The sequence below is a fragment of the Andrographis paniculata genome, unplaced genomic scaffold, assembly GCF_009805555.1.
Source record: "Andrographis paniculata isolate CXL003 unplaced genomic scaffold, ASM980555v1 Contig34END, whole genome shotgun sequence".
NCBI classification, from domain to species: domain Eukaryota; kingdom Viridiplantae; phylum Streptophyta; class Magnoliopsida; order Lamiales; family Acanthaceae; genus Andrographis; species Andrographis paniculata.
The window spans coordinates 2,771,948-3,060,305 of record NW_026137567.1 but is presented as its reverse complement, the minus strand read 5'-3'; the positions used below and the strand labels follow the sequence as shown (position 1 = coordinate 3,060,305).

The window sequence follows — 288,358 nt, the reverse complement described above, 5'->3', positions numbered from 1 at the left end:
CACAACCAATAGCAATATGACTTGCTATCCATTTTTTTCCATTTACAGACCATGCAAAATTTGAACAAGATTTCAGCAATCGAAGATTAAACTACAAATAACAAGAAGAGTAAAGAAGACATATTCATCAGTAGGATCAAAGGGATCAGCCCAACTTTGGGAAAGTGACATACAAACAGCAGCAATAAGACATAGAAACATCGACAGTAGTATAAGTATTTGCATCATATTCATTTTAACTACTTCTCCAAGCCAACAAAACAACAGGAACACTCGAAAAATTTACTAAAATAGCAAAGTAGCAAAACGAGTAGAAACAAGAGGTAAGTAATAGCATAGTCGAAAAATCATAGCTCCTATCTTTATTCACTTATGATCATTGTTTTTTTTTTTTTTTCCATGTTTTGAATCTCGCTTCTCAACATCAAAATCAACTTGTTAAAGGGAAGAAATTAATATATTATCGTGTCAAGTAAAATTGCTATCGTGCAATTCCTACTACAATATTGAAATAATGGAAAACTAATACAAGGTCTAATGTTACCATAAATTGCTAAAGTCAATGGTCTGGTGATGAATTCAATGTGATGTGATTAGACTGCATACCAATGCTATAAAGCCTAGTCTAATACCTCCCAGTAGACAACTACGACTTTAATTTATTCTTGAATCAATTATTTAAAAAAGAATACATAAGGTATTGGAAATAAAAAGATACGACAAATAAAATTCATATTGATAAAAAATGATTTTACCTTACTCAAAGCACAAAAAAGTATTTAGTGCCAAGTGAGGCCAACCCAAATCAATCTTCATCCCAAATTAAGAAGTTTATCACGAATGTGATGCTTATGTGTGCAGTTAGTCAGCTTATCTTTAATATAGATAGTATTGTTATGTTTTTTCTATCTATGTTCCCATTTACACATATAGTTCCGGAGAAAAGATCCTACAGAAATAGGCTACATCAACACGATTGATTCTATCATTAGAAATGTAGATGTTAAGCATGTCTAATCAATCAGGTTACCAAAAAAAGAAAGAAAAAAAGAAATCCCGATTTTAGCCAAGCAGCTAGTAGTGATGGTTTCGAAATTTTGTTGATTAACCAACCTTTGAATTAAATCGATCTCAATGTTAATGACTTGGGATATTTTCGTGCAATCCAAAGTATTCAGATAGTGTCAAGATTACTACACCGTAGATGATCATGAACACAAGTTCCCCGACCTTTTCGGTTGTAAGCACTTACAAGTAAATCAACAAGTAATGCAAATTTATTGAAAACATGAGCATATATTTTAACATATATAACAGCATAAAGAGAGCCGTATACTTATCCAAGGTTATTACCACATGGGTAGCCATAGAAATATAGAATCATAAATTTCAAAGCAGTCTTGAAGATCCATTCAAGGAGAAAAATCCAAACCCTGTTTCATCCTACAAAAGCAGATGAACAGGACATCAAATCTTAGCTCAAGTTAAAGGCCAGCAGATGCCATACCAGAGCCACCACCAAGTTCTCCACTCCAGGCCACATATATGAGAAATCGAGAAAAGCAAATGGCATAGAATATACAAGCAAAACTGCAAGCCAAAGAGAGGACAAATCTCCTAGTTCGCTTCCAGCCAAGATCTGCTATGAGTGATGGATAAACTTGCAGGGAATGGAATCGCATGGAGCAATCGATTGGTCCTGCATAGTGATGACCAACTAGCAGTTACATCCTGTAAACTTGTAAGATACTGAAAACAACACTAGGGATTATGTGTGCAACATGATTGTCATTAATCTGCGAATGTGATGCATCTACTTTTTCACAGGATAATGAACTCATAAACTAGTGTAATGTATTAACAGTGATAGAAATCAGAACACTCTCGACAGGCAGAAGTCTGTTGTCTATATTATAACATTTGACACTTCTATTAGATCCATTAGCTAAACAAGAATGGTAAGCTGTATATCAAGTTGAGCTACCAGAAACATTATATTTAATATGGTGTAGACAAACTAATAGTCGTGTTCCATGTAGAATTATACTGCATAGGAATTATATATAATGCATAGCTTTAATATCCACTAGGAATTATATATAATGCATAGCTTTAATATCCACTCTCGTAGTCATATTTTTATGCACAGCCTGGTACTTTTTTCAATATGAGATCCCAAGTAACTATCAGCCATTCTGCAACGGGAGGTTACATCCACATTAACTGATGATGCAATCCCATTATCAGAAAATATCAAATAGCAAGAAAGAGTTCACGTTTAGACTGATAGACACCACTACACTAGGAAAAAATTGCCACAACCATATGCCCAACTAGATGCTTTGATGAGCATAGCATTTCGATCTAATCAGAGAGATGTGAACCACGTTGGACTTCCAAATATGGTTCATCTTGCGAGTCATATCCACCAAAGTTTAATGAGATTGCCTGGTAAACCAAAGTGGTTTTTGCACTTCTACTGTGTCAATTGAACAGTTACATCAGTTGGAGCAAAACCTCATCATCAGTTCACCAATGTCAGAGCTAAACATTGCCCTTGGTGAATGAGTCTTGTCCATCCATTGTAAATTTTCACCCTTAATATATGTTGAACAACACATAGAATATAATTTCTCCGCTTGTTAGTCCTCATCTTGCTTTCACTTAAGTATTTGTCAAACTATTCAAGTTAAACGTTCACAAGAATTCCTCAATTCATGATGAAAGGCTTTACAATAGTTGCCAATAAGCTTGTGCTGCTCAATGGCGCAAAACATCATGAAACAATGGTGTGTATCATTTAACAATGTGCATTGTAGAACTAAATACAAAATACACTATAATGCAATTGTAATTTTCACCAAAACGCAAAAAATAAGTGAAAATAAACAAAACAATGATGTTTAATCTTCATAAACAAAGAAAAAGTAGGTTTAACAAAGAACATTAATAAAAATCTTTGAACTTACATCAAATGTGTAATAATCTATTACTTTGAACTCTGAGGAAAGTAAAATAAGAAAAGGGAATATTGAAAGCTTATGTGAATATTTTGAGTACGCAAGTGGAAAATAAGGGAAATAAGCAAAAAGGTTGATAAGGATAAGAGAAAGTAACAAACAACGTTAACAGATAAGAAAGAAATGACACAAAAGGTAATGCAGTAGCATTCCTCTCATTTCTTACGTTTCTTGAAATACAGAAGAGATAATCAAGAATCACAGACCCACAAAACTCAGCACAGCCCAGAGCTGACTCATAAGAATAGGACTAAGCTAAGTCCTTAAGGTGCCTCGCCCCATAAGCATAAACAATGAAATTTAACACATAAAAATAGAAAACAGTTCAATGATGACCCTAACGGATGAGCCATCCCTCAAAATATATTCTCTTAGGTTCATACAACACTAACTTAGAAAAGGAAACATTTATTTCCCCGATCAGAGGGATATAAGGCTAACACTAATACTCACTACTTGATGCTATATCATGACAACACTAGGAAAGTATCAAATGAAGAGTAGTGAGATAAGGATAAATGATATAACAGTACTCTATGCTATATCATGACACCACTCAGAAAGATTTTGCTGAGTGCTCAATATATGTGGTCTTCTTGACTCTGAAAAACAAAACGAAAGCATCATCCAGAAACACCATGCAGCGATCATTTATATAACATACAATACAAATATGAATGCATGTGTCTCCACTCTCAAGTCTGCAATGTTAGACAACATAGATGTAACAATGTACTGAGACTTATTTAATCTCATTGCTAAAAAACATCAATTTCAACACCAAAATTATATCCTAAACAACACATTCAACCACCATTTTCCACACCAAAAATTTAAAATCCAAAAATACAAATAAAAGCACCCTCAATTTTCTATTACATACACACATCAGATCATTTTTCACACATAATATAGCTAACTAAATCAATGTCAATGCAGGTTGCATAAAACGAGAGCAAAAAGAAGAGAAACAGTCGGAGATTGATCATCATCAATCACAAAGCCATAAAATCATTTGGGCCAAAACACACAAGTCCGCAACACATACCAAAAACAAGAATAGCAAATCCAAGATAACAATCCAGCAGTAGATCTGAAAAGAGTTCTACCTCATATCCTAGTACACGAAGTATCAAAGTCATCAGGGGCAACCCTTGCAATCCATGTAGTGAGTGTCTTCTTTATATCCGCATGATTCACATAGGCCAACTCATACATACTGCACAGATTCACGACGATAGTCTCGTTCAATGCCATGGTCGGAATCCTCTCCAAAGCACTCTCCAACACCTTAATAGAATCAGACAAATCCCTTAAGTACATCAAACAAAGAGCCTTGTTATTAATGGCCACCACATCCGACCCATCCCTCTCTATACATTCCTCATACTCCCTCACAGCTGACACATAGTCTTTCTCAACCAGATACATCAATGCCTTATTTCTACTCATTAAATTCTTCATCGCCACATCTCCCGCTGCAAGTTTTTCCACCTCTGCAAAAGCTTGCTTTGCCCCATTCAGATCGCCGTATTGCATTTGCACGTATCCCAGTTTCGAAACCAGCAAAGGATCCTCGTTTTTGGTTATTTCAGCCTTCAACAACGACAAGCACACCCTAAACTCCTTTTGGCTCAAATGATAACTTAAAATCGTATTTACCACAAACGCCTCACGCTTCTTCCAGAGAGTGAGCGAAATATCGGTAGAATCTCGATTTGGAGTCAGTTTCTTATCCCGGATAAAATGGAGGAGAGCATAGAGGCGATCGAGGGATAATTGGCGGTCACCGAGGGTGAACGGTAAATAAGCGTGCAACCATCGGAGGGCAAAAGGGATCATAGATCCTGGTTTTTGATTGGGGTAATGATCCGAATACGATTCGAATAAATATTGGCTAGATTCGAGATCGTCGTCCAGAGATTGGAGCTCTTGCTGCGCCTCGGAGTAGCGGCGGAGCTTGACGAGGGCGAGGAGGTTAAAAGTGAGATAAATGAGATGCTCGTGAGGTTTAGAGAGAAGGGAGAGTGAGCGGGAACGCGCCACCTTGTCGACAATGGTCCGCCAGGCGCCGCGGCAGGCGAGGTCTTGAAGAGTTGAAATCTCGTGGCAATAGGAGTTGGGAGAGGTGTAGGGACTGGACAAGGGGTCATCATTGACGGCGGTGGTGGTCGAGAATGAGTTGGCTGGCGGAGGCGGAGATGGAGATGGAGATGGAGGTATAGGATCAACGTCAAGGTCAGGTTCAGGGATTTCCATGGCCGAAGAAAGGGAAATCGCCGATTGCCGTCGATGAGCTTCTTCTCTCCTCTAATATAGAAATTCTTTTCTGAATAGTTGGGGTTGGGCTGGCTGGCAGCCCAAATATAGTTTGGATTGGATGCTCATGGTTGACTCGGAGGACCATTTATTCATTCAATTGTGTTGCCACAACTCACTCCAATTTAGCAAATTTTTAAACTGCTGACAAAATTATACTAAAAAATATACTTCTTTTTACACATATTAATAAATAATTCTCCCTTCGTATAGAACTACAGTCTGAGTTGAATTTGACATGAAATTTAAAAAATATTTATATTATATTGGTAGTGAGTAAAAAATACGGATAAAAAACGTTTTGCCTTTGTAAGTGTATTAGTATAAAAAGTAGTGGCAATTGTGTAATAATAGTGAAAAAGTAAATGTAGTTTTACGGTGATATAGTTATTTATGGAAATGAGACTATTGTTTTGAGACAGATAAAAATGGTAAACAGGACTATTGTATTAGGACGGAGGGAGTAATATTTTTTATTAGTTACTGAAAGCGTGTAAAAAGTTTCTATATTTTTTGTCTTTGACTTTATACATAAAGTAATAGTATATGTAATAGTATATTTGTAATTTAAATAAAAGTTAAAAAGGAATAGGAAATAAATACTTTGAAATGAGATAGACGAAAATGATAAAAAAATAAATATTTTAAATTTGAACGGAGAGAGTATATATTATTCTTTATTTTATCTTGCTACAAAATATATCTTCTAAAGTCCTCATTTTTGTCTTCCGAACCCTGTCATGTTAACACGATGGTTGGTCTACACACTTACGGATGAAAGAAATAATAATTTTTACAAACATACGAGATAAACAAAAGACAAAAGGTATATGAAATATTTTATACAATTTTTTTCTTTTAAATGTTCACCTATGAATAGGGTGTCCCTCCATCTTGTATAATAAAGATCCAACCTCGTCAAATAAAAAATAAAAATAAAAATAAAGTACTGTATTTATTTAGTGTTTTTAATTTAGGTATTTCTTTAATGTTAAATATAAAAAATTATGTCGATAATATAAAAATTATTTTTTTTAATTGCGAAACTTGTGTCATATTGTTTGGGAACGAAAAAAAAAAACCTCCAAATTCGTCAAGGAAGTCATTGAAGTCAAACTGATAATCAAATTCATCTTCATAGAAATCAAATTTCCCCGAAATGTATGAAAGAAGACATCGATGCTAAATTCAAGACTAAATCCATTTTTGAAAAAATCAAATCACTCCAAATCATTTAAAAAAAAAAAAAAATGAACCAAAGATCAAATTCCTCTACTATAATTTTTAAAGAAGTCATCCAAATCAAATCAAAAATCAAATTAATTCGGAAAAAAGAAACAAATGATCATATTAGAGAAATGACTCAGTTCAATTCAATCTAATTTTTGTATCTACTATTATAATTTTATTATAGTTATGATATAATTTTTTTTCGTATATATAATTAATAAATTGCCGTTCATTGATTTGATTTTACCTTTAGAAATGCATGAGATTGGCAATAAATAAATAGACAAAAATTTGTTGTAAGTGATTTAAAATGTAAAAAGACAGAGACTTCCTCATCTATAATGTGGTACACTATTGTTAATTTTTTTTGTTGTGTTCGGAAGTTGGATATTTTATTTTGGGACGGTTTAAAAAAAATCATATGAAAATAGATATAAGAATTTTCTAAAATACTTCAGAAAATTTTTAAAATAAGGGTTGACCATTGCTTTCTTTTAAGCCAAATTCAATAATTTATATTCACTTTTATTTTTTTTAGGTGAAATAATTTTATTTTGTTTTCTATATAGAATACGATTTAGATTACCTTTTATTATATTTAGCGTATTTTTATCTTTACATTCAAGCTTTACGATTTATTATTCATTTATAGATTTACGGATAATCAACACATGCAGTATTAACATTATTATTTTATTCTTATTTCAATTATATTGCCTCGACTCATTAGTAGTACAATACCGCTTTAATATTTGGAAAATTTTTACCTCTTTTTCCAAAACTTTTATATAAATTTGTTGTCCTTTAGTCGTCGAGCCATTTAACTTGGCGATATAAAAGTTATTATAGATCCATAACAAGATTTTTTTTATGCGTTTTTCTTTTTCACACAAATAATAGCATTAATAAATTATCTATGTATAATTGAGCATTACACAATTGATCTTGCCGAATATATATATTGTTAGTGAATTTGTTTGTTTGTATTTGAGTTTGAATTTATTTAAATAAATTTTTGATATAATATTTTTTAAAACAAAAAATATTATATTTTTATTATAAACTATACGGATTGAATAATTTTTTTTTTAAAATGCAAACCAAACAGACTTATTATTTTATAACAATCAAAATATAATTCAAAGATAAATGTAAACTTCTTTGGTGGCCTAAGATCAATAAATTTTCTACACGGCGATGTTGGTCTTCTTTGATGTGTGTGTTTGTTTTTGTTATGAAATTTATTCTCGAATTATTTGTCTTGTAATACAAAATATATATATATATATATTTCTAATAGTTTGTTTATTATTTATAATTATTATTATAATTATTATATTGGATAAATTTGTTAATGCTTATTATGTTGTGAAAGAAAATTTCTAGTATTATATTTTTTGAAAAACTTGAGAAATTAAATAGTAGAATATAAATAATAATAATAATGATAAATAAACACGTTCCTATTTTTTTCTATAATGCATCATATTTAAGTAATTTTTTTTCCAAATATTGTATGCAATTTCCTTTAATTAAAATATAGAATCATCAATTTATTTTATATTTAAAATATTCAAAAATACATTCTTTTATTTAAAATGCGTCCGAAACATATATTTGATTCGATTTTTGTGTTTGTTTTGCGAAAAATTCAAACTTGTTTTTCAAAAAAAAATAATATATCATACACATTCATTATTTTTATATTATATATACAATTTGTTATATCTCACATAAAAAATATCACTTCAAAATATTTTACAAAACAAACACAACGTTCAATTGAATTCAATATTAAAAAAATATTCCTAAAAAATTTCAACCTTCCCGCATATATTGAGAATAAGTAACGAAAGTGAACACAATCGAAAAATAGATTTTTCCTACACTTTTGGTTTATTGTATTGGTCATTTCATTAATTACAAGATCTGGTTTTGTTCCTATATTTTGTCATTTAATTATTTTCAATTCTAAGGGCAATAAAATCTCAATGTTTGGTTTTTAAGAACTGGTTAATTATTGCTCATAGATTATTTCAAAATCATGTTTGGCATGATAAAATGACTTGTTATAATTTTTTGTGAGATGGTTCATAAATCTTGAATCATTACAACTATTTTTTGTATTTTACAAATTATTCCAAACACAGTCAAATTCATAGATTTGTCAATAATTGTTTTCTCTTAAACGCTTGTTTAATTTTTGGATTCTCATTAAGTCGGTAATCAATGTAGGATCTTATATTTTTTTTTTTTCGAACGAATATCTACGCGATCACAAGTTGAGTTCATGTCAATTAATATGACAAGGTTTTCAAGATTATAAATAGGCTATTTACCAACCATCAAATCATTCAAACACTCATACAATATCTACATAGTACAATGGGTAGGAAAATCGATATAAAAAAGATAGAAGATGTTACGAAATGTCAAGTGACATTTTCGAAGCGACGGAGTAGTCTTATCAAAAAGGCTAATGAAATCGCAATTTGTTGTGATGTGGATGTAGCATTTGTTGCATTCTCACCTTCTGGTCGAATTAGCAAATTTTGCAATCAAAGAAGGTAATACGATACTTTTAAAAATAAATAAACAAAATCATTAAATTTGGATATACGTTGTCAATCTTATTTTAAATTACATAATAACAGATTTATTGAATTTTCGAATCTTGTTACCTTTGTAGGATTGAAGATGTGCTTCATCGATACATCAATCTACCTCTAGAGAGTAGATTAGGGTAAATTCATTCATCTCTTGTCATTAAAATCATTCATCCACAAGATCAATCTTATAGTATTAATTTGATTTATTTTTGCGGATTTTGATCTTGATTTATATTTATTACGGCGGATATGATGCAGTCACATAGAGAATCTTCAGGTATGTTAATCATTGTGTATTGTTTCATGTGACTTAGGCTAGATTGCAATAATTTTTGCATCTAAGTATGTGTGTGTGAGTGCATATACTAACATAAGAAAACTATTTTGCTTTGTTTTTTTTCGCTTATATTTGTGCATGAAGAGCAAGACGGAGAAGTTGCGGGCTCTTGATCACATGATTAGCGATACAAGCAAATTACAATATCTAAGCAAGCAGTATTTCGCTCTCTCTCTCTATATATATATATATATATATATATTGTCTCGCATATCTCTTTTTATTTCGATTTTAAGTTTATTTATATTTAATACATTAGTATCATATTATTGATATATAAATTCGATATGCAAAAATTGGTATGATACATTTGTTATTGATTTCCTCTTTAAAAATTAGCGAAATAAACATTAATTTGAAAAGTAATAAAGCCTGAGACACGTATATTATATAGAAAGATTAGTTTTGACTCTTTTAAGATAATATAGAAAATAAAAATAAAATTTTTTGTAATATTAAACGTGAGGGACTTTTTAATCAATATATGTTAATAATAATAATAATAACATATATATATATATGATGTTTACTTCATGTATAAATAATGATCTTTTTTTTTTTTCACTAAATCTAATATACCAAAGATTCATGTAAATCACTTTGATAAACTAAAGTTTGAATGTAACTTGATAGTATAACAAGTAAATAAATAAAATCCCATTTCAACTCTAATATAATGTAATGTACTTTGAATTGTGATTTTTTATATATTTTTTTTCAGTGAATGATAGTTTCATGTAAATAACTTGATAAACATAAATTTGAATGTAACTTGATGATATAGCTAAAAAATAATCCAATATAACTTTAACATAATGAATCATTGAATTGTACTTTTAATATCATATATACATTCAATACTTTATGTAATTATATAGTTATAGAAAAATCATACACACACCATACATTTATTTCTTTATGCAAATAAATGATGTTCTTTACTAGAAAATAGGTACGATGATTGTGTCACTGTAATAGTATAATTATAATTTTACTTAATTATTAAATTTTCAAGGATTTATTTAATTTACTATATTATTAAACTAAGGGGTTTTTTGTTTCTCAAGCAAAAATTATTGAAGAACATGGGAAATTTATGGCTTGGTCTTACACATACTTCATTTTGTTTAATTTATAAGTCCACATTTTTTTATTGTTATCATTACCATACTTCACTTTGTTTATTTTGAAAATGCAGACATTATAAAAAATCACATTATGTTGAAAATGAACATATATATATAAATATATTTACAGTCATTAATAAGACTAAATTAAATAAAACACTACATAAACATAGAACAAATTAAAATGATGATAAAACATAGAACAAAATTTATATACTCCTGAATTGTTTGCTTAATTTTCCAAATTTAGTATGTAATGATGATTTTGTTATTTCATTTTATTAACATCTTGTTGTTTGTTCATTCAAAGATTATTTATATTTAACATAACTAATTGGCTGTGTTACATGTTGATTCCCCTTTGTATATCCTTCTTCAACACTTCACCATTATAAGAATTGAGGTATGAGTCTCTCTCTCTCTCTCTCCCTCTCTCTCTCTCTCTCATATAATTTCATAATTTTATTTTTTATTGTTGCCACACACAAGAATCTGGAGCTCCAAATCAGAAAAAGTAGCCTACAATTACAAATTTTAGAAGCTGATTTAAGGTAATATTTTCACTACTTAAATTAATGTTATGTTTATGCTAAAATTTTTGTGGAGTTTCACTAATTAATATATGTTATGTTTATGATAATATTTTCACTACTTAATTAATGTTATGTTTAAGGTATTGTTTGTCGTTTATCTGTCGTAAGCCTAAACTTTTCGACGTGTAGGGACTATGAACCAGATCCGGATCAAGAGCCTTCATTACATCAACTTTCTTGGTGCCAAAGAAACATCAACAATTCCTTACAAAAGGTTCTTGCTCGAAAGGTTAGTCCCCAACTTCGGTTTTACCAGTTTCTTTATGAATAGTTTTGTATATGTTGGCGAGTGAATTTATCATTTTTTTTAATTTTTTTTAATCCTATATCGTTTTGTCTCATACTTTTTATCCCTTATAATTATTCGTGTGAGTTTCAATTGCTCGTGTTTTAAATTGTGCTTGCTTGTTGTCAAGTGTCATTTGAACTTCATAGCACTTATGTGAGCAATTAGGACTATGATCGCAAATAATTAGAACTTACATTATCGAGTCGCAGTGGGGCAAAAAGAAAAATAAAAATGATGAAAGTTATCATTAGAGATGTCATTGGAACAAATATTTTGATTTCTTCATTGCTAATCCTATGACATTTTTCAGGGTATGCTTTTTGTTACTTCGGCAACATCTGGTGTGCAACCTAATACTCAAGTAAGGAAATCACATCAATGTAATAGATATATACTTGTGTATGCATGCACAAATATTTTTCGAATATTAATATTGTTAGCATAATATTCAAACAAATATAATAATTACTCCTTTTAGGCGCAAATATTTTTTGAATATTAGTGTAATAATTACTCCTTTTAGGTACAAATATTTTTTGAATTATTAATATAAAAATTACTTCTTTTAAACGCAAATATTTTTCAAATATTAATGTAATAATTACTTTTTTTAGGTATAAATATGTTTTGAATATTAATATAATAATGACTCCACTACAAGAAAATATCATTTTTGTAACGAGATTTTTTTGTCTTTAAATCTACTTTTTCCGTTACTAATGATATTAGAGACGGAATTAATTATGGAATTACGTTAGCTACGTGATCTTTAAGGACGGAATTCCGTTACAAATATACTATTTTTTTGTAGTGCTCCTCTTAGGCGCAAATATTTTTCGAATATTAATGTAATAATTACTTCTTTTAGGCACAATTATTTTTCGAATATTAATGTAATAACTACTCCTTTTAAGCACAAATATTTTTTGAATATTAATGTAATAACTACTTTTTTCAGCCGGAAGGGATAGAAGCAGAGAATGGAGATCGTATTCCAATCCCATCCAACTTCAACGACAAAGAAGTTTCTGATGCTCCAACGGGGCAGATTTTGATGCATCTCGACCCTTGGATAAGCCCGTATAGGTAAAATACTTTTATCAATTCAAGTAAATTAATATATGCTAGTGTCATTTTTTTTTTCTTGTTTCATTTAGATGAACAAGTAATGTGATAGTGAAAAAAAAAAAAAAAAAATGTTTATGATTCTTTGTGTATGTATTGACATTGTGAAATCAAATTCAAAATTTTATGTCGATTTAATTTGAATGATCCCTTCACAGCGCAAGAGTTCGGGAAAGCTTATTCCAAAACCTACTGGATCAAACAACATTGGTGCCGAATACAAATACAGAGACAGCTGGTGGATCGAGTCATCCAACACTGAATGCTTGCATCATTTCGACGACATATACACCTGTTATTGTAGACTCAGGAAATATTGTAACATCAAATGCTCAACAGGTAAATATAAATTTGTATGCTGCAAAATGAAATTATTATCGATAATTAACTATTCCCACTTATAACTATTCAATTTTATTTTTTCAGCAACCAATGACAATGGATCAAACCATAAATAATTTCCTTGAGCAAGACGAGGCCATGAATACTTTGATCGAGCAAGACAAGGCCATCAATTGGGATAATCTTTCTGTGGTATGTATTAAATTTTTTTTTATAGAATTACTAGTACAAAGTTTTACATAAGTATAATTTTGAAGAAAAATTTCACAAATATTGTATAGGTTCCCTTTCCGAATGCAAACAACAACTTTTTTCCGAGCTCAAGTGTCATTCAATCTCCAAGGTAAAGTATTAATTAAGGATTGTGTGCTATTTAACTTAATTTATAAGTATCATTTTTTGTTCTTTATATTGCTTATTAAAAATCATAAAATGAAATGTGATTTTGAATTTTTCTTTGATAGATATACATCAACCACCATTGTGACTACTAATGCCAATGGAGTCGATGAGCCTCAGGGCGATCAAACGACTAATTTGCAGCATGAAAACATGAACTTAGTCCAAACTAACATTGATCATGATAAGAACTCAAGTGACATAAATGTTGACAATGAGGATGACGCAAACCTCGATTGCGAAAAAATGGATGTGATCGATGATCAGCCGGAACCACCAATTCAAGTTCATCAAGAAAATGAAGTCCCTCCTCCTACACTATTTGACAATACTCAGCAAGAGGTTAACTACACTAATTATTTATCATTTACAGCTTTTCATGTTTGTTTATCACTATTCGTTCGATTTCTTGTCTTTTCCTTTGTGCGCCGAGAAAAAAATCTTACGAAAACTATGGAGCACTCCCTCCTATCTTTTAAAAATCCCCAAAAGAAAACTCTTCATGTGGAAATAATATACTAAAAATATTTGTATTATCATTTTCGAATTTATTTTTCCACTCTTCATCAAAATTTATCTTCCTTTTAGAAAAAAAAAAAAAAAAAGGTTCATATCGAACACTCTTTTTAAATTTAAATAATAATAAATATATTTTCTCTCTAGTATCACATCCGACACTTATTTACATCAAATTAAATACCTCCATTTTATTCAACTTTTTTTTTTTTTTTTTTATCATTTTGAAACAATTCAAAATACCAAAAGTAAAACTTAAAAACCTCCCCTCACGTTACATTCAAATAAATATGAACACTTTTCTTCTCTTTGTTTTCAATTCTAACATATTTATATATAAGTTTTATTTTTCTTTTCCTAATATTTGTCTCGTTGTCTATGATTTATACAGGAAAGTTTTGAGGATAGTACATTGTGGACTACGAGAATTCAGAAGACCAACTTGTGGGAGTGGGACGATCTGCTTCTGGACGAGAATTTCAACTTTACTCATGACTGATGTGATCAACCAAGTAATCCAAATAAGGCATAAGGATTATATAATTTATTATTAAATTTCAGTTTAAAGACTTTAATAAGACATAAATAAATAACTATTATATGCCAGATGTTTTGTGAACAAGCTGCAATTTCAGGGATTGCAATCTTTACTTTTATTTTGTGGAGAAGGAAGAACTCATTCGACTCTTGTTTTTTATGACATTATATAATACCTGGATTTCTATATATAGTCTATACTTTGCATGCATATCTATTTTTTGTGATAGGTAAGATTTTTGGGTTTATTATTATTATTATTATTACATGGGAACCGCAACCGTTATTGTCGAACCTAATAGCTTGCAAAAAAGTTATGGTCAAACCTTTTCGGTTGAATTCTTTCGTTATTACTGTATATATAAATCTACTATAGTTGGTTTTAGATGTTGAATCTATAAATCCAAAAGTTTTTGAGCTGAATATTAAAGTTTTACTACTCATAAAGCTTTTTTAAAATTTCTTGTGTATTTTTTTTTTACTTTTTTGGGATAAAATGATTTGTTTATAACTGTAGAATCACTGAAAAGTATTTGAATATATTGTTTTATTTTCCTATGTTGTATAATAGATACCAAAACAAAACAGTTCTGAAAAATCATATTTTAGAGGTTGTGGAAAACAAAATTATTTTGGTGATCTTTTTTATACAAGATTTTATCATTCTAATACTTTTCGGTTATTTTTTGTGATAACTATTTTCCGTTTTGAGTATAGAAAAGTTGTACTCTTAAATTTTTGTCTGAATACTGTTCATGGTTAACCAAAAATTTTTAACTCTTAAACTTATGTGTTTGTTGGATTTGTATGTTACACATCTCCTGTAGTAACCTTTTAGTTTAATTGTGTGCTTGTCTTTATATTTATAAAATTGTCCGACAAGATCCTTTTGACTTTGAGTTCCCTCGACCCTGCATCATGAGTGTAGCAAAAATTTTATGGCGTCGTCAAACTTTTGTAGATCAAGTTGTGAGATATTTCTCACGCATAAAATTAGTTGTTTTTTAAAATAATTTTTTTTAATTATTCCAATTTTTTAAAAATGTATATATTGTAAACATCATAAAGTCCAATTCCCAATAATTCCATTGAAAATAACAAAAAAAAATTTCAAAAAGGAAGAAATATTCTTGAATATTTACATATTAATGTTTTTTAGGGTTTTTTTTTAAGTGAACTCACCCAGGATGAGAATAAATTTTCTTATCTATTATTGATAAATTTTCAAAAAAAAGAAGGATATTTATAATGAAGCAATATTGGATTCTTTTTTTTGAGATTTGTAAAGGCTGAAAATAATTAATAGAAAATCAAACTAATAAGAAAAAAAAATGTCGAGAACTCATAATACTTTTGAATTTTGTAATTCAATATTTTATAATATATGTGAAGATGGCATTAAGAGGCATAGAATCATTCTTTATACACCTCAACAAAATAGAGTGATAGAAAAAACTTTCTTGGAGAGTGCTATAAGTCTATTAGCTTCGTTCAATTTATCGATATAATTTATGGGAAGGCTATTGTAACAACAATCTAGTTAATTATAAGTTTTCCTCTATTTCATTAAATGGTGCATATCTTGAATCTGTATGGTCTCGTAAGAATGTCGATTTATTAAATTTGAGAATATTTTATTGTTCTACCTTTATATGTGTTCAAAATGTTATATTGGAACATTGAGCTGAAAAAGTAAGTTTCTAGATTACCACAATATCGTAAGACGTATAGGCTTTGGTTGAGTTCTAAATTTGGTTTTAAAACTATTATTAGTATAGATGTAACATTTAATGAAAAATAAGATATTATGCTTAAAAGTTATTGATCCATGTAATAATAATAAATAAGATGGAGTGAAACTATTTTTAAATTGTCAGTTAGAATATAATCTATTTTTAAATGACTCATTTGAATTTAAATAATTATCAGTTGATACTAGATAGAGAACTAGAAGAAATATTAAACAACTTTTTAGATTTTTGTTTAGTAAAATTGTTTGAAGGGATATTTTTTATGTGAAGTATAGAAAATTATGTAAATAATATAAAAAATAATTAGTGTGTGTAATATATTTATCTTTTTTATGTGAAGTATAAAAAATTATGTAAATAATATAAAAATAATTAGTGTGTGTAATATATTTATTTTTTATAAAAATAAATTTGATCGTGTTTATCTTTTATAAAAATCACCTTATGATTTAAAATAATTTCTTAGACAATGAAATATTAAATTTGATAATGTGTAAATCAAATGATTTCACTAAAATAAATTTGATCATTGTTTTTATTTTAAAATAGTATTTAAGCATCTTATGTTCTTACTAATCTATAACTATAATATGCTTTTAATGGGTTCAAACTCAAAAGCTATTGATCATGTTAAAAATAACTTAACTAAAAGATTTTATATGAAATGTCTTGGGAATACAAATGTGATTCTTGACATTAATTTTGATTATAAGAAAATTAGTGTTTTGTTTTTTTTACAAGATTGTATATATAAAAAAAAGTCTAAAGAAATATTTTTTTATACATCATGCTAAGTCCATAACTGTTCCTCTAGCCACTAATTTTATTTTTATTTAAAGAACAATATCCAAATCTAATAAAGATATTGAATATATGAGACATATGTTGTACCCCAGTGCACAAGATTGAATAATGTACAACATTATTGAACATTATTGATCTAAGCAGTTGTTAAGTAAATGTATCTAACTCTAAAATTGAACATTTCTACATTTAAGATTGTTGTTTAAGGGTATTGTCAGTGTTATTTTTGTTGGGACTAGGTCAATTCAACACTAGTATGATATTGTCCGCTTTGGATTGAGTCCGCACGAATTTGTTTTTGAATTTCCTCCAAAAAGCCTCTCGCGGTTTCTCTCCCTCTCTGTCTCTAACTCTCGATCTCACACCTCTTAATTCACCCCTAAACCCACTTTTTTATATTTATCAAAACTAAAACATACACAACCGATTATGCCTTATTGTTGTTCGCGGTGTAACTTGTCTGCGATGCGGGTTTAGGCTTAATTTCGGCAATGTTTCCTTAGATTGGGTTTCGGTTTAGCGTGTTTGTTGCGTTTCCGTGGCGTGTCATTTGTGGTTGGGTTTTGGATGTGTGTTTGATGTCGGTTGGTTTGATATTAGGGTAAACTGAGTCCGAACTGTTACTTCCGTAATAAATAGAAGTTTTCTTTAAGTTTTGTTCGATGTTGATTTGATTTCGAGAAAATATAGCTTATTGGATCTTGGATTAGTAATAACAGTTTTAGTGTTTAGTAAACATGCTAATAAAATTAAACTAAATAGATATGTAAGATTCAAATTGTGCAAATGATGCATTTGGAAAATTGACAATTTTGTATTCAACTTGTATGGTTCTTTCATAAGTTGAAAGTCTCAATTTTAAAAAGTGTTGCATTTTCTACTATTTCAATATAATTACGTAGTCATAATTGAAATGTTAAAAGAAACATTATATGGTTATAAGATCTTTTAATTGAAATCAGGTATTCGCATAAAGAAGTTAAATATTTTTTCGGAAAGCTAGTTGAGTATTTACCTATGTAAAAATCTATTTTTCATGATAGAACTAAAAAAAATTCAAATGTAAACATGCTGGCATGAGTACTAAAGTTGCGGCAAGAGTTGCTTGTAGCTATCAAGGCAGCGCTCAGCTGCGTCAGTGCCGCCGCTGACGCCACTGCGTCAGCCATCGAGGCAATTCCCGGTGCCCTCAGCGTTGCCACCCATGGGCCAGCCTCCACTCGCACCGGATTCTCAACCGTTAGGGGGGTTGACCCCCGTCAGGCAGCTTCGCCACCCCGCTCCTCTCAGAAGTCAAACTACCACGGGACGTTGAACTTCACCATGTTCGAGCATAACTCAACGCGCATCGCAATGGAAGGCACAGCGCTGCACTAATCTCGATGGCAACACTTTCACCATCCAATAGCCACTTGGTTTGAGTTTTCCCGAGGGATGAAGTTGTTATGGCGTTAGGTAAAGTCAAAGTCTATATTAGAAGAGAGAAAGAGAGAGAAGTATTCATACTCATCTATGATAATTATTAGTATTTTATTTACTATTTAATTTTTTATTACGAGTCTTAGGTATAGCGCATCTAGATCATATTATAGTAGGCGGTCATTATTTTATCTAGGTCATATTATAGTAGGCAGTCATTATTTTAATTTTGATTACAGAGCGAAATGATTTTTTTTTCATAAAATATCAAATCAAATATTAACTTTTTACTTTTTTTTCAAACTTGCAAATTTTCAAAAATCTCCAAAAACTTAGCACTTCTTGCAAAATTCCAAAAGTCTTGTAATTCTTTTTTAGGGCCAGTTTTATAAAAACATATTTGACTTAGGCCATTTTTATCAGAAGCCCAATATTTCACCTATAATAATCTGCACACAATGTTTCAAGTATATAAAGAGTACTTTGTCCGTCCTAATTCAAATACTTTTTTTATCTACTTCAAAAGCATTTTTTTTCTATTTTAGAAAAAATAATCATAATATCAAAATACGTTTAATTTTTACTTAAATTACAATATACAACTATACATACAATTACTTTATACATCAAGTCGAAGGACAAATATCAAAAATTCTTGCACACTTCAGTACTAATAAAATAATCTTATTTTTTAATCTACTACAAAATTCAAAAAAAAAAAAAAAAAACCCTTGATTTGGGACGAATGGAGTATGCATTAATTAAACATATTGTGCTGGGTAATTACATAAAGATACAGTCCACACAAATCATCATTGGTCAAGAATTCCCAACTCTTTTGTATAATGATCAACTTATCATAGCTTGCTTCTCTCATCCACTTAGGGTTTGATCTAATAATTCTACTTAATCAGGCAAAATCATCTCAAACTCCTCTCAAGGGCTCAAATCAAGTGAGATTACAAATCAGCATTGGATAATTAACGCAGTTCACCACCCAGATGAATGCCCCTACCACATACAAAAAATCATAAAAAACTTGGTAGGAAAATATGCCATGAATGTATACTATAGTAAAGGACAAATAACAAATGAGCAAATGTAGAATGATTCCATCAAGCCAAGAACACGCATAATTCTTCCATAAGCGCTACAAAATATATAATTCATAGACAGATAAATTGACATACCTATCAGTGTGCTCAAGATAATGATGCTCTACGTATTGAGGAAACTAAAAACATTTATTCACTTTCTTCGTCGCTTTCCTCCAAGTATAAATGATTCATGTTTCTCTGGAGTGGAGGGAGTCCATCATCAGAACTGGAGGATCCATCATTTGTGTCTTCGGGTTCAGAATGTTTGTCTGAAATGCAAAAGGAGCTAGTTGCCAATTGTTCTCAATTTGTAAGGTTGTCGATACAATGCTTGAATTGTGTTCTAGTAAATAAATGAAGTACCAAGAGCAATCTCGACAGTGCTAGATAAGATTACCTTTTCCTTTAGTAGGGACATCGGAGATTTGTGAAGTTTGCTGCGAGAGCCACTCGTTTTGGACTGTGATCATTTCATTGGCTTTTTTACATTCAGAGTATGCCTTGAGAAGTTCTCTGTATCCATTCATTTGTTAGCATCTAAATTTGCAAGTTCAGAAGATTGTTCACAGCAGTGCTTAATCAAGTAGTATTTTGGTTTTACCTGTTAAGAGACAAGAAAGCATGGCCCCATTTGAATTTGCTAAGCAACAGATTTCCTGTTTCTTTCTCTCCGCTGTTAAATGTAAAGAATGGTGTAAATGTAATCACATGAACTGCTGAGATGAGCTATTAAACTTAATAATTTCAGCATAAATTAATCAACAGAAGGTGACTGTTTGAACATGGTGTATGGCTAATTCTAGCTTGCAGACTACGCAATAATTTTAAACTTTTTCAAAGATAACAAGTCACATAATTTGATACAATAATTAAGATCAAATATAGATTATAATACGAAAGAGAGAATTAAAGCTGCAAAGATACCAAAGATTTGGAATATGCATATATGTATATATTTTTTTAAAAATTGGGTTTGAAGACGACTTAACATTGCATTTATGTTCTAAAATTGAAGCAAAGGTGAAATTATATAAGCTTTAAATTCAATACCATATGATCAATGCTGCAGCCAGTGCCTCCACACAAGATAGCTCACAGGGTCGACCGTAATTTACTGGATTTGCTGCTACCAACCAAGGCACTGTAATTCCACTTGAATCAATGAGTCTACTAAAATTATTGTTCAAAAACAGGAAAGACAATGCAAGAAAATTATGTGTATTCAATATTCTTAGAATATGAACACAGCAAAAAGTAATGAATATGTGATTGGAAAATAGATAGGTCCATCTAATTCTTGATACAAATCAAAGCAACAAACAATGTACATAAACTCAACAAGTTATAAAGACTGCAGCATGTTGCTAAAAGCCTAGAACTAAGAGTAATGTCATAATCATACAAAGACGAGGAGCCGTGCAGCGTAACTTCGTAAAAGGAACATCATCTAAACGTGCCCAAGAACAATCAACGACAGCTAACCCACTCCTCCTGATTAATTCACTATCCTCCTGAGAGACACATTGAGTGCCAGTGGGACTGCAAAATGGAAACAGTGCAACAAATAAACTCATTATATACTGACTGATTTTAATTGCATCTGTTAAAATTTGATTGCTATCATGTCTTTTAACACCAAGCATACGACCAATATGTTTGAATAGGGTTAAGTAATAAAAAGCAACATATATATTTAATACAAAAAGGTAAATATTTGACTGTGATTCAATGGTAGTTAAAGTGGAAGCATCAATTTCCATCATGTGCTGCTCAATTTTCATGCTTTCAGTTTCATATCTTTTCAGCATTGACAAGATAAACAAAAAATGTCTAGAGAACCATTAAACCAACGTTAAAGACAACAGTATTAGATGCAATGTCATTCTCACAGAGATTAAATTCAAAGATGTTTAAGAACTGAACATCTGTGAGGACAATTTTAGAACAAAATATAGATGAAAGCGCAATATTACAAAAAAAAAAAAAATTGTAGCAAAAGGCTCAGTTTGGTGACCTCAAAACAACTCCCCGAAATCCGCTACCAATCCGTAATTCCTACAAAAACATAAGAAACTGATTCAACTCCAATACAACTTTGCAGATGAAGCTAAGCAAAGAATGATTCAGTTTATACACTAAAGATCATGTTAGATTAGTGAATACTTACCTTTAATAACCCAAATCTTGCAAGCTTACGCCCTGTGCATCTCTTTGCATCACATTGGCTAAAATCCTGCTTCCACAAAACAATACATTCAGACAACCAAAAACAGCAAGCAACATAATAAATAAAAAAGGCATAATCACATGTCACTTGTTCAATGTATTAAACATCCGGATAGATAAATTTGAGACCCAGTGATAGCACAAACATCGAATTTTGTCTCAAGAGGCGCCATTATTGCAGTGCCATATCGAGGAGAAAAACGTTTTGCAGTCTCATGAGAAGGGTGCCAACACACCAAATGACTCCTTATCAATACCACCATGGCAATAAAGCAGCTATACACAATCTATTGGGAGAAAGAAAATTCATTGCATACGGTAAATAGGTAATCGCATACCCACATGGCGAGCTGAATAGAAGAACCCCTTTGTTCCTCCTCCTCCTCCTCCGCGGAAGCTGCGATAAAGCATTAACAGGTGTTGCCAAAATCGCTTTTTTCCCCTCAAAACAAACTACTTCGAACTATACCTAAACTACTACTCCATGTCATTTAATCGAACACCTCGAGTGCATGTCGGAAAGGGTCTGAACAAATACATGAAGCATTAATTAATTACCTTGATCAGCCAGCAATAAACCATCAGCTTCATCCCTGATCAATGTTGAACCAGTCACTTAAACCTCAAGGAATGGTAAAAAAAAAAAAAAAAAAAAAGAAGAAGAAGAAGAAAGAAACGGTGGCGAAACGGTGAAGTAGGATTGATTCGGGCATCGGAACGTGCCTGCCGAGTTGATCAGATTGGTCGGGCAAGTTGCGACGGTGATTATCCTTCTTGAATCGCCTCTGCTTCTGCCTGTTGTTTCCCATGGCGGTGAAGGCGAGATACCCTTCTCTCCGACGCTCGTACGTCCAGAACTCAGAACTCTCCTGTAACAATAAGTCCAATTGAACAAAAAAAGTTCCAGTTTGTTGGGCTACCTAAGATTATTTTCTAAAACATATATATATATATATATAAACAATAAAACTAAATGCATTTTAATCATATTTACAATTTATAATTTATTTATTTTAATCGTGATTCATAATTATTTTTATTATAAAATAATTATTTTTATCAATATAATTTTTAATTATTTAATAATTATATTTTATTTAAATTTTTTAGATATACTAATATAGATATTTTAAGCAAAAATAAATTATTTTTTATATTACAATAAATTAATTTTACACTTCCGCCTTTAAATGAATGTCATTTTATATCTTATAAAAAAATATTTTTTAATTTAAAATTTTAATATTCAAAATTTCAAAATCGAACTTCAAAATTTTCAATCATAGCAGTGTGTTCAAATAATGTTTTATTACAATAATAATAATAATAATATAATAATAATAATAATAATGTTCTTATTATTATGATATACAATATATATTTAGAACAATAAAAGTCAAATAAAATATATAAAAAAAATTATTTTATAATACTTTGAATCTTTTTATAATTCATCTAAAATTATAAATATTAAATAAACATAAAATATGTTTTTTTTCTTTTTTTTTAAGCATGGGAATTTTCGTCTAGTAAATAAACATAAAATATATTATTTTTTTATTTTAGGTATGAAAATCTGCCGTCATTATTAGTTGAATAATAAAATAATTTTTTTTAAAAAAATAATAAAATGATGTGCCGTAAGGATGGTATGATACTGTAGAGTGAACTCATGACCGTCTCTGATAATTTACTTAGAGTGCATTCGACGAATAGCAGCTGTAAGTCTTCGTAATTAAAAAAAAAAATGATAAAATGATTGACTTGTATTAAGGAAAAATATATTTTTATATAATGTAATTTTTTAATAATCTGTCAAGAATTATATGAAAAAAATATAATTGGACAAATAAATTTACAATCGAATAACACATTCTCTATTTTTTTATTTTCTTCTAATTTGTCAAAGGTTATTATAAAGATAAATCTTTCATATATTTTTTAAATTAATTATAAATAGATAAATATTTAATTATATATATATGAACTATGCTATATACATGTTTATTTAACTTTTTCATATTTTATATCTTTTACATCATTTATATTTTATACTTATTGATCAGGCACAAATTTTTTAAAAATGGATAAAAATAATTTTTTATAATAAAAATAAAAAAAAATAATATTTTATCACTAAATAAGCAAAAATATCTTTTTATAACAATAAAAAAAAAAGAAAGAAAAACTATGCATAAATTTAAATGACAAATTGAATATTGTATATATTTATATATGTCTTAAAAAATAATTTGTATAATTGTTCACATATTATTATTTTATAAAAATAAATAAATATTGATATTGTTAAAATTAGAATTATAAGGAAAAAATTATTTTTTTAACTAAAATTTTAACTTTAAAAAAAAATCACTAAAACAATTTAAAAGATTGTATCATCAATAATCTCAAGGGATAGTTTGTCTAATAACTATTCAATTATTACCCGTATGTGGTTCCGTACAGTACAATCAACAATTTGTTAAAGTCGTTGGACCTGATTTGTAGGGTATTAGGTTCGATCGGAAGTTTAACCAATGCACACTTTCGAATAGCGATTGCGGGTTCCCACGTCATAAAAAAATAAAAAATATAAAAATATAAAAAAAAAAAAAAAAAGAATTTATTAGTGGAAATTGCAATAGCAGAATGTTCTTGATCCATTTCGTCATCACCAAATAATCTTTATATATGGTTGTGTTTGTTTGGAGGTTTGGATTTTGAGTTGAGATTTGAATAGTAAAAATTTTGAATTAGAATAGTTGTACGATATAATATAAATAGGTATTGATGTGATCTTTTTGAATATAAATTTGATTTTTAGAATAATATAAAAAATAAAATAATAGGGGTTTGATTTTATATTTTTTGGAGAAATTTTTTTTGAATAAACAGTGAATTTTTTACAAAATCTCTCAAACAAATACACCCTATTTCCAGCAGAAAATGAAGGTAAATACAAAAATAACCGATGTATTCGATCAATAGGAGAAATAAATTCTACAAAATAACGAAGGGTGTTATGTTTGGGAGCTTTAATTTTAAATAGTAAAATTTTAATTTGAATAAGTAATATTTTGAATGTAAAATTATTTTTAATGTAATATAAAAAAATAAAAAATATATATTTGATTTAATATTTTTTATGGAAAAAATTATGAATAGTAGAAAACAAATCAATCCACCAAAACAAACACACCCTACAAACATGAACAATATTAGGTACAATCATTTCACCAATCTTATTGTCAACTTAACTTTGTTACTCTTGTTTTTCTCTCGCTTTTTTATTTTATTTTATTTTTGTTCCGGGATAGTGGAGCCTAGAGGAAAAATGAATTTTGGAGCTTCATTCATTTTTCGGTCGTTCCTCCCAACAACACCATGAACAATATACGAGTTCTTTAGCCTTTTTGCTCTAATGTCATTATCATATTCTTATGTAGATGTCGTATATTGTTTCAACGATAAGTACATGTCATAGTATGTAGTCAATTCACTATAAGAAAAAATAAAAATAAATTAAAACGCATCATAAGAAAATAAATTAAAAGTCACTTGATTTGTCATTTGTACATTAGAGACTTTCAAGGTCGTTTTTTCGGGAAGGTCAAAGGCATCAATTCTCTACTCTTCTAACTTAACCTCTCACGGATATATTCTTACTCCCTCGTTTCTTCTTCGTCTTCATCCTCAGTAGCATCCTTTTCAATTGAATTCAATGAATTGCTTTCTTTCTTAAGCTTCTTTCTCAGCCTTGGGATAATGTCATCTTTGTTTTTTTTTTTCCTCAATTCCACCCCGAGGGATGCGATCTCATCCATTGCATTCTACAGTAAATCAAATATACTTTATTTAACAAACTTTCATTAATAGATGATTATACTTCCTCACGTGACATATTGTCTTAACGAATTTTTCTTCAGTTCGACTTATGTAAAATTCCTCCATAACACTCGTCTTTAGTGATAGTAACCGCGATGTTGCCGAGATTAGTCCTCTGCTACCAAGCCATCTAAAGCAACGAGGCACAATAGGTAGACCATTTGCTTTGTCTAGGGTTGCACTTGTTAATCCAAACTTGAAATGTAAAAAATTAGGAATTTCAATAATCATACACAATCTTAAAATTTTTTCACCTTAATGCACAAATTAAATACCTACTAACAAACTTACGGTACATTCACTTAAATAGGTCTTTCAATCTTTAAAATCTCACATATATTTCAATAAGTAATGATGACATGCAATCTCTCAATCATCAAGTTATCAACATATTCTAACAAAAAAAATTGAAATGTAGGGTATGTTTCTTCAAGCTCGGTTTGGGCAAAATCACTGTGCAATTACTGTGCACAGTGATTTGGCCACCAAACCGGGGCACCTGCAAACTGCTGCAGTTATAACAAAAAAGACCTGCAGTGCAGCAGAAAAGCTGCACTTTATTTATTTATTTTTTAATTTAAAATATAAATATAATTCAAATATTTTATTTATTTAATATATATAATTATTATAAGTTAAAAATATATATACAATCTACATGTCATTTTGCAGAGAATAAAATTTTTTATAATACAAATAAATAAAAATTTAAATATATATGTCGGGTATAATATAAATTCATAATCAAATTATACAATATAAATTTTATCAATTAAATTTAATACACATTTATATTATTTTATTCATTATTCACAGTATCAATATAAATCAAAACTCTCCAAACCCCAACCAAACCCAAACACAGAAGAAACAACAAAATTCAAACTCATCCCTAAATTTAAATAAAAACCAAACCAAAACCCAAATTTCCTGAAACCTCCCTAAAGAAACACACCCGTAATAATTTGTAATTATAAAGAAAATATTGGCAAAAACAAACAAAGTATACAGTCTACCAAAGTTATCAATGGTCACAGTATCATTTTTTGTTGTTATAGTCTCTTTTTAAACTTTGCAAGAACATTGATTTTGCTGACGGACCTCTTCTTGCCTCCAAACAATTTTGAAAAGCTATCGTACATAGTACAATAACATTATTAGATGTCTTTGCGTGTAATCGAAGTACTATAGAGAATTTTTCGAGAAACAAAAACTTTATTCAATCCCTTCTCCTACGATCGAAATTCAGTGTTGAACATATTGATAACCGTTCACAAGTAATGCCAAGGTAACTTCACTTCCGGACAATCAAATAAATGCCCAAATAATGTGCGTTGTACAACTTTTAGTTGTTTTTCGTTCATTCCAATTTTCATAAAACAAAAAAAGAAAATTTATAAGAATATACTAATTATAGTTAAAACAAAGAAAATTTTCATAAATCAACAAAATAGATATATTGTCTTAATCAATTTGCCACACATGATTTATCTAATGTAATTTATCTTATCAAACTTAATTTGTTGGATATTTAATTCGATCAAGAACGCACTTGACGAGTAGCGTATGCAATTCTATCTTATAAAAGAAAAAAAAATAAAATAAAACAAACAAATAAAAACAAAATAGATACATCAACTAGCAGCAGCACACGTAAATATTAGCTAAAGCAACAAACTGCTACGAAATCGCTGACAGAAAATGTGGAAAGCGGGTTTCCGTTTTTAAGCTAGAAACGCGTTTTGGTTTTCATTTTAATTTTCCAGACAGTTTCCACCATCATCGTCCCTCTTGTTCGTAGAAACTGCAAGTTCTCACATAGGCTCTGCTGAATTTCGAAAGCCCCCACCAACGATGTTACGGAGGTAATTGCAGATTTGACGCGATTGGAGGCATATATACGTTTACAGTCTATTGGAAAACTTTACAGTTCTGTGCATCTTGTTGCATTAGGGTTTATTTCTATTAATTCTAGTTTTTTTTTTTTTTTTTTTTTTTTTTTTTTTTTTTTTTCGGGCAACAAAATCTGCAGGTCCGTTCTACAGCTCGCATCTCGTGGTTCATCCTATAGGATTCCGTTGCGTACAGCAACTCAGGCATGTTCATATGGAGTATTACGTATATATTAATATGTGTGCGCGCGGTGTTTTAGGAATGCATTGATTTTTCTGGTAATAATGTGCAGTGATTTGAAGATTTTGTATATGGTTTTACCTTCGTTATTGTTGGTGATGCGTTATGCTACATGTTTGGCAATTTGCAGAATATTGTATTTTTCTGATTGTCACTAGAATTTCAGAACCAAATATGTATGTTGTGTTCATTGACGAAATTGGAAAGGGCTGCCCAGCTTATTTTTTTATTTTTTAATCTTTGAAATCATATACAGTTCTGAAATGAGTTCTTGTTTTTAGTTAATCTCATGTGTACATTTTGTTGGATGAATGATTTGCATGTTCATCTGAGGGAAATTTTGATTGGATATGCAGATACCTTCATACCTTTCTTCCAGAAGGGCTTTCTCTGTTTCCCAGAAGACTGGGCCACACAAACCTGGTCTGGGAAACAATACCCCCGAACAACAGAGTTCATTCCCAAAAATTCTAACTGGAGGTCTTGCATTGGGTTCTGTATTCTTTGCCGCTTACTATTACGGGCTTCTTGACAGATACCTTGGCAACTTGCAACCAAGCATCAGTGAAACCAAACATCAGATTGAGGATAACAGAACACAGAAGTTGTCAGAACAGCAAAATCTAGACCATCAAACCAGTGAAACAATATCTGGCACAAAGGAGTCTGATATATCAATTATTGATGAAAATCTATCCAAAAAGGATGACACAAATTCAGGGTTGAGCATTCCTGAAAATTCAATCCAAGCAGATGTAGGCAAAAATTCTCAATCAAAGCATACAGAGGATTTGAAACCCGAAAATATTGAACAAAGAGATATCCCTCAAATCAACCCCTCATCAGAAAATGTTTTTTCTGTTGAAAGGAGAGAGATGCCTTGTGACTCTCAAAGTAATCAACCATCAGATGATATAAATAGAGACAAATCAGCTGAGGAAAATCTTGACATCAAGAATCCAGGTTTAAAGCCTGGCCTCAACCTGGCACAGGGAGAGCAAGCTGCTAAAGATGCACCAGAGGTAAAGAATGGTTTACCATTTATATAGCAGGTTATATATCCTAGCTCTATTTTTGTCTGTTGTTGATAAGCAACTATTTACATTTCATTTGATGTAAGGTTTTCTTGGTTGTTCAGGGAGATGGATCCCAAAAATCTAAATCCTTACTTGATGATTACCTTTTGAGAGAGAGTTTTGATGAATCTAGCACAACTGACTCCAAACTCAAGGTTCGGATATGGCGTTTTAGAATAAATTCAGTTGTTTTATTAGGAGATATTGTATTCTTTCCTGCCGAGAGAACTAGCTCCTTCATGTCTCATTCTATTTTCTGAAATTGAAGGATATAGGGTCCATGATAGAGTATCCTTATGATGGTTTCATAACCAAAGATGGGAAATTGGTTCTTGACTTCTTGCAAGCCATACATGCTGCTGAGGAAAGGCAAGCACAGTTGGATGCCCGATCATTCAGTGAAGAGAAGAGGACAATTAAGGTCATAATAACCTACTACTATTTTAACCTTTAATTTTTCTGTTGATAATAAAACAATCCAAACATCAGTAGCTCATTTAGTTGAATTTTATTTTGTATTGATTTGTTTCTGCAATCATACTCATTAATGAAACAACATTTTCTGCCATACATACAGCTGTATGCCATGTTTATTAGTTTTTGCTAACATAGTTAATAACTATTCAGGAGAAATATGAAAAGGAACTTAAGGATGCTAGGGTCAGGGAACTGATGTATGCTGAGAGAGAAGCCATTCTTGAAAAGGTGAAAAGAAACTTCTTGCCTTTTCATGTGATTCTTTTAGATTTTGCTCCATATTCCTGAAATTCATCTTCTCTCACTTTTTTCCCATCATGACTTGACTAGAAAGTGATTAATGCAACAGTGCAGGTTCCTCATCCTACATATGTATCTGTTTGTTCACTTTTATCTCCGTGGTTATGATGGAATGCATTTCTAAACTAAATAGACTTTCATATTATTATTTCTTTTGTTTTATATAAAATTGAATTACATGGAGTTATTTAAGATTTTAAGTAAGATGGAAAATTGTTTTCATGTTTATTACCTGCTCCCATAATATGCAATTTCACATCAATTTTTGATGTGTGAATTGCTATTATAGGACATGGATTGTTTTCAGAGCACCCTATGTTGTATCAGGTTAATAGTATCTTAACTTTGAGTTTGTAAATCAGGAACTGAGTAAAGAAAGAGTTAAAGCTGCTGTTGCTCTCAAATCTCTTCAAGAAAAATTAGAAGAGAAACTCAAAACAGAACTTGAACAGAAGGTACACTGGATGGGAAGTTAATCTTTTTCTTAAATTAGTCAAATAATGGTTTAGATTTACTAGCGAAAATTATTTAAGTTTCTTTATGCAGGAAAGGGAAGCAGAGCAGAAACAGACAGAACTTCAGGAGATAGCTAAAGCTGAATTATCTGCTGCTATTGCTCGTGAGAAGGCTTCCCAGATTGAGAGGATGGCTGAAGCAGATCTTCACGTATGACACCTTCCATTTTGACTAACTTGTAAAAGTGATCTATTTATATTATATATGAAATTGTCCTTTTTCGGTTGAAGTAAGAATCCTGCACCTGCAAGATTAAATAACAGAATTAGTCAAGATTAAATTAAAGTGACGAAGATAGGGTCCTACAATTATTTATTGCTTATAAAATAATATAATTCAGATGCTGTCTTAATTAACGTAAACTATTTGAGTTCCAATGCTACAATCTACTTTTGTGATTTTGTTGCCTGCTATTTAGCTATGAAATTAAAATTGTACTTCATTTTCGTCTCTCTCTTTTTTTCCCTCAGATAAATGCCTTGTGCATGGCATTTTTTGCCCGCTCGGAAGAAGCCCGCCAGAATAATTCTGTTCACAAGCTTGCCCTGGTAACCTCTTAACTTCAACTATTAATGAAATTACAACTCGTAGATGTGGATCTGAATGGTAGTTGTTTTTCTGTTTTTTTTGCCTCGCGTCTATGTTGATAAGTTTTGGTATATTTGTTTTACTTGCACTTTTTTCTCTTCAATATTTGAGATCATGTATAGCTTAAATTTACCTTGCTATTCGCTATCTAGATTTAGTGCTAAGTCCAATCAAACCTTTTTGTTTTTCTTTGATAACATCACTCTCATACGTCTCTCATAAATTGATATTACTTGAGATTCTCTAATCTTGATGCAATCTTCATTCTGCATTTAGTCACTATGTTTAAGGTGGGTCGTATTATCTTTCAAGAAAAAAGCTTAATAAGTCAATACCAAGGTTTTTCGTTTTCTTTTCTTTCTTTCTTTGTTTGGTAATCATGTGTTCGCTTCATTCCTAACACTAAACCTAGTGGAGGATTGTTTATTTAATAATTACAGATATAAGCTACCCCTTAGAAACTTGTAATCTAGAATAAAGATAAACTTGCTGAAAGATTATGTTGTGGTGGATTCATGAAGATTACAAGCTTTCTTAGTGGAACTGTTTTATGGAGTTGGCTATCAATTGTGCTAGGCAACGAAATCAAATTTCTTAATCTGCTGAGATGTAATATCTTCTTCCTGCTCCTTGAGCTTATCAAGTGATCCTGCTAAACCAATTCTGTTTTTGCAGGGAGCACTTTCATTGGAAGATGCATTATCTAAAGGCATGCCTATTCAAAAGGAAATTGAGGCCCTCCACACTCATATTGAAGGCATTGACAATGATTCACTGATAGCTCTGGTTCTCTCATCGCTTCCCGAAGACACCCAAAAATATGGAACAGATACTATGTCCAATCTGAACCACAAGGCAAGTGATGTTTATTTCTGTGTTGGTTCATGATCCTTCAAATGAATTTTTCAATCCCATTTTACCTTTATTCATTTTTCTTGTAAAGTTTACTCGATTAGCTTTGTGAATTTATATTTTCTGCATACATTTTTTCTTTCTATCTATTTACTTGTCGAGAGATCACCCACAATAAGTTAACTTTCCAAGTGGGGGATAGATAGAATGCAAAAATGAGTGGATCAAGCTGTGAACTGTTATACTAACTTGGCTATTAACATATGAAGTTGCTGCTTAAACTTTTTATTAGTATTTATCTGAAGCTGCTTATAGCTGGAAATAGATCTTTTGAATGAGTTGGAGATGTCTAGAGTGAATGCTAAAATGAAGATTGCAAGTTATCTTGTACACTCTGTTTAATAACCTTGAGAAACAGCATTGACTCAGTCAAAGCATAAAATGTTTAGACCCCTAATCTCTTCATAAGATGGAATATTACAATATCTGAAATTGTCAAGAACTAAAACAAACCAGCAGGTGTGAAGAACTTGTGCTATTTAAAGGTCTGTCTATTTGCTTGTTTGAGTGCACTAGTTTTGAAATTTAACCTTTCAAAAATATATAAATAAATAAAAGAACTGAAATTATCCTTCATTCCAACAGTTCGATGCATTGAAGGGGACTCTGAGGCACTTCAGTCTTATCCCACCCGGTGGGGGCGGGATATTGACACATTCTTTGGCCCACGTTGCCTCCTGGTTGAAGGTATGTCTTCTCTCCTCACCCCTCTAGATCAGAAAGTGAAGCATATATTTGCAATTTCAGAACTTTCTGTTACATTGTTTTTATTCATTCATTATTTCTAAGTCCAGGTACAGAAGGTAGACGAGTCTGGTGATGGTATTGAATCTTTGATACATCGAGTTGAGAATCTGCTAGCTCAGGGGAAACTATGTGAAGCTGCAGATATGCTTGAAAATGGAGTTAAAGGCAGCAAGGCAGCAGAAGTTGTTGATGACTGGGTTAGGCAAGCTAGAAACCGGGCCATTACAGAACAAGCTCTGACTGTTCTGCATTCCTATGCAACCTCTATAAGCCTCACATAAATCTAGCCCGGATGTCCCTATCGGGCTGAGTTTTGTCACAGCATTACTACTATGGAACTTCCTGCGCCCCTCTATCACACAGTTTTTTGGATTTCTCCGACTCTAGGTACCCTTCTCAACTCAACAGCTTATTTTCCTTGTTCCAATTCTGTTGTATTGTGCCGTGAATAAAAGTAAATATTGTTATGAGAGACTACCCCTATTTCTATGTCTGTCCGGCCATCTTATACCGGCAGGTGGTTTCGCTGCAATTGAGCTTGGTCTGAGGAATAGGTAAATTAGGTGTATTTGACAAGCAAATAAGGAAAGATGAAGATTGACTCCATGTTTTTGACGATGGTTACATTGTTCGACAGATCTCGAGGTATGTCAGGATTTATCATGTAAGTTTTATTTTTGAGAGTGACAGACAGTTGATGCATCAAAGAATTGGTTTGCATTTTCACAGCTGGTTTTCTGCTGTTCAGTCCCAATCATTCATTCCCTTCATATTCTCAACTCAATTTTTATACTATATTATGATTTTTAAAGTCATCGTTTTATTTAATGTTATTTGGTAGAATGTCTTAATTGTTAAATGTTTACTGGTAAGATTTTTGTTTTGGGTTTTGATTTTATTAAAAAAAAATTGATTTTAAATAGATGTTTTGAATGTAAAAATGAGTTTTTTTTAATTTTTTTTATGGCGTGGTAACATGCCGTCTCCATCTGAAAATGCTTAAATATATTTTGGAGAAAGAAAGTTGAGAATAGTAAAATCGGGTTAAAAAATTTACACACGTCTTTTTTTGGTTTTTGTGCTTTGAGAGAAATAAGGAAGCTTTTGACATAAATGCATTTTTACCAAAAACAAAAATAAAAATTATCTTAAAATTTTTAATTGGATTAATAGTTATCGAATAAGTGAATAATAAAAAATACACTAAAATACAAAAAAACACACTAGGGAAAAACATACCCATATGTATAAATGAATTTAATTGGATTATTCAACGTTAACACATGCTTGATATTATTTACTAGTATTTAATCATGTTATTCAACTGTATGTCGTGTTTTTTGTTTTTGTTTTTTTTAATGAATAAATGTTTTTTATACTTACATATGAAAAATTACGATAATAATATAAAAAATAATATTTTATGGTAAATTGCTAACATTGATTTAGAATGGATAAAATATATATTATATATATTATGTTAATGTCGTATTTTTTTAATACTGATATTTATGAGAATATTTTTACCAAAAAATTCCATGTGAACAAACCACAATAATTTAGACTTTATTTCTTTGTGGTCTGGATCTTATTATTTTTTATATATTTTTTTCTTTAAAATTATCATATTAATACTCTTTTATTTTTCGAACAATTGACTTCTTTTATACACAATATTTAAGGTAAAGATATTTAATTAATTAATACTTAATAGTAAGTTAGGAGATTATTTTATTATTTTTTATATAATTAATAATATTAATAATTTTAAAATAAATTTAATATATATGATTAAAAAAATTAGAATATGTATTTAATTATTTTAGAAATTATATCGCAATAAAATATATATGCAATACAAATACTGTTATGTATAAATAATTTTTTTCTATAATACAAGTAAATAAACAAAATACGTTTATTTATTTATAATTAATAGTATAAACTAATTTTATAAAAGACTTATTAGAGTTTAAATATAGATACAAATATTTATTTTTTTAAGATATAAAAATAAAAGAATTTTGGGTGGATCTTTTATAATCTATAATGATATATGTTATATAATTAATTATGTTGATTTATATTTGTTAATGAGAATAATTACTGTGCCGATTTGGACGATTTTTCACATGCATTATGTATACAAATAACACATATTAGTATTACACACAACATATGTATAATAAAGATATGTACTTCTTTTAATATATTATAAAAAAATATTAGAATATTATTATGCATCAAATTTTTATTTTTATCCCATCAAATATATTTTTAATTAAAATTTTACACCCCTATTTAAATTCAAAATTCAAACCTCAGCGTTAAATAAAGGGTAAACTGTTTTTTTTTTTTTCCAGTAACTGGACTCTTATCATTTTAATCCCGTAAATGAAGCCTGTCGCAAACTAGTCCCATAAGTGAAAAATTTTCGTTGTTTTAGTCCTCCGGCGCCGGAGACGCCCACGTGGCTCGCCGGAGGTGACGTGTCCGCCAGGTGTCCCGCCAGGTCAGCAACATCTGGCGGACACATGGATTTATTTATTTATTTTTAATCATTTTTTTTTAATTTTTTTAAAATCCTGATTAAAAAAAAATTAAAAAAAATTAAAAAATGAAAAAAAAAAAAAATCCACCTCCGGCGAGCCACGTGGGCATCTCTGGCGCCGGAGGACTAAAACAGCGAAAATTTTTCACTTATGGGATTAGTTTGCGACAGGCTCTATTTACGGACTAAAATGATAAGGGATCCGAGATTGAAAAAACAGTTTACCCTTAAATAAATGGACCATTAGTAACTTTTAATGTATAATAATTAGTAAATAAAGGCCTCTAAACTATTCGAAGTTAAAAACATATTATTATTGCATATGCTCTATGTTAACAACATAGATAATTCCGAAAATTAGAAATCTCTATTATTACATCATATTTTTTTAAAAGGAAAAAGGAGATGACTTCGAAAACAGAGTAGAAGGCTTCAATCAAACAATAAAATAAAAAATTATTGTTATTATTTGATAGAATTTTTAAAAATAAAAAATTAATATTAATATAATTTATTAAAAGAAAAATTATATTATTATAATTTTTGCAATTAAATACTAATATATAGGCTTTATTCCGTTATACTAATATTTTCTATTTTTTATTATATAAATACAAAATTTCAATAAAAGTATATAAATATTTTTTTATATAAAAAATTATATTAAATATGTATTTTCTCTAATATATATATATATATAATTAAATGATTAAAAATAATAGTAGTAATAAACACCCATTCAAGCGCGCACACATTTGTTCGATTCTTCTAATACTATTTTTTAATTGTTATTTTTTAAGAATAATAATAATAATACAATATTTAAAATATTTAATCTAAAATAATAACTAAATTTTATATTTTTAACATAATTTTTCATCCGATATTGAAATAAATCATTTCATTCCAAAAAAAAAAAACTCATTATTATTATCATTATTATTATTATTAATGTGAGGCTGCATATATAATTATATATATATATATATATTATATATTTGTGGTGATTTGACTTGGTACCTGCATATGGAGATATATATACAGACTGAGAGATGCTAGTTGTGACAATATTCTTGAGTAATTAATTAATTAATATAAATTAGGAGGCTTATTAGATGTACGTAGTTATGGTAAGAACACAAGAAGACATCCCTACAGCTTAATTTGCATTCAGCATTCAGATGACAGTATGCTATACTGTCTATATTCTCTACTAATTTGTTTTATTATTTATAAATATATTTCTTTATTTATTTGCCAGCCAAGATAGAGATTCAAAGGGAAACAAACTAAATAAATAAATAAATAAAAACTCATATGGCTTCAGCCTTCACCATTCAGCTTCGGCTTCAACTTCTTAATTATATATTATTAAATTCCACCCTAATTCTTTCTTTATAAAACTGAACAACCTCAATCCATTCCCATATATATATATATATATATATATATATATAAAAGATAGGATGGCTTACTTTCGTAAAATATAAATAAATAAATAATACTTTTGCTACATGTAGATGAAACGATAATTTATATATATATATAAGAAAAAACATACATAAAATATAAATAAATAAATAAATAATATGTTTGCTACAAATTTAAGTTTTTAGGTGAAATAGTGGTTTAATATCAACTAACATAATATTAGAGCCGATAAATTTTATGTTTGAGTTCCACCGTCCTCATTTATTGTCATCTACGTGCAAGAAAATGCAATAAATTAAAAAAAAAAAAAAAAAAAACACACACTATAAAAAAGATAAACTAAATTTTGAATGCTTTCATAATTATTTCTTGATCTTGTAATTTCGGTTCTTATAATATATTGGTTGGTCTTGATATGACTTGTTTAAGTAAATTTTGAGTTTGAGACATAATATATACAAAATCTAGCAGGTCTGTCTTCAACAATTTTTGATAGAGTTTATGACATGTTTGACTAAAGTCGAGATAGCTACTTAATTTTTTTTTTCTAGCCCCAGATTGTAAATCCCACTGAAAATATTGTTGGATCAGTAAATTTTACAATAGTTGCATCATTTCCGCCTTCTTTGAAAGATTGTTCCATCAACCCTTCCATCACCTATATCAAAAGAATAATAAGTTAAAAATATTTAAAAGTTGCATGCACAACATACTCACTTAGTATATCTAACTTGTAAGTATTTTCGTTTATTCGCTCAATCACTTGAAAAATTCCATCTTCTTATGGGGACAACTTGGACTTTCTTTTGCCGTAAAATCTCTTATTACAAAAATACAACCATACCCAATTTCTAAGTTGAAAACTCACTCTCTTGTAATGAAGGTTGACTTGATTTGTGAGTTGTGAACTACGTTGCTCTAATTGATTTTGTTATCTTTGTAGAATTGTTGAATCTTATATATTTATTTTCTAAAACCCATGTTAAATTTCTCATTGCTAAAAAATGACTCTAAATCAACTTAAGTAGGTGGATTAAGATCATAAAAAAACTTCAAAATGAGACATATTAGTAGTAGAATGTATAATCCATATGATAAACAAATTCTACATGAGACAAACAATTTTCGTTAATAGATAAGTTCATTTTTTATAATGCATCTAAATACAATGTCAAGTATGTGACTGGTCATTTCAGTTTGTCCATCAGTTTGTAAGTGGTATAATGTCAAGAATAAAAAGTACGTAACTTTCTTCAAAAGATTTTTCAAAAAGTAATTCAAAAACTTTGTATCCTTATCATTAACAATAGAACAAGACATCCAATGCAAATATATAATTTTTTAAAAAAATAGATTAGCAATGTGTATGACATTATTAGTTTTGATAGGTAATAAATTAGTCACATTTGAAAATCAATCTACTACCACCATCCTTACTCTCTTTGTTTAAGATAATCTTAAAATAAAATTCATATTATATATATTAAAGAATTTGAGTAGAGAGATGACCACATAGTTGTCAATCACGGATAGCGGTGCGTAATAGTCAATCTCTAAAATGCTATAGTGAAATAGCGCTATTTAAATATTTAAGGATATATATATATAAATTACTCCCTCCGTCCTAGGAAATATGGGTCTATTACTGTAGATACGAGAATTTAGGTAAAGTATAATTAGTAAGTAATTAAGAAGTGTATTAGTAAAAATAATTATTGTATAATAAAAATAATTATAGATTAAGATTAAGATAAGTAAATAGTTTAATTAAAATTAAAAATATTAAAAAATATAAAATTTAAAATGTGATTAAAGTGTAGAATCATATTTTCAAAAAAAATGAAAAGACATGTTATGTGAGACAGACGAAAATAGAAAATAAGGACAAATTATGTGGGACGAATGAAGTATTATTTATACAAAATTACAACAAAAATATAGAAGAAATCTATAAATTAATCTCATAATGATCATTCAAATCAATTAAATGTCAACAAAAAATATATGATCATAATATGTAGATACTTATATAAGAAAAACAATTAGATCACTATTGTTTGATAGATAGATGTCTAAGCTAATCAGATTCAAAATTTGATAAAATGGTTTTTCTTCAGTTTCACCATTATCACTTCGACTCTTGTCTAAATATTCTTCATCTTGTTTCTCCTCTTCTCCATTCTTATCCATTATTCTATTATAGAATTCTTTCTCGTTGATATTTGCATTATAGTGTAGAAACAGACTCGTTAGCTCCAGTAGTATCAACAACAACTCCCCAAATCAAATTATCATTGTAAAAAAAACAAACTCATTTTCGACAGGTTGTCTATTTATATCAATTTTTCAATTAACCACTAATTGGAATCATCAGTATCATTCAAAACAATATGATCAATCACATCATTTTTACTATAACTATCTAACAAATTTTGGTTATACTTGATATAAACCAAATCGTGCAATTTATGACTCTCTAATTTGTTTTTTTTTTTTTTTTTCTTGGAATGAATCTTAAAATTAATTAAGATTGAAGATAAATGTTAATATCTTTTCATCTAGATTATAATAAAAATATATATATATATATATATTATAAGTTAAAGTTAAATTTCAATTACTTACGTGTTAAAATATATTCCAATTTATCTCACAACCCAATGAGCTACAAGTCAAGCTCAATACTTCTATGACTAACTTTTACAAATTTGAAATATGACTTCCATAATTCCTCCACCACTCATTTGTCATTCAATTAAATAATAAGATGAATAAAGAAACTATATATAAACTTTATAGGAAAAAAATAGACTTATGATTTAAATTGTAGACTAATCAAGAGCCAATATATGTGATAACTCTATTTTGTTATTGTAGTTTGTATATCAATTCACAGGGAATTTTATTCGAAAATCAGTGAGTAGAGTTTTTATAGAAGAGCGATCAGATATAACAATTGTGTGGTTGTAGACCCTGGATAATTATCACAATTATTTATACTCTTTTTACTGGTGAGTTTCCAGGTCGAACACAAGGATTTAAAGTCATAAATTTCAATGGTAAAAATCTTGGAGAAGCGACGAAGAAAAGAAAAGGAGGGTCCGCTTGGAGCGGGCGCAAATCTTTTACTACTGAAAGCGGTAAATAAAGCAGTAAGGATGAGGTGAACGGAGACGAGCGAAGCGGAAGTGAGAGGCAGAGTTCCAGTGGCAACCAGATGATCGGGGCATGGATGAATCGCGGTTACCAGAGGATTGGGACGTGAATGAGCGGCATATTATATGTATATGTATATGAGCGAATTAGAGTGAATGAGAGGTGCTGTGTCTGAACTGTGCGTTACTAAATGAGTAGATTTCCCTGGATGTAGCGAGCGAATGACGTAAGTGTGTTATCGGAAGCATATATGTATATTATGAAAATGATGATAGAAAGATGTTGTAATTATATAAAATGGATTATAAAGAACTCATCACACTGGTATTTTTGGCCTAGGGGGGATTTACAACAAGATTTCAATGACACCCAGAATTAAGACATTATAAGAAAGAAACCCTACTGTCACTAGGAATTTCTGCGACCTAATAGACCCCCGTCTATGTCCCGTTAATTTTCCCAATTTCTGCCTCATTAGTGGCTTTACCCCCTGATGTTGCTACTATTTTATCAGAATCAAATTTAGCACAGTAGTTAAGTAGGTCGACAAGGCTCCCGCGTACTTAACTACATTGAACTACCTTGAGACCGCTTTTGGCGCATCACAAGGCTTAATTAATCAATTCTTCTCTCGCTCTATACCAGTGATATGAAATTCTCTAAAATTGATTTATATAAGTATGGAAAATTGTGAAAGAATTTAATGTGAAGAAGTGAATGATATTTCTTTATATACTACGAAAGCGCGAAAAGAATTAGACTACAAAGCTGTAAATGAAAGCAGTAATCTAATCTAAGAAAGCATTAAAGACGTGGCCAAGGGAGAGGGAAGATGCCCACTCCCTTGGCCTTTCCTGTGGAGAACTCCTTTACAGGGTTGGAGCTCTCGAAAACAGGAAGACGACGAACGCTGTATGTATGCTGAAATTGTCCAAGAATTCGATCTATTTTACATAAAGATATCCGGCCCTATTTATATCAGGTGTGAAAAGGCGGTTGCAAGTAGCAGTTAGGCAGTTCCAACCGCTGGGCAGTTAGGCGGTTGCTGGTGGTTATTCTGTTGAAGTAGTTGCTGGCCATAACTCCCAGGGTGCCCGCTTCGCTTGCATTTGAAGGGTAAGGGCACAGATCTTCCTCGCTTGCCGGAGAGCAGGAGGGCATCAGCGTAGCTCGGCTCGCTTGTGCTAGCTGGAATTGGAATGACTGTACCGCTGCAGTTGAAGTACTTTGTTGAAATCTGGTTAGAGTCTGCAGTGGTGGGTATCTGGATTGTCGCTTGTAAGCGGGAGAGGCTATCGCTTGCGGCTATGAAGGTGGCCGCTTGCCTCTCATGCCTTAGTGTTTTCGAAGTGTGTCTTGGGCGCTTGCGAGCGAAGGCGGCTGTCGCTTGTGGCGTCTGCCTTAGCTTTTCTGGTTCCAGATTACCGCTTAAGAGGGTAAAAATCGTTAATAGTCTCAACAACGAATTCTGGATCATGCCTAGTGATATAAATCAATATTGTATGCCGATTACGAATTATTTTGATGGTTCTTATGCAGAAATTCAAGTAATACACATTTTTGTCAACCTAAGAATATGCTCATATTTGGAGTCATCAATATGCCTTTGCCTTATAGCTGCATTTAAAGCAAAAACTTCAACACCACTTTTATAAACTACCAGTTGTTTTGTAATCTTATCGACCTCTTCTTCAGAAGTATTCAATCGCTCGATACACTTGTATAATTCGTGTGTAACTTCAAGGTCAAACTCAATGCTTGGATTGGAATAACAAAAATATGGATTTAAGAAATATCCTGTTGCATGTAGAGGTTGATGAAACTCACATTCACACATTCTATCAATGATCTCGAAGACATACTTATACTTTTCTTTCTTTTCCTTTTTTTTTAATTACATCTTTCAATAGTTTCTTTAGCTCTATCAATCGCTTTATATATATATATATATATATATCTCATAGCAGGCTTTTTTTTTTTTAATTGTCCACCAATTTTAACATATGTAGAAGACGATTCAATACCTTAAGAGCATACAAAACATCATTCCAAAATATAAGTAATAATACAATATCATTTGCCTTTTTGCCCTTAGTTTCTTTCGTTGTCTTCAATTGCAACCAATCATTAGAAGTGAACATCTTTCTAAGATTATTTTTTATTTTTTATTTTTTATGCTACCTTTGTAAAGCTATAAATTTATAGCAAATCAGATGACTCCATACCTAACGAGTTCCATCTTATTTGTGAACTTTCTCATCAAATTCAAAGCAATAGAGTGATTATATATGAATTTCATAAGAGAAAAACCTCTTTATATAGTCCTTTTAACTCATAGAATCTTCTCAATGTCCTCTAACATTAAATCTAAACAATTAGCTGCATATGGTGTCCAATAAATATGATTCTCTTTCCTTGCAAATATTTATTTATTATGAGTCAATAACTTATCTAAGAATTAAGAATATAAGATTAAAATTAAATAATCAATAAAATATACAAAATACTTAAGAACTTAAAGTTTAAGAATCATACCGGTCAATACATACTTACTTCCATTGTCCGTTACTACTTGGACAATATTTTTCTCTCATATTTCATCTACAAAAGAATCTAATAACTGTATAATTTTTCTCTTGTCTTCATAAATGAAGAAGCATCCACACTTTTTATAACATTATTCCGTCGTAGAAAATTTACTAACAAATTTATCAATGTTCTATTCTTCTATCTGTCCATCCATCATACATAATAGAACACCCAAGTTTAATCTCTTTGCTTTAAGAGATTTCATCAATTCCTTTGTTATTTCTAGTTCTTTTTTCAACAAAGGAGTTCTCAATTCATGATAACTCAAAGGCTTTAGATGTTGACCATAATTTCCTTTTGTATCAACCTTCAGCTTGATACATTTTGATTTTGAAACATTAAATATGATGAAATTTTTGTAGAAGAATAAAGCAATGTATTGATTTGTCACTGCCCTTGTTTCTTTGTCACAAACATCCTTTATACTTGTCTGTCGTTGAGATTTTCCCATCACTTATGTTTCTGATTTTTTCATAAATAATAAATCCAATGGACCTTTCACATTTGGCCTTTTCTGTTCACCACTAAGTTAAGTTGTCAATATTTTCCCGTCTTTCCAAACTGAACAAGGTGTATTTCTTGAACAACTTCTAAGTCATTCTCATCTTCCCGCAACTCATCAAGAATATCCTGATCAACAACTGCCTTTTTTTTGTTGGTATGCTTTAATGAGTTTTTTCTTAATCTCCAATGGAATTTTTTCACATGCCAAAACATCTCTCTTTATTCCCATTTGATGTCTCTTTGCTCTTGTAATTCTTCCGGTTGTAGTTTTTGAGCAAAAATTACATGTAACATTTCTTTTATTATTGATATCATTCAAACTATTCCATTGCCGAATGATATCTAAGTTTTCTCCCGTCGGTTTTACCATGCTGCAATCACTTATTGACATAACGGAGAAGTCAGAATATGGAACAATTTGAAGAAAGAAATCCGGACAAGATAGAAGGGGGAGAAGATCATTTGTCTAGGAAAGAAAAAAAATACAGGTAGAAGATGGAAGGGGAGAAGATCACTTGTCTAGGAGTGAGAGAAGAAAGAAATACGTGCATAAGATGGAAGAAATGAAAGGAAAAGAATATCACTTGTCTGTGACGGAGAGAAGAAAGACATACAAGCAGAAAATAGAAGAGGGAGAAGATGGAAGAATTTGATGATTACTTGTCTATAAAATAAAAAAAATATGAAAAAATGAATTCAAAATGAGAGAGTCATTCAAATAGGGGATTTATGGCATAATATCAAAAGACTTAAAATCTAATGGTATAATAAATATAATAAAATTTTATACATTTTTATAATAATATTATATAATGTTATTAAGCCGCACCGCACCGCATAGTATGGTTATTATTTGAATGTTTTTATTATTTGGATGTTTTTATAATATAATATAATTTTATTATTTGGTTGTTTTTCCAAAAAAATATACATTTTTTTTTTCTTCAGAAAGCATCCATCAAACATTATTTTAATATCAAATCCAAACTAAAATTTTAGTAAAAATATTTATATAATATATTGTAAGTCGAAAAAATATTTATTATATGCATAGATAGTAAATTAAATTAAAAAATAAAAACATTGTATCGAGACTAATCAAAATAAAAATTTGTAACTTTTCAATAAAAAGAGAAATATTTATTCTTTCACAAAACAAATAAATCCATTGTTACCATCTATATTACTCCTCCGTAATATGAGTGTATTAATTAAGAAATATATTAATAAAAATAATTATAAATTAAGAATAAGATAACTAAATGGTTTAATTAAAATTAAAATTAATTTGAATTTTAAATTTTAAAATATAATTAAAGTGTATAATTAATTTTTTTTTTAAAAAATAAATTATATGGGATAGACGAAAATAAAAAATAGGAACAAATTATGCGAAATTGAAGGAGAAAAAAAATAAACTCGTACTACTTTTTAAAATGGAAAAAGTAATGCCAAGCCGCGAGCCGCCGGATCCATGAAGCTAGCTAAGCCGAGCCAAGCCAACCGTATGGGGAAATCTGTCGGTGGCCCATCCTACGGGACAGCCATTCATTCATTCATCTTACTCTCAGTCTCCCACATCATCATGATTATTATTATTATTATTATTATTATTATTACCACACTATAAAATAAAATACAGCAGAGCTTACTCATATACAGACATACAGACACACTCTCTCTCTAAGAAAGAGGTGCTCCGCCTCCCTCCCTCCCTCCCTTGTCAGCTACGCAACGATCTCACATTTGCATTCATCACAGGGATAGATAGAGAGAGGGTTGCAAATTGCAATGCTTCTGTAGGAGTGTGTGTTTGTGTGTGAGAGAGAGAAAGAGCAACCGCTTCATTCCATTTTTTGCTTCTCCTTCCTTCTATATTGCCGATATTCATGCCAAGGAAGAACAAATCTTGATGCCCTCTATCTGAATCTAATCAAGGTTTCCCCAATTATGCCAGATCTTGCTCTTTATTACCCACCTCTTACTCATATGCTAATTTTGCTTTTTCCTTTTAATTAATCTGGATCCTGTTGTTGAGAGCCTGCCTATATTTGGAAAATTGGGTGTCGGTGGACTGAAGCTGAGACTGGGCTGCATTCGTGTTTTAGCTTGAGATTCTTCATTTTTTTTTTTCCGTCCGGTGACGCTTGATCTACCGATGATCGGTTTGTTTTTAGCGGGATTGCAGATGGGGATTTATTTTTCTTGTTGATTTTTTTTTTTTTTTTTTTTTGCGTGCGTTCTATTGGTTTGGGTGCAATTACTGATCTTCATTTGAATTCAGCTTCGTTTTTCTCAGTCAATCGCTCGCAATTCGGTGGCGGTTTGTACTAGGCAATTCTTTTGTGTTTGTTTCGATCGACATTTTCTTAATATTTCATTTGCTCCGAATAGATTAATGGAATCGAGATTTTTGTTTATTCATATTTGGAGGTGATTTGAACAGACTTGACTTTGTCACTTACAACAGGAGGCTGCCTGTGTCAAGGGACGGCCGGATCTGAGTAGGAGACCTCGAAGAAATGGCGGCCACACTGGCTTGGAGGGCGGCTGCTTCCAATGGCAGCACCGTTCATCCCAATGATTTGGTAAATTTTTAAATCTGTTGGTTTAGGATTTGAAATTGCTATGTGAATCTCCTGTTGTATGGGTAGAACTTAGTTTCCTTGTTCCTTGTTATTATTCAGTGTCTAGATCTTGTATCTCAATTTTAATTTTTGGACGGTTATCTTCTGAAACTTGATACACAGACTGGTATATCTCATAATTTCAAATTTCCTGTCTTGTGTTACATTGTTATTAGCTGTCATCCTAAAAGATCCAAAGATCAAAATTTTCTGTGCTGTGTTACACCTGGATTTGATTGCTATGTCATATTCTGATCAATGCCCTGCTTTTAGTTGTGGATAGTTTCTATCAGGATACAGCTTATGCTGTTGTTTATTACTGTAGGAGAGAAATGGTGATGCTAAACCTCATGATTCAGAGCCTCCGACTCCTCACGCTCTTGTGAAATTGAGTTCAAGGTTAGTTGAATAATACCATTGTTATGTCTTGTGTTTTCTCTCTGCAAAAGCTATCCATAGGCTGTCCTTGCATTTTATCCTTTACACTTTACTAATCTGCATCTGATTGATCTTTATTTATTTTATTTTTTTGTAATTATTATTAAGCTTTTGTAAATTAAAAACAGTATATGTGTGTTTACTTGTAAGGTTTGTATTTCCATTTTACTATTTCAACTTTTTATCCTCCCAAAAACATTAAATCAAACACCTATTTTTATTTATTATAATTACACTAAAATTAAATTTTACATTCATAATATTACATCAAACTACTATTTCAATTCAAAATTTTACTATTCAAAACCAAAACCAAAAACCAAAATCTTATAAGTAAACACACCCTATATTGTGAGAAGTTGAGGGGTGGATTACTTGAATCTCAAGTTTATTTTTCCTTATGCTGAACACGACATTTCTGGGCAACAACTGTTAATATTTTTCATAGACATTTTGTTTCCTGTTAGGTTGATTTACTATGGATGCGCCTATCGATATAATTGATATTTTTTGGTGCTAAAATCTGTTGAAAGGATGTGTTTATTTGTGGGATTTTGGTTTTGTGTTTTGGATTCGAATAGTAAAATTTTGAATTGAAATAGTTGTTTGATGAGATATAAATATGTATTGATACAATCTTTTGAATGTAAAATCAAATTTTAGTGTTATACTATAATAAATGAAAAATAAATGATTGATTTGATATTTTTATTGAGAAAAAATTGGAATAGTAAAACAAAAAGTTTTCACATGTAAACACACCCAAATAATGCTCTTCACTTTATCAGATCTATTTCAATAGGCAGGATGTTTATTGCCTCTTTGCTGCAGAGATAGGAGCAGCATGGAAGACCCTGATGGGACATTAGCAAGTGTTGCACAATGCATCGAACAGTTGCGTCAGAGTTCTTCCTCATCCCAAGAAAAAGAGAATGGCTTGAAGCAATTACTTGATCTAATCAATACACGGGATAATGCTTTCGGGGCAGTTGGATCTCATTCTCAAGCAGTTCCAGTTCTTGTCTCTCTTCTTCGGTCTGGATCACTTGGTATCAAAATACAGGCTGCCACTGTTTTAGGTTCTCTGTGCAAAGAGAATGAATTACGGGTCAAGGTGCTACTTGGCGGTTGCATTCCTCCATTGCTTGGTCTTCTCAAATCAAACTCTGTGGAAGGCCAGATTGCCGCAGCAAAGACGATATACGCTGTCTCTCAAGGTGGTGCCAAGGACCATGTTGGCTCAAAAATATTTTCAACAGAAGGGGTTGTGCCTGTGCTATGGGAACAACTAGAAAAAGGTCTTAAAGCTGGAAATGTGGTTGATGACTTGCTAACTGGAGCCTTGCGGAGTCTCTCAAGCTGCACAGAGGGATTTTGGCCAGCAACAGTTCAAGCCGGTGGAGTTGATATACTTGTCAAATTGCTTACCACTGGACAATCAAGTACCCAAGCAAATGTATGCTTTCTCTTAGCATGCATGATGATGGAGGATGCCTCTGTTTGTTCAAGAATCTTAGCTGCAGAAGCCACTAAACTTCTTCTCAAGCTGATCGGATCTGGAAATGATGCCCCTGTAAGAGCTGAAGCAGCAGCTGCATTGAAATCTCTTTCAGCACAGTGCAAAGAAGCTAGGCGCGAGATTGCTAATGCCAATGGTATTCCTGTATTGATAAATGCTACAATAGCTCCTTCGAAAGAGTTCATGCAGGGTGAGTTTGCTCAAGCTTTGCAAGAGAACGCAATGTGTGCCCTCGCAAACATATCTGGTGGTCTGTCGTTTGTCATCTCAAGCCTTGGTCAAAGCCTTGAATCATGTAGCTCTCCTGCACAAGTAGCTGACACTCTTGGAGCTTTGGCTTCTGCACTGATGATATATGACAATAAAGCTGAATCCGCAAGACCATCAAATCCCATGGAGGTGGAGAAAACATTGGTACAGCAGTTCAAGCCTCAGTCACCCTTTCTGGTACAGGAACGTACAATAGAAGCGTTGGCCAGTTTGTACGGAAATGGTGTATTAGCATGCAAACTTGCTAATTCTGATGCAAAAAGACTGCTTGTTGGTTTGATAACAATGGCCACCAATGAAGTGCAGGAGGAGCTGATTAGATCCCTTCTCACTCTCTGCAACAATGAAGGCCCTTTATGGCAAGCACTTCAAGGCCGTGAAGGGATTCAGCTTTTGATATCTCTTCTTGGTCTTTCATCAGAGCAGCAGCAAGAATGTGCTGTTGCATTACTTTGCCTTTTGTCCCATGAAAATGATGAAAGTAAATGGGCTATTACTGCTGCTGGTGGTATCCCACCACTTGTTCAAATTCTAGAGACTGGGTCTGCCAAGGCTAAAGAAGATTCTGCCACAATCCTTGGTAACCTCTGTAATCATAGCGAGGACATACGAGCCTGTGTGGAAAGTGCTGATGCCGTCCCTGCTTTACTGTGGCTGCTGAAGAATGGAAGTCCCAATGGGAAGGAGATTGCTGCAAAAACCTTAAATCACTTGATTCATAAGTCAGATACTGCAACAATCAGCCAACTTACTGCATTGCTTGTCAGTGATTTGCCTGAATCTAAACTTTATGTCTTAGATGCGCTAAAAAGCTTGCTTTGTGTGGCTCCTTTGAATGATATGGTACGCGAAGGTAGTGCAGCAAATGATGCAATTGAGACGATGATAAAAATATTAAGTGCTTCAAATGAAGAGACTCAAGAGAAGTCTGCACTAGCTCTTGCTGGGATTTTTAATCTCAGAAAGGACTTGCGTGAGACAAGCATTGCTGTCAAGACACTTTGGTCGGTGATCAAACTTTTAAATGTTGAAGCTGAAAACATCTTGGTGGAAGCTTGTCGTTGCCTTGCTGCTATCTTTCTATCCGTTAAAGACAACCGGGATGTGGCTGCTGTTGCTAGAGATGCTTTGCCTTTGTTAGTGGTGCTTGCAAACTCTTCATCCCTGCCAGTCGCAGAGCAATCAGTTTGTGCTATGGCCAATCTCCTATTAGACGGTGAAGCTGCAGAAAAAGCTATCTCAGAAGAAATTATATTACCTGCCACTAGAGTTTTGCGTGAAGGCTCTAATATTGGACAGATACATGCATCAGCGGCAATTGCTCGACTCCTCCATTCTCGTCAGATAGATTCTGCTTTAACTGAATGTGTAAATCGTACTGGAACAGTACTTGCTATGGTTTCTTTTCTGGAAACTGCTGATACTGAATCTATTGCTACGTCGGAGGCTTTAGATGCACTTGCTTTTCTTTCAAGGTCAGCTGGAGATATTGGGTCCATTAAACCTGCTTGGGCAGTTCTTGCTGAATTCCCAAGCAGCATTGCCCCAATTGTTTCATGTATTGCTGGCGCCACACCTCTGTTGCAGGATAAAGCTATAGAAATCTTATCTCGTCTGTGCCGGACACAGCCTGTAATTCTTGGGAACTCAATTGCCTGTTCCACTGGATGCATTTCATTCATTGCAAGAAGGGTAATCAGTTCCTCTAACGCAAAAGTTAGAGTTGGAGGGGTTGCACTTCTTGTCTGTACTTCCAAAGTCAACCATCAGAGAGTAGTAGAAGATTTAAATGAGTCTAACTTGTGCGCTTCGCTCATTCATTCTCTTGTGGGAATGTTGTCTTCTGCAGAGCCTTCTCAAGTTGGAGATCAAGACAACAAGGATATAATAAGTATTTCCAGGATAATTGAAGATGAAGCTAGCAACCATGACTCAGAGAGATGCACATCACAAGTTAGTGGTACCAATATAGCCATATGGCTTCTTTCTGCTCTTGCTAGTGGTGATAACAAAAGCAAACTTGAGATCATGGAGGCTGGTGCAATTGAAGCTCTCACGGACAAAATTTCTCAATTCTTGTCCCAATATTCAGTGGTATGTAGTTAACTTCTGTATTTTCGTCAAGCTTAATACTCATCTCCTCGCTTAACTGCACTGATTAAGAAATTGTTCTATTCATACATATTTCTATGCACATTATTCACATTCACTGGTCTACATTGTGGTTACTAGACTGCAGACATATTCATTATCAGAACTTCTAAAAATTGATCTTGCAGGTTGATTATAAAGATGATGGTAGCACATGGCTTTGTGCCTTATTGTTGGCTATATTATTTCAAGATAGAGATATCATTCGTGCACATGCAACTATGAAAGCAATTCCAGTGCTGACAAGTTTGTTAAGATCAGAAGAGGGGACAAACAGATATTTTGCTGCACAAGCTGTGGCCAGCCTTGTCTGCAATGGGAGCAGGGGAACTCTTCTGTCTGTTGCAAACTCAGGGGCAGCATCAGGGCTCATTTCCTTGCTTGGTTCTGCTGATGATGACATACGTGACCTTCTGGAATTGGCTGAGGAGTTTGGTTTGGTTAGCTATCCTGATCAAGTTGCCCTTGAAAGATTATTTAGGGTTGATGACATCAGGTTTGGTGCAACTTCTAGAAAAGCTATACCAGCCCTTGTTGATTTGCTCAAACCTATTCCAGATCGTCCTGGGGCACCTTTTCTTTCTCTGGGTCTTCTTATCCAGCTTGCTACAGATTGTCCTACTAACCAAGTCGTTATGGTTGAGTCAGGAGCCTTGGAAGGGTTGACAAAATATCTATCTCTTGGTCCTCAAGATGCATATGAGGAAGCAGCAACTGATTTGCTTGGGATTTTGTTCAGCACACCTGAGATACGGAGACACGACTCTGCATTTGGTGCAGTTAGTCAACTTGTGGCAGTTTTGCGCTTAGGTGGAAGAGCAGCAAGATATAGTGCTGCAAAGGCCTTGGAGAATTTATTTTCTGCTGATCATGTCAGGAATGCTGAATCTGCCAGGCAAGCTGTTCAACCTTTGGTGGAAATTCTAAATACAGGCATGGAGAAGGAGCAGCATGCTGCTATTGCAGCTTTAGTTAGATTGCTGAATGAGAACCCATCAAAGGCACTTGCAGTTGCTGATGTTGAGATGAATGCTGTTGAGGTGTTGTGTAAAATTCTTTCATCGAATTACTCAATGGAGCTTAAGGGGGATGCTTCTGAGTTGTGCTCCGTACTGTTTGGAAACACAAGAATAAGATCAACTCTAGCGGCTGCCCGCTGTGTTGAGCCTTTAGTTTCTCTGCTTGTAACTGAGTATAGTCCAGCTCATTACTCTGTTGTCCGTGCATTGGATAAACTCCTGGATGATGAACAACTAGCTGAGCTTGTTGCTGCACATGGTGCTGTTATCCCTCTTGTAGGCCTTCTATATGGTCGAAATCATTTGCTCCATGAGGCTATATCTAGAGCTCTTGTTAAGTTAGGTAAAGATCGACCTGCATGCAAGATGGAAATGGTCAAAGCAGGTGTTATAGAGTGTGTACTTGAAATACTTCAAGAAGCACCTGACTTTTTGTGTGCAGCATTTGCTGAATTGCTCCGGATACTGACAAATAATGCTACCATTGCTAAAGGTCCATCTGCTGCAAAAGTGGTCGAGCCTCTTTTCCAGTTGCTGGCGAGACCAGAGTTTGGGCCTGATGGTCAACATAGCACATTGCAGGTTCTTGTGAATATATTGGAGCATCCGCAATGTCGTGCTGATTATACTCTTACATCTCAACAAGCTATAGAACCCCTCCTACCTTTGCTCGACTCCCCTGCTTCGGCAGTGCAACAGTTGGCTGCTGAGCTTCTGTCCCACCTGCTGTTGGAGGAGCATCTTCAGAGAGACCCATTGACTCAGCAGGTGATTGGTCCACTGGTACGCATTCTTGGTTCCGGCATTCCTATTCTGCAGCAGAGGGCTGTGAGAGCTCTTGTCAGTGTGGCGGTAATCTGGCCAAATGAAATTGCGAAAGAGGGGGGTGTAGGTGAGCTGTCCAAAGTCATACTTCAAGCTGATCCTCTACTTCCTCATGCCTTATGGGAGTCTGCTGCATCTGTGTTGTCTGGCATTCTGCAGTTCAGTTCTGAGTTTTATTTAGAAGTGCCTGTAGCAGTGTTGGTCAGGTTGCTTCGTTCAGGGTCAGAAAGCACGGTTGTCGGTGCACTTAATGCTCTTCTAGTGTTGGAGAGTGATGACTCAACCAGTGCTCAAGCAATGGCTGAAAGTGGGGCAATTGAGGCTCTTCTGGACCTTCTTAGAAGCCATCAGTGCGAGGAAACGGCTGCCAGGCTTCTTGAGGTGTTGCTAAACAATGTGAAAATTCGAGAATCCAAAGCTACAAAATCTGCGATTTTGCCATTGTCTCAATACCTCTTAGATCCTCAAACACAAGGTCAGCAGGCGAGGTTGTTGGCAACCCTTGCACTTGGTGATCTATTTCAGAATGAGACACTTGCTCGAACAGCTGATGCTGTTTTGGCTTGCCGGGCATTAGTGAATCTCCTTGAGGATCAACCTACTGAAGAAATGAAAGTAGTAGCTATATGCGCTTTGCAGAACCTTGTGATGTACAGCAGATCAAATAAAAGAGCAGTTGCTGAAGCTGGTGGCGTTCAGGTTGTACTTGATCTGATCAGTTCTAGCGATCCTGAAACATCAATGCAGGCTGCAATGTTTATCAAACTTCTTTTCTCCAACAATACCATTCAAGAATACGCCTCTAGTGAAACAGTGAGAGCTATAACAGGTAAGATCTCATTTGTTTATATGATGCTCGCTTATGTTGGATATGTTTAGGTTAATATTCAACAAACTTGCAAAGTTTCTATGCTATTATAGTGTCAAATGGGCAAACTAGATTTACATTCGAAAGTTGCTTTTCCATGAAAAATGTCATCTCCCCAATGAAAGATCCAGAGCTTGTCTTCATCTTTCTTAGCTGGAGGGGAAAAGTAACTTTTTGTAGTTATACGTACCACTATTTTTGCACCCAGTACATTTCATTTGCAGTTTTTCTGGTTCTCACATATTTTCTGATTAATCTTTTGTCTGTTGTAGCTGCAATTGAGAAAGACTTGTGGGCTACCGGCACAGTGAATGAGGAGTATTTAAAGGCTCTCAATTCATTATTTGGCAACTTTCCTCGTCTGAGAGCCACCGAACCTGCAACCCTGAGCATTCCTCATCTTGTTACCTCTCTTAAGACTGGATCGGAGGCCACCCAAGAAGCTGCATTGGATGCACTATTTCTTCTTAGGCAAGCTTGGTCAGCCTGTCCAGCCGAAGTTTCTCGTGCGCAATCTATTGCTGCAGCGGATGCAATACCCCTTTTACAGTACTTGATCCAGTCAGGGCCACCGCGTTTTCAGGAGAAAGCGGAATTTCTGCTTCAGTGTTTGCCAGGGACACTGGTGGTGATAATCAAGCGAGGAAACAACATGAGACAATCTGTCGGAAATCCCAGTGTGTACTGCAAATTAACCCTTGGAAACACTCCTCCTCGGCAAACCAAGGTATGAATTTTCACTCAATTCCGCTGCATAATTTCCATGTTAATCAGCAGAAATCAAAATAATCCCATTTCTGTGTTAGGTTGTATCTACTGGTCCGAATCCTGATTGGGACGAGAGCTTTGCATGGTCCTTCGAAAGTCCTCCCAAAGGACAGAAGCTTCACATTTCCTGCAAGAACAAGAGCAAAATGGGAAAGGTGAATTAATTAGCTTTTTTACAGTATTTGCTTTTAACTCGACATCACCTAACAATGTTTTCTTTCTTACTTGCTGCCAGAGCTCATTTGGAAAGGTGACCATCCAAATCGACCGTGTAGTAATGTTAGGAGCAGTTGCAGGCGAGTACACACTGCTGCCCGAAAGCAAAAGTGGGCCGTCAAGGAATCTGGAAATCGAATTCCAATGGTCTAACAAATAAGGTCTGTGTTTGCCAATCTCAACTTGGAAAGTGAGTCATCATACTTGTTTAATGATCTGCAGATTTTTGATTGAGTTCTTTAAAAGCAGCCATATTTATGAATCGAGCTTTACCTGCAACAGTGTATATAGAGTTATACTATAATATATACTTGGGCAAATTGTTTGTAGTTAAGTACATGGGCACGTGTCGATGATTGTATTCATTTGTAATTTTGTTGTTTATTTGGGTGATTGATTTGCTTAGATTTGGTTTTTAGTACATTTGCAACCACATTTGTATTCCCATTTGAGATGGAATTGAATTCATTGTGATTCTGAGATCTATATATGTGTATGTATTTCTTTCTGCCTTCTTTTCATCTTAACCTTTTCTGGCCATTATTTTTTGCCCTCCTCGAGCCATGCTAATTTGTGTTTTTTGAATGTCCAGGACCTTTGTTTTATTTTATTTTATTTATTTATTTGTAATTTAAGAATATTTTGATATTTATGTATGAATTGTTTTTAGGGCAAGTGAACACAAACCTAATATTTGAAACTTGTAGCAACCATGATCTTGATCCAAATGTTGAGCATAGATTAGGATGGTTTTTTGTATTTTTGAAAAAAAGGAAATCTTTGTTAGAAGATTCTCAAACTTTTTATAAAGAAAGGCACTTCAAAGTTCTGGTAAAACATATATTTTGAAATTTTTACCATGATTTTTTTTTTCTAAAACAAATTTATTAAGAGCATCTCTAAGTTACTGTATAGATTAAGTAAAAAAAAGGGGGTTGGTGCTGCAACTTAACCTCAAATTGCCCCCTAGTTTTGGTTGGGGCTGGGGCTCCAATCCAAATTCAAATCTTTCTATTTTTGCAGCAACAGTATTTTATGGACTAAACTTCATAATTTGAGTGGGTTGTTTTGTTTGTTTTTGTTGTTTTTTTTAATGTATTATGTAATTTTATTTTTTTGAAAAATGATATATAATTTTATATTTTAAAAAGTAATACTCTCTCCCGTCCAGCTAAAAAGTATACATATTTATATTATCATTACACTACTTTTAAATAATTAAAATACTATTATTTTCTTAAATACATGTATAGACTGAGGGAGTATATAATTTTATTTTTTTTTTTAAAAAAATAATATTGTGTTATTTTTGTTTAATTGTTAATATAAAAAATTAATATGTACTTTTATTTTTTTTAAAAGAAATAATACTATCATCCTCTTATAAGTAGATTATTTAACATTATCAGTATAATTTAATCCACAAATGTGATTGTATTTATATTATAAAAGATTAATAGATGTATATTTTTTTAATCATATTTGCCTTATAGTATTTAATTATATATTTAAAATTATTTTATTTGTAATAGTTATCAATCATAAATACTAATTTAATATATGTAATTCTTAAATAAAATATAAATTATATATTTTCTGGTGATATTGTAAAAATAAATTAAAATTAAAGTCTAATTTTAAATATTGAAAAATTCTATATAAAATAACTTCCTCTTTCCAAAAAAAAATAATAGTAGTATTTTAGTGATTTCTGAAAATGTCTAAAAAAAATTTGACATTAAAAAAATTAGAGATTATTTTAAATATATAATTATTTTTTATTATAAAAAAATATTTTTAGTGACCAGACACAAATGATAAAACTAGTACTTAAAAAATTGAGACAATATAAAATAATAATATATATGAAATATATTTTTTTAGAGTAAGGATTAAAACTTATTATTAAAATAAAATTATTTTTATTGTAGCAGGTTCAAAAGTAGTGTGCGAAAGGAATGAGTTTAAGATTGTCTAAACATAAACTTTTATTATTTTTAGTAATTTTATTTTTTACTCCAAAACTAATCTTCTTTAAATATTCCATCTTATATACTTCTTTTTCTCCGGTCTATCAAATTTATTCTCACTTTCATTTTTAGTCCGTCTACTAAATTTATCTAATTACTAATTTTGACAAAGTTAACAAATCAATATTTAATTATTTTCTTCTCCATTCAATACAAATACCACTAATTTTATTATATTCTCTCTTCATTTACTTTACTTTTAACTAAAATTTCAAAAATTCTCTTAACTATCTATCATTTTTTTAATAAAATATTATTTTTTTTTGTGTAAAAAAGAGGGCGCTATTAAAGACTGAAAACTCCATTTATGGAGCTGGAAGAGTCGGAGATGGCCTAAATGGAGCTAAATATATAAATAATTTGAAACTAGAGAATAAAACAAAACGGGGGTATGGTTAGAGAAGCGAAGTAAAGGTAGAAATAGACAAGACACAATAATGGACCCACCCACCCGTAAAGGAAAGGCAATTAGGCAAACATGCGTAACGAATCAGCAAATGCGATGTGATGCAGCAGTCTTCAGTAAGTTACACAAACTCTCCGTCTTCTTACGTTCACGATCACGATCAACGGTGATGCGATGTCATGCCCACCACAATCGCTCTTCATCTCTACTCTCCACTCTCTATTCTTCCTCCCTTACCAAGCTTTCTCTTTAGCTCCATTCCGTTAATCCCATCGCCGCCGTTTAACCGCTTCGTCTTTATCCATGGAGATACCATTAATTTTTCTGGGTTCTCTGATTACGTTGTGCATCAACGGTGGATTAGCGGGGCCAGCTGGTTTGTATTCTGCTAGATTAGTGCATAGGTTCTCGGATGAAGCGAGGAGTGAGGTTTTGGAGAACGGGGATGGAGGAGTTCCGGAGTGGCGAAGCGTCGAGTATTACCGGCGGCTTTTGAGCAGCGATGTCAAGCGGCAGAGAGTGAAGATGACTCCTCCTCAGTACCAATTTATGTACCCTTACGAAGGAAGCGCCACCTTGCCCCTTGGAAATGACTTCGGATGGTTGTATTCTCGAGGTCTTCTCACTCTTGTTTGCGTTTGGATTGGAACGTCGTCGTTTTTTAACTCCTCAGCAGTAAATGAGTTCATGGATTGATGCTCCATAGCCTGTGATTTATTTAATTCATTCTCGTAGATGCATTTGAGTTAAGAATCGTATGTAGAGATTTTTGATGATACAACTACTTTTTGATGTCTGATACAATATGGAAGCAGACAAGAGTTAAGACCTATGTAGATTAGGAATTGTTTTTTGTCGGGCCATGATTGGCTATTTTTGAATCATCCTAGCATGACATTGTAAGAAGCCTTATCAGTATCTTGCCTGTATGCTCTAAGAGACATGTCGGGGGAGAGAACATATGAGTGGAAATATGATCTACATTCATGTCATAGTTGTTACTTTTTCTCTTTTGCTTTCAATTATAAAGATCCAGGTGACCAAAGAAATGCAATTTCAAATTAATAGACATGGTGAGAAAACACATGATTCTTGTTTATTTTATGTGCATTTGCTCTAAGTCGGTGTTCTTCTATACACTACACGGATTGCTTAGTTGTATTTCCACCTTTGCTGCCTATAGTTGGTCGTGAAAGGTGTGCATTTGTTGTTTTGACATTGGTATGATAACTTTTGCTTGCTTGTTTATGAGTAGTGTGAATCGGATCGAATCTTATCCTGCCTATATAATTTTGTATCTTTTTTTTTCTCTATCTCAAGGGACACTATTAATAAAGGCTACTGATGTTAGTACTTTATTTCAAATTATTTCAAACAGGCTTCATTATGTGTGGATTGATCTAGGCATGCCAAAAGTTTCTTTTCTTGTGGCATTGGACTCTGGGAGTGATCTATTCTGGGTTCCCTGTGATTGTGTACAATGTGCACCTTTATCCTCAAATTATTACGGCAGTCTGGTATGCAGGCTCTTCAGTGATTCATGTTTGTATTCAATTTTGCATTCATGTGTCATGCTGCCCTTTGCATTTAAAACAAAATACAAAGTTTGGCATCTGCTGCCTGATAGATTCTCAGAGGAGGGATTTAGTTACACCTTAACATCTGTGTGCATGAAATATTTGCAGAACTCTGTTACTAAGATAATATCCATGGCATAAATTGATGTCCTTTATGAGGTTGGAAGTTGTACAATCTGCCAAATGGGCTTGACGTTTGTGCTATTTTGGCTCTTTTTTTGAACTTCCTATTGTTAATCTTATTGCACTAGACTCTCACTCAATACTGACACGTCTGATTTTGCATTGGGATAAAAGAGAATATGATAAGAAGTTTCTTCCGTTAATCTCCTTGCAACAAAATGTTGTTTTTAAGTCCACTGCTGGAGAAAGATTAGTTTGTTGGGGTTATCCTACCCTGTACTTTTGAGTTACATGTGTCTACCAAATAGAGCTACTTAATATGTTATTACTTCTCAGAATTTGAATCATATATTTCGCAATTCACGTTAATGCAAATCCTGTTATGATGTCACTAAATATATACATTTCCAAGTTTACCAGAGATGATGGAATTTGAATACATTTATTTCCTTAACTTTCTGCTAGAAATGAACTACTTCTTTCTCTGGTGGAGTGCTTGCAAGTTTGTATTTATGAAACCATAATTTCCATGTTAGAGTTTAATATCATTTGTCCGCAATTTACCCTTTTGTTTTTATTCTAGGAGGTTTATATTTAATGCTCTACTATTTCAATTGATAAATATCCTAATCTGGGTTGGGTAATCTCCAATCATTTGAAAACTCATGTAGGATGAGTAAACTCATGGGAAATTGAGGGTTTGTAATAACGAAAATATGGTTGATTTGTTGTGTAATACACACTCCTAGGAGAACAAGCATAATCTGCATGAAATATCTATTCAGTTATAAATAAATGGTAACATGTTTATCACTTATCTCAAGTGATTCATTCACAGGGGCTCCCTCATTTTTGGAGCATCTATTATGCAGGATAAAAATCTTAATGAGTACAATCCTTCTGGCTCTAGCACTAGCAAATCCCTCTCGTGTAATCATCAATTATGTGAATTGGGCTCTCAGTGTCCAAGTCCCGAGTTGCAATGTCCATATGTTGTCAACTACTATACGGACAATACTTCAACTTCTGGATTTCTGTTTGAAGACATTCTTCATCTAGTATCAGATCATTCGGCCATATCCAATGACTCTGTGAAGGCTCCTGTCATTATTGGGTGCGTTTCATTTTGCTCATACTTCATTATGCCCCGAAAATAAGTTGACCTTAAACAGGTATTGTTCAACACTTCTCAGGACTTTGGACTAATTTGTATTATATTTTAGATGTGGTAGCAAACAAACTGGTAGTTACCTCAATGGAGTTGCACCTGATGGTCTTTTGGGTTTAGGGCTTGGAGAAATTTCTGCCCCAAGTTTACTAGCGAAGGCTGGATATATTCGAAACTCATTTTCTCTATGCTTCAAGGAAGATGATTCTGGGAGGCTTTTCTTAGGAGATCAAGGATTGGTTGACCAACAAACTACTCCATTTTTGTCTTTGGACAGAAAAAAGTAAACATTAATTTTTTAGGATGGTTGCTAATTTAGTAATGTTTTCCTGTGCATGAGAATACAATATCCTGATGCAGTTTAACTTATATTGTTGGAGTGGATGCATGCTGCATTGAAAGATCATGCCTTGATCAAACAAACTTCATGATGCTTGCTGACAGTGGGACATCTTTTACATTTCTTCCAGACAAAATCTATGAAAGAGTGGCCAGCGAGGTATATTCCTCTTTTCAGTTTGATTCTACTTTCTATTGCTGCGAAATAAAGCGAGTTGTTTCACACTTTGCTCATAGTTTGATAGACAAATCAATGCTTCAAAAACTATCTTTAAAGATAATCCATGGGAATATTGCTATAACTCCAGGTATGTGTTTTGTATTGAGTCCTGGTTACCAGTCAACCACTCGTTTTTTTGCCTTTACTACAGGCCTACAGCTGAACATGTTATCTATTGCAGTTATCAAGAGTTGCCTGAGATTCCTTCATTAACTCTGCAGTTTAAACCATCCAGCAGTTTTGTGGTCAGCAATCCTGTTTTTAAGATCTATGGCACTGAGGTGGTTGAATGTTTCAAACTTTGTTTTCATATCTTGTGTCTGGATTCATTATTTTGCTCTTTGGACATTTGTTCAGAATAGTTATTTTGTCTTGAACAACCAGACATTCATCTATAAACAATCATCCCTGCTGAATTCTGTTAGATAATGACAATCAAATACAATGTAATTAGAATGATACAGAATATCAAAGTTATGATAAGCTTTTCACATTTTCTTTTACCGAAGACTGATTGTGACATTTCCTTCTTTAATTATGTGTTTGAATGTGATTGCAAGCTTTTAGAGTAGTTGGGTTTGAAATCAATTGTAATACAAACAACAGAATGAAAGGTAAAGTTTGAGAAAATGATTCTCTCCAACTTAAAGAATAGCGTCGCGAAAACCAGGGTTTTTAAATCACTTTGCCAGTTGCCACATTACTAGGCTATATTTGGGCTCAAAAGCTTAGGAAGATGTACTTTTGGTTGGTCTAGTAAAATTAGGTTTGCCCATGAGAATGATTGTTTAGATATTTACTATTTGGAGGTAACTTTTGCTGTAGAATTGTTTTCCTAGTTGAGGTGAAGATGGCAGTGAGTTGAATCATGCTAGTTGGTAAATCAATAACATCTAAATATGTGCAAGGATGTTATTATCATGTAATATCTTATCAAGGTACACTAATTATGTATGCAGTAATGCTATCAGAGAAAGCTTACAATAAAAATGTGATGCATCTTCTGTGTTTCAGTTCAAAGCAATTTGCAGCTACCCAATGTTTTGGATGTGCAGTTTTCATGTATTCTGCTATCTTCTACACGTGAATGATGAAATACCTCCAAAATAAATTAATGGTGTCTGTGCTACAGGGTGCTGTTGGGTTTTGTTTGGCAATACAACGGACGGATGAAGAGCTTGGGATTATCGGTCGTACGTCCATGTTAATGTTATAAATTGACTTTTTAATTTTTGCAAAGTAGTTTTTATGGCTCTAATGTGAAATATTTTAAGCATTGAAGGTAGTTCCCGGATTACTGATCTCTCTATGAAATTTCCCTTTGCAGAGAACTTCATGACTGGATACAAGATTGTATTTGATAGGGAAAATTTTAAGCTGGGCTGGTCACGTTCAAGTTGTAAGTGACTGACAGATACCTTTCTAATCACTCAGCTAACTGACTTCTTAATGCAACGCTATGTAGTTTGAATATTTTATTTTACTCCTTATATTGTATAACAAGAAAGTTTTCTGCTAATATTGTTGTAAAACTATTCCCACATGCATATCTGTAATGTTTTATGGTTTCTCACAACTGTTTGTTTATTTTTATATTTAGAATGGAATATTTTATAATATCTTTATGCTATCTTTTAGGAAATACTATAATATTGTTCATACCTATAGACTTCAGAGTCATGGTAGGTTTAAAATATGATGCTATTTAAAGTTTATAGAATTGAATTATGCCCTATAAAGATGATACTTTGATTGATTCAAGGAATCGGTATGGTATTTTAATTTTTTTATCACCCATAATCTATAAGTGCAATTATTAGGATTTTAGCTTGTACTAAATTATTCGAACTATTCTGTGTTACATCAGATTTCTTTCTGATTGTAGTACTGTAATTGGAAATTAGTTAGGAAACTTTCTTAACCACAATCATCATTTGAAAAGTGAGGAAGAGATAATATTTCACTGCTTATGCATGCCGCTAAAATATGCAACTGTCTTCATTGAAAGAAATTGTTTTTTTTTGTCATCTATATACTCCCCCTGTTGACGAGAGCCTATTAAGTGTTCCAAATCAGTTCTCGGTATCAATTAGTTTTCATTAGCTGCTTTTTTAGTTTCCCCAAGATAGCTTGGCTCCCTTGTTGGCTTCCAAATTTCACCCCAAGATGATTTATAATTTCCATAGCCTCCTTTTCTTTAGGATTTATAGAAACTAGTATAATCCATAGTAGATTCATTTACATGTAAACACAACATTTTTGTCAGCTCTTTCATTTCTGTATTGATTTTTGTAATATATATTCTTCCAGTTATTTCCTTATTTCTTGCGGCGATGATGTGTTCTAATGAATTGCCCTTTTGCTTTTATCATATATTTTAAAGAGCGACGGGTTAGAGAATAAAGGTTAACACATAAATAACTATATTTGCCATGCTGAATCCGTCTGCTTCACCTATTGCCTTCTATTTGCATTTCCATGTTCAAGTAAATTCTATCTATCTCAAAGGTATGTAGTTGATTAGAGTACTGCCATTGTATTAGGTGAGGTTCTCAGCGATGGAGACATGGTGCCGGGCAATTCATCAGGGAACAGAAACTCATCCAATTCGTCACCGCAGCAGAGTCCAGATGTGGTTAGTGGACACACTCCTTCCAAATCTTCAGCTATGTGCTACTTCTTGTGTTTGGCAAATCTCATTGTCCTAATTTTTCATGGTGCATATGTCATGAATTTGTGAACAATTTTGGGAGTTTCAATAGTTTACATACATGTACATTCTGTCTGATTCATAGGCCATAGTAGTAGTGGTGGTGGTGGTAGTTTATTTCCTTTTTTTGCACCACTCATTTCACCATCTTCTTCTAAAGTTTTGGGTGGTGATGCACAGAAATATCTGTACTGCATTTCTTTGCCCTTATTTGTATTTATGAAGTCATAATACTATTTTTTTTGAGATATGTTAGATTTAGATTTAGTTTAATATTTGTTTAGATTAATTTTAATTGGTTTATTTTAAATTTGATAGGTTTAAATTTTTATTTGATCTTATTCTTAGATTGTTTAGTTACAGTCTATTGAACATATATATATATATATAGTGGTCTATTTTGATGATTAATAATAATGCAATTTTTCAGTTTTCTAGAATAATATGCATACATATATGCTTATATGAGAGCCCCATTATTGCAATAGTTGCTACTTAATTGTAGTGGGTTTGTTCATTAAGTGGTCTAAGTGTAACAGTTTTTTACAAATATTTTTTTAAAAATATTAATACATGTAACATATATTTTATTCATTAAAAAAAAAGTCAATTATTGATCATAACATATTATTTTCTATATTATCAATATAATTCTCTAATACTTCAAATAAAAAACATCCATTAATAAATATAAAGTGAACAAATCCATTTATTTTCTATGAATTCTCATGAGTTTCTCAATGTGCTATTTTATTTTAACAAAGCCAATGTGGGACTTTGTTTAATATTTTGAAAGAAATGGCTAAACAATACAAAAAAAAAAAAAGAAAAAAAAAAAGCAAGTCTTATTGTGGACAAAATGATCACATAGATTAAGCAAGTGATAGAAAATAAAATAATAATAATAATAATATTAACACATGTAATGGAACATGTAAATCGAGGCAGAGTTTAATTAACATCCAAATTAGAAAATAAAGTAAATCACATCTAGTGGGCACTTTCAACTAGTGACGGATGCGATTTTCACGAAAAAAAAGTAAGTTACACTAGACAATAAAAAAGTTTGGAACTTGCGTCGGTCACGATTTTAACTCCTGCTTGCTCACGGTTTATTCTCAATATGTTGATATTGTAATGAAACTGTAGTACCTGCATATCAAACTTGATAAATTAAAGTTTGCATCAAATTATAAATATTTGTGCAATAATATCTATCAATGGATGATCCATAAAAAAAATACTCAAAATGTATTATTTTCCTTTTTAAGAGTAAATTTTGTATAAATACTTAATCTTTGTGATGGAGAATAGAGTGGTTTTGATGGAGTCGATTCCTTGCTATCTATAGTACTCCTACTGGATAATTTTAAGATTGAAGAATATTTTAACAAACAATTAACATATTAAACAAAACAATATACAAATTAATTATGTGACCAATAATGCATTCAATAAAGTAATTCCAAGAAAAGAAAGAAGAGACAGATATAATTAATTGCACATAAACTATTATACAATAAACAATTTATTTAAACTATTGAACACATATGATATGGAAAACAAAAGTGTTCTTCTGCATTTCCTATGTCTTTCTTATCCCTCTACACGACACCCACATGCATATCATTTATTTAAGATTTGTATCTTCATTTTTTATTTTTTGTCTTGATGTTTAGGCTGTGTTTTTTTTTTGTTGATTTTACGACAGATTTTTACTTTTTAGATTTTATTTTTTTTAAAAGAAATATCACATCAAACAGTTACTTTTTTATATAAATATATATATATTATACTATAAATTTATTTTATATTTAAAATATCAAACCAAACAACTATTTAAATTTAACTTTTTACTATTCAAAATTCCGAATCAAAAACTAAATTTGTTTGGGGTTTTGGATTTTGAGATGAGATTTAAATAGTAAAAATTTTGAATTTGAATAGTTGTATGATGTGATATAAATATGTGTTGATGTGATGTTTTGAATGTAAAATTGATTTTTAATATAATATAAAAAATAAAAAATATGGGTTTGATTTGATGTTTTTGGGGAAAAAAATGAGATAGAATAGTGAAAATCCAATTCAATCCCCCAAACAAACACACCCTTAATGATTCATTGGCTAACATTAAAACTTATACAAATTGGTCCATAAATTGAACCGAATCTTACCATTATTCTAGTATGAAAGTTGTAGATTCAATTACTCCCTCCGTCTAAAAACTAACGTCCTAGTTTTCTATTTGGAATGTCCAACAACAATTATTGTCCTCTTTCTATTTTTATATACAAAATTTACTCTTTTGCCCTTACTTTATTTACTCTTTCATTTTCTATACACAAAATTAAGTGCAAATTTGTCATTTTATAACAAAAACTCTAATTGCCTAAAAATACGTGTAGGACATTAGAAAATGGACGAAGGAAGTATATGTTAAGCTCTTGAAACTATTTTCAAAATGAATTGCTTATTTGAAATTTAATTTCTTTTAATTCTTCATTGTTGTCACTTTAATATTATTGCATTCACTTATTCCAGTCTATTATCGAAGGTTAAAGATACAAATTACTAAAAATAAATTAAAATAAAATAAAAATAGGGATCAAAACATAATTTAAAAGATATTCCTCCATTTGGAACGCACAATACCCCTCCAAAATTGGACATTCATAATAGACAAAAAAAAAAAAAAGTCCTTTTCTTTAGTTGTGTTTTGATGATTTTGTATTTTTTGGAATAGAATTTTTTTGTTGTTGTAATAATTGTTTAATAGTATAAAATAAATACGTGATGATGCATAGAATAATTATTTTTTATACATAATATATTAAATAAAAAATATATAATTTGATGTTTTAAAGCAAAGTTAAGGTTCTACACTAATGTAATTTTTTATACTATTCACCTATAATAATTATATATATATATATCTTAAATAACAGATCAAATATACCTATTTTCTGACAAAATATGTTTTATTATTTTTAATTTTTCTTTTTTCAAAATTTTAAAATTCAAACGGAACCTAAATAATTATAAATAAATAGTAAAAGCATCTTGATAAAATGATCAGAATGACAACCAAACAAACACATTGGACGTATTTCTTTTGATTTAGCTTTCAAATTTATTGGACTTTCTTGAAATATATATATATATATACACTAAATATTACAAAAACAAAAATAATTTTCCCACTCGAAACCCTAATATCATATCTAATAGTAATTATTTTAACTAAAATTAACAAACTTCAAAATACCAAAGAAAAAAAAACTTGTTTCTATTTTATATATATAAAAAAAAATATGGATAATATTTCTACAAACAAAATAAAATAGTAAAAGAATAAATTTAAAAGTGCTAGGATCATTTCTAATTCATAATTTTATTTTTCAGGAATTACGATATATAATAATAATATTTTATTAGTCAGTAAAAAATAAATAAAAATATATGTAATTTTAAAAAAAATAAAAATATTTTGATATTAAATATATAATTATTTTTATTAAAATAAAAAATTGACATTTTTGAGTGGATAAACAAAAATAATAAAATATCTGCTTTAAATCAATACAACAAAAGTTTAACTTTTTAAATTTAGAAATAAAAATCAATATTTTATTATTTTTTACGTCTATAGCTTATAATAATATTTTTTTATAATATTTTAAATATTATACCAGTAAATTATATTTTCTTTTTTTCAAAACAACAGAAATATTTGGAATGAGCACGAAAATTAAAGAATAATAATATTATACTAATAGTGAGCTTAAAAATGTTTCTAAAAAACTAAAATATCCGTGCTATATATAATTATTGTAAAAAAATGAAAATAATTTTGTAAAAAGAAGAGGAGTTATCAAAAATAGAAATTGGATTATTGTTTATGACAAAATGAAATTATTATTGTAGGACAAAGATAGTATTTATTATTTTTATTGCTTGATTATAAAAAATAACATATATTTAAATTAAAAAAATTAAAATTTTAATATTATAATAAATATTTTTATGAAATATAAAAATATGTAATATTACTTGATTAAACATCCTGAGTACAACATAACTAATCGGTAAAGTAAAGATTAACTATAAATTTCAATGAACATTAAATAAATAAATAATTTACCATAAATATCGATTACAAAATTATAATATAAATATATATAAATAAATAAGTTCAATTTTATAAATAATAATAAAAAAAATTAATAAAAAAAACAAAAGTTAGTAATTTATACTTCTTCCAGCCCACTTAAATTGTCCACTTTAGCTAAGTATTATATAATTAGTAAGTAATTAAAAAATATATTAATAAAATTAATAATAATTTAATAAAAATAATTATAAATGAAAATTAAAATAACTAAATAGTTTAATTAAAATAAAAGAATTATAAATTATGAATTTTAAAATGTGATTAAAATGTATAATTATATTTTCAAAAAAAAATAAATTACATGGGACAACAAATAGAAAGAATTAAACAAATTAAGTGACACGATGGGGTAACAAATTAAAATTAAAATAAAAGGAAAAACACACCTTCCCATATGTGAGATACACACGGTTTGTTGTTTTTAATCTTTCAAATCAAAATCAATACTATTCAGTTAATACAATTTTCAATAAAAATACACAGTTTTTTTTTTTTTCACAAAAATATCAGGTCAACATACTATTTAAACAAAAATTAAAATCTAACAATCAATTTCAAACTACACCAGTACAAACCCATTGTAGGGTCCATTGGAGAGGGATTTGGTAGCTAACCTGCAAATTTGGAGAAATTTCTTTCCGGTATAGAGCCCATCGGATACTCTGTACCAAAAAATAAACTTTATCCCTCTATTCCCATATACATAATTATATATACATGTGTATATATACTATGTGTGTGGGGATAAGAGACTGAGAGTGTTAACGGGACGGAGAATCCGGGGCCGGATGTATAGCCACATATTATATCATCCATTCCTCAGCTCATATTGCCATCTCACACAAAACACAACGCAACGCAACACAACAGACACCTAAGAGTAACTAAAAAGGTAAACTTTGACAGATACCATACCTGAGAATGCGATCTAACACTTGAATCTCTTCCTTATGAGAAAATCCCGAACCAAAATTGGCACATAGTACATGATCGCCATTACCATAGATTGATGACCTATCGTCAGCCAAGCAGGCGGATTCTTCTTCAGCACTGCATCAACTGTTTGCTTTGCAAACTCCGTCGCCGGAGTCGACTTAGGGCCCTGAGAATAGACAGCCCTTGCCTGTATCGCCGCCGTAAACTCCTTGTACAGTTTCCACTCCGGCATTCGGTTGTATGATGACAACGATGAGTTCCCTATATTCGACGACACAGCTCCTGGTACTAAGTTGATCACATTGATTCCGAATGGCCTAAGTTCCAATCTAAACCAACAACAACAACAAGAACAATGATCACAATGCAGTTGCAAAAACAAGCTCATCTCATCAGATTAACTATAGACTGACAGAGGAATGACTAATGAATGGTGAATGCTACCTTAGAACATCAGTTATGGCGTGGAGAGCAGATTTGGATGCAGTGTAAGCACCTCCCCATGGAATTGGGGCCAAACCTGTGACGCTGCCTACGTTCACAATTTTGCCCTTCTTCCTCGAAGCCATGTGCGGAACTACCGCCTGAATCAACCTCATCGAACCTAAACCAGTACCGACAAATCATACATACATATCATGTTTTGAAATTAACCAAATGGAGAAATCACTCGCAATCGAACAGGAACCGTTGAATCTGAATCCGAGAAGAAATAGAAAGCGAATCTGAATCCGTAGGGAACTGAAACCTAAGCAACCGACTCCAACCAAAACTTTTCCAACAATTAATTTCAAACAACAATAAATCTCAGATCCGATCACAGACCTACAATTCGAAATACCTTCCTTAATCGAGAATGATTAATTGATTGATTACCTACCAAAAACATTAGTGTCGAAGGTCTGTTGTACAGCGGAGAGTGGAACCTCAGCGAGGGGACCGATGCAGGGGACGCCAGCGTTGTTGACAACGATATCTATGCGGCCGAATTTCTCCATAACCGCGGAGAGAGCGTGGCGCACGCTGTCGTCGGAGGTGACGTCGAGCTGTTGGAGGAAGAAGCTGGAATCGTCGGCGAGGTCGGGCATGGAGGAGAGGGAGCGGGCGGTGGCGACGACGAGGCAGCCCCTGGAGGCAAACTCCCTGGCGAGCGCGTGGCCGATACCGCCGCTAGAACAGCCTGTTATGAGCACCACCTGCTTTCCATTAGAGTCAGACTCCATTTCTCTCCCCCTCACTGTTGCAGCTGTTAGTTATTATGCTTATGTACGCCTCCCTCCCTATTCCTTCCTATTACCTTAAACTATTATTACTTATACTAAATATAAGAAAAACAGCATGAAGATACCATAACATCCTTAGTATCACAGCAGCCGTTGGATTGGATGAGGAAAAAATGACGGCCAGGATTAATTATTTGACGGGAATCCCAACGTCCTTAATAGAACGGGCATCGTCACCTCATTTATTGCAATCGTATTGGTGTTAGGCTTTTTTTTTTTTTTTTCTTCATTAAAATCGTTACTTAGAGTTCGGTCTGAGGATGGTCCGGTCTTCATATTGAAAATTTCGAATTATAATGTATTTTGTATTGGATATTTTTTATTTAAAAAAAAAAATATTTGTGTTATAGTAAAAAGTCGTCACGATGACTTAATCGAAAAAGTTTGTTGAAATGGATCTATTCAAAGGGTTTTAGATCAGGTCGGTTGGAGTAACATGCCAAGAAGCTATTGGGCCACATATTACTTGCTTCGGATTGCTTTACATTGAGTTTTTCTTTTTCTCTTTTGATCTTCTCCACGAGTATGTGACATTCCTCCTAATAAACAGTTCTTCACGTCACATTCTTAATCGAGTTCACACCTGAACCTGCTATTATGGGCTGCTGTAAAGTTAGACCGGCCCGAGAAGGTGAAAAAATCTGCTTAATTTGGGTTTTTGGTTGCAAGATCTCGTTGGGCCAACTAGTGATCTATGTTTTTGCTTTTTGATGTATTACAAATGTCCTCGTAAAATTATTTGGACAAAAGTAACTTTGTAATCCTAATAATTTTGTTAAATGCTTGATGTTTCGCCTATCCCCCTAATCTTGATTGGTCCTTACCCCATTGAGGACCACTTACCGAGGCTTACGTCTATGGGCCATTCCGGGATGACGACCTTTCAGATCATATCGTCTCCTTGGAATATTTGGGGCCGTACATACTTTCAGAAGGCTAATTTGGTCTTCTTGTTCATTATAATTTTGGACTTTAGCGCCTTGGAGGTTGTTTATAAAACTTATATGACGCCTTCGTAGGTGGATGATGATCCACCAGGTTCCTTGAAGCTCTGACATCTTGTGGTGGTCCCACGCAAAATAATATTTGAGCTCCCGAATCAAGGCGATTATTTTCTCCCTCTTTCCCGCACTCAACAGGGTGCTGATCCGCGCCATCCGAAGGGTAGCCTCTTCCAAAAATTGAACTCGTCCAACGGGTCTTGCGCTTTAAACAGTAGGATAGCTCGTCATATCAACGAGCAAATCTTGCTCTAAAGAAGGCGAATGGGGAGTACCCCACTTGCCCATCGGGAAGGTGAACAACATGAACTCCAACCTGTGTGAATGTGCAGCCGGACTTGTCTGCTCTTGTTTCCGGATCCTGGAGGATCATGTCATCATTCATGATGAACTGACAAGCTGTTGGGCCGTATATCAGCCTCAAATTCTCGAGACAAAAATCCGATCATATTAACTTTGAAGTCGCCCTCGTAATGTATGGCTCGTTCAAGGTCCCGATCAGTCGCTATTAAGTCCAAACTTGCTTCCGATACTTCATCACAATCAAGCGCTTCGATCATCGGCTTATCCTCCGGATCCAGGGCGGTTTCGGACATTGCAGGATGATCGATAGTTTTGGAAGATTTTAAAATATCTTTAAAATGCAAAAAATGATATATATATATATAGAATGAAAATAGTGTCGTGCATGTTCGTGTATTAACTCCAAAACCTTCGTAAAAAATAAAAATTTATTTAACCGATGAGTGTCCAGGTCGAACTCAGGGAACATGCGAATATCGTATATTTAATTAGAAAAAGTGCAATGAGTTTGCAATCAAAGGGACAAAAAAGATATATTGCAGAATTTTAATATAACTAAAAAAAGCGATAAAATATATGTATATCAGAGAGGATGAAACGAGATATTTGTGTCTGACTTGTGTGTTCCTTAATAGCTAGATTTTCATTGATAAAATGAGTGAGATGACGATGATGTGATAGCGAATAATATGTATAATTGTCTAAAAATATAATTCAAAAAACATATCAATTAAATTAATTTATACACCAAAATAATTATAAAATAAACCAAAAAAAAAAGTAATAAATTAACTATATACATACAATATGCAATAATACTAATATTGAAATAAATTACATAAATAAAATCAAAACTCGACATAAATAAATATATGTCATAAAATATGTCAAAATCAAGAGTTATCAAACTCCTCACACTTAACCTATATTCGTTCTCGAATAAATTCAATTATTGAAATTCATTCAAGTACTTTCTTAACAATGACTCAATATTGTAGGCAATATCAACGATTGTGCGCAAGCAAATCTTAGCTAAAATTCAGATCTTTAAGTCATTTATGCATTATTGCTAATTTACAAAGATTCCAAATCATGTCCTTCAAAATATTTTCAAACTCAAATATTTAGAGTAGCTTCTAGAGATGATGGAACGACTCAAAATTTTAAATATACTGTCATAATAAATTAAGAAGCAAGGCGGTGTAGTAGACTTTACTACGGAATAAATTAGCGTTGACATTTTTTTTTTTTCAAGTCAAGTTGCATATAATGATAATTGACATCCTCCCCACACTATTGGTTCGTCAATCCCATTTTTAAGGAAACATAATTCATCATCTCTGCTAAAAATAACAGCTAAATAGATGAAAGTTCTAAAAATTAGACTAAGTATGAAACAAATGAAACGAATGACATATCAACCAACTCTATCATAATTGCGATTTATACTTATACTAAAAAAATTTCAATTATTGAATAGATTCAAATTCAAATTCCAATTACGCACGGTAGAAATCGATTGACTCGAGAAAATAACATATTCCATGACTAATTTTATTTTAAATAAAAATAAATAATTAAATAATGAATTAAATATTATAAATAAAATAAAAAAATAATTTAATCCTATATAAATTAATTATAGCACACATTATTTATATTGACTAAGTGATACAAAAAAGAAAGTTACTTTAGGCCTATATAAAGATATTACTAAGAAAAAATAAACTAACATAACTAATTAACTAAATAAATAATTAGTTAAGAAAGCAGGCAGGCAAGTTGCATTATCCAAATGAATAACAAAAATTAAACACAGAACTCTACACTAAGAAAGAAAGATTTAGTAGCAAACATACATGATTAGAACAAAAATAAATAATTTAATAAATAATTAACCGGTAATATAATTAATCAATAAAATTAAGCTAACTTCTTTCTACACTAATAAGCTGATCCAACCTATTAGCATCTATGGCAGCTACGATAAAAAAGCAGTCTAATAAAAAGAACTAAATTACATAAACTTTTCTACGGCAACAATCAATGCTAAGAAGATCCAATTAAATTAGATGATAATCTAAACTAAAGCTATGTACCTAAAAAAAAATAATATTCTCAAATACACGTTATTTCAGAAGGGGTGTAATTGGTAGATAATTAAGAATGTATAGTAAAAATAATTATCCTATAATATAAATAATTATAAATTAAGATAAAGATAACTAATTAGTTTAATTAAAATTAAAATTTAAAAATTTAAAATGAGATTAAAGTGTGTAATCATTTCCAAAAAAGGAAAGTGGCATGGTACGCGGGACGGACAGAAACGGCAACGTGGACATGGTATCTGGGACGGAGGGAGTAATAACTACATATACAAACCTAACACAACGCAAACCAAAATAAAGTTAATCAACAAATAGATCAGGATGATGTGATGTTTTGAACGTAAAATTAATTTTTTTAGTATAATATAAAAAATGAAAAATATGTGTTTGATTTGATGTTTTTGGAGAAATTTTTTGAATAAATAATAGAATTTTGCCAAAAAATCCTTCAAACGAACACATCCTCACTGATTAAACTAACTAAAATAACACCGAACCAACCTACGCTATTAGTTACAAAATTACAACCATACTAATTTAAGTAAATTGACAACAAACTAAACTAAGAGCAATCTACTCTATCTATTATGCAAAAGTTTAAACTGAAGCTATGCTAATCATTAGACTAACTAAGAGAGAACAATTTTAAGACTGAGGAGTGCAGCAAGCTAACTGCTCTACACAGATTCTGCTAATTGTCTGAGAAGCGATTATTCTATGAATTAATAAATAAGCCGGCATAAATAATTGCGAAGAAAATAAAGAAATACCCCCTAATTTTTATGGTTTTTCGTCGGGGATCGTTGTCGCGGAAATTTTTACCATTTCAGATACGTCGCGGTGTATCGGTTCGGTATATTGGTCAAATATCGGCTTATATGATTTTTTTTATATAGAAATTTGTATTTATTAAAAAAAATAATAATTAGAAATTAAATTACAGCAAATCATAAATATAATTAATTTTAAAATATATAATATTAAATAAAATATATTATACTAATTTATAGCAAATTAATTTAATATAAATAATATTTTAACGCAATTAACATATATATATACATATACGAATGTAAATGTTAAATTTCATAATTTGTATGATTATTGTAATTATACTAAAAATTTAAGAAAACAAATTAATTTTATATTATATTTACAAAAATTTAAATTAATTGAGGTAATAATATAATTAATTTGGCTCATTACTCAGATGACCATAATCCAATTCTTCCCAACATACTTCTTTCCTATCCTTTTTCTCAACACCTACGCTATTCTTCAATACTCTTTTTTTTCCAAATCTCAACCCTTATCAATTAACGCATGCGAACAAAAATATAGAAGAGAGGAATAGAGAAGAGGTTGACAAACACTTGTAAGAATGGAAAAATTGTTGTGATTTTCATGCATATGTATTGTGTTGGATAAGATTTGTGAATTGGAAAAATTTTGTGGAAAAATCCGAATTTTCTTTGTACCGCGGATCAGCCAGCTTGTCCGATCCGAAGAACCATGGTTGCAACCGTATTTTTTTTTGTGGTGCCGATTAATCTTCCCTTCTCACACTTGCAGCATTGTTCATCCATAGACAACCTTGATTATACTCGAGAGGGGTTGCAATCAAACCAAATAACAATTCAAAAATAGCACAATTCATCATAGATGTATTGTAACAATAAAAATATAATGCGATAGAACTCTCTTTTCGATATCTTCGAGGCTCGGAAATTCTCAAGGCATCCTCTTTCTCATATTCGGATGCATGATGAGAATATTTTTAAAACAACTTTTGTTACTACTTTTGGGATATATGAGTTCCTTCTGATGCCTTTTGGCCTTACAAATGCCCCGGCCACATTCCAGTCAGTGATGAATAAGATTTTTAAGATTTATTTGAAAGAATTTATATTGATTTTCTTTGATGACATTCTCATCTACAGCTTAAGTATAACAGATCATTTTCAACACTTGAGGACTGTGTTCAACATTCTATCTCAACATGCTCTAGTCGCCAAAAAGTCAATATGCAACTTCTGTAAAACATAAGTAGAGTACTTAGGGCATATAATTGGGGATGGGAAAGTACAGATGGATAGGGCCAAGATACAGATAGTGTTGGATTGATGTTAAGGTATTAAGAGAATCCTTGGGTCTTACTGGATATTACAGAAAATTCATACAACACTATGGGATGATTGCTAAAGCTTTAACTGATCTTACTAAAAAAAAAAAAAGAAGTTTGCATAGACCACATAATCTGAGACAACATTCCAGTCACTCAAAGAAGTAATGAGTACAACACATGTATTGGCACTACATGATTTATTATTAGTACAGATCAAATGAGTTTGAAATATCTCTTGGAGCAGAAGTTTTCGACACCACTACAATATAAATATTTAACCAAACTTTTGGGATTTGATTATCGTATTAAACACAAGAAATGGATTGAAAACAAGGTGGTTGACACATTATCTAGAGTCCACACTACAAATGAAGGTGTTGTAGAAGGGGAGTACCTATCAATCATTGTGTTAAACCTATACGGACAATTGAGGTCATGAGTAGTTACAACAATGACCACTCCCTTCAAAACATTATAGCTGAACTGATTACATTGCCTTATAACATGTCTTTATACAGCTATACATAAGGAAATTGGTGGTGGGCTGCTCTGGAGAACTGAGGAATCAAATCATCTATCAGATGCACATGCATTATTTCAGAGATTATCTAACATTTTTTTGTGGCTAGGGATTAGGCAGCAAGTTAAGTCTTTTGTTATTGCTTGCCACAAGTTAGCAAGTATGAAAATGTCCAAAATTCTAGATTGCTACAACCACTACAAATTTTAGAATAGGCCTAGACTCACATTTCTATGGATTTTATTAAGCAATACAAATTTTAGAATAGGCCTGGACTCACATTTCTATGGATTTTATTAAGCAATTCCGTAAGTCATCTGATACTATCTGGGTACTTGTGGACAAATTGACCAAGTATGCTCACTTTATTGCTATTGTATATCCATTTACTGCTTCGAGTCTTGCTCTATTGTTCCTACAACCTATTTACAAGCTTCATGGCCTACCTCACATTGTTATCTCTTATACAGACAATGTGTTTACTAGTCATTTTTTGCAGCAATTATTTGTTGTCTTAGCATCGAACAAGGGATGAGCATTGTTTACCACCTACAAATTGATGGCAAAAACAGCCAGTGAACCCTATGGCTGAATTGTGGCATAACACCTTATTTCATACTTCTTTGGGTACCACTCTTTTTCAGGCATTGTATAGTTTTCAACTTACGCAATGGTTCTCTAGTCCTATACCATATAAAAAGTAAGCCCTTTTGGCAGCTCAAATCAGAATGAAATATTATGCTAATTATCACATAAACGAAAGGAAATTTGAAAAAGGCAATTGGGTTTACCTTAAACTAAAACCTTATAGGCAGCTTTCAATCCACTCCAAAGAAGTATGGAAGCTCAGTCCCAAGTATGCTGGCCCGTTCAAAATCCTTGCTCGAATTGGTCTTATCGCCTATAAGAAGAAGACGACAATAGTGGGTTTTAATAGTAGTTGATATGTTTTTGGAGCTTTGGATTTGTTTAGAATTAATAAAAAATTCAATATAACTTCAAGTCTTTGATTTTGATTTGACATAAATAAGTATTAATATAATATTTTAAACGAAATAATAGTAACTTGTCTGTTGCTGATAGAACACAATGCTACGGGCTTAATTGGTTGTATTTTGCGGGATGTTGTGTTCGATTAAAATTTAATTTATTGATGTAATTAGCCTCGCTTCTAGTATCAAACTAACTTTTAGGTTGCTTGATCCAAACATTGTAATTGATTGAAAAACTATGTCGAAGTAATAGCGAATCAAACTTATTTAGAATTGAAATGGTTTTGACATGATATGAGAACGGTATTAAAGTTCACGTTAGACCATACAAGAAATTTTAGTTTAAATTTTATTGCATTCTAAGATTGATGACTCAAGAGTGACCTTTTATATATATATATATATATATATAGATTATTGTTATTGTATGTCTTTGGTGTGTGAATTAAATTGTTTTATACAAAGATAGATAGATGCCTCCATATCGCAATATCATATTTCCATAAATAAATAATAATTCAAAGTTAATGTACCCTAATTGAAGACTTATTACCAACGTCTCTATAAGACTTGAAGAGCCACTAATATGGAAATGGAAAGGTTAGTAAAAATAAATTTTAAAAAATAAAAAGAAAAAATCGAGGTTGCCTAACTTTAATTCTTTTATTTAGCCTTATGACAATCTTAGAATAAACGTGCGGAAGGAACTACATTTATATAACAAAATATATATATATATATATACATATATTAAAAAAATACATTTTATATATAACAGAAAGTTAGATGGGTGGTTACGTGCACAGAATGTGCTCATTCACTTCAAACAAATAATAATAATAATAATAATAATAATAATAATAATAATAAAAAAGGATATACTTTCATTTTGTAATGTTCTATTTGATATTTCAACGTATTTTTAGGCAATTAGAATTTTTGTTATAAAATAATAAATTTATCATTTATCTTGTATATAAAAAATGAAAGAGTAAATAAAGTATGAGTAAAAGAGTAAATTTTGTGTATAAAAATAGAAAGAGAATAATAATTGTTGGACATTTCAAATAGAAAAGTAGGACGTTAAGTCCACAGATGGAGTATATTTATTTACATACGGTATGTTTCTTTTGCCCAAAATCCTAAATTTTTACTATTTAGACTTTGTGTTTTCCGAAATAAATATATTTTAAAACATCCCATCAAAATATTATTTTAATATCAAATTCAAACAAATTTTTTTAAAACTTAACCAAAAGAAATACACTCTAAATAAAAAATAAAAATAAATTATTAAGCTCGGAAGGAATATATTTTTTATAAACAAAAAAAAAAAGAAAATGAGTGGTAATTTGAACTAAACAATGAGAAAAAAAAAAATAATACTACATCATCCCTCCTAAAACAAGAGTAACTTTTAAAGACAAAAATACTCCTATTAAATTGTGATATAAAAGTAATATAAAAGTAACGATATTTGTGTAATATATTGAAACATAATAATATTAATTATATTAAACAGATAATATCATTACCAAATAAAAAAATAGTATATTATTTTAGAATGAATAAAAATAAAAAATAGTATATTTTGTTATGAGACTGATAGTGTAATAAAATTTATCCGAAAGTGTATATAGAAGATTCTAGATTATTTATTTATATATAAGTAGTGGTGAATATATTAATTACTAATATTCATCCCAAGCAAAGCAATACAACAGAACGAAAAGGAGGCTTTTTGTTGTGGGGTTGATATCTGCTGGAAATGGAAATAGAAATGGATATGGATATGGAGTTGGAGTTGGAGTTGGAGTTGGAATTGGAATTGAAATTTGGAATAAGGGACAAAGAGAGTGAGCTGGTGCGCATATTACAAGCAGCCCATAGGCGCTGCGCCACACCACGGCGATTGCTTCTGCTTCTCCCTTCCATGGTGGAATTTCTACAATGCACTGTAGCTTAGGATATATCTCTTTACAAACCCCACCCCACGCACTTCAATTCAATTCTCTATCAATAATTTATTATTATTATTATATCCTTTACTCTACAGTTGAGTTGCTGCGATGATGATGTTCAGTGTTCAGTATTCACTGTTCGCCTTTTCCTTAACTCCGCATTTATATACAAATCGCTTCAAAGAGATGATGCTGCTGCTGCATAAACATTCACCACTCATATTCGATACTTCTCCTTTAAGGCAACAACCAAGTTTGGGTTTGTAGTATTGTATTGACGCTGCAAGTTAATTTGCTTTGGATTATCGTGTTTATTTTGGATCCAGGCTTATCGATTGAGCTGAAACCATGCCTATTGAGGCCGCCTGTTTATAGTTCTACACTACAGGTTTTCATTTCAGTGGTTTTGAAGCTTTTGCTCTCCTCTGTTTTCAATATCCAAAGTTTTGCAGTGGTAATTTTGTCCTTTTCGGTGATGCTATCTATGGTGACACTGATTTGAAAGGTTTGGTGTTCTCTGTTTATGGTTTAAGCGAAGTTAATACAGGAGATGCTCTGTCTCTCAGAACTGTAAAATTTGAATTCTTATTTTTATTGCACTTGCGGACAGCTTCTTCTTGAACTTAAACAACGCCAAAGCAGCATGAATTCAGCTTCCCCACAGTTTGTTCCATCGAGACGGATGGGCATCTGTGATCAATTACATCAAACGAGCGTGTGGGGAAGTTTCAAAGACAACAATGTATTTTTCACACCTCCATTGATGATGCCTGAGGTCGAGGACACTAAGCTAGACAATCAGGTACAACTCATTAATATTTTCGAATGCAATCTTTCCTTGGGTATGTCTATATGCTTACCTTTCAAATTGACTTGCCTTACTGGTCTATGGTGTACCTAGTCTGAGGATACCTCGCATGGAACATTTGGGCTTTCCAATAAGTATGAACAAGAAGAAAGCAAACCAGAAGATAAGGTTCAGGAACTAGATGTTCACTTTGAGATTATTCTTATTTTCCATACCTTGATTTATAACTGAGGTTGAAGTATGATATACATAGGTGCAGAGACGATTAGCACAGAACCGGGAGGCTGCGCGTAAGAGCCGTCTTCGGAAAAAGGTTTGGCAGTTTCTGTTGCTCTCTGATCACAGGACAATTACAATTTCGAAATATCATCGTCTAGTTTTTACACTATGGACTTTTTGTCGTAGGCGTATGTCCAACAGTTAGAAAATAGTAAGTTGAGACTCATTCAGCTAGAACAAGAACTTGACAGAGCCAGAAAACAGGTAGAAGATATTACATGTAGTCTTCGATTATGTCTATCTTTATTTTCTTACAATTAAAAGAATCTATAAAGGAATTATATGTTTGCAGGGAATGCATGTAGGTGGCCGCATCGATGCTAGTCAGTTAAGCTACTCTGGCTCTACAAATCGAGGTATTGTTGTCTTATACTCCATCCATCAGTGTCCATATCTCCTCATCGATATTTGCAGTGATTGTTTATAGCAAAAAATCTTATTACTAATTGTGTTTAGTTATAAAAATATTGATCAGTGTAGTGTTCTTGATTCCCATTTTTATTTACTGTGAAATATAAATTTGCCAATAACCCCTGTTTGTTTGTTAAAACATTAATGGATCATATAAATAACTTGTTTCAAAATTGTGCTGTTGAACTGCATAAAATGCTTGTTAATAAATAAATAGAACTGTTTAACTATATAACATTAACATGGTGCTTAATCAAACGATAAATATTAAAATCTTATAATCTAATGATAATTGAATAATGTAGTTTTAATTAATTATTTTGTTAATCTAATGGTGATTATATCATGTAGTTTTAGAATTGATGTTGAATCATATGAAAGATCTGATGTACCAGAGAAGAAACGAATCTGTTCAAACTTTGTTGAACCTTGTTAAATGACTATCTACTAAACCAAATACGAATACTTTTGAACTAAGTACAATGTCCAATGAACTGAAAAAACCCACTAGTCTATACATACATTCTTCGGGCATTAATATATCCGTTGATCTTTCCAATAAAAAAAAAAAAAAAAAAAAAAAAAAAACTCACTAGTCTAGATTGTTCCTAAAAGTGAAACTTTAAATGATCAAGAAGACTAAATAGCTGGATTTGGCCAAGAGTTGGGTGAAGTATATTTATATAACAATTTGATCTACCAAGACTTAATTACTTTCCATGTTTAACCTTTTTTCACAATTCATATGTCTCTAATAAGTATCATCGATCGAAATGTTTAGGTATTACAGCATTCGAAATGGAGTATGGACACTGGGTGGAACGGCAAAATAAGCAGATCTGTGATTTGAGGAATGCTTTGTATGCTGAAATGGGAGACGCCGAGCTGCGCTTATTTGTTGATATCGGAATGAAGCATTACTATAACCTGTTCGATATGAAAGCTACAGCTGCAAAGTCCGACGTATTCTACGTCATGTCTGGCATGTGGAAATCATCCCCCGAACGTTTCTTCTTATGGATAGGTGGTTTCCGGCCTTCAGAGCTTCTCAAGGTGACGCACATATTTAATTTCATATATCAAAACATCCTTCCAGGCATCGTAAACATCCGCACTTTCACCAGGTTCTCTTACCACATTTGGAGCCATTGTTAGAACACCAGCGCCGGGAAGTTTCAACCCTCAGGCAATCATGTCAGCAGGCCGAAGATGCACTGTCACAAGGCGTCGAGAAACTTCAGCACATTCTAGCTGAGGCCTTAGCCGACGGGCAATTAGGCGAAGGGAATTACCTCCCTCAGATCAGAGCTGCCATGGACAAGATGGATGCTCTGGCTCGATTCATGTGCCAGGTTGTAATAAATATCTGCCAACCATTCTCTATCGATGTCTTTATATCCCATTTTCATTACATTTGCCTTTTTTTGTTGCGGCGATCAGGCAGATCACATTCGGAAAGAAACTTTGCAGCAGGTTGCGCGGATACTGACCACACGGCAAGCTGCTCGAGCCCTCATTGCTCTCGGGGAGTATTGGCAACGCCTTAGGACGTTAAGTTGTTGTTGGTCCTCCCGGTCGGTCGAACAATGCCTCAGGTGAATGACTATCTACAGGTTAGCGCAAACCCTTTTTGAGTCTTCTCTGGTTTCTTCATATCTTTTGAAACTGATCCTTATTGTGAATCAAAAGTTTATATATATATATATATATATATATATATGATCGTTCAAAAAGCATGCATTCTGTGATTGTTTGTTGATTTTGCTTCAGCTTGATGATGCATATTAGTTTGATAGATATATGCGATCATATATACAGTGGCGGATCCAGCTACTTGTTTTATTAAATTATCATTGTAATATAAAAAATAAATTACAATTGGCCTATAACTTAGACAATTATGTACAAATTGTAGTGCTTTTCAATTATGATTTCATAGATTTTTGTTTGATTTTTAAAATTTGAGTGTATATTAAAAGTTTTTGGTATTCATAAATCTATGAATTTTATTATATTTGTATTGAAAATTATAAATAAATAAATGATATAATGTGAAATCTCTCGTTGTATTTCTACGAATTCTTGAAAATATATTATTATTATTATTAGAAATGGTAAATATTATGATAATATCTATTAATTTGATCAAAATCTTTTAATAAAATAATAATAATTTAAAAAACTAAAATATACTACAAAAACTAATAATAATTTCAAATTTTAAAATATAATAGCAAAATGTTAAAAAAAATTTACAAATATATGTCTTTAATTGAAATTATAAATTAATTTTTATTTTCTCTTCCATTAAAAAAATCAAATAAATTTAATTAAAAAATATACGGAGAAAATTTAAACACAAGTCACTTGACAATAAAATATTATTACTCTTCATATTCATTTACCCATTGTCATTTCACGTCAAACTTGTTAAATTAATAATAAATATATATACATATATAAAATTAAAAATAGTAATATATACAATAGTATAATGCCACAATTTTTATACATCATTAATAAAATTTTTTTTTTTTTTAACCATTATATTTTTGGTATTTTTATTTAATTATTTAAATGTTTTTTTTTTCTGTATTTCATATCAATTTATACAAATTATATAGATCAATAAAAAAATATTTAAAATCTTATGAAATTCATATAAATTTATAAACAATTTAATAAAATTTATAAAAATCTTTTTAAATCAATATATATTATGTTTATATTTTAAAAAACCATATGAAAAATTCCAAATGAATACACCGCGTTAGTTTTGAATATAATAGAAAAATTAATATATTATATAATTAATTAATTTTTTAATAAAAAAAAATCTAAAGGAGACTATCTTTAAAATAATTATAAAAAGACATTTTTAGTTAAAAGTTTTTATGTGGATATTAGAATTGAAACATAAAATAATCAAAATAATTAATATATATATATATATATTTATATAAACATATTCAAGTGGGTCCTATGATCATAGTAGTTATAAGATAAATCCGCCTCTAATTTGTTTGATTATGATTTCAAACGTTAAATCATTATTATTTTATTTATCATGCACAAGTTTTTGATAAAAATATATAAATTTTTATAAAATATCATATCAAAATATTATCTAAAAAAATTAAAATAAACACTTTAGTTAGAATCTTTTTAGGGTGTGTTCGTTTGTAGGATTTAGACAAAATTCTACTATTCATTTAAAAATTTTCTCCAAAAAATATTAAATTAAACATCTATTTTTTATTTTTTATATTATATTAAAAATCAATTTTACATTCAAAACATCACATCAACATCTATTTATATTACATTGTACAACTATTCAAATTCAAAATTTTTACTATTCAAATCTCAACTCAAAATCCAAACTCCCAAACAAACACACCCTAAAATTGTTGTAGTGATATTTTCTTATTGTTGTTAGTGTGTATGCGAATGGTTCGCCGTCGTCTCGGTCGAGTCCTGTCTGACTTAGTCGAGTCATAATCGGAAAACTTAGAGTTGCAGAAAAACTCACAATCGTTGGGAGAAATGAGCGTCGGAAATTACGTTTTGTAGGAGGAAACTCTTTTAGGCACTATAAATTAAGGTTTGAAAGAGAAAAAAAAAAAAATTGTAACCCTTGATAAACTGGACAGAGGTGTTGGCAGGGACGTCAAGGGGCGGGTTCGGGACGGGTTTTGCAGGCACCGAGACCCACCCCGTTAGAAAATATTAGGCTTCGAGACCCGCCCCGCTCCGAATCCTCCGGGTTCAGGGCCAACCCGGCAAACTTATTTTTTTAAAAAAATATATAATAATAAATATTATTTTAACAATCGAATACTAAAATAAATAGCATTAAAAGCAAAAAAAAAATCTAAAAACAATTGAATATTGATCATAAAAATAAGATAAATAAATAATATATTTTTATTATATAAATATACATATATTAGCTATAATAATTTTAAAAATTTATTTGGAACAGGCGACTAATTGAATTTTATATTTAAAATTATTTAACTAAATAAATAATATATTTTTATTATATAAATATACATATATATTAGTTATAATAATTTTAAAAAATATCTGGGTTCGAGTCTGGGTTGGGGCGAGTTTTTAGTAAAACCCGTAATCTGCCCTGAATCCGACCGGATTTAAAATTTTAAATCCACAATCCGCCCCAAAACATATTATTTAGACCCGAAGCCGCCCCATTAAAAACGGATCCGGGCGACGGGTCCAGGTTATTTGGCATCCCTAGGTGTTGGCCATGGGAAATTGAATTTTGTAGATAGAATCGCACTTATTTTGTTAGAAGAAGATGAATACACTGTAAATGGACGTTTTCAAGTACAGTCAAAACAAGCTTAATTACTGTAATTACAAATTTATTAGTACATAAATAAATATTTAATTTGGATTTTTTGTTTAATTTATAAATATAATAAATATTTTATTTAATTATAAACTTAAAAAAATTGAAACCATTAATATTTAAATTTTATACTAATTATAAAATTATTAACATATTTATAATTTATATTAATAATAAACTAATAGTCGATATTTTCCGATCCGGCAAACCATGAAAATATCTCGATAGACTTGATGAACATGTAATTTGATAGAATTTGTAATGAAGGGTTAGCTCTGTTAATATTTCAAATTTAAATTATTATTATTAAACCATCATGTTAATGTAAGAGGTTTTGATCATGTATAAAGTGATTGTATGTATAATGATATGTTTGTAATTTAAATAAAAATTAAAGATATTTTAATATTAGTGTATAATTATTTTTAAATAAAACAGATGAAATGAGAAAAATGGTAAATTGATATATATAATAGATTATATAAATAATCCTAACAATAATAGAATAAATATTTTCCATTGTAAAAGCTTGGACTCCTCTTTTGGTAAAATATAATTAGTAAATAATTAAAAAATATATAAAATTTAAAATTTAGAAGATGATTAAAGTGTATAATTATGTGGGACGGAAGGAGTATTAAATATAGTTATATTAAGCAGGTAAAATAAATCATAACCCAAAATAGAGAGGTATTATTAGGGCATGGCATTTTTTTTGGCGTTGCTTCCTTATTTATTATTATTATATTTTTAAATTTTTAAATTTATTTTTTTATTTTTCTAAATTTTTAAAAATTTATTTTAAATTATAAAAATAAAAAGTTGGTTTAAAATAATACTCTCTCTGTCCACAGAATAATGTTCTATTTTTTTATTTGGAATGTCCAATAATTATTGTCCTTTTTTTTATTTTTATACACAAAATTTACTTTTTTATCCTTACTTTATTTACTCTTTCATTTTCTATACACAAGATTAAGGGTAAATTTGTCATTTTATAACAAAAACTTTAATTGCCTAAAATTGCGTGTAAATATCAAATAGAACATTAGAAAATGTACGGAGGGAGTAGAAAAAATTAAACATTTGAAGAATAATAGTGAAAAATAGAATTATACTTGGAATAAAATTATTATAACAACTGCATATTTAAAGTTAAAATTTGCATAAATAAAATTGATGAATTGAAAATGGTCTCAGAAAGAAGTATATTTATGGTCCACCTGTTCCACCATTAATAAATTAATTATTGATATATGAGAATGGGATCAAAAACCGGCCGGAAATCCGGCCTTTCTGGGGTCACTAACACCAATAAGTTGGCCTGCATTAGGACCAGTGAGCTGCTGAACTACGAATTGGCAAATTGTTCCACCGCCGTAGCCTTGAACAATATGTCCTTTCCTTTTCAGGGACTCTCTTATTTCCGCACCTACCTCAAACACATCGCCGCTCGGCACTGTCCAATTCTCATACTGCACCACGTTCGGAACAAGCTGCAAATAATATCCGCATATATATATATATATATATTAATTATTATAAAATAAAATAAAAAAAATAGCAATTGACTATAAAGAAAATATCAAATATTATTATATATATATACAAAAACATATTTCATTATAATATATATATATATAATAATAATGTAGTAAATAATAAATTAAATTAAATTAAATGACCTGGTGATAGAGTCTTGGAGCTAGGACAGATGAGAGTGGATCTTTTCCTCTCACTAAATGACCAAGTAAAACTTGTGTTGTGCCGGCAATTATCAGTGCTCCTCCACTTGCACCTACAACGCCTTTCAATTTTCCGTCCTAATTAATTAATAACGTAACAAAAAAAAAAAAAAAAAAAGTAGCGTCCAAATGTTAGTTAGTCGATAGAATATTTTGAATAAAAATAAAAAATAAAAAATACAGTAATCAAACAAACAAAAGAGAGTGCTCAACCACTTGAACTACAGTTGCTTATATACCTTAAAGATGATGGTCGGAGTCATGGATGACAATGGCCTTTTCCCGGCGGCGATAAAGTTCGGAGGCGCGGGCGGCGGTTCGCTCGTTGAAATGTTAGTCGTCGGAATAGAGAAATCATCCATTTCGTTGTTTACAATAATTCCGGTGGACGGCGAGAGGAACTTGGAGCCGAAGTACGCATTGATGGTGCTAGTCATCGACACCGCGTTGCGATCCTTGTCTACGATGGAGAGATGGCTTGTCCCGTGATCGTATAATTGGTTCCACCTATAATAATACACGGAGAATAATTATAGTACTGAGAGCACATGAAGTATAAAGTGTGAGTATAATATCGAATTAGCACTGTAACCGACGCCTCTTTGGTACTTACCTATATCCTATTGTATATAATTAATTGTAACTTACCTCCCACCGTAATGACTTGAATTGAATGTCGTTTTGTCGTTAATCAACATCTTCATTCGTTTAGCGAAGCTTTTCGACAACATATCTTTTAGGACATCTTCGATGTCCACAAAGTCGGGGTCGCCAAGATTCATTCGTAGAGCGAACGCCGTCTTCAAACTCTCGATTTTGCGGTGAGCCATGAGGGGATCGGAAATGCTAGACAAGTCTCGATATTGCTCCAACATGTTTAGCATCTATTCAACGCGAAAGACACTTGTTATTTGTCTCGTCGAAAAACTTAAGGTAATTAACTAAAATCAAAACGCGGACGTAGTAATGTAATGCTTACGAGTGCTAAGGCCGCGCCTCCGGAAGATGGCGGAGGCATGCCGAATATTTTGACCCCCATAACATCCACAACTATGGCTTCTCTAACTTTTACGGTATAGCTCGCCAAATCCTCGCGCGTTAGTATTCCTCCGGCCTCGGCTATATCCTTTATCAAGCCTAAGCCTATCGATCCGTTATAAAAGGCTTTCGCTCCGCTATTTGATATGATCTTCAATGTTTCCGAGAGTTTTATGTTTCGGCAAAGAGTTCCCGGCTTCAATAGACTCCCATTCGATGTGAAAACATGGCGGAGGCCCTTGTCCGCGAGAATACCCGATTCGGATGCAGTCATTTGCATGTGGAGGTATCGCGAAACCGGAAATCCGTCCTGAGCAATTTTAACGGACGGTCGAACAAGCCTCGCCCACGGCATCCTCCCGTATTTCTTCCATGCAAGTTCGAGGCCTATGACTTCGCCGGGAACAGCAGCCGAGAGCGCGCCGCTCGCTTTTAGTGTACGATTTCCGGCATACATATTCTACAACGGTAGATAATCAAAATGCGGGTGATCAATCATTTGACGCTACTTTTATTAGTGCGACTAAAAGAATATGAAAAATCAAAGCGAACTCTTATTGTTGGAAGACTATATAATATGTAATTAATAATATATTTTTTTATAAATTTAAACCTTTAGAAGATACAGTTATCTAGTTTCTTTTATTTTTATAAATTTAAATTTTTAGAAGAGATGATCATTTAACAGTGACTCAATTTCTCTCATTTTTATAAATTTAAAATTTTTAGAAAAAATTGTCATTTAACGGTTACCTAGTTTCATTTAAACTTTTAGAAGAGATATTCATTTAACAGTTACCTTTGAAGCCCGAAGGGGAGCAGTTTCTCTCATGTCGTAGGCTTCGGTGGTGTTGCGGTGGGACGAATGTACGAGCATAAAAGCGCCGCCACCAATGCCGCTAGATGCCGGATTGACGACACCGAGGCAGAAGGCAGTAGCCACCGCGGCATCCACGGCATGGCCGCCTTCCTTGAGGACATCCCGGCCTATTGTCGAGCATAGGCCGTGATCAGCCGCCACGACGCCGTGACGTGCAACTATCGACGCCGGCATCCGATCTCCGGCGGCGGCGGCGGTGGCCGAGCTCCGATCGAAACATGGCGACAGAATTACAAAAAGCCACAGAAAAATCGATGATGATTGCATCAGCATGAGGAGATCTGCAGAAGATCAAAATTTCAATGAACTCTGTAAAAATCATCTCTGGAATTATCGATAATTAAACTTCACTGCTCCTTAGCTGCAACTTATATTTCTCAATAAAATAAAATAAAAAACTTACGTTCCTTAATTTATAAATAAATATTACTGCAGATTGGAGCTGTATAGAAGAAGGCTTATGAGGTTTTGGAAGCCATTTTAGGCGTGCTTTTCCTTACCGTCGTGTCACTGTCATTTTAGGTTGAAATTTTGTGGCCTATATACATATCATCTATGTATGTATAAAATCAATCACTTCAAATCGCTTTCCCACGTACACATAATAATACATATATGTGGGGCAATGTATGATTAATGCAATTCTACATTTAATTTTATCAGCAATGTTCTTTATTATTATTATAAATATGTCAAAAATAGAAATAAATAAAACATTTTTTAGATAGATTCTTGACCACTGAATGTGTCATCTAGACATATATTTTGTAGATGAATGAATTTTATAGTTGAAATTTCTACTTTTAAACAATTTCTATAAAAATAAACAAACCACAGCCAGAAAAAAAAATAATAATAATAAATAATTGAATTATTAGTCAAAAGAATATCCAATAGTAAGATTAAGCATTTGAAATGCAAGAAATTAAAGCACAGAAAAATCTGATTATTCAACCCAATAGGAGGTTGAGATGTCCTATTTCAAATATTTATAAAAAAAGATTCCAATATAGAAATACAATACAAATTTTCAACTTTTTTAATAAAAATAATAATAATATTTATTAGTTAATTAAACATATACATATAATTAAATAAATAAATCTCAAAATCAAGATTAATAATATATACCCAAAAAATGAAGCAGGCTGTGTATCAACAAATATGATTAAATTCTTAAACTACATACATATAATTAAATTCAATTTAAAATGCATGATATTATATATATATATATATATATATAACAAAATACCTTGGACCAACTTGGGATTTCCAATCTTCCAAATTTCTCAATAATTTTATCTAATAAAGAAAACTCTTGTTACAACATGTCTGCATTTTATAGCAAATAATATATGCATTTTATTTAAAAAATATTAATTGACTTGTTATCTTGGACTCTCTAAAATAATTAATATGCATTTAATTTACAAGGCATTAGTTGAATGGATCATATCTCATTAGAATGAATACATACATGACTAGGATATGCCAATTTGTGTTTGAGATGAAGTCCAATTAATTGAAGAAAATAAATTTATTATATAGCAATTGTGGATATGCACATCTCACCTACTCAACAAATCTCCACATAATAATTTTAGTAACAAAACGTTCCTTTTTGCATCGTTGTACTTAATATTAAAAATATCATTATATTTGTATAATTTTATTTATTTATTTTTTTTTTGTACAAATCTCATTCTATTAGTATTATAAGACACTAATAGAAGTATTTTTGCAAATTTTACCGTGTTTTGATATATTCATTAATATTCAAAGATCAATATGCAAAAAAGTAAATAAGACCCTTAAAGCCGGACGAAAGTAGTATTATTTTATTTTACCGAATACCATATCAAATATTTGATTCATTCTAAAATACAAACCAAAATACATCCTTTTCCTTTTTAATTGCATCAATTCTTAAATGGCATATAATTAATTATTAAGCCTTAATAAAAAGTTCAACATAGTCGTATGGTGACTTAGCATAGCAATATAATAAAGAATGATTTTTGTAATGTATATAAAATTTTACCATTATCCCATTAACAGTATCACTCCAAGTTATGTAGGGAAGCTAGGATGTTTGGATGAGGATTGAAGCTAGATGAAATCAATGTCTTAATGTATTTTAACAAATATTAAGTTAATTATATATTTTAACTAATCTATTTTTTATTTTTAATTATTATTATATAATATGTTGTCCCAAATAAATTTCATCGACAATGATGGGCCAATTCTGAAAATTTTTTATCAATCGGATAGAAAAGACCTAGGCCGATGTAACATAATCTTGTTAGCATCGGGTCCAATCATTTAAATTAGATTAATCAATTGTGAATTATGATTAATGGCGGGCCCAAAAAAATGCAAGACCAATAGAAAAATCAGTTCGACCGATGGCTTATGAGGTTTGGCTATCGAAATAGATGAATGATAGGGGTTGGTGGAGCTTTGGAGTTAATTTACATAAACAAGATATTAAAATGTCGGGTAAACTGTTTTTTAGTCCAGTATCTGACCTTATTTATCATTTTAGAACTTTAAGTGGATCATGTCTAAAAATAGTCTTGTAAAGTACAAATTTTTCGCTAAAATGGTTCTCCGATGCCGGGCTCGCCATGTTGGCATGTCGTTGCTGACGTGGCTGACATGTCATTGCCACGTAGATGCCACGCTAGTGACACATGGAATTTTTTTATTTTTTATTTTACAAAATGTCTTGGTAAACTATTTTTTTTAGGTATATGACCTCTTTTTTTATTTTTAGTTCTGCATCTACGTGGCGATAACATGTTAGCCACGTCAGCAAAGCTGCCAGCGTGGCAAATCCGGCACCGGAAGATCATTTTAGCGAAAATTTTTTATTTATGGGACTACTTTCAAACATGGTTTATTTAAAGTACTAAAATGATAAAAGAAGTAAGATACGAGACTAAAAAAAAAATAATTTACCCTAAAATGTGCAACAAAGGAATGTGCTAGTTTGATGAAGGTTACATAAACCCTTGAAGTTGCTAAGGAGATGTTACAAATAATTATAAAGAAGGAATATGCAAGCGATTGTAAGGAAGAAATACAAATGAACCGTGGGAGTAACATTGCAAAGAGTTTAATGCATGAAAGCAAAATTAAATGTGCATTTTAACAATATAAAAAACGAGTTGTTTAGAGCATCCGTTATAGTCGTTACATTCAAGTTATTATTTTCTTTATTTCTCTCGTCCACGTTATATTCATTTCAATATTCAAATTACTTTTTTTTTATCACCCGTTGTAGTTAATTACCTTCAACTCATTACATTTACTATTTTATAATACCTACAATAATTTATTTATTTGTATTTATTTATACATAGTCCTATATTTTTATATAATATTATATTTTAATTTTTAAATATTAATCTATGTGAATTTAATAATTTGAAACATATAATTTACTATTTTAAAATTTAAATAGGAAAAATTAGAGACAAAAAAAAAAATTAAAAATATAACAGATAAAACGTTTTTAAATATATTTTATAAACAAATTTTATTAAATTTGAAATTTGAAATTTGAAATTTTAAGATTAAAAAAAAAAAGGATAATACTTTATTAATTTTTATTATTTTTATTGAAGGTAACCGATTCTTCAGAAAGGTAATAAATTTAGAATAATTGTATTTCTTCTTAAAGTTAATTAGTATTGTTATAGTAAAAATCAGAAAGACGATTACAAAAGTAAAGAAAACTGTAACAGATACACTTAGGGAAGAAGACAGGCGCACGTCTCATCAAACAAATTTATCATTTCATTTCATTTGACATTTACTTCTGTCATTTTTTCTTCTTTTTGTTTTTTTAGAATAATGTATTTGATCTTAATCAATTGCAATTTGTTTGTGCTGTTTGCTTTTCGATCAATATATAATACATTTTTTCAAATTGATCGCATATCACCGAAATTTACGTCGAGTCATTCGGAAACACACCGATTCTCTCGGAAAGAAGTTTTAGATAGAAAATTAGTTTTCAGACCAACAATAACATAATGCAAATTTAATATAATTATATAAAATATTATTGTATAAGAAAAAATATTTTATAAAGTTAAAAATATAAAATACAAAAATAATATTATATCACTAAATATTAATATTTATTTATTTTATTATTTATTATTATTTTTACTTAATACATTTTTAAATTGTTTACCAATTACATAATACCTAAAATTTCGTGTCTAATCTAAATGAGACAAAATAGCTTGAACGAATAGAGTATTATTAATAATATATTTAATTCTATCCCAAAATTATAAATTAAGGTTTAGCAATATATTTTATATTATTCTTATCACTTTATATTATTGATTTTTAAAAAATAGATAAATTACAATTCAAAAAACAAAAATATTGTTATTATATTCATATAAAATGCTTTTGAATATCTAAATAGAAGGATAATCTAGATATTTTTATTGAGTGAATAGATTGCATTAATAATTTTATAAATTAGTATAATTGTGTCGTACCTTTAATTATATAGGACCTTAATATATTAAGGCAAACAAAATTAAGTCAAATAGAATAATACTCTCTCCGTCTAAAACTAAACTTCTTATTTATATCAAAATATAATACAGAAAATGATAAAAATACTTTTATTAGTGTCTTATAATACTAATATAATAACATTTGTACAAAAAATTATACAAATATAATGATATTTTTAATGTTAAAAATAATTACGCCAAACATAAATGAAAAATTTAGTCTTAGACGAAGGTAGTATTATTTATTCTAATACTCCCTCCGTCCCAGAAGAGACGTTTTGTTGGGAGTTGGCACATGAATTAAAAAATAATAATATTTAATTGAAAATGGTATAAAGTAGAATGCAAAATACTAGAATGCCCTCGATTTTTTAAGGATTTTAAAAAGTAGGTTAGAGTAATAATTAGAGGTAGTTTGAAAAAATACGAATAATTTTGTTATAAAGCGAGGACCACAATTACTAAATAAAGAAATAAGACAATTGTTTTAGGACGAACGAAAATAAAAAAAACAAAACAACTTTTTTGAGACGGATCAAGTATTATGTAGTAAAAAGCACCATTTTAACACATTATATTATTATAATGAAAGTTGTACTAATGATTTAAGTCACTTGAGTAATTTACATTATATTATTATTTTTGTTGTATTTGTAGATGTTATTTATATTCCCAGTCCCAACTCAAATTATCATGTTTATCATTTTCGTCCGTCTCACTCAAGTATCATTTTTATTTTAGTAAAAGTAATCATACTCCAATATCAAAATATCTTTAACTTTTACCTAAATACAAACATAGCATTACACGTACAATTACTTTTTACAAAAAAAAAAAAATCAAAATATCAAAACCTCTTACGCATTTCTACTAATTAATAAAATATTAGTATTATTTCTTAATCTATTACAAAACTCCGAAGAGCCGGACCGGGATGGAGGAAGTATTATTTTGTAGTAAAAAATCTTTGGGTAAAAAATTAACAGTATAATGCCACAAATCACTTATTCCTTTGGTATATAGAAATTTCTAGTCAATTATTATTTTGGTTAAATCGCACAAAACTTACACGTGGTTTCATGAAATTGCGTCAAATCTCCTATACTTCTGAAACTGCGTCAAACTCTCTCGTGGTTTCATAAACTCTGCGTCTAACTCCCTCGGCGGTCCTTATTTAACGGTATTTAATATAAATACGCCCAAACTGCGAATAAATTTTAAACTCTCAATTTCTAAACCCCTCAAATTACAATTATATTCATTTTTCTGCCTCAAAAAATAGTAAATATACTAAAAAAAATAGTTATTTTTCTCAGGTTTTAAGAGTTTATTTAGACTAAATAGAAGAAAAATAAATATATTTGTAATTTTAGGGGTTTAGAAATTGAGACAGTTTGGACGCATTAAGGTCAAATACAATTAAATAAGGACCGTCAAGGAATTAGACGCAGAGTTTATGAAACCACGAAGAAATTTGACGCAATTTTAGAAATTTGGGAATTTAGCGCAATTTCGTGAAATCACATGTGTATTTTGTGCAATTTAGCATGCTATTTTTGTTATTGTTGTAGATAATTAAAAATCGATCAAAGAGTATAAATGTTGGTTTCCTTTTTGCATTGGAAATCATTATCAATTTATAAAATTGTTCAAATTTCAAATACCCGACCGAAAATAAATAAATAAACTGGCTAAACATTATTAATTGTAATATATATATATATATATATAAATTTTCAATACAACTACTTCAATCTTTTTTATATAAAGACCAGATTGTTATTGTTAGTCAAATTGATCATATCGACATTCAAAATTTATAGAAAATTACATGTAATTTTACTCTACGAAAGTAGTATGTATGTACTATAACATAGTTGAATCAACTTTTAAGTAAACTAACAAGATATATATATATATATATATATATGTATATATTCAGTTCTCATTGTACCTGCATTCATACATAATATGTGTGATGTAGATGTGAACTCAATAGTAGATAATATAAAACCTAAAATACAAACTCATTATTGTTACACAACCAATACCAATGTTTAAACATTTACAACATCATATACGCCATACATATATGCATATGGATTATTCTAATACACTCACATCTCTTTGTAAATGTACATATTGAAAAATAAAACAAAAATCATTAATATGTGATTATTTTCATATTTAGAAGACATGCTTATACATTCCTAATGAAATACATTATTTTTTTCACAAAATATCAAATCAAAACTACGAATGAAAGAAATTCAAACTCTTTACAAAACCAAACAAACCCCACATTATCCAATAAAAATTATATCTATTCCCACGTCAAAAATATAGATATATATTCCAAACTGGCTAACCCAACCAGGGGCCAATTCATTGAAACATACCTCCACTCAACAAACAAAGGCCTCTCAAATTCATGGCAGATTGGCAGGCAGGCACCATTTGGCACTGTAACTGTCTATGAATCTAAACAATTAATTTATTAACAATGGCACAACAATAAACTTAACTAACCTATCTAGATATACATACATGACATGAATATTCCACAAGAAGAAGATAGACAAAGAAGAGGTAAAGGAATCATAGCAAGAATTCTTTGATTTCAATGCTGGAAAACAAATCAGAATCCATAGCAGGATAGAATCAGCAGCAGATGTTTATGCCTAACTAACTACTACGACTACTACTAGTCATCTCATCAATTGATCGATCATCAGCATCCCTTTACACAAAAAAACTCAAAGGGGAACAAACAAACACAGAAGACAAACAAAGCAGCAGCTACCTACGAACGATTAGAAGAATATGATGCAATAGAACCAATCAATACGGAAGAAAGAACCCCAAAAAAAAAAAAAAAAAAGATACGGTTGCACAGAAAGAATTACTTCCAAGACACAAACAAACATGTACAGATAAGAGGTTTCACACAGATATGGCACATAGATCATCCAGGACTTGCCTCATATTCGGCCTTTCGTTGGCCGGGAGAATGCACCTTAATGATACAGCCAGCACATCATCCATTGCTTTGGTGTGCTCTTCTCCGCCAGCAATATCTCTGTCAATGCAATCCATTCCACGCCCTTCTTGGTCGCAGAGGCGTACCCAATCTGTAAGATCGACCGCACCAGATTGGCCGGATATAATGTCACCAGCACTTCTTCGGGTCAACAGTTCCATAAGGATCACACCAAATGCGTACACATCCGCCTTGAATGAGGGCAATGGTTTGGCTGCAGTAGCAAGTTCAGGGGCACGGTAGCCGAGAGCCCCCAGGTTCAGTATCTGTTCTGCAATGCCTGAAGGCGTCATCAGGCGGTGGAGACCATAGTCAGTAAGCTGGACTCTATATTCATCACCCTCCAAGATTACATTTGTTGGCTTCAGGTTTCCATGAGGAAGGCCTCTCTCATGGAGGAACACGAGACAACGAGCAACATCGACAGCAACTTTCAACCTTTGGTTGAATGATAACAGGGAATATCTCCGAGGAGTCGTCTCTGCGCAAATATATAATTGTAAACATTCCATAAATGAAACTTCAAAAAATTGATTTCTACAGCAGCATTTGTTTGTCAAGTCAAACTCATTATTTTCCATCTCGTGGCTGCCGAGGATTAAAATGCAGAATTTATCAACACTATTTAACTAGAATCTTTGCTTTGGGGCGGGCTATCACAGTTCTGGTTGATCAAGACGTGTCAACAGAGGTTTAGTCTAGCTCGGAGAGGAAGGCCATGCCCAAAACTTTAATATATCACAATAGGTGAGAATCAAACTAATCTTTCCTTAGCATTACCCATACCAACTAACTACCCCAAAACTAGGAATCAGTAATTACAAAAATCGAAACAGAATTCTAGAATAATTTATTCACATCGAAACTTCGACAAAAGATATGCTAAAATACTTCCATGGGCTAATGCATCCAAATAGACGGAAAAACTACTCTTACAGCTACATCTTTTTCAGAAAAGAAGACAATAAATTAATAATCATCATAAAGAAAATGTATCGTTTAAGTACAGTCAAGTGTCCTTACCGTAAAGATGCAAAGCCAGGCTATCACCCAATACATAATCCGCTAGAATGAGCCTTTCCTGCTCTCTTGGTCCCCAATAATAGGCACGAATCAAAACTATATTTGGATGTCTAAAAGATGCAAGCTTTTTTATCTCCTTCGAAAAATCTTTCTTGTTTTTGACCAAGCCAACTCTCATCCATTTAACAGTAAGCATATGCCCATTGTCAAGGGTGGCCTTGTACAACGTGCCATGGCTACTTCTGCCAAGTACTTCTGCTGGAGCTCGAGATAACTCCTCAGCAGTAAATGCAAGCGATGCATCCAAGAAAAAGAGTTCCCCTGCCAGCCGATCTGGTGAATACACATCGAGTCTGACAGGAGTTTCAATTGTGTCAATAAAATGAGGTGAGGATGCTATTGGAGACCCTGGGGATGATCTCCTTCCAGATGTTGTCGGATGATTGTCCTGGTGACTAGGATTTAAGGACGAGACACCAGATTCAACTCCCTCAGTGGATATATGCTGTACAGTTTCTGTACCAGACTCGATTTGCCCTGACAATGATCTTGAGTTTGGAGTCAGTAAATGATCATTAGAAAAGCTTAGTGAAGTTGGAGGTGGCTCTGCACCGCTATGAAAATAACGACCAAACCTTCCTGCTTTGATATCATTACCAGCAGTTTGACCACAGAATCCCCTGCTTACATGGAAATCTTGCGGCCGTGCACGGTGATAAGCAAATAGAACGAAAACAATAATAACAGCAGCAACAACTGATGCAACAATAATAGCTATTTTGACGCTAGACTGGTAATGACCTTTTTCGCCAGCATTGATGCCACTCCCATGATTACCATATGGCGACAGACGGAATTGAAGTCCATCGTTACCAGGTCTATAAGAAAATTGAGGAATATTATTTTCAGGAACTTTTCCAGATAAATCATTGTAAGCGACATCCAACACCTTCAGATTTGACGGCAGTCTATCAGGAATATGACCATTGAACTTGTTGTGTGACAAATCAAGGACCTCCAGAGCAGTAAGTTTGCCTAATTCATTTGGTAGCGGCCCTGACAAATTATTTCTTGAAACATTCAAAACCTTGAGCCTACCCCAGTTACCTATATCAGAAGGTAACTCACCTGTCAAGACATTATTTGAAAGGTCTAAAGTTTCCATTGGTGGAACAGTAGGAAGAACCAACAACTCGCTAGTATGGGCGCGTTCAAGAGGAATTGCTCCAGTCAACTTATTCCTCGACAAGTTCAAATTTGTTATGGCCACTGAAGTAAAGAAGCTAAATGGGATTGCACCATCGAGTCTGTTGCCACTCAGATCAACTGTAGAAAGCTTTGGGTAAGACCCCAGAGTCGGGGGTAATGCACCCTCCAAGGAATTATTTCTAATGCTGAGAAATGTCAATCTTTGAAACTGCGTCATATTTGGAATCATTCCTTTCAGGTCATTGGAACCCAAATCAATAATTTCTAAATTCCTATTCCATTTCACCAGGACAGACAGGTCATCTTGTAGGTGATTTCTGCTAAGATCAACAACAAGACAATTTCCCAATGACGATGGCAATAAGCCCGATATGGAATTTGATGACATGTTGAGGCTGACCAAAGTAGTTGAGTTGATTTCTGGAATGGGGCCTGAAAATGGACATGAAGAATGTTGTGTCATATGGATATTTTTCGACATAGTTCAAAATGAATCTTTACAGGCCAAGAGCCCGAATGACTGGGAAAAATCTACAATCTCCATATGGAAGCAGTCACTGCATAATCAAGCTATATGCATCTCGAATTGAATTCATAGCAGCATGCACATAGAAATCCACAAATAGAAAAATAATTAGGTGATGTAACAGCAATGCTATATATCAATTATGTCAAGGATAGGAGTTGCTAATTCTGACAGCAGCATTATCCTGACAGTAGAATTAAACAGTAGTTTAATGTGAATGGAGCACACAACACATAATGCAGACATTAAAGATCTAGCATAGAGCTGACTACAAGATTCTAGAGGTTCTTTTTCCAGAATTTCTCTAGACCTTTAGCAGTATTAGCTTGGAAAAAACAGAAAGCAAATAAATTGATCCAATTAATTAAGAAGATTGACCATTTGAACTAAACAAACTATACTACTAGATCAGTTTAAGTAGCTCTAACCACCTTTACAACCATTGAAAAGAAGAAATATATATATGTGAATAGTAAAACTAAAAGGAACTTGGTTACTGCCTGATGGAGTGCATCCCCAACCCCCACATACCCATGCACCAAGCCACCAACAATGGCAATAGAGTATATGCTGCCAAGGGAAATGCCATCCAAGTGAATATTTCATACATGATGCTCAACTATATTCCGAAAAAATCAAACCATGCACAATTTCACGCAGATAGTCAGACTAAACAATTTGACATGTGTCGCAGGCAATAGAGCATTGCCTACTGCCTTTTTCGTGGTTCTTATGTCCTAAGGTAGAATAAAACCTATCGTGGCACACAATAATTGGTTGAGAGGGGCTTTATTTCTTCAGATACTTTCCACGATACATTCAGCCAATGCCAGAGAGGTTTTAAGTCGTAAGGACTAAAAAATATAAGAAAATTGGTGACTTGTAGACAACTAATTAACAAAATGTGCTTCCGCAATCAACCCCCCACATCATTAATAACACGTCTCCGCAAAATTGGCGAAGAAATCTAATTGGTCCATTAAGCCTTTTCCATATAGGACACCACATATAATCCGTAATTGCAGACATCCTATGTCGATCGAAGACAGCATAAGATCTTACAGTGGATAGTATTACTAAAAGTCACAAAATTATCGAATCTACAGAAATAATCAACACCTTACCTGAAAATCCATTGACACTGAGATCCAAATCCACCAGTGGAACAGACCCCTGCAAGAGGCCCGCTGGTATAGACCCAAACAGTTGATTACTTCCAAGCCTCAGAACCTGCAGATTTGGCAACTGCCCAAAATCTGGCAGCTGACCACCAACGCCGGTACCACCCAAATCCAAAACATTCAAGTTCCTAAACATCTTGAGAACGTCACTCCCCCAAAACTGACCCTCTAAACGATTTCCCCTCAAATTTACATACTTCACAGTATTAGCCAAACTAGAGAGGTTTTCAGCGTAGAATTCTATCGAGCCTGAAAACTCATTCAGGCTTAAATCCAAGTATTCCACATTCCGCAGCTCAGGAATCAACTGCTGTACATCCCCATGCAGTTTATTCGAATGCAAATCCAACACTTTTAGCTGCTGTAAGTTGCGAATTCCCGAAGGAAACCCTCCAGTGAAGTCATTATTCGAGAAATTCACATAGCGCAAATTCCAAAGATTATGAAATTTCGCAGGAATAGGACCGTAGAATTTATTGTCAGATAGATCAATTACTTGGAGAGAGGACATTTCACCGAGCGTAGGCACAAGGCGGCCCGTCATCGAATTCCCGGCCAGGGTTAGGTTCTGCAACGACTTGAGCTGAAGGAGAGTACTGAATTTCAGGTCCCCAACGAGGCCGAGCCCGTCAAGCGCAATGGCGACCACGGCGGACAACGAGGAGTCGCAAACAATCCCCCGGAAGTCAGCGGGGCAGGCGGAGGCGTTCCTGGGTGGAACCCAAGTGGAGAAGATTTGGTTGGTGGGATCAGATTTGATTCCCTTTCGGAACTCCAGAAGTGACCGAACCTCCACATCGGAGGCGGAGCCACGGTGATGGACCAACACTAGGAGACAGGCGGCGTAAAAGGCGAAGGCAACGAGCGTCATTTCCGGCGGCTATGGGCGAGGCATCTGGCGGAGGAGGAGCTGGAAACACCCGTTGTGGAAATTAGGGTTTATTATAATAGGGGAAAATAGGGAAGATGAGTTGTTGGTCTTTGGACTGGACTCACTGCATATCTGTATCTGTATGTATAGATATATATATGTATGTATGTATAGATGGTGTGTGGCTGTGTGCTGGACTGAGTTTTCTTCTCAGTGTTGGTGTGTGAGAGAGAGAGAGAGAGAGAGGAAGAGAGAGAAGAAGAAGACTGTGTGAGGAGGGTGGAGAGAGAGTAGGGTTTTTTTTATATGGGAAATGAGCTGTAAGTGAAAATGAGGGCAAAAGGTCGAGGAAATGGAACAAGTTTTGTTCCTCTGCTGGGCCCCACTCATTCTTTTTTATTTTTCTTTGCCTACTACGCTTTTCATGATCCAAAATTGTTTGTTTGGATCTCGTCTACTTGTGTTTTACAAATTTTAGTTAGATATAATATACTAAAGTAAATAAAATTATAAATAATGAGAATTTATTAAAAAATAATAAGTTTTATATGGTTATTTGAAAATCAAAATTAATTAAAAATATAATTAGAAATGTCGTGACTTGAATAAATCAATTTAGAATTTGTTTGGATTGATTTAAAAAATAAAACCAAACCATAAATGTAGGGTGTGTTTCGTTCTGTGAAATGGATAGATAATTGTATAAAGAATATAAAAATAATAAATATATATAAATATTTTTGAAAAAATATATTGTAAAAAAAACAAACAAACCTGTAGAATTGATTGAATTTGAAAGTGTTCGAGAAATAGCTTTGAAAATTTTTAATTTATTAAAGAATTTTTTTATTATTATTATTATTATTATTTTTTACTCTCTCATTTATATATATATATATATATTAATATATATTCTATTTGTCCACTTATAAAAATAAATATTTTTTACGGAGTTCAATAAATATTGTATTTTCAACAATAATTGATAATTTTGATAATATTGATGTAAATAAGTATAAATATAAATGTAAATATATTTGTAATAATATTTCATATGATGCATACATATTAAAAAAGAAATAGATCTTTTGGATTTGAACAACTAAAAATAGCAAAATGTATATAAGGTGATAGAATGAAATATTTGATTACATTATTTATTATTTATTTTAATATATTTTTTATTAGTAAGTTATGAATTTTTTTTATAAAGTTAAAGGAATTGAAATTATTATTTTTTATACAAAAATTATTTTAGTTGTAAAACAAATAAAAATTATTAATTTATTTTATAGTATATATACTTCTTTTATCACAAAATTTTTATATTTCTTCAGTTCCATAACAATTGACATTTTCTCATTTTTATCTATCTCATAAATATATTTCTATGTTGGATAAATTACTAAATTAAAACATATTTAACAAATACAAATCAATTTAGTTAATTATATAACATATAACATCGTAAATCATATAAAATTCACTCAAAATTCATTTATTTATATCACTTTTTAAGAAAAATAAAAGTAAATTATATAACTCTCTCTTCTATTTGAGTAAAAATGGACAAAAAATTCTATTTCATTTATTGCGTATAACTCTCTTGTGTTAATGTAAAATTTGCACGAAACACCTTCATTATCTAAAGTGATGTTTGATTCTTTATAAAGAATCTAATTTACTCAAGTTTTATACAAATAAAAAAACATAAATATCTTAAATATTTTTTTTAAGTAAAATAAATAAATAAATAATTGATTAATCATTTTTATAATTTTTGTAAAAAACAGATAACAATTTGTCTTAGAAAAACTATAAAGTTGATTGATCAATTATTACAATGATGTGTTATATAATTTATCCAAAAATAAATATTTTTATCTAAATTTAAAACTCCATCTCTTTTATAAAATTAGTTTATTTTAATTATAAATAAATAAAAATATTTTTTAATTTACTTTGTATTATAGAAAATCTTATTCTCTATCCGATAAGATCCATATTGCATATATTTTTTATTGCCATATCACTTTTAAGATATTTAAATACATTTCTAATGTTTTTAATCATATATATTAAATTTATTTCAAAACTATTAATACTATTAATTACATAAAAAAATAATAAAATAATATCATAATTCATTATTATTAACCGATTAAACATTATTTTCTTAAATAGCTTATCACTAATGAAATTAGTCAATTATCTTGAAAGGGAAGAAGTATTAAAGATGAATAAGATAGAATAAATTTACTTGAAAGAATAAAAATAAAAAAAGTAATTAATTAAAAATTAGCATAATAAAAATGCATACACAAATGATTCTTTTATATTTACATTATTTTTAATTAAAAAAAATTATAATTTTCAATAAAAATATTTATTTCTTAATAAAATATCTAAAAATAATAAAAGTAAATATTTTTATAATTCTTATATCTTAAAAAAATATAAATAAATAAAAAATATACACTATCGAATTTGTATGTCATACTTATTTATAGGTCTCTATCTTTATAATGAATAAAAATGCTATTTTGAGTCGTCCACAAAATTTTCTCATATGGTATCAAAGTCTACTTTTTTCCGGAAGTAAACACAACCTACTAACTCATGTTTATCTAGGTACATCAACTTGAAATGTACTCGAAAGTTTCTTAATTTTGAGATTTTAGCTGTAGTTTTTAGTCTTTATTTTAATTCTATTTTGAGTATTGATTTTGATTTTGTCCAAGTTTGAAATCATGTATGTGAATTTATCTATTACAATTTTTCAGATTCATATTTCCAACTACGTTGAGAGTTCCGTTGTTTCCGACTCCACTAAAAATCTCGTTGTTTCCGACTTTAGTGAGTGTCCCATCATTTCCGACTAAGTTGAGAGTCTCGTTGTTTCTGACTCTAATTCAGTTGAGAACCCTACTTATTCTGACACGGTGGACGATTGTGGCCACATCATCTTCGATCTCTCTTTGCAAACCAAGTTATTTCGTCGAAATCACTTGAGTTTGAATGAGCATATTGATATACTTTAGTTATTTAGTTTTAGATTGAATTTAGTTGTTTTAGATTTGATTTTATCTATTTGATTAGATTGTTATAATTGGAGTCTACCGAATCTATATGTCATGCCTATTTATAGGTCTCTATCTTCATTATAAATATCAATGTTATTTTTGAGTCGTCTGCAAAATTTGTTATCACTGGCTCAAACAACAGAGAAGCAATGTCTCCTCCAATAGTTTCCAAGTTCAAATCTCTGAACAACTTTTGCATCTCCTCCAAAAACCTCCAAACTACAACGGCAGCAAGCTTTCAACGGAGTCGGCAGCAACTTCCAAAACAAAAACAGCTCCTTCGGTCAACTTCGAACAGTTAACATGGACCAAGGTTGCCTTTTTTTTCTTTTTATTATTATTATTATTATTTTTATAACGTAGAAACCCACAACCGCTAGCAGAAAGTGTGCACTGGGTAAAAACCTCCGGTTAAACTTAATACCCTGCAAACTAGGTCCAACAAGGTGAGTCACACTAGGCGAACCATGTATGACAGGTGGACTTGGAGGTGTCAGGTTTGGATAGGACAACTTTCAGCTGTGTGAAATAACCTATTGTAACCACTTATCAAGGGGAGTTCGAATGAAACTTTAAGACAAGATACCCATAGAGAACAACCGATAAAAAAAAAAAAAAAAAAAACTTTGATTTCTCACTGAAAACACCCGAACAGAACTAGAATCGTTTATGGGAATCACTTTATTTCTCCTCTCAACTAACACCACATGGTTGGATCCTAATAATCAACATAACCATCTAACAATCTCTAATTTTTTATTATCGAAGGACGAGACGAATTAGGAAACGAAGGGTCAGAAATCCCAAGAATCTGAACTTATTTTTAGTTGTCATTTAACCAACTCCCACTTATATACATACTACACTTATCTACACCAATGAATTTCATCCTTGTCTTTTGTCAAACAAATCGATGGCTCCTTGCATGATAGCGGCGGTTCCAGACGACTACTCCGAAACAGCTCCGTCAAACATCAAACTCCAACGGACAACATCTATCTCCTCAAGAAAAGATTGGAGGTAACTAGATCTCCTCTGGAACAACATCAAACTCCTTCAAAACAACGTTTTCTTCGTCCGGTAAGGGATGACCTGATGGTGCGGAGGTTGCACTTGTGACCGTGATGTAATACCCCAATTTTGGAGTGTATAAAATAATATTATTATAGCAAATAAATATTTTTATAATATTTTAGAATCAAAAAATTAATACTCTGGAATAAATTTTATTCTTATTTTATATATTGATTATGATTGAAAAGACTGTTAAACGAATAAATATCGATAAACATAAATATAATATAATATATAATATATAATATATAATAATAATATAATAATAATAATAAAGGTAACGATGATGAAGATAATATTTATAATATATATAATAATAATAATAATATAATTATATATATATACACAAACTCAAGCCTTACCTGCGAAGGACGACCAAACCAGAAGAACACGAAGGAGAAAGAATAGAAAGAAGAAAAGAAAGAAAGAAAAAGATTTAGTCGTTCGATTTCGATTCCAACTTTGGTATTGTATTATTTGTTATACGTAGAATTTAATTATGGATTTTAATATGCATTTCGATATTGGGAATATTAAATTAGAAATTCTTAAAAAATTCATAACTGACTATTTGTTTATTTGATCGACGAATTTCTTTAGCTAATAGCCTATTCGTAGTCCTAGTATTATATTATGAGAATTTCGTATCGATCCAAGCTGAATTGAAAACGGCAGTGTATTGCACCTGCCTGTTTATTCATATCTTTAAGTATTTTTATTTAATAATCGAGCGATATAAATAGTATGAGGTATAAGAGTTTTATAGCTATAATATCGTATTCTACTAAATATAAAAGTTTGAAACCCAACGAGTTAATTATAGAAATTAGCTTTTGAATAAGCAGGTAGCTCCTATGAATAAGCATATAGCTCAGCTGAATTGAATAAATAATGGAACAGGTGTACGTTGGAAGAGATTTGGGTGAAATTGCGAAAGTTAGGGAGTGTCGACAAGAGGTAAGTAGTAGGGAATTAAATCTAATTTTAAGAAATTAGGTATACATGTTGCATGCGATTTTGATTAATATGTTAATGTGATATTATGTGAATCATTTTGTTGCATGTATATATTTATATATATGTGTGTGCGTATGCATATGGGAGACTTCACGGTTTATGATATTTGATATACGTATTTGATCGCATTGGTGAATTTATGAAAAGGAGGACAGGTGAGCTGTCTCACATGCCCTTTTCGGTAAATTCACTTATTTGGCATGTTGCACACATATTGCACAGTTTATCGGATATGATTTATGGATCTATCGTCTAGTCGCCGTGTGCGGTAGTGCTAGGCGAGGGCATTATCTGGGGTTAGGATATTCGACTCCGATGTACCGTAACACTTTGGCGATAGTGGGCGATAGTAGTCGGACAACTGGGTGACTTAGTCGCACGGTCATTCAGGGATTAGACCCATGATAGTTGAGACGTATTTTGGTCTAATCATTCGTGTTCGGTGTTGTTCCACTCATTGGAGTAGCTACTAGTGAGGTCTACCGGTAGTTTAGGATCATATGCCAAACTCCAGACGTGATCCCGTTAGGGCGCGCGAGGAGGAGTAGAGTTTCCGGGTTTCCCTTGGGTGATTCCAGGTTGCACGGATTCTACTACATTACACGGGATAGGGCTAGTCAGCGGGGGTCCTATCTTCGCTATCACGGACTATGGGGCGTCTTGTGGTTAATAGCGACAACGTTCGGCTATCCATGTATTGATTGGGGGAGTGGTATGGTGGGTATATGGAAGTGACCGGATGACCGTTATATTATTATGGGTTTATCAGGTCCTTCCTTGAGCCGAGGATTTTCCCGCTATTTATTGATGATGGTCTAGTGAGCTTGTTATTACGGGGCCGAGGGTATTCCGGCTGCTCACTTAAACAGATGTAGTGAGCCTATGATTATGGAGCCGAGGTTATTCCAACTGCTCACTTTGGCGGATATATATATGTGGATGTGCATTGTTGTCGAGTTTGATATCTGCATTGCATCATTTCAGTATTGGCATGACATGACACGTATTTTATGATTAACGGGAATTAGACTTTATTTTAAAAAAGGTATGAAATGACATATTTCACGTTAGTTCTTAAAATGGATTTAATTCTAGACTACTTTTAAGAAAATATTTGTTTCAGGTATGCATGGCACATCCGAGACAGGGGACGTCTCGAAATATAGAAAGATGGGCTGAGTGAGTGAACTTACGTCTATTGTATTATATATAAATTTTTAACCGGAAAAACCTCTTGTTATGGGGTGTGTTTTGTAAATATTTATAAATCAGATTCTGTTATATAATAATGCGCTTTTATGGTAATTTTAGCCTTAACACTGTATTGTGGGGCCCGAAGTAGGAGGTGACGACCTCATGATACAGTGTGGCGGTAGCATTTCCAGTATGAGCCAACTGGGGGTGTTACACGTGAGGTCATGAATTCAAACTCCCAACGCCTCAGGTCACCTGCCACACATGGTTCGCCTAGTATGACTTGTCTGTCGGGTCTAGTTTGCAGGGTATTAGGTTCGGCCGAGAGTTTACCCAGTGCGTACTTTCGGATAGCGGCTGCGGATTCCTACGTCATAAAAAAAAAATGGAACAACAACAACAATGTTTTCTTCTCCGAATTGTTTGAATAGTGGAGAAGCAACATCTCCTCCGATAGCATCTAACCTTATTTCATCAGTGTTGACGAATTCGATCTGCAAATTGACGGGGTTTTGTGTTCTTCAAGCCTACGGCACAACTCCTCTTGAGAACATCGGTAGGGTTTATGCCCTTACTATCACGTTGAGATATGGAAAGTAATGGATGTTGCGTGTAGACCTGGGATCACAATCCCAATTTATATCTCTTATTATTAATTGGTCTCATCACTCAATTAATAAATTACCGGGTTTCTGCACATAGGAGACCCGTACTTACTAAATACACTTAAGCCCAATAAATTTAATAGATCACTTAATATAGTCAAATAATTACATTTAGGTATTTAACGCACAATTGAATTTTTAATCCAACAAAAAATGCTTCGATTTCTCATTAGAATAACTCACAAAGAATAGTCTATCACCTGAAACACCCAAACCTCACCGAAATTGTTCTATTGAAATTGCCCTCTGCCTTACTGATGTGACCATCATGAGAGCTACTAAATCATCAATTATCCTAGCTGAAATGAATGCCCAGAGCCGAGTACAAAAGATTCAAATGGCTATGTTTTTCTCGGACAATCGTACCATGGATTCCATAATCGAAGAGACTGTCAAATATAGACCAGCTATGGAGTATTATAAGTTTGATTCTCCAATCACTTAATCATCCCGTGATCATCATTAGAAGATTCGAGACTACCAACCAAAACTGCCAACAAAGAATATCAATAATTATGGAAGGAGTCCAAGTTTCCATATTACCTATTACCTTTTATTTTTCTATTTATTTTTAGGAAATAGAATTATACACTTTAATCATATTTTAAATTTCATAATTTATATTTTTTAATATTAATTATACTATTTAGTTATCTTAATCTTAATTATACTTTTTAGTTATCTTGATCTTAATCTATAATTAGTTTTATTATACAATAATTATTTTTACTAATATACTTCTTAATTACTTATTAATTACTACATTCGTCCGACTCTAAGGGTCTCATTTATTTTTTGCGTATTGATATTTGAATATTAATTATTATATCAAAATGTAGTACAAATTAAGAAAAAAATTATAAAAATACTTCCATCCGTGTCTTATAATACTAATAAAAAAGCATTTGTATAAAAAAATATACAAATATAAGAATATTTTTAATACTAAATACAATAATACAAAAGGTAAATGTGACCCTTAGAGGCGGATGGAGATAGTATATTTTACTTAAATTATCGTATTTATAGTAAACTGGATGTATAAGGTTGGACAGAGGGAGTATAATTTATTACAACATATGTTGTCTTATTAGATATTGTATGTTGTATTATAACATAGTATAGATTGTATTATAAATATGTTATTTACTTGTATTATATACGTTGATCCAGTCAATTCAACACTATACTTATTTGACCGGATTAGCATGGGATTCATGCGGAACTTGAACGGTTTATTCAAAATGATCAAGCGAAAAGTAAATCCATTTTATTTTTACTTGCAACTAAACAAAATTTGCATGGTTAATTTGAAAAGAAAAACGGACAAACTAGCAATATTTTCATATAAATCCGAAGTCATTTTGGGCCTTAAAACCCCTAAATGTTAAAGAAATATAAACCATTTAGATGAGGAATTGAACAAAATTCGTGGGATTCATCCGAAATGAGCATTAGAACCAACTAGCAATTTTTTTTGTTATCCGAGGTTGTTTAAGGGTTTAAAAAGGCTAAAACACTAAAAATACATTAATTATTTTTAGACTCGGAATTGGATAATTATCACTTAATTTTTAATTGTAACACTGACAAAATATACTCACAAATATCACTTTTTTTTTTATCATCTGATTGCTCATCAGTTTACTGCGGTTAAAATTAAGCATGCTTGTCGCATAGTACATGCATCACGTGTGACACATGCCATTGCGGTGGCGTGAGTGTGATTGTGCTATTGATGACAAATATTGTAAAAAATGTAACACATGAGATATATTTTGTCATTGTGACAATTAAAATACAAAAGTGATAATTGACTATAAATATAAAATATTTATTGCAATTTTCTCAAAAAATATTTAACTATATTTATAAAGTACATATTTAATGGACCAAAAAAAATTGAACAGCGGAGTATTAGATTATAAAGTATGTTTTAAAAACTATCTCTCTGTTCATTCACAAATTATACATATTTTTATTTTCGATTGTTCAATTACAAAATAATAATTTCTTTTTTGAGTAGCTATGAACTTCATTTTTTTTTCTACAAATACTCTTATTTTACCATTAGATCGTTACTTTTATACCAAAAGCAAGAAGAAAATTATCTTTACTTATAATTAAAATAACATTATTTCTTAAACTTCACGTCAAAAGTAAATGTATAATTTTACGACGGGGAGTATAATCTACAGTTCTAGAACAATTCATTATAAAATTATAAAATTGGTGTTGATGTGATAGTTTAGACGTAAAATTAATTTAAATAAAAATAAATATTTTCTTTAATACTTTCAAAAAAAATTAATAAATAATAAAAATTAGAGAAAAACTCAAAAGGAATACACCTTAAAGTACTTATTTATAAAATATATTCTAAAAATTCTAAAATATATTTTAAAATACTATATATTCAGACATAAAATATTCTAAAACTTATTAAATTATAAAATATGTTTTAAAAATATATGCATAGTTTATGAGATATATATGATTGTGTTCCATTTTTTTATTATTATACATATCTAAATATATATATATATATATGATTTGATTACTTGCATGGTAATTTGATTTTATCCCTGGTTATTTGTTAATGCAAGTGGCTACCTATCCCTGTGTAAAGTTGTACAAGTTTGTTAATGGTATGCAAGATGAACGTTGTCGATGGTTGTCTTCCTTGGCCGGATCTTTAAGGATGGCATAATAAATATCATACAATAGGGTTAATAATTTTTATATAATACAATATATATATATATAATGCTAAAAAAAAGATTTTAAAAGATATTTTCACAAATAGAAAAAAAATAATTTTGGCGTAAGCAACATATTTTTTTTTTGTTTTTTTTGCCAAATAAGAATGAAAGAGAAAAATATAATAATAAGATATTTAAGAATGAATGACTCATTACCAATTTTCAATTCTAAAAAAATTGGTGAAGAAAGATGACCAAAACGATGTGTAAGAACAATCTTCGATTTTTAGTTCTAAAAAAAATGACAGATTCCAAGATTCCCATATGATCGATTTGAAATACTGATTGAGAATGATTAAAAAGGAAGATGTCCGAAATGGTGTTTAAAAAAGATGTCATATTTCTCCATTGTCCTCTTCATAGTAATTGTCTTAACATATCCATTCTCACTTCCATTTGGACTATTATGCTTCGCCTTTTTGTACTTCTTCAACAATTCCTCCACTTATCGGTGCACATCGAAACCTTTTCCATCATTTTCAATGAGAAATTGTCCCCACAAACTCAACTTCAAAGTTTTGAACAGCAGGTCAATTTCTTTCCGGAATAATATTAAGGACCTAATCCTTTTGTCTCCACGTCTCCGCCTTCTGCTTTGAACCAAAAGATGGCAGATTAGAAGAAACGAAGGCCGCCGCCACCGCGGGTAGGATCATCTCCGTTGTGCGCCCTGCCCCTACCCGGTGGTGTGACCGGAGGGGAGCTAGACGATCACGTTGTTAGGAGGCGGAGCTTCCCGCTTGCTGTTGTAATAATCAACGGTTTATACTCGGTCATTTCTTTTTATTTATTTCATTTTATTGGTAGAAATGAATTTCATTCAAAATTGATAAAATGAGTAATATATTATTGTCGAATAGCTTACTGAAAATTATCCCTTAAATGTATGTCGTCCTAAGAAAACATAATTATGGTTGTGTTTAAATATGTTAAGAGTAATATTTTAAATGAAAAAACAAATATATATTTATATATAAATTAATGAATAGTACAAAGTAAACTTAAAATTGTAAACTAACACTTATTTTAGTTTTAACTTTGAAGATAGCTAAATTTTATTTTATGTAATCACTGTTTTATAGATATTCGTATTAATGCTGCCATTTCGGACGACCTTATTGTGATGAATAGTTGTTAGTTTTTGTAGGTAGGAAATATAATATCCTTCTTCCGTCGAGCTAGAAAGTATACATATTTCTATTTTGAAACGTCCAATTACAAAGTAAACTATTCATTAAATACCTAACTTTTTTTTTCCACAAATACCCTTGCTTTACATAAGATCATTACTTTTACACCAAAAAGAAAGAGCAAAAATGTCATTTTATTACTTTTAACTATCCACTATAATTAAAATACCATTATTTTTTAAACACCGCGCTAAAAATAAATATTTACTTTGTGTCGAGGGAGTATAATATAAATAATATTTTTGAAACAAACTTGAATAAAAAACATAGAAGAATAATTGAAAAGAATGTTAATAATAACTGAAATATGACATGTTCCAAGATGACCAGGTGAGTGCGAGAAGAATATACAGGTTGTTAAATTCAACCAAAAATACAATTTTAGTTTGAATTTTTTAAATAGTAAAAATTTAAATTTAAATAATTGTTTAACGTATTTATAAACATGTGTTATGTAATATTTTGAATTGTAAATCAATTTTTAATATAATATAATACTATTACATAATATAAAAAATAAAAAATCATAAGAAAAAATCATTTTTAGTCTCATTCAATGTCATAATTATCAATTTTGGTCATATTCAAAAATTATTATCAACTTTGGTCCCACTCAAATAAAAATTTATCAATTTTAATCTCAAGATAGTTGACTGGGACCGAACACGGCCGTGTTGGCTTGAACACGGCCGTGTTAGATGACTCAGAAGGTGATTGGGCGTCTCAGGCAGCCAACACGGATGTGTTGGGCTCCGGATGTGTTGGGCTCAAAGATTACCCTGCACTTTTGAACACGGCCGTGTTCCTGCCGTGTTCTGAACACAACCGTGTTTCTGCACTTCTACGCCATGTTCACGACCATGTTTTCAGTATAATTTTAACAAAGAAGTAAAAATAATAATAAACATGACCTACAATATCATATACTGAAAACATAGTCTTGAACATAGCCTAAAATATAGCTGTTTTGAAAACATGGTCGTAAACATAGGCAGAAATATGGTTATATTCAGAATACGGGCAGGAACACCGGAACACGGCCGTATTCAGAAGTGCAAGGTAATCAACACGCCCGTGTTGGCTGCCTAGGACGCCCAATCACCTTCTGAGTCATCCAACACGGCCGTGTTCAAGTCCAGTTAACCATCTTGAAACTAAAACTGATAAATTTTCATTTAAGTGAGACAAAAAATGATAAAATTCTTTGAATTGGACCAAAATTGATAAATTTTTTTAAATGGAACCAAAATTGATAATTATGATATTGAATGAGACCAAAAATGATTTTTGCTCAAAAATCATTGTTTAATTTGATATTCTTTTTTTAAAAAAAAAAAAACCCTAAATAGTTAAAATCTTATAAAATTTTGGCAAAAGAACACACCTATTTATACTAGCAGCAATAGCACTAATAAATAAAACAAATCATCTTAGTTTTTTCTTGTTTTGAAAGATAAATGGAATAGAAGATTTTTTATATATTAATTATTCACATTTGAGTTACGCAATCAAAGCAGCTATTCACATCAAATCCGATCTCATAGTCTCATATTATTTGCCAACAATGCAATAAATATTATGGATTTGTTATTTTACCATTTTAAATCAAAATCAACACTTCTATCTTCCAATGCTGCTAAATTAGAATAAATACTCGCCAAAAAAAAAAAAAAAAGAAATCCTAAAACGGGATAGGGTGGTGTTAAACTTACATGAGAGTGCGTAACACTGCAAGACCTACAGCACAGACGGAAACCACAGTACCTACACAGTATTTGATGACATCGTATTTTGCTGCTTCTATTTGCGCATGAAGTGCGTGAATTTTAGCATGAATTTCCTGAAATAAATGATGGGTAATACATTCGATAAGATAACATAAACACCAATATTTGTCGAATACACAATCACTTCTAACACATGTGAAAAATATCCAGAGTTAGACATCAGTCCATAAAATTTACAAAGAAAATACAATTAAGACGAGTACTATGAAACATTTGATGTAATCTCACATGACATTTCCATCGACAACCTAATAAATCAAGCGAGTGAAATTACTATATATATTTAAATCACAAAACTCATACTCAATTTTCAATTTACCAGCATTAAAACAGAAATATAAATACTAGAAGGCATGCTTTTGCCGCTTTGCCCAAAAAGAGTAAATTATATAATATCCCTTGTGTTTTAGTAAAAATGCACAAAACACATCGTATTTTATTTACTTGAAATCCAAAATACCCATTTGTCCAAAGCTGATGTTTTCTATAGAAAAAAAAAAAAGATAAATATCTCAAACAATGCTTTTTTGAATAAAATAAAAAATAATAATAATTTAGCAACCATCCATTTAATAGTTTCTTTAAGGCAAACTATTACCTAAATTTTAAAAAAAAAACTATAAAATGAAGAAGGATTGATAGATTATTTTCTATTTTTTATTCAAATAAGGCTATTTAAGATATTTTATTGCTTTTATTTATATAAAACTTGTATAATTAGATGTGTGTTTACGAAGAGGGTGTCTTTGTGCATTTATACTAAAGTACAAGAGTGTAATGCAATTTACTCCAGAAAAAACATCAAAATGTTCAAGGATATGCACACATACTTGATTTTGGTTGTTAAGCTCATCACGCATTCTCCTGCGTAAGTAAGTAAACCAAAAAAATAAAATAAAACAAAATAAAACTCAGCTCTCCTCAATTGTAGTAAAAAAAACACAGAGTAATAGGATTACGCACCCCTTTTCAAGATTAAGATCTAAGCGTTGTCCGGCTGTAACTTTGTCAATTTCGTATCTGAAAAAAGACCCTCCTTTTGTGAATCAAAACAAGTGATCTCAAGTAAATGTGTTGAGATGGATAGTATTATTATCAATTCGCTGACCTTAACTCACTTCGCATCTTCTCTATATCATTCCTGAGCTTTTCTCCCTCATGTTGCAACAAAGCAAAATGGTGATCCTATAATTAATAACAATTGAACAGGCATTATGATCAGCTTTAGTAAGAATCATTGCATATATATTTATTGCTCACAATTGCTTTCAACATGTAAAAAAGTTAACAAACAAAATTTCAGAGTTCTGCAACCATTTCATCCCCTTCTAATATCGAACAAATATACCAATAGCAAGAGACAAATCAAACAAACAAAAAGGACAAAATGTGCCCACAATTCAAGTTCCTATAATTGATCCATGTTTATCATTCATCTTACTCAATTAAACAATACAATAGAAGTTTGGTAAAATCTTCAATAGTAAATTATTAAGTAGTTGATAAATGAAGACACCATCATTTCACAACTGTTTTTAATACATGCATAAGAGTGAGAAATTTTTCATGACTTGCAATCAGCATCTATTCCCTTGCCTTGTAATGGGAGTGCTTGCTCCTAATTTGTTTTTCCCTTTCTTCCCTTTCAACTCACCAATACGACATTTTCCAAATTCTCTAATAACCATAAACACTTTTTCTCAATAAATATCCTACTTAGTATCAGTTGAACTTCTAAATAGAAAATTTGTGCCATGTCTATGAATTGGTACCTTGAAAATGTAATCTCTTTGACATATAATTTCATGAGGTTGTACCATAAGGCTGATTCTTTATACTATCAGGATTATAACACTAACCCTAGAAAATTATTATAATCGACCTAGGTCTAATATGTAAGAATCTAACAGAAATTAATAGAATTAAATCTTATACTATTTTCCTTAAAAAGCATATCGTTTTTTGGAGGATTTATCTCCATTTTCCTGATTGTTAAAAATATAAATAATTTGATCAATATCGAAAAAGACAAGGGTACCAAAGTGATAGTCCTAATACAATGACTAGATTAAATCACCTGACACAACTGGTATCGAATTAACCAATACAAATGAAGCATAAAGTCACACAAACTAATTTTTGACTTGATGTTCAACTCATAATGGTGTTCAGCCAACTCCATTATGTTATAATCAACCAAGAAGAGCCGCCCAGTACTACTCTTTTTGAGAAGGATTATAGCCAAGTCAAGATGAAATCACCCCTAAAAGATCAGGAAGATAATGAAATTGAGGTTCGGTTCTTAATCTTTCAAGTTCAAACTACTTGGACAAAAATGCTGGTCTTGCTCACAATATTGTGTTGGCTGACAACACAAGGAGGGAATCAACGTTGATCTCCCAAAACTCTCACAGATTCATTTTGTAATGCCTCTAAGTTGGTTTTCTCAACAATTGAAGCTAAGTCTCCAATCTTACAGAAAGTTCTTCAAACAAAAACTGAAGCCTGTCTGCCATCTCTGCAATTGAACATGCTTATGTTTCTGATGGGAAAAACCCTTCAAAACAAAGACACAGAGCTGCTCCATCTTCCTTCTCAGATTCAGTGTTTATGGGAATTGACAGGCACGGCACAACCTTAGAAAATTCGGATCATGGCAACTCTTAGGTGCAGTTTCTTCCTCAAGGCTTCAATAACTTATCCACAGAAAAATTGTTTGGAAAATGTGGTAGCAGCCCCTCACCTCACAACAATTCAGTTGCAACAGATGAAACTAAAGAAAGAGACAACTCAGATTCCGAATATCTTCCTTCCTCCGGACAAAATTATGAACAAAGAAGATTCAGTTCCCTCTATATTCCTGTTTGGGTTCCAAACTCCTCTTCCGGAAGGGCTGCACAGAAGAGTCCACAAAGCTACCCACGACAGACTGATCTTAATATTCCAGTGAATCTGAAAGTCTCCAAATCACCAGACACTGAATTGAATTCCAACCAAAACATTCGATTTGGAAATGGTATTCTGAGTACTGCGAGAAAGGACAATTCTGCGTCCTTTTCTCAATCACAGGAATTCTTTTCAAAAGATAATGACATACAGAGTGAGCAATCTAATCTATTCTCTAATTGCAAAGATGATTCAGAAGAACGGTACGTAAAGGGTCATTCTAGGCGAGGAATAGACACAGATTTCCACTAACCAGGCCTTTGACTCGAAGCTCTTCCCAATTTAAAAACCCCAGGCTGGAAAGGGTTTTAAGCAGTGTTCAGATACTTCCTCCATATTTTTATGTCAAATCTTAATATTTTGTTCTGGAATTTTAGGGGCATTGGAAATGGGAAATCTTAAAAGCATGCACAGGATTAGCAAAAAAAGAAAAATAAAAATAAAAATCAGATTTTAATCCTCCCAGAGAAAGAAAAAATAAAGTTCAAGTTTTGATATTTAGGTGCATAGCCTAATGGATAAGCCTCTATACCCGAATATTAAAAACAATTATGATCAGATTACTCGCACAATCTGCGATCAAGGAAATGATTCCAAAACATCAAACACCTTGCTATCCATCCATCACAATGTTTTCTGAAAATTGCAGTATTACTTAAAGGCTAAAGCTAAACCACATGTAGGCCTCTATTCATTATAAGAACATCTCTAAAATAGTGACCTCGAAAGGAACTTTCCAGTATAGTTAGCTCTCCTCGAACTCCAAGCAAAACATTGGCCCTATTTACTTATGTTTTTAAGTTCATTTCGTACTATTCATCAATTCCCCCCTTTTATGTAAAATATATTATAAAAATCTATTCTATATTCAACACATCGCATTCAGCACTTAATTTCTCATTCAAAATTTTACTAGTTCCAAAACAACTCAAAACATCGAAACACAGCGTATATCTAAACACAGCCAATCATTATACTTACATAGGTACACATAAATTTAGCCTATGAGTAAAATCCATTCACTCCAAATATAGTTTAAACAGTTATTTTACCAAGAACCTACTTTAATGAAAAAAAAACAATTTTTCTACATAGTCAATGAAATACTCTTATAACTTCACAAGCAACAAAGAGCAAACATTAATATTACCAGTAGCATCAAACCAAACAAATAAGAAACTATTGAGTTCATAAATGAAGTCTATTAACAACATACCTGGGAACTTTTGAGCTCAGTTCTGAATTTGACTAGTGACATCTCATTCTACCAAATAAATAAAGAGTATCAGGATAAACCAATACAAAGAACACAATTACAAATCCTAATAAGTAATTCATCTCAACACATTATTCATAAAGAACTTATCCAAAAAAAAAAATTTGCTTACTTTTTGCATTTCACCTTTGGAAACAAAGTTATAAGAAGCATTTTCCCAACTGTTGTTAAGGACTTCTGTTATAGTTGCGGTGATCGCCTCAGCTTCTTTTGTGGGAATACCCTTTGATTCTAACCTCCTCACCTAATCAACCAATATCAATAAAAATCAACCAATATCAATAAAAATGATGAAGCAAAATTGCATCCAACATTCAAATTACAACACGAATTTAAGATTAAACGAAATATCAGTAATTACAAGGGCTAAAGTATCGACAAAGAAGACCCGTTTGCCGTTGGACTCCGATAGCTCGGAAAGTTGCCTGGATTCCAATCTAAAAGGAGGACACAATCCAGACGCCACCCTTCGACACGCCGCGGCCATGGGAGACTTTGACAAATGAATAACGAACGAATCGATTAGAAAATTTTGGGGAAAAAAACAATTTGACGAATTGGAATTTGGATTGTGCAAATGAATAATGTTAACCCAAATAATCGAATGAATCGAGTAGGAAATAATAAGAGGGCAAAGAAAGATTTGGGGGAAAGAACAACGACACCCAATTTGACGAATTGGAATTCGGATTGCGTGAATAATGGGTTTACCTGAATGACTGTAAACCAAGGACCTCAAATACTTACCTAAATAATACAAACCTAAAATTTTACTTGAAGTCCTACTTACCGCAAACGTATTTTATTTTAAATTTTTTAATTTTAATTAGATTAATTAATTATTTTAATATTAATTTATAATTATTTTTTTATTATATAATAATTATTTTTATTAATATATTCTTACTTATTTATTATTATAATTTTTTTAAATTCATGATTTATACTAAGACCATAATTTATAAGTAGGAAGTATTTATTTATTTTTTCCCTACAATTATCTAAACTTACATATAGGGTGTGTTTGTTTGGGGGTTTGGATTTTGAGTTGGGATTTGAATAGTAAAAATTTTGAATTTGAATAGTTGTATGATGTGATATAAATAGGTGTTGATATGAAATTTTGAATGTAAAATTGATTTTTAGTATAATATAAAAAATTGAAAAATAAACGTTTGATTTGATGTTTTTGGGAAAAAAAATTGGATGAATAATGTAATCCAATCCCCCAAACAAACACACCAATAATATATTTATATTCATTATTTTATTATTTTATTTTATTTTATTTTAATTTAATAATTATTATTTATTTTTATTTCATCATATTATTATTATCTATTTAATAATTTTTTTATAATAATTTTATTTTATTGTTCATTTTATTTTAATACTTAGCTCCGTCCCGTTGGAAGAATGGTGTTTGCTTTTTACACATAGATTTTTTAATATTAGTATTACATTGTATTGTGGTAAAAAAGACAAAAATACTCCTATTAATATGATGTAATATAAAAGTAATGACATTTGTGTAATATATTGTAAGTTGAAAGAATATTTATTATGTTAAGTAGGTAGTACAATTACTAAATTAGAAAATGGTAACCTTTATTTTGGGACGAACGAAAATAGAAAATGGTAACCTTTCAATGGGATGGAGGGAATATTAAAATATCATAATATTAATATTTTTTTGTTTGGTATTCAAACAATCCTATATAATTTTACCTAAGGTAGAAGTAATAATATTAATAATGTATATTTACCATATGTTTGATTATCAATAGTTTGTTTGCCCAATACAATTTTTGGGTCACACGATTTCATATAAATACTACAAAAAATATACAATATACATATATTCCTAGTTTTTCAAATTTCCTCATTATTGCTCCTTTATTTTATTTTAAATATTTCTCAATTTTTAAAATGAGATTAGTTATAATTTTATTTTTGAAACAAACAAATATATTTATATATATTTTATAATTATACTACTATATATTTTTAAATAATACTCCTTCCGTCTCACATATCATGTCCACGTTTGTTCATCCTTTGGAAAATCTCATTTTAAACTTTTTAATTTATTTTTTTTTAAATTTTAATAAACTAATTAGTTATCTTAATTTTAGTTTATAATTATTTATATTATAGGATAATTATTTTCACTAATACATTCTTAATTATCTACTAATTATATCATTCCTAAAATACCGTATCTACAATGTAGCAGACACGGTATATGGAACGAAAGGAGTAATTATGTATAAAAATATATTTAATTAAAAATCGAAGTATATTTTTCTTTTATTTCGACCAGATATGTCACTTTATTTTTAACACGATTATTAAAAAATATTTATTAAAAACATTTATTTTAAATTTAATTGATGAGATAATTATTGTAATATAATGAAATAATATGAAGTATAATGGACACTTGGTGGATACATTATTTAAAGTAATAATATTTAATTAATTAATAATAGTTAGTTAATATATTATTATATTATTTTTTATATAATTAATAATATTGATACTTTTAAATAAATTTAGTATTCTTTCCGTCCGTCTCTAATAGTCGCATTTATCTTTTGCATTATTATATTTAACATTAAAAAATATTCTTATATTTGTATAATTTTTTATACAAATTTCATTTCATAAGACACTACTTAAAGTATTTTTGTAGTTTTTTATTAATTTGTACCATGTTTTGATATAATAATTAATATTCAAATATCAACACGCAAAAAATAAATGAGATATTTAGAGCCGGACGGATGTAGTATATGTTATTAAAAAAAAATTAGAATATGTATTCAAATATTTTTAAAATTATATCGTAATAAAAAATATATACAATATAAATATCATTCTTGTAGAAAATATAATTTTTATAATACAAGTAGATAAAAAAATTTGTTTATTTATTTATAAAAGAGATATAATTTTAAATATATATAAAAATATTTATTTTTTAAAAAAATTGATAGAAATAAAGGGAATTTTGAATTGGTCATATGATATATGATGTTGTGTATTATATAGTTAATAAACTTGATTTATATTTATTAATTATATTTTGATTGATTAAATTTTACTAAAAATAAAAATATGTCAATTAAGATGGGATATGAAATATTAATTAATTTAACGAAATCATTATTGTAAGCAAATTGTTAGTGTAATTATTCTTCACAATTTAAAACTTTAAAAAATAAACAAATTATTTGCAACAAATAATTTGTATAATTATTTAAAAATAAAAATTAAAAACTTAGGGTAGAAAATATATTATGTTTTTAAATATATTAGTTTTAGAAATATTAGTATTATACTGGGATATAGTAGAAATAAAGTAGAAATGACTAAAATAACCTTATTAGTATATGTGATATAAAGGTAATGACATTTGTGTAATATATTGTAAGTTGTAAGGGTATTTATAATGTTAGGTAGACAGGACAGTACAGTTACTAAAAAAGATACTTTGTTATGGGACGGATTAAAATGAAAAAATAGATACTTTATTATGGGACGGAGGGAGTATATAGGACTAAAATGAAAAAATGGATACTTTATTATGGGACATAAGAAGTATATAGAATCCAGTCAATTTTAGGCGCACCCTCAAAGTTTATTAATACGCAATAAGTATACTTTTAAATATTAAAATTCAAATTGTTTTAAATCTTTTAAAAATTCCAAAACCAAGTTCAGCTCAAGTCATGTTTTTCTCTCTAATATCATTGCACATATCTTTATAATAAAGTATTTAAAAATTGTATGTCATATGATGCATAACCAAAACCAAAGTAATTGATGCGCTACAGAGAATGAAATTGGACAGAAATAAAAATAGATAATGAAGAGAATGAGAATTGATTTTTTTTTGTTTGTAAAACAAAGAATTCAGTTGAGAATTGTAAAAAAAATAAATACTATGCATAAAAAGAATATGACTATGTTGCTAGTTGAAAAATGAACTGATTAATAAAAATGATAAATTGGATAAAAAATATTATTGTACTATTATTTAGTTATATTTTTAGCTTGATATTTTATTTTAATAATAGCTTGATATGAAACATATCTCATTCTACTGTATTAAAACAAATGTATAGACGATGAGTAACCCATGATGCTCCACGGACACCTCGGGCGAATTGGACTTATCAACTTGAGCAGTACTTCACACATATCGTATAATTATATTGGCTAGCACATGGATTTTGTAGACGCAATTTCATTTCGGAAGTTTGGGATCGATACTCACGCAATTCCGTGAAAAAATCGGTTGTGCATTCAAGTTGGACCAACTATAGGAAAAGTTTTGGTACCTTCTATTGCATGACCACCTCAGTTATAAAAATTTATACTCATTGACCGGACATGAGTTTTGAGAAGAATTTGTAAAAATATAATTTTTTTATATAGTAACAAAAAGAAAATAATATTTTTTTAATAAAAAATAAATAAAAATATTTTGTATGATATAAAAAAGAAAAAGTAAACATGAATTTCAATGACATAGGAAGTACCATGTATATATATATATATATTATATCTTATCTCATCTTATTTTATATAATTATCATAATTATATGTAATTATTTTCAAGGTGTAACAACATGATACTGAATTTTTTAAGAATAATTCTATGTAATTTTTTTCAAGGTATAACAACATGATACTGAATTTTTTAAAATTCGACACCCTAGCTGAACCCCTTATATATATAAATATATATATTTTTCAGAGAATATAGTTTCATCCTCTCAATTCTCTTTCTATATTTATATAAATATATACTTCCTTTCGTTCATCTCTAAGGTCACATTTACCCATCTTTTGCGTTATTGAACTTAACATTAAAAATATCTTTATATTTGTATATATACTTTTTTAGCAAATTTTTCTTAATTTGTACTGTATTTTAATATAATAACTAATATTCGAAGATCAATAGACAAAAAGTAAATTAAATCTTTAGAGCCGGACGTAAGTAGTATAACATTTTAGTTTGTATTTTTTTTTTTTTTATGACGTAGAAACCTGCAGTCGCTACCCGAAAGTGCGAACTGGATAAGCCCCCCGCCAAACCTAATATCCTGCAAACCAGTTGTTTTCTTTTTTTTTATTACTTTACGGGAGTTGAGTCGATGGAGAATCTATTTGTGACGGGAGAGCAGGTTCATTCAATTTGGAGGATATTTTCTCACTTTTCTCACCTTGACACACCACACACACTTCCCCATTGAAACATTAATTATTCGACTCTCGTAAAAATTCACAGAGTACACACATTTGTTTTATTCTTATTTTACTACTCTTTTGGTTCATTTGAACAAGCATTGAAATACCAACTTCCTTTGGAAAAAAGTGGTTTGTTAAATCTACATACACTTTCAGATACTTCCACAAATCGGACCGTTAACTCTCCGCCTAAGGCCCAATACAAATAGAAGGTCCATTATATATTTATGTTTTCTATATAAAATGTTACGAGATAACTTAATGATGTGAAAGTAGGCTTGTAACCTTGGGATAGTACTCGAACTTCGCACGTGCCGCATCAAAGTTAATTACCCAACAAAAAACCGTTATATTGGCGTTTGTATGCCATAAATGGACGAATACGACAAAAGGAATTCTTTTATTCTACACCCGGAATGATATTGTTTTGACCATCAAGATCTTTGTGCAGCAACCCATCCCGCTTATCCTCATGTGGAGTAAACGAATTGCGACAAAGAAATTATTTATCTATAACTAAAAGTCATAAAATACGTGCAATAAATGTTGTTTTTAGCCATCATCATATAGTGTTGATTTAATCACCTATAAACTTGATTCACTTTATAAATGAGTATAAGAGCACAAAAAAAATTCTTCGATCGAACAATATTTGCATACCTAGCATTTCTCTACTATTTATTTCATTTCATTGCTTATGTTTTGCTTTAATAAGATCACAAGAAAACAAGTCTCTAAATTACAGTTGAATAGATAACTAGTACATGAAATTGGTGTGAACTATAATTTTTACCTTAGACGACGCGCATTTGGTGTTTTTAAACTCTCTTATTGGCGCGTCGAAATGTGACTTAGAAGTATATATATCGACTTTCTCAAGCACAGGCGCCGACCGCAAAAGAAGCTTCACCAACTCCACCTCGGCTGGAAAGTCCATCATTAAGTGGATCATCACATCTTCAAGGCACCCAAGACAATCTTTAAGATCGTCTTGCGCCTTCAGATATTCTGTGACGCCATTCTCACCAATGCTTGCGGCATTCTAAGAAAAAGAAAGAATGAAATAGTGTCAATGTAATGAAATGTAAAAATGAAATGTAAACGAGTAGCACTAACATAAAGTCTAAGACTCCGCAAATTTGGGGAGCTTTTGATCAAGCTTAAAAGAAGTTTGATATTTCCCAGGTCTACAAAGGACATAGTGCCAAGATCTAGATCAGTGAGATGATCGAGCTTGTTTGGGAGTTCTTTAATCCCACCTTGGCTGCGGATCTAAAATTAAAACACAAAAAGGAAAAACAATTAGAAATTTAATTCGATTTAAGGAAAAATAGACAAGTTAAGAAACCAGAATTAAAGCCCACCCTCAGATCCAAGTGCTTAATCTTTGGACATTTAGATAGCAACAAATGTAAGTCACCATCTTCGATATTGGCCTGGATAAGTTGTAGCGCAATAAGTTGGTTAAGTCCTCTCCACGAAGGAGGAATTTTGACGACACAGGAAATTCCAAGAAGCAAATGTCGGAGTTGATCAAAACCAGTGAGGGGAACAGGCACCATATTTAAATATTTAGGCGAAAACTCGAGGCTTTTAATACCATGGTTGGACAAGTAAGACAGCCAGCGACCGACCGAATAATAGCTTTGGATATGACAATTGTTTATTGCGAACCTTGTAATGGCCCCGTCATGATGCGACAAAACTTGATCGACCACAGCTTCCATATTGTGCCTATTCAAGAATCTTTCGAGATATCGATCGAAAACAAGGTCTGGAATTGTTGTCCATTTGTATCTCCACTGTGACGACAGTGTGCTCGTCCTCACAGCATCGCGCAAAGGCATGTAGGATAGAATTTTATTTAAGATATCGCGGGGAAGATCGCTAATCCTATCAACAGCATAATCCGTCTCCGTCATGATTTGTTTTTGTATACAATCCGTTCAGTTCAAGAAATGTTCCTGTACCGATCAAAACACTAAGTAACCTTACAATACAACCAATTCAGGAATCAAAGTTATAGATGGCATAAAGAAACGAAACAACGTACCGAAATCAAGTAAACTATTCCAAAAATCCGATTTCACATAAAAGTTGAGTAGAATCCATACCAAGCAATGAATTTCCCACAGAACGCGAATGGATTAGAGTAGATTGAAGCAAACTGCGTAGATACTTCACCAGATTTGCAAGAACAATTTTCGCCTGACAACGAACGAGAGATTTGCGGCGTCAGGGCTTTGCCGCTGTAACCTTGGTACGGTGCGGTGCGGTGCGGTGCGGTGGTACCCTACTTTGCTTTTAAAGGGGAGCATTTGGCAAAATCCATCTTTTATATTCAAGCCCCTGGATTTTACAGTTATGACATAATGCCACCCGAATAGTCACTCATATAATCTTGGGGTGGTTTGTTTGGAGGTTTGGATTTTGAGATGGGATTTGAATAGTAAAAATTTTGAATTTGAATAGTTGTACGATGTGATATAAATAGGTGTTGATGTGATGTTTTGAATGTAAAATTTGATTTTTAGTATAATATAAAAAATGAAAAATAGGTGTTTGATTTGATGTTTTTGGAGGAAAAAAATTAGATAAATAGTAAGATTTTGCACAAATCTTACAAACGAACACACCCTTGGTTTGTTTTCGCAAGACTTGTCTTTCGCGGCTGCATAATATAAAAATGAATATAAACAAAAAAAATTTGTTCACCCGAACGATTTTACAAATTTTTATTGAAACTATTCTCAATACATATATTCTATTCTACAATATTCTCCATCTTTTACATAAACATAATACTCTCTCCGTCACAGATATCGTGTCTGCTACACTGTAGACACGGTATTTTAGGAGGGATGTAATTAGTATATAATTAAGAATGTATTAGTGAAAATAATTATTCTATAAATAATTATAAATTAAGATTAAGATAACTAATTAGTTTAATTAAAATTAAAAAATTTAAAATAAGATTAAAGTGTGTTAAAGTCACATGGTATGTAGGACGGACAAAAACGGTAACGTGTACATGGTATCTGGCACGGAGGGAGTAATAAAAATATACTTAATCTAAAATATTTAACAAACACAAATCTTCTCTGTTAATTCTCCCAACAATTTGGTATATAATGATTTTTTTGTCAATCCTTCTTAAGGTTTTATAGATTTACTTGATGTTCGAGAATAGTTTATTTCGCATTGTATTGGGAATTTAAGGAGTTTCTTATTATATTTAACGTAATTTATAAGTTCATTTATATTTATCATGAAAGTGCGATAATTAAAGATCTATTGATTTGGTTGTTTTTTTTTTCTTCGGGATCAATGATTGCTTGTACTCCACACAAGGAAACAAGTACTACAAAAGAAAGTTCGTTTTTTCTTGTATGAAAGTTATAGAGAAAAAATATCTTTTATCCCAGAGTAAAATAAATGAATAACGACAAATATAATAAAGAAGCGTCTATATGTTCAATTAATGATGATATTGACAAATATAATAAAAAAGCGCCTATACGTTCAATTAATGATGATATTGAGTCAGTAAAAAGTGATGCTAGTTTATTTAATAATTTGTATCTGTCCATTAACAAAATATACACATTTTTATTTTGAATTGTTCAATTACAAAGTAATTAATTTATTTTAGTAATTATAGATCACACTTTATTTTTACGAATATTCATATTTTATCATTACATTATTGTTTTTACATAAAAAAAAAAGCAAAGACAAAATTGTCTTTACATTATTTTCGACTATCAACTATAATTAAAATATTATTATTTTTTAAATTTCGCACAAAAAATAAATATATACTTTCAAAATGAACCAAAAGAATATATAAATATGCATTTGATGTCATTCTTTAGTAAAAGTACAAGATAAGTTTTTCTAAACTATATATGCTTACTTAGTTATCTCTCTAATATAGATTTATTTCATTATTTTATTTAGTTCATATTTTTTGCAAGTTTATTAATTCTTATTGAAGCTACCTACCTTGACTTATTAATCTTTGCTTTGATTTCACTAGTATCTTTATTCAATGCATCACTTAAAACCTTTGTAGACATTATAGTAGTTATAATATGCATGATCAATACTCCTTCCGTCCCATAATTAGATATCAATTTGCTTTTTACACATAATTTTAGAAATATTAGTATTATATTGGGATGTAGTAGGAATAAAGTAAAAATGACTAAAATAACTTATATATTGTAAGTTGTAAGGTAAGGTAGACAGTACAGTTACTAAAAAAAGAAATTGATATTTTATTATGGGACGGACTAAAATGGAAAAATGGATACTTTGTTATGGGACAGATTAAAATGGAAAAATGGATACTTTGTTATGGGACGGAGGGAGTATAAACTTATAGGTCAAATATATTTCAATGAAACATAACTATCATTATCTCACTACAAAAAAAAATAGTATATTTGTAGCAGAATTTCGTCCCTAAAGATTACGTAGCTAACGTAAGTCCATCATTAATTCCGTCGCTAATATCATTAGTAACGAAAAAAGTGAATTTAAAGACGAAAAAATCTCGTTACAAAAATGATATTTTCTTGTAGTGTCTACTCACAAGTATGATGGCTCATTTTTTATGCGGGACTTAAAACCTTCAATAAAATGCATTCCAAAAAAATAAATACAGTCGAAAACAAATGTAAAAGAAAACAAATATGCTACTCACCTCAATACAAGAGATAAAAGTGGGTTTCTTAACATGGAAACATCAATGGCAATACTATTTTCATCAATTGTTACTTAAAATAAGATATCGAAACATTTAAATAATTATATACATACATATATATATATATATGCACGTTCCATTATATTTTATTCAATCAATTGGTGTCATCGTTTTAGAGAGGTAATAATGAAAATCAAAGAGGCAGCAACATAAGTGAAAAAGCATGCAGAGATGCCCTTAGCTAGTATTCTCAAATATAGGGTTTGTTTACTCATATGTTTCCACAATACTTTTTCATATTCATTGAGCATCAGTTGCCCAACACTAAATCTTATAGGGCATTAGATCTTTCTTCAGGCATCATGTATTATATATATAATCGATACACAGATCAAACATAAGTTTAGTCATTAGTTTGATGCAAAACCTCATATTTTGAATGGAAAAATACCTTTCTTCCCAAATGCCATATTTCCCTTTAATTAATTTCGGTCTTGCACACAAAATAAAAAATAGTGGGATAATTTGATTTCCGCATCTCTCAATTCACACCAAATCCAAAAATGACGACACAGTTAGTTTTGTATAATTTGGACCATTTCTCGATTTACGCATGTCATCCTTGCACAAAAGAGGCTAATCTTTCTGGTATCGTTCCAAATAAGGGACAATAGAGATACAAACTTTGAAAAATGTATATTAATGATCTGTCTCATTTACCTATATCCAAGTTTTCCCAACAAAAGCATAACAAAGAAGACATGGATGTTGTCCTTGTGTCAAACATGTCAATCAAATGTAAGTTTTAAGGTTGCTATTTTAATTAGTATCCTCATATATAGGGTTTGCTTACTCGTATTTTTTCACATATTTTTAATATTCATTGAGCATAATTGTCGTCCATCATTAAATCTAATTATAAGGCATAAGGTAATATATAACAGATAAACCGATCAAACATCAGGTTTAACCATTAATTAGATGCAAAAACTCATATTTTGAATGAAACAATGCCTTTCTTCCCAAATGCCATAATCCCCTTCAATTAATTTCGATCTTGTACAAAATAAAAAATAGCGAAAATTTTTAATTTCCACATCTCTTAATTCATACCAAATCCGAAAGTGCAAATTTTGACATAATTAATTTGGTATATTCCATAGTATAGAATAGAGAGTACAAACTTTGGAAAATATATATATTAATGATTTATATCATTTACCCACATCCAAATTTTCCCAACAAAACCATAACAATATATACACCACAAAACCCTTAGTCACATTATACAAGATGCAAGCGGGGAAGTGCACTCGACTTAAAAATGCTACAAGATAGAGCTACATAATTAAAATTCACATACACTACTTACCTTCAAATATGATTTTCGCTTCATTACAAGATTATGGGAACTTTACTCTTCGGGTGTGTTTATTTGGGGGTTTGGACTTGTTTTGGGATTTAAATAGTAAAATTTTTGAATTGAAATAGTTGTATGATGTAATATAAATAGGTGTTGATGTGATATTTTTAATATAAAATTAATTTTTAATATACTGTAAAAAAAATAAAAAATAAATATTTGATTTGATGTTTTGAGGAAAAAAATTTTAATGAATAGTGAAAATCTTACAAATCCCTCAAACAAACATACCCTTCAAATACACCACTTGAGAGGGAATTCACATGATGCGTTATTGTATTAGTGGTCCGGGAAGCCCTTCCCGGCAAGGCTACGTTACGGCCTTTGATCAGGATGCTGGGGCGGAGTTGAGAACATTCGAATCGGCTTTGACCTCTAGAAAGAGGACGAGCGAAATGCCAAAGACATGGATGTAGCCGCAGCTGTTAGAAATGTCAGCGCATAATAGTAAGTTCAATTCTAGAGAGAATAAAAACATATAATTCTACTATTTCACCAAAATGCATGCTTATATATACTTATTTTTGTACAAACAGAAATTGCCTTTAATCCACCACCAGCCGACAGTTGATTTACAAGGCTAGCCATGATGAGAAGAAACACACGCACACGATTTCTACGTACTGATAGTAAAGATGTATATTTAACTTGTAAACAATAAGTGAAAACTTGACTGAATGTATTAGAAATAACACATTTTAATGTAATAAGACATAAAAGGGCTTTTTATTTTGACTATGTATTTTTGTTATGTTTAGAGAGGAGTAAGGTTGTGATGTTTGTAGAGATTAAATCACGTATATTGAATATTGGATAGTATAGACAAATGTATGTATATATATATATATATATATAAAAGATGAAGAAGAAAGATTGGGAATCGAGATAAAATCTAATAATTTGCAAATTAGATCCGATCAAACTTAATAGCTTGCAAATTAAGCTCGATGTTACGGAAATTCCAAAAAATTAAGAAGAGACAAAAAAAGACACCAGAATTTGGTAACCCAATTCGATGATCTATGTCTGGGGCACTACCAAGTCAGGATTTTTACTATAAAGTACGCAAACAATATTAAAGTGAGAATACATAGATATTTACAGGTACTGCCAGAAAAATAGAAAATTGTCTCAGACAAATTGTCTCGGCGTGTTTATGAATACGAGACAATTAATTGAATAATCTCGGCAATTGTCTCGACACCGTTTCCGTGGCTGTTTGCTTGTGACAATATCGAAAGTCACAAAATGACGAGACATATTGTCTCGACAAGTTAACTGAGAGATTGTCGTGACAATAAAATGTCTCGAGAATTCCCGCAAACTCCGTCGAGACTAAATATTGACTTGAACAATCATGACAACATCTGAGACTATATTTTGTCGCAAACAACCATGACAACATTCGAGGCTATATTTTGTCGTGAACAACCATGAGATTATTCGAGACTATATTTTGTCGTGAACAACTATGACACCATTCGAGACTACATTTTGTTTCTAACGGTCATGACAATTTTCGCGACCTTAAATTGTCTTCAACAACCGTGACAACATCCGAGACCATGATTTGTCATGAACCGCCACAGACATTCTGTGACAATATTTTGTCTCTGAAATTTCGCGACTAAATATTGTCACAAAATGCAATGACAATTATCGAGATATACTTTTCCTCAAACTCGGCTATATTTTATCTCAAACAACTATGGTAATTTTTGAGACGATATGTTGTCTCGAACAACTATGATAATATTTGAAATCCTGTACTATATTTTATTTTAAAATAATTGTAGCAACAAATGAAATAATATTGTTCACAATCCAATACATAAATATATTGATTAATTTGATTATTTTATTCTCCACGGTATTTTCACCAAAATGAATGCATATGAATATCATAAATAAAACTACTATATGAAATTATCCAACCACACACCAAAATAAAACTATAAATTGTCATGGTAATAAGTTTAAAAAGTAAAAGATAGAAATAAATTAAATTTGTAATAAGTGCAATTAAAAACCATTACTCCTCGTGGGACATAGAGTCATTTGTTATCATCATCATCATCCTCTTCCTTATTATCTCATTCATATGTTGGAATAAATCCAATAGGATCATTCTCATCTAAAAGTGGTAGATCTTTCATATGGCTCGAAGCTTGCATCGGCGGCTGAGAAGACCAGGTTTTTCACTAAAATGGATGTGAGGATTATGAATATGCATACCCATTGAGATAGAGCCTTGACTTGTTTCGTCATCTGTGAAATTATACAAAACTTACTAATAAAATTCTATAAAAAAAATACAAAATAATCAAATGATTTATTTGATATGAAACAAACCTCCTCGAGTGCTTTTTTTTTTGTCTCAACCAACTCATTTTGTGTCGAGCGAATTTCATCTAAATGGTCCATGGATGGAGGTGACGGATAATTTGGTGCACCTGATTTGTAGGAATAATTATTCTATTAATAAGTTAAAAAGTTATATAACTAAATAATCAATAAATAAATATTATATGATTCCGCAATATAATAACAAATAAGATAAAAATAAATAGGAACTTATATATAATGCTAATAAATGAAAGCAAGACTCATGAATTTCAAAATTAATATAGTAACTAGTTATTAATATAGCAAACTCTAACTATTATAATTGACTTCTCACCTCGAGAACAAGAACCACAAAGCACCACTCTAGCCGTCTTTCCACGTGATCCTAACCTGGGCACTCGACCTTTACGATTAAATCTCCCGTATGCATCAACAAGATTCTTTGGAGATGCTTGAACAAAACTATTTTGGGTACCTTGAGTGGAATTAATAAGAGTTTCCTATACGTAGAAGAGAATATTACGAAAACTATACAAAATTGTGCAATATAATAAAATTACTAAGTGAATGAGTTATCTGACTTCAGCCGCTAATCTGGATGCATATGTGCCATCTGGCTTTCGCCAACATTTTCGGTGCATTTCAAGCTCTGATGGTATTCGGCCTAAGTCTAATTCCTGTTTGCAATTACAATTAAGAAAATCATGCATTGGTGTGTTCAAATAAATTGTATAGAACTCAATCCTAACAACAATTAATGATTATATCTTATATAGCTTGCTAATTCTTTAACTACAAATTTTACACAAAATCACAAATATACAAAAATAAAAAATAAAAAAAAAAATTAGAAGCGTTACTTGTGAGGTTTTTGATGTGATATAAATATGTGTTTATGTGATGTTTTGAATGTAAAATTAAATTTTAGTGTAATAAAATAAATAAAAATTGGGTGTTTGATTTGATTTTTTTTTGGGAAAAAAAAAGTTTGAATAGTAAAATCAGGTGTAAAACCAGACAAGTAAACACACCCGATATCATGATTTAGAACATCGAGTTGAATTAAAATAACTATATAACATTAAGATATTAAGATTTGCATCACATACATAGAAATCATGAAAAACATATAAAAATTCTGCAGTATTTTAAAAAAAATAAATATATGTACAGGAACTCTACATATAAATAAAGGCCGCATATAAAAGAAATAAAAATGGACAGCATGCTTATAAATCCTACAAAATATATCATCATTAAATTCTTTTGGTGCACATATATATATTTACAATTATATCATTCAAGATATTAACACTAATCTAAATATACCGTAGAGTCATCGAACTGGATGGCTTAGAAAACTAATAATTCAATGTGACATATTTAAATAAGAATAAGATTCATACTAACTTACTATATAAACATAATGAATATTTGAAAGAGAATTGCAAACATATGAATTGGAATACCATTCTTTTCATAACGAGACGAGTCGACAAGCATCCACCGCGGTACTGATTTAGTTTTGCTTCAAGATTCTTATTACGGTTGTCAATATTTCTTTTTTAAAATTTGCGATAGCTCTCTGATTCTCATTGCTTTATCATGTCACGAAAGTAAATGGAATTCAACTAGTCTGGGACTTCCTTCTTTGACCGCGGCGTCTTTAAAGCACTTCGTAGTACGTCTGAGCACTTATTATTGAATAACCCACGAATTGCATGCTCATGAGCAATTTCCCAGCGATATAAAAATGCTATAAAAAAAGTCATCAATAAAAAAATACAAAACTTTTGAAATTTAACTAAACAATCAAAATATTACCTTAAAAATATGAAACCACTCATCCCTTTTCCAACTTGGGATATCTGAATAAAAGATCCACGAACCATTGTAATTCGAGGTCATAATGCTTCGTATTCGACCAACCAAACCATGGATAGCTCTATTATATTAAAATATATATATGTTATTAGTTCATAAGAAGTGAAATGGACGATAAAACGTACTGGCATGTCAAATATCTATTAGAAAGTTTGCAATTACAAAAAATTATACATAAATGTATACAAATAGATATTCTTACTCAAACAACAACGGACTAATGAAAGTGCGTTCATCATTGAAGGGTGCATCAACTTCATTATCCGGATGGAGATTGTTAGGTAGATTATTTCTATTACCATCATTCGGAGCATCACTTGAATTATCATTCGGAAATAATAGCGGTCGATTATTCATGTCAAGCAACCAAGGAAGAGATAAATCACCTAGAAAGATTAAGTAATTATTATAGGTTATGTTTATTATATTAATTTAACTAATTACTATAATTCTGCAGGACATATGCATAATGTTGCATATAAAAAGAGTAAAAAATAAAAAAATCCTGCAACATTTGCTATCAAATTATATAGTCATCAATCCCTATCTCCGAATCCACATCCCTTGCTTATTTCAATATATCACTATGATAAGATCCGTTTCGTATTTTAACATATCACTACATCATCATAATACAGTAAAAATAAATGCAAATCCAAAACAGAAAAAAAAAAAAAAAAAAAGGTTAAACCACCGTCGTCTTGTGTATCACGTATGTATGCAGTCAAAAAAATGCCATAAGCAGTGCAGAAAAATTATCTATAAGGTTTAGTATGATTACCAATAAAGCAAATAAGAAGGATATCATTTGTCTCTACTCAATTTCGCAAGAGAAAATTGACCAAATTAGGGATATAAAGCACGCAAATGCTGAGTAAATAATTTATGTCATTTTTATGAAATTGGATTAAATAAAAATAATAAAAAAATAAGTTGTTTTTAATATCTGATAATACGATTGCAGCGGTGGTCGTTCCGGCGGCATCAATGGTGGATCCGATGGTGGCAGCAAGTTTCTCCGGAGGCAGGGAGCAGGGTTGTCTGACAACAAAAGTAGTTTGCAGAAACACAATGGTCTGTAAAATAAGTGGTGAGTAATGTGATTGTGGATAAAAGTAAATGGAAGAGTGGAGTGAAAGTAAAAATAAATGCGTGGAAAAAATCCCGCTATATTTTTTATTCAGGTTTTCCTGTGCATTTTAATTATATTTAAATTTATACTTTATTTATGAATAAATATATTTAATTTAAATTTTATAGTTCCTAAAATGATGCTATTCAAAATAAATATATTTTTATCTGACTTTATGTGAAATTTAAATTATATATTTAAATTTTATTACTTTTAATTAGATGTAATTTATTATATTTCATCATGTTGAATAACGATTCTACATTCTGGCTGCAATTATATATATATATATATTTTTAAGATGACTGCAATTTTATGTTTACGTTGCTGTGATTGGTTTTTCTTGTGTTAATTGTATATTTATTTATGTTTATGCAAATTTTCAACAATAAAAAGTAAAATTCGAAAATAGAAATTATCTTCGAATTTGATAAAATAAAATGCCTGAGATTTAAGAATCCCTAAATACCGTACGATACTGAAAATAAATACTACATACTGAAAAAGTAAAATGGTGATCCCAAAAGAAATTCTTTGAATTTGATTGTCGATTGAAGATGGTTTTTGTAGGTCATGGACAAACCTATTTAAAACCTATGTCAACCGCCCTCAGCCAGGTCGTGCCTTCATATCCGCTCGCCGGTTGTAACTTCTCTCAACTGTCCCACAGCAGCCGCCGTCAACCCCCCTCAAGGTCCTCCTCTGTCGACACGTGTCTTAACCGACTCACCAACCGCTCACACCTGTTACAGCACTCAACTGGCTCGGCCGACCGCCTCTAAACACCTTACCGCCTTAATTGGGCGGCTGGCCCGACCTGCATATCCACTGCGATCTCTCTTTTCGTCCGCCTTACGCTTTGTCCAACCTCTGTATCCGCCATCTCATTTTTTTCTCCTGACTTCCTTTTGCCCGACCTCAGTATCGGCCGTTTCATCTTTCTTTGTCCGTCTTCCTTTTGTCCGACCTATATGCCACCCGACATGAGTGTATATTGTTTTTCCCTTTTTCGTTCAACCTCTCCTTGTCCGACCTCTTAATCACAGGTTTCTCCCGAAAAACCCATTTCTTAATAACACTTGGGCCGTTTGACTTATATTCAAACCCATTTAGGATCACATTGTCATTAACATACCCATTAGACTTTACACAAATCCTTAGTCCAATTTTATAAGTCCATTCTCGAAAACCCTACATATTGATTTTTTTTCTTGCTCAACAATTTATTTTTTTTGTGTGTGTATAATTGCAGGGTGGGGAAGACCTCATCGATGAACCAATATCCTTAAAACACTCATTACTTAGTTAAAATAACTCCTATTGCATTTACAGAATCTATTAGTCTGGTGATCCAATTTGGTTTCATTGATACTGTTGTTTTCATTGACATATTATTTAAAGGTATGTAAATAAGTTTAGCAACCAATACAAAGCCATAATCGGGGCAGATTTCCTGACCAAGGAAGTTCAATTTGAGGACAGGCGTTTTCACTTTACAGGTTATAGTGAATATTATTTCTGTTATTAGCGATTCTAAAATTGAATGGGTATATTCGTCTAGACCTATTTTTCTTTTACCAAAAGCTGAGACAATTGAGAGAAATTACGATGATTTTTCTTGTCGTCATTTTTTTTATACATTGCTATATTACGATAAAAAATATCAACTATATATTAGAACACATAAACCTTAAAATCTTATAAACAACAAATAAATAGTACTTCCTCCGTCCGACTCTAAGAGTCTCATTTACCTTTTGCATCATTGTATTTAACATTAAAAATATTTTTATATTTGTATAATTTTTTATCATAACAATATTATAATATACTAATAAAAAATATTTTTATCATTTTCTCTTAATTTGTACTACGTTTATATATAATAATTAATATTCAAATATCAACATGCAAAAAGTAAATGAAATCCTTAGAGCCGGACAGAGGTAGTATAAAATACACCAATAATTTACATTTTCAAGTGTAGAAAATACCTGATTGATGAGAGAAAAGTCGAAATACAAAATTTTAGTGAAAAATGTATCTGAACCGGCGATTCAACACGTACAATTATACTAGGTGAAAATGATGGAACAACTTTTGATTTTATGTTTGTCAAGGGGATAAAAGTCAACATAACAGGAGTATTTAAGTCTTTTTAATAATAGAAGAGTTTAAAAGAATAAATAATTTAGAATATGGAGTTAATTGAGAAAAAAATTAATTATGGAGTTAAAAGGAAAATTGACTTGGTGTAAGAGATTTATATGGAATTGTCCCAATATTATGGATTTCATTATGTATATGTATTATATTTTTAAAATAAGTAATTTTTATTTTTTTACTTTTATTATTATTCACTTTAATTTTGAATTTTCTTTTTACAAACAACTTACTGCCCAAGCTGTATTATTTTGCCCATTGCGCTCAATTAAGCATTTTTCAATTTGACATTCAATAATCTTCACAAAGTTCCAATGGTAAACACTAATAGCATAATAGATTTTTACAAAGCAAGTAATAGTTTTGGCAAGCCTATGTTGAATTATCAATTCATAAAGAGAATATGAACCAACTTATTAGAGACAAACATATTTCCATCGGAACTCAAGGCTAATGTCTTTGCATTTATCATGTGATTCACACGGATATACACATAATTTACACATTTGACATATGCAAAACATGTTTAATTTCAACAATACTGAATTTAATCAAGTTGTCCATTTATCACATTATCTAACGATACCATACTCTGCATGTATATCATGTCCTCCTTAATGACTCCACCAAATTATAAAAAATAAAATATATTGTGGAATTAAAAAAATACTACAATAATGTTTTAAAATTTAAGCAATGACATCATCAAGAACGTAGCAATCAAAATTAAATTTGTTTACTAGATCAACAACACTATGCGCACATAGCTCACCACATCATAAACAATAAGCAAAAAATAATAGGTTACAAAGAAATAAACAATAAGCGTGCGGTACTTTGATGGACTTTTGCGTCCGCTTAACACAAATTACTGTCACCTAACAACAAAGCCCACCTCAAATGTCAAACCAAACAATACTAACGATCCCCGTCGATTAATTTAAATCCTATCCATTAGATAATATGATGAATATACGTTGCTGATTAAATTCAACAATGCTGAATTAATTAATTCAGCATGTGATCCACCTCTAACATCAACAACAATCAATAAACTATTAATTAAAAATACATAGTTGTATATATATATATCACGAGTGAAACTCTTGTCTTGCTCTTTTGTTTGCGGGGATATCTTTCTCCAAGATAACAATTAAAAAATTTTAATGCAACCAAAACATATTATGTCAAAGCCTTTCATAATCCAAGTAGAATGGTGTATTAACTAATTGTTCTTACATGGATTAAAAAAAAACAAAATGTTCTTGTTTACTACTTTTAGGAGGTTGTGAGCAAGAACTTGTTTGCCTATAATAAAATTAGTTAATACATCATTCTAACTTAGATTAACTTCTTTATATGTATATAAATACCTGTCATGTCGGAAATAAGTATATATATATAAGACTTTGATATGATCTATTTTGGTTGTAGTAATATTTTAAGTTGCTATCTCAATAAAAATATCCTTTCAAAGAAATAGAGCAAGATAAAAGTTTCAGTCGTGTGTGTATATATATATATATACAACTTAAATATATTTTAAATTAATGATTTATTATTGGTTGTGGACATCGGAAGTGAATCACATCATGAATCAGTTAAATTCAATATTGGTGATTTTAATTAGCAACGTCCGTTTACCATATTATTTAATAACTAAGATTTAAATTAAGTGATGAGATCGTTATTAATATTTGGTTTGTCATTAAGACAAACTTTGTAGTTGAGTGATAATAATTTGTATTGAGCAGACGCCAAATATCCATCCATACCCACAAACCACCACACACGTTCTCTGTATCCTTTTTCAAAAAAAAATAAATAGGGAGCTGTGTGTTCAAAATATACCGTTGATATAGTAAATAAAATAAATTTTAATTCCTGCTATCCTGACGATGTCATTGCTTAAATTCTAAAATATTATTGTAGTGTTTGTTTAATTCTACAATGCATTTCATTATTTTATAATTTGGTGGAGCCATTGAACCAAGAGAAATGACGGCATATAATACATATAAGAACATGATACTGTTACATAATAGGCAAGCGTGCCCATAATTCTCCTATGGTGGTGAAACTCAGCGTAAATCTCCTTTGTACTTTAAAAATTGCATGACACATTTTTATACTTTAAAAAAAGTTACATAAACCCTCTTTTTACATTTTTTGTGCGATGAAAATATGGTTTTTCATCTACATTTTTTGCATAGTGGGGGAGAGAGTTTCATGCAATATTTTTTAAATTATAAAAAGGCGACATGCAATTTTTAAAATACAAGGTAGATTTTAGCTAAAGTTTCGAAACTATAAGAGAATTACGGACAATTTTGCCTAGATAATATGATAACTGGATGATCTTGATTAAATTCAGCATTGATGAAATTAACCAATTCAGCATGTGATCCACTTCTGTAGATATCAGCGGTGTTTAAATTATATTTGTATATGCATATCTACATGAATGACAAGGTACACGCAAGGTCATTACTACATTTATTAAGCATATAATGCCTTTAAGAGTAGAACTAGAAAAGACATTATGGAAAGATGTTTACCTAATCAATTAGTTCATATTCTCTGTGTGAGCATATAATTAATGCGTAGGCTTGTCAATACTGCTACTTGCTTTGTAAAAATCTATTATGCTATTAATATTTTCAGTTCATACCTTATGAAAATTATTAAATGTCGAACTAGCATATGTTTAACTGAGCACGATGGTCAAAACAACATAACTTGGGTGGTTAGTTGTCCGTCGCGGTTACAGTGTTGAATGTAAAATTCAGCACTATTCTGAATAGCACACCTTGTGCTAACGGACAACATATGGTATTACCATAGACAACACACAATATGTGTTAATATAATACAAATACAACACATAATAGTCTCACGCAATATATACAATTGTTGATTTTAGCACATAACATACTCTCATACAACACACTGTAATTATGAACAAATAACATATGTTTTTATTACATACAACATATGTAATTATGTTGTTTGTAATAAGAGCATATGTTGTTTCTTTATTTTATGTGTGCCCGTAATCCTCTCCCTTTCCATAATACAAAAATTAAAATGAATAATAATTAAAGAAAAAAAATAAAAGAACAAAAAAAAGATAATAAATATTTGTAACGGGATCCATAATATTCTCCATTATATAGACCGATAATAATATAGGCAATTATTAATTATACTAATTAATAATATATTAATTGATAGTGTAATGAATTAATTATAAGTACTAATATGAGTATTTTGATTAAAAAATTAGAAAAAAAAAAAGAAGAGAAATAGGATATATATAGCAGGACTCACGCCGATCTATTATATATATATATATGCATTTATCATTGTACAGCTAAAAGATAAACAGATATTTCTTCTGTTCACTTAGAAAGTTTACGTGTTTGATATTTGAATATTAATTATTATATCAAAATATAGTACAAATTAAGAAAAAAAAAATTTTCTATAAGTGTCTTATATAGAAGAACGCTTATACAAAAAATTTTACAAAGTATCATCAAAATTTTCTTTACTCATAACCTTCAAAATAATGGTGATCGATGTGCAATAAAGCCTTGCAAATTTATTAACCAAAGCTTTACCGGCATAAACATTAAGCTAATTGGTGAAAAGAATTGGATATGGCTAAAAGATCTTAAATGAAGGCCAAACCAAATAAAGCAAACCAATACAAGAATGATGTACCTTTTTTTCTTTTTATTAGAATTTATTCCCAAAGGATTTTTTTTTTAATAAAATTTTATCGAGTCATATTCTTTTTTTAGAAGCATCCAATGGATAGTATTGTACAACAAGTTAATAAGTAAACACAACATATTTGACAAGTGACAATTGTTCCTTGGATAATGGTTTGGTTGGTTTTCAACCATTTACCATATCATATATATATATATATATATATCAGGATGATGATTGAGGCAGGAAAACACATCAGTTCTCTAAGATCAACACTTTATACCCACATTATTCCCTAACATAAATTCTACACATAACGACGAGCGCATGCATCCAACAATATATCATACATGCACATGTCCAGATTTCCTAAGATATACGGAAGAAAGATTCACACACTATTAAGAAATGCTCGATCACTAAAAAACCATGTAGAATGTGATGGAAGTATACCTGGATTATGACTTTGCACGAGAAGTGAAGAAGTTGAGGAGAATCTTAGAATACCGGCTTAGAGTGAAAAATATCTGCAGGGCTGCACGGCCTTTAACAATTCCCTCTCTCATTCCCCGTGCAGTTCTAGCTAGAATTGGCTCTGCTATCTGGGGTTTTGTCTGCATCACTTCCTGCGTGGATGCTATTTAAGTAAAGAATTAAGTGAAACTCATATTAAAAAGGAAATAAGCATAAGCACATCTTTTTAGATAAAGCCAAATTGTTTTGAATTAACCTATTGGATTCACGGCTGTTAGTCCTCTCAATCTTTCTTCAGCCAAGCGAACTGCTCGAGTTGAACTCCTCACTCCTTGTGTTATTTCTTGGCTATTAATGGAAAGAATGAAAATGTGAAAATATACATGCTCAGATTATGAGTTTGAGAACTTTCGTTTTATAATGTTTACCCGAGGTCACTGAGCTCCATTGTTAAATCGCTGATTTCCATCCCAGATAATCGAATGGCAGCCATTGTGCTGGGTAGCTCTTCCCTAGTTGCATCTATTAGCTTCTCCATTGACTCAGCAGCTCTCTTGAAGGCCTTCAAAAAATCATACAAATTTTAACCACAGAAGGCGAGAAAGAAGCACAGACATGAATTATACCATCTAGGATGAGAAGCGTTTGGTAACATTAATTTTCAGTCATTTTTTGTTATAATTTAAGCAAACGTAACTAAATACTATACTATTAGATTGATTCTACAATTTTTATTTTATTCTACTTTTTGTATGTTTTATGAACATAAATTTGGATTTCATCCTGTGATTTGGTAGGTTACCAAATTAACGAATCCAGCACTCAAAAAGATGCAAAATCAACACATTATAAAATAAATGAACTCTGCTGAATTTTTGAAGTGGATTTGGTGTTGGTTTTCAAAATGCACATAATGTAATTTAAAACCACACAATTACCAATTTACCAGTTTCAAATTACTGAATTATATTTTAATCTGGCTAGTAAATCCGTAAATGCCAAATTTTCACGCTCCTAAGTTACCATCACGTAATATATCAGCTTGATTCCCGGAGCAGCTAAAGTTTTCAGCTCTAACATTTCTTGTTAGAAATTCATGCAAACTGTTCTTTTGTGTTTATTTTTTTCACCTACTTTTTTACCATTCTATTTTTTATTCTCCATCCAAAAATATCACAATCCAACACTTATTTTCATATAAAACATCATATCCAACAATTATTTTCACCTAAAAAATATCAAAACCAGAAAATTACAAACAAACACAACCAGCATTCTTAAATAAATGTAGATAAAACTATGAATTGCCAAATAAAATTCTGCCTACCAACTTTCTCTAGGGCACCCTCTCAAACCACAGGTTGAATGTAAGGACACTTAATTTCAAAATTCTACAGTTAGCAAGTAATGAACATACCAGAAGTGTTGGAATTGCCGAACAGAAGAGCCAAGTTGCAGAAATTGCTGCCTGTACAAGGAATACTTATTTAGTACCATATTTACAACCTTCATTTTTCACTGTTCATTTCTGTCAATTCATATTCCTAGAAATAAAATGTATTGTTCCCATTAACATTGATTTTAGAAACAAAAAAAAAAAAAGTGGCCATAGCTATATCAGAACACTAGAAAATAGAATATAATTTTACAAGTATTATAATCACAATTCTAAGACAGGTAACAAGCAATTTTACTGATCAAAGTATCCTACTCTATATATAAGTGACACAGATATAAGAACATATGCATCTCTTTTGAGTCTAAGAAATTCAAAGAAATACCCCACAAAAATATAAGAACATAGTTTAATGTGTCTCTTGAATCTAACAAATTGAAAGAAATACCCCACAAAAATGTGGGCTTATGTCGTGGTGAATCACACTTGAAAGACGACACATGAAGAAAGGTTGACACTGAACCCGCTTTTGGGCCTCAACCAGCCAGAAGAAAATGGAAACCAAATGAGGACTTTAATTCTATCAGCAGTGAAATATTAAATTTATTTACATTTTCTATATCCGAGGAGTTCGACTATCAAATCCTCCTAGGTAAAGAAAGTAAAAAATGCATCAAAACAAGTGCAAAACAATAAGCACACACTTACTTTACAAAGAAAGAATACAAATTATAACATCTAGGTGATACCCTGCTCCAAATGACTTGGAACTGTATCTGGAAAGATGAACTGGCTGCTGGAATTGATGCTGGAAAATTTTCTATGGTGAGAAATTTTGGCCTAATGTTAGCCAATGTTTCAAAATGCTAGGAGGGTTGAGGAATACGACACACCAATCGAATTGGGAGTGCAGCTGGGAATTGATTCAAATCAGGAAACGGTGTATGGTCATATTGCATAGATCAAGGAGAAAATTACAACATCAGAGTTAATTATTCTTTAAATAAATTTTTCAACAACAACCAAATCTTTACACCTTGTTTAATTTCACAATCAAAGTTATTTATTTTGAAAATCCGATGTACAGTACACATTAAACTAACCATCACTTGTACCACTTACCACATCTATACAAAATTTAAGGAAATGATAGAATGAAATACATACATCAAAATGTTTTACACTTTTCAATATATATAGACCAACAAAGGTTTACTGTATCACACACAGAAGAATCCCAAAAATATCCAAACGACATTTTCTTGGCAAGAGAAATAGCACATCAAGTCCAAATGTTGTAACCTGAGAGTTCTGAAAGCATAAAACAACCCAAGGAACAAGTTTAGCTACCACTGTTTCTATTGCCAAATTCTACCGACGAATAAGTCACAATTTCAAAACATCAAGGAATGCTCAATCCAGATGCATATGAACCCTAACTACAGCCGGAATCAACCAACGTAGATTTTGATAGCAATTTATCGGAAAGAAAAGAAACATAAAAACCTAAATGAGCAAGAAATTATTGATAACAGCAAGCAGAAGAGAAGCAAGTGGCAAAGCATACGCACCGCGCAAGCTATGTAAGTAAGGAACTGAACGTGACGATGCGTAAACGTCCAATTAGAGGGCTGAAAGGCGGCGGAGGATCCGACGGTGGAGGAGAGCTGAGAGGAAGGCAACGGGTCGGAGTAGGCGTTATCCCTCGCTTGAACAGCGAGAGGGGCGAAACGGCGGCGATTGGAACGCCCGGGACAGACAATGTGCGAGGGGGCGGGAGAAGAGGCGGCGGCATTGGTAGAATAGCAGTGAGCCCATCCAGGGTTGGAAATCCGCAGTCTATAGGAATTCAGCATCATCAAGGGGAGAGCATTATTCACATTGGGAGAGATGTACGAAGGTTGCAAGTGTACAGGCCTTGGCCTTCGGAATCTCCGAACCCTCGTTTACATTTTTCAAGTCGGATTTTTTATTTTTTTTTTTTTTATTTTTTTTTTTTTAAATGGCGCGTCTAGAGTTTTGATCATATGGATTATCTCAATTTTCTATTATAGTTATATTTTAATGGACACATTTTTTACTTTTATCTGTTCATAATAAATATATATATTTAGTAAAATTTATTTAACAAATATAAATAAGAATGACAATGACTTGTGATAGACAAATTCGAACCCGATTCATTTATTTGAGAGCTGAGAGCGAGTCCAATTATATAGGATTCAGGTCGAGTATGTGTCGAATTTTTTAAGTAACTTTTTAGAATCGAATTGAGTTAGGTACAAGATTTGATAGTAGATCCTATCCGACCCAGACTTGAATCCAATTAATTAAAACAATAAATTATCACTATTATTTTTAATAGAGATATATTTTCATAGTTATTATTATTATTATCATTATTATTACAAAGTTGTTGGTGGTAGCGGTAGAATATTTATACTCTCCCCATCTTTAATATTTAATTTTTTTGTATAAAACTTCTATTAGTAACTAAAGGATATCTGTAAACCTAGAGCTGGATCGAGGAAGCATTTGTTATATACTTTTTAAATTTATTTTTCTGAAATAAATACATAATTTGTTAGGGAGGTCAGATCGGTTAAAATTTGTGTTGAATTTTTGTTAAAATTTGGCGGGTTTAGTGCGGGTACACCGCGGATAGAGTCCGTGTATATTTAGGCCAGAGTACACTTGGATCTAGTTAGGGTCTTGGGTCCAATAATATACATTCGGGTAGGGTCTCGAGTCCAGCTATATTTAACCCATACTTTACTCGTTATCATCCCTAGATATAAATCAACTTAATTAACTACATAATATATAATATATATATATAAGATCCACTCAAATCTTTTTTTTTTTTTTTATCTCTATTTAAGAAAAATATTTTTATGTATATTTAAAACTTCATATCGTTAGTTTAGGTTAATTATAAATAAACAAACGTAAATTATTTACTTGCATTATAGAAAAATTTATTATCTATAAAATGATATTCATATGGTATATATCTTTTATTTCGATATAATATTTAAATACATATTCTAATTTTTTTAATTATATATATTAAATTTATGGGAAAAAACAATTTTGGTCCCAATATAACCAAAATTATCAATTTTTGTCCCAATATAAAAAAATCATTAATTTTCGTTCCAATATAAACAATTTCAATTAATTTTGATCTCATTATAAACAATTTCAATCAATTTTGGTTCCACCGTTACAAAACTAATGACGTTGACATAACGGTAATGACGTGACAGCTGACCTGGAAACTACACGGTACAATTATATACGGCCATGTTATTATATGGCCATGTATATTTCAGTGTATAATTATACATGGTCATGTACAGTTATACACGGCCGTGTATATTTCTATTTTAGTCTAAAATTTTATTTTTTGTTATATTATTTTAAAAAAAAAAAATATTTTGAATTTAAAATAGTTGATATAGTTAAAATAAACAAAATCAATGGTAATTATAATATAATTAAAATTTATCAATTTTAATTCAAATATAAAAATTTATAGGATATATTCTTTTTGAAATGTTTTGTCTGAAATTCTATTATTCGTAAAAAAATTTCTTCTTATAAACATTCAATTACACAACTATTTTTTAATTTTGCATATTATAGGTAGTATTAAAAATTAAATTAATTGGATGTTTGTAAGAAATTGTTTTTCGGTAAATAGTAGAATTTTAGACAAAATCTTCCAAAAGAACATACTCGATAAATATTTATATTTAAATTAAAATTGATACATTTTAATTATATTATTATTATTGATTTTTTTTATTTTAACTATATCAACTCTTCTAAATTCAAAAAAACATAATTAAAAATATAACAAAAAAATAAAATTTTAGACCGAAACAGAAAGGTACACGTCCGTATAGAATTATACATAGTCGTGTAACAACATGGTCATGTATAATTATACACTGAAATATACATGGTCATGTAACAACATGGTCGTGTATAATTTTACATGGCCGTGTAATAACATGATCATGTATAATTATACACTGAAATATACATAGTCATATAACAACATTGTCGTGTATAATTGTACATGGCCGTGTAGTTTCCAGGTCAGCTCCCGCCGCTTCTGTTATGTCTACGTCAGCAATTTCCGTTAGTTTTTTAACGGTGGACCAAAATTGATTGAAATTGTTTATAATGAGACCAAAATTGATTGAAATTGTTTATATTGAGACTAAAATTAATGAGTTTTTTTATATTGTGACCAAAATTAATAAATTTTGGTTATATTAAGATCAAAATTGATTTTTTCTCCAAATTTATTTTAAAACTATCAATATAATTAATAACACAAAATTATAAAATAATATCATAATTCACTATTATCAACTAATTAAATATTATTACATTAAATATCGTATCACTAATGAAAATAGTCAATTATCTTAGGACAAAAGAAGTATATTTTATCATCTCAAAAAAATCAATATTTAACATAAAATAATATTACCGACACTTCTCTATATACTTCACATTAAAAAAAAAAAAATTCAAGTCAAATCAAATCAAAACACTAAACAAGCCAACCCAATATAAACATACAAAAATAATTTATTTTATAAATAATAAAAAAATAAAAATCACAAAAAGTAAGTAGTATCAATGTACAGAAATACAATTTTTAAATAAACTTTGATTAATTTATAATTTAAAATAAAATAGAAAGTAAAAAAAGTCATCTCTCATATCCTCTCATTTAAAAGAAATACTTTCGACACTCTCCTATCCCGACCGGTGAAATTGGCGAAAATAAAGGATGAATTTGAGGACATTTTCTTCCTCTCTTTCTATGAAAATAGCTAGAAACCTTCCTGGTTGGAGACAATTTTAGGTCATTTGGAGCCGAGCAATCTTTCTTCTTATTCTTTCTCCTATTAGTTTTTCTCATCATGTCACGAGTGACTCCAATTATATTTTACACTCACATTAAGTCATCCGCAAAGTAGAAACCCCTTGCGGTGCTCTATTCAAGACGAAGATGTTCATAACAGTATCAGTAGTTGTGTTGTATGTCAAAACAAATTTTGCTCTTGTACATTTTTGTAATTGTAATAATCCATCTCTTTTTGTAGTATCACACTGTTGTTGAAAGAACTCCATTTCATTTTAGAGGCGATTTACAATGCGAAAAAAACAAATATTTTTGCATTCGAAACCTACAACAAAAATAAGAACTTGAATACACAAAGTTATCAAAAATTAATCATTGAATAATTAAGTGTAGCCAACTTCATGATTCTTCTCTATATACATTCACCGTCGACGACGTCGTCCCTCATCTTTATTATTGATACACTCAATCTCTTGATACAATTGAGCATATATTTATGCCAACTGACACATATATTTAGAGAAAAGAAGTGTGCTTTAAAATATAAGATGTTCAACTATTGCGTATACGAATTGTGTGCATATGAATTGGATACGTATATATAAAAACTAGCCGTTGCAGAATATAGATATTAAAAATAGAGTCGATAGAAAATATAGTTGTTGGAGAATATAATTGAAAAATATAGTCATTGCAATGTTTATTATGAATCGAAATGGATCCGGTGTTGAAATATATTTTTCAGCATTTGCTTAATTCAATTTGGACCATTAGATTTTGATTTTTGAAGAAGATGACGATAAGTTGTGTAGGTGGTGGTGGTGGCGGCGGCGGCGGCATGACAGTGATACTGGGTCTGGCATTGGTGCTGGTGGCAGCGGAGTGTCGGGTGAACTATGTTGGTGGTGGAGATGGTAGTGGAGGTTATACCCATGTTTCCTATATTAAATGCTCCTTCAACCATTCAATCATTCACTGTATTATGAAATTTTTCTAAATTTTTGTTTTCTAAATTTTCGAGTTGATATTATTTTTAAAGATTTGTTAAAATTGGAAAAAAAATATATATAAAAAATCCGTTCAAATATAATTCTTCTGATATGGGTACGAAATTATTGAATTCGTATAAATTTATATAATGTATGAACAATATATTGTGATATTGTTGATTAACCGAGTACTACTTTGTGTGATTATAAAGCTAACCTAATATTTTTTGACTAATTTTAATATTTTTCTTTGTACAAGAAAGTAATCCCAAATTTGGATGATGATGAACCTTCTCACTTGTATTCAAACTTAATAGTTTTGGTCTCGTGTTTTGTCTTAGATCGCTTTCTGTGTGGTGTTTTTTGCCACAGTTGTAATTAAGTATTTCCTTTCTTTTTTTTGGATTGTGTGAAGGATTTTGGGGTTTAATCTATTTGTAATTAAGTGGTGAGGTCTATCAACATATTGATTTAATGCAGTCAATATGAAAATGTCCAAAAACATACAAAGTGAACATATTGAAAAATATATATTTGATTTAATATTTTTTAAAAAAAAAATTATGATAACTAAAATTTTGGATTAAAACCCTCAAATAAGCATAGCCTAATTTATTTTAAGGTAAATTATATAACAACCCCTTGTGTTTAGTGAAATGCACAAAACTCTATATATTTTATTTATTGCGTAAAATTCTTTTGTGTTAATATAAAATTTACACAGAACAACCTATTCGTCCAAAACTGATATTTTGTTGTAAATATGAATTTAATTATGCAAATTTTATACAAATAAAAGAAGTTAATATATTCAATAGTCATTTCTGAATATAATAAATAAGTAAATAACCGATTAATCATCTATTTTATAGTTTTTTGGAAAGATAAATTGTTATATGATTTTTACAAAAATTATGAATATAAAAGATTGATCGATTATTTATTTATTTATTTTATTCAAAAAAGACCATTTAAGATATTTTATCTCTTTTATTGTAAAACTTGTATAATTTAGTATGTATTTATAACTAAATATTTTAGACGAATAGAGTGTTATGTACAAACTTTATATTAGTACAAAAGAGTTTCACGTAATAAATAAAATATATGATATTTTGTTCATTTTTATTAGAACACGTGGTGATGCTATATATTTTACCTTTTATTTTATAATTTATTGATTGTTACTTTTTGTAGAATATGACTAATTTGGTGGGACAAAAAAAGAACTAATTTCATAAGACATAAGGAATAGATAATTAGTTCATATGACTATGGGACTATGTTTGCCTTTGTATTTTTGCTCTAATTTTCACTACTCATTGTTTTTTCTACACATTAAATTAAATATTTTTATTTTATTATATAAATTAATCTTGCCTTGAATATATTACTCCCTCCAACCGTTTACGATGGTCTTATTTACTTATTTACTTTGTATGTCGTTATACTCAACATTAAAAATATCAATTATAATTGTATAATATTTTGTACAAATTTTTTTCTATTAGTATTATAAGACACTAATTGAAGTATTTTTGTATTTTTTTTTAATTTGTACTATTTTTTATATAATAATTAATATCCAAATATCAACACGCAAAAAGTAAATGAGATTTTTAGAGTTAGAAAGAAATATTAGAACTTATTTATATTTGGTTATGAGTTGGGTTTAAGTTGGGTTGAATTTTTTGATTGAATTTGAATTGAGATGTTTGAATTGGCATTTAATTGTAAGTTAATTTTTGTAATAATGATATATTGATGGAAGTGATGTTTTGAATAAAAAATAATAAATAAATTTAAGTGTAATAATATAATGTAATATAATACTTCATCCATCCAACGTATTTTGTCTATATTTTCTATTTTGGTATGTTCCATATAATTTATCATTTTTTTTTGGAAAATTGATCGTACAATTTAATTATATTTTAAAATTAAACTTTTATAATTTTTAAAATTTTAATTAAACTATTTAGTTATTTTAATCTTTAATTTGTAATTATTTTTACTAATATACTTCTTAATTACTTATTAATTATATTTTACCAAATTTTCGTACTTACAGTAATACGCCATATTATCTAGAACGGGAGAATATATTTTATGGAGTAGATGATTTTTAATTTTTTTGGTAATATAAAAATAAAACTTTTCTTTTCAGAAAAAGATTGGTTAATACTCTATCCGCTATTTAACGTTACAAATATCTTTCCAATTTACAATATATTACACAAATATCATTACTTTTATATCATATAATACTAATAAAAGCAATATAGTCTTTTTATCTTTACTTTTACTATATTTCAATATAATACTAATATTTCTAAAACTCCGTATAAAAAGTAAATAGATATATAAATATGAGACGAATGGAGTATAAAATAGAGTAAATAACATTATGACATATAACAAGATGATGAGCTGATATGAAACGGTTGAATGTGCATTGAGATTCTCACGCCATGCTTTAAGGCGATATTTTTTTGGGAAAACAGCACTGCATTGTACACCCAAAATTTTAACCAAAGGCCGACTGCTTGCATTTTAAGTTACATTTACTTTTTATTTTATTGTATTTAATATTAAAAATATTTTTATATTTATATAATTTATTGTACAAATATCGTTATAATAGTATTATAATTATAATAGAAGTATTTTGGCTATTTTTCCTTCATTTGTACTAAAACATGGAAGAAAGAAAAAAGAAAAATTAGTGCATGTTTAGATGCATCTTCCTTAATAATGTTGAGAATTAAGACGATGATGAAGGATGAGTCCAATCCTGATACTGACGAAGGCTGCCGGGGAAATCTGTGAACAATCCATCGACGCCCATCTCTTTTATCCAGAAAGCGTATTCTTTGTAAGGATCCTGGCTGAAGTTGAAGTGCAGGAACTGATTCTCATTGCGGTATGTGTAGGGATGCACCTGAATTAATTGTATGTATGTGTGTGTATAATATTATCGGATTCCCAACGTCGAATCGAATACTTGAGAACTGCGTACCTGAAGGTTATGGTTGTGCGCTCGATCGACCAAGTTGGTTCGTGTCAAAGTGTAGTTGTTGGATGTGGTGACGACGGTATCCTTCCACGGACCGATCCCCACAACGTAGTCCTTGATGTAGTCGAAGTACTCGTCGGATGTTATCTCCCAATACGACTGAGGTGAAAAGGCTCGATGTTTTAGTCCGAATTGAATTAATTTGTTTCGACGAGGATAGGAAATTGTTAAAAATTTAGATTACCTGGTTTGTGTCTTGGGTTCGGACGGTGATGTCGTCGATGAGGAGAACTTTGGGGAGGTCGGTTAGCTTCGACGTGTAGAGAAGAGATGACGGCGCGAAGGATTGGATGAAGGCTGGTTGCTTCAGCCATTGTCTGGATAGGTATGATCCTTTGTACCCGTGTTTCTTAAGCGTCCCGACGAATCTGTCCTCGAATTTCTTGCCATCGGGCCATGACACCTGGAGGAGATCGACGACGAGTGTAATAAATGTTGGATCGAGGTACGGAATTGTCTTTGATGGAGAAAGATACTTACTCGTTGGTTTATGAAGACGGGGCTCTTTATCTCGGGGTATATCCCGACAATGCGGGGAGCATCCAGCGCAATTTGGATGAATTCGTCGAATGTGAGGATGGAAAACATTCCTGTCGAGAAAGAAGAACGATCAAACCAAAATGAAAAGCGATACATCGTTTTTAATAGGATGGTCGAGATAGAAATCGAGGATAACCGTTGTACTGTGGATCACGGAAAGAGTATCTTTGATTGACTCGCAACGACTTCAGCTCTTGCAATGTGAAATCGACTACAACACAAAAACATGCATTAGTATTAAGAAGGGATATAAGGCTCCATTTCAAAATCAATTGGTGATAAGAGTAATTGTCTTTATCTTTATAGACGAAGGGAAGTGAAGTTCTAACATGTTTTCATGTGGGACACTTAACATTAACACTCCTCAAGATGATATCTATTTTGAAATTGAATTCTAATCAGAATCAATATCATACCCAATACGACACTTATGGCTTTGATGCGATATTAAATGACCATCTCACTAAAAGTAATGCAATAATGCATGTAGATGTCGCCGAGGCGCCTACCTACAAAGTAACCGGTGACATTTACTCGTTCGACTTCGTAAGTCCTTTTCCGGTTGGCAAACTTGGGGTAGTTGGCTATGTTGGTGGTGTCATCGAGTGTCACATTGTGGAAGCATATGAGGTGGCCGTCTTTGGAGGCTAAGATATCCGTCTCGATGAAATCAGCTCCTTCTTTGATAGCTCTCTGTAATTCGGGATTAGACAGTCACACATTGATACAATGATAACAAGAGTATGCTATGCTAATAAAAAAAATCAGGGTACCTTGTAAGCAGCAGCAGTTTCTTCGGGGATTTCGCCACTGGAGCCGCGATGAGCAATGTTGAACGGACGGAATGTTTGGAGTCGTTGCGCCTTTCGACCGCTAGGGAGAGGATAACGAGGCCTCGAGCATTCGACAGCGCCGATCAGGAGAAGCACAAAGCAAATTAGAACTACTGCAAAACATGAATGTGAGCTTTGTGTCTCTGAATTTTTCGATAAATTTTCAAATCATGCTTGTAAGTCACTACCAAACTGCATACAAATTAGACTGTTGGATTCGATAAAAAGCTTGAACAATCCACAGGTAATGTATCGAAACTAATCAAAATCAACACAGAATTTTGAGCGATTTGAGTTGCGAGTGAAGTGTTCAAATCTATGTTCCATACAATCCATACTTCCAACACTTCAGATCTTGCCCTAAACTAAATAGAACACAATAGATTCAGATGGCAGTAATTATCAGAAAACAGAACAAAATCAATACGATTAGCAGATTTACTGCAAAATCCGAATCGCATTATTCATGAATTTACGAATGTGTGAATCAAATCAGCGCGCATATAAAAGCGAATATCGTAAATCTGTATAAAAATCAGAACAACAGTGAACAGAGATCATCGACTGAAGAAATTTGGAGATACTAACCCGGTGAAGATGAAGCCATAGCTGAATGTCTCTACTCCTCTTGCTTTCCAATGCCTTTCCCAACCAAAACCTGGGGATTCAAACAACTAGTCATAAACATGCATACGTAGATTCTAAATTTGAGATTAACAGTGGTTGTTGGAGATACGAATCTCGGCGCCACGATCAAAACAGAATTCAATTGATGATAGAATCGTACCAAGATTGAAGTTGAACGTAGATTTTGGATTTCAAGGACAGATAAGGTTCTTTGGACTAAATTCGGATAGATGGTAACACTTCCGAATTACACGTGTCTTCGTGTAATTAGACTTTCAAAATTCACTTACTCAGCTATGTAATGCTTTTCAAAGTCCTATTCCGGCTACGACAGTCACCATATAGGAGATGCACGACGCCCGCACCTACCCGAAGGTACGTACTCTCTAGTACAGAAATCAGTGATTTTACTATCATAAGTTCACTCTCCACAGCTGCTAAGTCATTCATTCTTGCTCTATATTATTGTATATATATAATATTAAGGGTCAATTGTTTTTTTTTAAGTACCGTAACTGGACCCCTTATCATTTTAGTCTCGTAAGTGGAGCATGTCGCAAACTAGTCCCATAAGTGAAGAATTTTCGCTGTTTTAGTCCTCCGGCGCCGGATACGCCCGCGTGGCTCGCCGGAGGTGACGTGTCCGCCAGGTCAGCGATATAATATTAAGGGTAAATTGTTTTTTTAGTCCCGTAACTGAACCCTCTTATCATTTTAGTCTCGTAAGTGGAGCCTGTCGCAAACTAGTCCCAAGAATTTTCGCTGTTTTAGTTCTCTTGCGCCGAATACACCCGCGTGACTCGCCGGAGGACTAAAACAGCGGACATCCGACGCCGGAGGACTAAAACAGCGCGAAAATTCTTCACTTATGAAACTAGTTTGCAACAGGCTCCACTTACGAAATGATAAGGATTCAATTACGGGACTAAAAAAAAAAACAGTTGACCTAATATTAATAATCTAAATAAATTAATATTAATAATCTCACATTCATGTGAGGGAGAACGTATGTTATATCCTAATTTAAAATCTATATATAAATGACATATATAATATATATTTTTAAAAAATATTATATAAGAAAATATCTATGATATTTTTAATATCAATGTTATACCTATATTCTTTAATTTATTTAATATATTTTTTATATTTGTATTCTTTAAACTATACATATTAAATGAAATTTCAATTGATTGTTTTCAATAATTAATATCAGTTTGGGAAAGAGAGTCTAGTCTAACGAGGAAGCCGTTGGCCCTTTGACCTTTAAAAGTAATTAATATTTTTTTCTATTATATTATTAATTTGATCCACAATTTTCTTTGACATTTTAATTGAATAAGTTTTTTTGATATTCATCTATTAAAAGTAAAATTGAAGTTATTATAGATAAATTCATCGGGCAGCACAAAAATAAAAATATATATTAGATATATAATAAAATAAAAACAATTTATAAAATAAAAAAAAATATTAGGATTTAGTTTGTTTAATGCTTTGGTTTGATTTTTATATATATTTTTTTATATAAAATATAGGAAATTTGGTAAATAATACAATATAAAAATAATATTTTATATTGTATATTAATATTTTTTGTAAAATGATAAAAAATAGTATATTATAATATTGAGAAACGTTTCGAGGAAAAAATGGTGGAAGAATAAACCCAATAATTAAAACAAAATTAAATATAATACTAATAATAAATCGAATTTATAAATACATATTCTAATTTAAATTCATATCTACCTTAGATTAGAAGTAATTACTCAAATTCATATTAAATTGAAATAAATTTGAAAGAAATTAATGTCTTTCGAGGTGGAAGAAAATAAAATTTTGATTTATTGTCTTCGACCTTTCTCTAGCTACTACCGTCATCAACCTTCAGTACAATCTGAAAAAAACAAAAAATAAAATAAAAATACAAATAGTAGACAAAATTTTTTTAAAAAAATAATAATTAAAATAAAAACCAACACATAATATTAAGATAATGAGAATTTTTTTTTATCTTGTTGTGATATACAAAATAGAAACAAATATAGTAACTAAAAACAAAAACAAAAACAAAAATTAATAAATTAAGTCTCACAATATTTAAATCCCAAATTAAATTCTGAGTATAAATTAAATTAAAAATAGTTAATCATAATCCATATTAAATTGAAAATTACAATAAATTTAATTAATATGAAATCATGTCTATCAGTAAAAAATAATAGAAATTATTAATCTTGTTGTTGCCATCTGGAAAAAAAAAAATAAAAAATTCAAACAATACAAAATATATAGTTACAAAAAAACAAAAACAAATTTAAAATATATAATAAACCGTATCATAAATCAAATCTTATAAAATATATATTCTAATTTATAAAATTCATTTTATAGGTGAGTGTGCTTAGAGCTATAAACAAGTCGAATAGAGTCCAGTTTATCATGTTGAGCTCAGCTCGTGTTCGTTCGTTGAGAGATATGAGTTGAAATTTTTGTTTGAATTCGGCATGTTTAGCAATTTTTTTGTTCGTATTCGGCTCGGCTCGTTAAGAGAAATTTTATTTTATTTATTTAATTTTTTAAAAAAATTAAATTTAGCTAATAATAATTATAATTTTATTTATAAATATAAATAAAAAAATAGAATGCAATATAATATTTATAAAGATATATATATACTTATTAAATATAAAATTATTAATTTAATTTTTTTAATAAATACTATCGAACGTTCGCTAACAAACTCGAGCTCGTTCGTAAACATAACGAGCCGAAATTTATGTTCGTGTTCAGCTCATTTAGCTTAACGAACGAGCTCTTAGCGAGCTCAAATGAACTAAACCGAGTCGAGCTTCCGAACTGTTAATTTGTTTTAGCACTAAAGTGCTATACCAAACATCTGTTTTAAACCTTGCAAAAATAAAACATACACACAAGGCAAAATTACTCAAGTACCAAACCCTAGGTTGTTGCCATATATGAAATCATTCTTAATATCCAACTGATAACAAAGGAATCAATTCCAAACAGTAGCAAGTGAACAAATGTCATTTTAGCCAAATGGAAGAAAAAAAAGAAAAAATACTAGTATAATCTATCCATCTATCCAAATTTATTTTCACTTTCCTTTTTAGATCGTCCACTAAATTTATCTTATTCCTAATTTTGGCAAATTCAGCAAATCAATATTTAATTATTACTCTTCGTTCAACACTTATTTACAACAAATACCATTAACTTTATTATATTCTTTCTCTTTATTTATTTTACTTTTTAACTAAATTTTTAAAAATATCTCCAACTACCTATCATTTTTTCAATAAAATATTTATTTTTTTTTAATTCTCGTGTCGAACCTAAATGTGATAATTTTAATAGACGAAGGGAGTACTAAATTAACTCGGAGGTAGACAAACTTCACGTAACCATTTGCATTTAGGACAATCATTTTCTTCACCATTGTCTTCTTCCAACTTGAATGTGAGAGGCTCGAGAATATAAATGGATTTCAATATACTCATAAAATTATAAGAAGAAGAATACATACAATGGTAACTTCAAATTTATAAATAAGATTGAGATTGCCGTAGAAGTAGTGGTACATCTGTGCGAAGCACGACATTTTTATATTTTATTTTTTGTCCATTAAATATTTTTATAATTTTCTGTTTTATGACTCCATTAAATTTTTTATTAAAACAACATATTCATTATTTTCTTTTAAAAATTAAATATTAGAATTTATGTAATCAATAGTTATATAATTAATATATATGTATAATAGAGAATTTATTTTTTGAATTTAAATTTAAATTAATTATTTAATTTTAAAATAAATAAATAAGTATTCTATATATACATTATAGTATCACATTCTTAATAATTTTATCAAGATATATATATATAATATTTATTGACTGTGTTAATTATAGTTTTGTTAAGTATGTTAATTATGCATATTTACTTTAAATTTATTTTAATAAAAATATCAAAATAAATAAATAAATAAAACTGTATAGATTTATTAAAAATTTTATATACACAAATATATTTTAATAGAATTATAAGAATTTCATTAAATCATCAATATTTTTATTTTTATTTAAAATATATGAGAAATTTTAATTTAAATATAAAAATATGAATAATATAATATACATATTATAAATAAAAATAAATCAATTTTATTTTAATGTTATTATTAAATAGAAATTAATATAGAAATCATTTAAAAAGCAAATAATAGAAAAATACCTATAATATAAAAAAAAGAAGTTATATTAAATTATTTATACACCGTATAATCTCAATATTTTGGAACTCTAATGAACTAAAATGGAAAAAAAAAAACTGTATTTGATGCCTAAAAAAGAAAAAAATATTGTCGAAAGATTGACCAGAAACTCACAAAAAAAATATTTTTGGAAAAATAAAAGTACATAAGAAAGGAGGTTGGGTGTGATTGAAATGGGTGAGAAAATGATCTTGCGCGTCGGGACAATCAATACATGGGTAAAACAGTCGGTAAACAACCATCATTAAATATAATAATATTATAATAAAAATAAATCAATTTTTAATTTTAATTTTATTATTAAATATAACATAATATATGAAATTACCTAAAAATAAATAACACAAAAATATCGGTAAACAAAAAAATATACTCCCCGTCCCATAAATATAGTCTTAATTGGGTTGGACACGAAATTTAAGGAACATTGATATTATATTGGTAGTGGGTAAAAAATATAGATAAAAGATTTTTTTGCCATTGTGAGTATATTAGTGTAAAAAGTAGTGGTAACTGTGTAATAAAAATAAAAAATTAAGGGTAGTTTTATGGTGATATAGTTATTTATGAAAATAAGACTATTGTTTTGGGACGGACAAAAATAGTAAACAAAACTATTATATTGGGACAGAGGGAGTATGAAATTATTTATATATAATAGAAAATAAAATAGTATAAATAAATTATACGTTAATACAACACATCATATTCGAATTAGATAGCGCCCCCAATATTTTGAAACTTCGGAAACTCACCAAAAATATATTGCCGGGAAAATAAGGAAAGTGGAGAGGATGGAAGGTTGATGTGTGATTGAAATAACAGTAAAATAGATATCTTTTATAGACATTCAAACGAGGGTTGTCATTAATGTCGACATTAATTGAGACGTTTTTAATATTCGGTAACCTCCAATCATAAATGTTATAATTAATTTTATTCATAATTAATTTATTTATATTTAATAAAATTTTATTATTTAATTGTAATATATTAGATATTAAATATAGAATTATATTGATAATAATAATAATAACAACAACAATAATAATAATGACTAATAATATATTAATTGATAATAATTAATATGTAATGTATTAATTATAAATTGTTAGAATAAATATTTTTATTTAAAAATAAGAAAGAGGAAAAAGATATATGTTAATTAAAAATATAATTATAATTAATTTGCATGATTTAATTTTTTTTTTGAAAAAATTAGTTATAAAAATAATAAAAAAATAAAATTCTAAACTTATTAATTATGAATATAACTAACATTAATTATATATTTTAATTAAAATTAAGAAAATATTAAATTAGTTTTAAAATTACTAAAAATTTCCAAAAATTTTAGAAATAATAGTAATTCATTTTTAATATCATTAATTAGTATTATAATTATCATAAGTGGTGTATTTAAATGACTTATTATTAATTTTATCGATTATTAATATAATTAACATTAATTATAAAAATGATGAAATTACATTCCAAAATTATTAAATTTTCATTACTTTTAAATATGGTATAAATGAAAATAAAATTATACTCCATCCGTCCCATTGAAAGGTTGTCATTTTTCATTTTCGTCCGTCCCAAAATAAAGTTACCATTTCCTAATTTAATAATTGTACTACCTACCTAACATAATAAATACCCTTCCAACTTACACTATATTACACAAATATCATTACTTTTACATGATACAATACTAATAGGGGTATTTTTTTCTTTTTTACTTTAACTCATTATAATACTAATATTAAAAAATTTACGTGCAAAAAGTAAATGACAACCTTGCACCGGACATAAGGAGTATTATAATTTACTTTAATCATAAAATTAAATCAATTTTTTTATTATCTTTAAAAATGTGTTAATTATAATTTGATTAATTATGATATAATTAATAACATTTAATACATATTATTTTATCAAAAAAAAATGACAAAAACATTTGATGGACTGCATCTCAGTTTATTAAAAATAATCAAAAAAATGATAAAAAAAAATATAGTGTAATAAATTTCACACTGACCTCTTATATAATAATAGTAATTATTATTAATATAATTATTTAATATCAATTATATTGAAAAATTGGTAAAATTCCATTATTCATTAACGACGGATATAAATAAAAATTAAGAAAACGTTACATTAATTTTAAAGTTTTTAAGAATAAAAAATGAAAAAAAAAACTATAAAATTATTAGACTTATTGACATTTATATATATATATATATATTAAGATTACAAAAGATAATTACGCAGTTTTAATTTTATTGAATCAATATAATTATTTTAATTATAAAAATAACATAAATTACATTCTAAACTTATTATATTTCACTATCCATAATAAGGGTAATAAAGAATATAAAATTATATTATAATGTAATTTAATCATAACATTAAATTAATTATTTTATTATCTTTAAAAATATATTAATTATAACTTTATTAATTGTGATATATTTAATAACATTTAATACATATTTATTTTATTAAAAAAAATCAAATTATTAAAAAAATAAAAAATGACAACAAGATTTGGTGAGTGGATCAATAAAAAATCTTGCCTATCCGCTAGCCAAAAAGTTACATCATGATCAAATGTATAAAATGTTAAAAGGGAATGAATTTGAAATTCACAAAATTAAGAGACAATTACTTGGAGATAATCCAAGTAATTCACAATTACAATGATAATCCACCCAAATCACTTGGAGATCTCAAGCTTTGGTTCAATGGAAAACTAAACCGTAATAGTTCGGCATGAACACTCGATCACCATTTCCTAAATAACTACGAGTGTTACCATGTGCAAAGTGGTGAGGTTGAGTCAATCCTAAAATTAAAGTTGGATACTTTAAGATAGATTACTTACATAAGTGTGAAATGAAAATCGCTTTAAATAAAATACTTATGAATCCAAAGATGTGATCCATGGCCAAAACCGATCAAAACGTAAGAACAAAATGAGATTGAGATAACGACATATCAATATTATTGACTAAAATATACGTAAAAGTGGAATAGTTCAATGCATCGTGTCAATTAGGCCACAAGTACATACTGTAATATTGACTAAAGAATGTTCAAAACCACAAGCTACCTATCCCGATGTGTTGATGTCTCTAGAACTGAGTTGTGTGTTGTTCAAATTAATGGGCATTTTCACTCACGTTGAGGATTGTTGGAAAATCGGTTCATTATTTAATCGATGAAATTTAATCTTAAATTAAATTCATAATTCCCAGAACTGATTATTCGGTGAGTTAAAATGTATATGGGTTCTATGGTGGTTATTGATAGTGTGATTAGACATATAAATGTCGGTAAGCCACATACGCGCGTGCCATATGTCCGGACCAGATAATTACATGCATATATGATAAATAATTATTTGAAATTCAAAATTCAAATAATATATTTATAATCGGAATTAAGTTTGATGTTTATTGTCGGACGTTACCGAAATTATGGCCGACAATTACAAACCATTAAAAGCCGACGGTTTCGGCTCGACATTAAAACTACAGGGGTGGAGGTCTATAAAAGGCCCCACTCACACCCATTTCATGACACCACCAACAGAAGATCTCTTCTCTCTAATCATCTCCTTCCCGGAAATATTTTCCGATGGAGTTTCCGATGAGTTGTCCAATACAAATCCGGCTAACTCTTTCTTAAATATGGAGCGTAGCTTATGTTTCCTTCATTTTAATTCGGCGGAGCTCCGAAATATTGGGGTGTCACCTAATTCGGAGACGAACGTCGTTTTATCTTTGGGAACGTTGTGCCACGAACCGGAGGCACTACCGGGGCGTATTTGTATTTACAGAAAGAGGCTCTACCTCGATTCGACGTGATTATCGAGTTTTTTTTGATAAAATATTTTGATTATCGAATTTATTTCGATAAATTATTTTTATATCTGTTGTGCTTTTACTAATCTATCAAATAACAGAATTAGCATCAACTAGAATGTGTTCCAACAAAAACAACAGGCAAGCACTAGATATTGATTCAATTTGGTATTCAACTCATAGAACACAATTTATTGTTTAAAAAGAAAACAAGATTGAAAGCAAAAACACTTCCCTATTTCTTCAAACTCCGGACAGCAGCAATGACCAGGCATCAACGATCACAGGCGCAAGGTGGCATTCAACAAGAACGGCTCCCTTTTCCGGCGACTAATGGCAACGGACGAACAACAGCGATGATCCTCTTTCGGCGATTTCCAAGCGACTCGACAAACGATAGGGGAAACTATTTTGAATACTCAGTTTACAACATAATGACTCACACTTAGGGATTAACCCAACCGCCTCCAAACAAAACCCCAAACCAACGGACTCGATCTTAGAACCCTAAATTCTAATCGACCAATTTCCCCCAAAACCTTACGAAGAACACCCAGATGAACAACTTACCAAAGGAATCGAACTAGAATGACTGTAATTTCGGTGAAGAAGAAAACCCCCAAACTTACCGAGAAGAATGGCGATAAAGATGAACCAGAGAGAAAATTGAATTGCGATACACATACACCATCTCACATGAGAAGGGAAGGGAAGGGAGAGTCATAAGGTGTGGGTCAGGTCGGGTCAGAAAACCGGGTCGGGTTAAAGGGTTTTGGGTTGCGGGTTGGGCCATAAAGTATCAACATTCTCCATCCTTTTTGGCCAAGTCATTTCCCGATGGTTGCTCCCGTAGGGATGCATCGCAGCCTAGTGACCCTTTCCGCCTAATCAAGTCGCATGGAAATTACCCGAGAAGATTCACCCATATACAATGAACCTACACTCCCAACAAACCTCTCACCGTACAAACGTTACGCCACAAACCGAGACACTACCGAGGTGTATTCGTTTTAACTAAAAACCCACCGGGTGCATTTGTTTTGAGAAATTATGTGCCTTTAGTTTTTTTATATTAATATTTAAAATTAATTTTATTTAAAATATTATAATATATATTATATTAAATAACAATCTAAATTCAAAATTTTACTATTTCAAATTCATACAAAAGAGAATTCAAAATCAGGCCTGTTCGAGCCTCTCTTCTTTTTTTTAATGCATAATAAAAAATGTCACAAATTTAAAACGCGAAGAAAAAAACAAAATGGAAAAGAAAAAAATTAGCAGGAGGGAGTATGTTTAGATGCATCTTCCTTAATAATGTTGAGAACTAAGATGATGATGAAGGATGAGTCCAATCCTGATACTGACGAAGGCTGCCGGGGAAATCTGTGAACAATCCATCGACGCCCATCTCTTTTATCCAGAAAGCGTATTCTTTGTAAGGATCCTGGCTGAAGTTGAAGTGCAGGAACTGATTCTCATTGCGGTATGTGTAGGGATGCACCTGAATTAATTGTATGTATGTGTGTGTATAATATTATCGGATTCCCAACGTCGAATCGAATACTTGAGAACTGCGTACCTGAAGGTTATGGTTGTGCGCTCGATCGACCAAGTTGGTTCGTGTCAAAGTGTAGTTGTTGGATGTGGTGACGACGGTATCCTTCCACGGACCGATCCCCACAACGTAGTCCTTGATGTAGTCGAAGTACTCGTCGGATGTTATCTCCCAATACGACTGAGGTGAAAAGGCTCGATGTTTTAGTCCGAATTGAATTAATTTGTTTCGACGAGGATAGGAAATTGTTAAAAATTTAGATTACCTGGTTTGTGTCTTGGGTTCGGACGGTGATGTCGTCGATGAGGAGAACTTTGGGGAGGTCGGTTAGCTTCGACGTGTAGAGAAGAGATGACGGCGCGAAGGATTGGATGAAGGCTGGTTGCTTCAGCCATTGTCTGGATAGGTATGATCCTTTGTACCCGTGTTTCTTAAGCGTCCCGACGAATCTGTCCTCGAATTTCTTGCCGTCGGGCCATGATACCTGGAGGAGATCGACGATGAGTATAATGAATGTTGGATCGAGGTATGGAATTGTCTTTGATGGAGAAAGATACTTACTCGTTGGTTTATGAAGACGGGGTTCTTTATCTCGGGGTATATCCCGACAACACGGGGAGCATCCAGCGCAATTTGGATGAATTCGTCGAATGTGAGGATGGAAAACATTCCTGTCGAGAAAGAAGAACGATCAAACCAAAATGAAAAGCGATGCAGCATTTTTAATAGGATGGTTGAGAGAGAAATCGAGGATAACCATTGTACTGTGGATCACGGAAAGAGTATCTTTGATTGACTCGCAACGACTTCAGCTCTTGCAATGTGAAATCGACTACAACAAAAACACATGCATTAATACTCCTGCTCAAGATGATATTTATTTCAAAATCGAATCTTAACCGGAATCAATATTATACCAAAACATAACAATTATGCTCTGATATCATATTAAATAATCATCTCACTAAAAATAATGCAATAATGTATGTAGATGTTGCTGAGGCGCCTACCTACAAAGTAACCGGTGACATTTACTCGTTCGACCTCATAAGTCCTTTTCCGGTTGGAAAACTTGGGGTAGTTGGCTATGTTGGTGGTGGCATCGAGCGTCACATCGTGGAAGCATATGAGGTGGCCGTCTTTGGAGGCTAAGATATCCGTCTCGATGAAATCAGCTCCTTCTTTGATAGCTCTCTGTAATTCGGGATTAGTTTGTCACACATTGATACAATGATGACGAGAGTATGCTATGCTTAGAGCCGGCAAAAACAGATACGAAACGACAATTCAACACGAAATAATTAGATTTGGGTCAAAAATTTTGACCCTATTATGTACAAAGGTTGACACGAACTCGACACGATAATAAACGGATCGAGTTAAAGTTGAAGCTCTCAACTCAAATCCAACCCAATTATAATATTAATATTAATTAATAAGCTAATTCACTGTATATATTACATTACAATCCGACAAAAACTAACATAACTCGACAAAAAATAATTGAATTTGAATCAAGAATTTTGACGTAATTATCTATATGGGTCAACACGAATCCAACACGATAATAAATATGTCAACACGACCCGACACGATAATAAATATGTTGGGTTAGAGTTGAATGATTTAACCCGTTTAAAGTATTTAAACCCATAAGAACCCGACACACACTCGACCCATTGCCCGGTATAGCTATGCTAATAAAGCAGCAGAGTACCTTGTAAGCAGCAGCAGTTTCTTCCGGGATTTCGCCATTGGAACCGCGATGAGCAATGTTGAACGGACGGAATGTTTGGAGTCGTCGCGCCTTTCGACCGCTAGGGAGAGGATAACGAGGCCTCGAGCATTCGACAGCACCAATCAGGAGAAGCAGAAAGCTAATTAGAACTACTGCACAACAATGCAGCAAAAACATGAATGTTAGCTTTGTATCTCTGAATTTTTCCTACTTTTTCAAATCGTGCTCATAAGTCACAACCAAACTACATACAAATTAGACTGTTGGATTCGATAAAAGCTTGAACAATCCACAGGTCATGCATCGAAACTAATCAAAATCAACGCATAATTTTGAGCGATTTGAGTTGCGAGTGAAGTATTCAAATCTATATTCCATACTTTCAACACTTCAGATCTTGCCCTAAACTAAATAGAACACAATAGATTCAAATTGCAGTAATTATCAGAAAAAACAGAACAAAATCAATACAATTAGCAGAATTCCTGCAAATTCCGAATCGCATTATTCATGAATTTACGAATGTGTGAATCAAATCAGCACACATATACAAGCGAACAAACCTAATTCTGTATAAAATCAAAACAACAGTGAACAGAGATCATCGATTGAAGAAATTTGGAGATACTAACCAGGCGAATATGAAGCCATATCTAAAAGTCTCTACTCCTCTTGCTTTCCAATGCCTTTCCCAACTAAAACCTGGGGATTCAAACAACTAGCTAATATATATAGTCATAAACATGCATATGTGGATTCTAAAATTTGAGATTTAACAGTGGTTGTTGGAGATACGAATCTCGGCGCCACAATCAAAACAGAATTCGATTGATGATCGAATCGTACCAAGGTTGAAGTTGAACGTAGATTTTGGATTTCAACGACAGATAGGGTTCTTTTGACTAAATTCGGATAGACGGTGACTCTTCTGAATTACACGTGTCTTCGTGCAATTGGACATCAAAACTCAATTAGTCAGCTATGGAATCCTTTTCAAAATCCTATTCCAGCAACGAGAATCACCATAAATCACTATTTTAATAATGCTATGGCCTATCCACTTAAAATATCTCCACATTTTCACGTCAAATTATTTTTACTCCGCATCATATTCTCTCTCTTTTCGGATTAAAAAAATAATATTTATATTTATATTAAAATTAATTATTTTTAAAATTAAAAAAAATTAAATATATATATCAATATATATCATTAATGTAAATAATAAACTTTTTTATATAATACAAAAATATAAAAGTAATTAAAATATAAATATTATAAAAATTAAATAAAACAAAAAATAAAAATCTAATGAGTATCTCCGCAAAGATATCCACAAAATTTTTTTATTTTGTTTAAAATTCAAAATACTGACCTATCATCTGAGATGGGTATCTTGCCGCATGCTCTAACAAACTTGCCTTATCCGCAACCAATTTTTATAAAAAATAATCATACTACTTTATCAGTTTGGAATTTATTAATTAATTTTGTTTTCTTAATTCATCTGATTTTTTATTTTTTTATTTTTAAGTAAGTATGGTCTCAACATATATTAGGAAAAATAGTTACACCTTACCTATTATTAGAACAACAGTTACACCAACATAATATAGCAATAACATAAAATATCCATAAAGATAAAGTTATCTATTTCTATTCTATTGTATTGTATACATATAAATATTAATATTTCAAAATTTACATAAAAAAAAAAATAATAATATCTTCATTTTAGGGAGGGATAATTTTACTTCTTATATCCTAATTTAAAATCTATATATATTTGATATATAAACAAAATATTTTATAAACGATTATTTATAATATTTTAATATCAATTTTATGTCTATATAATTTAATTTATAATATATATTTTTAATATTTGTATCCTAATTTAAATTCACAATTTTCTTTGACATTTTAATTAATCGAGTAAGTTTTTCGATATTTGTCTAATGAAAATAAAAATTGAAATTATTAAAATATGTAAGATAAAATATAGTAATTAAAATAATGCCAATATTAAATCAAATGTCATATATACATATTCCAATTTAAATTCATCTTTTTTTTTTTTTTTTTTTTTTCGTCTCACATCTTGCGTCTACGTTGTCCTTAATTATTTGTATTTATATTTATGAACCATATATTTCTTAAATTTTCGTGTTTACAATCATCCGATCATAGGATCCGAGACTAAAGGAGTATTTATGTTAGATTAAAAACAGTTACAAATACTATACAAAATAAAAAAATATAATAACCAAAATAAAACAAACATAGAATATTAAGTAATGCGATTTTGAATTCATATCTTTCGTTGAAAAATAAATTCAAATGATAAACACAAAAAATAAATAAATAAATAAAATATATTAACTAAAACAAAAATTAAATAATACGAATCATAAATTAAGTCTTACAAAATTTATATTTCAGTTTAAATTCTAGTATAAGTTAGATTAAAAGTAGCTAATCATTGATCTTGTAGTTGTGATGTTTTCTACAACCTGTAATTTAGAAGGAAAAAAAATAAAAAATTCAAACAATACAAAAATATAATAAAAAACATATAGTTAAAAAAAAGAAAAAAAAGAAGCAAATATAAAATATATAATAGTGTGAAAAATAAACAAATCTTATAAAATATACTTCCTCTGTCCCACATAATTTGTCCCTATTTTCTATTTTTGTCCGTCTCATATAATTTTTCCTTTCTTTTTTTGAAAATATAATTATACACTTTAATCACATTTTAAATTTTAAATTTTAATTAAACTATTTAATTATCTTAATCTTAATCTATAATTATTTTTACTATACAATAATTATTTATATTAATACACTTTTTAATTACTTACTAATTATACTTTACCTAAATTCGTGCATCTACAGTAATATACCCATATTATATGGGACGGAGGGAGTATATTCTAATTGTAAAGCTCTGTGAGTATGTGCATGCATAATAATCAATAGGGTGTGTTTGTTTGGGGGATTGGATTGAATTTACACTATTCATCCAATTTTCTCCCCCCTCTCCCAAAATATCAAATCGAACATATATTTTTCATTTTCTATATTATACTAAAAATCAATTTTACATTCAAAACATCACATCAACACTTATTTATATTACATCATACAACTATTCAAATTCAAAAATTTTACTATTCAAATCTCAACTCAAAATCGAAACCCCCAAACAAACGCTGCGAGATGCATGAGTAAGGAATATTATTATGAAATGTATTATCTAAAAACTATTATGATTTACAACTAAGTAATCCCAAATTCCAACATATAGTAGCACTAAAATGTCTATGCCAAACATCATAAAATTGTTTTATATATTGCAGAGATAAAGCCTACACACAAGACAAAATTACCCATAAGTAACAAACTTAAGTGGTTGCTCTATAAAAATATTCTTTTGACAATCACCATAGATGAAATCATTCTCAATGCCCATCTGATAAAGAAGTCAACCACATAAAGTAACAAGTGAACAAATGATATCTTAGCCAAAAGGAAAAATTAAGTTTGAATTTCAACATATAATTAAAAAAAAAAAAAAAAAAAAAAAAATTTAAAAGAGAACAAGTTGGAATGAATTTTCAATGAATAGAGCCAAGTGCAATGGGAAAATCACCTTCAAGTGTAACAAAATATTGAAATCCAAAAATAGACAATGTGCAACTAGAAACTCAAATATCATACTCGCTCCATCCCATCCCAGAACTATAGTTTGAGTTGTGTTTGACACGGGATTTAAAGAATATTGATATTATATTGATAGTTGATAAAAAGTACAGGTAAAAGACTTTTTTGCCCTTGTGAGTGTATTAGTGTAAAAAGTAGTGGCAATTGTGTAATAATAATGAAAAAGTAAAGGTAGTTTTATAGTGATATGATTATTTATGGAAATAACACTATTATTTTCGGACGGACAAAAATGGTAAACAAAACTATTGTATTGAAACGGAGTGAGTAGTATATTAAATAAAAGGGCAAAGAAGGCCGATTGCATACTCTATTTGGAAATAATGCATGATAATTGTTTTAAACGATGACACTACCCACGCTCAAAAGACAACCATAAGGACAAATAAGAAGCTATGTGTTTCAACTTATATAGATATAGGAGATCGAAATGTGGATTAATAAGTGTTGGACCAGTAATCGTGATGTATGATGTAGGCACTTAAGAGAAATACGAAACTAGAGAAAAATAGTAAATTTCATATGATTTACGACCGGTGACAATCAACCGTCTTTTCCGACAATCTTGAATAAAGAAAAGGGCGGTATAAAAGGCGATACTACAATCTAAAGATTGAATCAATCTACCAACAAAAATAATACTCCATCCGTCTCGTCACAAATGATCTCATTTCCTTTTTAGTACGTTCGCAAAAGATGACTCTTTTTCATTTTTGGTAAGTTCATCAATCTTAAACATACTTAACAAATATAAATCAATTTAATTAAACTTCTAACATTTTACACGTAGGACCCACTTAAAACCCATTTATTTCTATCTCTCTTCAATTAATAAATATGTTTATTTACTTTTAAAACTCCTCATTTTTTATAAAACTAATTTATAATAATTATAAATAAATAAATAAATTTTTTTATTCATTTTTATTTCCATTTGTATTATATAAAATTTTATTATCTATACAATGATATCCATATTGCATACTTCCTCTGTCCCTTAACAATCTATCAATTTTTCTATTTTGGTCGGTACTATAACAAAGTATCAATTTCCTTTTTTAGTAATTGTATTATCTACCTAACATTACAAATACCCTTCCAATTTATAATATATTACACAAATGTCATTACCTTTATATCATACAATACTAATAGAGTTAATTTAGTCTTTTTACCTTTATTTCTATTTTATCTCAATATAATACAGAGGAAATATATTTTATTGAGATATAATTCTAAAAATATTTAAAATACCAACAACATTATACATATAAAAAATAATAAAATATTATCTTAACTTATTATTAATAATTTAATAACCTACATTACCTAAAATACCGTGTCCCTAACAAAAGGCTTCATCTTCCGCGGGAGTGAGGGAGTATTAAAAGATATATATAAAACATAATAGACATGTGACCGTGAGGTCGCTATCCCCACATACATTAGGCCATCTCCAACCCTCCACTCTATTTTTGCAGTTGCTACAGTAAAAATGCAGTTGATCTACAGTAACTTTACTCCAACCATAAATTTCAATTTTTACTCTAAAAAGTATATTCCCTATATATTCATCTTTTATATTATTTTATATAACTTTTTATATTTATAAATTACACTACAATTTTAATTTATTTTTACATTAGAACTATACACATATAATTTATATTAATTTTCAACAGTAAAATTATATATCAATTTAAAACATAAAATTATACATTATTTTTTTAAAAAAATAAAATTATATTACTTTCCAAAAACTAAAATTATATCACTTTTAAAAAATAAAACTATACATTATTTTTTTAAAAAAAATAAAATTACATACAACTTTTTTAAATATAAAAGTATATATCATCTACTAAAAAATTAAAATTACACAATACACCAAAAAAATATCAAAAATATAAAAAATACCACAAAAACTCTACTCCAAAAATGGAGTGGAGTAACAGTGTTACGAATTTAGGGTTGGGTTGGAGCCCCCCATTTTTTGTATGCAGTGGGTTGGAGATGATTTTATATATAGGACCGGTAAACGGATCGGTCAGGTTCAGGTTCAGGTCAGCTTTAAAAGGGTTGCAAAACCCTTGACTTGAACTTGACCTATTTAATTAAATGGGTTGATATTTGCAACATTAACCTGACTTTTTATTAATTGAGTCAATCTGAATCTGACCTGTATAACTAGTTTAAGTCTAAAATTTTAAATTTTTAATTTAAAATTACAATTTCTACTAACAAAATTTTCAAATGCATAATATATATATATATATTAAAGCAAAAACTTATTTATTCATATCATCAAATGGATATTCAATAATCGAAATAACAAACACTACATAATAGTACACAACACAATCTTTTGTTTTTATTATTTATTTTTATAAAATTGGCCATAAATATTGACTTGTATTGATAAAATTTAGAAAATATATTGAAATTTAAAATAATATTAATTAACCAGATTAGACGGGTTATTTTCAGGTCGAAAATGCAGATCTTAACCTGACTCATTTAATTAAATGGGTTAAACGAGTTTGACCCAATTATTAATTAGATCAAAAATCTCCATCTAAATCCAATTATTTCAAGTCAGGTTCCAAGGTCAGGTTCCAGTTAGGTTATCAAATCGGGTTAATTTTTGTCATATATATATATATATATACATACACTTGTGTGTATATAGTTTATTTTTTGGACAAAGGATGTCATGTGTAATAACTGCATGCATGCATCCAGAAAGCTATTTAAGTGTTGTTTTGAATAAAAAAAGAAAATTACCATTGCTATATCCCTGTAACAACTTATCCCACAAATTAATAACAGTACATTTTATTTTAATTTGGTCAAAAATGTGTGTACACTATACACACATGATTGAATCCTAAATGCACCCAACATTATTCACAAACCCTAACAATATTATCAAAAAAAAAAAAAAAAACAAATTGAAACGTCAAACTCTAACAAAGAAGATGCTGACATCGGGACCACTGGTCCCGTCCGGACTGACCATGTATAACGTCTCCGAGTCCTTGGACACGACCCGGTCGAAATGCGCCCTCACGTAGGCCAATTCCCCGTCGGGTCCGTCGTCGAGGTCAGGCCGGCCGGGCAGCACACCGGCCCCCATCGACACAGCCCTGAGCACCTCCATCACGTGCAGATCCTCGCCGGCGGGATCCCTTCTGGCGCTGTAACCCATTTTCCGGCCGTTGCAGAACATGGTCCAGAGCGGCTCCTCCAGGAGCTCCGTCCGGTCCTTGTCGGGGCGCTTCTCGCATTCCATGGCGATCCTCACCATGCCCTGCCCCATCTCCTTCTGCAGCGCCTGCGTCTGCATCGCCAGCTCCACCACCGCCGTCGGCACCGTCCGGGGGTTATCCTGGATCGAGAGGCTCACGCGCCCCTTCCGGTACCCGAAGAGCGTCCCCGTCACGCGCAGCGACTTCCCGTCCGGGAACCGCCCCCCCGGCAGCGACGGGAACTTGCAGGCCGGAGCGATGATCGGGAACGATCGGAAAGCGTTGCGGAAGGCGCGGAGGGGCTTCGACGGCTTGTTTTTCTTCTTGGAGGAGGTGGAGCGCTGCTCGAGAGTTAGGGTCTGGGAAAAATTGTTGGGGTGCTGTGCGGCGTCGTCTGCCATCGCCGCCGCCGGAAAACCATCAGAGGGATTGATTAGCAGCGACACCGACCGGCCGGCCGGCGGATTGGGCGGTTTGTTATTCCGGCGAAGTGAAAAGCGATATGTGAGGAGGGAATTAATGGATTAAAGTGTGGGTTTCGTTTCTGGAGGGGATTTTGGGAAAATGGGTTGCGATAAATTCGGAGCTACAATTACGGGGCGATAAATGATTGTTACTACGATTTACTATTATTACTGTTTTCAAATCCCTGACTAAATCGGAACTGATCTTTCCTATATATTCTCTGTATCGATGTAATATTTTTTAATGTAAAATTAAATATGTATACGACTGGGATTATTTGTGAGATTTTAATTTTGGATTTCGGTTTTAAATAGTAAAATTTTGAATTTAAATAATTGTTTAACGTGATATAAATATTTATTAATGAGATATTATGAATGTAAAATTAAATTTTAATTTAATATAATAAATAAAAAATATGTATTTAATTTTATGTTTTTGGAGAAAAAAAGTTATTAAAATGGTAAAACCAAAAGCAAAATTTCACAAGTAAACCCGCCCTATATTTGTATTAAGATGTGTTTGGGAAATAATCATTTTGAACAGATTTAGCTATTTGACCGACTAAATAGTTAATTTAAATATTTAATAAATTTTATATAGTATTATTGACCTACAAAAATTAATTTTTGAAAAACGGTATATGTCACATTAGTATTTTAATCTTAATTATTCATTTGGTTCGAGCCAAAGGAATCAATATTTTTATTTTAGTATGTTCGTGTATATAACAAGGTATCCATTTACCTTTTGCGTCATTATAGTTAACGTTAAAAATATTTTTATATTTGCATAATTTTTTATACAAATATCATTGTATTAGTATTATAAGACACTAATAGAAATATTTTTGTAATTTTTTTTTATTTGTAATACGTTTTGATATAATAATTAATATCTAAAGATCAACATATAAAAAATAAATGAATACTTAGTTATGAGACGGAGTGAGTATATCATATCCTATCATATATATATATATATATTTGAAAAAATATTTCAATTACTCAATATTCATAATTTTGATAATTATAAAAATTAAAAAAATATTATTTGATTACGAATAAATATTGCTTTTATTTAAATATGTTTTCTTTTACTCTTAAAATGTATAAATAAAAATATATATATTTTATAGATAATATTTTAAATTCAACCACATGTTCATTTAAATTTATATTAAATTTTAAAATTAAATTTATTATATATTGATTGTCCCATATAATATAAATTATCTTCTTTTTTTTTTATATCTATAATTAAGATATTTCTTTAGTTTTAATAAAATAAAAAATATATAATATTATTTGTATATTTCTTTGGGAGAATTGAGGCTTACACTTTTATTTTAAGGGTGTGTTTGTCTGGGAATTGAATTTTGAGTTAAAATTTGAATAGTAAAAATTTTGAATTTGAATAGTTGTATGATGTGATATAAATAGAGTTGATGTGATGTTTTGAATGTAAACTTGATTTTTAGTATAATATAAAAAATAAAAATTAGGTGTTTGATTTGATATTTTTGGGGAAAAATGAGATAAATAGTGATAATCTAATCCAATCTCCCAAGTTTATTATAATTTTTTTTTTTTTTTGTATGATTTGTTTCATTATTTTTTAATTTATTTTTTTTCTTTCAATTTTGCCCCATATTTGTTTCTTTTTTTTTAATTATTTATATTACTATTATTCTTTTTTTATCTCTTTTTTCAAAATAATTTGAAATTTAAAATTGAATTTGTCGCCCATATTTTAATACATAAGTAAGAAGTGTAAAAAAAAATTATAAATTATTAAATTTAAAATATAACTAAAGTGTAACATGCGAAAACAGAAAAATTCGAAATTTACATGGAAGAAAGAGTAATTATTTATAACATTATATTTTATTTCACATTATTTTTAATAAAAATCATAGTTATTATTATAAAGAGACAGTAATCAATATTAATTAATTTTATTTGAGTCTCTAGTTAGACTACGTGTGTGTTTGGCAATTAGCTGATAGCTGTGTTATCTGCTAGTTGATTCAATTAGCGGTTTGTATTAAAGTATTTGGTAAAACAACTTTTTGATATTAGTTGTTTATATATAAATGACAATTAATGATATTTATATGGTATTTTATAAAATATTTATTTTGATTTTAAATTTTTGAAATTTTTTTTAATTAATTATTACAAATTATAACACTATTATAAAATATTTATTTTTATTTTTTCAAATTTGAAAAAAAAATATTTTATTAAAAAATAATAACAAAATTTTATTGATGTATAAAATATAAAAGAATAAATCTTTCGTATATATTTTTGTTATGTTAATTATTGTTTATTAATTTATTCTATTTTATTTATTTTTAATGTAAATTTTATATAATAAAAATATATATAAATAAATAAATAATATTTGTCCTTTCTATTTGATTTAATTTTAATAAATTTATATATTTTACAAATAAAATAATTTATATGTAATAATTAATAATAATTATTAAATTAAATTTACAAAATAAAATTATAATTTAGTAAATAAAATATATTAAAATTAATTAATAAATACTACAATAAAAATATATTTATTATATGTATGAAATAAATAAATTGTTTTTAAGGGTAAATAATGAATAAACATAATTAAAGTGAAAAAGCTCTTTAAAAAAACTAGGTAAATTAGTTTTTTTAGAAATTAGTATTTTTTTATTTTTATTTTTTTTGTCTAAAAAATTCTTTCAAAAAGTTAATTTACCAAACACTTAAATTAGAGTTAAAAGCTATTCAAAAAGTTCTTTTCCAAACACCTCATATGATAACTATATATATATATATATAAATTTAAATATTGATACTAGGTTAACGATACAAATAATATTAAATTTGTTGTTTTGATTAAAGTCAAATTTATAAAATTATATATTTAATGATTTTTATAAAAGTGAGTCATAATTATAATTTCTTATAAAGTTATATTTTGTCCTACATTATTAAGATGAATCGTTAAATTTTAAGCTCTTCGACGGAGAAGTCGATATTTAAGTGATCAAAATTGGAGATATAATTTAGAAACATCTAGATATCTTTGCTTTAGTTTTGTGCTAATTGTTGGTTTTGAAAGTCTCATTCTTTATATATTAAAATTAACTTGATTTTAGCTTTACCTTAGTTTTCCGAAAGTCTTATTCTTTGCTTATTTGATTTCAATTGTGTTATTTATTTGCTTATGTATTCTTCTTTGAAATTAGTTCAATGCTTTTTAATTAAAAAACAACTTAAGATTTTGTTTTAGATCAACCCGTTGTTTGTTTCGATCTGTTTTTATTTAAATTTAGTTGTTTTCAACAATCTTCTATCTATTTCAACCCGGAATCAATATACCATTCATTCTACGGACAATCGTTGGAGTTGAGACGATTCGAGATGTGTTCATCGTTGATCTGATTAAACTGACATACAAGGATGTAGGAATTTTTAGTTTAATTCGTATTTTTCGTAGTTGTCTAATTGACTTGCAACTTAGCTTAATACATCTCTACATTTCACTAAAATTTGTTTGTCGCTCTTGATTCATGCTTACTTATGTTGGGATCATCATCCCGTTTACAAACTTGTTGGTTGATATCATCCGTTAACTTAACTGTATTCGTAGTTTATTGTTTTTTAATGCAATTGTATTAGTATTGTTGTTGAGAATTGATATTTGTGTTCGTTAATGTGTTATTGAGCATCATTAGTGGTTGAATGGATATTACTTACTTTTAGCGTGCCTTAGATCTTATCGGGCGATCTATGATGTTAATTGTATTTTAATGATTTTGGTTCCGATGTTTTCGTTGTGTACGATATCTAATTTCGCATTAGTTATGAGGAAATATAATTCAAGCTCTTTACTACTACATTTTTTGTATAACAAGTACCCTACAAAATTTTATGTTTAGCAAGTTGTAACAAAAAATAAAAAATTATGTTTGTAATGAAATTTATTTGTACTAATTTTTTTGTTAGTCGTGTTTCTATAACAATTTTTTTTTTTAATTTTATTTGTTGTGGTATAAAAGTCGTTACAAAATTTTCTCATATGTGACTAGGTAGTGTTGACCGACATTATTGTCACCAAAATTGTTTTGGCAAAAATTTTTCATTACACGAGTACATATTAAGGCTAAGATTTGTCATAAAATCGACACAAATACATCTTTTGCCTAAAATTTGAGCATTTATTATGCTATTTCGAGCGAGGCAAAAAAAATATATTTTTTGTAATAACTTGCTAAATACCTAAAATTAATTTTACTTTTTTGGTAATAACTTACTAAATACTTAACATTAATTTTCTCTCATCCCATTACAATTTCATACCTTGTTATAAAACTCAAACTCACAAACAAACAAACTTTACAAAATCGACCTCCAAATTCAAATTCAAATCCAAATCAAACTCACAAACAAATTAATAAAGCCTAACACTTTATAGTTCTAAATTAATATTCTTCAAACATATATAAATCGATGAGTTAATTAGATAAGTAAATTATGTGTTTATTTTGTGATATAATTTGAATAAATATTTTTTTTATGTGAAATATAAAAAATTGTATAAAGAATATAAAAATAATGAATATGTGTGATATATTAATATTTTTTTGAAAAAACGTGTAGGAAAAAAATATTGAAAGAATATACTTTCGTCTCAAGATCGGTGACTCATTTTCCTTTTCAATCCGCTCAATCTTAAAATATTTTTAATAAATATAAATTAATTTAATTAAATTTTAATATTTTATATTATGACTAACTCAAAACTCTTTTATTTTTATTTCTTTTCAATAAACAAATAATTTTATCTATATTTAAAACTCTATTTTTTTTTTTTATAAAACTAATTTATGTAAATCATATTATATAGTACTCTCCCCTCCCCGTTCCAATTCAAAATATCATTTTTACCATATTTGTCTGTCTCACGTCTAAGTATCACTGTTCTATTTTAGAAAAATTAATCATATACTATTATCAAAATATCTTTTAAATTTTACTTAAATTACAAACACACTATTACACACAATTGTTTTAAACATAAAGTCAAAGGACAAAAAAATCAAACTCCTACAAACTTCCACCGAATTAATAAAATACAATTATTTTTTAATACATTACAAAACTCGAAAAGACATCTTTAATTTGGGACCTATGAGTATATGATAGTTACACTTACATTTGGAAAATACACATTATATATATATATATATTGTCAACTTCTTATTTCAATTATTTTGCAAATAGTACAAAACTTGCGTTCCATCACCCACAACATCACTACTTAAGATGAAATGGACTCACGACTCCTTCCAATTATTTTGACAACTAAAGTTTTGGGTTCAAAATTCGCCTTCCAATTGACACACATTATTCGTGCAGTATAATTTGTCTTGTCAGATTTAATTAACACACTCTCGCAAAAAACATTAAAAAAATGATGATTCGTAAACTCTCAATTTATAAAAAATAATAATAATAATAATAATAAAATGGACCACATAAATTATATAAGTGTCGTGGCAAAACGTGAGTGCACGAGGTCAGGCACGTGGGGGTCGATTACTATACATATATACTACATTCTACGCATCGATCAATTCATGCTCAATCACTCGCACAGTAGTACTGTTGAGTCACTAGAACCTTCCGATATAAATATATAGTAAATCAATCGACAGCTACGTCAGCGGTCGGCACTCTCTCCACATATCCTCCAATCGACGTGGACCTTCGCCCCTCCCCTAAAAATTCATCGCCCCCACGCTCTCGGATATACAGGCAATTTCGATTCCTTCTCAGATCTGATCTGATCCGATTCTATGGCGCTGACCGCTGCCCGACCGCCGCTGTTTTGCCGGATTAGGGCGGGGGCGGAGAAGGTGGACTCGGAGGTAACTCAGAAAGTGAAACTGGTGGACGTCGCCGGGAAGGTGGTGCTGCAGCCTAGGGTTTGCACGCTGCGGTCGTTCGCGGATGATTCCGGCGGGCGGCTGATCAGGGCCGACGACGGCGACGATCGAGTGTCCCCGTTCTTCGAGGTCCTCACGGATTACGTGGAGAGCTCCAAGAAGAGTCACGATTTCGAGATCATCTCCGGCCGCCTGGCTATGGTGCGTGCGTACGGACGCTCATTAATTATTACTCTGTACCATCATGTACCACGTCCACGTTCCGTTCTATCCTTTACACGCTCAATCTCTCTTTTTTAAAATATTATACACTTTAATATCATTTTAAATTTTTTAATTTATTTTTTTTAATTTTAATTAAACTAATTAGTTATCTTAATTTTAATTTATAATTATTTATATTATAAAATAACTGATACATTCTTAATTATTTATTAATTATATTCTTTTTTATTAAAGTGTAACAGACACGATATACGATATATGGGATGTTGAGAATATTATTATTAGACCATTTACGACTCGTTATTTGATTTTTATAGTAGCTAAATAGAGTTGATCTATAATAATAGTATTACTTTAATCATAAATTTTAATTTTGGTATATTCTCTAGATATTAATCTTTTATATTATTTTATATTATTTTTTTATATTTATAAATTACATTTTCATTTTAAATTATTTTTACAATATAACCTAAATATATATAATTACATATTATTTTAAAAATATATATAATTATATATCACTTTTTGACAGAAAATTATATCACTTTCCGCTGCATAAAAATAATATCATTTTTTAATTTAGTAAGTGTACTACTTACTTAACATAATTAATATTCTTATTACTCTCAATATATTATATAAATGTTATTTTTTTTTATTAAACAATTTAATATGAGCAATTTTTTTTTTTCTACTATAAACTAATATAATATTAATATTAAAAAATTTACGTACAAAAAGCAAATGTTACTCATTTTGTGAGACGGAGATAGTACATTATTTTTTAAAAAATAAAATTATATATTATTTTTGGGTTGGGGGAGGGGGGATGGGGGCTGATTTGGGGTGGGTCTGAGCCCCGCCCTCAATTTTTTGCATAACACTAAATTTTTTGAGTGGATTGGAGCTGTCCTTATTATTATAGATATAGTATTTTAAGAGTAATATAATTAGTAAATAATTAAAAAAATATATATCTACAGATTGTGTTTGCAGCTACGGTAGGGATGGAGATTGCGACGGGGAATTCGATATTCAGGAAGTTGGAGATAGAGGGACTTGAGGAAGGCGCCGGCGTGTGTTTGGCGGCGGTGGCGAGCGCGGCCGTCTTCGCATGGTTTTCGAGCAATCGGAGCCGGGTGGGGCGCGTGTTCTCGGTGGGGTGCAACAGCTTGATCGATTCAGTGATCGACCACATTGTCGACGGATTGTTTTACGAGGCTGAGGAGTGGTCCGATGATGAACCCTAATTGAATCAAGAAATGGTTCTTGGTAGATCGAATTAATTAAGACAATTACCTTAGAGGCATTACATTGATGGATAGGTAAATCGGTGGAAAGATGTATAGGAAGAATCTATATATGCTGTTTTGTGGATAGATAGGATACATGATATATGGATGGATGTGTGTGTAAGAAATAAAATGAGAATCTTGTGGATTGGTTTTGTAGATTATGAGTATTATATTGGTGCGTGAATGGAAGTAAGGGTTTGTTTCTTCTGATAAATTTAGAAAAAAAATTAATTTGAATTTAATATTAAAATAATATATCATTTTAATATATCATGAGATATTTTGTAAAACAATTCAGATTGTTTGGGATGTAAAGAAATACACCTTAAGTTATTGTGTGATCATTAGGGGTGGGGTTTCATTTTGTTTGTTGTGGAGCTTTGTGCATATATGCCGTCGAATCATCGGGTCTGTTCTTTAGATAAATTTTACTATTTGGACTGTGTTTTTATAAAAATATATATATATATATTTTTTTTTTCTTTCACAAAATATTCTATCAAATATTATTTTAATATCAAATTCAAATGAATTTTTTTCAAATTCAACCAGAAGAAGCACACGAATTTTCGAAAACCAACGCATCCAGGTTTATTTGACTTTTTGGTGCTGAATTTTCTAATTTGATCCCGAAAAGGATATAGATCAGCTGTTATAGAGGTACTTATTACATATCTATATATATATTTATATATCGGTATATTTATAATTCAACACATCTTCTGTTATAAGTCATCATATATTTTATTATGTATAAATATATGTATAATATATGTTGATCATGTCAAATCAGCATTGTCCTTGTCACATCTAAAATCCAAAAGGTCTGTTCAACATTATTGTATTTGGGCTTCTTTCTATCACAGCCTGGGCCTATCATGGGCTGTCCGCCCCACCTCTCTATATTGGGTCATATCTATTATTTTATTTTTTCATGTCGATGACTCAATACTACCAAATAGCACAACAACAAAACATTTATATTTCTATGAAATTAGATATAAAAATTTTAAAAAATATATGTAGCTGATGAAATTGTTATAAAATTAGCCATAAAAATGTATCTAGTGGCTATGAGTAGTGTAGCTACTATTACTACATAATCTGTCATGAAATTTTGCAATATAATTTGCCACAAATTTATTTGACACACCAATTGCCACAATAATAAGTTTGATATCACATTTAAATAATAATTATTTTACAAAAAATCTCCACAAAAATTGTCACGATTCATTTGAAACATGAATAATTAATATTTAAACAATTAAAATAAAATATTTTATTTTTTCATGGACATAAAAATACAACTTTAAGGTAAAATTTAAATTGTAGAATTCAATATTATAAATATTAACAATAAAAAACATTAATACAACATTATATATCAATTAAAAAAATTAATATGTTTAAATATATACGGTATCATCAATATAATATTTAGGTCGTGTTTGACAACTAACTTATAGTTGTTAGCTGTTAGCTGATTCAATTAGCTGATAGCTGTTAGCTGATTCAATTAGTTGGTTTGACTAGCTGATTCGATTAGCTGTTTTTATTAAAATATTTGGTAAAACAACTGTTTGATATTAGCTGTTTATACGTAAAATGACAATTGAGGATATTTCTATTTTATTTTTATTTCTAATATATTCAATTATGTTTTTTTGAGTTTAAAATGTTTAAATTTTTTTGTTATTAGTTATTGAAAATTATAAAAGTGTTATAAAAGTATTTATTTTTATTATATTTTTATTAAAATATATAAATAGTTTTTTCTATTTAAAATAATGTAAAATATAAAATAATAAATTTTTTGTGTATATATTTATTATGTTAGTTATCAATTAGTTAATTATATTTATAATTTTCAATAAATTTAATTTATTTAATTTATTTTTAGTATAAATTTTATACTATATAAATTTTATACTAAAAATAAATTATTAATATTTATATTTTCTATTTTATATTAATTTTAATAAATTTATATATTTTACAATTATTTATATACTATAAAAAAATATAAAAATAAATAAGGTGATTATATATCTTCCCCAAAATAGTAAGATAAAAAAATTATATAAAAATGATGAAACAAATCTGAAAAAAAAAAAAATCATATAAAAATGATGAAACAAATCTGAAAAAAAAAAAAAAAATCATACAATATGAGATTTGAATGCTTCAGGAATTGACACCAAAATCTGTACAGATCAAATGAAATAATTATAAAATATAATATATATAACTAAAGATTTAAGGGGTGTTTGGCAAATAGCTTTTTTAATAGCTTTTAGCTGTTTGACCAGTAAAAAAGCTAATTTAGATGTTTGGTAAATTAGCTTTTTGGAATAATTTTTTGGACCCAAAAAGCTAATTTCTGAAAAGCTAACTTACCCAACGTTTTGAAATAATTTTTTCTGTAAAAATTTTTTTATTTCTTATATGCCCTTTAAAATTTATTATAAATTTTACACAAATAAATATATTTTGATTATTTATTAATTATATTAGAATATTTTATTATATTATAGTTTTACTTTTATAAATTTAAAATAATTAATTTTTATATAAAAATTATTTTAATTGTAAAATATATAAATTTATTAAAATCAACAGAAAATAAAAAATATAAATATTAATAATTTATTTTTTTATTAAAATTAAATTTTATACTAAAAATAAATTAAATTTATTAAAAATTATAAATATAATGAACTAATAGATAACTAACATAATAAATATATGCACGAAAAATTTATTATTTTATATTTTACATCATTTTCAATATAAAAAACTATTTATATATTTTAATAAAAATATATTATTTTTTAAATTTAACTTTAATAAAAATAAATACTTTTATAACACTTTTATAATTTTCAAATAACAAAAATTTTTAAATATTTTAAACTAAAAAAAACATAATTGAATATATTAGAAACAATAATAAAATAGAAATATCTTCAATTGTCATTTTACGTGTAAACAGCTAATATCAAACAGTTGTTTTACCAAACATTTTAATAAAAACAGTTAATCGAATCAACTAGTCAAACCAGCCAATTGCCAAACACGCTTTTATTTTTTTTAACAAAAAATCAAAACCGTAAACCTACACTCCTTTGGCATTTCATCTTTGTTTTTTTCTAAAATTGAAATAAATATAAAAGTAAAATTCGTTGAGGACTGATCTCAAATACATAATATATAAATTATTATTATATCACAATCTCTAGAATCTCATTTTCATTCATAATATTCCCCTCCATGTTTATCTCTAAATAAACAGACCATATATTAAATAACCTGTTTTAAATAGTAAATTTTAAATTGATATAATTATTTAATGTTGTAATATACTTTCCCCGTCCTATTCAAAAAAAATTTTATTTTTATTTTCTAATTTAATAATTATACTATTAATTTAATATGATATTATACAAATAATATTTTTTTTATTACAATACAATATAATAATAATATTAGAAAATCTATCCTAAAAAAAATAGACGTCACTCTTTTAATGAGACGGAGTAAATGTATTGATGAAATATAAACATTAAAATATGTATATACTAACATATTTTGAATGTATTAAATTTAAGCATAATATATTAAATAATGAAATAAAATTTTAATTTAATAACTTTTTGAAAAAAAAAAAGTTTTATAACAATCAAAACCCGGTAAACAAACACACCAACGTATTTTTATTAATAAGAGGAATAATGTTTTTCGCAGCCCTGGTAGAATGAAAGATAAATTTGCAATTGCAGCAAGTTGCAAATATTATCATTTATAAGGACTAAAACTAAACATGCCATTATAGTCAGCGCAGCAATCTCATTCTCGTCCACACCCTCGATCTCAAATCCCAATAATGGCCGACCCAACAACCGCCGGCGGCTCAGATCCGTCGTGTCTTCAGCCACTCATTTCGAACCTCCCGGACGATATATCGCTGCAAGTCCTCGCAAGAGTGCCGCGTTTCCACTACCCCGTCCTGTCGCTGGTTTCCAAATCATGGCGATCCGCCGTAAACTCCGTCGAGCTATTCCGTACACGATCCCGCCTCCGGACGACGCAGTCTTCACTCTACCTGATTCTGCGCATAGATTCTTCATTCCATTGGTACTCCGAGCAGAATCCTCCAACAGCGAAACGTACCTTAATTCCCCTCCCATCCATGCCCCAGCACTTAGTAGGGTCCTCCGTTCTAACCCTAGGGCCGGGAGTATACGTAATTGGTGGGTCGATAAACGATATTCCATCTAACAGTCTTTGGATTTTCGATTGTAGGTTTAATAGATGGGAAAAGGGGCCGAGAATGAGGGTAGCTCGAGAATTCTCTGCTGCAGGGGCATGGGATGGGAAAATATATGTGATAGGTGGATGTAATGTGGATAATTGGTCGAGATCAATAAATTGGGCAGAGGTTTTTGATCCTTCTACAGGGCTGTGGTCTGCAGTTCCTAGTGAAATTGAGCTGAGGGATAAGTGGATGCACGCCAGTGCAATGATTGGAAGTAGGTTTTATGCAATGGCGGATAGAGGAGGGGTTGTGTATGATGTAGGGGGTGGAGAGTGGGGGAATGTACCTAAGAGGTTGGACTTGGGTTGGAGGGGCCGGGCGACTGTGGTAGACAATGTATTGTATTGTTACGATTATTTAGGGAAGATTCGGGGCTACGATGTGGAGGAGGATGTGTGGAAGGAGTTGAGAGGAGTGGAAAAAGGGTTGCCGAAATTCTTGTGTAGTTCGACAATGGTGAATTTGGAAGGGAAGTTGTGTGTGGTGTGGGAAGGGAAAGGGAACGGGAATGGGAATGGGAAGGAGGTTGATATAATGTGTGCAGAGATTGATGTGAAGAGGGATATTGATGGAGGGTTGAGTGGTACTATTTTGAAGATGGATGTGATCTTTGTGGCCCCGAAAGGGGCTTCGATTTCACATTGCTTGGCAGTTCAATTTTGATGTTGTTTGTGTAGTTGTGGTTCTGTTGGTTGGTAGGAGGTATGGCTTATTATTATTCACTTTGAATGATATTAATTTCAATATAATTTATCCACCATTATCCTTTGTTTTGAATTGAATGCATGCTTTTTTATAACCTTCTTGTTATGCTTTCTTGGCATTTTACTTCGAATGGTAGAAGTGATTGGTTAATTTATGGAACTTTGTTTGCAGTTTAATGTGCATTATTGGATTTTAAAGTATGGATAAATAATGAAATGGGATCATGTAATATCCTATTGTCTTAACTGCACATTCATTCCCTTGAGTAGTCGTTTTGAAATATCAAAATAGCTAAATTCCATGTTATGGCATCTAAAATGATTTATAGCCAAGAAGACTCGATTCAGAGAATTGACAACCTGGTTTGCTTGTGTGTATTTATTTGCTAAAGAAATAGCAAGATTATTGTTTAACATGTTACGGCAAGGTCCAGATGTTGTGCTAATAAAAGATTATATCGAACTTTGCTTATTGATGTTAAGATACCATGAAGTGTGTAAATGATCATTACTAGTTTCTGCAATATGTGAGTTAGCAAAGCACCAGTAGAGCTTCGAACAGCTGTAATGGAGCTCATCAAAGTTTTTTTTTTTTTTTTTTTTTTTTTTTTCGGTGTGGACAGTTATGTTTATTATTCGATTTTATACTTTAAGTTTTTCTTTGGCAGATAAAATCTAATGGCTGGAGGTTCGGTATTAGTGAGGTGGTTGTGCAACACACCTTCTACATCATATTGGATTCGACCGCCTCCTCTAATGGAAGTTTGGGCGAAAACAGGTGTAAAATTGGCAACACCAGATTGAGCAGTGCCTTGACAACAAAAATTAGTATATGTTGTGTTTGGAGGATGAAGATCCTTGTATGAATAATATTCTTATACAAGTGTTGTGCATCTATTGTTTGTCTGAAATTGGCCTATCTATATATTGATGTGAATGTTATCTAAGGAATAAAACTCCATTTGCTCTAATGAATGAGTCCAAAAGGTTAATTGTTGATGTTGAATTTTGTTCACTTTCTAGATTATATTATATGTTTAGGTCTTTGGCTTCAACACCCCACCAATCAAAATCATCCATAAGGATTATAATACTGTTAGATATATTATGTATACAGGGCCTTTTGTATTTTAAATAGTTGTATATTATATAGATGTTCATATAATGTAACCATCAGATTTGACTGGAATGAAAATAGCTCACTTCTAGATGGGATTATTGAATTAGATCATATCATCACAAAATTAATTATTATCATATTTATTTTACTTGATTAAATTACCTTACAGTTTAAATGTTTAAAAGTTAGAAAATTTCGAAATTATTAAGTGAGATTATATAATATTAGGGGAAGAAATTGTAGTATTAATCCTACAAAATACTACTATAATATCGGATCTATAGTTAGAATTAGAGTAAACATGAAATTGGGACGGATAATCTAATCCTATCCTAATTATCCACTCTAATCCTGTGTAGCAACGCACCTTAGTGTATTATTATTAGAGCTGGCAATGGATCGATTCGTGTCGGATTGAATACTTTCAACGAGTTAAATTACCCGTTTATTATCGTGTCGGGTTCGTGTTGACTCATATACATAATTAAGTCAAAATTCTTGATTCAAATTAAATTATTTTTTGTCGTGTTATATTAATTTTTATTGGTTTGAGCGTGAATTATGTTGAATTGTTTAAAATTGAACTTAGTTTAAATTAATTTATGAAAAAATTATTAAATTATGATTATTTTACGTATATAATAAATATATTAATCAATATTAATATATTATAATCAGGTTGTCGTGTCTGGTTCAAGTTGTATACGGGTTGAAATCTTTGATCCAAACCCAATTATTTCGTGTCGGATTAAATTTTGCCTACTCTAATTATTATATAGGACTTTAATCAATAAAATAAAATAAGATAGGATTTGTTTGAAGGATTTTGGAAAAATCCTACTATTCATCCAATTTTTTCCCTAAAAAAACATCAAACCAAACATTTCCTTTTTATTTTTTATATTATACAAAAAAAAATAATAATAATTTTACATTCAAAATATTACATCAACCCTTATTTATAATCACATAATACAAACTATTTAAATTCATAATTTTTACTATTCAAATCTCAAACTCAAAATCCAAACCTCCAAACAAACACGCCCTAAAAGTACCCAACATTCATTTAATTCGAGTGGATTGCCAATACACCATGTTTAACTCATTTTAACAGCTTTACATGTGAATTAATTCTTTAAAATAAAATTGTTTTTTAAAATTTGATGGATGAACATATACCTCTTCTTGGTAAGTTAGAAGTGTCACTTATATAAGAATTTAAACTTCAAAAACTTAAAATAACATGGTTAAATGAATTGTTTTTCAAATAACACAGCAAAAGAAACATCTTCATCTATCTATTTCATCCTTACATTATTGCACACACATAAAGCAATCATATTCAAACCAAAATCTAACCATTCATCTTGTATGGTTTCCATAAAATTACACTATCTTTTTGCAGAACATCAAATCAAAATACTATATAAACTAAATTCAAATAAAATAAAAAATAAATAAAATCAATATCAAACCCAAAGCAAACACACTCTTTAATCAAACAGTGATCAGACTACAAAGAGAGCATGCAAAATCTTAATTATTACACGCAGATAGAGATGGAAGAAGAGCCATGTTATAGAGTATAGTTATTACTCTAAATCAGGCCGGATTAGAGAACTGAAGGATCAAAACTTACCAACCAAGTGAAACACTGTAATGGAATAATTGTTATCATCCTCCCTGTTTCTTCAAATAATTTGCAACTTGTTGAAGCACCTAGCCGATATGTAAATGTAAGCAGGATACATCAAGGCAAAAGTAGATCAGATCGAAATGCTCACGAGGAGTACAAAAGAAATGGAATCAAACCTCAATTGCAATTAAAGTCGGCGTGAGTTCGCATACATCTGTGGATCCAAGCTTGGCTGCAATATCTATCATAAAAACCGAGTTTAATTTGTCAGAACATATCCTGCAACATAACATGTTAATGGCACTGGCAGTGGTATTAATAGAACATACTTTCAAGAGAAACACGCACGTCGGCACTAGCGTATGCTCCACCCCTTTTTTCGAATAGGCTGGATAGCAGCTTCAGGGTCTGATCAAACCACAACAGATAACATTGTAAACAGTGGAAGCAAAATCAAGATATAAACAGCTTGGTGTATATTAGAGTGCAAATTGGATCTTCCAAGAGAGTTCTTGCAAACTTAAAATCTCGATGGCCTACTTTTGAATAAGGATCTCCGGATCCATGCTGCAACAGGGGCCGAGAATCAGTTCCAACTGCTGTGATTCTTTGTGCCAATAGTTCCAAAGATACATCAAGCCAAACACTAATGCCCTTTCGCATGTGTTTCCTAACTTGTTGAAAAACAGTAAATAGATAGTTAAATAACCTCTGAACAGATTGAGGAGTTGGTAGGGTTCATAGAAATTTTTGCATTTTGTTACCAATTGATTGGTCGAACCACTGCACCACCACCTGTCGAAATGATTAATTGATGCATCAAAGACAACTTTTGTATCACTTCAGTCTGAAAAGGGAAAAATTAAAAAAAGTGAAAAACAAGCCATTTATCATAAACCTAGAAAAATGTGTGCATTCCTTCGGGTTTTTCTTTTTTTCTTTTTTTTTACAATAAGAAGAAAAGGAACTAGTACATTTCAAAAGAAGAAAAGAAGTATGCTAAATTTCAGCCTCAGCATATTTGATCCCTAAATTACAAATGCTTATCAATGATAACAAAATATCAAATAGGCAACTTTCAGTTCAAAAACTACATTGAGCAGAATCTGAAGAAAATATATTCACGTCTACTAGAACAAGGAGCAGTTTTGTGACAAAAGGAAAATCCACTAAACAGTACTATCTCCGTCTCAATTCATTTGCTTGTTTTTTGTGGTATAATTTAAATAATAATGTGTCTATTTTTCCCTTACCCCTTTGTTTGGAATGTTGTTCTGAATAAGGAAAAATTGTATATATAAGGATAAAACATTAAAACTCATGTTAAAAATGAAAAGTGGCATGAATTTTGAGACATCCAAATAGGATAAAATAACATAATATATGGAACAGGGTAATATTGAATTTGTATTTCAAATTAAAGCAAATGATGGAATTCTCCAATTAGAAAAATCAAATGAATAATAGCCAAATCAGGAATCTAAGTGGTACTTCTGCGTAATCTAGTTTTGGATTAAACAGAACGCCGGCAAACTATAACAGTTTGTCATTTCAAAAATTAAATTCACGTTAATATTTAGTTTTAAAAATTATCATGTGGTTAGCCAGTGTTAGCACATGACAATATTTTCGGTGCCAGAGGATCTTTTCAGCAACAACAAATTGAATATAAACTAGCAGTAATTTTTTGCAACATGTAAAGGAGATGAGGATGTGGTCATTTATTTTTTAAGACATTATCACCGGAAATGGGAAGAGGAGCGTAGAAAGGGAAGTTTTCAAGTGTAAGAAAAGGAAATTTGTGGGGAAACACAAAGAAAGGAAAGAGAGATATTACATCTTTCATGTTAAGGGTTGGGATTGGAAATAGCTCATTCAATCCAAATGAACTAACCTCATTATCTCTAAAGAAGTTCTCACCATGTAGCTTGAATATTTCAGCCACGCTGCTTCCACCAACAGCCTCTTCTATCAATGTATCACTGGAAGTTTTATAAGGAGCATAGCATTCATTTATGAACATGACATATGGCGAAGGTGAGTGTATCATTTGCACAGTATGGATGTTAAAGTTACATGAATAAATGAAAATTCAGCTTTAGCTTCTAAATAGAAAATCTATGCAACATATTAAGCAAGGTATGCAGCATTTTAGAAGTTAATTTTCAAAAAACAAATCATCTATCGTTCTATACTCACTGGCAAGATATAGTAGAAATAATAATGACTAACCAGTCACAAAATGAATATCCCAGAGCTTCTGCCAAAACTTTACCCACCGTTGTTTTTCCAGATCCCATCATTCCTTCAACAAATGAAGAGAGTGAAAAATATTATTAACGGCCCAACCGACTGATATACCCATTAACAAACTGTTGTTTACCCACCAACAAGATAAATACATTTTCCATTTAAATGCTGTCCAACATCTTCCGCTTTATTCTGCAAGCACATCCACATTGAGCAAGAAACTGATTTGAAATGTTCAATTACTTCAGAGAATCAATTCCGAAGCTCACTTTTATGCATACAGATTACGCAAGATATTGACACTATATATAACTGAGAAATCTTGTTGTAAGAACTTACTTTTAAGGTCTTAGATTCATCCAATGATGTGGTTGAATTTCCAGGATCCAGCACAGAAGCTAAAGAATTATAGAAAACAGAACTTTAATTCCAATAAATTTCTTTTAAGCTTATTTAAAAACCTCTTTGTTAAAGGTTAATAGAAAGTAAAAGTCTACAACAACACTGCTTAACTGAAACTGGCATGCTAATGAAGTATGAACAATGTAATGAGGGAACAACGTTGTATTCATGAAATGTGAATGAGTTGACATTGCACCAAACCAATGAAAACTTAGATGAACTGATAGAGAGAGACACCACACAGGTTGATGAGAAGAAACCACACACAATTGGCAACCACAGTTATTCAGCAGACAACAACATGCAAAACATTTAATCACTAAATAACTAGTTAAATCTTTATTTAATGCCATGTATTGCAATTGAAGTTACTACTATTATCCATTGTTGGAGCAGCAACAGAAAGGACGGAAGAAAATCATGTTTCCCAATCCAAATGTGCTGACTTGCTAATAAAAGTTTACTGACAGATTTCCATTGTATGGCTAGGCAATCATAAACTACAACGATATAATCATTTTCAAGAATTGAGGATACTGAATAGATTCCAAAAATGGTTTTGAGAAATAATTCAATCATAAAGACAATTTCTAACATTTTCTGGAATGATTCCAAGCTCCAATTAGCAGTAAATACAACATAGGAGAAAAAATTGTCATTCTAAAACTACTGAAAGGGACCAAACTTAACAGAGAAAGCAAAACCAGCAAAACATTCTTACCAAAAGAAACAATTGTTCACCCATAGGCTTTCAATATAAAATAACAAACTGCATTTGACTTCATTAACTAACTACCTGGACTAAAATCAGATGACGATGAAACCTTCAACACCAAAGGCCTGCTGTATCTTCCCCTTCTATTAAGCAGATGACAAGAAGATGCCATTCGATGCTTCCATCTCTCATTCATCTGAAGAAACAATACAGGACTGCTAGCTTCTCTTCCATTTTTTTCAGGGATTATCAATGTGGGAAACTGGAGACCTTGGAAGCCTTTGACCCCCATTCTGTGACACTCAAATTCTCTTCCAAATAATTCTTACTGCATTTCAAGCATCGATCAAAAAAAAAAAAAGACAACTTAATAGCATCGAAAAGACGACCGCAGACAAAGTCCGAGCTAACATTTTCAGATATCAACATAAACCCTAGTAGTCCAGATTTCTTCATATAGAATTAAAGGTCAACTCCTGAATAGGTAAGTTAGCGATACTCAAACTTGGTAAAAAAATCAATAATTCTCTAAATCTTCAATGAAGACGCCGTGAATCGACATGTTAAATTTAAATTTAAAAGGAGCAAAGCACCGAATAACATGCCATGCATGCCAGGATCGGACAAGCAAAAATAAAGCCCTGAAAAAATGCAAACGGATATCAAATAAAATACGCTTTTCAATTAAAAACAAAACAAAACAAAAGTCAGACGAATCCGTTCAACAGATTATCAAATCAGATTAATTCGGTGCAAATAAGGGTAGGAGCGATTCCAAAAGCAGAAACTCAGAACAAATGGTGGAACGGAAGTGAGAAAGCTTACCCGAAAATGGTGGTGGATGAAGCGCGGAGTAAGATTGGTGGACTTTGAAGGCGAGAAGGGAAATATAATCAAATATATGCGTATATATATATATTCGGCGGCACGTGATGTGATGTTGGTGGTGTGGTAGCGGGACTTGCTTGGTTGGTGACATATCAGGCCTACATGGTAGTTAGACCAAAAACAAACAAAAAAAAACACACTCCAATCTTGACAAAGTAAGCAAAATATAGAGAGAGAGAGAGCAAAACTTATTAATAGTCTTAATCAAATTCATTTTACAAATTTTAGGTTTTATTAAAAAAATAATTATTATAACTAGCCTCGTAAAAAAAAATAAATATTTTTCGTCTCACACAGTTGTAATTTCAATCGTAGTCGGATCGAATACAGTTATCTTACATAAAACACGGTTGGTCAAATTCTTGTTGATTAAATAGTAAAACATCTCTCGCTTGAGAGGACATTATCGTCTGGTGCGCGAGTGTGTGGGTATATGGGTATATATATAATTGTATTTAAATATATATCATATTTTTCATTCACTTTGTCCAAACACTCCGTGTTGAACCTAAATCACGTCCGTTTCCGTGAATGTGTTCAAACACAATCATATTAAAAAAAATACGCCCGTATTTTAAGATAAAGAACTCAAAATATCTTAGTAGTAAGAACATGGCCGTATTGTTTGAAACAAACACGGCATGTTTATTATCAAACAATGATGTCGGTAACAAAATTAATCAAACATGATTGTATTTATTATCAAACATGGTCATGTTTGAGTTCAAATAAACACAAATTAATTGCATCATTGTTATATTTTGAATAATTTGATCATTATATATTTATAAGTACATCAGTACATTAAATACAAATACTCCCTCTGTTCCACATATTTAGATATGAGAATTTAAGTAAAATATAATTAGTAGATAATTAAGAAGTGTATTAATAAAAATAATTATTATTTAATAAAAATAATTATAGATTAAGATTAAGATAACTAAATAGTTTAATTAAAATTTAAAAAAATTATAAAATTTAAAATTTAAAATGTGATTAAAGTGTATAATTATTTTTCCAAAAATAGAAAGGACAAGTTACGTGGGACGGTTATTTTTCCAAAAATAGAATGGACAAGTTATGTGGGACGGACGAAAATAGAAAATAAGGACATATTATGCGGGACGGAGGGAGTAATAAACTAATACTCCCTCCGTCCCATTGAAAGGTTGTTATTTTTCATTTTTGTCCGTTCCAAAACAAAGTTACCCTTTCCTAATTTAGTAATTATACTGTCTACCTAACACAATAAATACCTTTCCAACTTACACTATATTACACAAATGTCATTACTTTTATATTATACAATACTAATAAGAACATTTTTGTCCTTTTTACTATAACTCATTTTAATATTAATATTAAAAAATTTATGTGTAAAAAATAAACGCCAAACTTACCATGTTATATTTAATAAAAAAATGTACTATTATAAAAGTAGGTTCACATCGAGTAGATATACAAAAAAATAATTGAAAAGCTACATACCTTGAACTCGTTCGGACTCATCATATCCTTCACCAAGCAAAACATCCGTGTGTGTGTCAGATGATATTATTACCTTCCCGTCCTATCATAGTGTCACTTCTACATTGTCCAAAAAAGACCTAAATGCAACAAAAAGACAAAATATTATATACACTGTTAAAAATATCCAACAAAACCTAATTTAATATTAAAAAAAATAATAAAATTAGATATTTTTTAAATCCAAATCTATAACACAATCTCAAATATATAACAAATAAAAGTAAATCGAGAAAAAATTTAAAAACAAAGACAAAAATAAACCTTTTTCTTAGATTTGAAATCGGCACCAACACCACCGGAAACCCTAGAGCTGCCGGAGCAGTCGCCGTTGCCGAACACAGGAGATTTTGGGCGTTTTGTCTCCCGTGTTCACCTTAATCAGTTTCTTTTTTAAAAAAAATCCAAACTTGCGAGGAACACAACCGTAATTTAAGAACACGGGAGGATACACGAGCGTGTCTTTCCTCATGCACTCTCTTGTTTTTCAAATACGGCCGTGTTTCTCATGCATGGTCATTTTGAAAATCCTACCGAAAGAATTCTAAAGTTAGTGTATTTATCCTAAAGTAATTTTTTAAGGATAGATGACTCCTAAAGAAACTTCCCTAGTGCGCATGAGTGAGTGGCTTGCAGATGATGTGATATCCCCATAGTCGAATATAAGTCGTGAAAGATGATAAAATTTTAAATAGATAGAATAGATTAATCATATTAATAATATGCATATTTATAAAAAGTAGAAAAAGAATATGTCACATTCACATAGATTGTTGAGGATTATATCACATTTATAAAAAGTAGAAAAAGATGTTCTTGATCATTTATACGGTGGCTTTTCAAAAAAGAAATCAATGTATTTCAGATCAAACTATTACATGAATTAAATAAAATATTCATGTCACATTCCTTTTTGAAAGTTTTATTGAAAGAACTCTAAAGTTAAGCGTGTTGATTGATGACGGGCCTAGCAGTTGATGATCCTTGGGTGCAACGTGGACGTTGCATTCTTAGACCGGTGCTAGGCCAACTTCTGTGGATAAGCTAGTGTCCGACCATCCGAGATTGCATTATGAGGTGAGGTATGATTGGCGGGATAGACATAGGAGAAGGATAGCATAAGCAATCCATCTTGCCTTGCTTGTTACCTACTCGACAAAATGTTAGTGGGGAAGAGAGATGAGAGAAAAAGAAGCCGTTCACTTTGACAAAATTACTGCCAGGCTAAAGAAGCTGAGTTATGGATTAAACACTGAGCATTGCGATCCGGTTTTGGTCTCGCAGAAAGTCTGTGCAGGTGTCTACAAGAGAGTCACAACCAGCCAGCTTGACGAATTGGCTGCCGACACTGCCGCTGCTACGATGGCTAGCCTTGCTGATTATGCTTCAGTAAGTCTGATCAGTTGTTTTTATGATCGGTTTCATTTCTTTTCGGAAATAAGAGGTTTAATGTCTAATATCGGTGTCATGATCGTGTGTGGCTAGTTCTCTTCTATTTTGATATATTTATGGTTTTTTTTTTTTTAAATTGAAACTGATACATGACATGCATTTGGATCTGCTTTGGTTAGAATTGTGTCCTATGATGGCTGAAAATTGACTTCTTGTGTTTTTCATGTTGTCTACTCTTATTTGAAACCATATACTATCATGCACTAAAGGCGTCGTGTGAACTAGCAGAGAAAGAAGGCCCTTACGAATCATATGCTGGTTGTACTGTTAGCAAGGTAAATTCTCCTGCTTTTTATTTTTTTATTTTTTTTCAAATTTCAACGGTATATGATTTGTTTTGTTTACGATGTTTGAAATGCTCAAAAAACGCTGTACAAGAATGAACAAATAATTCGACTCAAAACAAATTTCTGAAGATATGTAGAAGGGGAAATGACATTACACTTTTATGTTGTCTAACAATTGGCTTTGAATCTTTCGGAATATCCTTCAGCCGGATATGTGGGAAGTGAAGCCTTCTCATAGATGGGACTGAGATGTTCTTCGCGCCATGATAGTTGAAAAAGGAGTGAGGAATTCACTTGTTGTAGTACCCTCGCCAACCGTTTCAACTAGTAAGATTCTTGGGAACAATGAGTCCTTTGAACCTTATGCATCCAATATCTACTACGACCGCGGAGTTCTAAGGCATTGGTTATCTACAAATTCTTGGTTTATTTATGGACAAGTCTGTCTGTCTGTCTGTTTATTGCTCTGATTTTTTACATTGATATAATATTCAACAGTGAGATTGCTGTGGTAAACAAACATTTGTTACAAGATTTGACAGAGATTGGTCTTTGGAATCCTGCCCTTAAGAACAAGATCATTTCTGATGGTAAGAAGGGTAGGGAGTAGTAGTGGATAAGTATATTTTTGGTGGGATAAAGTAGCCGAGGAAAAAAATTGGGGCTTCGATGGTACCTCTGCTACATCAGGCTTTGTCAAAGCTCTGTCAAGAAATTGGCCTCCATTTTTACACTATTCCATGTTCATTTTTTGTTGCCTGAGAAAGAAGCCATAGAAATCGACACCATTGTTGTTGCTCTAAGTTCAGGCTCCAAAATTCAAGTCTACATATTTTTAAAAAATGAAGGGCAGCTTCACACTTGTATGCTAATTTCATTCGACATAATTTTTAGGAATGGACTAACACACCTTATTTTCCTCGGTCATCCACAATTTTTCCTTCCATCATTTCATTTGTTCCCAAATATTTATCCCCTCTATTCGCCAACATAAGCCACATTATAATATATGCTCACAAAAATCTTCCCAATATCTTTCATGATTTAAGTATTCATGAAATTGTCTTTGATTTCAAACACCTAAGATAACAACAACTTGTAACTCTAGTTTTACCTTTTAATTGTGAACTTCTTTAAGAGTAAGACACAGAAAGATCAAAGTGAAGAATATTCATAGAACTAATAAAGTTATTCCAAGAATGAATGCATCATTTTTCTGATTCTAATACCTAAAAAGGAGTTGAAAATTCTGCTAGAACAAAATACTGCATGCATCACTGCACTCATGAGCCAGCCAATCATTCAAAGCTATTAACTGCATCCTAAATATTTTTATGGGTAAAAAGACATGCCTAGCTTTGCAGTGCTTTTCGTAGCTTTTGCTTCGGTTCCTTTTTTGCAGACAAGACGACGTCATCCAGGAAGTCTCTCTGCGGAAACTCTTTGGGAACAAGACTCTGGTATATTTCAAAGCTCGCATCAGCATCCCTTTTCTTGTCAAGCATGCTGTATATGATCCCCTGAAGGAAAAATCAAAATTTGAAAGCCAAAAAGGTTAGGTAAATTTTGAACTTTTGCACCCCAAATTAGTGTATCAATAGCATCCGGAAATATATTTGGTTTCTAAACAGTTAGAAGCGCTTTTGTTCACAAACCCATCCTTGCAAGAGATTTCTCGTAAAAGTGAAAAACAAAAAATGTAAGGAATAATAAAATTCAGCTAACCTGGCAGAGATATGGGCGAAAATCCCTTGGATTCTCATCAATAAGTGCTTGAAACTTCTCCAAGGCTGACTCCAAATCTCCCTGTATACATGTATTAAAATTTATAAAATTTCAAGAGATGTGACCATTTTTCTAGCCTTGAACCTTTTGTTTCTATAAATCGATTATGAACTTTTATAGGACAAAAAAAATTATAAGTTGTTTCTTCACTGAATGAAATTCTTTTCAGGGCTGCTAAAGTCACTTCACCTTTATTAGATGCATCTGTGCTATTAAAATCCGTATGTTCCGTTCTTTATTTACTTTCTTTTGCTGGCGAGCAAGATCGGATGCCCTTTCTAACATCTCGAAAACAGCTGGGCCTTCATGCTTCTTGTGCATCACCATTGCCAGACCCTGCAAATAGAAGAAACAAATAAAAATCAATAATTCGGGAAAATTTCAAAACCTGCGTGAAGCAATTAATACCACCCATACCACAAAAGTGCAGAAGGCATAGACTTATGGGACAAAACATAAGCAAATCCACTAAAGTACACTCGCGTCTGCAAGGTTTAGTCCTACAAGGAGTGCTCATTTCTTTTATAATGAAAATTTTACATTCCTAGAGTAATACTTAGTAGCAATAAGGGGGCAACATTTGGTAATTCCAAAACTACAATTTTCTGAGTTGTAATAATTAATGGCGAAAATGTCAAAATTACACACAATCAGAGGTTTAATGGATCATTCTCGTGGAACATTTTGCGATTCATCTTCACAACTTCAAGAACCATAGGTCTACAATTAAATTAAACTGCTAACATGAAACTGGCTCATCTCAGTGTGCTAAAAGAATAAATTTTCCACAACCAAAAAAATAAAACTGAGTTCACATCATTGCAAAAACAACATTTTTAACCAATTTAAACAGCAGAGAGAACACAAGAATGCCCATAAGAGAATGCAATGCAATAAATAAATGTTGTTTGAATGGGACTAGAGACTGGACAGGAACTTAACACCGCACAAAGAACCTTCCCTCAAATTAGCACATCCATGAACAGTAATAAATTTGCTTGAAGAAAAATCATCAGCATTTATATAGCAAAATATACAACATTAAAACATATAACAAAATTTCAACTACTATAATTTTCCCTTTCCAGATTGCTTATAGGCATATGATCAATTACCATTCATATACACTACTAGTCACATTTATATATTTATATTCGAAAAATGAATATTTGCTCCCAAATATCATCATTATGTGATCCAATATACATATAATAACATAACCATACTGACATGCAAAGCTCTGAGCAGGAGAGGTTTCTGCTTAAGTATATCCTTGAACAAGCTCTTGGCCTTACTCAAATGCCCCATCATCTCATAGCAAAGCGCCTGCAGGAGCCTCCACTCCATTTCGTTCGGCTGCTGCTCAATCAGCTTCTCTGCATACCCCAAAGCCTCTTTGATTCTCCCCTTCTTGATCTTCACATTCACCGCCATTTTCAACGCCCCCACATCCGTCGGATTTTGCTCCAACAGTTTCTCACACATCACCTCCTCCTCACTCGTCTCCTCATCCTTATATCTCTCGCTCTTTTCCTCAACGGGCTGTGCCAAAACGGGCCGTGATTTCAAGGTCCCCGCGAAAATAAGCGACCCCAACAGCACAGTTGCTATCTTTTCCACAAAATACTTGCGAATTCCCGCCTGAGGGGGTGAAGAAAGCGGAAGGGTGGTTAGGGATTTGGTGTGAAAGGGGCGTTTATTGAGGGGCTGTGGTGGGAGAGTGGGACGGGATTGGGATGAGGATGAATAATTAAGAATTGAGGGGAATTTGGAAGGGTTTAGGGTTCTGGGGCGGGCAGATTTTGGGGTGGGATTGATAGAATGATTAGAGGAGAGGGAGAAGTTTAAGTTAGAAAGAGAAGAGGCGGCCATTATTGCATAGCTTGGAAGAATGGGAAATGGTATGGAGGAGGAAGAGCGCAGCAGAGCAGAGGGCAAAGGGTTAGTGATTCTCGCTGTAGCATTTAACAATGGGAGTTCTTTACCCCCATGTATAAGAACCATAATATGATGACGTGGCACATATTTAATTTTAAAAAATAAAATAAAATAAAACATAAGAATCGCTCTCTTCTAACAGCAAGACGCAGTTGAAAATTTTAGAAGGCTTTCCATCTTGTATCCGCCGTCAAATATTCTATTCCTAAATTTTTCTATTTTAATCAATTAAATTATGACAGACGAAAAGAAGAGAGAAATGAGGAGAAAGTGAATATTAATATTATTTAAATTTTATATATTTTAAAAAATTATATTTCTATTACTTATTAACGTTCTTCCCTCAAAATTAATTATATTTTAATTAATTAATTATTTTTTATTATATAATTTAAAAATATATTTTTTTCATTCAAATTTATTTTTTATTTTAATTTAATCATAAAAATATAATTTATTTATATTTTCAAATATTACAATTAAATACTATTTAAATATAATTTTATGAATAAAATATTACATAATATTTAAATAAAATTTAATATTTATATTACTTTGTGTAATACTTAAATCTATTGTGTTAAATATATATGTAATATGATATTTTGTAAAGAATAATATAAAAATAAGAAAATTCAAATTTAATTTTATTCATATTATTATTTTTAAAATGTTATTATTTTATTTTATAAATTTTGCAGAAATATATTAAATTTAAATAATTTGATTAGTATTTCAAGGGCTTATTTTTTATATTTATTTATTTTAAGTTTAGGGTGAAATAAAAATAATATATTTGCAAAAAATATTTAAATTTTATTTATGTTATTTAATTTTTTTAATTATATTTTAAAAATAAAATTTTCAGGCTGAAATATAAAAATTTGATTGAAGCTGTCTGGCGCAAGAGGGGCTACTCTCAGGATACTTTTTTGTTCTCCCATTCTTTTTTTTTTTTTTTTTTCCTGTTATTGATATTTTTAAATTTGTTTTTCTTTTCTCAATTTTTATCAATTTTTTTGACTTTGTATTTTGAATCATTACTAATGAAATAAAGTTTAAAAATTCATCATTCTATTTTTGACTGGACAAATAAACATTGGAGGCTATTTTAGGTTGTTATCATTATTGTTGCTCTTAGAATTTTAGCTTTGACACGTGTAAGTCACGTATATTTTAAAAGCTTTTTATCTAAATAACTATTGTGTTTGCCAGAATTAGAAGAGAATGGTTATTTTCCTTCTCTCTCCACCGCTCGGAGTAGAGAGAAAAAATTATATATTTTTCAATTTTATTATATATTATATTTAATATGAATTATAATATTATGTATAATTACTTTTTTATTTTAAAAATTAACAATAAAAATATTAAAAATAAATTAAATAATTAATATACTTTAGTTATGTTGGTATAAAATTTTGTTTGATAAATCAGGGATTCGACAATCAACTGGTGCTAAAATGTCCATGTTGCTGAGTTAGAAAAAGTCTTTTTGGAAAATAAAAAACAACTCAAATCCTGCATATTTCAGAGGCAAAAAATACAAGAGAAATTGTGCTAGCATTGATTTGAAAAGTCAAAAGAATTTGAAGAAAAATAAAAGGACACTCGGTCCCTTTGGGATCCGTAGACAGATCAAACAACCAATCAGCTGTTTGCAAGACTGCAACCTGCTCGAGTTCATGGTTAAAGGTCTAATGTTCTGGTCATTGAAAAAACTTATACATTGATCACTGTCCTACTTCATACAAAGACAAAAGGATTTTGTTCCACGAGCTTGCATGCAACAATGAGGTCAAATTTGAAGGAATAAAAAGTCTATCACCCTCTTTACCAAAAGAGGTATTATTTGACTATCATTTCTTCCTAGGATATTTATGAGGATATAGACATGTTAAATTTCGTCCCTTATGGTCAGATACATGCCATTGAATATGTCCAAATTTGTTTGACCCATTGAAAGATTGTTGTGTCGATTTTTTATTGGCCAAAGGAAATGTTGTATATTCTATATATACATACTTTCTATGTTTGATTTTTCTTCAAGCTTTTCGAAATTCATTGAGAGAGAAATTAGGAGTGAGTTTCATGAGTTTAGAGCTAGAAACTTAGAAAATTTCTTATTATTTTTTCCTTATAAAAAACTGAAATCCCATGGTATAATAAGTTGAGTCATACTTCTTGTCGAGGGAGATTATACTCTTTTAATTTGAGGGATTTTCGTTGTAAGGATTTTATCTATAACTTGGGTTTGAACCTGGTCGAAGTTGCTGGAGATTCGAAGCCAAAAATAAGATCCTGAAGGGATCGTTGTTGTCTGCTGTGTCGACAAACTGCCGAGTGTTTGTTTAGTACAAAGGGGATTACAAGAAGAGTTGAAGGAGGAAATAGTGAAGCTGCCTACACCCTCATCCCATCTCGGAGCATAAGCCAACAGAGGTTGCGACCTTGCACATTTGCCTTTGCGAAGAAAGGTGCACTTGCATGCGGTAGGGAAATCAATGCATTTTAGTTGAGTGTTTGTGGCTAGAGATTTGTAGAGTTTGTGTGTGAAGTTTTATATCTTGTTCTTGCCTTACTAATAGTGGAATTGTCCTGTGTTGGTACCCCCAGATGTAGGCCGGTTGACGGCCAAACTGGGTCAACAAACGCTGATGTGCTGTTTGTTTCGATTCACTCTACACTGCACTTTTGTTGTTTGTTCGTTGTTCGAATCTCAAGCAGACAACATCACTTTGAATATAACAAAATTTTTTAGTTTGCATTCCATTATGTTGCATCGTTCAAGAGTGATCAGGATTTGAATTTAAGGTGTAAAAATACATCTTGTCGGATTTATTAATTATATTTTCAAAATAAAATTTATATTTTATTAAAAAATTAAGATATTGTATTACTTAAACATAAATATACAATATTATAATTTTTTATTAAATGCAAATTTTTATAATATATAAAATATGTATTTTAAATTTATATTGTATAAAATTTGTATTAAGTAAAATAATAAATTTATTGATGTGAAAGAGAGAGAGGTTTTAGGAACTTTATTTTGGGGTTTTACATTGTGAGATAATAAATGATTGAATTGTTCATGAGTTCTTAAACTAAATTTAAAATAGCATAACTCTATATGACATAGGGTGTGTTGAGTTTTGTTGGATTTTTTGATCCAATTAAAGTCACCCCAAAATAAGACACACACATCTAATTATGCAACCCACTTAAACATTGGCCCTGGCTGTGACCCACACCAGCCGACCTGTGCCCGTGACCCGCTTAGCCTAAACCGCTTAAACACTCTTGGCTGCGACCCATACCCATTTATCTGACCTGCACCCCTTACCCGCTTAGGATCTGCGCCCCTTTGCTAGATGCGATCTGGACCATCCATTCTAGGTCTTTAATCTTGGCCGCCGATTCCTTTTAAACCTACCTATATAAAGAGAGGAGGGAGAGGGCAGTCTTATTATCCTCTCGTACACTCTCTCTAACTCATCCATTCTCTAGCCTCTCTCTCGACCTCTCTGTTCATCTTCTCCGGCGATTTTTTCCGGCGGTTTTCGGCGGCGTCTTTTCTCCTATAATTTGTAGAGTTCTTGTGGTGCATTTTTACCCCTTGTTTTGTTGTTCGTAGCAGCAAATGGCTCGTTCAACCTTTAGGTGTTTGTATTTGTTCTGTTCGCCTTATATGTTTTTAAGGGGGTTCGATTTGTGTGAGTCATGTAAATTTTGGGCCGGTTTTACTAGCCTCGTCAACGTTGCAAAATAAAGTATCAGTTCCTACACCACAAAAAAAAAACTTGCAAAATGTAGTAGTTCGGTGAGTAGGGTCGTCTCCGCAGGGAACAATAATAATATTGAATATTCGGTTATTTAAAATTATACTATATATATAATGGGGGGTGAATTTATCACACTAAAATAAGAGAAAATAAATTTACTCAACTAAATAAGATAAAATAAAATGCACGGCAGATTACCAAAGATGATTAGACTCTAGCATAGGCATGAATTTTTCATTCGGGATACGAAATTTGATCATCGACTAAAAGTCAAATTCATCGATTAGTTGGATAAATTGGTTAAAGTTAATCTACACGCGTTCACAACCAACTTTTCCTTACTTTTTCGATAGCTAAGGTACGACCGTTAGCTATTTCTCTAATCGGGAAAGAATCCTAGGTACGATTGCAGTTTTCTAACTCGACAACAGTAAAAATTAGAAAGGTCCAATTCAATTTCAAGCTCCTACGAGGATTTGTCTAAAATTGATCTTAATTCTTCCCTAGAATGTTCTTCTCTAGGTTGCTACGCCAATTGGAAAATTACACAATTACGTATGTCAATCCCCAATATAGCTATGAAATCCTAAATTGATACGTACGTAATAATCAATTCAAGATTTCTAAACTCATCAATTATAAGAATTAAAAATACTCAACATCGATGAACACCAATTTTAATCGAAACCAAGTCTCACAATTTCAATCCCGAAAATCAATTCATACCTACACTAGAAATGAAACTACTCGCAATCCATAGCAATTAAAAATATAAAATAAATCAAAGAGTTCATCATGCCTTCAAGTTTAAAAATTGACAACAAACCAATTTTAGAAATGAAGAAAAAGGGTGCCCGGAAGTTCTTCTGCGTTGCTCTCCAAAGTTCCCGTACGTAGTGTTCTTCTTTCGCTTCTTTTCTCCTTCAGAAAATGGGTTGTAGGTGAGATCGTGGTAGTCCATCCGAAGATCCCTTTGCACTTTAAACCAAACAATTCTAAAATTGCTAATTAACCCCGGAGGACCCTTTTGCAATTTTATTTTTTTCCTGCTTCGTGGACTTCCTGCGTTCTGCTTTTCTCTCCAATATTCCCAAAATTTACCAACTCCTCAACGCCTAGTAGAGAGTTCAAAAACACATCATTAGGAGCATATATACAAAATTCGCATCCAAAAACCGTCCAAAAAATAGCAAAAGATTTGTCTAATATCGCATATATCAGGTTTTAAGTGTGTAGTTGCTAGTTAGGTGTTTTTTGTGTGTCGATTTACGGTTCAAGTTAGTTAGGAGTTGAGCCTAACAAAAAACTAGTTCAATACTTTTGTTTTTACTCGATTTCGTTAATAAAACTTTTGATCCGTTCATATTTTTATAATAACAAGTTTGATTTCATAAAATTTGATTTTAGTTTCATATTAAAGTAATATTTGATCAAATATTTTGTAAAATTAAAAAAAAAATATAATTTAAATAGTAAAATTTGATAAATTTGCATTAAAAAAACACACACACATTTAAATTATATATTTTCTTTTCAATTCATTGTATATATATATATATATATTTATCATTTTAGCATATTCGTTTACAAATATTTATTTTCACTGCATTTATTTTTGCATATTCACTTACAAATTTATTTGACTAAAATGATATGGTATGAACTTGGGATTTTAAAATGCATATAACATTAATGAGATTGAAAGACATTATCTCCTAATATAAAAATACAAATGCATATAACATTAATGAGATTAAAAAACATTATCTCCTCGTATAAAAATACAATCAGCCAAGATCATGCAAATGTCATGAACTTTCTGTATTATCGTACCGTGAAGCATTGAAGTTCCAATATATCACATTATAACTGCGAAACCAGCCCTAGCACCACAACTTCTGCACCCTATGTTTTGCTTTTCAGCCTAGGCCTTGACTGTATGCTGTGTGGTTCTTAGCTTCCTTCTTCTTCGCAATGGCGACTGAATAAAATAAGATGTCAACGACTGAAATCTAGTGGCATCCGACGACAAACAGAGTAGCAGCCACCATGCCATGGCATACCGTACCGTACCGAAAATATCGATCGATACCGATATTGTACCAAATTTTTCGGTATGACTAAAATACATACTGGTACTATACTGAAAGTTTCAGTATACCGAAATTTTCATTACGGTACCGGTATAGACTGTTTATACCGAAAAAAACAATTTCGATACGATACCGGTGTATACCGCTTATATCGAAAATTTTGATTTCGGTACATATCTGTATATACCGATTATACCGAAAATATAATTTTAAATTTCAAAATAATTAAAAAAATTAATAAATATCACTATTCTTCACCACAAAAATATTACGAAAAAACCAATAAATTTTCAATAGTTTACATATTTTTTTTTTATAATTTTAAAAAATATTAATAATTATTATTTATATTAATAATTAAATTATTTAATAAAAATAATATCGGTACGGTATCATACCGAAATACCGAACTTTCTGAAAATTCTTTTCGAAAATTCATACCGATACCGTACTGAAACCTCGGTATGATATCCATACCATACCGAAATTTTCGACACAATACGATACGATAAATCGGTATTTCGATATGTTCAGTAAATTTATCCATCCCTACACATCATGCCTTTGGGTAATATAATAATATTATTATTAATAATAAAATTTTAATTTATTTAATTTAACACAATTATTATCTATCAAATTATTATCAATAAAAACTCGTCAAATTTAAACAAAATCAACTAAATCAAAGAATAGCATATTCCCAAAATTATTACAAAAGAATTCAAATCAAATTAAATCCAAACCTAATCTTTTCAAACCCAATATATATAAAAATAAATAAATAAATAAAAAAAATACACCCTAGAAATTTTATTTTTAGTTATTAAAAATTATGAAAATATTCATTTTTATTGTTGTTTCTCTTAATATTTTAAAAGAAAATTAATGTACTATTTTATTAGAATAAATGAATATATTTTTCAAATAATGTAAAATAGAAAAGAATAAATTATTTATATATGTATTTTTATTAGGTTTTAATTTATTAATTTATTATCAATTTTATTGGGAAGTTTAAAATTTATAATTTTAAATAAATTTATTCTAATTTAAAAATCAATACAAAAGCAGTTTCCAGAAATTTGTACATAATTTTTATATATGGTACGAAACTATGCCCATTGTGCAATTTTGCTCGAATTGTGTCTTTACTACGAATCTTTTTAAATTTTAGAATTTGGATTCTATATTTTCAGAAAAAGTATAAATACTAATTCGTCTATTTATAAAATATATATTTTTAATTTAAATTGTCTAATCATAATAAATTAGTTATTTTAATAATATTTTACTTTTTCTAATAAATATTTTTACTTTTTATTTTTACATTATTATTTTTACATCAATATCATCAAATTTTATTTTAATGTTTCACATAATTTATCTAAGTTCTTACTTTTTTCTATCTCAAGTAATTCTTTTTCAATAACTTTTTTATTTTAAATAAACTATTTAATCATTAATCATTTTAATTTATAATTATATTTATTAAATTAAAATTATATTTATTAAATACATTTTTTAATTAATTAAATTTCGTACTTTCTCCGTACTTTCAGCTAGGAAACGCACACACGCCTTTCGCACTTCCAGCAACGTCTCTGGTTTTGCATTCTTTGATTCTCAGTTCAGCTCTCTGGAAGCACCACCGCTACTGCCATGGCTACTCTCAGCAATTACGCGGCGCTACCGTCTTTAACCATCCGCCGAAACGCCTCTTATCCACCTTCCTCCACAATTCGCCTTCAGATATGGTCGCCAAGGACCCCGAAATTCCTCAATTCCTCGTGTTCTCCACCGCTTCGTCGCAGCTCATCGATATTTTGCAGCACTGCTTCGGAGCAGACGGAAAATGGAGCGCCGGTTAGCATAGTAGCTATCGTTGGGGAAGGAAGCATCAGTCCGATGAAGTCCGCGTCTTGGTATGACGTCATGCTCCATACTGTAAGTAGATTGATTAAATTAACTTGTTTAAGCTGTGTGGATGCTTTGAGCCTTCGCTGCCGACTCTGATTTAGCTAATTGGAAGAGCATAAAAAGCGGTTAGAGGAAAATCTGTTAACAACGAGCTAGCATGATAAAAATCCCAATTCCTCTTTTAAAATTTAATTATAAGATTCTTATTCTTCTGGATATCAACCTCATTCAGTTTTGTCAATTTGTGCTTTAGGAATTACAAATATGGCGCTTTTCATTTCTTGTATTGTTAATGCCAGCTGTGATCTTTGCCACTCGGTGTAATTGAAGAAGCATATTTCTATGTTAAACATGAACACTGATGATTATAGGTTCATTGAAACCAGAATTCCCTCTACTCTTCAATTAGAAATAACCTGCGGAAGTCTTGTTTCTGAATTCTTTGGCTACCTGTGTTTTTTGATTTCTTAGATTTGGCCCTTTTCATACTCTGTTACGTGATAACAACTGTAATTGAGATATACGAGTCTATATATCTTCTGGATACAACTTTGTTTACAATAGGAATTGAAACTTGAATTGCCTACTGCCTGCTCTTCTTCTGAATCCAATGTCGTTAACGAATATGCAATTAAATCTCGATTTCTAGTCACCCATTGCAAAATCTTCTACTTAAAATCAGAAGAAGGAATAATCCTTGGAATGTTTGCAAATAATATTACTTATCAGAAAAAAGGTAATTATAGATTGAAATATCTCGAAATCAGTCCTTTTCTAATTGCAAATGTTAAAATATATTTAGAAGCAATATATTATATTTATAATAGTTATCTTATTTAAGAAATTTATAAAATTCTTGTTTCATTTAGACGATTTGTATATCATTATAAATATGTACGTATTCTTACGATTAAAAAGAGAATTTCAGTTTCATATTCTAACAGCAACAATTAAACACAAACCTTCTGTAGACATTGCAAACACTGTGTTACTTGCTATGCTTTTTTGTGCAAGCAGGCAAAAAAGCTGAAGTGGGTGGAAGAAACGTTTGAAATGCTGGTGTTTACTGATCGTATCTGTCGGGCTGAGGATGAGTGTCGGGAGGCATTAAGCAGGGCAAACATTGCTATCATTGTTGCCGTTTCAGATCAAGAATCTGTTAACTGGATTCAGGCCAATTGCGAGTATGTCCCAAATGTGGTATCTTTCGATTCATCTCCATCTTTAGCAAACAAGTTGGGTGGATCCTTAATCCAACCCAAAACCTCCAGAGATATATTCAGTAAGTTACCTCTTCTCCAGCCGAAGACACAAAAGGAATCCGAGGAAGTGGTTCGATCCGTATCCGAGGCTTGGGACAGACATAACACTGATGATATAAGGTTCTGTTTGTTAGTTATAACAAATGCATATATCAGACCCGTCCCCATGTTGAAGAACCTAAGGGCAAAAGGTTTCTCCACACTGAACTGTATGGTAAAGAATTGCGGGCCGCAAATTCTCAACTGTTTACTTGATCAGAATTGTAGGAAAGCTCTACAATGCTTGAATAAATGCAGCCCTGTGGATCAGGTGTGCAATTATCGATGCATTGCTTCGTACGAGAGTCGAGAGCTTGAGGAATTTTCTCTCTGTGTGCTGCAGAAGAATAACTGCCTTGAATTGGATGCAAGTATTCCCGACAAACCACAAGTTTCCCCAATGCCAAAGTTTCAAGGTGAGACGCTTGATTTTGAAACAGCCGAAGATCTTTTTATAGGTTGGTTAGGAAGTTTGGATTGGAGCTGGCGTGTGGTATGTGGGCAGAACCCGGCATACGACCAATTCCCATGTCAGTATCAGCTGTTCTATCGGGGCAAGGCAAAGGGATCGTTCTGGTATGAGCCGGTCTTCCAGGTGAAAACACTCGACGGGGACTTAGTCTGGAGGCGTAGAAAATACCGTGTAAGGAGAGGTAAGATCCCGGGAACGTTTTATTTCAGTGTTTTGGATAATGGAGTGGTGTCGAATGAGTTTTGGACGATTGTGGATGTATGCGACGATTTGAGCTGGGGATTGTTTCATTACCACGGCGCTGCTCGGGTTGCGGGGCAGGCGTACACTGGGGCCGTGGTTGTTACCCCCGATGGATTGTATCCGGATGCTGCGAGCCGGGGAACGAGATTGGAGTCTGCATTGGATAGATGTGGGATTGAGGAGTGGGAGTTGTTTATGGTTGATAATTGTTCTTGCAAAGATCCCCCGTTGGGGCTTCCGGAGGGTTCGAGGTTGCATTGTCAGATTACTACAGCCTAAAGATTCCTAGTTCAGGTAATTTTAGTTATTAATCCTGTCCAAATGGTTTTCTTTCACTCTCTATTACGGCTGCGGATCCGTTGCTGACCGATCAAATTAGTATGGTACTGATTTGATCGGTCAGCATCTTACATAAAACTAATACAACATATGTTATGTTATAATTCATCGTATGATATCTTATAACACAATATATGCGGTGTTATGCAAAAATATATGTTATATGTCTTTATATTATATGTTAACCGATTAAATCGATACTATGCTGATTTGATTAGGTCAGCATCTGATCTACGCCTCTCTATTACTCTTTTGTCTAAGCTAATTATGTCATAATGCCCGGGCACATATAGTAAGAAATAATAGTATTTAATGCAAATGTGGGATAACTAAGAAGTAAAGTCAAAATATTATAATAAATTTATTAAATAGTTAATAATAAGGTAGCGGGTTAAGTAGAGAAAAGAGTGACAAATTGGTTATTACTTGTTAAATTAGGTGTAATGAAATTGTAGGTAGATAAAGTTGTTTATTATAAATGAATTATGTACAAGTTTAATTGATAATTAAAAAAATAAATATCACATAATTATCTGACGAAAAGAGTATTTGGTTTCAATTTCAATTGATTCTTAAAACATTTGTGGTGGTTTTGTTCATTTGAAGGTTTCTTTGGATCAAGAAATTGCAATGGAGGGAGCAAAGGGATTTGAAATTAGTAGTTGTAATTCTACATATGTTGTTTCTTGTTGTTAGTTTAGATCTTTTTTATGTAAATTCAAGGTTACTGCATTTGAAAATTAATGCAATTTGCACATTTGTTAATATAACATTTGATTTTACAAATTTAAAGTAACAATTATGGGCTTGGATTACATGCTGAAAATAAAATTCAGTACTATGATGATTGAATATCATTGATTTGTATTAGTTTAAAAATTTAATAGTAATTTTTCAATTCTTCTAATTTATAACTACTTTAATCATTCATTTCTCTTCGATGGAGCTTTCTCTTCGATGAAGCTTTCATTAAAAAAAAGAACTCAAAAGAACTCAGAATCTTCCAACCTGCATTTTTCCCTTTCCATGCACCATTCTTTAGAAAAAGAACTCAAAATCGTTCGATATAATTAAAAAAAATTCATAAGGTTAAATACATAACTTAACATCTTATTGCTTATGAAAAATTATTTTATAATAAAACATCCAATATATTGTTTGACATATTTCAACATTGAATATATGCAAACTCTATATATTGACATGCAATGAAATTTGCAAAACCAGAAGAAATACCATGCGATTTATTAAAGGGTGTGTTTGTTTGGGGGTTTGGATTTTGGATTGGGATTTGAATAGTAAAAATTTTGAATTTGAATAGTTGTATGATGTGATATAAATAGGTGTTGATGTGATGTTTTGAATGTAAAATTGATTTTTAGTATAATATAAAAAATGAAAAATAGGTGTTTGATTTGATGTTTTTGGGGGGGAAAAATTGGATGAATAGTGGAAATCCTCCAAAATCCTTCAAACAAACACACGCAAAGAATTCAATTTATTGGATTGACTTATGCATCTTTAGTCAAACTTGGATAATGATGTATATAATTGTGTTAATCTAATTGTTTTCATAGTTTTCAAGATTTAAATATTAACGAAACTATTAGAATCTTGTTTAGTTTGTTAAGAATATGGTTAAACTGTATTAGCAATAATATTTAAATTAGAACATCAAAATTACTATTGAATAAAATAAATTAGCATCTCGTTCAGTTGATTTCAACATTGACTTATGCATAGGAAAACATCTTATATTATGTTATACAACATCATATTTGATGAGCTTAAAGAACTCAACATGAAAACATTTTATAATGTAATATCTAGCATTGTTTGAAATATTTCAACATCGAACATATGCAGATTCTACAGATGTACAAAACCCAATAATTTTTAAACTAAAAAAGCCCAATAATTCTTACTCCTCTTCAATTTAAGTCATCGATCTTTATCTACTATGATGAAACAGTCCAGTATAGTATTTATCAGCATCAGCACCGGATCAGCCTTCAACAATTATATTGCACTTCAGGAAAATAAATTGAATTAATATAAAGTTATATTTGAATATATTTTGAAAACGTTTTAGGTTCCACGCAGAGGTTTTGGGATTTAAAAAAAAAATTACTTATTTAATACTTTTTTCAAGTACTATTTTTATCATTTTTGTCTATCCCGAATTTCTTTTTTATTTTACAAAACATAATCATACAATAATATCATTACAAATATATCATTACACAAACAATTATTATAAAAATGTCAAAAAAGAAATATTATATTTGATAGCAAATACTTAAGATATTATTTTCAAATATATATTATTAATAAATAATGCAAACATCTTCAACTTAAAATTTTAATTTTTTAAAAATGATACAAAATTAAATATGTTAAATCAAAACATATAGATATAGTTGTGAATTGTGATGTATGAATGCATTAAATATGTTTAAATTAACTATAAATTATATTATCATTAACTATGAGATGGGCTATTAATTTTATGTTACAATATAAATATAATATAGATTAATAACATATAAAATAGTCAGACACAACCCATGATAAAAAAAAAAAAAAAAAAAAAAAATGGCATAACATAAGTATTGACAATACATAATAAATAAAACAATAAGCACATAAGTATGAATACAAATAATTGTGATTCTTTTACCATAAATTATATTGAAATTATATTTATGTCATTATACTAAATATTAAAAATATTATTATATTTGTATAATTTGTTTTACAAATATTGTTTTAGCTGACGAAAATAGTACAATCTATATACATTTATATCATATAAATAATAAATATTTTATCATCTTGAAAAAAATCAACAATTTATTTAAAATATTATTTTGTTTTTATACAAAAAAAAAATAAAAATAAAATAATAAACAATTTATTTAAATAATAATAATATATGTAAGGTAGGAAGGATGGAACCATACACAAACTATACTGGACGGGTATATCTTCCACAACGCATTCTGGCATTTCATAGAGTCAGCCACAGCCTCAGCCCCTCCCTGCATTTGGTGGTTATTGGCAGACTAAGAGAGAGAGAGGCTCGCGCACCGCGCTCCACCCAACCACACTGCCAATCATCGGTTCGCTACTCACTCCAATTCTTTTTGTATCTATTTCTACCTGTGTAAACCGACGCGACGCCGACGACGTTGTTCCGTGATTTATGTCTTTTTTTTTTTTTTTTTTTTTTTTTTTTTAGCTGTAGCTGCGAATGGGTCCGCTAGCTGTTGATGCAAAGAGCTCTTCCTCAGGTTAGTTTCTTTTTGTTTCCTATGAGAATTTATGTGGTGCGAATTTGAACGAAAATTGCAGCGTTTATTTAACAAAAAAAGGAATTTGTTGTGGTGTTTGTGCTTGAATTCTGCCGAGTGCTGAGGAATGAATGCCTCTTGCTTGAATTGTCGTTTGAATTTGGGGAAAAAAGTAATAATCTGTTCAAAGACATTATTAATTTATACTTCTTAATTACTTCCTTTGTTTTGCAGATGCATCTAATTGGAAAATGCAAGAGTGGCAGTTGGACCCCCAAAAGTTGTATGCCTCAGTAAGCATGCAGAAGGAAAAGCCGCTGGACTTTCTTCGAATAATATTTGGTATGCTTGAAATTGACATTCACTCATTTCTTCTATTGTATTGGTATATGATTGCAGTATCCTATTTGAACATATACTGATTGCAACTAATTAGCTGGGACACTTTGTTTTTTAAGCCCATTCATTGCGTAAACAAAATGAAGAAAGAAAATAGTTCCTGGATTTAGGTAGATGACATTGGATATAAGTATTTACTTTTAATTGTAAATTCTGCAGAGGGTTTCATAGCAGGTGCGACAGCAGGTGTTGTAGTTGAAACAGCTTTGTATCCTATAGATACAATAAAGACACGATTGCAGGTCAGTTTGTTGATACATGAAGTAACTTTTTGCTTGCACACTAAATGCTAATGTGCCATTCTGTTCAATTAATTCTTCCCTCAACGGGCACTGCTACTTGCTGGGTTATTTTCATATTTAAAAGAAAGGTGGGGGGATAGAGAGAGGAAGGAACTTAAGCAGCAAATATGATGATACGAAGTAAAATTTCCCAATGGCTTTTATGGTAAATGAAAAAATGTTGATGTGCTTGTACAAATGTGAATCATTCTTTGAATGTGCAATTACGGAGGGCAAAAGAGAATTGCATGTCAAATTAAAACCTTCACCTCTTCTCAGCTCTGCCAGAGAATGAGAAGAGGACGGAGATCAATGCTTTTTCCTGAACATGCTCCTGTAAAAAGTTTTCATTTGACTAAGCATATCTGCACATTCACAGGCAGCTCGTGGGGGTGGCCAGATAATTCTCAAAGGGCTATACTCTGGTCTTTCTGGAAATCTTGCTGGAGTCTTGCCGTAAAGAAATTTTGAATACTTCTGCTTAACATTTGCATGACTAAGTATTGAAACATATGAATGAGTGTTGGCAGAATTAATGGTACAAAATACGCATACGGAAGAAAACCATAGTGTAATTGACTTTGTAATTAAGTCATAATATGGTAGATGATAGGCATGAAATCAGTAGAGTAATGCATAGAATCAGTAGAGCACTGCATAAAATCAGGAGAGTAACTAAATTATTGTTGTATTTTATACTTGCATGTTTGACAGCATAAATTATTTCGTCTTTACAAAGGTTTATTAGAGTATTTGTCTTTGGTAGCAAGCCTCAGCCTAAATAGACCCTTTAAGAATTCTTTCAAACCTTGTTCCACTTTTCTAAGCAAAAACTTTCTCCATTGGTATGGATTTGGGAAAGAAATATATATATATATATATATATGCAGATTTACTGTGTTACACTTATTTGCAAATTAAGTGGTACTTACTCTATTGTAAATAAAAGCTGTGCAGGAGGAATTTGCACAACGTAATAGCTAAAATGTGAAATATTATTTAGTAATTGAAACTCTGGATTCGCATTGGTTAATTGCCACCTATTATTGGTTTGATGGTGACCATTGAATTTATTTACTGGGAAAGAACTCATAATTAAAATGGTTTTATGCCCAATTACACACAGACAAAAATTCTGCAATATGGACTTCCACAGTTGATTTATTGAGTTTATGACAGGGCATCTGCTGTCTTTGTTGGTGTTTATGAACCTGCAAAGCAAAAACTCTTAAGGAGTTTTCCGGAAAATCTCAGTGCTGTGGCTCATCTGGTGAGTGTATCTCTGCTCTCCTTCAAATCTCCCAACCTATTTTTTTACATTGCTTCTTTCATATGTTCTTTACCTATCGGTTTGATTTGTTTTTATTTCTCAAAGTCATTTATAGATCATCCAGTGCTCAACTGAAGCAGTTGCAGCATGCAAATCTTGCATTGTAATGCTTTTGAAACTTTGATTTTTGCTTCTTCTTCTTCTTCTTCATTTTTTTTTTCTTTTTTGGTTCTTGTGCTTCTCAATTTACTTGTGCCTACATATAGAGTAACCATGCCTATTAGGGGTTATGAATTTCCCGTCCTGTTATTCAATAGCACAATCTCTGTAGATAGTTTACCTTTACCTGCATGTTAAGTGCCCTTCATGAGATTATTTTTGGAAACTGAAATAAAGCATTATTTTTTGGCTTCTTAATGAACCTTCCATTTTACATGTAGACTGCAGGTGCCCTTGGAGGGATTGCAGCTTCTTTTATTCGTGTCCCTACAGAGGTAGAGATTTCTCTATCTGTCCCCCTAGCTCCTTATATATCCTTGGATCTTATATGTACCTAATTATTGCTACTTGTCTCATTTTATTCTTTGGTTTCAGGTTGTTAAGCAACGGATGCAGACGGGGCAATTTGCTTCTGCCCCAGATGCTGTTAGGCTTATAGCTTCAAAAGAAGGCTTCAGAGGTCTTTATGCAGTATGATAGCATTCCATCTTTATCATTTATCTGGACTCAAATTATATGCCTTAAAAATAATAGCTGTGGAGATTATTCCGTCTCCTCGTTCTATTGGTCCTTTTTTAGGCCTTATATTTATTTTCATGATTCATTCAGGGGAAAGGGTAATAATGTTATAGTAATCTGATGGAATTTTTATTTTCAATATTACTGCATGCTTTTAGCAGGGACTGTGATGATACTAACTTTATTTCGTCATAGGGATATGGATCATTTTTGCTGAGAGATTTGCCATTTGATGCAATCCAATTTTGCCTCTATGAACAACTTCGAATAGGCTATAAACTGGCAGTAAGTTTTCCTGTTTTCTTTTTTTTTTTTCATATATATATATATCCATCTTCTGCTAATTTTGTTCTTCGTTGACCTGAAAAATTTGTTCTTGGCATCACACCTATGTTTCTTCAGTCATGTGTCCCATGACCGCACAAGTGCATTGCTTTATCACTTTGTCCTAATTAGCTGTTGGATATTTGATGCTTCGTCTTGTTTTTACCTTTTGATGCTATTGCTTTTCATTTGTTTGTGTATCTTGGCAGGCAAAGAGAGATCTGAATGATCCTGAAAATGCTATAATCGGTGCTTTTGCTGGTAATAGAGCTTTTACCTTCATGAACGCAAGGTCACAGAAGCAAATAATCAAATTTTCTGTTCATCATTATACAACTTTCTGGCTCGAGTCAAACAATCATTTAACTCAACCTTTTAATCTGGAAATAAATATAGAAGAGAAAAAAAATAGAAATTAGGGATCCAATTGTGCAATTTTCTAAAACAGCGGTTGAGAGAGGAACAACATACAGTTGGTCCACAAGATCATTCCTTAGTTATGATCTGAATGTGTGTGTTTTAGGTGCTCTGACGGGTGCCATAACGACTCCTCTGGACGTGATAAAAACTAGGCTGATGATTCAGGTATGCCATCTAAATCATGAATCAAATTGAGATGATATTGGTATTATATTCATTGTCATGTCCGGTCCTTTCGTATCAACTTGAACTCCGATCATCTCGTTCTTACAGGGATCAGCAAACCAATATAAAAGCATCTTTAACTGCGTGGAGACTATAGTCAGAGAAGAAGGCCCCAAAGCCCTACTCAAGGTTGCTCCCTCTCATCTTCTTCAGCAATAAATTAGTGTGTGTATGTTGTGCCTTTTATTTTTCTGCTTCATTGCTGATCTCTGGTGGTATGCAGGGAATCGGGCCAAGAGTCCTGTGGATAGGCATTGGGGGTTCAATATTCTTTGGTGTCCTTGAAAGCACCAAGCGCTTTCTTGCCGAGAGGCGTCCCGACCATTTGAAACCAAAACCGGAGTAGACTACTCTTTTGGACTAACACCATGAAGGAACCAAACCTAACGTCTTGCTTTACAAAGGTAGAGTTCCATTTTAAATCCTTGTTTGTATGAGAGAGAGAGAGAGAGAGAGAGAGAGAGAGAGAGTATTTGATTACTGCAGCAACAAGCATGAGATACAAGTTTTGGTAGAAAAACAATATCCCAAATACATCCATTTAATGACAATTCCCAGAAAAAAAATGAGGACTTGTGCTTGCTTGTTTTGTGAGATATATTTTTATTTATAGAAATGTGAAAAATGTAAACTTAGATGATAATTGAATTGTTGACATCAGTAAATATAAACTAGGATGAGCAGTGTGTGAAAAGGGCAATGGAAGGAACATTCATTCATCCCTACAATACAAAACAAAACAGTGTGTTTGTTTAGGGATTTTGTCAAAAATTTACTATTCATTCAAATTGTTTCCTTAAAAAATATCACATTACATACCTATTTTTTATTTTCTATATTATTCTAAAAATCAAATTTACATTCAAAACTATAGTTGAAGGGAAGAATTATATATTGAAGATAACAAAACAAACTTCATTTCTTACCATATAATGAGAGTGCTCGTTCATAGTTTGTTTTTCCCTTTCATAGATTGTGCCCTGTCTATGAATTGGAACCATGAAAATGTGATATATTTGATATATAAATCCAGGCTATTTAATGAAGTTGTGCCGGAAGACTGATTCTTAATATTAAGAGCATTACCATATCTAAACCAATTCTCCAATGTAACTGTTCAATTTTGATGACACTTTTGAAATATACTTGATCTGTGTTAATATCAGATTTGAAAAGTAAGAAGATATGAACCATTCTACAAAATAATAATAATAATAAATAAATAAATAAGAAGTAGATAAAATACAAATAACACAGGAATTCTAACAACTCGTACATCTCAAACACATGGCTATAAGGAAGAACTTAAATAGAAAAGTTGGTTTTACCTCCTTCATTTCACTTTTGTAAGCAAAATAATAAAGATCATTCGAATATAACTTGTTTGTTTCAACTTAATTACTTCTTCTAATTTATTTACCTGATTGCAAAACACCGAAAAACATAATGCAAATATTAGCGTTACCATATCTAAAACAATTCTCCAGTCTTTTAAAATGTATCTCGTTCATGTTGATATCACTTTTTTAAACATTAGCGTCATCATAATCAAATGTGCATTCATTTAAAACACTAGTTCGTCAATTATTTTTATTTTCTCTTCCTTTGTTATTTCCACTTCATCTCACTCCAAAATTATTCACTGCTTTATGACTGTATGTATGCATGATTCTCAAATAGTTGAAAGTTCTAGTCTAAGGATGAATATTATCTAATTTCGTTACATGCATTATTCCATAAAATATATAATTTGCTAAGTTACAATTAAATTTGAAGTAGGATGATTAAGCTATGGTTGGAAAGAATGAATATATATATATATATATATAAATTATGATCCTCTCCACTGCTAACAAACTATTACTCAGACTAATAATAACAAACTCTCATGCAGTATCCTAGGGCTGATCCGACCAGCAGCTGCCATTGTTTGAAGAGCTTAATAGCTCATATTAAGATTTTTATAACAATATAATAATAATAATAAAGCTTAATAGCTCATATTAAGATTTTTATAACAATATAATAATAATAATAATAATAATAATAATAATAATAATAATAATACAATAAATAATTGAAGTAGCTAAAGCACAATAGATCACATTGTCATGTCACACACTAACTAACTCAATTGAAGTCTCTAGTTAAATTTGATTATAAGTGAGACATATTTATAGTATCAAAAAGAATATTTTAGATTATTGAACAATTTTCATATCTTGAAAAATTTATTCTAAAATTTTCTTTACTTTTTATATATTCTTGTATTTTCTTTTATTATTTTGAAATAAATATCACTTTAGAGAGATATTTTTGTTAAGAATATGACGGATTGAATAATTGTTACATTTAAATTTATTGATATTAAAATATTATTTAGTGTAAAACAAACAAACAAATTGCGCTGATTGTTATCTTGCAATTAAATTATTTATGCCATTATGTTTTCTATTTTATTAAAAAATTAGATAGATAATATATGTGAAAAAAAGTAATAAAAATATTTTTTCTATGAATTCATTATGTTTTGCTAAGAAACCTTTTGTTGGAATCCCTACTCCAGTGTTTGCATAATGGGTTTAGGGTTGAAGTTGCCCTAATGCACAACATTGCTTCAAATTTAGAGTAGAAAATTGGCAATTTTTATTGGTTTGAAAATGGTCTCAGCAAATTTCTAATTAATCATTTGCACTAAACACAATTTTTTAATAACAAAACAGTAAATAAATAGATCCATGCATTTTATTGCTCTCAATCAGAATTGTATATACATACATCACCTTATATAACTTCATGCCATGAAAACACAAAAGCCCAAATACAACAAAAGAATTTGAAACTTGAGCCAAAATACCTGCCTGCTACTGCTACTGCTACTGCTACTGCTAATACTACTACTGCTGCTGCTTTTCCTCAAAAATATAAAGAATTTACTCATCATTCAAAATCTTACCAAAAGCTTCTTAATCTTTACATATATAATTACTACACACACCTGAAAGCATGCCATGTTTCAATTCCGTCACAGTCTATGAGGCTGGGATGCTGTCGTCTGCTGGCCGGAGCTTCCCCCTAAACGCGCACATACATATTCATCTACACAAGCATGTACATAAGCATATAGATAGATAGATATATATATCTCTGAGGTTGTTCAGAGAGTTCTTACCAGTCGAGTCGAGTCCAGTCCGCCTACAGGCTACATCAGAGGTTGATAAGCCCCTCCGTGTCCCTTCCTCAGGATAAGTGGGCCGGCATTTTCAGGGACCTTATCCAATTCCCGGCTACACACCTTGACTACATCATCAAACCCTGTGGCCGTTGTAGCCAGCTGGAGTTTCAGCCGGATGTCCCGAGTCCTCTTCAGCAAGCATCTGAATGATCTCCCGAGCTGCTTGGCCCAATCTGCCGGCAGACCACCTCCAGTCAACCACACCGAGAACTGGGACTGGTCTCCCCGGGCTTGCACCTCAGACCGGTAGAATCTCCCAAGTTCGATTAGCATTGATGGCTGGAGAGGTAGCACAGCAACAAATTCAGCTACAAACTGCTCGGTGAGCTCCGGTTTGAGCATCTGTTCCCACAGAACGAGAACCCACTCGCTTGGTTGGTTCAGACCGTATGCTTCAGCCACTATTAGGGCCTCCTGGAACCGGGACTGCTCTACTAGGATTCTCCGTGCGTTAGTTTCAGAAAGGTCGAGCCATTTGGTGTCGGGCATTCGGATTTGTAGCGATACCAGTGATGCTTGAGCACATGCTTTTCGAGTTTTGTTGCCAGCATCAATGGAAGAATGAACTTCGGCAGCTTCAATGTAATAGCGCATTGAGTCGAGGAGGTCTTCATGGTGATCCTTGTCATAACGGAGAAACCACAGTTGAGATGATTGCTTTGCACGCAACTCCAAAAGAGCAGCAGTCTCATGCTTCATGTCAAAGTGATTATAGACCTGACCAGAACAGAAGAGGACGAACACAAATAAATGATGGTCAATAAAAAGCTGCTAAAGAACTGAATCAAGTCATGTTATCTAAGGTCAAGAGTTGAAAAATATTAATTGAGCTCGGCTCATCACCTAATTTGATCATTCAAGCTTCACTCGTTTGAGTTGAACAAATTGCTAACTAAACAACCTATAAGATAATTTAACATTGACAACATCTAGAGAGTGATGAAAACAAATAACTCTACCATGTGAAATGATCATATTCATTTTACCCTCTTTAACCAAACAAGGTCAATATTCTCAAATAAAACTCAAGGTTTTTCGATAGCTCAATAATGCATCTAAATTGTCAAATGAGTCTATATCAAGCATGAATGAGATTAATTGAGCTGGGCTAGAGCAACTTGTTCTGTTTCTGTTACAATTGACAAAAGGCTGCAATTTGAAAATGAACTTCTCTCAAGCAAGGAATTTAAAAGATCGGATATGGAGGAAAAGGGGGAATTAGCAGAAAGCATATATATATATATATCACGAACCATGGCAAATGCATCAAGGTCATCCGGATTAAATTGTTTAAGTGATGTCAGAACAGCCATTCGGAACCCCCTAACAGCCTCAGCAGCAGCACCACTGTTGGCATCTGCAGCTGCTGAATACTTTTGGAGGAGAAGATCTAGTTGGCCTTTCTCAATAAGAATTCCAAGTATGAAATTCAGCGCATGGAAGTTTCCAACTCCTGTTATCAAGCGAGCAAGGCATGAAAAATCACCCTCCCATACATAGGCCTCCACCCTTGTCGCAGCAAGAGCTACAAGAACATCAACCCCATCAAGACAGGCTGACAACTTGTAGAAATGATGGGATAGAATAAGCAGCTCAACCTACATATATTTTCAGAAAATAATTAGCTGAGAGCTTAACTATAATTACATGCCAATTTACTGACCCTGATCACCACTAATAGTTTGGTTCCATTTACTTGGCAATAAACTAAAATCAAGGGTTAGGGCTCCTAGAAAGTAAAACAGGTAACAAGCATTACGTACCTCACATTCATGGGGTATTTCTTGCCCTGTGATAACTAATCTCATTAATGCATGGCCAATTTCTGAATCAGATGGACAAAGCTCAGCCCATTTTAAGAAGTCGGAGAATCTCCATAGCAGAGGAGCAGGTCCTTCCTCTTTTTGTGAGTCAATATACCCGCCACGATGTGCTGCCAATAAACCCTGAAAATGGGGAAGGATTTCCAGTTGGGGGGAGTAAATCAAAACAATTTCTGAGCCAGACATTATGTACAATACAAACCATGCATCATCTCATAAAATTATATTTTGTAAACTTAAAATATCAAACTTTTGTGGTAACAAATCATCCCAACGATCCTATTGGCTAGTTTAGTTCCAAAAACTACTATCAGCATGTAGCCTCATAATATTAGTCATACCCAAATACCATTTTGTATGTTCCAACTCACTATTTGCTCATTCTAAATTAGCAGTTCACTTTAGATTGCAATTGTTTCACTGAAGGATTAAACTAATGATTTAACACCTCAACTTCAGTCACAAACTTATTGGAAATTTTTCGAAAGAACATAACTCTGAATATGAACCATACATTTTTACTTAGGGTCAAAGGGAGAGTACAATCAGATTCACCTTTAGGAACGATTCAGCAAGAATTTGAGCAATACTAGCAGCTGGCATTGTGTGTGTCTTCACCAAAAGTTTGGCTTCCTCGAAAGAATCTTGAGCTTTGAGAGAAAGTAATTGCAACAGCTCGATTGGCTGCTTCTCAAATGCCTCCACAAAAGTTAGACCAAGTACATTTGCAGCCTTAACAACAGATATTATCCTTCGGCATAACCCATTCCCACTGCCTTCCACCAGAATGGTTGCCAAACTCTCCAAAACCTAAAGTACATTAGCAATCAAAAAGTTGAACCGTCAATCATAGTTGTTACTAGTAGAGTTTAGCCTATACTAGAAGCAAATAAACAAAGAGCGTTAAAAAACAAGAATATAATAATAATAAAAATTGTGCCTCCAATTATTGCATGAATTCATATATCACAAGGGAATCTAGTGAATGGTAAAACATGGATATAGTTTAAAACAGATTGTGTTTAGCAGCATTAAATGGATATGTTTCGAGTTGAAGCATAGAAATATCAACATGCAAACAAGGTACGAATGAATTTGCACTTTTACTTTGAGGAGGAAATGGCTAATCCTGAATAGAAGTTTTTCAATAAAATAAAAGAAATGAATTGGTTACCTCAAGGGGATCAATTGTCCCGTTGCCAATTGAAATATTGTATGAAAGAATGACTGAGCGCACTTCGTTGTCCAAGGCTGATACAGAAACCCTGTTCATTGGAGTAGAGAGAGAAGCAAGCTTCAACGCAGTATCTACAAGTAGGAATTCAGGTGGTGTGTTGCCAGGAGACAGCTTATTTTGCAGTTGTCTAGCAGCAGCAGTTTGCCCAAAATCCAACAATGAAAGAACAGCCCATTCAAGTTCAGCAGGTCCAACTCTTTCCTCCCACCTCGATAATGATGAATCTATTTTGAAGTTTTCATCCATGAATTGTGATTCATCTCTGACATTAAGAGGCTCAAATGATTTATCTGCTGGATCATACAGAGGCTTCTTCGATGATCCAATGCCTTTTGCTCTCCTTTTAGTCTTAGAGCTCCCTTCAGCAGTGCTAGAAAAGCCATGATCAACAGTTTGAGTGATTCTAGCATGTGTATGACTGTTCCCCCGATCATTGTTCTCTGAAGATTTGAACCTCATCGCATTTATATGATTATCAATTTTAGTAATAATAGTTGCAGTACGATCTATTAAATTAGAATCCTTGGAAGATCCAGACTGCTCTCGGGTGTGCTGGGTTAAGGAATCTTCACCATCACCCTTCGCTTGAGCTTCAGATTCGACAGCCAAGAGCCAAACTCTCGTCTCAATTTCGCGCAGTAGATGCAGTGGATAAAACCTGCAAATATTGATAAAAAAAAATGAAGATTATTTTTATTCCATATGTTCACTGCCTGAACTAAAAGTTCTAGCAGAACTATTCAAGAATACAACCACGAACATAAAGGTGTAATGATTTTAATCTCACAAATCCTAGTCTAGGCTCTCTCTATATTTAGTATGGGGGTTTCTTATTAGAAAATTCAACTAAAAGAGTAATATATGGTAGACAGACAGACAGACAATAGGTACACAAAGAATTATTTTGCCTTTGAAGACCAGCATACATGAAGAAACCAAAAAGGCAATCCAGAAGTAGCACACATAATTGGAAAGCCATAAATATCCAGAAGAGTCCCACTATTGCCAACTGATAATATCATTAATTTTGGTGAGATTTGTAGACTTAATTTTGTGCTTAACTCTAAGAATAGCATTTCTCATTATTTGAATCACCAACACTTGTTATAGTGTGTGCTTATAATATTAGGCTTAACTAAAATTATATCAATATTTATCTGAATCAAGCTTTCCTACAGATTGATAAAATTCCCATAAATATAAAAACTCATATTCTAAGACAAATCCAATCTCTAGATCAAATAAATAAATAATAACTATATTATGTCCGAAGCCAATATTTGATAGGTGAAGTACTTTCTCTACAGTAGGTTGCTATTACTTCAGTCGAATGATGAATCTAGTTTAATTACCTTGAAAGTTTTGATTTAGTTTCCAAGTATATCATCATATTCTCATTATATAACTAGAGTGCTATATAAATGAATTCAATGTGATATGAAAAATGAACTCCTCCTAGATATCTGTGTCAACTGATAACAGGTGTTAGAATGGCTTCTAACTGTCGATTAGGCTTAAATCTAGAATGGATTTGATTAAAGAGTTTCGTGCTTAGTTGAACTTTATTTAGACTAAATTAGTCCTTGTTTATTACAAGCATTATGTTAATAGAATATCATTTATTCAACTAATGATCTGGCAAATATCACTTCTTGTACTGCAGTGGGGTACAGGTTTTTGAAAAAGGGAGACACAAAGGCCCCTTGTTACTATATGTTCTTCCAACCAAGACAAATGGCTAGGCTCTAAAACACCCGACAATACCTCCACACATACCTCATTAAAAAGTGGAAAGATTAAGATGATCAAAATAAGAAAATACAGAGATACTCACGGGTTTGATGCAGTTATCATTCCACTCAGCCACTGCAGTGCAAGTAGCAAAATCTCATGAAGTTCTCTTGCTGGAATATCTTTTTCAACTGCCTCTGCATGTTTAAGAAAGAACACCCCTGCCTACAAAGAAACAGAAACATCAAGTCAGACTGAAATAATATTATAAATCAAATACATGATTGGCAATCATCCATATCAGTCAAACAAACAACAGAACAACCATTTTATAACATCACAAAACCTCACAAGAAAAAATATGAAACAGAATGGGCAACTTGATAGCAAGCAGAAAAAGGCAGAACACATGAACTTTAAGATGGAGCAATTAATTGGTGCCAATGATTCTTATTTTTAGTAGAAGTGAACTTACCAGCAATCCTGGAAATGAGTATCTAATGAAAAGCGTGTGGCAGTGGCTCCACAAAGCAGCCCTCTCTTCTGGGACATCCCAAAGGAATTCTTTCCATTCTGCTACCATGGCTTCAGCCTAGACATGAGAAAGATATGTATGAATTATGAAACACTCGCGGACATAATAAATACTTTTAGGTTTTAAAAAAAAAAAGGTGCTATGAAACAAGATATGCAAAAGCACTTTTCTTAACATCAATTGTTTAAGTTAAATAATCACATGTTAAATGATAAGTGAGGTGGCTTGCCTATATCAAACTACTGCATAATCCATGTTAAGGTGCTTGAACTTTCTACCTGATTTTGATTCTTGTGAAGACTGTTTCATGAATCTCACTATGATAACTATATAGCATTACATCATCTTTTGAACGTTTGATAGGAAAGCAACATAGCAGAATAGATTAAGAAAGTTCAACACACATGAAAATTATAAGCTAGCTGATAACTGGACAGGGTACAAAAGTTCACCTGCATTTCTGTTACATGATTGGCTGCAGATTTCCATTGTGATTCTCCACTAGCCTCCAACTGTTTGGCCCAACTGCGTGCTTGTTCCCAATACCCATTCTTTTCTAGCTCAGTCAACAACGAAGCATCATCTAGTGTTTCATTTCCAAGGAGAGGGCATTCATCACTCCGCAAAGAAGGCTCAGCCATATCTATTTTCCAAGAGAGTTGCCCATAACGTGCTGCAATAGCCCCTCCATCACCAAAGTCAGTAGCTGAAAGAAGCCTTAATAAACATCTTTTCTCATATGGAGACGGGCAAGTACGGAGCATAGCATCAGCAGCTTTAACAGCCATGGAACTTGTCCAAGATTTTCCAATTTTCTCTTCCCTCTCCCAGTTAGATTGTGTGTGAAGAAGAGGCTCTTCTTTAACACTGATGGTGAAGGCCCCAAGATGTGCTGAAGCCTCTGAAAGGCGCATTTGCGAAAAGGCCTAGGGATATTTTTTTTGGAGAGAGAGAGAGATCATCGTCAGATCTACTTGAATAGTGACTATGAAAGATTAAAATTGTGAAAACATCATGCATGCAATATTCCTTCTTTTCCTATTAAACAAAGAAAATGGAATACATTGAGAACATAGATAACCTAAACTTCAAGTGCATCAATTAACAAAACCTCAGAAAATTTGTAAGGCAGTGACTAAACCCTTAACAATCTATTCTTAATCATTTACAGGGACCCATTTTCAATAAGGCAGAGAATTAAAACCCAGAGAATTAAAAAAATAAAATATTAAAAGCACCAACATAAATAAATGGCCAAAACAACAATTAGTAGTTATCTAAATCACACTCAGAAGGTGGGTGATGTCCCATAACACCCAAAATTGAAGCAGAGTTCATCACTAATATCTGAGGAGCATATGCAAATTAGAGTGATCACATTCACATCTAGAAGATATTTGTAATGCAATGTCAACTAATGTACTAGAGAGTCATAAATTACTTGCACATAGTACATCTTAAGACTCAAGCAAGCAGCCCCCAAGATTTAGAGAACTTCCATGTTGAAAGATAAGCCTGACTTCTAGGCTCTAGCAAATTGGTAAGAGAGAATATTTTAAAAATAATACATAAAATAAGATCTTCATTTGCTAATGGTGTGCTTTTTTATCACATTTTACCAAATTTCTACTATTCACCATAAAAAATTTCCCCCAAAAAACATCAAATCAAACATCTATTTTTCATTTTCTATATTATACTAAAAATCAATTTTACATTCAAAACAGAACATCAAATCCCAACCAAAAATCCAAACCCCCAAACAAACACACAGTAAATAGATACTTCTCTTAACATACTTTTTAACAACAATGCTGTGGCTAACAGTGTATAATATATACTAACCTGAAGAGCACGGATAAAAGGCAATAGAGAGCATGAAGGAAGAAATATCTCAAAAGCTTGTAGCAGAGGAAGGAACAGATGCTGCTCACAAAGCACCGCAACCATTCTTGACAAGGCATTAGCCATGCTATCAGAGTCACTGGAATATATAGCATCACCATCACCTAGTTTGTCCATTTCTTCTTGACAATTAACGCCAGTAATGGTGGAGACACCAGGTACTTTAGAAATGTCAGAAACTGCCAAGGATGAAGAATCCTGAGGTATTGATTCAGAAAGACGCCTACGCTTTGAGTTTTTCCTATTATAATGGAATGCTGTGGTTCTAGCACCAGGAGAAAGGGAATTCGTGGCCTCCACAGCAGCTCCGACATTTCTTGCAATTTGGGATGCAATATCATTAACTTTGATGGCTGATGTCTCCCTGATAAGCAAGAAGATTAGAACATTATTCCAAAGACAAAGAAAAAGACAAGACAAAGAGATTCTATGAGGAGAGTGTGGAACTGTGCACACAATTTCCAAAAGCCATAAACATTGGAAGGCAAACAAGATATTTGAATGATAGTTTATAATTACAAACGGAAAGTAAAACCTTGCAGCAGTTATCTCCAGCCAAACTTTTAAACAGGACAGTAGCGAGACATCAGGAAAACAAGATGCAATCATAGCCAAAATTGACCAGCACAGATTCTTTGCCTTTAGTAGAAGAGCCTCTCCAGGTTTTTCTTGCTTTTCACACATTGCAATAATTCCAAATAATTCAACAGGTATGTAAGGATTTTCATGTGACAAAGACACTTCAGCCCCACTTTCTGCAGTATTCAAGTTTGTAGATCCAACTTTCTTCCTAGACTGCATGCTTTTCAAAACTGTTAAGATGTGAGTCTTTAACCGAGGATCACTGAACTCCTTTGATGCCTGAAACATTGTAGATAACATGAAGTGACAGCTGTTACTACTTTTTTTACTGAAAGAAAAAGTTATCTACAGCACAGCTGGGGCCCAGAAAAGTACATCTTTAAGGAGATAAAACTCACCACTTGGATAACTGTTTCTATGGGATATTTTCCAATCTGAGCATCCGACAAAAACCCAACCTAATTTGGCAAATAAGGACAAGAATAAAATTAATATAAAACAGAAAAGGTAGCAGGTATGCAACTGTACAGTTAACAAAGATACATACCCAATCATTATCTCTCGCTAATGCAGCAAGGTTTTTTGTGCTCAAGGGAATGTTATGCATCTGACAAAATGTGGTGACCAATTGCCAGTACTGGCTTGCGGCTTTTTGTTGAGACCTTAATTCAGCCCCATCCCCATTTCCAGTTGACAACCAAGAGCCGCATGTTGCTCCATTTGATACAGCTGGAAGACTTGCCCTTTCCAAATGATGCAGAACAAGAAGCAGAGCTCGCGACGGTTGATTGCAGACATTATTGTTCCCATTATCTTTCTGCATCATGTTAGCAGAACATCGATGAAGATAATCATCTGCCAGTGCTCGTGCAAGTGATTCTGCTACATCAACTTCAACTGCTGTTTGATAGAATCCAGCACCCTTGGGGGATAGCTGCCTTAAGTGATTATTATCAGTAGACTTATAGAAAGAAGATATCCTACTCAAGGCAGCAACATCAACTCGAAGAACACTAGCAGACAAACCACATAGTTCCAGAAGAAAAGCACATGATGCCACCAGTACCGAGTCATTAAAATGCTCAATAGCAAGGGGTATAACCTGAAAAGAAAGGTGAGTTCGATTTTGACCAATAGGGTAACAAAAGATGTCAACTTAAATTTAACCACCCGGCGTAGCTATACAATCTTTTATTTATTGCCCCTTGATATATCTGTTATTGACATATAAACAGGGAGGGGGGGTATTAAATGATCTCCACATAGATAGTTAAATGATAACATGACATCCTAATTAAAAGAATGAAATTAAAAGTTTCTGAATAGATGAAATCATATTAGCAAATTGAAAATACTCAGTTAATTAACAAATGTACTAACATGTGAGATGGTTGACTAAAAACTTCATACAAATAAGGACTAGGGAAAGATTCTTATAATAAGTAGTTAAAAGTGATTAGTGCAGCAAAATTCAATTGTAAACACACACAAAAATAAATAAAGAAACACATAAAACTCAAAGACTTAAACTTCACTTCAGTAATCTGCCTACTGTTTTTGTTAGAAAACAAATGGCAGTTTTCCCACTTAAAAAACTAGTGGGAACACTATTATAAATCTCTTCATTATAGTGTCCTTCTAACTAGTCTACCAGTCAATAGTAGTGGGCTCAAAAAACATATGTGAGATAGTAGTAAGGTTTGATGACATCTGGAGACTAATCTCGTGCCTATTAATGAACATATATTAGTAGTGAAGTCCCATGTTCGAAACTCTTCTTCCATGTAGTGTCCATTTTATTCTTTATTTTTTCTTTGTAGCCATACTGGGTTTTGGTTTGCATACCGGCTGGACTCATTTTCTATTTGATGATATGTTAATCTACTAGAACATGGACTCTGAATCTGAAATGACCGCCACCTGAAGTGGTGACATAGAAACAAAATTATCAATCCTTCACAGTTTTCTCAACCCTTTTCAAACCTCTCATGTTTAATTAACTCAACACAAAGAGCAAAGGCATTGTATAAAAGGCAAAAGGACTTCCCTTATAATAAGATGTGTGCTCAATTATAAGAAGATTCTAGCCGTTGACTTCAAAAAAAAGAATGTAGTTACACTAATTACACAACTTATGCAATGTATGGTAGCAACACAGATAATGGAGGAAGAGAGGGAGAGATAGAGAGAGGGAACACGATGAATCTTAACCTATTACACACACTTGCAAAAAAAATAAAATTAGAACAGTTGTCCTCTGGGTTCAACAAAAACCAATCAGAACCATATTCTTCAAAAGAAAAACAAGGAAACATGCAGATCAAACACAAATCAAGTTCTGTGAAAGAATGATAAATTCATTCCATCTTCTATTATGAGTTCAATTCATACTCACAGATGAGAGAAGTGACTCTTCACTCTCCGTTAATGGTGCAAGGATTGTTTGTAGATCCAAGTGAACATTTACTTGCCCAGTTGAGGAGGTTCCAGATTGTGACCGTTGGCTGTTATCAGTTGTCATCTTATGAACCCTTGAAGCAAGGAGATGGTTTAAAGCAGCTAATGCTCTACCACGATGCAAGTAGTGCTCCAGTCCAACCCCAGCTCCCTGAGGTCAATAAAACATATTAAAATTTCAAGTTAACATGAGGAAGAGTAGAACCCCGGTATATTTGAATCAACATTTGGGAAGCAGATCTACACGTTATGTTTAATAACCAATGTTTCCTCAGTTGCAAAAGAGAGATATCATCTCAAATCCCTAACAATCTGGCAAGATAATATGAACTTTCATAAGATGAAGGATGTGCTGAGATATGTTTTGGAAGATTTTTTTCCAGATTTTGGGTTGGTTTGGTAATAGTAAAATGTTGAATAGAAAATAGGTACCTTATGTGATATAAATGGGAGTTAGATGTAATGTTTTGAGTGCAGAGTAGGTTTTCTATGTGATATTTTAAATAAAAATTAAGTTTTGATGTGATATCTTTAAGAAAGAAAATACTTGGATGAATAGTGCAAAAACAGTTTTAAGATCATAAGTAAACAGAGCCGAAGATTTTAAACATATATTGCCATAAATAACTGGGTATTGGAGACAGTGTCCAGCTACCTCTAAAGAAGATGCATAAAGCTCCTCTTCTATATGCTTTTGTACAGAAGCTTCCCATGATGTGGCACTAATCTGAGCATGACCACTTGAATTTACGACATAATAAATGTCTCTCAGTATAGAAAGTTCTTCAGTGGCAGAGTCAGCTAAAGATTGCCAACCGATGGGTCCCTGTTGAGGCAGAAAAAAACAAACAAAAACAAAAACTGATTCAACCAGGTTTAGACATCAGTGTCATTACCAAAAAAATAAGTATAACTCTGCAAATGCGTTTGGGAAACAATTTAGGAAGCAAAATAGAAGGCACAGAGTATATGTGCAGACATATTGTATCAACTAATGAGATTAAATTATAAAGCCAATTTCAAGTAACCTGCACATAGAGCTGAACCAGTCTCCGAACAGCTTTAGGGAACCAGCATGGGACCATCTGCAGAATTGAAGTATCTCGTGCAGAAGAGAAAAATACACCTTCTCGCCAGTTCAAGTAATCCATCAAATCAGAATACCCCGACACTGTATCAAAGTAAACCAATCAGAGAACCATAGAAGATGATAACATTGGATTTTACTATTTGGACTCCACATTCTTCGAAAAAATAAACTTTTTTCTCTTACAAAATATCATATCAAGCATTATTCAAATAAAAAGCCCAAACCTCCAAACCCAATCCAAGTGAAAAAGAAACACACCCACAGTATCTCATGCATGGAAAAGACAAGACTAGAACAAGATAAAACTCTAAGAACCTGCCTTTTGTCTTAAGAGTCAAATTACTGCAAACAGTATCATGACCAAAACAAGCCGCTACAAGTGTATTCCGCAAAGTAGGAAACTCTTGAATGGCTGGTCTAAGGTTCTCCAACGTGCATTGAGCAGAGCTATGATTCCTGTTTACACTACCACTGCTAAGACATTCTTGTAGAGGAACAGGAGCGAACATTAATGTCGCTAAAGCTGCCATTTCGCCTGCTCCTTCAGCTATATCATCAACAGCTTGTATGATGTCATCAGTCTCCAGATAAGTGAACTTTTTGCCTAGAGTAAAATTACGGGAAGCAACTGCACGGGCATTAGAAAACGATGCATCGTATTCTTTTCCTTTAATCCTCAGCAGCATCAGGCACCTTGCCCACTCATTATCACCCTGAAAAAACACAGTAAGAAAAAATAATTTCAAATGTCCCATCTAAAGTAGAGCTAGAAACACCATATCCAAAGGACTTTGACAAAGTATAATGTGAAAGTAACAATTTCGGTAATTGTTTGATGCTTAATATAAAGGCAATACAAAGGCGAAGAGACTAAGCGAACAACAACAGAAATGAAAACCAGGAAAAAGAGAGAGAGGAAGAAGAAGAAGAAGAAGAAGACTGAGCTAACAAATAAAATAAATGTGCTTACAGCTGCATCCAAGATAAAGGAAAGAGAATTTTGGTCCATGGCTAAGGCATGAAAGTCTAGATAAATATCCAATAAATTCAGCAGGTTATATTGGGAGCAAAAGTGCACAACAACTTTATGTAGGGCTTGGATTGCTTCTGGATTCACTGATGCATCGCCAATAACTAGTACTGAATCAGATGTGCCACCAGTTGTTCCATCCAGGAATAAATTCTCATGAGGGTCAACCATAAAACCTGAGCGAGCCAGAAGAGGTACAATATTTTCTGTACCATCCCAGTAATCAGCCAAGAAGATAAACTTCTTTGCTAGCTGCTGTTCCATAAGCATTCTTAACCAGTCTGAGCATGCCCTGTTTGCTGGAAACCTGAATATTCTGACACTTGGAACACTGATGGTCACAGCATCTGGCTCTTCAAGGAAGCTTGTGTAATTGTTATATCCAGTCATTCCAGTGGGCTTCTGGCCTTGCTCAATGGATGAAGCTTGATTTACATCATCCAACCTAACGCTAAGGCTTCCATTGGATAGTGCATAAGATGGAAACACATCCAGCAGCTTGGATACTTCTAACCATTCATTGTGGCACACATAATACTCAAGTTGTGATTCCCATAATACATGAACCCCCATAAGGAGAGGTTGATCCAGTAGCACCTGCACAAAAAGAAAAGTCTTTCCTTGAAGAAATTGTATATTTTTTAGTAGAACCAACTGATGTAATGCCTTGAATATATTCACAATCTGGAATTCATGGTGAAAATTAGTTAATACTGTCAAAATTGAAGATTGAAAGTGATTAATTATGTTCAGATTGAAAATTTACACTACAATTACGTGAGCACATAGTGATAGTGAAAAATGGAAATTTAATTCTAGTAATAACTCTGGGCATTAATCTAGTAATCTAGGCAATCTTCCCACTTTTTCAGTGCACATAATAAGCTGGTAAGTACATCTTCGGATGTACGTTATGCAGCAAATTGGAAATGTAACTCACAAAACTAATTGGCATAATATTAATTTTGGTTTGAGAAAAAAAAAAAAAAAATCATCCTCTGAAACCATTTCCATGCTTTACAGTGGGCATCAGCAAGGTAATGATATCATCTTAAACCTTCATGTGTGAAAATAGGGGCATTGACAACATGAAACAGAGTATGCAAACATATATAACTTACACGATCAATAACTGTTGGATCCCAGGCATCTGACCATGCTACAGCAGCAGTCCAGTAGGCAGCATGGTTGCTGTCGTCATCAATTTCAGGAGCAAAAGAATGTTCATTAACAGTTTTCCATGGACCCAAAACAACTCCATCTACCTCACCACAAACAATGACAAGGTTGTTCAAGAGTGGGTGCAGCAGGCGCAGACTTATCTCGTTGGGTTTATCTTCATTAGATCCCCCTTTATGCTCCATTTTTCGGGTGCCCAGCGTACTGAAGAAACTATTGCAAGGATATACCCTCTTTGGCAAAAACATTATAGTGTTAGCAGATAAAGCAATTTCAAGTCAATGTTTCCTGCAATCTTAGAAAGGTATAACCACAAAAATTCCTCACATACCTCTATTAGCGACACCATCTCCAAAATCTTCAATTCATGTGGTTCAAGGTATGCATATTTTTTCATCTCTTCAGCAACTTGAACTCGAAGAGATCTTCTAACGCTGCCAAATACTAACTGTTTCAGGGAGGTTTCAACATCCTCCCCAAGCTTTTGTAGTGTTGTTAGAGCAAGTTGAATCTCACCCTATCCATAGGAAAAATCAATGATAAATATGTGAATCAGTTCTCTCAATTTTATAACTAGAAATAACTTTACAAACTTCTTAACAGAATTTACAAACCTTAAGAAATAAATCATATGCAATCGCTCTTCCAGCAATTCGAACATCATTGAAGGTATCATGAGCCTCTATCCCAGGCAACAAACTATTTGAACGATGGAGATGCAATCTGAGTACAGCCAATGGAAGACGACCAGAATGTAATGCATCTTTTACAACAGTTTTCAGGTCCATATTATCCAATTCCCAACGTTCAATCATATCTTTGGGATTTTCAAATTTTAAAGATCTTTTTCCAAAACCACCTCCTTTAGAGACCATGGCAACTCCATCAAAGCCCAGAAAATCTGCAGGGCTTTTGGCACCATGTTTGTCAACTTGCACTAAAGAAAGGTTGTCTTCACTCGCAGAGTCAGCTTCAGAGGCAGGAGGTACGGTCTCAGGTAGCCCCGACTTATCCAATATTATGGAATCTTCTGAAACAACTGGACCCTTAGATTCATCCTCTAAAATGTCTGCACTTAATCCTGCATCACCCATCTATGACAAAGAATTTCATCAATTACAATGATTGCCTTCCAACAATAAGAAAATGATTAAAGAGATTACCAATGATTGGCCTGGTCTTCTGAATTTGGCATTTATTTGTCCCTGCAACCTACGAACCACAACCAAAAAGTGTGACATTTCCTGAAGCCTTCTGGAGTTCCCCTCTTCATCATCTTCTTTATCAGTTAACACCAGTGGAAGTAAAGCACCTTCATTATCTCTGACATCCCATGACCTCAAATTTACTTTCTTGTGCTGCAAGAGGCCATATTTACGTATGGCCATAGTTGAATAACTTGTAGCTAATGCCAGAAGCCTGTATCAGGATTTTTGAAATCTAATAACTCAAAATTACCAAATAATTGGAAAGAGCAAACTGACATTTAATTGAGCACAATGTTGGGGACATACAAAAACATAATGCGAATAATTTATTAATCAATACAATTACATATTCAATACACCGACCAGTCGACCACCATACTTTCCTATTGCCACCAGATCTTGAATTTAAGTCTACTTATTCATATTGTGGTCTTTACACTTGATTTATGCCACACAATCTTTTCTTAGTTCTTTCCAATTGTATTGACATATTTAAAACATTTGTGAAGGGCAGTAGTCCACACCTGAGGGTGCAAACCAGTTCCAGATGTGTAAAATTTACCAGAATATATGATGCAATAGAGAAACAAATTAATGATGACTATACTATTTTAGTTTCATATGGTCAATCTTGGATGAAGCATCCATAATTCTACTAGGTAAAAATAATATGATTGGTCTTCAATCAAAATAGATACTTAATGGCCACAACTGGAAGCTCAATGTTTTTTACTGCCACTAATTGCAGAGCATGGTAAACAATAAAATCAATGGGCCCGTTAGTCTAGTTAGCATAATAGCATCCACCACACCTTTCAAAACCTAATTCAGGTGACATGAGAAAATAGTAATTTCCAGTTCTAAGGGTAAGAAAGGAATGAAATAAACCTCAGCAGCCCCAAAAACAACCATAGTCCAATGTAACCACTTATTAATACAGTGGACAGTAAAAACAACACATGCCATACCTCGATGCAGCTGATATTGCACTATCATTGCTAACTTCATGTGACATCAAATAAACTGCAACAAAGATCAACCTCAAGATGCCTTCTGCTTCTAAATTGACCCCCATAAGCATTCCTAAAGAACTGTTTAGCCAAGTCAGAAGCACAAGTTCATCAACAGAATCTTTCAGTTGAAAGTAGAATAAGGAATGAAGTACCAATCGATCCAAGACTACAAGTAGAAACTTAAGTATATTTTGCATTATGCTGCTATTTGAAATATAATATTGAGTAGTTATCTAACAACAAGAAATTCTTACGTCTCAATTTCATCAAATTCTTGATAGTTTAAAGCCAATTGCAGGCGCCGGATCCGAGAAATATGAAGGCTCAAACCTGTAAACAATCACATTTATCTGTTAAATATAATTCTTTCTTATGTACTACTTCTTAACTATATATAACTACACATGCATAGCATCCATAAAGAATGGTATCAGAAGAAAAAAGACAAAAACAATAAAGGACAAATGCACTTCCATAAATACATGGAATGGCTCAAATTATGTCTTCACTGGATGAACAAACAAGCACAAAGAAACTTTTGGAACTGCATAGTTTCTTTCATAGCAAGCTATTTCAGGCAGATGATCCGCCTTAAAGGTGTCGTCCGCATTCTCTAACGCTATTCAAGGGGAAATTTGCTAAGTCCGTTAAGTTCCCATACCACTTTCTACACCTCATCATCCTATAAGAGCACCCTTGAACATGTTTCCCCTTTAGAATTAACTGCATAATTTCCAATCACATAATTCCAAAAGCGGTATTCTTCATCTATTCCTAGATCTTACTACTTCAACACCATATGACCATATGTAAGATGTTACACTGAGTTTATACAAACATAGCCTATGAGTTTCCAACCTCCATGCTACGCAAACACAAAATTGACATTTCAACAATACATCATAGTAAACAATTAGCAACATGCATTGCATCAATCATCAAAAGAAGGATAAAATAAAAAGACTCATTTCAAAGTTTGGTTTGAAATAAATCACCGTGATTATTTCTTAAGAGAATATGAGAAATTAAAATGTTTTAATTAGCAATAATATTACATTTGCATGTGAATATTCTCATATAACTGGAGTAAAATTTCATAAAGATTTTTTTAGTTCTACAACAAAACTAGTTACAAGGTTTTCTCCGGAAGCAAGCTTACAATTAATTTTCTCAAACGGTCAAAGATATTACTCATCCCCTGAAAAAAAGCATTCATTTATAGTTTGCATGTGATATTTATTGGTAAGGGCACCTATACCATTTTCCCAACATAGCTTCTCTGCAGCTTCATGACCCTCATATAGAAGAACTCTGTCCAAAACCTCTACTTTCCAGGGTGACAAATGTTTGTCAATTCCAGATATCTCCATAAGATTTCCAGCAGAACACCATGATCTGGCTGTGCAATTTGGTAGCCAATATCCTATTGCTTCAACAGGGAAAATATTTGTTGGAACTGAAATTGAAGGAAGAACAACTGAAAAACCTTTTTTTGTCACCAAATATAAAAACCCATTAAAGTTGCAGCCCACAGCTTCAATAGAAGAGGTTTCTCGACTTTGCAAATTACAGTTCATTTCATCGTTCATGATGAAATCTAATCGTAGATTGTAATGCACAACTTGACTCCATTTCTTCTCACCACTCTGTCTCTTAATGAGACAAGTGATTCCAAAATGAGAAAAGCAATAAATATTGTCTTCACTGTATCCATATGGAAGTAGAAATACTTTCCGCAAAAGAGAAGATTGAATATCAGAACCTATAAACTTCTTCTGATTCATTATCTGGGTTGAGCCAGAAGAGGTGTTAATATTTAAAGCATAAGTATTCCTTGGACATCTGATATCAGTACCTTTGCTGGTCCGATTTTCATTTCCCAGTAAACTATCTGTAAAATAAGAAGTTTTACCCATCCTCAATGATCTACTTATGCCCTGGGAGTGTGCATTATGAAGTACCCTTTGGTAACCAATTTCAGCACCACCAACCTCCCACGCATTTAGAGGTCCAATACCTAGGCAATGTTGATAAGAAAGGGTATGTTCAGATGAAAAATGTTCCTCTGGAACATGATCACAGATACGAAAAGTATAGGTTACACCACAATCATCTATCACGCCCACCAGTGAGGAATGAGGAAACACAAACAACCTCTTAAAGCTTCTTTTATTGGGAATGTCATCACTATATTGCTCCAGGGAGTTTGGAGAACGGCCAGGTCCAGTTTTATTTATAACACTGACTGATGCAACATATGCCCCAGTTGAGGCACCATATAATGAGATCAGGCCACAAGAACTAAGACAAACAAGAAAACTGTGAGAAAAAGAGAAGTCTACCCACTCAAATGGACCTCTATCAAGATTTTCTTTAAGATTTATAGAATACACCCACTGTAATCCCCAGCTAACAAGTCTGGCCACTGCAATAAGAATTTTGATATGGCTTTCATCATTTCCATTGCCAGTACTTACATCCATTGGGGTCGTCAGAGATAGAGCAAATCCAACTAACTGGTAAGAATTATTAGAGAAAACTTTAACACACTTATACAAACTGTTCACTGCACCACCTCGAGAGTTAGAAGCACTATCATCCAGTGTTGTTGAGACGCGGGAATCTGGATGTGTATCTGGTTTATTAATTACTGAAGCTGAAATATTGTCATTAGGTTTATCACATGATGCGGTACTACGCTGAAGAAGGTCCAGGAAGTGTGTGTCCTCCTCAAGTATCCTAAATGAAATAATTGCATTATCGGGAAATAAAGATCTCTGCGGAAACTTTGTATATACATCATTACCGGATGTTAGTCTATCAACTCTAGTGTAAAAGGTGCGCAACCATGCCTTTGAACTCACTGATTGATCACCATCCATAAAGTCTGCATGAGAACCTGAAAATTCCCCAGAAGCCTCGAGATGACATTTTGACTCTCCCTCGAGGTCCAAATTAGGAGGTAACTCCATCGATGGACCCCACTCCACCCACAATCCGGGCCCAACACGATTCGCATGTGCTGGTTTGATTGCTTTACAAGATTCATTAAAGTGAGAAAAAGCATGTACAATCACCCCGTGTTTTCCAGAAACAAAAAGTAGCTCTCGAAATGAAGTTTCTTCATGCTGATCGCATGTGTCTACACATAGACCCCATGCCACCGATTCTACATCAGACATGAATGCATCAGCGGATCCTGAGGAACTAGCTCCCGATACATTGTCAACACGGCTATCCAACTCTACAAATTCAGATGAACTAGAAACTTTATGTTTCGGTGTATCAGAAACTGTTTCTTCATGGCTAACTTCAGGATCATTATTAATCAACGATTTCCCTGTAATATGGAATGCATAATAATAAAAACAATAAATAATTAAATAAAACACATAAACATGATTGAGATATGACGTGAAAACTGAAAAGCAAGCATCAAATGGAGGGTAGAATATCACCTCTAACTAAGGGAAACAATAATCCCTCTGAATCATAAGAAAGCAGCAACAATGACATCCGAGTTGGAGAAATAAAACCTTCTCTGAAATCAGAAGGACTGTACGGAAATTCAGAAGGATCCCATTTCCGCAACTGCAGCACCGGAAGGCCATCCTCCTCAAAGGGATGGCTATTGGAATCCATAATGGCCGCTGCGCTGCGCAAAAGAGAAATTAAATTTTGGGACTCGTTCAATTCAAATATCCATAACGCAACAGCAGCAAGATTTCACAAAGATAGATTTCAGTTACAGAGACAGACGAGACTCCTTTCCAAGAGGTTAAGTAACGCAAAACAAAAGGCTTAAAACCACAGCAACTTCCCCCCCCCCCCCCCCCTCCATTATCGCCACCTTAATCTAAAAAACAAACAAACAAACAGGCTATATCAAACAAATCCCACAACTCAACAGCGTCTCTTACTTACTTTCAGCATCCTAATCGAAGCTCGAGAAACAAGTCCGATTGTAAAACATGAAATCAGAAAAACAGGGAAAATAACATAACATCAAATAAAATGAACCATGAATCCGTCCATCGATACACAACATATAGAACAGTAGAAACAACTTACAGAGTGCCGTACAGAGAAGTTTCAGATGATCATTTCCCGTCGATTGAAGTGGAACTCTCCTTCCTTCGTCTTTCGCAGTTCGAGATTGGAATCACGACCTTACCTTTGCAAATTCGGAAATTGGGGGAACATATTAATGAAATATAATAATATAATACTATTTATCGAATAATAATTTATTTTTAATTAATCTTCAGGGTAATTCATGGTCGCATCGCATTTTTGGATTAAAATTTGAAATTCCGGAAATGGCTCGAATCTTTGGGTATTGTCCATCAATGGCCCAAAAGTAGCAAAAAGATTGCAAGTAGGTCCTCCAATTTGGTAACATTATATATCAGTCATTGATTAAATAATAATACAGTATGATTTTATAAAAGTATTATATAAATGGTTGAATTAGGTAAAAACTTACACGTATAAAAAATATATTCAAGCGTATATGAAAATTGACTGAACGATATGGGTGTATTTGTTTGAGTTATGGGTTTAAATTTTAAATAGTAAAGACTTCTTTTTTTTCTTTTTCTTTTTTCAAATTATAAATTTTACTATTTTCTTTGTTTTACTTATTGTGTATATATTGTTATTTATGTTAATTTTAGTGTTTTCTAAAATTATTACACACATTAATTTTTTTATAAATTTTTAAATTTAAAATTTTAATTAAAATAATTAATTATTTATTTTATAAAATTGTGAACGTGAAACCTAAGATCAAACACACGGTCTTAGACTATCCACAATGAAGATACTGCTTTTGGGTATCTCCACTACTTTTTGTAATGGAGATACTCTCTTCTATTTTTATATTAGCAACAGAGATACTCATCCGAATTTTTTAATAAATTTTTATTTTCATATTATATATATATATATTATTTTTGAATTATAATTTTATATTATTTAATTGCTTTAAAATTTAAAATTTTATTTTATTTAATAATTTAAATTAAATTTATTAATATTGATTTGTTCAATAGAATTATATTATATTTGTATTTATATATTTTAAATTTTAAATTGATAAAATATATTCAATAATGGTATCATTTCGTAGAATACAAAATATTATGAATTATAAAAATATTAAAAAAATTAAATATAATAATAAATTAATATAAATTATAAAAACAAAATATATATCATATATATATATACATATATACATTAAGTGTTATAAATTGCGACACATGACGATTGAATAACATCTTCTCAGCATCTCTGCATAATATCTATTATTTATTTTTATTTTTTAAAAAAAAAAATAGTGATGTGGCACGAGAGGAGATGCGCCTATTGCAGATGGTCTTACCATTCGAAACCATCTCCCCCAATTTCGACTCTGATTTAGACACTGGGCCACTGTTTTTGCTCTAAAGGTGTCAAAGCTAACAAAGTATGCTCAATTGTACGGTAGAGTTTTTAGTGAAAATTAAAAGTTATTATAAATAATTTTTTTTTTTCACCAAATACCTTCCTAATATATCTCTATAATACTCCATCCGTCCCATGTAATATGAGTGTATTACCGTAGATACGAGAATTTAGGTAAAGTATAATTAGTAACTAATTAAGAAATATATTAGTAAAAATAATTATTATTTAGTAAAAATAATTATAAATTAAGATTTAAATAACTAAATAGTTTAATTAAGATTAAAAAAATTAAATTTTAAAATTTAAAATATGATTAAAGTGTATAATTAATTTTCCGAAAAATGAAAGGACAAATTATGTGGGACGGACGAAAATAGAAAATAGGAATAAATTATGTGGGACGGAGGGAGTATGATTTTAAACAAGGCAATCTTCTTGATATTTTAGTTATTTGTCCTCTTTTGCATATCAATTGAACAATAATATGTACTTCTACCCTCGGAGCTAATTATGCTACTTTGTTTGGATAAAAAAATTAAAAAATAATAATAGGTTAATATAAAAATGAAATAAATAACAAAATAAAATGATTGTATTATAAAAAATATATATTAAAGAATTAATAAAAAGATAGATGTGATAAATAAAAAGAATAATGACAAATTAATTCTTATTTATTAATAAAATTATTGGTAAATAAAGAGTTTGTTTGTTTAATTTGCCGAAAAAAAAATATTTGCAAATAAAATCAAAATTATTTACGGATTGTGCGTAAGTGAAAAAATCTGACATAATTATGATCTAATAATGTGGAGTAAAGTTGTTATTTGTTCCAACATTACTAAATACCCCTCCCCATTACCGTATCCAAATACAAAAATTTTAAGATATAATTAATAAATAATTAAAAATCTATTAATAAAAATAATTACGATATAATATAAATAATTAATTAATATAATCCTTCTTAAAAAAAATAATTATAATAACATGAGATGAAACGCAATAAGGGGAGAGTAAAAAAATAACTTTTTGACATTAAAAAATATATATCATATTAAATACTTTATTTTTTAATTTCATATTATTTTTTTCCTTATACAAAACTTGCATTACTAGGTTAGGTAAGTCACTTAGCAAACGTAATTAAGCAACAGAAGAATAATAATAAAAATAAAAATTTCCATCAATGTAGCAAAAGAAGCTGGAAGAAATATTTGTTTTATAATATTACTTCAATATAATCATCACATCACAAGGTACATAAAACTTTACAATCAAAGCCTTGTTGGTATCATCAACAAAAGTTTAACCTTAATTCAATGCATCATACAACCCACCCCACCTCACCCCACCCCAAGAAAAGTATTCCGTACTAATATTCCCAGTTCCTTCCTTCATAACCTGTGGTATGACAACAACAAGAGATATCAGGATTATTATCCATGAGAAACTCTCAGCTCATTTCACAATTTGTAATCCCAAATGAAATTGCAAAGTCACATTCTATGTGTTCTAAGAAACTAAGAATAAACGATAATTAATATATTCTGCTTATAACGTGAATGGCAACACACCTAAGTGTATAGAAAATGCAATTTCAAATGATCGTAATAAATTCGCAGCAAAAATGTGAAGCATCATTATAATTCATACTCCCAGATTAAAGCAGGCAGAGTTTTAAAGATATACTAATGGCAAAACCTCCCCAACAGAAGCAGGATCCCGTTTATATCCGGACAAAAACATTCGAATTTCAAATCCATTCATTTATGTAAATGCTTAACAAGTCATAAATGCCGGTGCAATTTGAATGTGCTGCTGTACTGCTGTCAATAATTCTTTCCAACCCCAAAAGAAAGGGATGCCTATGTCGATGCCTTTCTTTCTTCTTTTTTTTTTTAAAAAATAAATAAATAAATAAAATGGAATGATATCAAGCAACATACCTAAACAACAAACTTTGGCAATGATTCTTTTGACTCTCCAAGTCACATATTCAATGAAACAAGAAAAGTAGAAGATAATTACTCTGAGTTCGGCAGTGGAGGTGATTTAGTACCCATATGAGGTTCTCCTCATCATTCTCATGAATTCGTCAGCATTTACCTCACCATCACCTGTACATTTTTTTAAACAAAAACATATCATTTAGTCAGGGTCTTTATAGATTGGGAAATAGGTTAATGTGAGTTTTTATTAAAATGTAACTTGAGTAGATCGATTAATTTAAACTGTCCCTCATACAGCCAAGACAGGCAGAAGTAAAATCATTTACTTTTGAACTATAGAATGCACATTAATTATGACAACAATATATGTACCACCAGAATGTTATTCTGCAGAGCAGAACTGTTTGTGCAATTCATCTACAGATATTATTACTGGTAGTATAAAAGTACAACTAGTATCCATAACCATAGCAGATAATATTCGATCCCCCAGATATAACAACCTTTAAGGTATTAATACTTTGACAAACAGCACTCAATTGAGATGAGGTATTTGAGTAGGCAGGTGGGGGTTAGAATAACATGAACGTGAATGTGTGTTACGATGCAAATCTGGAGAGAAATATTTACACTTTAATGAATATTCCTGCTCATAGAGCAGCGTGACAATGATGGGTGTGTTTGTTTATGTTTTCAATCTTTTCTTCCCGTTTTGTATGTATTCTACGGTAAAATACTTTTTTCCTATAAATCATAGCCATCCAACATTTATTTTCCATTTAAAACATTACATCCACAGCTTGTTTTCCATTCAAAATTTTACAATTATCACCTACTTTCCATTAAATATTTTCAAATAAAAAAATACTCAATACATCCAAAACACAAGAAAGCACTCTTAGTAAGTAGTGTTGGAACTTGTGCAGCAATTCTTATTTAGAAACATTACTAAAGCAAATTTACCTAACAAGTATTGAAGCTAAGTCAAATGGAGAGAACTTACGGTCCCGATCTGCTTCATCAATCATGTCTTGTATCTCCTTTTCAGTGAAGTTTTCACCCAGTTCCTTTGCAATGCGCTGAATATCAGCAACAGAAATCTTTCCCTGCATTCATATGAAGAAGACGAACATGAATAGGAGTGTTATGTGAATAGGATTTATTAACACAAGTGAGGATACACACCATATAGCTATAATTAGGAGTCTATCCAAGAGTTCATACAAATGGATAAACTCTAATAATCCTCTCTTAATCTAACTCTATGAGCATATATATTTAGCATGCCCAAGTTGATACAAGCATAGTTGAGTCATACTCAATTAGTACTTTGGTGAATTACATCTCCAAGTTTATATTTAGACTTGTTACAAAGAGTCAGCAGCTTTGTCAGCACAAGGCAGAAGGCAGTCGGAAATTGCGAGTTGGATGATAGAGGCAAGGTGTGGCAAACAATGGTGGGTATAAATGACGGGTGAGAGTTATGCGTTGTTAGATGATGCATCGCAGGATAGTGTCCAGACAATGGCAAATCAGCCAGCGGGGAGCAGTTACTGTGTAATCAAAATGGTAATTGGGTGATTTTCGCTCAACCCGAACACTAATCAAGAACACTACCGAATAGCAACTCATTCAAAAAATCATACCCAATTGGCCCAACCTGCAAGATCAGCTCTAAATTCTATTACGATGCCTTCTCTTAACACAAGCAATGTTACATACATATATAATTACAAGTCTATCCAAATAGATAAAATCTACTAATCCTACCTAATCTAACTCTACCTGAACTATGTAGTCAACAAGGAGAAACGAAGCAAATGACAAGACAAACTCACATTTTTATCTTGATCGATAATGTTAAAGGCCTTCATGAGCTCTTGTTTGGTGTCCCTCTCTCCAAATTTGGCTGTCATCATGTGGCAAAATTCCTCAAAGTCAATTGAACCACTCCCATCTTTGTCTACTTCAGCTATCATTTGAGTAATTTCCTGAGCAAAAGAATCAAAACAATCGAACGATGTGACCATGATCAGTTAGTAAGGAAGCAACCAGAAATTATGTCTGGAAATAAGTAGTACATAAGAACATTGTCCAAAAAATGCATTTCACTAATGCTTATTAATATTACAGAGATGAAATGTTGAAATAGTCAATCTATGGTGTAGATGTCCTATCAGTAACATAAGCTAACATTCTCAGTTAAAGATGTTGCTAATAACTATATTTAAGATCAATTAAGAACAAGAGACCATTTACCCCAGTCATGTTTATTGGGTTATTTGAAGCAAGGAAACACCTAATTGAAATAGAATAACTTATGCTTTTAAAGTGCTAGTGCATATTCGTCATATCCCTTCTTGCCTCTACATTCTAGAAGTATTTAGGGTTTTGGGAAGCTGAGATCCATTGAGAAACAAAGCTGGGTAACATTGAGAAACTCCTACACTCCTTAGTTATTAAAGTTGGGATTCATTGAAAAATTAAAAGCAAAACTTGGAGCTAAACAACATCATCATTGAATGAGATGCCCATCACCTGATATAAATATAATTCATAATTTCTCCAAAACTACATTAAAGAGAATTCTACAGGTTGGTTACTTCGGATGCCGTGTTTATATATAGTACTATGCAGCAAAAGTCAAACATTCTGGAAACTGTGAGCATCCCAAAGTTAATGATCACAATCTACACAAAGTTGTCCTATCAAAAGCCAAAACATCATTACTCGGCCACAGAAGGAGCATAATAAGACTTACAATCTGAACAATGAACAGAAATTAAAGTATCGAATATGATAAAACTCCTTTAGAAAATGCATACAATGAGTAAACTACCTCTTCAGACATTTCAAAACCAAGAGCCCTGCAAAATAAACCAAGTTGGAATTATACATATTATGAAGTTCTAACATCAATGTTTTAAAGAAAGCTTTCAGGAGGGGGCACCTCATTGCAACATTCAGCTCCTTGGCATCAATAGTACCTGTATGTGGTTTTGAAGACAAGATACCCTTTAAGAAAGGAAATATAAAATAAATATAAAATTTGTTTACATATGAATTATTCAATACCAGATTGATCAGTATCAAACAGTTCAAATGCTTCCTTAATCTCCTGCTTTTTCTGGGCAGTCAAACCTTGATGGCGCCCTCTAGGTTTATCTTTCCTGGCCATGCCCCTGTAAAGAGTTGACTAGAAGAAAAAACAACAAAAGCAAAATGAATTCTTAAATGACAGAAAAAGAATTGAGGCCGGACACAGAGAAAGAGAATAAAGGAAAGTATAGAGTTGACATTAGCTAATTGGCAAAACATTAGAGCAACATAAGAAGTAACAAAAAATCACATGGTAGGGACAACAAGAATGCCTACAACTTATGCCTGAAGAAGTATCTTACTATTACCAACTACGAATTCGACATGATGCAGGTGCTACGAGAACAATTAGCCAATCAATTTGTTAACTGGTAAAGATACTATAACTCGGATTTTTTGGTGCAAATACAATACTCAACACAGACTAGCGCACCTACTTTCAGCGGGAATCAAGAGGGTGTGTTTGCTTACGGTTAAAGTTTAAGTCGGCATTTTGCTCCCAACTTTTTTTTTTCAAATATTACACTATGTGGAACCCATTCAGAATATTCTATATCCGTCTCTCCTCAATGAACAAACATATTTATATATATTCAAACCTTCTCATTTTTTATAAAAGTAATTTATGTTAATCATATATACATTACTTATTTATATTTTTAGATATAGTTTTTAGAACATTTTATAAATCTTTTAAATTTCTTTTAACCCTATATTTATTATATCATAAATTAAATATAAATTAAATAAATCCCCTCCAACTCAATTTCCAACTTAAAACTCTACCGGTAACCAAACAAACAATTTTACAATGAAAAGGTTAGGCTCATTACATTCATACAAATAGTGAGAAATTCCCCCAAGTAATTGCTATAGTTAGCTCAGCACCAATGGAGAATCATCTAAAATACACAAAATTAACACCCCTATCAGGACTGATATCATTCATATTTTGAAAAATTACATGCCATTGATAGACAATCACAGGAAGACAGTTAGAGAATCTAAAACTATAAACAGTTAGACCGGCTGATAACAAGTGGTAAAAAAAAAAAAAGATTTTCAATAATCATCAACTAGGGCTCACAATGGAAATCCAAAAAGAAGACTAAACTAGGGATTCCTAGATGTTGACTTGATGGACCGGATTAAATCTTCGATGCTTATGCCCTAAAGGGAACCCCTTAAACCAGTAATTTATCAGAGATTTCAACTTTTCAATTACATCTTAGAAATTGTCGCAGGTAACGAAGCTCATTGTAGAAATAAAAATAAAAGAAACAGTCGATATTATGTTGCAACAACGGAATTCGATTGCAGTGATTCGAGCAAAAACAGCGAGACATGGAGAAAAGCAAGAAATCGACAGGAAAAAAAAAAAAAAAGAGGCGGATACCATGTTGATCGGGTGGAGGAAACAACACCGTACGGCTCCGCGTGCTTCTGCGACTAAGGAAGACGGAAAGGAAAGATAGTAATTATTGATGGTATTATATGAACGAATGCATTATATTAATGGTTTGTGTACATTCCCTTTGTTATTGCATTTGCATTTTAATTTTATTTATTATTATTAGTTTTAAATATATTTTTGCCTAAATTGCACAAAATATTTACGAAATTGCGTCAAACAAACTCTCTCTGACGGTATTTGAACTAAATACGCCAAAAGTGCGAATAAATTTTACGATCTCAATTTCTTTACCCCTAAAATTACAAATATATTTATTTTTTTTATATTTACCTTAAAAATACAGTAAAAATAAACTCTTAAAAGCTGAAAAAAATAGCTAATTTTGAATATATTTACTATTTTTTAGCTAAATATAAGAAAAATAAATATATTTGTAATTTTAGAGGTTTAGAAATTGAAATTCTAAAATTTATTTGCAGTTTGGGCACGTTTAAGTCAAATACCGAAAAATAAGGAGCGTCGAGGAGGTTAGGAGGTTAGACGCAGAGTTATGAAACCACGAAGAAGTGTGACCCAGTTTTAAAAGTATAGAGAATTTGGCGCAATTTCATGGAACCACGAGTAAATTTTGTGCAATTTAGCCTATATATATATTTTTTTTTACGAAGAATTGGTATACTTCTTCTATCCCATAGTATTTTTTTTAATAAATTAAATAAAAAAATATTTAAAAAATTTATATATTTATATTAATCAATAATATATTATTAATTTTCAATCTACTTATAAAAATGCCAAGGAACAGATGGAGTTTTGTATCTGCAAATTTACGTGCACTCTTAATTTGAAAATTTTCCATAATTTTTTCTTATAAATTAAAAATTTTGACTCTCGGTTTTTTTATAAAATTTCACAAGATTTTTTAGTAGATATTATACAATATTTTTATAAAATTAATTTATATTAATTAAGAAAAATACATATATTTGGTATTAATTTGTATTTATATAAAATTTTATTCTTTACAATAGAAAATTTATATTATATGTATTTTATTGAGATATAATAATTAAAATATTTAAATATACATTTTAATTTTTTAATCATGTATATTAATTTTTATTTAAAACTACCAATAACATCATTCTCATAAAAAAAATAATAAAATACTATCTCTGCCTACAATAAAATGTCCATATTACCGTAAACATAAGAATTTAAATAAAATAAAGTTAGTAAGTAATTAAAAAGTATATTAATAAAAATAATTATAGGTTAAAATTAAAATTAAAAATTAATAAATAATTTAATTAAAATTATAAAATTATAAATTATAAAATATAAATGTGATTAAAATGGATAATCATACTTTTTTTTAAAAAAAAAACAAATTACGTGAGACTAACCAAAATAGAAAAAATTCAAATTTTATATGAGACGGGAAGAGTAATATCATAATGTACTATTATTACTTATTAAATTACACCATCTTAAATAAAATCAAACGTGTATATACCAATCTATACAATTTTTCACTTTAAAAAATTATTTTACCCTTCTTCATCTTTTGTTGTTGCAGTTACCCTCTTGAATAAAGTTCTGACCATTTGTTCTTATAATTCCCTTTCACAAAGATAGATCGAAAGGACAATGAGCGAAAGTGCGCACTGGATAAATCTATAAATTAGGTTCGACAGACATGTCATACTAGTAAAATTGTGTTGTTGTCTTACTAGAAGAGTTGGATTAGTTGGGAATTCTAATCCATGCGATCATTACTTGTTGTTCCTGCAATCAAATAACTCTCACAAATAGATTCGTAGCAAGTTAGCGGATAAAATTTATTAATAAGAATCAATATATTAATTCAAATGGAACAAAAAAATTAGTGTTATAATCCAAATAAAGTATTTCTTCCGTCAAACTAGAAAGTATACATATTTTTATTTTGGAACTCCAATTACAAAGTAAACGTTTCATTAAATACCTCACATTTTTTCCACAAAATATTCTTATTTTACATTACATTATTAATTTTACACAAAAAAAAAGTAAGAGCAAAAATGTCATTACATTACTTTTAACTATCCAATATAATTAAAATACTATTATTTTTTAAACACCGCGCCAAAAATAAATGTTTACTTTGTACGTGAGCGGAGGGAGTATCTAAAATTTTTGGTAGTAGTCGTCCGCTCAGATTACAACCACTCTGTGCCAAACTCCAAATCGTCATATGAGGAAACACCCAGAAACGGAGAAGAAATCGTGGTTTCACATAGTAATCCAAACTCTAAAATTATCCTATAAAAGTGAATCATAAAGGCAGAACCGAGATCAATCACACAAAGATTCTCGAAACGAATTTTATGAAGAATGAGGTAGGATAGGTTATTCGGACATAAAGCCGCCACACACTACCATCCCTCGGTTCAAACACGCCCTTCTATAGGCAAAAAGAAACATGGATAAACCAATAAATTTAAGGACCGAACTTAACTTATCCAATAGACAAGGAAGTTGGAACACACTTGGAATAACTCTAAGGAGAGACAAATTTGAGCCTTATTGCGAAGAAAAGGGCATAAAATCAATCTCGATAAATATAATATTGAATTTCAATTTGGGTGAGAATTGAATAAATCAATTACGGGTTGTGTTTGTCTTTGGGTCGGGCCGTGTCGTGTTGGGTCAAGGTAAAAATTGGATTCTGAATTTGGGTTGAACTAAAAACAACTCAACATTAGTATAATATTATTTGTATTCGACTAAGTCCATACAAGTTTATTTTTGAACTTCTTTAAGAAAACCTCATACTAGTAGAATTAGGTATGGAACTTATATTGCGTATGTATTTCTTCTAATTTTTCATTGTGAGACATGAGTTTGCAGTCCAACAATATCTCCTTAAACAAAGGACCATATCAATCATGGCCTCTCATCCGGTGTATTCACACCGATCAACCTATCTTGTACCACATATCAAAAAGGGATATGTTGTTTGACCAAAATTGTGAGGACCAACACCGTCCAACCGACCACCTCTACAGATTTCAATCACAAAGTCAAATTTCCCACAATTGGGGGTTGGCAAAACAATCGAACCAAACTGTTGAATCGAAATGAACCGAACCGAATTTTTGGTTAATCGAGCAAATCGATTCGAATACAAATACTGCATATTTGATATTTGTTCGATTCGGTTGTTTCGGTTTTTTATATTTTTCGGTTCGGTTAACTGAAACAAATATATTTATCTATTTATCTTATTATATTTTAAAATTTATATTAATAATTATATTCGGTTCAATTTCGGTTCGGATATTTGAAATATTTGCAAATATTTTTTTTTATTTAATTAGAATTTTAATTACTTTTAAATATATTTTTTCAGTTATTTGTAAATATTGCAAATATTTTAGGTTAATCAAAATTTTCGGTTATACGGCGGCTTCGAGTATTTGTTCGGTTCGGATATCAAATACCTATATATTTGCAAATAACCGAACCGTGCCGACCTCTACCCACAATCAATGCCCAATTTTGTCCAATCCACTCCACCACTTCACCAACTTATTCTTTCGAACCCGGCTTTAATGCAAGTTGATGGGACTGGCCCAATTCAACATTAATATAATATTTTCCACTTTAGGCCGATCTCACACGAATTTATTTTTTAATTTCCTCTAAAATGTCACCTATTAGCGGAGTTAGACGTGAGACTTACAAGGGGTGGATATTTTTTTAATTTTTTTTTTAAATATGGGATTGAGTTTGCACCCCAATAGAGTTTGTCCATAATTATCCATCGTCGGTAGAAGAGAATAAAGGATGTTCAAGGTTGTTCCGGAGTAGATCTAAAATCTAGAGTGCAAGGTTGCCGGAGTCTTTGGAAGCTGAGGCCGTCTTAAAGTTGGGGCTTTCGAAAATGAGAAACAATTAGTCATCCGAAGAGAAGACATAAATATAAGAACTGTTAGATTGATTTAATGCTTGTTTTATATCGAGTAAATGCTTTGATCTTCTTGTGCAATTGGTTATTGAATCTTATGGCTACCATGTAAGTATTTTGTATTACTAATTTCACACATCTTGTGGTATGCCTTAATCATATATCGGATTCTTCTTTTTTTATCGTGCAAGTAGTTTTTTTACGTAATCATAAAAATATAATTGAATAATGATTGGGTGTGATACATAATTTCAGTGGACTGTGGATTTACTTGAACCGTTCCAACATCTGATGGATCTCTAAGACATTTTCTTTTGGATATGTCTTACATATTTTTCTATCGAAAATATTATAACTATTTAAATTAGGTTGTCATTGAATCTTTTAACCTTATAGCATTATCAATGGTTGATCCTTTTGCTTTATAATATAACTATTTGATATTATCATTTATACAAAATTAGTTTTTATTACTATTTGGTTACTTGTGGAGAGAAAATTTTGAATCTCCACAAGAAGTTGTTGTTTTATAAGTATTATATGGTGTGCTATAAAAGATATTGTAACTACGTAGATGAAGTTGTTATTGATATTGCAAAGAAGCAGAAGTGCAAAATTACATAAGTACAATGAAAATGATGAGATATTATCGGTTGCAAAAATCAATTTAGACCATTGAAATTATTTTAGGTATGCATCGATTCAAAGCATCAAAATTTCATCGTTATAATAATAGTTGATTTGAATAGTAAAATTTTGAACTTGATATATATTTGATGTAATATAAATAAAAATTGATGTAATACTTTGAATATAAAACTAAATTTTAATTTAGTATAAAAAATAAAGAAATAGGTGTACGGTTTGATATTTTTATAAGAAAAATTTACGAACAGTAGAAATTAAATCAAATCACTCAAACAAACACACTCTAACCTTTTTTAAGCCCATGTTTGACTTTCTCCTAATTTTATCGAAATTGAATTCCCGTTGTAAATCAAATCAGTATACATGAAAATTGTTGTAAATACATATGTGTTAGATATAAGATTTAAGTAAGAAACAAAAAATTCAGGTAACAAAAAAGTGATAACACAACCAAATGTGGAACACATTTATGTCATTGTAGGTGAAACTAAAACATAAGATAAACAAGGAGTTGAACAATTTCGACAATCGAAGACATCTTGGGAAAATGAATTGTTGCTGGTAACTTTACTACACATGTAATCCTTATACAAAGACTCTTTGCTATTCACCTCACTCTTACAACTTCGGAGTTTTTTACACTTTTAATGTCTTAGTCGTTTTATTGTTATTTTTTACTTAGATAAATAATGACGGGAAAAGAAATTAGTAGGAAAGCCATAAACGGCAAGCATTGAATCAATGCCAGAAAATGAGCTACTAAAAGATCAAAAGAATTGGTAGAAACTCGGAAATCTACAACAGCTCTTGGAATCTCATATAGGTGTCTAATTGAAAATAAATTTAGGATAAGCTTATTTCGATAAAACTTGATACAGAATACTTTTGTTTTCAGTGACTAGCAATGACAATGGAATAAAAGGTCAGGCGATCCTTTGTCATCGTACTTAATCGATTATATTGATTTCTTGATTGATGTTAAAAATAGTGTTAATAGAAGAGGTTGAGATTTTATTATTATTATTATTATTATTATTAAGGTAAACTGTTTTTTTAGTCCCGTAACTGGACCTCTTTATCATTTTAGTCATGTAAGTGGAGCCAGTCGCAAACTAGTCCCATAAGTGAAAATTTTTCACTGTTTTAGTCCTCCGACGCCAGAGACGTTCGCGTGGCTCGCCGGAGGTGACGCGTCCGCCAGGTGTCCCGCCAGGTCAGCGACACCTGGCGGACACGTGTATTTATTTTTATTTTTTAATTTTTTTAAATTTTTTTAATTGTACCAAATTAAAAAAAAAAATAAAAAAATAGAAATAAAATTAAAAATAAATTAAAAATAAGTTTTAAAAAAATAAAAAATTCACGTGTCCGCCAGGTCAACGACACCTGGCGGACACGTCACCTCCGGCGAGCCACGCGGGCATCTCCGGCGCCGGAGGACTAAAACAGCGAAATTTTTTCACTTATGGGACTAGTTTGCGACATGCTCCACTTACGGGACTAAAATGATAAGGGTCCAGTTACGGAACTAAAAAAACAGTTTACCCTTGTTATTATTATTTTCTTGTTGGCGGTTAATGTTATGGGTTTATTCTAGAAGAAACGTACAACTCTTATCAAGCTATAATTTACTTGTTATGCCTTATGATAATTTTACCATTGATTCTTTTTTTTTTTTTTTTGTTTCATTGTACTTATATTTCTTTGCATTTTTCTCTGTATACTATTCGACGGGTTTGAAAATACTTATTACTTATCGAAAAAGATCAACTACTAATTGTAAAAAATATGCCAATTGTGAGTCACTGAAAAACTTTTGGATGATTGTAATAAGTTGAATTGCTAGGATGCTTATTGTTAATTTTGTATTGGACTCTATTATGTATGATTTTTAATGATGGGTTTATATTGTGCATAAATTTAGGAATTTCCATGAAACTAGATTGAGTTATTTGAAAAAATTTTGCTAATTAAAAACGTTTAAATTGTTTGGATGTTTATTTTAATTCTGGACTGGATTGTATTGTTTATAATTTAGAAAATCGTTAATTTATATTCTAAGTATGAGTTTAGGAATTTTGAAGAAATTTTATTTGAAATGACATTTGAGGATATTTGGTTAATCTGGTCACTTGACATGTGTGATTTTGTATTCTCTTCAGATCAATGATTGTTTGTTGAAAAGAAATTTGAAAATCATATTGGATATTGCTTATTGGATATGTGCTATTGCTTTTTGATTTCATAGTTCAACGTGAGATTTTTTCCACGTGGATTGAAATATTATGAGATCCAAAGAAGAATGGTTAGTCCGGGATTCAATTTATTATAAGGTAAACTGTTTTTTTAGTCCCGTAAATGAACCTCTTTATCATTTTAGTTCAGTAAGTGGAGCCTGTCGCAAACTAGTTTCATAAGTAAAAAATTTTCGCTGTTTTAGTCCTCCGGCGCCGGAGACGCTCGCGTGGCTCGTCGGAAGTGATGTGTCCGCCAGGTCAGCGACACCTAGCGCTGACCTAGCGGACACGTGAATTTTTTTTTTTTTTTTTTAAATTTTTTTTTAAAACTTATTTTTAATTTATTTTAAATTTTATTTATATATTTTTAATTTTTTAATTTGATTTAATTTGAAAAAATAAAAAAAAAATTGAAATAAATAAATAAAACCACGTGTCCACACGTCACCTCTGGCGAGCCACGCGGGCATCTCCGGCGTCGAAGGACTAAAACAACAAAAATTTTTTACTTATGGGACTAGTTTGCGACAGGCTCCACTTACAAAACTAAAATAATAAGAGGGTCCTGTTACAGGACTAAAAAAAACAGTTTACCCTTTGTTCTTTATATAAGGTTGATTAATATTAATAGTTCTACGTCAACATACTCATTGAAAGAAAAATTTCACTTATGCTGATTGATGAATCCCTTGTATGCTTTATCTTGGTGTTTATATGAATGTTCTTTGTGATGTTGCTTATTTCCCAACATTTGTTACATTACATAAATCACTTCTATGTCTTATATTGGTGTTTATATGAATCTTCCTTGTGTTGTTGCTTATTCCAAACATTTTTTATATTACATGACGCCTGTATAGCATCGTGTGTCACCAAGTTCTAGTATATATAGAGTAAATTGCAAAAAAAGTAGTAAGAACCAACGTTAAACATGCTCTAAATTGAGAAGGACAAAGAAATGTCAAAAAAAAAAAAAATCATACGAAATCCAAAAGTAAAAAAATTGTCAAAATCTTTCAAAACATAAGGACAGTACCAAACATAGGAAAATGATCAAACTAAAATGTAAACTCTCAACTAAAATTAAAGAGCATTGAGTTGGGTTTCTAGCATGTTATCAATTGATAAGCCCAGGGGGTCAGCATTGGTTGGTTCAAACTGAAAAAATCGAAAAAAAATTTTGTTCGGACTGTTTGGTTTGAATTGTTCGGTTAATTGGTTCGGTTCGGTTATGATTTTCAATTTTTAATTTTGGTTAACCGAAAAATAGAACTTTTAAAAATAATAATCAATTATATATTAATAAATAATATACATTATAATTTTCACTATTATATTTGATTATATATTAAAAATATATATTAATAAATAAAAGTTCAGTTTCTTCGGTTTTAAACCAAACCAAACCGAACTAGTTTGGTCCGATTTATTTGATTTTGAAAAACTTTGGTTCGATTTCGATTTCAATTTTGATAAACTAAAAACCGATCAAGATTGAAAATTCAGTTCAGTTTGAACCGAACCGACCGAATGCACACCCCTAGACAAGCCCTTGCAAGCCTTTTATGTATAACCCATAAGCTTGGCCTATTTTAAGTTGTCCGGTCTATGACCCATCTTCCTTCGTACGACATTATTTGAGCCGTTGATTTTAAGTTTTCAATCATGTTCGATTGTTTCATTAAATACCTCAGTCATTCTTTTTTATTTATATGTTGGTTCTCATTTTCTTTCATCATTATATAGTGGTTTGATAATTATTATGTGGTGGTTTCTAACGACTGTTTTCAACTATTTATGTTGTTAACTTCCTTTGATAAGTATTATTTTGTGTGTTTTCAAGTTGTTAGTGGTTGTCCAAGTACCTTAGAAAGAGTTAGTAAATCAAGTGCTAATCTTGTGCAGTTTTTGTTGTTGTTCTCCTATGAAAAATGAGGGTTTTAGAAACAAGTGCCTGTAAATTAATTTGTTATGAATTTCTTATTTTCTTAGCATATTTTAAATTATAATTACATCATTTTTACACGGCAAAGTAAATTTATTCCACCAGTCAAATGATAATTTTTCAATTATATAGTCAACAGTTATATATTAACAATTAGTTTATACCAAATTCATAAATGACATATGAAGTCCAATTACGGTGTTTTTGTTTTATATGAGTATATACCAAACAACTAATATCGTCTGACCAACGCACAATATTTAATATTTCATTTTAATTATATTATCCTATTTACTTTACGTGCATCTATAGCTTAAATTGCTTTACTATACCAAACAACTAATATCGTTTTACCAAAGTACAATATTTAATATTTCATTCTAATTATATTAGAGAAAATGAGAACATAATTAAATGAAGAAAGTAATATTAATTATTATATCAAAACGTAGTAACTACAAATTAAGAGAAATGTACAAAAATATGTCTATTAGTGTCTTATAATACAAATATAATAACATTTGGATAAAAACTATACAAATATATAGATATTTTTAATGATAAGTACAATTACGCAAAAGGTATATGTAAACTAGCTGAAGGAGGGAGTATTATTCTAGAACTAAAAATTATTAGATACAACACATTAGCAGACATATTTATTGTAATTGGTTCAATCCCTTTTTTCTAAAAAGAATGATTAAATTATTTAGTGTGTGACAATTTTTCTACCAAACTTGTGTAATGATTAGACTGACCTCAAATGTCAACACGAGTCCTTTTAGCGCGTTTCTGCCTCACTCACGTGCACCCTGATAGGCTTTCTAGGGAGTTACCCCTCAAATTATTATGGGGCAAGAACGCTTAATTTTAGAATTTTTTCAGTGGGGCTTCCAAAAATAAATGTGGACATTGTTGACATGAGTAGTCTATTCAATTCATTTAATTTTTATGCAATCTCAGATGACCTAGCACCAGTTTATTCATACACAGGAGTTGGCCTAACAACGGCCCAACTCCAAAAGTATCACAAACCTTGATATTATTTTGATGTCGACCCCTTCATGGAGCTAGTCGGGGGCTTGATGGATGTCACAACTCCACCATGGTCCACTGACCGCGGCTTATAGGTGCTATGGAGGGCATCGCCGTGGGAACCCACTTCAATCGCCTTCTACCGGATAGGACGCTAGAGAGATATCCGTGACGCCGGAGGTGAAGATTTGGTCCGCGAAATTGAGCTTCACGGTGGGTCTGCAGAGGTAGTAGACATAGGTTGTTGTATGCCCTGGTGGGAGAGACGGCGGTGCAGTAAGATCCTAGCTCGCTTGGGGTCCCGAATCTCCGCCACACACCTCTCAAATTCTCCATCCTCATCTCTCCACCACACCTCCACTGTCACCCCCAATTCCCGCCCACCACGCGGATGTTCAAGTATTGGTCCTCCCTTCTGCGGCACCAACACCACCTTGGCAGACGTAAGCTCGGGTGAGCAGGGATTTGGCGCTGCTACACCCATCCCAACGATATCCGGCTTGTCCCCCCATCCTCTCCAAAAACCCCTTTGGAATCACCCTCTCTAGCACTTCTAAATGTAAAATAGTTTTTTAGTATGTCTATTCCTTTCATTAGTTTAGTGTACAAAGTCATTTCCTAAGTCTTCAAATCATGTATACACTTCTTCTTTCTTCTTTCTATTTTCTATTATTGTATTTAATGTACTATATTGTAATTCTTCTTTAATATAAAAAATATTCCGTTGAGCTTATGGGTGTAGTTTCCTCTTTCTCTCTCTAGTTTGTTGGTGTACTTACATGGTATCAAAGCAAGTCGATTATGATAATTGAAAGTTGTTGATTGATTCCACCGTTCAAACCCCTTTTCCAACCGATTTTGCTTGTAGAATGACCACAACCATTGCTCTCATTCGTGAGGAATTTCAAATTTTGGCAGAAGATCATCCTGATTTGGCCCTTGTTATTGTTCAACTGAGTACGGATTTTTTGGAAAATTGCATTGGAAGAAGCTTTGAACTACAAATTCAAAGAATGATTCATTGATAGTTCTATTTCTCCTCATTTGGTGTCTGATCCAAAATATCGTTATTGGTACAAAGTAGTTCTTATGTGGATTAAGAACTCTATCATTCTTGAAATTGCTCGATCCTTTGTTCACACCTCCTGAGCTCATGAGCTTGAAGATCGATTTGGCCGAGTAAGTGGACCACAATTGTTTGTGCTTAAGAAGAAAATTGTTAACCACTGCCACAGAGTACTTTGGTTCCTTGAAATCTCTTTAGATTGATTTTCGTACTTTACAATTGTTCCCTACTTGTGAAAATCCCATTCTACAAATACTGAAGAATGAAGATGAATGAATGTTATTAGTTCAACTGTTGATGTGATTAAACTCTTCTTATGAGCATGTCTACAACCAAATACTTATGATTGATCTTCTACCTCCTGTGAGTGTGGTGTATGGGATGCTATGCAGTGTTGACTCACAAAGTGATGTTCTTCAATCCAACTTGATTACTTTTTTTTTAATATGGCTTTATCTGTTCTCGCTGTTCCTTTACGGTTTGTGCCTCCGAAGTTCTCTAAGAAGAAGCCATCTAATGCTATTTGTGCCTATTGTAAAGGTCTGGGCATACCAAAGAAACATGCTTTAAGTTACATGGTGAGCCTAAGTGGTATAAAGATTTACTCGATAAAAAAGAAAGGAAAAAATATTGTTTCTACTGTTCTTGACTCAATCTCTAGAGGAGAAAATAGATCTTCTGAGCTTTCTCCCTTTGTAACTAAAGCCAAGTTTGAAGACATATTCAAGAAGGTAACGCTCTCATCAACCTCATCTCATGTTGATTATGCTGCATGAGCTTTTGGCTACTCAAGTAGTTCTCATAGTTCTCATAAGCATTCTAACACTCTATGGATCCTTGATACAAGAGCCTCCTACACTTTATATTCATCGTTATCCTTAATAGTTAATCCTAAACCTCTACTCTCTACCTCGAGTATTCATCTTCCCGATGGAACTCTTTACTCTCTTACTTATTCTGGACTTGTTAACAAGTCCAGCATCACTCTCCATAATGTGCTTTACATTCCTAGTTTTTTTTCTAAATCTTGTGTCTATCAACAAATTAGTTATTGATCTTAGTTGCATGGGTAAATTTGATGCCTCATTTTATGAATTGCAGGACCTTAAAATTAACTTCATCCTTTTGCATGCCAAGTTTCATCATAATCTATATATTTTTTATACCAGGTTATCACTTCAGGTTATGTGTTCTACTGTTTACCCTGTTTACATCATATTTTGCTATGGCATGAAAAATTAGGTCACCAATCTTGGAATGTTATGCAACACATACCTATGCATTTTACTAAATTTCCTTATACTCATTGTGATGTTTGTAGTACTTCCAAGTTTCACAAGCCTTCTTTTAATAATAGTATTTCTTATGCTTCTAATGTGTTTGATCTTATTAACATTTATCCTTGGGGCCATTTTTTTACATTCTTGCACTACTAATAGCAAGTATACATTAACTATAGTTGATGAGCAGGAAGGGAAGTTCAAGATCAGCAGGAACATGAGGCTGATGAGCTCCAACCCTAACAACAATTCCCTAATATGATCGTTGTTGAGCAATGTCACGCTCCCGAACAAGTAGGACAATTTTCACCCATTTTTTATCGAGAGTTTACTCGGCCGACAGTAGGATATAAAGAGGAGGATATAAGGATATGAGAGGAGAAAAATCAGAGTTTGAGGATTTTGATTATTTGATGGAAGAAGATGATATAAAAGATAATTTGATGGATCATTTTTTATACGAGAATATGATAAACGATGATTAGATGAATGAAGATCAATGTATTGTGGTATGTCAAATTTCTGACGATAAGATGTCTTTGGGTAATTCACAAGAAAAATATCTCATAAGCATTGCGGGATCGCTTACAGAACACATGGATTATAAAACCGTTTATGATTCATCTACCAAGTACAATCCATCATTGCATTTAGGATGATCTTTAGTTCAAAAAAAAAGTTTAAAGAGGCCATTCAAAATCATGTTATCAGAACTATGGGGACATTAAAGTTAGTTAAAAATGATAAAAGAAGAATTTATGTTCGATGCACGGTTGAAAGTTGTAATTAGAAAATCAGTGCTTTGAAGGTAAACGATCATTCAACATTTCAAATCAAAACCTATCAGTCAAAGCATGACTTTAAGTGTGATTTGAATGTCAAGTCTTCATGGCTTGCCAAAAAATACGAATCATTGTTTCGATCAGACTCTTTGTGACGTGTGAAAGAATTTAAAGTGGATGTCTCTGAAGATATCATATTCAAAATATCATATCAACAAGCATATAAGGAAAAGAATAGAGCACTTAAAGCAATTGATGGTGATGCGAAGGAGCAATATGAGAAGTTATAGGATTATGCTGAAGCTTTACGGCAATCGAATCCATGATCAAATGTCCTGATGGAGTTGGAAGGTAACTCTATGAATAGACGACGACGATTTAGGAAATATTATATATGTTAAAGTCGCTCGTTCTTGGATTTCAGTCCGGTTGTCGACTTGTGAATGAGGTTTATGGATGTCATCGGAAGGGTCCATGTCAAGATATACTACTAACTACGATTGCAATTGATCCTAATAATGAATTATTTCCTTTTGGTCTATATTGTTGTTGGGAGTGAGACATGTGAGTGGTTGTTTATGCTGCTGAAAGATGATTTCATTATAGAGGTGACGAGTCATATACCTTCATATCAGACAAATAAAAAGGTCTTGTGTCTGCTATGGTAAAGATTTTTCCCGGATCGAAAAAAAGATTGTGTGCGGCATCTTTATGGTAATATAAAAAGTGTTGGGTTCAAGAGACTTGCAACAAATGACTTATTTGGATGACAACAAATGCAACCACTGTTTCCGCGTTCGAGGATGCTATGAAGAATATTTAAGAGTTGAATGGATTAGCTTGGGACAAACCGCCTTCAAATGATCGAGGTCACATGTTGCCACTTTTTCAAAGTGTGATATGATTTTGAAAAATTTGTGTGAATCTTTCAACAGTATTATCTTATATGCAAGAGAAATGCCAAATATTGTCTATGTTGGAGTGGATTATGAGGTACTTGTTGTCACGATTTGCAAAACGAAAGGACATGACACTTCGAAAATGGGAGAATATGCAGTATTGCCCTAAAATAGTGAAGATCATGGAAAAAATTATTCGTAAAACTTTATCTTGTGTACCAGTTAAAGCTGATGATTGGACCTACGAGGTCGATTGTTCCGATGGGAAAAAGGTTTATAGTTGATATTTTGAAGAAGTCATGAGGGTGTAGAAACTGGAATTTATATGAAATTCCTTGTTTCCATGGAATAAGTGTCATCTGTGGACATCAGTTAGATCCAACGGACTTTGTTGATGAAGTATATAGTGTTGAGACCTTTAAAAAGTTCGAACTATATACTTCGTCAAGAAAGTGCATTCGGTCTAGTTGTTACCTACATATGACAGTCATTCCATGAAGACAAAGAACCTCACATAAGTATTATTTTCTACAACCACACGACTTCTTCAAAATGTCAACTATAAACATGCTTCCATCAGAACAATCGACCTCATAGGTCCAACATCAGTTTTAATTGGTACACAAGATGAAGCTTTGCGAATATTTTTTCTATGATCTTCACTATTTTAGAACAATAATGTATATTCTCATATTTTCGAAGTGTCATGTCTCTTCGCTTTGCAAGTCGAAACAACAAATGCCTCATAATCCACTCTAACATAGGCAATACTTGGCATTTCTCTTGCATCTAATATAATATTGTTGAAAGAATCACACAAATTGTTCAAAATCATATCACACTTTGAAAAAATGGCAAAATATGACCTCGACCATTGCAAAGGCAGTTTGTTGGCAAACTAATCCATACATCTTCCATCCAACTCTTGACTCCCTTTTATAACATCCTCAAACGCAGGAACAATGGTTGCATTTGTTGTCATCCAAATAAGTCGTTTCTATGCAAGTCATTTGAACCAACACTATGAAGGTATATGACTCGTCACGCTCTATATTTAATCATCTTTCAGCAGCATAAAAAATCATTACATGTCTCACGTGTCTCACTCCCAACAATATCATAGGCCAAGGGAAATAATTCATTATTATGATCAATTACAATCGCAGTTAGCAGTATACCTTGAAATGGACCCTTCAGATGACATCCATCAACCCCAATCACAGGTCGACAACCATACTGAAATCCAAGAACGAACAACTTCAAACATATATAATATTTGCTAAATCTTCGTCATCCATTCATAAACTCACCTTCCAACTCTATCAAGACACGTGATCCCGGATTCAATTGCCGCAATGCTTGAGAATAATCCCATAACTTCTTATATTGCTCATTTGCATCACTATAAATTGCTTTAAGTGTTTTATTCTTTGTCATATATGCCTTGTTAATATAATACATTGCATATGATATCTTCATAGACATTTACTCTAAATCCTTTCGAAGGGTGTGATTGAAACAACGATTCGTATTTTTTGCAAACCATAAAAACTTCACATTCTTGACATTCAGATCACACATACAATCATGCTTTGACTTATAGGTTCTGATTTGAAATGTCGAATGATCGTTTAACTTCAAAGTATTGATTTTCTAATTACAACTTTCAACCACGCATCGAACATAAACACGGGCCTTTTTCCGTTGAATCAGACAAAGAAGTGAATCCTATTGAGTTCCTACGCTTTCATATCTACAACTTAATCCATCCTATTACTACAGAAATAAACTTAATTCGGAATATGAACCATAAAAGAAAATATCTATTAAACTATTCACAATAATACTAGTTACAATACCTATTATCAAAAGAGAAATCCTTCCGGTAATATTGACCATATTTATATGTCCATCAAACTATATAAATAAAAGTAATGAAGTAAAAACTACATAATTAAGTATTAGAATAACCAAACACTATATACATAATGACAAACCTGCAAACTTCTAGTAGACATTCAATAACCAGTCAAAATTGGTCTGAATTGTTTAGAAGAAAACAATATATTTGAACCCACTATGTTGCTTCAAATCCATATTTCTTAATCAAATTACATGTTTATTTTCTAGAAAGAGCACATAATTCTTTGTTCGCATTACCATGTTCTATTGTTTTTGTCACTTTTTCCAAAATTTTTTTGATTTTATCAATTTCATTAACCTTTATTATTAACTTATCTATGGAAGGAATCTTGTGTGTTGTTATCACGAGTTGATAAATTATTCATATCTCATTAAAATAAGTCATTCAAATTATCATTATTATGAAAATCATCTCATTTCGAGATATAAGATTGTCCACGTCTTCAATACGGACAAAATCCTTTTTACTAGTTAGGGGTTGACGTGACGCAGTCAAAACCTAAACATGCGTATTTGAGTATTTGAATAAATTTTCATTTTCTAAATTATGAAAAGAAAAGAAAAAGTTCCTTCTCCAAAATATAAAAAAAATATAGTGATACTTTATGGTAATGATTGAACAACTAGAAAAGTATTGAAACTAGTCAAATATTGAATGTGGGGACAATTGACTTTAGATCACAGTAATACTTTCAATGACTTTTATAATGATGATATAAATAATTTATCAGCTCATAAAAGCAATACACAAAATTCCTCTCACGGAGGAACTAGTGAAAATAAAATAAGAAACAAATGAAGCTAAAAAAAAAAAGGTTAATAAAATCGAGGAAGTTGGAGGCGGATTGAAAGAAGTCATAGGAGCAATAGAACATGGTAATGCAACAATGAAAAAGAAAGTGAACAACAAATTATGTGTACTTTCAAAAAATATATTAAAGAAAACCTAGGATTTTTTATTAAAAAATGTGGTGTTGACAGAGCATATTGGACTGAACTATATTGTTTTTTTATGAACAATCCAAACAAACTTCGAGTGATTATTGAATGTCAACATGAAGCTCGCAAGTTGGCCATTATGTATACAATGTTTGGTTCCTTCAACAGTTAATTATGTAATTTATTTTATTAATAAGTTATTCAACATTTGTTTTTCTTTATTTATATATTGTAAGGGAAAGATAATAAAATTATTTTATTTTTCTGTCCTTCCCCTTCACTCCCTTACCTATGAAATTATGAACTAAACACACTGTTGTAAGTTTAACATTTTGTCTCTTCTCTTCTCTTCCCTTCCGTTAAAATGGCTCATCTCCCTACCCCTCCCCTCATTTGAACCAAACAAACCCTAGGAGTCAACATGGTAATAATACAACTTATATAGAACTAGTGTGAGTCAATATGCTAATTCTAGTGATAATCATAGTGTTGGTATGATGGTATCATTTCACACTTTTACAATTATGATGATACAAAATTACAAAAACATTTGGGAAAATTCAAATCCATATTTAGAACTTGAAACTTATCTAACGATTACTTTTGAGTATGACGATTGTGAATTACATAGGTTTGATATCTTATATAGTGGTCTAGAAGAGTACCTATTCATCATATAACGTCATTCACTACAAAAGAAATACATGTCTATCTAGTGTCAACTATACACATTAAGCAAGAACACTTACAAAATCAACGTTTGCATGATGATTGAGTGAATGTTGAACATCAAAATCAATATAAACGAAATAGCACAAATTCGAGTGATGGCCTTCAAAATATAATCGAAAGCAATGATTAAGAATTAGTAAGTCAAGGAAAATCTAGATGAATACGGCAAGAGAACTGTGGTTTTGACTCTATATGAATATGCAAGCACCATAATTTTAAGCTTCTAAATTGGAATTGTATAACTTTAAATTTTATATAGTATTTTAACTTAGACAAGTCTAAATTAGAAATTTAAAATTATGCTCAAACCCCTTTTACTATAATCCTATTTCATACTTGGTAACATTTAGTTTTAGACTGTGTGTAGCTAGCAGACCAAAGTTCACAAAATAAAATGTAGGTCTAATCTTATGAAATGCATAATTCAGTTCTGATAAATGAGATGTCAAATATACATACAAGTTTAGCTGCCATGCCATGAAAGAACTCTCTGCGCATAAGCACAATTAATTCATGGCGTGGCCATTAAACTACGTATTAATTCCAAGATGTCGCTGCGCATCTTAGACACAAGGGATGGAGTTACCTGCTCCTTAATGGAAGTGAACCACAACTTCTGTTCATCCTTTGGTCTTCCGCACGCGAACCACTCACAAATTGCTCTTGCAATGGCAGTAACATATAGCCCACAATCATAGCCGTTTACTTGCTTTGGCGAATCAAAGCATTCAACATAGGTAGCATCAGATGCTACAAAACAAGTGACAGATCTATACACCCTTTTGGCGTGTGAGCCATTGACGCCTCCTCCTTGACTGCTGTCGTGATGAACAAACAAATTAGCATTTTTTTCGTACGCAAGTAAACTCCAGTGACTCCCACCTTCAGCCATAGTCACATCAGCATTGTCATTGATGGGGAAGATTATTAATTTCCTTTGAGATAGATGAAGGGGTTCGACAAACTCTTTTAGGCTTTCGGTATCAGGGCACTCTTTTATCCAGAATGTGATTGAAGGAGGCACAAGGAGGATGTCTTCTGAAGGATGACAGGATGTGAGATAACTGAAATAGAATTCGATGATGCGATCATTCAGAAAAAATGGACCACTAAGAATGTCAAGATCCGATCGCCTGAGAACTACATCATTGTAGCTAAGAACTTTCTCGTCTGCAGAACCAGTTGTCATCCTAGTGATGACAATCACACACCTGACAGGAACAAAATGTTAATTACTACTCATCAATTAGTACCATAAAATTGAAAATATATCAAAGAACATCAAGCTCATTCTGAAATGTCAATGGCCAGTAGAAGGAAAGGCAAAAGCACCAAATATTCTGATTTTAATCGGCACACCCTCCTGTTCCCAACCTATGAATTTATATCCTATTTCGTATTTTACCTTGAGTCACAACATCTGCCTAAATAGTTCCTCTAACAACTAAGTTCATATTATGCAAAATTCAAATAATTTCAAATCATCTGCTTAATTAATATGGCAAGCAATTCCAGCCCTGGTTAAGTTTTTTTGGGCATTCCCAGTTTTGTAACTAGCTATGTAAGTACTAAGTACCAATGGGGCTTGAAATCTAGGCCAATGTAGTCCATGGGACTTTAAGAAGAAAACATACAGACAATTGATGCAAAAGATGGATTGAATGATTGCAAAAAGGGCAAGAATTAACCAAAACTTAAACCGGTTTGAGTGATTTCAAATTCCAAAGGAAGCTATCTCAATTAGGGTTTAGTTCCACAAATCAAATCTAAACATCATGATAAATATTTAGTTTATATGCGATTAAATTCAGATTCTACGCTATGTTTTCTACACCGAATCCTATTTCTAGGTTTCCAATTCAATCTTTAGATCCTAAAACCCCACCTCAACCTGGACAAGCCTAGAACCCTTTCTTCTCAATATCAATTAATCTTGATATTCACCGTGACTCCATTTCCAGTTATTGACGAAAACGCAGAATTGAATTCCGGACCCTATGAATCAGACACACACACACACACACAAACATATATATATATATAAGAAGCAGCCTTTGTTAGAGAACAGAAAACTCGACTTAAGCAAAGTGAACATAACACAGCGAAGAAAATAATAATCAAAATGGGCGTGATATCAATTCCGTTTCATGTGCACATTTTGTCGAACACTTGGCATGCCATTCAATCTTCTCATCTTATCAACAATCAGATGAAGGAAGAACATCAAGTGAGAATCCAACGGTAGACGATAGATAGATAGGGCACCAGATATACCAGGAAGAGACAAGATATCGCTCGGATCAATGGCACCTGCAACCAGCATCAGCAGCACCACGGAGAATAATGGAAGAAAGGTGCGCAAGGGTACTAATGCCTAACCAAGAGGTGGGGTGTAGGCAATTTATAATGGTAAACCTGGAATTTCATTGGGTTTTTATCCCGTGGTTTGGGATTTTAACAGTCAGTTTTTTTTTCATTTTAATAATATATAAATATAAATTAATAGTATAATATTTATAATGTAAAATTAATTTTTATTATAATATATAAAATGAAATGAAAACTGTGTTTGGAGAAATTTTTATTTATATGATACATAGAAAATTCTGTATATAATATATAAGTAATAAAAATATAGTATATTAATTTTTTTGGAAGAATGCATTTGTGTTTGTCTGAGGGTTTGGATTTGAGTTGATATTTGAATAGTAAAAATTTTGAATTTGAATAGTTGTATGATGTGATATAAATAGGTGTGATGTGATGTTTTGAATGTAAAATTAATTTTTAGTATAATATAAAAAATAAAAAATAGATATTTGATTTGATATTTTTTTGGGGAAAATGGAATGAATAGTGAATTGGAAATTCAATCCCCCAAACAAACACAACCTAAAAAATTTTATTAAAGAAACAAAAGTGTTTAATTTAATTTTTGGAAAATAAATTTTGAGTGAATAATACAGAGGGTAAATTATATAATATTCTCTTGTATTTTTAGTAAAAATGCACAAAACACCCTAAACCCTTTGTGTTAATGTAAAGTTTGCATAAAACATCATTTTTATCCAGAATTGATATTTGGTTCTAAATAAATACCTAAATTACGCATGTTTTATACAAATAAAAAATGTAAAATATTTTAAATATTTTTTTTGAAAAAAAATAGATAAATAAATAATTGATCAATAATTTATTTTATAGTTTTTATAAAAATGAGATAACAATTTGTCTTCAAAAAACTATAAAATGAAGGACTAAATAATTATTTATTTATTTATTTTATTCAAAAAATTATTTAAGATATTTTGCGTTTTTCTCTCTATAAAACTTGCGTAATTTAGGTATTTATTTAGAACCAAATATCAGTTTTGGACAATGAGGGTGTTTTGTACAAATTTTACATTAACACAAGGGAGTTTTGCGGAATAAATAAAATATATGGTGTTTTGTGCATTTTGATTTAAACACGAGGAAATGTTATATAATTTACTCTAATACAAATGGTATAAAGTTTGATCAAAGAATATAGCCTAAAAGTATTATACACCTTTTTTTTAAGGGTGTTTTTATGCGGTTGGGTTTGAGGGAAATCAATTGTGGCCGGCCGATGAAAGGGCATCGGTTGCATGAAAAAAAAAAAAAAAAACAAAACAAAACAAAAAAGCTCACACATACTCGTCGTACGAACATGCGAGTCAGTTGAACATCTCAACGATGTGGCCCGGCGAAGGCCGTCGTCGTTTCAAGTATCTCTAAAATAAAAAGCACGGGAGACTGCACGGGACTAACCTTGAATAGGAAAACAATGCAATATTATTTCGCAACGAAGAAATCCTGGTTGAGGAAAATGCGAGATGATAAAAACCCGTGAAAAAAAAGAAGACCCGTATGTAACTCGGGACTTGATGATGGACTTACAAAAGAAACAGGACGATACGTGGCTTGCAACCGCCCAATGAACGCATGCACAGACTAAACGCCGTCCCCAGGAGTGAGTCGCGATCATTCGTCAGCCAAATCTGCTCACACATCCCCTCAACGGCCTTTCCCTTTAGATGCAATACAACTCATTTTCTTTGTAAGTGCCATCCGCAACATTCAACAATGAATCTACATAGTTGAAACAAAAATAGTCATGTAAGGCATCAAAAACATAGGCCCGCACCTGCAAATCTAACTGCAAAGAATAAGCTCGGGGAGGTGACATGAGTCATGTAGCCGAATCACATGCAATCACTTAGCCCACACGTCCATGTGGGAGACATGGTGGTCGGAGCAGTCCTAAACCAACAAGTAAGGACTGTGTCTACATGACCATAGAGACCGCCATGTAAATTCATGTGTTCAGAGTACGAGCAAAATGCAAGGGGGTTGCCACACCTGTGCTGTTTGGCCCAAGATTCTCTGTAGGAAGGCCAGATGACAACAAGTCAGAGTCGTCACCCCCGTGCAGAAGGGGACTTAATTAATTGCTGCAAACACGCAACCATTCACGTGTCTGTCGCCACGGCCATTGTGAGAACGGGTTTATTTGTAGCCCGCCATGATGATCGACATGGCCGTGCCGCGCAAGGCTGTAAGTTGCTACCCTGCCTACACGTAGGGATCCAAGATTGTACGCACAGCCGTGGCGACGCTTGCAACCTATTTCCGGGGCAATGCTAAACATGTAGGGATCCGTTGAATAGAAAACTACGATACGAAGTCGATGGAAAACATAAAATAGAGTTAAGGTAGGTTCGTGCCGCATCCTTACAACACCGTCGAGTAGCCCCCTCGAATACATAACCGAGGGAAAGTGTTCCTAAGCAACCGAAATTACAGGTACAAGTATTGCTATTGTAACGCTACAGATTAGCCCAAGCACACACAAGAACCACAATAGCAGCGAAAAGAAGAAGCTTGCAAGTACTGGCGCAACCCCTACGAGTCTCCGCTTCTGAAGTAGCCTACATATTACTGAACAAGAGGACCAGGACAGGACCATATTGTAATGCCCCGATTTTGGGGTGTATAAAATAATATTATTATAGAAAATAAATATTTTTATAATATTTTGGGATCAAGAAATTAATATTTTGGAATAAATTTTATTCCTATTCTATATATTGATTATGATTAAAAAGACTGTTAAACAGATAAATATCGATAATAATAAATATAAAATATAACATATAATATATAATATATATAATAAAATATAAAGATAAGGATGATAATAATAATAATGTTACTAATAATAATAATAATAATAATTATTATTATAATAATTTAATTATAAATGTAAATACAATCTTATCTACGAAGGAAAGAGAAAGAGAACGCGCAGAAGAAGGCAGAGAAGAAGAAAGACGAAGAAAAAGAAATGAAGAAAGAAAAAGATTTAGCTGTTCGATTTTGATTCTGACTTCGGTATTGTATTCTTTATTATACGTAGAATTTAATTATGGATTTTAATATGAATTTAGAAATTGAAGATATTAAATTAGAAGTTCTTAAAAAATTCATAACTGGCTATTTGGCTATCTAATCGACGAATTTCTTTAGCTAATAGCCTATTTGTAGTCCTAGCATTATATTCTGAGAATTTCGTATCGATCTGATTCTAATTGAAAACGGCAGTTACTGGACCTATCTGTTTATTCATATCTTTAAGTATTTTTATTTAATAATCGGACAATATAAATATTATGAAGTATAAGAGTTTTATAGCTAGAATATCGTATTCTGCTAAATATAAAAGTTTGAAACCCAACGAGCTAATTTAGAAATTAGCTTTTGAATAAGCATGTAGCTCCTATGAATAAACCTATAGCTCAGCTGATTTGAGTAAATAATGGGGCAGGTGTACGTTGGAGGAGATTCGTGTGAGATTGCAAAAGTTAAGGAGTGTTGATAAGAGGTAAGTAGTAAGGAATTAAATCTAATTTTAAGAAATTAGGTATGCATGTTGCATGCGATTCTGATTAATATGTTAATGTGATATTATGTGAATCATTTTGTCAGTGCATATATATATTTATATATATGGGTGCATATGCATGTGGGAGACTTCACGGTTCATGATATTTGATATACGTATTTGATCGCATAGGTGAATTTATGAAAAGGAGGATAGGTGAGCTGTCTCACCAGCCCCTTTCGGTAAACTCACTTATTTGACATGCTGCACATATTGCACGGTTTATCGGGTATGTTTTATGGATCTATCATTTAGTCGTCGTGTGCGGTAGTGCTAGGCAAGGGCATCATCTGAGGTTAGGATATTCGACCCCGATGTACCGTAACACTTTGGCGATAGTGGAAGATAGTAGTCAGAAAATTGGGTGACTTAGTCGCATGGTCATTCAGGGATTAGACCCATTGTAGTTGAGACGTATTTGGTCTAATCATTCGTGTTCGGTGTTGTTCCACTCATTGGACTGATCACTAGTGAGGTCTACCAGTAGTTTAGGATCATATGCCAAACTCCAAACGTGATCCCGTTAGGGCGCGCGAGGGGGAGTAGAGTTTCCGGGTTTTCCTTGGGTGATTCAGGTTGCACGGATTCTACTACATTACACGGGATAGGGCTAGTCAGTGGGGGTCTTATGTTCGCAATCACAGACTGTTGGGGTCTTGTGGTTAATGGCGACAACGTTCGGCTATCCATGTATTGATTGTGGGAGTCGTATGGTGGTTATATGAAAGTGACCGGATGACCGTTATATTATTATGGGTTTATCAGGTCCTTCCTTGAGCCGAGAATTTTCCGGCTATTTATTGATGATGGTCTAGTGAGCTTGTTATTGCGGGGTTGAGGGTTTTCCGGCTGCTCACTTAGACAGATGCAGTGAGCCTATTATTATGGAGCCGAGGTTATTCCGGCTACTCACTTCGGCGGATGTATATATATATGTGTATGCATTGTTGTCGAGTTTAATATCTTTTTTGCATCATTTCACTATTGGCATGACATGACATGTAGTTTATGATTGACGGGAATTAGACTTTATTTTTAAAGGTATAACATGGCATATTTCACGTTAGTTCTTAAAATGGATTTAATTCTAAACTGCTTTTAAGAAAAATATTTGTTTCAGGTATGCATAGCACATCCGAGACAGGGGACGTCTCGGGATATAGAAAGACGGGCTGAGTGAGTGAACTTACCTCTATTGTATTATATGTAAAGTTTTAACCGAAAAAACCTCTTGTTAAGGAGTGTGTTTTGTAAATATTCATAAATCTGATTTTGTTATATAATAATACGCTTTTATGGTTAATTTTAGCCTTAACAATATATTGTGGGGCCCGAAGTATGAGGTGACGACCTCATGATGCAGTGTGGCGGTAGCATTTCCAGTATGAGCCAACTGGAGGTGTTACAAGTTGGTATCAGAGCGTAGATTTGGTAGATTTTGGCTCTTTGGATTAAAAAGATTTTGAAAATAATGATGATATTGAATTGGTTTGGCGAAGTTTGGGTTTTGTGGGTGCATTCATGTTAATGTGGTTTATGCTTTAATGTAATACCTGGTTTAGTTGTGTTGTTGAGTTGATATTAAATCAGGGAAGTTGGTGGCAGTATGTCGAATTCTCGAGGTAATGGTTTATGTAGGGCTATTCGTTGCCCAGAGATAGATCTTTTGTCTATTGAGTCACAGTATCTTGTGCTAAAGTATGTACCAATAAAGACACATAGTCCAGATTTTTTCCAGACAACCATAAACTGCGATGATGCCTCAACAGAGGAGTTTTATTGATGCTGTGATGCGGCATAACCCGCCAACATATTCTGATTCTGTAGAGCCTAGAGTTCTTGAGTTCTGGGTTGAGAAGATGGAAAAGATATTTCGTGTTGGAAAAGGTGGAATAGCTTTTTGGACCCAAAAAGCTAATTTCTAAAAAGTTAACTTACCCAGCGTTTTGAAATAAATTTTTTTTATTCCTTATTTGCTCTTAAAAGTTTATTATGCATTTTACATAAATAAATATATTTTGATTATTTATTAATTATATTAGAATATGTTATTATATTATAGTTTTACTTTTACAAATTTAAAATAAATAATTTTTATATATAAATTATTTTTTAATTGTAAAATATACAAATTTAATAAAATCAACAAAAATTAGAAAATATAAATATTAATAATTTATTTTTATATTAAAATTACATTATATAAATTTTATACTAAAAAATTAAATAAATTAAATTTATTGTAAATTATAAATATGATGAACTAATTGATAATTAACATAATAAATATATATATAAATTATTATATTATATTTTATATTATTTTCAATAGAAAAATTATTTATATTTTTTAATAAAAATATATTATTTTTAAAATTTAACTGTAACAAAAATAAATAATATTTTATAACACTTTTACAATTTTCAATAACTAATAACAAAAAATTTCAAGAGGGTGTTTGGGAAACAGCATTTTGAACAGCTTTTAGCTTATTGAACAGCTTTAAGCTGTTTGACCAGTTAAAAAGCTAATTTAGGTGTTTGGTAAATTAGCTTTTTGAACGAGCTTTTTAGACAAAAAAACTAATTTCTGAAAAGCTCATCTACCCAACGTTTTTAAAGAGCTTTTTAATTTTAATTTTGGTTATTCCTTATTTACCCTTAAAACCTGATTATTTATTTTTTACATATAAATATATTTTTATTGCAGTATTTATGAATTATTTTTAATATATTTAATTTATTAAATTATAATTTTATTTTTGTAAATTTAAAATAATTACTATTATTAATTATTAGATATAAATTATTTTATTTGTAAAATATATAAATTTTTAAAACTAAAACAAATAGAAAAAATAAAGGTTATTAATTTATTTATATATATATAATAATTAACATAATAAAAATATATATATACAAGAAAGATTTATTATTTTATATTTTACATAATTTCAATTAAAAATTATTATTTTTTAGTAAAAATAATTTTCTCATATCTAAATAATAAAAATAAAAATAAATATAAATATTTTTTAATATTTTTATAATTTTCAAAAATTAATAACAAAAATTCTCATAATAAATATTTTAAAAAATAACATATCAATGTCCTTAATAGTCGTTTTATGTATAAACAGTTAATGTCAAACAGTTGTTTTACCAAACACTTTAATACAAACAGCTAATTGAATCAGCTAGTCAAACCAGCTAATTGTCAAATGCACCCCAAATATTCTAGACTCAAAAGAACACAATTGAATATATTAGAAAAAATTAAAATAGAAATATCATAAATTGTCATTTTACATATAAATAGTTAATATCAAATAGTTGTTTTACCAGACATTTTAATACAATCAGCTAATTGAATCGGCTAACAGCTATCAGCTAATTGCCAAACACGCCCTTGATATTAAAAATATTTTTATATAGCCGGACGAAGGTAGTATCTATTTAGTATTATTAAGTAATTAAATATCATCATTAAATATTTACTCTCTCCGTCCTATAAGAAGTATCTATTTTTTTATTTTAATCCGTCCCATTACGAAGTATCTATTTTTTTTTTTTCAGTAAATACTATTCATCTAATATTACAAATAGTCTTACAACTTACACTATATTATACAAATCTCGTTACGTTTATTATTCGTACTTATATTTGAATATAATATTAATATTTATAAAATTACTTGTTATGTAGTCAGGATTGATGGAGTATTATAGAACTTAAACAAACCCATTTACTGGTAAACACGGCCTGTCTATGAGGAATGATTTAGAGAATTAAGATGTGATATTCAAAAATTTCTTGGAGGCAACAAAACCAAACCAGTTGAGTTGAAGATCACATGAAGATGATGGATGGATGAAGATGAAGCTGAAGACGAAGACGTCCATACAACTAACAGTAACTGCACAAATCCCTCCCTCCATTGATCTCCATCTTTACACTCCGACTTACTTGACTCACCGACTGCTGAGTACTACACACTTCCACGTTTCCTCGCAGCTTTACCTCCCCCTTCCCCATCCCGGATTCCTACTCCTCCCACCACCCGCCATTAGTTAACTCCTTCCTACGGCCCCCTTTTGCACCGGTACGTATATATATGTTCTTCCTCTGTGTTCGTCAATTGATTTGGGCGTTTTCATTTTCGTTTCATGTTGGGGCTGTTTATGCCAATTGAAATTCAATTCTGTGTTTGTGGTCACATATCTGTTCTGCTGTTCCTGCCTCTATGTTGGATGATTTCTGGATTTAGTGATCTTAAATAATTGGGGCAAATTGCGTATATTCTGTTACTCCACTTTCCTTCTCCAGCAAGGTTGAATGTGTCACATGTTGTGTAACTGTTGGAAAAAGGAAGTTTTGTTTACTTTATTTGTTTCGGGTTTATTTGGACGGGTGAAGGGGAAATGGCACGAATGAATGCTTTATGCTTCGTTATGTGGTGTGAGGTGAGGTGACATTTGGATTCTGCATACTCTCTCTGCCTTATCATGTTTCCTGATCTGTATTGTCACACTAATTATCCCTTCCCAATTCATTTTCACATGCTTAATGGTTTGTGATTCACATGAATTGTCAAAACCTTTGATCATGTGTACATGTTGAGGATAGAATGGATGGCATGACAGATACTTTTGATAAAGAACAAAACCATGCCGAACTTTTTCTCCTTCTGTTAATAACTCATTTAATTGCTGAGGAGGTCCATCTTTGTTTGCCTCTTGCATTTGGTGATACTGGAATTGAATTTTGTGAGCTGTTGGAGAATGAAAATCAGGAAAGAAGTTAGTGAAGATGATGTCTTGGAAAGTATTGAATTTGTGTTGATGAAATCTAAGTTTTGTGTAGTTACAGACGTGCAGATGATATTCGATTAGTCTTTGTTATTTTTCCTCTTTCATGATTCTGCTATGTTTTGTTCTTGGGGTAGTCAAAATGGTATTGTTATATTGATTCTCCAAATCTTGAGACTAATGTATTTGCATTTCTTTTGATTTCTTCAAGCAGCAGAAAAATATGCCTCTGATTATCAAGTATGACAATAAGGCTGTGCTTGACACAGCAGCATGGATATTCAATATTGTTACTTCTGTCGGAATTATTTTAGCCAACAAAGCATTAATGGCGTCATATGGATTCACTTTTGGTATGTAAGTTCAGTAAGACAATCCATTTCGACTGTTATTTTACAAACATTCTCATCTTTGTTATCCATTTTCACGACCAACCTGCTTGAATACCTCTTCCCAGTTGCATTGCTGTTATGAATCACTATACTCTGTTTGAGGTTTTCCAAATTATAAAACAGTTGTTCAATTTGATTTGAGGTTTTTGTTTCCTTCTTCTTTTAGGTTTACTGTTTATCAGCATTTTTAGATCTTATTGAGCAAGAATTTTATTCAAAATAAAAAATAAAACATAAAAAATGCAAAAGAATATTTTTAATCACATGAAAAGTGTCGATTTCTAATGTAGTCCCACAAGAATCTGGTTGCAATAGGTTAAAATTTAGTGACTTTAACTTCACCTATGATGTCAGATTAACTTAAGATAGCACAATCTTGACATAAAACTTAGAATCTGAAAAATGACATCACTTCTTCAGGGAAAATATTTTGTGCAATGAGTAATATGGATATAAGACTTTGTTGATTCTATGAAACCACTGCTTTTATTATCCTCTTTAAACATTTTTATTGTATTGTTTACACTGTATATTTCCAAATTTCACTCCTGACTCTTTTTCATCTACAGCTACAACTTTAACTGGCCTACACTTTACTGCCACTACAGCAATGACTTATATACTAAAATGGCTTGGATATATCCAGAGTTCTACGCTTCCGGTGTCAGACCTTATCAAGTTTGTTTTGTTTGCAAATTTTTCTATTGTTGGAATGAATGTTAGCTTGATGTGGAATTCAGTGGGATTCTATCAGGTCAATTCCATTAATTCCCTTTCTATTCTATCTAACTGAAGCAAATCGCATATTTCTAAATGTATGATGGTTCTGTATTTATGATCAGATTGTGAAGCTGAGCATGATCCCTGTGTCATGTTTTCTTGAAGTTGTTTTGGACAGTGTCCGGTATTCAAGGGACACCAAGCTAAGCATTCTAGTTGTTCTGTTGGGCGTTGCAATCTGTACAGTCACCGATGTGAGTGTTAATGGCAAAGGTTTTCTTGCTGCTTTCGTAGCAGTTTGGAGCACATCTCTACAGCAATATGTAAGCTTTGATTCTCTAACTTAACCAGTATTTGTAAAAGCTTCTAGTTACAAGAAAAAGCAGAATCAAAACTTAATATTTGGAAAGAACTGTTGTTGGAATGTTTTCAAATAGTAATACTTAGAAACAAATGAATTGTTTGTATTTAAAAAGGTAAAACATGTGCTTTCATGTTAAGAGATTCTTTTGCTCTTATATCCCTAGTTTTCGAAAAACAGAGTTTAAATGATGTTGGGAAATCTGTTTCATGTATGAATACAGGCAAAGTGTTATGTATTAAAAGGAAATCAGGAAACTCTTCCAGCTTCTATTTTGAAAAGTGTTTTCTTTTTGGGCCGAATCTTTCCAATCATTGATCAGCTAGGATCATATGGTAGAATGAATAAAAAAAAAAAAATGGTGTTTCCTTCTTTCCATGCTTGGCAGAAATGTATGATTTAGTTCTCACATATTCCTTTTGCTTTTGCAGTATGTTCATCATCTTCAGAAGAAGCATTCAATTGGTTCTTTCGACTTATTGGGGCACACTGCACCACCCCAGGCTGCGTCGCTGCTGTTAGTTGGGCCCTTTTTGGATTACTGGTTGACAGATAAGAGGGTTGACTATTATCCATTTACATATGCATCACTGGTTAGTGTGTTAGATGCTCAATCTACAATATGGCTAGATTTCAAACTTGTGAAATATAAGAATACATATAATTTACACATTTGTTTGAACATTTATTGATTCACCCTGCCTGCTCAAAATCTTTATTCCTTTTTTTGTGTCTGATATGTTTCTTTGTTCTTCAACTGTAAATTTATCTATCTTTGCAGATGTTTATTGTGTTGTCTTGTGCCATTGCTATTGGAACCAATCTAAGCCAGTTCATCTGCATAGGAAGATTCACAGCAGTTTCGTTCCAAGTGCTCGGCCACATGAAGACCATTCTTGTCTTGATATTAGGATTTGTCTTCTTTGGTAAAGAAGGACTTAACCTTCATGTAGTCATTGGCATGATTGTTGCAATTCTTGGAATGATTTGGTATGGCCATGCTTCGTCTCAACCGGGCGGTAAAGAACGAATTCCACAGCAGTTTAGCAGCAAGATGGAAGAAGAAATAGGGCTGGTAAAATCGAATGAGGTGAACGGGAAGGTGTAAACAGTTAAGTGATTGTTTTAAGGTTCGAACAGTAGTCAAGAATGCCTGTCTGTATGTGTGTCCATATATAAAAATTGTGATTCTTCCTGATAATAATTAAATCAGTGTTTGCTTACTTTTGCTCAAGAATGATTAGTTTAGTTGAATGTTGAATGAGGGAGTTAAAAAAACACACCCTTTAGACTTCCCGCAATTAACATACTCATCCAAAGTATTTCTATACTTCTAATTTATCTTCTACTTTTTCTTCCATTTCAATAAAAAAATTACATATATATTTATATTTATATTAAAATTAATTTTTTTATAAAATATATCAATATATACATTATCAGAGACAATAAAATTTTTATGTAATAAAAAAATAATTATAATAAATATATAAATAAATAAAAAAAGAGAAATTTCTTGGACATCTTTGATTTTTTTTTTAATTATGGCTGATGTGGCGCATAGGTGGAAGTGGAAAAAGATATCTCCTTGTAATAGATCCGTCCGGGTAGGTTATAGTCATTACCTCTGCTCTATTATTATTTTTATATATCACATCCACATCATATATATTTTAATATTCAAATCATTTTATTTATTTCACCCATTATAATAAATTGCTTCGATTCATTACCTTTAATATTTTATAAATTCACAATAATTTATTTATTTTCTATATATTTTTATTATATAATAATATATATATAAACAATATATAAATAATTTATTTATTTATTCATATTTCTACATATTTTTATTATCTAATAATATTTTTATATAATATTATATTTTAACTTTTAACCTATATAAATTGAAATTATTCTAAATAAATCAACATATATATTAATTAGAAATAGAAAAAAGAATCATACTATAATATAAAAGTATAAAATAAATATATTAACAATATAACTTAAGAGTGATATTTAACAATTTGGATTATCGAAAGAAGTTTGGTTTAATCCATTGTCTGAAGAAATTTTTATTTCCAACAAATTGATTTAAAATATGATTGAAATGATCATTATTTTTATTAGGCATTTCGATGAATTAAATATGAAAAGTAGAAAACCAACAAATAATTTTAAAATATAATAGATAAAAAGAGAGAATTAATTAATAAATTTTAAATATATTTATAAATAATTTATGTTAAATTTATAATTTAAATTTCTTTTGGATAATATTTAATTTTTCTTTTTTATTTTTATTGAAGACAACTAATTTTTTTTTATAGAAGTAATAAATTTTGATAACTCTAGCACTGTAACATAACAGATAGCTCTAATTTACCATATTTAGACAAATATATAGAGGTTGTAATTTGGCTACAAATTATGTGACAAAAATCCCTCTCTTGCAATTTGCCATTAATGTTGTGAGGGAATATGTGGTTGAACTTTTATACCATGTTAAAAATCAAATATATATATATATAAGTCAACAATTTTACTATCAAATCATTTTTAATTTTTAATTTTTATTTTAAAAATTAATATATATATATAAGTTTAATAAAATTAAAATATTAATTTTTAAAATTGGATCGATCAGACACGACCCAAAAAATTTTGAACGTATATTTTAAAATTCAGAAACAGTTTCTACCACCATTGCCTTAGCACAATTTTGCAATTTTTTTTGTTTATATTAATAACATAATTTAGTTTTTTAATATTTATATTTTAATGAAATAATAATAATAATAATAATATAAAAAAAAAAAATTGTATGTATAAGTAAACACAAGCGTGTGTTAATTTTTGAAAAGGGAGTCATCAAAGTTTGGGGAGTTTTGAAAAGGTGTTTATTACTGTTTTTCTTTGTAGGGTCCATTATTACTATACATATGTTTTTCAGAAAATTTTAGGTATTCCTCAGTCCCATCACTATCATCATCACTTCATTATTGTCCAAACTATTGATTTTATTTTTTAATTTATATCGTATTCCCTCCGACGACTTAGAAAGTATACATATTTTTATTTTGAAACGTCCCATTACAAATTAAATATTTCATTAAATACCTCATTTTTTTTCACAAATACCCTTACTTTACATCACATCATTACTTTTACACCAAAAAGTAAGAGCAAAAATATCATTTTACTACTTTTAACTACCCACTATAATTAAAATACTATTATTTTTTAAACACCGCGCCAAAAGTAAATGTTTACTTTGTGTGTGGACGAATGGAGTCGACTTGAAATTGAGAGTTATTTAAATTATATTTTAATTTAATATTTTATAAAATATTGTATATTTTTATTTAAAATTATATAAATTAGATAATACTATCTATGTCTGGTTCTAAGGGTCTCATTTATTTTTTGCATGCTAATATTTGAATATTAATTATTATATCAAAACGTAGTACAAATTAAGAAAAAAATTACAAAAATACTTTCATGAGTGTCTTATAATACTAATAGAAGGACATTTGTACAAAAAATTATACAAATATAAGACTATTTTTAATATTAAATACAATGACGCAAAAGATAAATGTGACCTCAGAGACGCACATGGAGAGTAATATTTTTTACTAGAAATAAAAAAACAAACACACCCTATATCCATTCATATTTCTTAAAAAATTCTCAATGTTACAGCAAATAGTTCCAATTTTTTGTCCAACTTCTCATTCTTCCCCCAAATTTTTGTTCTTCTTCTCCAATTTTTTTTTTGTGTGTTTCTCCTTTCACAATTTTTTGTGCTTCTATTCCTCCCCAATTTCTTTGTACACATGCAACAAATGAAATATAAAGTCTAATCTAAACCCTAATCAATATCGCTATATATGTACAATCGAGTTGGTTCGAATCACATTTACAACAAAATCGAGAGTTTGATCTATGTTGGGAGATTCTTCCGTCTTTAATGGAGAGCGATCGATTGGATTGGGAGTGATGTACTTGTGAAGAGAGAAGACATGAGCAGGAGGCTGAAGGATGTTCGCCCCTGATTAATTAAGTTTTTTATTTTAATTATATATATAATTTGCACTATTTTTAAAATTTAAATAATTAGCTACCTCTACAGATTTAATAATAATATTAGTATTATTTATATTTAACTCAAATATTTAAAAAAATTGGTTCAAATATTTCAAATATTTAGAAATATTTGAAAGAAATCGGATAAGACAAACTAAAAATTTGTTTGTAATTTTTCAATTTTTTTTATTATATTATATAATTTTAAAATTATTATATATTATTTATATAAAAATTTTTTTGGCTCCGTCCAAAAAATTTTCTGGCTCCGCCACATGAGAGCAAAGAAAGATAGATGGATCGGAGAAAAGAGCTTGGCTATGTCAAGGCCTCCCCCAAGTTGCCTCGAATGTTTTTTGCCTCTACATGAATCTCATTGTGTGTTAGATTTGCGGAACTTATTGGAAATATACCTCTATTTGCTATATGTTATCATAGGTTGAAAGTTTCTAATCGAATGATAATCAAATAATTTTATATTAGTTTTTTCTAGAAGATTTAAAGTAATTAAATTTTAAATTCATATCAAATGTCATGCCCAAATATTTGATAGTAAAAAAATACAGGTCGAAAACAAAAGTATGAAAAAGTAAACATACAAGAATAAAAAGATAAAATTATAAATTTAGATTGAGATGCAAGATCTGATTTCAATTATTACAACATGTTATTTATATGATTTAAATTGTGTCTTATGACGTTTCTAATAAGCTAATAATACGAAGAGATAAATTGTTGACGTGTTAACACAACACTGATTAAACAACAATCGTCAAATATCATTATTAGCATATCTTTATGGTCAATAATAAATAAAGCTAATTTTATAATATCGTTATACACTTTTGGGGAATAATTAATTTTATATCCGAAAAAAAATAAAAAATAATTGGACGATAGCAAAGATGGTACTACAAAATAGCACTAGATCGGGCTATAAAACACAAGAATGGAAGAATTTTATTATTGTATTCGATGCTTTTACTATATAGTGTTTTTAGTTAAATTATATTCCCTCTATCTGTCAAATTTAGGGACGGTTCCTTTCTAAATTTACAAAGAAAAGGTCCCTAAATTATACGACCGGAAAGAGGATTTGGCTTATTACAAAAGAATTAATTAAATTTTTATAACCACAATCGTAGACACAAAATAATAGATTCAAATTTCTAATAAATAATAACCAATTAACTGAATTAATTGTTCTTTTTTTTTTTTTTTTTTCTTTATAATGTGAGAACCCGCAACCGCTACCGAAAGTGCGCACTGAATAAACCTCCGGTCCAACTTAAGAATGAATTGTTCTTTTAAACTAATGAATTGTGTGAAAATGCAAGAGAGCCTGTAGAAACAACAATATGATGTTTTCTTTTTCTTTTTTTTTTGTATGCATTCTGGATAAACTTTCGATCGAACCTAATAATCTGTGACAATATGATTTTTTTTTTTCTTTTATAATTATGTGCCATGATCTCATTATTTAATGATATAGCTTTTAAAACTATTTGTACTTAAGTCTCTTATAATAAATTTTGTTCATATTATTTCAAGAATTTGCTATATATACACTCAATGATTAATGGGTGGCCATGAGCATAACTCAAAGGATTAAGGGTTACATATTGCAAAAAAAAAAAAAAAAAATTGCATTTTGAATTCTGGTAACCCGTGTATTAATTTTACGGAAATATCATACTCCCTCCCTCCTATATTTATATATTTATTTATTTATTGTATGGAGTTTTAGAAATATTAATATTATATAGGAATGTAGTATAAATAAAAATAAAAAGACTAAACTAACCTTATTAGTTAGTATGGTATAATATAAATGTAATGATATTTGTGTAATATATTGTAAATTGGAAGGATATTTGTAATATTAGGTAGATAGAACACTTACTAAAAAAATAAATATTTTATTATAAGACTGGACTAAAATGAAAAAAATAGATAGATTGATAAAAGATGGAGGGAGTATTATTTTTTTTAAAAATAACAATATAGTTCAACAACCATAATTGTATTCTTCCAACACAATTTTTCGATGTATTTCTCAATAATATTAAAAGAATATACAATATATACAGTTTGTTCATCAATTTTTAATTTTTTTTAACAGTACGATTTCATGTAAATATTAGATAAATTAAATTTATACATATTAACATAGTTTATATAATATATATTTTATTCATCCATAAAAAGTAAATAATTCAGTACAAAATACTCTTTCCGTCCGGCTAGAAAGTATACATATTTCTATTCTGAGACGTCCAATTATAAAGTAACCATTTCATTAAATACTCTTTTTTTTTTTCACAAATACCCATACTTTACATCACATCATTACTTTTATACCAAAAAAATAAGAGCAAAAATATCATTACACTACTTTTACATACCTCGCGTTAAAAGTAAATGTATACTTTTTGTTTGGACAGAGAAAGTATTATTTTAAATATTATCACACGATTCATCATACTAACATAAAAAACACATTCATCTAAAAATACACAATATACAGTATAATTTTATCTACTCTAAACAATTTAACAATTAAATATAAAAAGATTAGTATTTTTTTTTTTTTATATATTATCGATATCATTATAATATTAAAAATATCTCAAATTAAAAATACTAAATACAATTTACATCAATTATTTTTTAATATATATTAATGTTATACAAAATAGAAAAATAATAAATAATAATAATAATATATCATCCCATACCGTATATAATACAGGTGGATGTCTAGTTCAAATAAAGTCGTGAATTCCCCTGTACCCGCCCGTATTAAATTGATGTTTCATTCGTAAATTATAAATATGTATCTATCATATATTTACCATGGATTCGTTCCTCATTAATTTAAAATTATACTCCTCCGTCCCATAACTAATTTTTAAAATTTTGAAACGATCATCATCTATTTGTTATTCAATAATCTACAACTATATATTATAAGATAAATTTTGTATTATATGAAATTGATAAATAATAAAAACATTTATTAAAAAAAAAGCTGTTAGAAATATCATTTTCTGTATATTTGGTTGAGAAATTTTTAAAGATTTTTTTAATTATTATTTATTATTTTTTTGTTCATATCTATTTTTATATTATCAAAAAATTATTATGATATAAATTTTTTTATTATTCAAAATTTAAATTTTCACATAAATATTCTATCAATTTTTTGCAATTTTTTAATTTATTTATTATTTTTTATATTATATATTATAAAATAAAAATTAAAAATTATAAGGGGTGGGGTGGGGGGAGGGGGGCTGCCCCTTTGCCCAACATATATCCGCCCCTGGATATTCTATTGGTAGTAGATAAAAAGTACGGGGTAAAGAAATTTTTGTCCTTGTGAGTGTATTAGTGTAAAAGATAGTGGCAATTGTGTAATAATAATGAAAAAGTCAGGGTAGTTTTATAGTTATATGATTATTTATGAAAATAAGACTATTATTTTGAGACGGACAAAAATAATAAACAAAACTATTGTATTATGATGAAAGAGTATTTATTATATAACAAGAAAGAGAGTAAAAAATAAAAAATAGAGAACCATAAATTAATTTCTCGTAGAGATCCAGTGTATTTTAGTTTAGTTTTTTTTTTTTTCTGAATTTTTTTTTTAGATATAGAAAATCATGTTAATAATATTAAAAAAATAATATTTTATGATATTAAATAGCACCTCCGTTCAGATGTAAGAATATCATTAACTTTTTCTACGTGTTGATCTTTGAATATTAATTATTATTATATAAAAAATTTAGTACAAATTAAAAAAATTACAAAAATATTTTCATTAGTATCTTTTAATACTAGTAAAATAATATTTATACAAATAATTATACAAATATAAAGATATTTTTAATATTAACTACAAAAGTGCAAAAGGTAAATGCAAGGAGAACCGAGAGAGTATTATTTTTTATAAACATACTTTGTAATATAAATTCTGAAATAATTAATCCAAATATGAAGAAGCCATGTCATGCCAAGTTGTATAAATAAATATTGATTTGATATTTAAATTATAAATTAATTTTATTATAAATAAAAAATAAATATTTGATTTGATATTTTTTTTAAAAAAAAAAATCAATAAATAGTAAAAATTTCAAAAAATTCGGTAAAATAAAACCTAAAACTGTAGACGAGTTAAGGCTTTGCGAGGAAAACGACAGCGCCTTGCATCGTCGCACGTGCGACGCTTTCCCATTCGCTCAGTTACACGACAAAGAGGACGCTTCGAAATTACAATATTACCCCCGAAACTGTTGTGCAGAACATTCACATTTATTTCACGTCACATAATTAAGAACGGGGCCCACCTTTTCCATTTTGACCATTCTACCCTTCACGGGAAGGGCATAAATCCATATAGTAAAAAACCAACATCTCTCCCCTTTGTTTCATCTAATTAAGCAAAAACAAGAAAAAAAAAAAAAGACACCCAAAATGAAACGTTAGTCATATAGAGTGTGACATGAAAGATAAATAAATAAATAAAATTTGTAAAACATAAGTAAATAAATAATTACGAAAAAAACGATGGGGAGTGAAGTGGAAATATGCGAAGAGGTGTGGATGGGCATTTTGGTAATTCCGGAGGAGATGTTGGTGGGCTTTATTATCGGCAGGCGGTGCAGGTGCAGTGCACGTGACATAAGGCATGAATCCATCCGTCCGTCCATCCGTAACCGTTTAATCTTATCTGTGGACGTCATCCACGGTTGCAATTGTCCAGAGATGGGCCCCACTCAGCACACTTCCACGCGCCTTTATAAATTCACCTGGCGTCACCTCACCTCAGCTCCACCGTTTTCTTTTTTTAGACATTTTTCAAAATTAATTAATAAATAAATTAATACGAAATGACAAGAAAGCCCTTGCTTGTGAGCATCGTTTTTTTTTTTAATTATATATATATATATATATATTTGAGTAAATTATATAACATTTCTATTTATTTTTAGTAAAAATATACAAAATATTATGTATTTTATTTAAATATTATGTATTTTATTTATTGTATGAAAGTCCTTCGAATTAATATAAAATTTGAACGTAACATTTTTTTTTGTCCAAAACTAATGTTTTATCCGTTCTTTAATAATCTATCTATTTTTTCATGTTGGTCTGTGTCATAGTAAAATACTCATTTCATTTTTAGTAATTGTACTGTCTACTTAACATTACAAATACTCTTCCAATTTATAATATATTACACAAATATCATTATATTTATATTATACAATACTAATAAAATTAGTTTAGTCTTTTTTTTTACTTTTATTTCTACTATATCTAAATATAATACTAATATTTTTAAAACTCCGTGCAAAAAACAAAACAGATAAATAGATATGAAACACATGGAGTATTTATTATAAATATGAACCTAATTATAAAAATTTTATACAAATAAAATAGGTAAATACATTCGATAATCATTTTTTAATATAATAAATAAGTAAAAATAATCAAACCTCAATTTTTAATTTTTTTAAGATAAATTATTACTTGATTTTTACAAAAATTATAAATATAAAGGATCAACTATTTATTTATTTATTTTATTAAAAAAAATCATTAAATATATTTTACCTCTTTCACTATATAAAATTCGTATAATTTAAGTTCGTGTTTACAACTAAATATCAATTTTGGACAAAAATGATATTACGTACAAATTTTACATTATTACAAAAGAATTTTACATAATAAATAAAATATAGAATATTTTACTAAAATACGAAAGAGTGTTATATAATTTATAATTTTACTTTTTTTTTTGGGTAAACTGTTTTTTTAGTCCCGTAACTGGACCCCTTTATCATTTTAGTCCGGTAAGTGGAGCTTGTTGCAAACTAGTCCCATAAGTGAAAAATTTTCGTTGTTTTAGTCCTCCGGCGCCGGAGACGCCCCCGTGGCTCGCCGGAGGTGACGTGTCCGCCAGGTGTCCCGCCAGGTTAGCGACACCTGGCGGACACGTGGATTTATTATTTTTTTTCATTTTTTTTATTTTTTTAATTTTTTTTAATTGGACCAAATAAAAAAAAATACAAATAAAATTAAAAATAAGTTTAAAAAAAATTAAAAAAATGAAAAAAAAAAAAAAAAAAAACAATCCACGTGTCCGCCAGGTCAGCGACACCTGGCGGACACGTCACCTCCGGCGAGCCACGCGGGCATCTCCGGCGCCGGAAGACTAAAACAACGAAAATTTTTCACTTATGGGACTAGATTGCGACATGCTCCATTTACAGGACTAAAATGATAAGGGGTCCAGTTACGGGACTAAAAAATCAGTTTACCCTTTATTTATTTATTTTTATTTTTTATTTATTTTTTACATGAAATAATAAAAATAAAAAAGAATTTGGACAAATGGGGTTTGAATACAGGCAGTTAATTAATATGTAGGAAGTAGAAAGTGAGATAGAGCATTATAAATATTTATATAGATTCATTCATATTCGTATTCGTATTCGTATTCGTATTCGTATGATGTCAATCAAGTGAAGATTATTACACTTGTCAGCCTACTACCTATAACTTTTGTCACTTCCTTATACATAGCCATGTATAGACGTATGTATTTATGTATAGACCCCGTCAGAGCATCTTCATCCATTTTTATTTATTTATTTATTTATTTATTTTGGGTCTAATTATATATATATATATATATAAATAATTAAAAAAATTAAGTATTTGACATGCTTTTCAATTAATATTGTAAAAAATAAATGTATACATAAACATGTACAAAGTACATATTTCACGGACTTATAAAAAATATTAATAATTTAATACAAAATATCATTTTTTTATATTACTGATATATTAAAATATTCTGAACTAAAAATACTAAATAATACTATTATCTTTATTTTTTTCAAAAGTGCATTTTGCAATTATCGATAGATGCAATTTGGTTCGATAGTTCAGGCTCAACTCCTCGCTTTATTTGATTTGTATTTGAAATTAGACTTTTAATTTTTAATTTGAATTTTAGTTTAAATAGTATTTTGATATTATATTTTATATATATAAAAAAATTATTAAAAACTGTTCAGATTAAATAGTGTTGAAATATGTTTAAAATCATAAGCAAACACATTGCGACCGAATATGTTCGGTTTGGTTTTTTTTATTTTTTTTTACACTATTAAATCTAAATTTTTTTATATGAAATATCAAATTTAATAAAGACTTTATTTTTAAAAAAATACAAAAAATGTACAAAAACTAAAATAAAACACCAAGAGAAATGGAATCGATAGTTTATTACATATGATAAATTTTCCTATTTCAATAAAAATACGTCAAATTAATAGTGCACATAAAACAAAATCTTTCCATGCTATGACGAAATAACATAAAAAAATTAATAGTATCGTACCAAATTTTGTTACAGAAAATTTGATGTCATACCTATTATTTTTATATATTTGTTTTTTGCATATAATTTTAAAAATATTAGTATTATATTTGGATGCAGTAAGAATAAAATAGAAATGACTAAAATAACCTTAGTAGTATGTGTGATATAAAGGTAATGACATTTGTGTAATATATTGTAAGTTGTAAGGGTATTTGTAATGTTAAGTAGATAATACAGTTATTAAAAAAAAGAAATAGATACTTTGTTATGGGACGAATTAAATTGAAAAAATAAATATTTTATGGACGGGGAAGTATATGCATTTTATAGCTTTAGATTTTAATTTAAATAATAGTTTGATATTATATTTTATACATATATATATTTATAAAAAATTATAAGAATTTCATAATGAAAATTTTAAGAAAATAATAATAATTGTTTTATGATGTTGCATATAGTTATCATTTAAGATATTTTACAATGTGCAGTTTAGTATTTATTTATTTAATTAATATAATATTATTTAAATTATGTAGGCTCTTTAGATGATACTCTTAATCAATAATAATAATTTAAAAATTGTTATATCAAATATTTCATTTCTATTAACAATTTTTGTTTTTAATATAAAATTGTATTAATTCTTTAAATATTTATATATTTTATTCGAAAATTTTAATTATTTTCAAATTTTGCAAACTCTTACATAGAAAGGGATCGACTTTTTTTTTAAGCATGAAATATATTTTTATCATTTTATTTAAACCAAGGAATATTTAAGATAGTTTACTTTAATCTAACCAATAAATATATCATATACTACTCCCTCCATCCCATAACTATAATCTTAATTGGGTTGGTCACGAGATTTAAAGAATATTGATATTATATTGGTAGTTGAAAAAAAAATATAGATAAAAGATTTTTTTTGCCCCTGTGAGTGTATTAGTGTAAAAATTAATGACAATTATGTAATAAAAATGAAAAAGTAAGGGTAGTTTTATGATGATATGGTTATTTATGAAAATAAGACTATTGTTTTGGGAGAGACAAAAATGGTAAACAAGACTATTGTATTGGGACGAAGGGAATAATATTAAATATAAATACACACTATTGCTTGTTAAATAGTTATATTTTGTTCTCTCAATATTGATATTCCTAAAAAAAATAATAATAAACAATACAAATTTTTTTTACAAAAATAAAAAAGTTAAAAAAATTTCAAACACTCTTCTAAAAAAAATTAAATATTCAACTTAAAATAATACTATATTTTATACTTTTAACACAATTTTTGATATCTCACGTCAATAATCAATCCATCTAAAAACGTGCGTGAAGAGAGAACTTAATTGCGTATACTCCCTACTCTTTATTTAAAGAAAGATTGATTGAATGGTTTAATTATACATATTCAAATCGAATTAAATTACGTCACGTGAAAATAGAGGTATAACAAATATTATTGGCATTCAAAAGTTCTTATTTTATTGGTCAAAATAAGCGAATAAAAACACTGATACTCGAAATATTCACATGACGATTATTGTCATAAAAAAAAAAAAAACTTTATTGGTCAATATAAATGAAAAAACATTGATAGTTGAACTATTGGCATCACGAATGTTATTGGCGTTAAAAAATATACTTCATTCGTCAAAGCACCGAATAAAAACACTGATACTTGAAATATTCGCATGACGATTATCGACACTAAAAGAATACTTTATTGGTCAATATAAATGAAAAAAATATTGATAGTTGAAATATTGGTATCACGAATGTTATTGGCGCTCGAAAATGCACTTCATTCGTCAGAGCAAGCGAATAAAAACACCGATACTCGGATATCTGATAACGTATAAACTTAACGGTATTTATATTCCGTTCGATTTCATTGGTGTACGAAGAATATCTGGTCGGTTGAAATGGTATTCATATGTTGTTTTTATTGATGAAAAGTAGTAGATTGACGTAACGTTGCTCATAATTTTTTGGAAACGGTCGATCCAAAA

General features: G+C 31.2%; 24 protein-coding genes and 1 long non-coding RNA gene across 56 annotated transcripts; 9 read left to right on the top strand and 16 right to left on the bottom strand.

Annotated features, from left to right (window-relative positions):
- Nucleotides 1-1,255: 1,255 nt before the first annotated feature.
- Nucleotides 1,256-5,350, bottom strand: LOC127248805 (uncharacterized). The gene is made up of 2 exons (XM_051271339.1): nt 4,130-5,350; nt 1,256-1,699 (listed from the first exon to the last, which is right to left on the bottom strand). The coding sequence occupies exon 1, from the start codon at nt 5,277-5,279 to the stop codon at nt 4,131-4,133; it is 1,149 nt and encodes a 382-aa protein (XP_051127296.1). The 5' UTR covers nt 5,280-5,350; the 3' UTR covers nt 1,256-1,699; nt 4,130.
- Nucleotides 5,351-19,468: 14,118 nt separating this feature from the next.
- On the bottom strand, nt 19,469-22,652 carry LOC127248959 (uncharacterized). Its single transcript, XM_051271560.1, has 10 exons — nt 22,464-22,652; nt 22,299-22,333; nt 22,079-22,137; nt 21,682-21,747; nt 21,529-21,569; nt 20,917-21,053; nt 20,565-20,655; nt 20,116-20,187; nt 19,912-20,027; nt 19,469-19,783 (listed from the first exon to the last, which is right to left on the bottom strand). Exons 1-10 carry the CDS (start codon nt 22,547-22,549, stop codon nt 19,662-19,664), a joined length of 825 nt encoding a protein of 274 aa, XP_051127517.1. The 5' UTR covers nt 22,550-22,652; the 3' UTR covers nt 19,469-19,661.
- Nucleotides 22,653-27,360: 4,708 nt separating this feature from the next.
- Nucleotides 27,361-33,158, top strand: LOC127248850 (actin cytoskeleton-regulatory complex protein PAN1). Of its 2 annotated transcripts, XR_007838176.1 has the most exons (13): nt 27,361-27,490; nt 27,658-27,721; nt 28,115-28,780; nt 28,897-28,989; nt 29,103-29,255; nt 29,462-29,539; nt 29,974-30,066; nt 30,158-30,277; nt 30,598-30,675; nt 31,391-31,570; nt 32,213-32,314; nt 32,422-32,761; nt 32,892-33,158. XR_007838176.1 is itself a non-coding variant. In XM_051271395.1 (12 exons), the coding sequence occupies exons 1-12, from the start codon at nt 27,480-27,482 to the stop codon at nt 32,653-32,655; spliced, it is 1,872 nt and encodes a 623-aa protein (XP_051127352.1). In that variant the 5' UTR covers nt 27,361-27,479; the 3' UTR covers nt 32,656-33,158. The 2 variants fall into 2 exon arrangements, 1 of the variants encoding a protein (XP_051127352.1); XM_051271395.1 differs by having other exon boundaries at nt 32,422-33,158.
- Nucleotides 33,159-44,261: 11,103 nt separating this feature from the next.
- On the top strand, nt 44,262-53,814 carry LOC127248458 (protein CELLULOSE SYNTHASE INTERACTIVE 1). The gene is made up of 8 exons (XM_051270800.1): nt 44,262-44,543; nt 45,076-45,193; nt 45,558-45,631; nt 46,502-49,553; nt 49,739-52,283; nt 52,595-53,049; nt 53,129-53,245; nt 53,326-53,814. Exons 2-8 carry the CDS (start codon nt 45,128-45,130, stop codon nt 53,464-53,466), a joined length of 6,450 nt encoding a protein of 2,149 aa, XP_051126757.1. The 5' UTR covers nt 44,262-44,543; nt 45,076-45,127; the 3' UTR covers nt 53,467-53,814.
- Nucleotides 53,815-55,755: 1,941 nt separating this feature from the next.
- LOC127248714 (aspartic proteinase-like protein 1) lies at nt 55,756-62,152 on the top strand. Of its 8 annotated transcripts, none has more exons than XM_051271205.1 (10): nt 55,770-56,344; nt 57,121-57,259; nt 58,315-58,556; nt 58,666-58,893; nt 58,971-59,109; nt 59,187-59,257; nt 59,351-59,414; nt 60,302-60,362; nt 60,497-60,568; nt 61,713-62,152. In XM_051271205.1, the coding sequence occupies exons 1-10, from the start codon at nt 56,046-56,048 to the stop codon at nt 61,907-61,909; spliced, it is 1,512 nt and encodes a 503-aa protein (XP_051127162.1). In that variant the 5' UTR covers nt 55,770-56,045; the 3' UTR covers nt 61,910-62,152. The 8 variants fall into 8 exon arrangements, with proteins under 8 accessions (XP_051127164.1, XP_051127163.1, XP_051127162.1 ...); XM_051271204.1 differs by having other exon boundaries at nt 55,771-56,344; nt 59,351-59,450; XM_051271207.1 differs by having other exon boundaries at nt 55,756-56,344; nt 59,187-59,414; nt 60,302-60,372; nt 61,713-61,861.
- Nucleotides 62,153-62,813: 661 nt separating this feature from the next.
- LOC127248893 (short-chain dehydrogenase RED1) lies at nt 62,814-68,290 on the bottom strand. 4 transcript variants are annotated; one of them, XR_007838193.1, is made up of 5 exons: nt 67,870-68,290; nt 67,434-67,593; nt 66,969-67,318; nt 66,668-66,715; nt 62,814-63,031 (listed from the first exon to the last, which is right to left on the bottom strand). XR_007838193.1 is itself a non-coding variant. In XM_051271449.1 (4 exons), exons 1-3 carry the CDS (start codon nt 68,210-68,212, stop codon nt 66,982-66,984), a joined length of 840 nt encoding a protein of 279 aa, XP_051127406.1. In that variant the 5' UTR covers nt 68,213-68,290; the 3' UTR covers nt 62,815-63,031; nt 66,969-66,981. The 4 variants fall into 4 exon arrangements, 3 of the variants coding, with proteins under 3 accessions (XP_051127406.1, XP_051127404.1, XP_051127403.1); XM_051271449.1 differs by lacking the exon at nt 66,668-66,715 and having other exon boundaries at nt 62,815-63,031; XM_051271447.1 differs by lacking the exon at nt 62,814-63,031 and having other exon boundaries at nt 66,503-66,715.
- An 8,739-nt stretch (nt 68,291-77,029) lies between these two features.
- On the top strand, nt 77,030-80,672 carry LOC127248757 (TGACG-sequence-specific DNA-binding protein TGA-1A). 2 transcript variants are annotated; one of them, XM_051271272.1, is made up of 9 exons: nt 77,030-77,260; nt 77,381-78,087; nt 78,187-78,261; nt 78,347-78,406; nt 78,499-78,576; nt 78,665-78,728; nt 79,565-79,836; nt 79,908-80,135; nt 80,228-80,672. In XM_051271272.1, exons 2-9 carry the CDS (start codon nt 77,929-77,931, stop codon nt 80,270-80,272), a joined length of 981 nt encoding a protein of 326 aa, XP_051127229.1. In that variant the 5' UTR covers nt 77,030-77,260; nt 77,381-77,928; the 3' UTR covers nt 80,273-80,672. The 2 variants fall into 2 exon arrangements, with proteins under 2 accessions (XP_051127229.1, XP_051127228.1); XM_051271271.1 differs by having other exon boundaries at nt 77,032-77,260; nt 80,224-80,672.
- Nucleotides 80,673-84,259: 3,587 nt separating this feature from the next.
- Nucleotides 84,260-87,217, bottom strand: LOC127248412 (glutathione hydrolase 1-like). Its single transcript, XM_051270730.1, has 6 exons — nt 86,744-87,217; nt 85,886-86,404; nt 85,555-85,790; nt 85,146-85,413; nt 84,847-84,984; nt 84,260-84,657 (listed from the first exon to the last, which is right to left on the bottom strand). Exons 1-6 carry the CDS (start codon nt 87,095-87,097, stop codon nt 84,430-84,432), a joined length of 1,743 nt encoding a protein of 580 aa, XP_051126687.1. The 5' UTR covers nt 87,098-87,217; the 3' UTR covers nt 84,260-84,429.
- Nucleotides 87,218-93,964: 6,747 nt separating this feature from the next.
- LOC127248661 (probable inactive receptor kinase At5g10020) lies at nt 93,965-99,529 on the bottom strand. Of its 2 annotated transcripts, XM_051271119.1 has the most exons (4): nt 98,297-99,529; nt 96,566-97,078; nt 95,438-96,493; nt 93,965-94,895 (listed from the first exon to the last, which is right to left on the bottom strand). In XM_051271119.1, exons 1-4 carry the CDS (start codon nt 99,222-99,224, stop codon nt 94,318-94,320), a joined length of 3,075 nt encoding a protein of 1,024 aa, XP_051127076.1. In that variant the 5' UTR covers nt 99,225-99,529; the 3' UTR covers nt 93,965-94,317. The 2 variants fall into 2 exon arrangements, with proteins under 2 accessions (XP_051127076.1, XP_051127075.1); XM_051271118.1 differs by having other exon boundaries at nt 95,438-97,078.
- Nucleotides 99,530-109,295: 9,766 nt separating this feature from the next.
- LOC127248905 (protein FMP32, mitochondrial-like) lies at nt 109,296-116,931 on the bottom strand. Of its 2 annotated transcripts, none has more exons than XM_051271462.1 (8): nt 116,580-116,931; nt 116,331-116,462; nt 116,159-116,206; nt 113,105-113,181; nt 112,960-113,016; nt 112,827-112,860; nt 111,922-112,049; nt 109,296-109,762 (listed from the first exon to the last, which is right to left on the bottom strand). In XM_051271462.1, exons 1-8 carry the CDS (start codon nt 116,703-116,705, stop codon nt 109,723-109,725), a joined length of 642 nt encoding a protein of 213 aa, XP_051127419.1. In that variant the 5' UTR covers nt 116,706-116,931; the 3' UTR covers nt 109,296-109,722. The 2 variants fall into 2 exon arrangements, with proteins under 2 accessions (XP_051127419.1, XP_051127420.1); XM_051271463.1 differs by lacking the exon at nt 109,296-109,762 and adding an exon at nt 111,324-111,369.
- A 5,200-nt stretch (nt 116,932-122,131) lies between these two features.
- On the bottom strand, nt 122,132-123,779 carry LOC127248947 (F-box/FBD/LRR-repeat protein At1g13570-like). 2 transcript variants are annotated; one of them, XM_051271543.1, is made up of 4 exons: nt 123,534-123,779; nt 122,845-123,444; nt 122,597-122,752; nt 122,132-122,522 (listed from the first exon to the last, which is right to left on the bottom strand). In XM_051271543.1, the coding sequence occupies exons 2-4, from the start codon at nt 123,400-123,402 to the stop codon at nt 122,238-122,240; spliced, it is 999 nt and encodes a 332-aa protein (XP_051127500.1). In that variant the 5' UTR covers nt 123,403-123,444; nt 123,534-123,779; the 3' UTR covers nt 122,132-122,237. The 2 variants fall into 2 exon arrangements, with proteins under 2 accessions (XP_051127500.1, XP_051127501.1); XM_051271544.1 differs by having other exon boundaries at nt 123,595-123,779.
- Nucleotides 123,780-130,347: 6,568 nt separating this feature from the next.
- Nucleotides 130,348-132,480, bottom strand: LOC127248833 (uncharacterized). The gene is made up of 5 exons (XR_007838164.1): nt 132,050-132,480; nt 131,788-131,908; nt 131,433-131,719; nt 130,545-130,640; nt 130,348-130,463 (listed from the first exon to the last, which is right to left on the bottom strand). It is a non-coding gene; the product is annotated as an uncharacterized LOC127248833 (long non-coding RNA).
- Nucleotides 132,481-139,096: 6,616 nt separating this feature from the next.
- LOC127248569 (uncharacterized) lies at nt 139,097-142,675 on the bottom strand. The gene is made up of 5 exons (XM_051270973.1): nt 142,301-142,675; nt 140,751-140,801; nt 139,762-139,895; nt 139,590-139,681; nt 139,097-139,496 (listed from the first exon to the last, which is right to left on the bottom strand). Exons 1-5 carry the CDS (start codon nt 142,586-142,588, stop codon nt 139,318-139,320), a joined length of 744 nt encoding a protein of 247 aa, XP_051126930.1. The 5' UTR covers nt 142,589-142,675; the 3' UTR covers nt 139,097-139,317.
- A 6,580-nt stretch (nt 142,676-149,255) lies between these two features.
- Nucleotides 149,256-164,030, bottom strand: LOC127248568 (glycerophosphodiester phosphodiesterase GDPD5-like). Of its 5 annotated transcripts, XM_051270972.1 has the most exons (9): nt 151,843-151,945; nt 151,644-151,713; nt 150,996-151,168; nt 150,732-150,915; nt 150,359-150,433; nt 150,163-150,272; nt 149,867-150,085; nt 149,626-149,781; nt 149,256-149,547 (listed from the first exon to the last, which is right to left on the bottom strand). In XM_051270972.1, exons 2-9 carry the CDS (start codon nt 151,660-151,662, stop codon nt 149,371-149,373), a joined length of 1,113 nt encoding a protein of 370 aa, XP_051126929.1. In that variant the 5' UTR covers nt 151,663-151,713; nt 151,843-151,945; the 3' UTR covers nt 149,256-149,370. The 5 variants fall into 5 exon arrangements, with proteins under 5 accessions (XP_051126929.1, XP_051126927.1, XP_051126928.1 ...); XM_051270970.1 differs by lacking the exon at nt 151,843-151,945 and having other exon boundaries at nt 151,644-151,814; XM_051270971.1 differs by lacking the exons at nt 150,996-151,168; nt 151,644-151,713; nt 151,843-151,945 and adding exons at nt 163,136-163,308; nt 163,789-164,030 and having other exon boundaries at nt 149,261-149,547.
- Nucleotides 164,031-169,655: 5,625 nt separating this feature from the next.
- Nucleotides 169,656-170,883, bottom strand: LOC127248396 (protein MIZU-KUSSEI 1). The gene has a single exon (XM_051270710.1). It carries the CDS (start codon nt 170,529-170,531, stop codon nt 169,842-169,844), a length of 690 nt encoding a protein of 229 aa, XP_051126667.1. The 5' UTR covers nt 170,532-170,883; the 3' UTR covers nt 169,656-169,841.
- Nucleotides 170,884-176,241: 5,358 nt separating this feature from the next.
- Nucleotides 176,242-178,218, top strand: LOC127248961 (stress enhanced protein 2, chloroplastic). Its single transcript, XM_051271563.1, has 2 exons — nt 176,242-176,740; nt 177,751-178,218. The coding sequence occupies exons 1-2, from the start codon at nt 176,450-176,452 to the stop codon at nt 178,015-178,017; spliced, it is 558 nt and encodes a 185-aa protein (XP_051127520.1). The 5' UTR covers nt 176,242-176,449; the 3' UTR covers nt 178,018-178,218.
- Nucleotides 178,219-181,878: 3,660 nt separating this feature from the next.
- LOC127248599 (F-box/kelch-repeat protein SKIP6-like) lies at nt 181,879-184,055 on the top strand. Its single transcript, XM_051271033.1, has 2 exons — nt 181,879-183,082; nt 183,753-184,055. The coding sequence occupies exon 1, from the start codon at nt 181,949-181,951 to the stop codon at nt 183,041-183,043; it is 1,095 nt and encodes a 364-aa protein (XP_051126990.1). The 5' UTR covers nt 181,879-181,948; the 3' UTR covers nt 183,044-183,082; nt 183,753-184,055.
- A 1,491-nt stretch (nt 184,056-185,546) lies between these two features.
- On the bottom strand, nt 185,547-190,084 carry LOC127248600 (shikimate kinase, chloroplastic-like). The gene is made up of 13 exons (XM_051271034.1): nt 190,036-190,084; nt 189,825-189,851; nt 189,481-189,538; nt 189,292-189,406; nt 188,433-188,491; nt 188,231-188,285; nt 188,076-188,148; nt 187,738-187,825; nt 186,608-186,690; nt 186,384-186,513; nt 186,173-186,251; nt 186,020-186,084; nt 185,547-185,926 (listed from the first exon to the last, which is right to left on the bottom strand). Exons 4-13 carry the CDS (start codon nt 189,404-189,406, stop codon nt 185,882-185,884), a joined length of 792 nt encoding a protein of 263 aa, XP_051126991.1. The 5' UTR covers nt 189,481-189,538; nt 189,825-189,851; nt 190,036-190,084; the 3' UTR covers nt 185,547-185,881.
- A 4,438-nt stretch (nt 190,085-194,522) lies between these two features.
- Nucleotides 194,523-197,112, bottom strand: LOC127248924 (protein SLOW GREEN 1, chloroplastic). The gene is made up of 4 exons (XM_051271495.1): nt 196,383-197,112; nt 195,342-195,488; nt 195,093-195,173; nt 194,523-194,887 (listed from the first exon to the last, which is right to left on the bottom strand). The coding sequence occupies exons 1-4, from the start codon at nt 197,022-197,024 to the stop codon at nt 194,720-194,722; spliced, it is 1,038 nt and encodes a 345-aa protein (XP_051127452.1). The 5' UTR covers nt 197,025-197,112; the 3' UTR covers nt 194,523-194,719.
- Nucleotides 197,113-204,549: 7,437 nt separating this feature from the next.
- Nucleotides 204,550-208,073, top strand: LOC127248387 (uncharacterized). The gene is made up of 3 exons (XM_051270700.1): nt 204,550-204,918; nt 205,909-207,201; nt 207,853-208,073. Exons 1-2 carry the CDS (start codon nt 204,634-204,636, stop codon nt 207,184-207,186), a joined length of 1,563 nt encoding a protein of 520 aa, XP_051126657.1. The 5' UTR covers nt 204,550-204,633; the 3' UTR covers nt 207,187-207,201; nt 207,853-208,073.
- Nucleotides 208,074-210,201: 2,128 nt separating this feature from the next.
- Nucleotides 210,202-214,790, top strand: LOC127248697 (S-adenosylmethionine carrier 1, chloroplastic/mitochondrial). The gene is made up of 13 exons (XM_051271184.1): nt 210,202-210,368; nt 210,488-210,539; nt 210,774-210,881; nt 211,098-211,180; nt 211,599-211,675; nt 212,399-212,489; nt 212,930-212,983; nt 213,084-213,179; nt 213,423-213,512; nt 213,761-213,812; nt 214,075-214,136; nt 214,245-214,325; nt 214,420-214,790. The coding sequence occupies exons 2-13, from the start codon at nt 210,500-210,502 to the stop codon at nt 214,540-214,542; spliced, it is 957 nt and encodes a 318-aa protein (XP_051127141.1). The 5' UTR covers nt 210,202-210,368; nt 210,488-210,499; the 3' UTR covers nt 214,543-214,790.
- Nucleotides 214,791-216,919: 2,129 nt separating this feature from the next.
- LOC127248696 (uncharacterized) lies at nt 216,920-237,417 on the bottom strand. Of its 6 annotated transcripts, none has more exons than XM_051271182.1 (27): nt 237,305-237,417; nt 236,680-236,876; nt 234,480-236,561; nt 233,476-233,551; nt 233,177-233,299; nt 232,164-232,419; nt 231,615-232,094; nt 231,332-231,517; nt 230,943-231,233; nt 229,762-230,418; nt 229,111-229,504; nt 228,730-228,872; nt 228,357-228,527; nt 227,640-227,852; nt 225,792-226,346; nt 225,643-225,702; nt 225,198-225,523; nt 224,603-225,026; nt 223,210-223,683; nt 222,698-222,814; nt 222,326-222,447; nt 220,429-221,149; nt 219,810-220,064; nt 219,195-219,377; nt 218,685-219,029; nt 217,369-218,148; nt 216,920-217,295 (listed from the first exon to the last, which is right to left on the bottom strand). In XM_051271182.1, the coding sequence occupies exons 2-26, from the start codon at nt 236,861-236,863 to the stop codon at nt 217,399-217,401; spliced, it is 9,588 nt and encodes a 3,195-aa protein (XP_051127139.1). In that variant the 5' UTR covers nt 236,864-236,876; nt 237,305-237,417; the 3' UTR covers nt 216,920-217,295; nt 217,369-217,398. The 6 variants fall into 6 exon arrangements, with proteins under 6 accessions (XP_051127139.1, XP_051127133.1, XP_051127136.1 ...); XM_051271176.1 differs by having other exon boundaries at nt 237,293-237,411; XM_051271179.1 differs by having other exon boundaries at nt 216,920-217,271; nt 237,293-237,411.
- Nucleotides 237,418-239,877: 2,460 nt separating this feature from the next.
- LOC127248895 (caltractin-like) lies at nt 239,878-245,252 on the bottom strand. 2 transcript variants are annotated; one of them, XM_051271450.1, is made up of 8 exons: nt 245,120-245,252; nt 243,700-243,820; nt 243,575-243,611; nt 243,464-243,491; nt 242,463-242,615; nt 241,628-241,730; nt 240,704-240,792; nt 239,878-240,076 (listed from the first exon to the last, which is right to left on the bottom strand). In XM_051271450.1, exons 1-7 carry the CDS (start codon nt 245,120-245,122, stop codon nt 240,728-240,730), a joined length of 510 nt encoding a protein of 169 aa, XP_051127407.1. In that variant the 5' UTR covers nt 245,123-245,252; the 3' UTR covers nt 239,878-240,076; nt 240,704-240,727. The 2 variants fall into 2 exon arrangements, with proteins under 2 accessions (XP_051127407.1, XP_051127408.1); XM_051271451.1 differs by lacking the exon at nt 239,878-240,076 and having other exon boundaries at nt 240,699-240,792; nt 245,120-245,156.
- Nucleotides 245,253-262,983: 17,731 nt separating this feature from the next.
- On the bottom strand, nt 262,984-264,988 carry LOC127248422 (NEDD8-specific protease 1). Of its 2 annotated transcripts, XM_051270743.1 has the most exons (3): nt 264,850-264,975; nt 264,461-264,570; nt 262,984-263,786 (listed from the first exon to the last, which is right to left on the bottom strand). In XM_051270743.1, exon 3 carries the CDS (start codon nt 263,762-263,764, stop codon nt 263,087-263,089), a length of 678 nt encoding a protein of 225 aa, XP_051126700.1. In that variant the 5' UTR covers nt 263,765-263,786; nt 264,461-264,570; nt 264,850-264,975; the 3' UTR covers nt 262,984-263,086. The 2 variants fall into 2 exon arrangements, with proteins under 2 accessions (XP_051126700.1, XP_051126699.1); XM_051270742.1 differs by lacking the exon at nt 264,461-264,570 and having other exon boundaries at nt 264,850-264,988.
- Nucleotides 264,989-272,284: 7,296 nt separating this feature from the next.
- On the top strand, nt 272,285-276,050 carry LOC127248425 (UDP-rhamnose/UDP-galactose transporter 4). 6 transcript variants are annotated; one of them, XM_051270752.1, is made up of 7 exons: nt 272,285-272,453; nt 272,556-272,643; nt 273,564-273,702; nt 274,311-274,495; nt 274,584-274,784; nt 275,254-275,415; nt 275,604-276,050. In XM_051270752.1, exons 3-7 carry the CDS (start codon nt 273,573-273,575, stop codon nt 275,928-275,930), a joined length of 1,005 nt encoding a protein of 334 aa, XP_051126709.1. In that variant the 5' UTR covers nt 272,285-272,453; nt 272,556-272,643; nt 273,564-273,572; the 3' UTR covers nt 275,931-276,050. The 6 variants fall into 6 exon arrangements, with proteins under 6 accessions (XP_051126709.1, XP_051126710.1, XP_051126707.1 ...); XM_051270753.1 differs by having other exon boundaries at nt 273,561-273,702; XM_051270750.1 differs by having other exon boundaries at nt 272,285-272,643.
- The last annotated feature ends 12,308 nt before the right edge of the window (nt 276,051-288,358 follow it).

What these genes read in the sequence shown, in the direction of transcription:
- LOC127248805 (XM_051271339.1), bottom strand. Translation starts at nt 5,279, where the DNA reads ATGGAAATCCCTGAACCTGACCTTGACGTTGATCCTATACCTCCATCT.
- LOC127248959 (XM_051271560.1), bottom strand. Translation starts at nt 22,549, where the DNA reads ATGGGAAACAACAGGCAGAAGCAGAGGCGATTCAAGAAGGATAATCAC. An exon ending in CAATCTGATCAACTCGGCAG is followed by an intron (nt 22,334 to 22,463) that starts GCACGTTCCGAT and finishes AACATTGATCAG; the next exon opens with GGATGAAGCTGATGGTTTAT. An exon ending in CTGCACGGCTCCTCGTCTTT is followed by an intron (nt 20,656 to 20,916) that starts GTATGATTATGA and finishes GTGGAATTACAG; the next exon opens with TGCCTTGGTTGGTAGCAGCA.
- LOC127248850 (XM_051271395.1), top strand. An exon ending in CTGCTAAAGATGCACCAGAG is followed by an intron (nt 28,781 to 28,896) that starts GTAAAGAATGGT and finishes TTGGTTGTTCAG; the next exon opens with GGAGATGGATCCCAAAAATC. An exon ending in CTGTTCACAAGCTTGCCCTG is followed by an intron (nt 30,676 to 31,390) that starts GTAACCTCTTAA and finishes CTGTTTTTGCAG; the next exon opens with GGAGCACTTTCATTGGAAGA.
- LOC127248458 (XM_051270800.1), top strand. Translation starts at nt 45,128, where the DNA reads ATGGCGGCCACACTGGCTTGGAGGGCGGCTGCTTCCAATGGCAGCACC. An exon ending in AACAGTGAGAGCTATAACAG is followed by an intron (nt 52,284 to 52,594) that starts GTAAGATCTCAT and finishes TGTCTGTTGTAG; the next exon opens with CTGCAATTGAGAAAGACTTG. An exon ending in CTCCTCCTCGGCAAACCAAG is followed by an intron (nt 53,050 to 53,128) that starts GTATGAATTTTC and finishes TTTCTGTGTTAG; the next exon opens with GTTGTATCTACTGGTCCGAA.
- LOC127248714 (XM_051271202.1), top strand. Translation starts at nt 56,046, where the DNA reads ATGGAGATACCATTAATTTTTCTGGGTTCTCTGATTACGTTGTGCATC. An exon ending in AAGGCTCCTGTCATTATTGG is followed by an intron (nt 58,557 to 58,665) that starts GTGCGTTTCATT and finishes ATTATATTTTAG; the next exon opens with ATGTGGTAGCAAACAAACTG. An exon ending in TTAAGATCTATGGCACTGAG is followed by an intron (nt 59,451 to 60,301) that starts GTGGTTGAATGT and finishes TCTGTGCTACAG; the next exon opens with GGTGCTGTTGGGTTTTGTTT.
- LOC127248893 (XM_051271449.1), bottom strand. Translation starts at nt 68,212, where the DNA reads ATGGAGTCTGACTCTAATGGAAAGCAGGTGGTGCTCATAACAGGCTGT. An exon ending in CTTCGACACTAATGTTTTTG is followed by an intron (nt 67,594 to 67,869) that starts GTAGGTAATCAA and finishes GTACTGGTTTAG; the next exon opens with GTTCGATGAGGTTGATTCAG. An exon ending in GCCATAACTGATGTTCTAAG is followed by an intron (nt 67,319 to 67,433) that starts GTAGCATTCACC and finishes TTGTTGGTTTAG; the next exon opens with ATTGGAACTTAGGCCATTCG.
- LOC127248757 (XM_051271271.1), top strand. Translation starts at nt 77,929, where the DNA reads ATGAATTCAGCTTCCCCACAGTTTGTTCCATCGAGACGGATGGGCATC. An exon ending in AAAGCAAACCAGAAGATAAG is followed by an intron (nt 78,262 to 78,346) that starts GTTCAGGAACTA and finishes TGATATACATAG; the next exon opens with GTGCAGAGACGATTAGCACA. An exon ending in TTGACAGAGCCAGAAAACAG is followed by an intron (nt 78,577 to 78,664) that starts GTAGAAGATATT and finishes ATATGTTTGCAG; the next exon opens with GGAATGCATGTAGGTGGCCG.
- LOC127248412 (XM_051270730.1), bottom strand. Translation starts at nt 87,097, where the DNA reads ATGCTGATGCAATCATCATCGATTTTTCTGTGGCTTTTTGTAATTCTG. An exon ending in CTCCGACCATCATCTTTAAG is followed by an intron (nt 84,985 to 85,145) that starts GTATATAAGCAA and finishes TTAATTAATTAG; the next exon opens with GACGGAAAATTGAAAGGCGT. An exon ending in CTCCAAGACTCTATCACCAG is followed by an intron (nt 84,658 to 84,846) that starts GTCATTTAATTT and finishes TATTATTTGCAG; the next exon opens with CTTGTTCCGAACGTGGTGCA.
- LOC127248661 (XM_051271118.1), bottom strand. Translation starts at nt 99,224, where the DNA reads ATGACGCTCGTTGCCTTCGCCTTTTACGCCGCCTGTCTCCTAGTGTTG. An exon ending in CAGTGTCAATGGATTTTCAG is followed by an intron (nt 97,079 to 98,296) that starts GTAAGGTGTTGA and finishes GTCCATTTTCAG; the next exon opens with GCCCCATTCCAGAAATCAAC. An exon ending in CCTGGCTTTGCATCTTTACG is followed by an intron (nt 94,896 to 95,437) that starts GTAAGGACACTT and finishes ATATTTGCGCAG; the next exon opens with AGACGACTCCTCGGAGATAT.
- LOC127248905 (XM_051271462.1), bottom strand. Translation starts at nt 116,705, where the DNA reads ATGGCCGCGGCGTGTCGAAGGGTGGCGTCTGGATTGTGTCCTCCTTTT. An exon ending in CCAAAGGTGAAATGCAAAAA is followed by an intron (nt 116,207 to 116,330) that starts GTAAGCAAATTT and finishes TTTATTTGGTAG; the next exon opens with AATGAGATGTCACTAGTCAA. An exon ending in AGCTTAACAACCAAAATCAA is followed by an intron (nt 112,050 to 112,826) that starts GTATGTGTGCAT and finishes CATTTATTTCAG; the next exon opens with GAAATTCATGCTAAAATTCA.
- LOC127248947 (XM_051271543.1), bottom strand. Translation starts at nt 123,402, where the DNA reads ATGACGGAGACGGATTATGCTGTTGATAGGATTAGCGATCTTCCCCGC. An exon ending in TTAAGCACTTGGATCTGAGG is followed by an intron (nt 122,753 to 122,844) that starts GTGGGCTTTAAT and finishes TTTTAATTTTAG; the next exon opens with ATCCGCAGCCAAGGTGGGAT. An exon ending in TGCGGAGTCTTAGACTTTAT is followed by an intron (nt 122,523 to 122,596) that starts GTTAGTGCTACT and finishes TCTTTTTCTTAG; the next exon opens with AATGCCGCAAGCATTGGTGA.
- LOC127248569 (XM_051270973.1), bottom strand. Translation starts at nt 142,588, where the DNA reads ATGATGCTGAATTCCTATAGACTGCGGATTTCCAACCCTGGATGGGCT. An exon ending in CGGCAATTCCAACACTTCTG is followed by an intron (nt 139,896 to 140,750) that starts GTATGTTCATTA and finishes GATTTTTTGAAG; the next exon opens with GCCTTCAAGAGAGCTGCTGA. An exon ending in ATGGAGCTCAGTGACCTCGG is followed by an intron (nt 139,682 to 139,761) that starts GTAAACATTATA and finishes TTCCATTAATAG; the next exon opens with CCAAGAAATAACACAAGGAG.
- LOC127248568 (XM_051270967.1), bottom strand. Translation starts at nt 163,333, where the DNA reads ATGTTTTTGCTGCATTGTTGTGCAGTAGTTCTAATTAGCTTTCTGCTT. An exon ending in AAACTGCTGCTGCTTACAAG is followed by an intron (nt 162,613 to 163,135) that starts GTACTCTGCTGC and finishes CCCGAATTACAG; the next exon opens with AGAGCTATCAAAGAAGGAGC. An exon ending in CCGTCTTCATAAACCAACGA is followed by an intron (nt 161,903 to 161,979) that starts GTAAGTATCTTT and finishes GATCTCCTCCAG; the next exon opens with GTATCATGGCCCGACGGCAA.
- LOC127248396 (XM_051270710.1), bottom strand. Translation starts at nt 170,531, where the DNA reads ATGGCAGACGACGCCGCACAGCACCCCAACAATTTTTCCCAGACCCTA.
- LOC127248961 (XM_051271563.1), top strand. Translation starts at nt 176,450, where the DNA reads ATGGCGCTGACCGCTGCCCGACCGCCGCTGTTTTGCCGGATTAGGGCG. An exon ending in TCTCCGGCCGCCTGGCTATG is followed by an intron (nt 176,741 to 177,750) that starts GTGCGTGCGTAC and finishes ATATATCTACAG; the next exon opens with ATTGTGTTTGCAGCTACGGT.
- LOC127248599 (XM_051271033.1), top strand. Translation starts at nt 181,949, where the DNA reads ATGGCCGACCCAACAACCGCCGGCGGCTCAGATCCGTCGTGTCTTCAG.
- LOC127248600 (XM_051271034.1), bottom strand. Translation starts at nt 189,406, where the DNA reads ATGAATGAGAGATGGAAGCATCGAATGGCATCTTCTTGTCATCTGCTT. An exon ending in ATGAATCTAAGACCTTAAAA is followed by an intron (nt 188,286 to 188,432) that starts GTAAGTTCTTAC and finishes ATGTGCTTGCAG; the next exon opens with AATAAAGCGGAAGATGTTGG. An exon ending in AAAATGTATTTATCTTGTTG is followed by an intron (nt 188,149 to 188,230) that starts GTGGGTAAACAA and finishes CATTTGTTGAAG; the next exon opens with GAATGATGGGATCTGGAAAA.
- LOC127248924 (XM_051271495.1), bottom strand. Translation starts at nt 197,024, where the DNA reads ATGGCCGCCTCTTCTCTTTCTAACTTAAACTTCTCCCTCTCCTCTAAT. An exon ending in CACAGATGCATCTAATAAAG is followed by an intron (nt 195,174 to 195,341) that starts GTGAAGTGACTT and finishes ACATGTATACAG; the next exon opens with GGAGATTTGGAGTCAGCCTT. An exon ending in TTCGCCCATATCTCTGCCAG is followed by an intron (nt 194,888 to 195,092) that starts GTTAGCTGAATT and finishes TTTTTCCTTCAG; the next exon opens with GGGATCATATACAGCATGCT.
- LOC127248387 (XM_051270700.1), top strand. Translation starts at nt 204,634, where the DNA reads ATGGCTACTCTCAGCAATTACGCGGCGCTACCGTCTTTAACCATCCGC. An exon ending in ATGACGTCATGCTCCATACT is followed by an intron (nt 204,919 to 205,908) that starts GTAAGTAGATTG and finishes TTGTGCAAGCAG; the next exon opens with GCAAAAAAGCTGAAGTGGGT.
- LOC127248697 (XM_051271184.1), top strand. Translation starts at nt 210,500, where the DNA reads ATGGGTCCGCTAGCTGTTGATGCAAAGAGCTCTTCCTCAG. An exon ending in CAATAAAGACACGATTGCAG is followed by an intron (nt 211,181 to 211,598) that starts GTCAGTTTGTTG and finishes GCACATTCACAG; the next exon opens with GCAGCTCGTGGGGGTGGCCA. An exon ending in GCCCCAAAGCCCTACTCAAG is followed by an intron (nt 214,326 to 214,419) that starts GTTGCTCCCTCT and finishes GGTGGTATGCAG; the next exon opens with GGAATCGGGCCAAGAGTCCT.
- LOC127248696 (XM_051271182.1), bottom strand. Translation starts at nt 236,863, where the DNA reads ATGGATTCCAATAGCCATCCCTTTGAGGAGGATGGCCTTCCGGTGCTG. An exon ending in ATCATGTAACAGAAATGCAG is followed by an intron (nt 222,815 to 223,209) that starts GTGAACTTTTGT and finishes TCTCATGTCTAG; the next exon opens with GCTGAAGCCATGGTAGCAGA. An exon ending in ACTCATTTCCAGGATTGCTG is followed by an intron (nt 222,448 to 222,697) that starts GTAAGTTCACTT and finishes GTTTCTTTGTAG; the next exon opens with GCAGGGGTGTTCTTTCTTAA.
- LOC127248895 (XM_051271450.1), bottom strand. An exon ending in GTTTGATACTGATCAATCTG is followed by an intron (nt 243,612 to 243,699) that starts GTATTGAATAAT and finishes AACCACATACAG; the next exon opens with GTACTATTGATGCCAAGGAG. An exon ending in GTTTTGAAATGTCTGAAGAG is followed by an intron (nt 242,616 to 243,463) that starts GTAGTTTACTCA and finishes TCTTTTGCTCAG; the next exon opens with GAAATTACTCAAATGATAGC.
- LOC127248422 (XM_051270742.1), bottom strand. Translation starts at nt 263,764, where the DNA reads ATGACAACTGGTTCTGCAGACGAGAAAGTTCTTAGCTACAATGATGTA.
- LOC127248425 (XM_051270748.1), top strand. Translation starts at nt 272,963, where the DNA reads ATGGCACGAATGAATGCTTTATGCTTCGTTATGTGGTGTGAG. An exon ending in ATTCAGTGGGATTCTATCAG is followed by an intron (nt 274,496 to 274,583) that starts GTCAATTCCATT and finishes ATTTATGATCAG; the next exon opens with ATTGTGAAGCTGAGCATGAT. An exon ending in CATTTACATATGCATCACTG is followed by an intron (nt 275,416 to 275,603) that starts GTTAGTGTGTTA and finishes CTATCTTTGCAG; the next exon opens with ATGTTTATTGTGTTGTCTTG.